This window comes from Mercenaria mercenaria, chromosome 10 (assembly GCF_021730395.1).
Source record: "Mercenaria mercenaria strain notata chromosome 10, MADL_Memer_1, whole genome shotgun sequence".
NCBI classification, from domain to species: Eukaryota; Metazoa; Mollusca; class Bivalvia; order Venerida; family Veneridae; genus Mercenaria; species Mercenaria mercenaria.
In genome coordinates, this window is record NC_069370.1 from 75432200 (window position 1) to 75720557 (window position 288358).

At 34.4% G+C, this 288358-nt stretch overlaps 4 protein-coding genes across 4 annotated transcripts; 3 read left to right on the top strand and 1 right to left on the bottom strand.

Moving 5' to 3' along the window:
- Nucleotides 1-12530: 12530 nt before the first annotated feature.
- On the top strand, nt 12531-30974 carry LOC128546457 (uncharacterized). Its single transcript, XM_053516990.1, has 18 exons — nt 12531-12596; nt 13225-13317; nt 22476-22568; nt 25339-25431; nt 25686-25778; nt 26197-26289; nt 26548-26640; nt 26896-26988; nt 27261-27353; nt 27610-27702; nt 28117-28209; nt 28468-28560; nt 28834-28908; nt 29181-29273; nt 29528-29620; nt 30034-30126; nt 30384-30476; nt 30915-30974. Exons 1-18 carry the CDS (start codon nt 12531-12533, stop codon nt 30972-30974), a joined length of 1596 nt encoding a protein of 531 aa, XP_053372965.1.
- Nucleotides 30975-37641: 6667 nt separating this feature from the next.
- On the top strand, nt 37642-163332 carry LOC123561091 (uncharacterized). The gene is made up of 85 exons (XM_053516991.1): nt 37642-37773; nt 38022-38114; nt 38528-38620; nt 38879-38971; nt 39225-39317; nt 39590-39682; nt 39937-40029; nt 40445-40537; nt 40796-40888; nt 41508-41600; nt 42489-42546; nt 44968-45060; nt 54116-54229; nt 54582-54695; nt 55063-55176; nt 55783-55896; nt 56210-56323; nt 56952-57065; nt 57425-57538; nt 58341-58454; nt 58824-58937; nt 59310-59423; nt 60225-60338; nt 60707-60820; nt 61195-61308; nt 61542-61655; nt 62029-62142; nt 62483-62596; nt 63903-64016; nt 74225-74338; nt 74696-74809; nt 75181-75294; nt 75664-75777; nt 76129-76242; nt 76721-76834; nt 77204-77317; nt 79337-79450; nt 85001-85114; nt 85488-85601; nt 86441-86554; nt 87176-87280; nt 92506-92633; nt 93374-93688; nt 94437-94626; nt 95938-96197; nt 100008-100224; nt 103993-104376; nt 109649-109849; nt 110229-110477; nt 111136-111370; nt 111696-111868; nt 112607-112774; nt 113456-113575; nt 115400-115525; nt 115667-115798; nt 118500-118616; nt 119650-119901; nt 120231-120359; nt 120703-120828; nt 122197-122322; nt 122781-122909; nt 123624-123872; nt 128687-128806; nt 131852-131974; nt 136265-136390; nt 137442-137567; nt 139272-139535; nt 139752-140012; nt 140820-141086; nt 141474-141590; nt 145288-145404; nt 150610-150870; nt 151823-152083; nt 153034-153294; nt 154062-154340; nt 155308-155343; nt 155564-155676; nt 156005-156072; nt 156675-156832; nt 157385-157493; nt 159373-159389; nt 159661-159784; nt 160318-160511; nt 160993-161057; nt 161433-163332. Exons 1-85 carry the CDS (start codon nt 37657-37659, stop codon nt 161487-161489), a joined length of 11952 nt encoding a protein of 3983 aa, XP_053372966.1. The 5' UTR covers nt 37642-37656; the 3' UTR covers nt 161490-163332.
- Nucleotides 163333-214307: 50975 nt separating this feature from the next.
- Nucleotides 214308-268613, top strand: LOC123561093 (protocadherin Fat 4-like). The gene is made up of 30 exons (XM_053516993.1): nt 214308-214537; nt 237191-237266; nt 237696-237921; nt 244005-244132; nt 244351-244419; nt 244967-245128; nt 245686-245908; nt 247309-247433; nt 248805-248873; nt 249509-249670; nt 249963-250182; nt 250602-250726; nt 252880-252948; nt 253984-254151; nt 254590-254833; nt 255441-255571; nt 256656-256727; nt 257153-257311; nt 257773-258004; nt 258323-258456; nt 259013-259078; nt 259707-259868; nt 263278-263512; nt 264071-264201; nt 264669-264737; nt 265645-265806; nt 266413-266650; nt 267126-267256; nt 268281-268375; nt 268578-268613. The coding sequence occupies exons 2-30, from the start codon at nt 237206-237208 to the stop codon at nt 268611-268613; spliced, it is 4104 nt and encodes a 1367-aa protein (XP_053372968.1). The 5' UTR covers nt 214308-214537; nt 237191-237205.
- A 643-nt stretch (nt 268614-269256) lies between these two features.
- Nucleotides 269257-277386, bottom strand: LOC123561116 (uncharacterized). The gene is made up of 6 exons (XM_053516534.1): nt 277274-277386; nt 274187-274546; nt 271645-271956; nt 271331-271423; nt 270882-271232; nt 269257-269564 (listed from the first exon to the last, which is right to left on the bottom strand). Exons 1-6 carry the CDS (start codon nt 277332-277334, stop codon nt 269272-269274), a joined length of 1470 nt encoding a protein of 489 aa, XP_053372509.1. The 5' UTR covers nt 277335-277386; the 3' UTR covers nt 269257-269271.
- Nucleotides 277387-288358: the final 10972 nt, after the last annotated feature.

Consider the following 288358-nt stretch of genomic DNA (forward strand, 5'->3'; position numbering starts at 1 on the left):
ACACTCTGGATATGAACGGAATAACGATGTCCTACTCGAAATACATCAGTACTTTTTTTTTATCTATTATTATAACTTTCCGATTTAATTTAGGTATAAAGTAATACTTTGTTTACAATCTACAACATCATGCACGGACAACACTGAATTCATTCATGGCACTTGTTCATCAGGGATATGTACTTTGCGATACAGGCTATGCGGGAGATCACGGTGGATCTGTGTAAGTTTGTGATGCTGTTTTTCAGCCTGTCTCTGTTAATTGAAAAGTTCGTCTGTCATCTGTTTATCTGATCTTTCTCATTTCTATGAAGGTCTCATATCGTGCCTCTGGCATTTTCTTTCATTTCAATAAATTGTTAAATGTAGAAACGATGTTCATGAAATAAGACCAAGTTATTTTTTCAATATAAAATGTATCAAGATACGTTTCAAAAAATATCAAGTTGTTAAAATTGCAATTGGGTTTCCCATCTTTGTCATTATGACAGTAAAAGTTTTGGTGGGCATTTGTGTTGGTATTGACATTCGAAAAACCAACTACTTACTAGTTGCCAGTGGTTCTTCACAAATTATTGTCGAAGTCTGAGAACCTGTTCAGACATAATGAGTAAAAATCCATTCTAATCCTGTTTTGGTTCTTTAACATTAATCTTCATTTCTTTCACTGCCAGCATTCCTCAAAATGTACTGGAGAGCCATTGTATTTTTCCGCAATCCTTTGTTTTTCATACACAAAGGTAAATTGATTCAATTTAACTATAATATGTTATTTCATATCATAGCTGAACACCCTTCAACGTAATAATCAGTCTTGAAAAAGCTCAGGAGATCAGTTGGCCAATTCGAATGTCGAATAACAAACTGCCTATTGGTGGCATTTGGTTATTCGACATTTTACAGACATCCATTGCTTCGGTCGAAAATGATAAAAAATCACTCTAATCCTTGTTTTGTTTTTAGATTATTATTTATTCCTTTACATGGCATTCATCAGTCTCAAAAAATGCACAGGAGAGCCAGTTGCAATTCGCGATATGTTTCAGCAAGTCTTTCTTTTCTTCATCACACATTGGATAAATCATTCAATTTAAACATTTACAATATGTTTTCTTTCATATCTATATCTGACAGCTTTCCAACGTAAATCTCAGTCTATAAACCTCAGGAGAGCCAGTTGCCAATCGCGTGTGAATAACCAACTGCCTACTGGTGAGGTAGTTGGTTATTTAACATTTTACATAGTCCAATTGTTTTTGGTTGAAAATGATAAAACACCATTTGAAAAAGCCATATTTTTGTTTAAAATTTAACTAATCATTTTAGTGTATTCAGTAGCCTTTCGAAGACAATGGAGCCCTTGCCCTTTTCGCGGTAATTTTCAGAACTCGTTATTTTCAACATTAAACCAACAAAGCTTTCAACTTCTGTTTTAATTTGTTTTAGATATCACATCAAACACTTCAATATGAGATCATCTGGGGAACACTTAGGAGATCCAGTTGCCAAATTGTAGGCAGTTGGTTTTCGACATTTTACAGACGTCTTGTTTTGGTCGAAAGTGATAAAAATTTCATTCATCCTGCTTTTTGTTCTTTATGTTAATAGTTATTCCTTCAAATGCCATCAGCAGTGGTTCTAATGTACCAGGATAGCTAGTTGCCATTCGCGATAAGTTCAGAAAAGCCTTTTTCCCGACCGTTATGCAAAAATAGTCAGTTTTACTATTTGCTCTTTCATTCAATTTATGACCTGTTTCCATATAGGTCAGCCTTATGAAACACAGAGACCAGTTGCCAATTCGCGTTCGAATAACCAACTGCCTACTGGTAGGCAGTTGTTTGTCGACATTTTACAGACAGTCTTTGTTTCGGTCGAAAATATAAAAAAATCATTCTAATCGTTGTTTGTTCTTTATATTATATGATTCCTATATGGCATTCGATCATCTCAAAAAGCACCAGGATAGCCAGTTGCCATTCGTGATTGTTTCAGAAAAGCCGATTTTTCATGACCACATTGGTAATAAACTAATTGCAATTTTACAGATATGTTGTTCTTTGTATCAATGCCGAAACCTTTTCAACGTCTAGGTCAGTCTTTGAAACACCAGGAGAGCCAGTTTGCCAATTCGTCGTGCGATAACCAACTGCCTCATGTATGCATTAGTCATTAGCCAGTTTATAGACGTCATTATTTTGTCGAAAAAATCATTCTAATCCTTGCCTTGTTTTGTTCTTTAATCTTAATATTTATTCCTTAAAAGCCTTTTTTTTTCAGACACATATGCAGAAAATCAATTCAATTTACATATATTTTGTTCTTTCGTATCAATATCCGACACGTTCAACGTAAAGGCTCAGTCTTGAAATCACTCCGAGAGCCATGCCATTCGCGCGCAATAACCAACTGCCCTACTGTTAGCAGTTGATATTCATTCCACTTTAACATACAGTCCTTGGTTTGGTAAGAAAATGATGAAAAATTCATTCTAATCCTTGTTTTGTTCTTTAATGTTTATATTTATTCCATTATACATCACAGTCCTCAAAGAAACCGAAGCCATTTGCCAATTCGCGATATGTTTCAGAAAAGAAGCCGATTTTTCAGACCCATATGATAAAATAATTCAAGTTTACTATATGTTGTGTCTTCTCGTATCAATAGCCGAACTTTCAATGTATTAGGTCCAGTCCTTTGAAACACGCAGGAGAGCCAGTTGCCAATTCGCGTGTGAAAATAACCACTCCTACTGGGGCAAGTTATCATTAGACTTTATGACGTCCTTATTTTGGTCCGAAAATCATTCTAATATCCTTGCTTGTTTTGTTCTGTAATATTAATTTTTTTCCCTTTAAAATGCTTTAGCAGTCTTAAAAAGCACCAGAGAGTTGCCAATTTGTGATATGTTTCAGAAAAGCCTTTCTTCAAACACATATGCATAAATCAATTCAATTTTACATATATTTTTGTTCTTTCGTATCAATATCCGACAAACTTTCACGATTGGTCAGTCTTGTAAACCACTCAGGAGAGCCGTTGCCATTCGCATGCAAATAAAAATGCCATACTGGTAGGCGTTAGTTATTCGAGACCTTTTAACAGACATCATTGTTTGGGTACAACATGATGAAAATTCTTCTATCTTCTTTTGTTCTTTAATGTTAAATATTTATTCTTTAAATCCTGCAACAGTCTCAAAAGCACCGAAAACCTGTTCCATTCGCGAATTTTCAGAAAGTTTTTTTTCAAAAAGATATGCAAAAAATAATTAAATTTTACACATTTTTGTCGTTTATATCATATTCGACCTTCCAACTATAGGTCACCTTTGGAAAGACTCGGGAAAAGGGCCCAATTGCCGTTCGCTGCAAATGACCAACTGCACACTGGTGGGCATTTGGTAATTCGACATTTTCCGGACAATCATTGTTTTGGGGGAAAATGAAAAAAAATTCATTCTAACCCTTGTTTTGTTCTTTAAAATTTTATATGTATTCCTTAAAATGCCTTCAACTTCAAAATCCCCGAGACCATTGTCAATTCGCGATATGTTTCAGAAAAGATTTTTTTTCCAGAAAAAATTGATAAATCTTCAGTTTAACATTTTTTATTTTTAAAAAAATTCATTGGTTTTTCGACTTTTCCAGACAGTTTTTTTTGGGGGCCCTCGGGGTTAAAATCCCTTAAACAGTCTAAAAATGCACCAAGAGCCATTCCAATTCGCGATATTTTCAAAAGCCTTTTTTCAACACATTGCAAAAATTTAAAATTCATTTTGAATATATTTTGTTCTTTCATTCAATATCCGACACTTTCAAACGTTAGGTCAGTTTCAATGGAACACCAGGAAGCCAGTTTATGGTGGGAAATTGTTTTCGCATTTTACAGACAGTTTTTGGTTTTGGGGAAAAAATGAAAAAAAAAATTCATTTAATCGTTCTTTTTTTTTTAAGTTAATATTTATTCCTTTAAATGCTTCAAAGCCCCTAAAATGCCCCAGGAGACCCGTTGCCAAATTCGCGATATGTTTCAAAAAGTTTTTTTTTCAGACACAAATTGAAAAAATCATTCATTTTAACTTTAATGTTTTTTCATATAAAACCCGACATTTTCATGGTAGATAGTCTTGGAAACACTCAAAAGGGCCAGTTGCCAATTCGGGGCGAATATCCAAGCCTACGGGTGGCTTGGTTATCGACTTTTTTCCAGACAATTTATTTTTTGTCAAAAATGAAAAAACTTTAAATTTTAATCCTTTTTTTTTTTCGTGGATTTTTCAGAAAAGTTTTTTTTTTTCAGCACAAATGGATAAATTCATTAAATTTAACATATATTTTGTTCTTTATATAAATATCGGGTTTTTAAAAATTTCTAACGCTTTTTTTGGTCGAAAATAAAAAAAGTACGTTTAAATTCTTGTTTTTTTTCTTAAAATTAATATTTTTCCTTTAAATCATTCCCCCACCCTAAAAGGCCGGAGGGGCCTTGCCAATTCGCACTTGTTTCAAAAATTTTTTTTCGGCAAAAATGGAAAAAATATTAAATTTTAACATTTATTTGTTCTTTCATATCCCAACACTTGCAAGTAAATCAGTCTTGGAAAAAAGGGGAAGCCAGTTCCCAATTCGCGGGGCGAAAACCACTCCCCGGGTAGCAGTTGCTTTTCGACATCCAACGTCTTTTTTTTGGGTCGAAAATGAAAAAAAACTTTCATTTTAAATCCTTGTTTTATTCTTAAATACATGTATTAATTTTTTTTCCTTTAAATAAATTCAGCAGTCCCCCCAAAGTACCAAAAGGCCAGTTCCCAAATTCGCGATATATTTAAAAAAATTTTTTGGGGCCCAAAAATAGATAAATCATTCAAAAAAATTTTTATTTTGTTCTTTCTATCAAATCCAACTTTCAAGTATAGATCGTCTTGGAAAAACTCAGGAGAGCCAGTTGCCAATTGCGTTCGAATAAAAAACTCCCTCCGGGTGGGCAGGGTTTTTCGAATTCCGAAGTAAATTTTTTGTTAAAAAAAAACCCTTTTTTCGTTCCAAAATTTTATTTATTCATTTAAAAACGCACTCGCTTTCAAATGTACCCTTTTTTATATATCAAAACCCAAACATTTTCAATTTAGACTTTTTGGAACACACGGGAGAGCCATTCCCAATTAAAAGTTCGAAAATTAACTGCCTACTGGTAGGCGATTACTATTTTTTTCGACATTTTTTTTCGGAATTCAATTTGCCTCCCAAAAAATTTATAAAATTTTGGCGAAAAATCCCCTTTGAAAATATATTGAAAACAATTGCGAAAATTTTTCAAAAACAAGTAATTAGATAAAGGAAATTTGGGTGGCGGTTGTGGTCATGATGTTTACTAAAGTTAATTTTTATCATTTTGTTTATTATTATTTTTTATTATTATTATTATTATTATTATTATGAAAAACACTTTTGAATAATCCCTTTGTATAGAAATGGCGCTTAATCTTTTATCCGTTTCAGTTCAGGTCAAAAAATTTAAACCTGCCCACGGAATCTGGGCATAAAGGGTGGAGAAATTTGGGATTTTTGCTTGGGAAATGTTAAAAAAATTGGGGGCTCACCGGGCCAACACCCCCTGGTTAAACTAAAACTAGTTCATTTTGGACAGGTTAATGGCAAAAAAAATAGTTTTTTTTTTTCAGTTAAAAAGTACTTCTACGGTTCCAAATAATATATGAAAATTTTATGGATTTTTCTTTCATAAAAAAGTAAACCCCCCCCCCCCCCCCAACACACAACACCACACACACCCCACACACAACAAAAGAATATTTGGAAAAAAAAAAAAGATCTTTATTGCCCTTTGGGTTTTTCCCGTAAATAAAAAATTTTAAAAAATATTCTATATGAAATCAAAAAATTTAATTTAAAAATTTCCAAATTTTTTGGGAACCCTTTTTTTTTGTATTAAAAATATGTTTAAAAAATATACATTTTTCAAAAATAATTTTTAATTTTTTTATTTTCTTTTTATTTTCATTCTTTAAAATTTGTTTATTTCTATTTAATAATTTTCCCGTCAAGATTATTTTTTATTTTTTGCACATTAATATTAAGGAAAATCGGTGTATTTTCATTCCGACCTGGGTTAAATCAGCTGCTAATTCGCCCTTTTCCCCCCCCGTGCTAGATTTTATAATTCCTTTCCCCTTTGTTTTTTATGTTGATTTTCAAAATTTATTTTTTCCTTTTAAAAATCTACTGTTAATTCAAAAAAGGTTCTATAAAACTACATATTCAAAATTTTGTACTAATAATCACTGTTAATTCAAAAAGGTATCTTTTTAAAAACAGTTTACAAACTATTAAAAAAGATATTGTACACTATAAAATCTCTGTTTTTTCATAAAGGTATCTATTAAAAACTAATATTCAAAAAGTATTGTCCTATATAATCTCTGTTAATTCATAAAGGTATCTATTATAACTCATTTCAAAATGAATTGTTACTATATAAGTCTACTTTAATTCATAAAGGTATTATTAAACTACATATTAAAAAATGATATTGTACTGTTTGTTTTCTTTTCATTATTTAAATTTATTACGTTTTGTTGTGTACAACTGACGTGATCAAGTAAATTAACCAACTGGATCAATAATAAAAAAAAAATAATTTTAATTTAAAAGTACGCATCGCCTACTGAAAAGACTTAACCCCTTTTGTTACTCTTGACAAGGTCTGATGGGGAGCCCATACATGGATTCCCAAGATTCATTTGCGATTTTTTAATGAAAATTTGGGCATCATTTTGATGCGAAATTTTAATCACTCCTTTAAGCCCGTGATTTAAATTTATATGCATCCTAACTCCTGTTAAATTTTTATTAACTGTAAAAAAATAGGATTAAAATTTTAATTCCCTTTAAAAGGGAAAACAATATATTGTTAAACTGAATGATTTTTATTTTTTTATGAAAAACATTTTTCCTGAAAAAGGCATTTGTTATTACCACCGAAAAGGTACTGGGTTGTAAAAGTTTGAAGACTATCTAAATAAATTTTAAAAGAAAAAATAAATGTTAAATTGAATGATTTTACCATTTTTGTCTGAAAAAAAAAAATTTTCTGAAAAAAACCCGGGAAATTTACAAAAGGCTCTCCCGGTACTTTTTTGAGACGCTGAATGCATTTAAAAAATAAAAACAAAATTTAAAAGGAAAAAAAAATTAAAATTCTGTTTTTATCATTTTTTGACCAAACAAAAGACTGTTTTTAGGGAGTTGGGATTCGCACGCAATGGATTTTTTTTCCTGAGTGTTTCCAAGACTGATCTATACTTTTAAAGTGTCGGGTATTGATTGAAAAAGCAAAATAAATGTTAATTGAAAGATTTTTTTCCATTTTATCGAAAAAAAGCTTTTTTGAAAAATATCGCGAATTGCAACTGGCTCTCCTGGTATTTTGGGACTGCTAATGCATTTTGTAAAAAAAATTAAAATTTTAAAAATAAAAAAACCATTTAAAAAGAAAGGTTTTATCATTTTCGACCCAAAAATGCTTTTTGGAAAAAGTGAATAACCATTGAATTATTTTATGCAAATGTTTGAATAAAAAGCTTTTTTGAAAAAATATCGCGAATTACAATGCTCTCCCGGGGCATTTTTGAGACTGTTAAGGCATTTGGAAACCAAAGGGGAGTTGGTTATTCGCCGCGAATTGGCAACTGGCTCTTCCGAGTTTTTCCCAAAACTAATCTTTACTTTTTAAAGTGCGGGTATTGTATAAAAACATAAAAAATGTTAAAATTTAAATTTTTTTCCCTATTTTTTCTGAAAAAAGGGTTTTCTGAATATACGCAATTGGGCCCGGGTTTAGGGGACTTTTGAACGACTGAAAGCATTTTAAAACAAAACGGGTAAAAATAAAGTTTTTTTCTTTTTACCAAAAAAAGGACGTCTGGAAAAGTCGAATATCCAATGCCTTCCAGAGCCAGTTGGTGTTTGCATTCGAATTGGGAACTGGCCTCCCAATGTTTCAAAAATTGATTAAATTTTTTGAAATTTTGGATGTTGATATATAAATCAAATTAAAAATAAATTGAAAGCTTCTTTGTTTTATGTCTGAAAAAAAGATTTTTTGAAAATATACCGCGAAAAACAACTGGCACCCTTATTCTTTTGAAGGCTACTGAATACTACTAAAAAGATAATTTTAAATTTAATAAAAAAAATGGATAAAAAAGAATTTTTTATCATTTTTTCAACCTAAAAATGATATATGTAAAAAAGGGTTTTAAACAACCACTTCCCACCGTAGGCATTGGGTTTTCCGCGCGAATTGGGAAATGGGTCCTTGTGTTTTCCAAGCAGGTATTTACGTTGAAATTTCAAAATTTTATTGAAATAACATATTAAAAGTTAATTTAAAGATTTTTACCATTTGTTTATACAAAAGGTTGCTGAAACATATCGCGAAATTTGGCAAATGGGGTCCCTGGGGCTTTGAGACTGTTGAATGTTTAAAGAAATGAAGATAATATTTAAAAACAAAACAAAGGGTTTGAAAAAATTTTTTATCATTCGTTGAAAAGGGAATCGACTTCTAATTTTTTTAATAAAACCCAAATGGCAAACTATTAATATTGGGTTTTTCGCTGTTCAATACCAACTACCAATGCCTACCAAATTTCTTCATGAAAAATTATTAACTTTAATGAAAAAAGTAAAAAGTTTGCAATAAAAATTAAAATCAAAATTTTTCCGAAATTACTTTGGAAAAAAAAACCAGTAACTGAGCCTCTTATAACATAAAATTTGTATTTGTTTTTTTTTTGAAGCAAAGTGGGAAAAGCGACTGCGTTCATGGGAAATTGCTCTTTTGGGAACTGTCCTTTACCTTTCGGGACATTGGACCCAAGGGATTGCTAGTGTAAAATTTTTTTCGAAAAAACCTTTGGGTAAAAAAATTCCGATAAATCAAGGGCTGTAAATTTTTAAACCGTAGAAGTTGATGTGAGTCTCAAATTTTTAAAAAAGAAAATTTTTATTTGTATTCATACTAAATCAGAAATTAAAGTTAAAAGAATTGCTGAAACGTTCTGCTACATTTTGGTAAACGTCCGCTCAAAAGTCTAAAAAATATTTTTTTTTACAATTAATTCTTGCATTACGCTTGCTCAGACACCTCATGCGTTCATGGTGCTTGCTCTCAGGAAAATGTAGGCGATTCGGTATTCGGGGGATCACTGTGTAAATTTAAATTTTTATTTGTTTTATACGATTTATTTGTTAAACTATAATAAATTTTTAAAGCGTTTTTTTTGGGTTTTGCAATTTTCTAGTTCCCAAATTGTTGTATTTGATTATTTTTTATTTTCCAAAATTGGGGAAAAGTACCTATTAACAAAAACAAATAAACTTTGGGCATAACTTTTATTTAAAAAGACTCAGAAAAAGGGTTTTTTTGGTACTTTTGCTTTTGTTTTTTTTGATTTTAAAGCATTGTGGAAATACAGACGCGTTCAGGAACGTGCCCTCAGGAAAATTACTTTTGACACGGGATTTTGGGGATCACTGTAAACCCAAGGTAATTTAAAAAAGAACCATGGCCCGCTTATACCCCGTCGAAAAGTCTCCCCTCTTGACTACATCAATATTTTATCGTTAATTTTTTCGTTTGGGTAACGCTTTTAATGATTTTTTTATACTATTTTAAAATATTTTTAACATTTTTTGGTAGTCACAAAAAGTTAGGGTTTCGTACTGCTACAAAAATACTTGTGAAATATGGGTCAGTTGATTCTTCGAAAGTCCTGTTTAATCATGGCACCCTGTTTCCTTTGCAGATGTTCTGAAAAAACGCTGCGTTCAAAAGGGAAATTCTTTTAGGGGCTGTACCGCGATGCGGATATTTGGGGTCATTGTGCCAAATATGTTAAATTTGTTTCATGCCAAAGTTTAGATAAAAGAAGAGAAAACTTTGTAAAATGAAAAAAATTCTCGTTTCCCTTCAAAGTTGAAATCTAAGCAATAAAAATTGTTCTTACTTTTCTTTTGGCATATAAAAATATAAAGATGTCTACATGAGGCATAATCAGTCTGTTTTTTATCTTTTTTATAGGGTTTCCCCATTTTATTCAGTATACGAAAAACATTGTTTGTTCTACAGCATGCCGGACGACACTGAATGCATCCCGGGACTTGTTCACAGGACTGTACTTGCGATACAGGTACTCGGGAGTCACTGTGTCTGTGTAAGTGTTATTGTTTTTTTTTCAGCCCATCTTTAATCCAAAATTCTTCTGCTCGTTTAGTGATTCTTTTTTATCTTATTAGTTAATGCCTGGCATTTTTCTTTCATTTCCTACTTGTTAAAAGTGAAAACGAGTCCTGAAATAATAATAATTATTTTTCAAAATTAAAATTTTTATCAATCGTTTGAACTTTAAATTGATAAATTTTGCCATTTGTTTCCCGTCTTTGTCATATGGAAAAAATTTTAAAATAATTTAAAGAAAAATTAATGTGTTTGCAAAACATATATAAATCAAAAATTTTTTTTAAAATTACTTTGAAAAAAAATAAAACTGGTCGTCGTTTAAAAATTTTACTATGTTTTTGTTTATTTCGAAGCATTTTCGGAAGGGGTGGCCAAATGCGTTCATGAAAATTGCTCTTCGGGAAAATGTAGCATTTGGCTACAGGCTATTCTTAGATCATTGTGACCAAGGTATTTGCCATATATTTTCTGTCAAAACTCTTGACAAAAAGCTACTAGACAAATCAGTCGATGTAATTCTTACCCGTTTCAACTTGATGTGAGTCTCAATGAATTAATTAAGAAATTTCTATTTATATTTATACCTTAAATAGGAAGATTAAAGTTAAATGCATATTGCTGATCGTTCTGCTACATTTGATGGATAAAAGTCAGTTTAACATATTTTATATATATTTCGTTTCATTTGCTTGACTTGCATTTACAGCTTGCACAGACGACACTCATTCGTCAATGGTACTTGCTCATCAGAACATGTACGTGCGATGTCATGCTATTCGGAGATCACTGTGATCAATGTAAGTTTGTAATTTTTGTTTTAAAAAACGATTTATTTGTTAAAATATATAACTTTGAAAGCGTTTTTTTTCTGGTTTAGCTAAATTTTCTCGTCCCCAAATATGTATTTGGCAGTCATTTTTTAAGTTCCAAAATGGGGAACGTACCTATGACCAAACGACACATTAAGCTTTGAGCATAACTTTACTTCACAAAGACATCAGACAAAGGTCTTTTCGGTAAGTTTTAGCTTTGTTTTGCTGATTTTAAAAGCATTGTGGACGATACAGACTGCGTTCATGAACGTGCTCCGCATGAACATGCACTTGTGACCAGGCTATTTCGGGGATCACTGTAACCAAATGTAATTTACATAGAACGTCAGTGGCCTGCTTATACCTTGTCGACAGTCTCGCAGTCCATTGCTACCAATCAGATATTTTCCTCGTTAAAATTCTGTCTGTTTGTGTAACCTTTTAATGATTTTGTATACTAGTTAAGTATTTTGTCATTCATTGAATAATGGGGTAGTCACAAACAGTTGATGTATTTTCGTACATACTATAAACCTGTGAATATCTGTCAGTTGATTCTTCAGATAGTAACCTTTTATCATCATGCAACCGCTTGTCCTTTCGCAGCATGTTTCTGAAGACCTGCTGCAGTTCATGAACTTGCTCTTTAGGGACTGTACCTGCGATGCAGGATATTCTGCGATAATTGTGCCAAGGTATTGTTAAATGTTGTTTCATGCCAACGGTTAATGAAACCGAAAGAATCTTTGTAAGTGAAACATTACTCGTTTCCATAGCAATGTTCTATATCTGTAGTCAATATAAAGAGAAATGTTGAATACTTTACTTTTTGGATAGAATTATAATAAAATGTCTACCTAAGAAAATACATCAGTACTGTATTTATCTATATATTAAAGCTTCGATATATATTTATGTATACGTAATACATTTGTTTGGCATGCATCTCCAGCATGCACGAACGACACTGAATGCATTCATGCACTTGTTCATCAGGGACATTACTTGCGATACAGAACTATTCGGGAGATCACTGTGATCTGTGGTAGTTGTGATCTTTTTTTCACCTGTATCGTAATTGAAATTTCTTCTGTTATCTGTTTAGCTGATATTTTTCATTCCTCTGAAGTCTAATACTCTGGCATTTTTTCTTTCATTTTCCAATACTTGTTAAAGAATGAAACGATGTCATGAATAATTACAAGATGTTTCAAAAATAAATTTGGTATCAGATAGGTTTTCAAAAAATATCATTTTGTTAAAATCTTGCAATTTGTTTCCCATCTTTGTCATAATGGAAAAAATATTAACATATATAATGAGGGATGTAAAGTGTTTGGCCAATACAAATATCACTCAAACTTATTTCGAATAACTTTGTAGAAGACACCAGTACTGAGTCGTCTTATAATTGTCTTGCATTCACAGCTTGCACGGACGACACTCAGTGCGTTCATGGTACTTGCTCATCAGCAACATGTATGTGCGATTCAGGCTATTCGGGAGATTATTGTGATCTGTGTAAGTTGTGATCTGTTTTTCAGCCTGTATCTGTTAATTGAAATTTCTTCTGTTATCTGTTTAGCTGATTATTTTTCATTTCTCTGAAGGTCTAATACTCTGGCATTTTTCTTTCATTTCCAATACATTGTTAAAAGTAGGAAACGATGTCATGAAATAATAACAAGTTGTTTTCAAAAATAAATTTGTATCAAGATACGTTTCAAAAAATATCAAGTTGTTAAAATCTTGCAATTTGTTTCCCATCTTTGTCATAATTGAACGTGCTCCTCAGGAACATGCACTTGTGACAGGTTATTTCGGGGATCACTGTAACCAAGGTAATTTAAATAGAACAATTGGCCTGCTTATACCTTGTCGAAAGTCTCCCAGTCATTGCTACAATCAGATATTTTATCGTTAATAATTTCTGTTTGTGTAACACTGTTAATGATATTTGTATAGTAGTTAAAGTATTTGCATCATTGAATATGGCAGTCACAAACAGTTGATGGTGTTTCGTACATCCTATTTAAGGTATAAATATAAATGGTGCTTTGTACAAGCTACGAATATACTTGTGAAATATGGGTCTGTTGATTCTTCAGATAGTACCTGTATAATCATGGCATCCTGTTTCCTTTCGCAGCATGTTCTGAAGACACTGACTGCGTTCAAGGAACTTGCTCTTCAGGGACATGTACCTGCGATGCAGGATATTCTGGCGATCATTGTGACCAAGGTATTGTTAAATGTTGTTTCATGCCAACGTGTTAGATGAAACCGAATAGAATACTTTGTAAGTGAAAACATTACTCGTTTCCATACAATGTTCTATAACTGTAGCAATATAAAGAAATGTTGAATACTTTTACTTTCTGGATATGAACAGAATAACGATGTCTACCTAAGAAATACATCAGTTCTGTTTTTATCTATTATTATAAGCTTTCCGATATATATTTATATATACGTAATACATTTGTTTGCATCTACAGCATGCACGGACGACACTGAATGCATTCATGGCACTTGTTCATCAGGGATATGTACTTGCGATACAGGCTTTTCGGGAGATCACTGTGATCTGTGTAAGTTGTGATCTGTTTTTCAGCCTGTATCTGTTAATTGAAAGTTCTTCTGTCATCTGTTTAGCTGATTCTTTCTCATGTCTATGAAGGTCTAATACTCTGGCATTTTTCTTTCATTTCCAATAAATTGTTAAAAGTAGAAAACGATGTCATGAAATAATAACAAGTTATTTTCAAATATAAATTAGTATCAAGATACGTTTAAAAAAATATCAAGTTGTTAAAATTTTGCAATTTGTTTCCCATCTTTGTCATTATGACAGTAAAGTTGGTAGGCAGTTGGTGGTTGGTAGTTGAACATTCGAATAACCAACTACTTACTAGTTGCCAAGTGGTTCTTCAAAATGTATTAGCAAGTCTGATAACCTTTTCAGACATAATGATAAAAAAATCATTCTAATCCTTGTTTTGTTCTTTGATATTAATCTTCATTTCTTTAAATGCATTCAGCAGTCTCAAAATGTACCTGGAGAGCCAGTTGATATGTTTCAGCAAAGCCTTTTTTTATAATACACAAATGGATAAAATCATTCAATTTAATATGTTATTTCATATCAATATCTGACACTTTCAACGTAAATATCAGTCTTGAAAAAAACTCAGGAGATCCAGTTGCCAATTCGCGTGCGAATAACCAACTGCCTATTGGTAGGCAGTTTGTTATTCGACATTTTACAGACAGTCATTGCTTCGGCCGAAAATGATAAAAAAAATTCATTCTAATCCTTGTTTTGTTTTTAATATTAATTTTTATTCCTTTAAATGCATTCAGCAGTCTCAAAATGCACCAGGAGAGCCAGTTGCCAATTCGCGATATGTTTCAGCAAAGCCTTTTCTTCATGCACAAATGGATAAAATCATTCAATTTAACATTTAATATGTTCTTTCATATCTATATCTGACACTTTCAACGTAAATATCAGTCTTAGAAACACTAAGGAGAGCCAGTTGCCAATTTGCGTGCGAATAACCAACTGCCTACAGGTAGGTAGTTGGTTATTTAACATTTTACATACAGTCATTGTTTTGGTTGAAAATGATAAAAACATTCATTTTAAGCCATATTTTGTTTTTAAATATTAACAGTTATCATTTTAGTAGTACTCAGTAGCCTTGGAAAGAACTAAGGGAGCCAGTTGCCTTTTCGCGGTATATGTTTCTACTGGTAGGCAGTTGGTTATTCGACATTTAACAGACAGTCATTGTTTTGGTCGAAAGTGATAAAAAATTCATTCTAATCCTGCTTTTGTTCTTTAATGTTAATATTTATTCCTTTAAATGCTTTCAGCAGTGTCAAAATGTACCAGGAGAGCTAGTTGCCAATTCGCGATATGTTTCAGAAAAGCCTTTTTTTTCAGAGACATATGCATAAAATAGTTCAATTTTACATATATTTTGCTCTTTCATATTAATTTATGACACTGTCAACGTATAGGTCAGCCTTTGAAACACTAAGGAGAGCCAGTTGCCAATTCGCGTGCGAATAACCAACTGCCTACTGGTTGGCAGTTGGTTATTCGACATTTTACAGTTATTGTTTCGGTCGAAAATGATAAAAGATTCATTCTTATCCTTGTTTTATTCCTTAATGTTAATATTTATTCCTTTATATGCATTCAGCAGTCTCAAAATGCACCTGGAGAGCCTGTTGCCAATTTGCGATATGTTTCATAAAAGCCTTTTTTCAGAGATATATGCAAAAAATAGTTCAATTTTACATATATTTTGTTCTTTCATATCAATTTATGACACTGTCAACGTATAGGTCAGTCTTTGAAACACTAAGGAGAGTCAGTTGTCAATTATTCGACATTTTACAGACAGTCATTGTTTCGGTCGAAAATGATAAAAAAATTCATTCTAATCGTTGTTTTGATCTTTAATATTAATATTTATTCCTTTATACATGTAGGCATTCAGCAGTCTCAAAAAGCACCAGGAGAGCCAGTTGCCAATTCGTGATATGTTTCAGAAAAGCCTTATTTCAGACACATATGCATAAAATAATTCAATTTTACATATATTTTGTTCTTTCATATCAATATCCGACACTTTCAACGTAAAGCTCAGTCTTTGAAACACTCAGGAGAGCCAGTTGCCAATTCGCGCGCGAATAACCAACTGCCTACTGGTAGGCAGTTGGTTATTCCACATTTTACAGACAGTCATTGTTTTGGTAGAAAATGATTAAAAATTCATTCTAATCCTTGTTTTGTTCTTTAATGTTTATATTTATTCCATTAAATACATTCAGCAGTCTCAAAGAAACCAGGATAGCCAGTTGCCAATTCGCGATATGCTTCAGAAAAGCCGATTTTTCAGACACATATGTATAAAATAATTCAATTTTACATATATGTTGTTCTTTCGTATCAATAGCCGAAACTTTCAACGTATAGGTCAGTCTTTGAAACACTCAGGAGAGCCAGTTGCCAATTCGCGTGCAAATAACCAACTGCCTACTGGTAGGCAGGTGGTCATTAGACATTTTACAGACAGTCATTATTTCGGTCGAAAATGATAAAAAAAATCATTCTAATCCTTGCCTTGTTTTGTTCTTTAATATTAATATTTATTCCTTTAAATGCATTTAGCAGTCTAAAAAGCACCAGGAGAGTTGCCAATTTGCGATATGTTTCAGAAAAGCCTTTCTTCAGACACATATGCATAAATTAATTCAAGTTTACATATACTTTTGTTCTTTCGTATCAATATCCGACACTTTCAACGTATAGGTCAGTCTTGGAAACACTCAGGAGAGCCAGTTACCAATTCGCATGCGAATAACCAACTGCCTACTGGTAGGCAGTTACTTATTCGACATTTCACAGACAGTCATTGTTTTGGGTACAAAATGATAGAAAATTCATTCTAATTCTTCTTTTGTTCTTTAATGTTAATATTTATTCCTTTAAATGCCTGCAACAGTCTCAAAATGCACCAGGAGAGCCTGTTGTCAGTTCGCGATATGTTTCAGAAAAGCATTTTTTTCAGAAAGATAAGCATAAAATAATTCAATTTTACACAAATTTTGTTCTTTCATATCAATATTCGACACTTCCAACGTATAGGTCAGCCTTGGAAAGACTCAGGAGAGCCAATTGCCAGTTCGCTCGCGAACAAGCAACTGTACACTGGTAGGCAGTTTGGTTATTCGACATTTTCCGGACAATCATTGTTTTGGTAGAAAATGATAAAAAATTCATTCTAATCCTTGTTTTGTTCTTTAATGTTAATATGTATTCCTTTAAATGCCTTCAACAGTCTCAAAATGCACCAGGAGAGTCAGTTGTCAATTCGCGATATGTTTCAGAAAAGCATTTTTTCAGACACATATGCATAAAATAATTCAATGGTTATTCGACATTTTCCAGACAGTCATTTATGGGGCCTCAGGGAGTTAAATGCCTTCAACAGTCTCAAAATGCACCAGGAGAGCCAGTTGCCAATTCGCGATATGTTTCAAAAAGCCTTTTTTCAGACACATATGCATAAATTAATTCAATTTAGATATATATTTTGTTCTTTCATATCAATATCCGACACTTTCAACGTATAGGTCAGTCTTGGAAACACTCAGGAGAGCCAGTTGCTACTGGTAGGCAGTTGGTTATTCGACATTTTACAGACAGTTATTGTTTTGGTAGAAAATGATAAAAAAATTCATTCTAATCGTTCTTTTGTTCTTTAATGTTAATATTTATTCCTTTAAATGCCTTCAACAGTCTCAAAATGCACCAGGAGAGCCAGTTGCCAATTCGCGATATGTTTCAGAAAAGCCTTTTTTTCAGACACAAATTGATAAAATCATTCAGTTTAACATTTATTATGTTCTTTCATATCAATATCCGACACTTTCAACGTTTGGATCAGTCTTGGAAACACTCAGGAGAGCCAGTTGCCAATTCGCGTGCGAATATCCAACTGCCTACTGGTAGGCAGTTGGTTATTCGACATTTTCCAGACAGTCTTTTTTTTTGTAAAAATGATAAAAGCATGAATTTTAATCCTTTTTTTTTTTTATTTTCGCGGTATTTTTCAGAAAAGCTTTTATACAAATGGATAAATTCATTCAATTTAACATATTTTGTTCTTTCATATCAATATACGACACTTTCAACGTATAGATCAGTCTTGGAAAAACATTATATATAAAAAACGTTATTCGACATTTTCTAGACAGTCATTTTTTTGGTCGAAAATGATAAAAACGTACGTTTAAATTCTTGTTTTTTTCATAAATATTAATATTTTTCCTTTAAATGCATTCAGCAGTCTCTAAAAGTGCCAGGAGAGCCAGTTGCCAATTCGCACTATGTTTCAAAAAGCTTTTTTTCGGACACAAATGGATAAAATCATTCAATTTAACATTTATTTTGTTCTTTCATATCAATATCCCACACTTCCAACGTATAGATCAGTCTTGGAAAAACGCAGGAGAGCCAGTTGCCAATTCGCGTGCGAATAACCAACTGCCTCCTGGTAGGCAGTTGGTCATTCCAGACAGTCATTTTTTTGGTCGAAAATGATAAAAACATTCATTTTAATCCTTGTTTTATTCTTAAATACATGTATTAATATTCATTCCTTTAAATGCATTCAGCAGTCTCCAAAAGTACCAGAAGAGCCAGTTGCCATTTCGCGATATATTTGAAAAAAGGTTTTTTCGGACAAAAATAGATAAAATCATTCAATGAAATATTTATTTTGTTCTTTTATATCAATATCCGACACGTTCAACGTATAGATCAGTCTTGGAAAAACTCAGGAGAGCCAGTTGCCAATTCGCGTTCGAATAACCAACTGCCTAAAAAAATCCTTGTTTTGTTCTTAAATATTAATATTTATTCATTTAAACGCACTCAGCAGTTTCAAAATGTACCCATTTTTTATATATCAATATCCAACACTTTCAATATATAGATCAATTTTTGGAACACACTGGAGAGCCAGTTGCCAATTCACGTTCGAATAATCAACTGCCTGCTGGTAGGCGATTACTAGTTTTCGACATTTTTTCAGGAAGTCAATTTACCTACCAGTAAATTTATCAATATGGCAGTAAATCACCATTGAAAATATATTGAAAAACAATCCTGCAGGTAAAATTCAATAACACAGTACATTAGATAAAGTTAAATTAGGTGGCAGGTTGTGGTCATGACTGTTTGTTTACATAAAGTTAATTTATTATCATTATTGTAATTATTATTATTATTATTATTATTATTATTATTATTATTATTATGTAAAACACTATTGAATATGCCTTTGTATAGAAATAGGCGCTTAATCAAATTATCCGTTTCAGTTTCAGAGTCATAAATTAACCTGTCCACGGAATCTGAGGTCATAAATCGGTGGAGCTAATGGGGATTTTATGCATTGGAATGTTAAACAATGTGCGGGCTTCACCAGTGCTAAACATCCCTGGTTAAACTAAAACTAGTTCATTTCAGGACAAATGGCAAAAGAAAATCGATATTTTTCAGTTTAAAGTACTTCTACGGTTCCAATAAATGTAATGAAAATTTTATGGACTGTTTTCTTTTATCAAAAGTAACCCCCCCGCCCCCCCCCCCCCCCCCCACACACACACACACAAAAGAAACTATTTGGAAAAAAATAAAGATCATTTATTGTCCGCTTGGTGTTACTGTAAGTAACAAATTTTAAATAATATTCTATATGTAATCAATAAAATTTATTTGAAAATTTACCTATGTTTGGGAATCCCTTTTTTTTGTATTGAAATATGTTTAAATAATATACATTGTATCTAAATTAATTTCTATAATTATTTTATATTTCTTTTTATTTTCATTCTTTATAATTGTGTTATTTCTATTTCTTAATTTCCGTCAAGATTATTTTTTATTTCCTAGCACATTAATATTAAGGAAAATCGGTGTAGGTTCATTCTCTGACCTGGGTTAGAAGTCGGCTGCTGAGTTCGTCATTTTTCTCCCTGTTACATAGATCTTCATAATTCTTCATTATACCGAATTGTTTATTATGTTGATTTTCAAATATATATTTTTTCACTATATAAGTCTACTGTTAATTCATAAAGGTATCTATTATAACTATATATTCAAAAATGATATTGTACACTATATAAGTCTACTGTTAATTCATAAAGGTATCTATTATAACTACATATTCAAAAATGATATTGTACACTATATAAGTCTACTGTTAATTCATAAAGGTATCTATTATAACTACATGTTCAAAAATGATATTGTTCACTATATAAGTCTACTGTTAATTCATAAAGGTATCTATTATAACTACATATTCAAAAATGATATTGTACGTGTTTGTATTTTCTATATTCATTACTTTAAATTTATTACTGTTTTGATAAGTGTACAACTGACGTGATCAAGTAAATTAACCATACTGATGATAACAATAATAAAAAAAAATATAATTTTCAATGTAAGTACTGCTATCTGCCTACTGAAAAAGACATTAACCCCTTTTGTTACTCTTGACAAGGTCTGATTGGTAGCACCATGACATGGATTCCCAAGAGTATCATTTGCGATTTTATTAGATGATAAAATTTGGGCAGTCATTTTGATGCGAATTATTAAATCACTCCTGCTAAGCACCTGTGATTTAATTGATATGCATCCTAACTCCTGCTTAAATTCTATTAACTGATAAAATATAGGATTAGATTTATAATTCCTTAAAGGAAAAGCCAATAGTATTAGTTAAACTGAATGATTTTATAGTTTTTGATGAAAAACAGTTTTCCTGAAACTAGGCAGTTTGTTATTAGCACACGAAATGGTAACTGGCTCTGTAGAATGTTTCGAAGACTCATCTAAATAGATTGATATGAAAGAACAAAATAAATGTTAAATTGAATGATTTTATCCATTTGTGTCTGAAAAAAAAGCTTTTCTGAAAAATACCGCGAATTGACAACTGGCTCTCCTGGTACTTTTAGAGACTGCTGAATGCATTTAAAGAAATAAATACTAATATTTAAGAGGAAAAAAGGATTAAAATTACTGTTTTTATCATTTTCGACCAAACAAATGACTGTTTAGTAGGCAGTTGGTTATTCGCACGCGAATTGGCAACTGGCTCTCCTGAGTGTTTCCAAGACTGATCTATACGTTGAAAGTGTCGGATATTGATATGAAATAGCAAAATAAATGTTAAATTGAATGATTTTATCCATTTGTATCTGAAAAAAAAGCTTTTCTGAAAAATATCGCGAATTGACAACTGGCTCTCCTGGTACTTTTGGAGACTGCTGAATGCATTTAAAGTAATAAAAATTAATATTTAAGAACAAAAAAAGGATTAAAATGAAAGTTTTTATCATTTTCGACCCAAAAAATGACTGTCTGGAAAATGTCGAATAACCATTGAATTATTTTATGCATATGTATCTGAAAAAATGCTTTTCTGAAACATATCGCGAATTGACAACTGGCTCTCCTGGTGCATTTTGAGACTGTTGAAGGCATTTAAAGGAATACATATTAACATTAAAGAACAAAACAAGGATTAGAATGAATTTTTTTATCATTTTCTACCCAAAACAATGACTGTCTGTAAAATGTCGAATAACCAAATGCCTACCAGTAGGCAGTTGGTTATTCGCACGCGAATTGGCAACTGGCTCTTCCGAGTGTTTCCAACACTAATCTTTACGTTGAAAGTGTCGGATATTGATATGAAAGAACATAATAAATGTTAAATTGAATTATTTTATGCATATGTGTCTGAAAAAAAGGCTTTTCTGAATATACCGCGAATTGGCAACTGGCTCTCCAGGTACTTTTTGAGACTGCTGAATGCATTTTAAGAACAAAACAAGGATAAGAATAAGGTTTTTATCATTTTTTGACCAAAAAAAAGGACTGTCTGGAAAATGTCGAATATCCAACTGCCTACCAGAGCCAGTTGGCTGTTTGCATGCGAATTGGCAACTGGCTCTCCTAAGTGTTCCAAAGATTGATCTATATATTGAAAGTGTTGGATGTTGATATATAAATCAAATTAAAACATAAATTGAATGCTTCTGTTGTTTTATGTCTGAAAATAAAGATTTTCTGAAACATATACCGCGAAAAGGCAACTGGCTCCCTTAGTTCTTTTGAAGGCTACTGAATACTACTAAAATGATAACTTTTAATATTTAATAACAAAAATGGATTAAAATGACTGTTTTTATCATTTTCAACCAAAACAATGACTGTATGTAAAATGTCAAATAACCGACTGCCTACCAGAGGGCAGTTGGTTATTCACGCGCGAATTGGCAACTGGCTGTCCTTAGTGTTTCCAAGACAGGTATTTACGTTGAAAGTTTCAGATATTGATATGAAATAACATATTAAATGTTAAATTGAATAATTTTATCCATTTGTTTATGACAAAAGGCTTTGCTGAAACATATCGCGAATTGGCAACTGGCTCTCCTGGTGCTTTATGAGACTGTTGAATGCATTTAAAGAAATGAAGATTAATATTAAAGAACAAAACAAGGATTAGAATGATTTTTTTATCATTACGTTTGAAAAGGTAATCAGACTTGCTAATATTTTTTGAATAACCAACTGGCAACTAGTAAGTAGTTGGTTATTCGCATGTTCAACTACCAACTGCCTACCAACTTTACTGTCATGAAAAAATATTAACATACATAATGAAAAATGTAAAGTGTTTGCAATAAAATATATAACATCAAACTTATTTCCGAAATTAACTTTGGGAAAAAATACCAGTAACTGAGTCGTCTTATAACATTAATATCTATGTATTTTGTTTATTTCTGAAGCATGTGCGGAAGATGCAGACTGCGTTCATGGAACTTGCTCTTCGGGAACATGTACCTGTGATTCAGGCTATTATGGAGATCATTGTGACCAAGGTATTGCCAATGTATTTTGTTTCGAAAACTCTTAGATTAAAAGCTACTGGATAAATCGATGGCTGTAATTTTTACCCGTTAGAAGTTGATGTGAGTCTCAATGTGTTAATAAAGAAATTTCTGTTTGTATTCATACTTTAAATCAGAAGATTAACGTTAAATGCAAAGTCCTGTTCGTTCTGCTACATTTGATGGATAAAAGTCAGCTGAACATTTTTTAAATATTTTTCTTTTCAATTAATTGGCTTGCATTCAAAGCTTGCACGGACGACACTCAGTGCGTTCATGGTACTTGCTCATCAGTAACATGTACGTGCGATTCAAGCTATTTGGGAGATCACTGCCCAGTGGCATTCGACGTCTTAACGACTTTTATACGACGTCGGATACGGACGTCGATTCGACGTTGTGTTTTTGTTGAAAATGTAAGTTTTTTAAATGTCGAAACAACGTCGAAACCCAACGTCGAAACAACGTCGACACCCGACGTCGATTCAACGTCGACAGCCGTCGTCGATTCAATGTCGGATTTCCAACGTGTAAACACCTAGCTATTTTTCATAATGGTTTTCTTCTAGAAGCTATAATTATGCGTCGATATCGAAGTTTTTTAAATCAGGACTTTTATGTGAAACTTCCTTTGATTCAAATTTCTCTAGTGATAACTTTGTTGGATTTAGAAAGTATAATTGTTGACTCGTTTCTCGTTGTTTACAACCGGAAATGAATATAGCACGTGGGTTTTTGGCGCGTTAAGTAAAAAAAGATTTTTTTTCATATTTTTAAAGTTTCTGTGATTCATTTAAGTTTAATTCATGATAAAAATGAGTTTAAAAAATATCTAATTTAAAAAAGATGAAAGAAGTACAATCCCAGTGGGCATTCGACGTTGATACGACGTCGGATACGGACGTCGATTCGACGTTGTGTTTTGGTGGAAAATGTAAGTTTTTTAGACGTCGAAACAACGTCGCCACCCGACGTCGATTCAACGTCGGGATTCCAACGTGTAAGGAACCTATTTTTCATAATGGTTTTCTTCTAGAAGCTATAATTTAGCGTCGATATCGAAGTTTTCTAAATCAGTTCTTTTATGTGAAACTTCCTTTGATTCCAATTTCTCTAGTGATAACTTTGTTGGATTTAGAAAGTATAATTGTTGACTCGTTTCTCGTTGTTTACAACCGGAAATGAATATAGCACGTGGGTTTTTGGCGCGTTAAGTAAAAAAAGATTTTTTTTTCATATTTTTAAAGTTTCTGTGATTCATTTAAGTTTAATTCATGATAAAAATGAGTTTAAAAAATATCTAATTTAAAAAAGATGAAAGAAGTACAATCCCAGTGGGCATTCGACGTTGATACGACGTCGGATACGGACGTCGATTCGACGTTGTGTTTTGGTGGAAAATGTAAGTTTTTTAGACGTCGAAACAACGTCGCCACCCGACGTCGATTCAACGTCGGGTTTCCAACGTGTAAGGAACCTATTTTTCATAATGGTTTTCTTCTAGAAGCTATAATTTAGCGTCGATATCGAAGTTTTCTAAATCAGTTCTTTTATGTGAAACTTCCTTTGATTCCAATTTCTCTAGTGATAACTTTGTTGGATTTAGAAAGTATAATTGTTGACTCGTTTCTCGTTGTTTACAAACGGAAATGAATATAGCACGTGGGTTTTTGGCGCGTTAAGTAAAAAATGTGGCTTTTTTTTTCATATTTTTAAAGTTTCTGTGATTCATTTAAGTTTAGTTCATGATAAAAATGAGTTTAAAAAATATTTAATTTAAAACAGATGGAAAAAAGTTCAATATTTACTTCAGAAAAATCGTCTCCTAGCGGTGACTCATACTTTATCAAGGGAGGTAAACTAGTGAATGCAGTTCCTGGAGAAATTGCGATGCATCTTTTATCCATTTCCGATTAATTTATTAATAAAGAAAATGACTAAATTTTATTGTAAAACGTTAACCAGGTCCACTTGCAACAATTACAATTTCGATCAAAATTCAACGTCGATACAACGTCGAAACCTGACGTGGTACCGATGTCGCACTTTCGACATCGGGAAGACGTTGTATTTTGGTTGCCGACGTCGCGACCAAATAAAAACTTAGAACTGACGTCGTTTCGACGTCGCATGCCCACTGGGTGTGATCAATGTAAGTTGTTATTTGTTTTAAACGATTTATTTGTTAAACTATAATAATTTTCAAACCGTTTTTTCTGGTTTAGCCAAATTTTCTAGTTCCCAAACTATTGTATTTGCATTCATTTTTTTATGTTTCCAAAATGGGGAACAGTACCTATGACACAGTAAGCTTTGGAGCATAACTTTGATTCAAAAAGACATCAGAACAAAAGGTCTTTTTCGGTACATTTAGCTTTTGTTTTGCTGATTTTAAAGCATGTGTGGAAGATACAGACTGCGTTCATGGAACGTGCTCCCCAGGAACATGCACTTGTGACACTGGCTATTTCGGGGATCACTGTAACCAAGGTAATTTAAAAAGAACAATTGGCCTGCTTATACCTTGTCGAAAGTCTCCCAGTCATTGCTACAATCAGATATTTTATCGTTAATAGTTTCTGTTTGTGTAACACTTTTAATGATTTTTGTATACTAGTTAAAGTATTTCCATCTTCGATATAGGGTAGTCACAAACAGTTGATTGTGTTTTGTACAAGCTACGAATATACTTGTGAAATATGGATCAGTTCATTCTTCAGATAGTACCTGTATAATCATGGCACCCTGTTTCCTTTCGCAGCATGTTCTGAAGACACTGACTGCGTTCAAGGAACTTGCTCTTCAGGGACATGTACCTGCGATGCAGGATATTCTGGCGATCATTGTGACCAAGGTATTGTTAAATGTTGTTTCATGCCAACGTGTTAGATGAAAGAAGTAGAATGCTTTGTAAGTGAAAACATTACTCGTTTCCATTCAATGTTGAATATCTATAGCAATAAAAAATTGTTCATTACTTTTACTTTTGGCATATGAAAAATATAACGATGTCTACATGAGGCATACATCAGTACTGTTTTGTATCTATTATTATAGGCTTTCCGATTTATATTCATGTATACGAAATACATTTGTTTGTATCTACAGCATGCACGGACGACACTGAATGCATTCACGGCACTTGTTCATCAGGGACATGTACTTGCGATACAGGCTACTCGGGAGATCACTGTGATCTGTGTAAGTTGTGATCTGTTTTTTTTTTCAGCCTGTATCTGTTAATCCAAACTTCTGCTGTCATCTGTTTAGCTGATTCTTTTTCATGTTCATTAAGTTCTAATACTCTGGCATTTTTCTTTCATTTCCAATACATTGTTAAATGTAGAAAACGATGTCATGAAATAATAACAAGTTTTTTTTTAAAAATAAATTTGTATCAAGATACGTTTCGAACAATTTCAGGTTGATAAATTCTTGCCATTTGTTTCCCGTCTTTGACATAATGGAAAAATATTAACATATATAATGGGAAATGTAAAGTGTTTGCAATAAAATCTATAAAATCAAACTTATTTTTGAAATTATCTTTTGGAAAAAACACTAGAAACTGAGTAGTCGTTATAACATTTCTATGTAGGTATTTTGTTTATTTATGAAGCATGTGCGGAAGATGCAGACTGCGTTCATGGAACTTGCTCTTCGGGAACATGTACCTGTCATACAGGCTATTATGGAGATCATTGTGACCAAGGTATTGCCAATGTATTTTGTTTCGAAAACTCTGGGATAAAAAGCTACTATATAAATCAATGGCTGTAATCATTACCTGTTAGAAGTTGATGTGAGTCTCAATGTGTTAATAAAGAAATTTCTATTTGTATTCATACTTTAAATCAGAACATTAACGTTAAATGCTTAGTGCTGATCGTTCTGCTACATTTGATGGATAAACGTCAGCTGAAGATTTTTTAAATATTTTTCTTTACAATTAATTGTCTTGCATTCAAAGCTTGTACGGACGACACTCAATGCGTTCATGGTACTTGCTCATCAGGAACATGTACGTGCGATTCAGGCTATTCGGGAGATCACTGTGATCAATGTAAGTTGTTATTTGTTTTAAACGATTTATTTGTTAAACTATAATAAGTTTCAAACCGTTTTTTTTTCTGGTTCAGCAAAATTTTCTAGTTCCAAAACTACTGTATTTGCATTCATTTTTTTATGTTTCCAAAATGGGGAACAGTACCTATAACAAATGTCTAAGTAAGATTTGGAGCATAACTTTGATTCAAAAAGACATCAGAACAAAAGGTCTTTTTCGGTACGTTTAGCTTTTGTTTTGCTGATTTTAAAGCATGTATGGAAGATACAGACTGCGTTCATGGAACGTGCTCCTCAGGAACATGCACTTGTGACACAGGCTATTTCGGGGATCACTGTAACCAAGGTAATTTAAATAGAACATGTGGCCTGCTTATACCTTGTCGAAAGTCTCCCAGTCATTGCTACAATCAGATATTTTATCGTTAATTATTTCTTTTTGTGTAACACTTTTAATGATTTTTGTATACTAGTTAAAGTATTTGCATCATCGAATAAGGGGTAGTCACAAACAGTTGATGGTGTTTTGTACAAGCTACGAATATACTTGTGAAATATGGGTCAGTTGATTCTTCAGATAGTACCTGTATAATCATGGCACCCTGTTTCGTTCCGCAGCATGTTCTGAAGACACTGACTGCGTTCAAGGAACTTGCTCTTCAGGGACATGTACCTGCGATGCAGGATATTCTGGCGATCATTGTGACCAAGGTATTGTTAAATGTTGTTTCATGCCAACGTGTTAGATGAAAGAATTAGAATGCTTTGTAAGTGAAAACATTACTCGTTTCCATTCAATGTTGAATATCTAAAGCAGTAACAAAAATGTTCATTAATTTTACTTTTTTGATATGAAAAATATAACGATGTCTACATGAGGCATACATCAGTACTGATTTTTATCTATTATTATAGGCTTTCCGATTTATATTCATGTATACGAAATACATTTTGTTTGTATCTGCAGCATGCACGGACAACACTGAATGCATTCACGGCACTTGTTCATCAGGGACATGTACTTGCGATACAGGCTACTCGGGAGATCACTGTGATCTGTGTAAGTTGTGATCTGTTTTTTTTTTCAGCCTGTATCTGTTAATCCAAAGTTCTTCAGTCATCTGTTTAGCTGATTCTTTTTCATGTTTATTAAGTTCTAATACTCTGGCATTTTTCTTTCATTTCCAATACATTGTTAAATGTAGAAAACGATGTCATGAAATAATAAGTTATTTTCAAAAATAAATTAGTATCAAGATACGTTTCAAAAAAAATCAAGTTGTTAAAATCTTGCAATTTGTTTCCCATCTTTATCATAATGGAAAAAATATTAACATATATAATGAGAAATGTAAAGTGTTTGCAATAAAATATATAAAATCAAACTTATTTCCGAAATTAACTTTGGAAAAATACACCAGTAACTGACTCGTCTTATAATATTACTATCTATGTATTTTGTTTATTTCTGAAGCATGTGCGGAATATGCAGACTGCGTTCATGGAACTTGCTCTTCGGGAACATGTACCTGTGATACCGGCTATTCTGGAGATCATTGTGACCAAGGTATTGCCAATGTATTTTGTTTCAAAAACTCTTGGATAAAAACCTACTGGATAAATGAATGACTGTAATTTTAACCCGTTAGAAGTTGATGTGAGTCTCAATGTGTTAATAAAGAAATTTCTATTTGTATTCATATTTTAAATCAGAAGATTAACGTTAAATGCATATTGCTGATCGTTCTGCTACATTTGATGGATAAACGTCAGCTGAACATATTTTAAATATTTTTCTTTACAATTAATTTTCTTGCATTCACAGCTTGCACGGACGACACTCAGTGCGTTCATGGTACTTGCTCATCAGGAACATGTACGTGCGATTCAGGCTATTCGGGAGATCACTGTGATCAATGTAAGTTGTTATTTGTTTTAAACGATTTATTTGTTAAACTATAATAATTTTCAAACCGTTTTTTCTGATTTAGCAAAACTTTCTAGTTCCCAAATTATTGTATTTGCATTCATTTTTTTTTATATTTCCAAAATGGGGAACAGTACCTATCAACAAATGACAAAGTAAGCTTTGGAGCATAACTTAAATTCAAAAAGACATCGAAACAAAAGGTCTTTTTCGGTACGTTTAGCTTTTGTTTTGCTTATTTTAAAGCATGTGTGGAAGATATAGACTGCGTTCATGGAACGTGCTCCTCAGGAACCTGTACTTGTGACACAGGCTATTTCGGGGATCACTGTAACCAAGGTAATTTAAATAGAACATTTGGCCTGCTTATTCCTTGTCGAAAGTCTCCCAGTCATTGCTACAATCAGATATTTTATCGTTAATAATTTCTGTTTGTGTAACACTTTTAATGATTTTTGTATACTAGTTAAAGTATTTGCATCATCGAATATGGGGTAGTCACAAACAGTTGATGGTGTTTCGTACATGCTACGAATATACTTGTGAAATATGGGTCAGTTGATTCTTCATATAGTACCTGTATAATCATGGCACCCTGTTTCCTTTCGCAGCATGTTCTGAAGACACTGACTGCGTTCAAGGAACTTGCTCTTCAGGGACATGTACCTGCGATGCAGGATATTCTGGCGATCATTGTGACCAAGGTATTGTTAAATGTTGTTTCATGCCAACGTGTTAGATGAAAGACGTAGAAAGCTTTGTAAGTGAAAACATTACTCGTTTCCATTCAATGTTGAATATCTATAGGAATGAAAAAATTGTTAATCCATTTTACTTTTTGGATACGAAAAATATAACGATGTCTACATGAGGCATACATCAGTACTGTTTTTATCTATTATTATAGGCTTTCCGATTTATATTCATGTATACGAAATACATTTGTTTGTATCTACAGCATGCACGGACGACACTGAATGCATTCACGGCACTTGTTCATCAGGGACATGTACTTGCGATACAGGCTACTCGGGAGATCGCTGTGATCTGTGTAAGTTGAGATCTGTTTTTTTTTCAGCCTGTGTCTGTTATTCTAAAGTTCTTCTGTCATCTGTTTAGCTGATTCTTTTTAATGTTTATTAAGTTCTAATACTCTGGCATTTTTCTTTCATTTCCAATACATTGTTAAAACTAGAAAACGATGTCATGAAATAATAAGTTATTTTCAAACATAAATTAGTATCAAGATACGTTTCGAACAATTTCAAGTTGATAAATTCTTGCCATTTGTTTCCCGTCTTTGTCATAATGGAAAAATATTTACATATATAATGAGAAAATTAATGTGTTTGCAATAAAATATATAAAATCAAACTTATTTTTGAAATTATCGTTTGGAAAAAACACTGGAAACTGAGTCGTCGTTATAACATTACTATCTATGTATTTTGTTTATTTCTGAAGCATGTGCGGAAGATGCAGACTGCGTTCATGGAACTTGCTCTTCGGGAACATGTACCTGTGATACAGGTTATTCTGGAGATCATTGTGACAAAGGTATTCCCAATGTATTTTGTTTCGAAAACTCTTTGATAAAAAGCTACTAGATAAATCAATGGCTGTATTTTAACCCGTTAGAAGTTGATGTGAGTCTCAATGTGTTAATAAAGAAATTTCTATTTGTATTCATACTTTAAATCAGAAGATTAACGTTAAGTGCATAGTGCCGATCGTTCTGCTACATTTGATGGATAAACGTCAGCTGAACTTTTTTCAGATATTTTTCTTTACAATTAATTGTGTTGCATTCACAGCTTGCACGGACGACACTCAGTGCGTACATGGTACTTGCTCATCAGGAATATGTACGTGCAATTCAGGCTATTCGGGAGATCACTGTGATCAATGTAAGTTGTTATTTGTTTTAAACGATTTATTTGTTAAACTATAATAATTTTCAAACCGTTTTTTCTGGTTTAGCAAAACTTTCTAGTTCCCAAATTATTGTATTTGCATTCATTTTTTTTATGTTTCCAAAATGGGGAACTGTACCTATGAACAAATGACGGCTCAAATATAGTATAAGCAAAAAGTAGTCTCCTTATTTGATTTTGTATTAATACGCTTTAAAGTACTAATACGTGTTTACTAAATAATTAATAAGATATAACTACATTTCTAGTGGTGAGAGCGGAACTATTTTATCTTGTTGACAGGTTGACAGGTCGACAGGTAGACAAGATGATCCCCGACAGGCCGATAGGATGAAAATATGACTGATTGTGTTGTCATATTCGAAATTTTATTTGTATTTATGATTGGTTGACAGGTTGACAGGTCGACAGGTTGACAGGTCGACAGGTCGTCAGGTTAAAAGGTTGACAGGTCGACAGGTTGACAGGTAGACAGGTAGACAAGATGATCCTCGACAGGCCGATAGGATGAAAATATGACTGATTGTATTGTCATATTCGGAATTTTATTTGTATTTATGAATGGTTGACAGGTCGACAGGTTGACAGGTCGACAGGCTGACAGGTCGACAGGTCGACAGGTTGACAGTTCGACAGGTAGACAAGATGATCCCCGACAGGCCGATAGGATGAAAATATGACTGATTGTGTTGTCATGTTGCGAATTTTATTTGTATTTATGATTGGTTGACAGGTTGACAGGTCGACAGGTTGACAGGTTGACAGGTCGACAGGTTGACAGGTCGACAGGTCGACAGGTTTACACTTTGACAAGATGAGCCAGGTGATCCCCGACAGGCCGACAGGATGAAAATATGACTGATTGTGTTGTCATGTTCTGAATTTTATTTGTATTTATGATTGTTCGTAATTGAGTTTTGAGATATCATTCATAAGGATATGGTAAATATCTCCATTAGGCATGCCGTACCTGTGGCGGTACGAAAATTCTTGCAGTATGGAGTCAATTTTATCGTGTAGGATTCCTTTCATTGACTTGATTTTGAGTTTAACTAGACCCCATACTCCTTCTATTCCATTAGTGCACGTTCCGTCTTCCGATTTGAACTGTTTACTGTGATTGACAGTTGTATGGTTATATCCTTCTTTTTCCAGTGAGTAATACGCTTTCCAACAGTCCGAGTAAATTGTACATCCTTCCGTAACCGAAGTTTTAACGATTGGTATCAGTATTTCTTTTTTCCACTATTTGGAAGAGTACTCTTCATGTCCCTTTCTCCTTCATACCGAAAACCCATGTGTCCTGAATTTAAATAAATTTAATTTTGAACTTTCGAATTGTGTATATGATTTGTGCGTGTACACTTAAAGAAACATCACGTTTTTATTGTATTTTTCACGGTTTCTTGTATAACGTCTAAAACAATAAACAAACGAAATATAACAAATCAGCATTCAGCATAGGTAAAAAGTAATAAATTAAATCAACAAAATTGAAAATGAGCCATGTCATGCGTAATTTAAAGTAAGAAATTGTGTTACGCCAATAAAATAGTTTTGCAAGTTGCAGCATGATAAATTTGACTATTAAGATACATAATTATATTTCATAGATAGTTTAATTGTATGTCAGAATTAAATTTACCTCAAAAATTGAATTTATTCTGATCGACTCTACACGTAGGCAGTAGTCACATCGCCATTCCTGTTTATCCACTTTTGCATGATTCTTCGATAATTTCATCGTTTTGCAGCATTGTTGACAGTTTCTGATACCATCTATTATTTTTAGATCTCGTAAGTATTGAAGAAGCTGTTCGTGGTCACTTAAAATTGAATAAAAATCATATAACTTTGGGGCAGCAATATTTTGCGACGCCATTTTGAATAAGCAGAATTTTGGCCTGATGACGTACTAACGGTATATGTTTTGGCGTAGTGCGCCAATTTAGACGTTACGATATCCGTTACATTAACGTCATATCCGATTTCGTGAAAAACAAGAATGGCTGCGCAAATGTCCTATGACGAAAACGATGTCTTAAATTTGTACAAGAAAGAATTTAACATCAAAATACCGATGCATTCAGTTATTGATGATGATTTTTATGAATGGCTGACTTTGTTCGAGAAAGCGACAAATTGTTCCAAGTTTCTTGTTTTGCCTAGTATTTTATCGCTGACAGCAACTTTATGTGGACGGAAGTCTGATGTTTCTACCAGAGGCGTGGAGTTTTCCAATGCATTAAACGAATACCTCATTGCTGTTTGCGATCCAGGAGGTGGCAAGTCGAATACTTACAGTAGAGTGGTTCAGCCGGTTATCGATCATATGTATAGAAGACATATGCTTCATATACAACTGGTATCCAGAAGCACCAGACAGATAATAAGGGATATGGCATTATAACTGGTGACGAGGGTCACAGATTTATGTCTTCCATATCTATGAAACAGAGTAAAGGAGAATCTGAAAAGGCACTTTTGTGCAAACTTTTGGGTGGTAGAGGAGACGCCAATGTACTTGCGAACGGTGTTAGAGGGTTCGATAGAACTTCTATGCCAGCATGTGTTTTCATACAACCTGAGCCGCTGTTGAAAGAGCTTGTAAATCTGAAAGGTAAATGATTTTCAAAACTTTTCACCTTTTAATAAATGGTGATAACTTATGCTTATTGATTTTTTTATTGTTAAAGGGTTTATCGTATTAGCAGTTGATTAAATGGATATAATTGACAATGTTTTTTTTTTTTCTGTCATAAGATCTACCATATTCACATATATGAACAGTTTCATGAATTAATCGAAACGAGAGAGTTGAAATTTATTGTGTATTTAGTAATCTAAAGGTCCATTTGATCTTATTTTTTTTATTTTGCTTTTTAGTAGGGTAAATGAAAAAGAATCGAGATTTAATATGTGAAGCGCATGTGTTTACTAGCGATAATGAATCATTTCGCGCACAACCATACTGTAAGATTAATTTTTTTAAACAAGCTGGAAGGACTAGTGAAAGTCAGCAAATTAACGAATGTCAAGTACAGAAGTTATAGAATTACAATGTAAATTCCTTTTTGCTGACGAGTCAATAAAGTAACATATTCATTGCCTGATTTTTATAGATTTTATCCTTTATCCTCTTCAACCGCCACCACCTCCCTCACAGCTCCAATCAACCGATATTGTCGAAAAATTCGCCGTTTAAGCTTCAAATTTACTTAATATAGTTGTATTTATTACTCTTGATTTCTGCATTGTTCATTTATGACCGATACTGGCACCGAAACTAGTGATGTTAAAATGTACCTGACTAGGTTAGAACCCGTGAAAACGCAGTTTATTTTATATTTATATTTGTTTGGGTGTTGTGTTTGCTGTGTGTCAAGATCTTTTTATAAAATCGGGCGTGTAATCAGAAACAAGACAAAAAAAAGTAAATAGAAGAAAGGGAGGTAATAAAACTGCGGAAAAGTATCAAAATGTTGGAAATAATAGCATATATATTCTTAATTTTTATTTGAATTAATGATATATAATTAGAAAATTAGAAAAATAACATAAAAATACACTTTAAAATTACAATAACTTAGCTGTAGGAATGTTGTAAAGAAGTTAGTATATTAGACGTTTCGCGCAGTTTGTTACCTACAATAACATCAAAATGTTACGCTGAAAGTAATACTCATACCATAATTGAGCTGTAGGCCCCCTACTACATAAAATGATCAAGCGTTATCATTAGACAAGTCGGGTAGATTTCCGATAGAAGCATCGCCTTAATTCTTATTAAATCATGCGTCATATATGCGATATATCTACATGAATGTCAATTTACATATTATTCTTACAGGGAATGATGGACTGATGGACAGGTTTCTTTTGATATCTGCAAAGCCAGTGTTTCATAAGTGTCAGGTAGTTAGAGAGAATTATGTTTTGCTGCAAGAGTCCAAGATGATGGACTTTGTACAAGTTATGGAGAATATATATCTTGCACACACAGCCGGTATACGGTACACCCTATCTGAAAAGGCGCAAGACAGTTACGAGGAAATGGTGGACGCATATGCTGATTACGTCCGAGACAAATACAATTCGGACGAAGGTAATATTTGTTGATACATGCTTTTTTTTAGCGGTTATAGATTGCCTTTTTATTAGCAAGTATCACGTGTAAATCAGTGTTGCTAAGTCTATGATGTTTATGACAATGAAACTTAGTTTACTTTTTCATTTTTTATTAAAAGATCTATATGCGTGGACGAAAAAGGTGATATTCGCATTTACAAAATCATTGGATATTTCAAAATGATGATCATATTAATTTAATATATACAAATTAATTTTGTTTTTTTAAGGATATAAGGATGATTATGGATCTGTAACTTTTTTAATTTATTTTTAATGTAGAAGAGAAGGAGAAAAGCTTAATTACATGCAGTCCGGAAAATGAGGGTATGGATTGCCAGGGTATAGTGACAAGTAAAGACACCCTACATATATTACGTTTATCAGCGTTACTTCACATTCTGCATCAATATATCAATCCTGTTCTTGGTGATGAAGAAATGGAAATCCAGCATGTGATACCTCGGAAGCGATTACTGCAAGCGAAGACGCTGTATAATAGTATCGTACAACACAAGGCTTTGTTTCTGCAGGTATGTTTCATATTTTATTATTTCAAGTGAAAGAAATGACATCATAAATGTAAACAGATAGGTAATTACATTGAATTATATGGTAAATCACTTAATACTGTATATATTTTTTGGATAATAGTTGAGAGAGTTAGTATAATGGGTGTCTTTGATGCAATTTAAATGTGAATGCATCGTTTTGTAAAATTTATATCAAATACGACAGAATTGGTTCTTAGCACATGCCTGGCACCATTTTAGGTCGTCAAGCTCGTTTGTATATGCAACACTGGATTAGGAATGGTAATATATGTGTAAATTAATCTAGAAAGTTGTTAAATTTAACATCTCGTTTTAAAAATGCTATGAGGAAAACCAGTTGATCAAAATTGAAAAACGTATTTCTAGATGTACATATGGCGCTAAATATCACGTGCATGTGTTATCAACATAACTTCGTGGTCAAGATTAAAACATTGGTAGTCATATTAGATTGATTGATATAGGTAAATGATAATTGTTTTATGTTATTATTTATTAATAAACAGGCACATTAATAAGCAGTAAGCACCCGTGCATGACAGCGTCAACTGAAGGAGGCTCTATCTGATAGTGTTAAAGGTAATTGTATAGAGTAATGACTTAAATATCAGAAGTGTAAGTAAATATACCTATATATATATATATATATATATATATATATATATATATATATATATATATATATATAAGTTCAATTTGCAAGGAATTAACAGCAGTAGAATTATGTGGGGTTTTTTTCAATTATTTTAATTCTTCACTGCAAGCGCTTTCAATTGTACACATATCTTCAGGCATGTTTACATTCTGAAATAATACAATGACGTCACGTCATAACAAAAATTACGGGAAACGTCGTAAACAGACGTTGCGGCAAAATTCAAGAATACCGTGTACATGCACACAAAAACTTGGCAGAAACAGATATTGTACCATTTAAAAAGGGGAGTTAATAACTGTTGTTAAAACATATGTATGCGCGATATATAAGTTAAGAAATAATATCAAGATGATTACTTAAAAGGTAATCATAGCTTAAAAATCAATTTTGGGTACTGTAAAAAGAAAGAATTACTCAAATTACCCACTTGTTCTTTATGGCAAAAGTGGTATATAGCCAACTATAGAAATAGCATCAAAAATTAAAGGTAGGTAATATAATTTAAAGATAAAACTATATTACAGGAAGGAAAAGAGATAAAAAATTAAAGAACAAAGCAATATAGTACGTTAAGTGTATACATTGATTATATTAATTTTTAAACAATTGTGACTTTTATTATTTTACGTGTAAAGATAAATGAGCAAGCATATATAAAGAGGAGATTTTAGTTACCCTGCACAATCAAAATATAAGGAGCTCGCCATTGCACGTGGGCCTAACAACTATTGACAAACGCTAATAAGTTCTGGTTTGTTTTCAGTTGAACTGGAAGAACTGCAGAGGACAGGATTTGGTGTCTTGAAAAAAGTCAGGTGTAGTGTGTTGTTTTTCAAGCTGCCTGGTTGCCTGATAGACTCTGAAATTGGACCGCAAATGTCATATCTGAAGATTGCGGGACTAGATGTAGAAGGGTACAGCACACTGGTCAAAGACATGACCAGGATGAACGCTGAATTAATACAAATATGTAGGATCTATCACCCGCAATCAGCAATGATAGAAATTTAATTGTAGATATTAAAACATAAAAGTATCAAAATGTTTATTTATAGATTAATGTTTTTTTTTGTCTGTCGACCTGTCAACCTGTCGAACTGTCAACCTGTCGACATGTCAATCTGTCAACCTGTCGAACTGTCAACCTGTCAACCTGTCGACCTTTGAACGCCATTATATTCACAGATTAATATCTTAAGATTTTATTAATTACTCCCGAATTACTTTTTTAATTGAAACAATAATTATTAGGAATAAGGGCTATAAAATTTATTTGTATTCTGAAGTATATAGCCTCATAACACAATTCAGTAACCAAATTACTCATTTATTACACCAGAATTATTTTTTGCTTATACTATACTTGATCCCAAATGACAAAGTAAGCTTTGGAGCATAACTTTGATTTAAAAAGACATTAGAACAAAAGGCCTTTGTCGGTACGTTTAGCTTTTGTTTTGCTGATTTTAAAGCATGTGTGGAAGATACAGACTGCGTTCATGGAACGTGCTCCTCAGGAACATGCACTTGTGACACAGGCTATTTCGGGGATCACTGTAACCAGGAAATTTAAATAAAACATGTGGCCTGCTTATACCTTGTCGAAAGTCTCCCAGTTATTGCTACAATCAGATAATATTATCGTTAATACTTTCTGTTTGTGTAACACTTTTAATGATTTTTGTATACTAGTTAAAGTATTTGCATCATCGAATATGGGGTAGTCACAAAAAGTTGATGGTGTTTTGTACAAGCTACGAATATACTTGTGAAATATGGGTCAGTTGATTCTTCAGATAATACCTGTATAATCATGGCATCCTGTTTCCTTTCGCAGCATGTTCTGAGGACACTGACTGCGTTCAAGGAACTTGCTCTTCAGGGACATGTACCTGCAATGCAGGATATTCTGGCGATCATTGTGACCAAGGTATTGTTAAATGTTGTTTCATGCCAACGTGTTAGATGAAACCGAATAGAATACTTTGTAAGTGAAAACATTACTCGTTTCCATACAATGTTCTATATCTGTAGCAATATAAAGAAATGTTGAATACTTTTACTTTTTCGATAGGAATATAATAACGATGTCTACCTAAGAAGTACTGTTTTTATCTATTATTATAAGATTTCCGATATATATTTATGTATACGTAATACATTTGTTTGCATCTACAGCATGCACGGACGACACTGAATGCATTCACGGCACTTGTTCATCAGGGACATGTACTTGCGATACAGGCTACTCGGGAGATCACTGTGATCTGTGTAAGTTTTGATCTGTTTATTTCAGCCTGTATCTGTTTATACAAAGTTCTGCTGTCATCTGTTTAGCTGATTCTTTTTCATGTTTATTAAGTTCTAATACTCTGGCATTTTTCTTTCATTTCCAATACATTTTTAAAAGTAGGAAACGATGTCATGAAATAATAACAAGTTATTTTCAAAAATAAATTAGTATCAAGATACGTTTCAAAAAATATCAAGTTGTTAAAATCTTGCAATTTGTTTCCCATCTTTGTCATAATGAAAACATATTAACATATATAATGAGAAATGTAAAGTGTTTGCAACAAAATATATAAAATCAAACTTATTTCCAAAACTAACTTTGGGAAAAAACACCAGTAACTGAGTCGTCTTATAATATTACTATCTATGTATTTTGTTTATTTCCGAAGCATGTGCGGAAGATGCAGACTGCATTCATGGAACTTGCTCTTCGGGAACATGTACCTGTGATACCGGCTATTCTGGAGATCATTGTGACCAAGGTATTGCCAATGTATTTTGTTTCGAAAACTCTTCGATAAAAAGCTACTAGATAAATCAATGGCTGTAATTTTAACCCGTTAGAAGATGATGTCAGTCTCAATGTGTTAATAAAGAAATTTCTATTTGTTTTCATACTTTAAATCAGAAGATTAACGTTAAATGCAGAGTGCTGATCGTTTTTCTACATTTGATGGATAAACGTCAGCTGAACATTTTCTAAATATAATTTTTTACAATTAATTGTCTTGCATTCACAGCTTGCACGGACGACACTCAGTGCGTTCATGGTACTTGCTCATCAGGAATATGTACGTGCGATTCAGGCTATTTGGGAGATCACTGTGATCAATGTAAGTTGTTATTTGTTTTAAACGATTTATTTGTTAAACTATAATAATTTTCAAAGCGTTTTTTCTGGTTGAGCAAAATTTTCTAGTTCCCAAATTATTGTATTTGCATTCATTTCTTTATGTTTCCAAAATGTGGAACAATACCTATGAACAAATGACAAAGTAAGCTTTGGAGCATAACACAGATTCATGAATGCATCAGAACAAAACGTCTTTTTCGGTACGTTTAGCTTTTGTTTTGCTGATTTTAAAGCATGTATGGAAGATACAGACTGCGTTCATGGAACGTGCTCCTCAGGAACATGCACTTGTGACACAGGCTATTTCGGGGATCACTGTAACCAAGGTAATTTAAATAGAACATGTGGCCTGCTTATACCTTGTCGAAAGTCTCCCAGTCATTGCTACAATCAGATATTTTATCGTTAATTATTTCTGTTTGTGTAACACTTTTAATGATTTTTGTATACTAGTTAAAGTATTTGCATCATTGAATATGGGGTAGTCACAAACAGTTGATGGTGTTTCGTACATGCTACGAATATACTTGTGAAATATAGGTCAGTTGATTCTTCAGATAGTACCTGTATAATCATGGCACCCTGTTCCCTTTCGCAGCATGTTCTGAAGACACTGACTGCGTTCAAGGAACTTGCTCTACAGGGACATGTACCTGCGATGCAGGATATTCTGGCGATCATTGTGACCAAGGTATTTTTAAATGTTGTTTCATGCCAACGTGTTAGATGAAAGAAATAGAATGCTTTGTAAGTGAAAACATTACTCGTTTCCATTCAATGTTGAATATTAACAGCAATAAAAGAAATGTTCTTCACTTTTACTTTTTGATATGAAAAATATAACGATGTCTACATGAGGCATACATCAGCACTGTTATTTATCTATCATTATAGGCTTTCCGATTTATATTCATGTACACGAAATACATTTGTTTGTATCTACAGCATGCACGGACGACACTGAATGCATTCACGGCACTTGTTCATCAGGGACATGTACTTGCGATACAGGCTACTCGGGAGATCACTGTGATCTGTGTAAGTTGTGATCTGTTTTTTTTCAGCCTGTATCTGTTAATCCAAAATTCTTCTGTCATCAGTTTAGCTGATTCTTTTTCATGTTTATTAAGTTCTAATACTCTGGCATTTTTCTTTCATTTCCTATACATTGTTAAAAGTAGGAAACGATGTCATGAAATAATAACAAGTTATTTTCAAAAATAAATTAGTATCAAGATACGTTTCGAAAAATATCAAGTTGTTAAAATCTTGCAATTTGTTTCCCGTCTTTACCATAATGGGAAAAATATTAACATATATAATGAGAAATGTAAAGTGTTTGCAATACAATATATAAAATCAAACTTATTTCCGAAATTAACATTGGGAAAAAACACCAGTAACTGAGTCGTCTTATAATATTACTATCTATGTATTTTGTTTATTTCTGAAGCATGTGCGGAAGATGCAGACTGCGTTCATGGAACTTGCTCTTCGGGAACATGTACCTGTGATACCGGCTATGCTGGAGATCGTTGTGACCAAGGTATTGCCAATGTATTTTGTTTCGAAAACTCTTCGATAAAAAGCTACTAGATAAATCAATGGCTGTAATTTTAACCCGTTAGAAGTTGATGTGAGTCTCAATTTGTTAATAAAGATATTTCTATTTGTATTCATACTTTAAATCAGAAGATTAAAGTTAAATGCATAGTGCTGATCGTTCTGCTACATTTGATGGATATACGTCAGATGAACTTTTTTTAAATATATTTATTTACAATTAATTGCCTTGCATTCACAGCTTGCACGGACGACACTCAGTGCGTTCATGGTACTTGCTCATCAGGAACATGTACGTGCGATTCAGGCTATTCGGGAGATCACTGTGATCAATGTAAGTTGTTATTTGTTTTAAACGATTTATTTGTTAAACTATAATAATTTTCAAAGCGTTTTTTCTGGTTTAGCAAAATTTTCTAGTTCCCAAATTATTGTATTTGCATTCATTTTTTTTATGTTTCCAAAATGGGGAACAGTACCTATGAACAAATGACAAAGTAAGCTTTGGAGCATAACTTTGATTCAAAAAGACATCAGAACAAAAGGTCTTTTTCGGTACGTTTAGCTTTTGTTTTGCTGATTTTAAAGCATGTGTGGAAGATACAGACTGCGTTCATGGAACGTGCTCCCCAGGAACATGCACTTGTGACACAGGCTATTTCGGGGATCACTGTAACCAAGGTAATTCAAATAGAACATGTGGCCTGCTTATACCTTGTCGAAAGTCTCCCAGTCATTGCTACAGTCAGATATTTTATCGTTCATAATTTTTGTTTGTGTAACACTTTTAATGATTTTTGTATACTAGTTAAAGTATTTGCATCATTGCATATGGCGTAGACACAAAGACTTGATGGTGTTTTGTACAAGCTACGAATATACTTGTGAAATATGGGTCTGTTGATTCTTCAGATAGTACCTCTATAATCATGGCATCCTGTTTCCTTTCGCAGCATGTTCTGAAGACACTGACTGTGTTCAAGGAACTTGCTCTTCAGGGACATGTACCTGCGATGCAGGATATTCTGGCGATCATTGTGACCAAGGTATTGTTAAGGTGGAATGCGCCCCAAATTTTTTTGCCGAATTTCGTCCTCAAATTTTTACTGTACAAAATTCAAGATATATGCGATTGAGTTCCAGTTTTACTTTGTCGCCATATTGTTCGTGGTTTTTGCTATTATGTCCGAAACATGGCCCCTGACGTCCCTTTTCGTGCAACGCCCGGTTCCGAGTGCTTTCGGCATTTTTCCTTTTCTGCGCTCTGAATGTCATATGAATGAAAAATACAAAAAAATTATCACGTTGCATTCAGAAAATGCTACTCAATGGTACAAAAATTCAGCGAAATAAGATTTAAGCTTAGGACGTCAGAGACGATATTGTGACGTCAGAACGGAAAAACTCACATCAAGTTTTGTTACAAATTTTGCCTTAAAATCCAGTTTATAAAAAATCGGCTCGATAAAAAAACGTACAATTTTGGTATGTTGTTTCGCAATGTGTGTACGTCTAGTAGACACATAAATACTTAGGGGTCACCGACTTATATTTTTCAATATTTGACGATATTTTACCCCTACCCCATGAAGAAATGACACGCTTAATCGTCGTTTATTTAACAAAATAATTTAAAAAGTACTAATAAGCGAAGCTGCATGTATATACGGTACATTGGGAATGAATTGATGAAATGAATCGACATGAAGTATTGAGAGACATATGGTGAGATTTGCTAAGAAAGTGTAAAAGAAAAAGTTGATTTTCTATAAAAAAAAAAAAAAAACCCCAAAAAACATGTAATAAATTGAAACATTCAGGTGATTACGGACATGTTCCGGAAAGAAGTATTGTAGATATGAAATATTTGATAAAGGGTGTAAATCATGTAAACGACATTTCCTTGATATTACTTATGATTATTTAAATTTAAGTGTTCAGATTGTGAACACGAAACTACAGTTTCTAAATCCAGGGCATCCGGAGAAACAGGTATGGCATTTACTAAATTTCCGTACTCAGCTGCAACTGGTGAGGGTTTTATAACATATTTTCTAGTATTTATTACTAAGAGTTTGTAACTGCACTTGATCAAAAGGTTCCCGCTAATAAATGAATTATTTGCATCGGATCAGCGGTTGTGCTTCGTTATAAAAAGACTGTCTCAAGAATAGATTCTCTGCGTCTGGCCAACTGCAATACTTTATCGTCATCTGAAGATCTATCCTTAAAGAATAAAGTCTATTAGCTGGACTAGCTACAGTGCCTTACTATGACATCACTGTCTTTGTCTCTTTGTCTTTCTAGGGCAGGACTTTATTCGCTGGTCGTTTACCAAGGATGTAAAATAAATGATACCAGTTGCTCCGCATTATGCGTATAGAACAGACTCTTCTCTCAACTCATAATCTCGCATGAATAAGATGTGGAGATTGATGTCTGAATTGGTAGAATTTGTTTCATGATTCACAATAAATTAATCCGTGTAAAAATATTAATTTCATATGAGATATAGGATCTGGTATACTATTTTCGTGCTGATTTTACATGGGAAATGGAGCAACAGTCCGACATGCGTCGATAAATATTTCTGGTAAAATCAGGCAAACCATTCATATCATAAAATTACATATGAACGAAATTTCTAAATATTTAAAACATGTATAAGTACCATTTTTCATGAAATTAGATCGTCAATTGACCGCATACTAGCTTTTTTTACAAAGCTAAGTTAGCATTTTGCATTAGACTAAGAAGGTTTGTAACAGAAATGAAATCTAGTCTTCAAGCTTTGAATCTGCATTTTGAAAACATCATTAGGAATAACCAATGGATAGTAAAAAGTGTATATTGTCCATAAGTATTGACCTGGCCCTCAATAGAGAAATAACTAATGTGTAAGTATTCTTGATGATTTAAAAAAATATCGCATGTGCAAGTAGCTGCGGGGACAAAACGATTAGCCATCAATCTCGGGGTTGTGGGTTTTAGTCCTCAGTCTAACACCTTTTTTTTATATTTTAAATTTTCCAAAATTTACAGGACGGAAAATTGATGCACTTTTCTATTTATTTTGTTTCAAATTGGTTCATTTATTGAAAGAAATACACTTGTATTCGATATATTTTGTAGAAAGTGTCGAATAAAAATCTTTAGAAGTATCTTAAATAAAAAAAAAAACAAATTACTCCCGAAAATATGCCACAAGAGAAAACAATTAAATTTCGTGAAAGTCGTTGCAAAAGATAGCAATACGGTAACACTATATTACACTGAATTTAAAAAAATGGTCTGAGGTAATTTCGAACCCGTGGTAACGTGCGTGGAAGTCTAAAGGTTATTTGTGTAACAATGAATCTTTTCAGGATACAAGATTACGTAAAGTAACGAAAACGCCGGAAAGTATTAGCGAAGATTAACGAGTGCCAGGTCAAATACTTACGGACAATAGTACAAGATATACATTTTGTCAGAGGTGTTTCCTTTCACTAGTACATGGCACCTGCAGTTCAGATCGAATGTATCGTGAACATTTCTTATAATAAATACATCTCGCTTTTAACACGAACGTGAGTTGTGTAAGCTGAAAACAGATTCTTTTTAACTCTAACGTCATATAGCCTCAAACTATGTGGGGGTAGGGTAAAGTTATATTATATTGCGTAAAAATGAAGTCGGTGACCCCTAAGTATTTATGTGTCTACTAGACGTACACACATTGCGAAACAACATACCAAAATTGTACGTTTTTTCATCGAGCCGATTTTTTATAAACTGGGTTTTAAGGCAAAATTTATAGCAAAACTTGATGTAAGTTTTTCCGTTCTGACGTCATAATATCGTCTCTGACGTCCTAAGTGTATATCTTATTTCGCTGAATTTTGTAGCATTTAGCTGTATTTTCTGTATGCAAAATGAACATTACTTTGTATTTTTCATTTTATATGACATTCAGAGCGCAGGAAAGGAAAAATGCCGAAAACACTCGGAGCTGGGCGTACCACAAAAACTGACGTCAGGGGCCATGTTTGTGACACAATAGCAAAAAACACGAACAATATGGCGACAAACTAAAACCGGAACTCAATCGCATATATCCTGAATTTTGTACCGTATAAATATCAGGACAATATTCGGCAAAAATATTTGGGGCGCATTCCACCTTAAATGTTGTTTCATGCCAACGTGTTAGATGAAACCGAATAAAACACTTTGTAAGTGAAAACATTACTCGTTTCCATACAATGTTCTATATCTGTAGCAATATAAAGAAATGTTGAATACTTTTACTTTTTGGATATGAATATAATAACAATGTCTACCTAAGAAATACCTCAGTACTGTTTTTATCTATTATTATAAGCTTCCCGATATATATTTATGTATACGTAATACATTTGTTTGCATCTACAGCATGCACGGACGACACTGAATGCATTCATGGCAATTGTTCATCAGGGATATGTACTTGCGATATAGGCTATTCGGGAGATCACTGTGATCTGTGTAAGTTGTGATCTGTTTTTCAGCCTGTATCTGTTAATTGAAAGTTCTTCTGTCATCTGTTTAGCTGATTCTTTTTCATGTCTATGAAGGTCTAATACTCTAGCATTTTTCTTTCATTTCATAAAAGTAGAAAACGATGTCATGAAATAATAACAAGATATTTTCAAAAATAAATAAGTATCAAGATACGTTTCAAAAAATATCAAGTTGTTAAAATCTTGCAATTTGTTTCCCATCTTTGTCATAATGACAGTAAAGTTGGTAGCCAGTTGGTGATTGGTAGTTGAACATTCGAATAACCAGCTACTTACTAGTTGCCAGTTGGTTATTCAAAATGTATTAGCAAGTCTGATTACCTTTTCAGACATAATGATAAAAAATCATTCTAATCCTTGTTTTGTTCTTTAATATTAATCTTCATTTCTTTAAATGCATTCAGCAGTCTCAAAAAGTACCCGGAGAGCCAGTTGATATGTTTCAGCAAAGCCTTTTTTTCATACACAAATGGATAAAATCATTCAATTTAACATTTAATATGTTATTTCATATCAATATCTGACACTTTCAACGTAAATATCAGTCTTGAAAAACTCAGGAGATCCAGTTGCCAATTCACGTGCGAATAACCAACTGCCTATTGGTAGGCAGTTGGTTATTCGACATTTTACAGGCAGTCATTGCTTCGGTCGAAAATGATAAAAAAAAATCATTCGAATCCTTGTTTTGTTTTTTAATATTAATATTTATTCCTTTAAATGCATTCAGCAGTCTCAAAATGCACCAGGAGAGCCAGTTGCCAATTCGCGATATGTTTCAGCAAAGCCTTTTCTTCATACACAAATGGATAAAATCATTCAATTAAATATTTAATATGTTCTTTCATATCAATATTATCAATATCTGACACTTTCAACGTAAATATCAGTCTTAGAAACACTAATGAGAGCCAGTTGCCAATTCGCGTGCGAATAACCAACTGCCTACTGGTAGGTAGTTGGTTATTTAACATTTTACATAGTCATTGTTTTGGTTGAAAATGATAAAAACATCCATTTTAAGCCATATTTTGTTATTAAATATTAACAGTTATCATTTTAGTAGTATTCAGTAGCCTTCGAAAGAACTAAGGGAGCCAGTTGCCTTTTCGCAGTATATGTTACAGAAAATCTTTATCTTAAACAACAGAAGCTTTCAACTTCTGTTTTAATTTGTTTTATATATCAACATCAAACACTTTCAATACGAAGATCAATCTTGGGAACACTTAGGAGAGCCAGTTACCAAATTGGTAGGCAGTTGGTTATTCGACATTTTACAGACAGTCATTGTTTTGGTCGAAAGTGATAAAAAATTCATTCTAATCCTGCTTTTGTTCTTTAATGTTAATATTTATTCCTTTAAATGCATTCAGCAGTGTCAAAATGTACCAGGAGAGCTAGTTGCCAATTCGCGATATGTTTCAGAAAAGCCTTTTTTTTCAGAGACATATGCATAAAATAGTTCAATTTTACATATATTTTGCTCTTTCATATTAATTTATGACACTGTCAACGTATAGGTCAGCCTTTCAAACACTAAGGAGAGCCAGTTGCCAATTCGCGTGCGAATAACCAACTGCCTACTGGTTGGCAGTTGGTTATTCGACATTTTACAGACAGTTATTGTTTCGGTCGAAAATGATAAAAGATTCCTTCTAATCCTTGTTTTATTCCTTAATGTTAATATTTATTCCTTTATATGCATTCAGCAGTGTCAAAATGCGCCTGGAGAGCCAGTTGCCAATTCGCGATATGTTTCAGAAAAGCTTTTTTTCAGAGATATATGCAAAAAATAGTTCAATTTTACATATATTTTGTTCTTTCATATCAATTTATGACACTGTCAACGTATAGGTCAGTCTTTGAATCACTAAGGAGAGCCAGTTGCCAATTTGCGAGCGAATAACCAACTGCCTACTGGAAGGCAGTTTGTTATTCGACAATTTACAGACAGTCATTGTTTCGGTCGAAAATGATAAAAAATTCATTCTAATCGTTGTTTTGTTCTTTAATATTAATATTTATTCCTTTATAGGCATTAAGCAGTCTCAAAAAGCACCAGGAGAGCCAGTTGCCAATTCGTGATATTTTTCAGAAAAGCCTTTTTTCAGACACATATGCATAAAATAATTCAATTTTACATATATTTTGTTCTTTCGTATCAATATCCGACACTTTCAACGTAAAGCTCAGTCTTTGAAACACTCAGGAGAGCCAGTTGCCAATTCGCGCGCGAATAACCAACTGCCTACTGGTAGGCAGTTGGTTATTCCACATTTTACAGACAGTCATTGTTTTGGTAGAAAATGATAAAAAATTCATTCTAATCCTTGTTTTGTTCTTTAATGTTTATATTTATTCCATTAAATGCATTCAGCAGTCTCAAAAAAAACCAGGATAGCCAGTTGCCCATTCGCGATATGTTTCAGAAAAGCCGATTTTTCAGACACATATGTATAAAATAATTCAATTTTACATATATGTTGTTCTTTCGTATCAATAGCCGAAACTTTCAACGTATAGGTCAGTCTTTGAAACACTCAGGAGAGCCAGTTGCCAATTCGCGTGCGAATAACCAACTGCCTACTGGTAGGCAGTTGGTCATAAGACATTTTACAGACAGTCATTATTTTGGTCGAAAATGATAAAAAAATCATTCTAATCCTTGCCTTGTTTTGTTCTTTAATATTAATATTTATTGCTTTAAATGCATTTAGCAGTCTCAAAAAGCACCAGGAGAGTTGCCAATTTGCGATATGTTTCAGAAAAGCCTTTCTTCAGACACATATGCATAAATTAATTCAATTTTACATATATTTTGTTCTTTCGTATCAATATCCGACACTTTCAACGTATAGGTCAGTCTTGGAAACATTCAGGAGAGCCAGTGGCCAATTCGCGTGCGAATAACCAACTGCCTACTGGTAGGCAGTTACTTATTCGACATTTTACAGACAGTCATTGTTTTGGGTACAAAATGATAAAACATTCATTCTAATCCTTCTTTTGTTCTTTAATGTTAATATTTATTCCTTTAAATGTCTGCAACAGTCTCAAAATGCACCAGGAGAGCCTGTTGCCAGTTCGCGATATGTTTCAGAAAAGCATTTTTTTTTCAGAAAGATATGCATAAAATAATTCAATTTTACATATATTTTGTTCTTTCATTTCAATATCCGACACTTCCAACGTATACGTCAGCCTTTGAAAGACTCAGGAAAGACAATTGCCAATTCGCTCGCGAATAACCAACTGCACGCTGGTAGGCAGTTTGGTTATTCGACATTTTACAGATAATCATTGTTTTGGTAGAAAATGATAAAAAATTCATTCTAATCCTTGTTTTGTTCTTTAATATTAATATTTATTCCTTTAAATGCCTTCAGCAGTCTCAGAATGCACCAGTATAGCCAGTTGCCAATTCGTGAAATGTTTCAGAAAAGCCATTTTGTCAGACACATATGCATAAAATAATCCAATTTTACATATATGTTGTTCTTTCATATCAATAGCGGAAACTTTCAACGTATAGGTCAGTCTTGGAGAGCCAGGAGAGCCAGTTTCCAATTCGCGAGCGAATAACCAACTGCCTACTGGTAGGCAGTTGGTTATTCGATATTTTACAGACAGTCATTGTTTTTGCCTAAAATGATAAAAAATTCATTCTTATCCTTGTTTTGTTCTTTAATTTTAATATGTATTCCTTTAAATGCATTAAGCAGTCTCAGAAAGCATCAGGAGAGCCTTTTGAGGTGCCAATTCGCGATATGTTTCAGAAAAGCCTTTTTTCAGACATATGCATAAATTAATTCAATTTAGATATATATTTTGTTCTTTCATATCAATATCCGACACTTTCAACGTATAGGTCAGTCTTGGAAACACTCAGGAGTGCCAGTTGCTACTGGTAGGCAGTTGGTTATTCGACATTTTACAGACAGTTATTGTTTTGGTAGAAAATGATAAAAAATTCATTCTAATCGTTCTTTTGTTCTTTAATGTTAATATTTATTCCTTTAAATGTCTTCAACAGTCTCAAAATGCACCAGGAGAGCCAGTTGTCAATTCGCGATATGTTTCAGAAAAGCCTTTTTTTTTTTCAGACACAAATTGATAAAATCATTCAGTTTAACATTTATTATTTTCTTTCATATCAATATCCGACACTTCCAACGTTTAGATCAGTCTTGGAAACACTCAGGAGAGCCAGTTGCCAATTCGCGTGCGAATATCCAACTGCCTACTGGTAGGCAGTTGGTTATTCGACTTTTTCCAGACAGTCTTTTTTTTTTGTCAAAAATGATAAAAACATTAATTTTAATCCTTTTTTTTCGCGGTATTTTTCAGAAAACCTTTTTTTTTCAGACACAAATGGATAAATTCATTCAATATAACATATATTTTGTTCTTTCATAACAATATCCGACACTTTCAACGTATAGATCAGTCTTGAAAACACTCAGGAGAGCTAGTTGCAGTTGGTTATTCAACATTTTCTAGCCATCATTTTTTTTTGGTCGAAAATGATAAAAACGTACGTTTAAATTCTTGTTTTGTTCTTAAATATTAATATTTTTCCTTTAAATGCATTCAGCAGTCTCTAAAAGTGCCAGGAGAGCCAGTTGCCAATTCGCACTATGTTTCAAAAAGCTTTTTTTCGGACACAAATGGATAAAATCATTCAATTTAACATTTATTTTGTTCTTTCATTTCAATATCCGACACTTTCAACGTATAGATCAGTCTTGGAAATACTCAGGAGAGCCAGTTGCCAATTCGCGTGCGAATAACCAACTGCCTCCTGGTAGGCAGTTGCTTATTCGACATTCCAGACAGTCATTTTTTTGGTCGAAAATGATAAAAACATTCATTTTAATCCTTGTTTTATTCTTAAATACATGTATTAATATTTATTCCTTTAAATGCATTCAGCAGTCTCCAAAAGTACCAGAAGAGCCAGTTGCCAATTCGCGATATATTTCAAAAAAGCTTTTTTCGGACACAAATAGATAAAATCATTCAATAAAATATTTATTTTGTTCTTTCATATCAATATCCGACACGTTCAACGTATAGATCAGTCTTGGAAAAACTCAGGAGAGCCAGTTGCCAATTCGCGTTCGAATAACCAACTGCCTCCTGGTAGGCAGTTGGTTATTCGACATTCCAGATAGTCAATTTTTGTTAAAAAAAAGTCCTTGTTTCGTTCCTAAATATTAATATTTATTCATTTAAACGCACTCAGCAGTTTCAAAATGTACCCATTTTTTATATATCAATATCCAACACTTTCAATATATAGATCAGTTTTTGGAACACACTGGAGAGCCAGTTGCCAATTCGCGTTCGAATAATCAACTGCCTACTGGTAGGCGATTACTAGTTTTCGAGATTTTTTCAGGAAGTCAATTTGCCTACCAGTAAATTTATCAATATGGCAGTAAATCACCATTGAAAATATATTGAAAAACAATCCTGCAGGTAAAATTCAATAACACAGTACATTAGATAAAGGTAAATTAGGTGGCAGGTTGTGGTCATGACTGTTTGTTTACATAAAGTTAATTTATTATCATTATTGTAATTATTATTATTATTATTATTATTATTATAATTATGTAAAACACTATTGAATATGCCTTTGTATAGAAATAGGCGCTTAATCAAATTATCCGTTTCAGTTTCAGAGTCATAAATTAACCTGTCCACGGATCCTGAGGTCATAAATCGGTGGCGTTAATGGGGATATTATGCATTGGAATGTTAAGCAATGTGCGGGCTGCACCAGTGCCAAACATCCCTGGTTAAACTAAAACTAGTTCATTTCAGGACAGGTTCAATGGCAAAAGAAAATAGATTTATTTTTCAGTTAAAAGTACTTCTACGGTTCCAATAAATGTAATGAAAATTTTATGGACTGTTTTCTTTTATCAAAAATACCCCCCCCCCCCCCCCCCCCCCCTACACACACACACACACAAAAGAAACTATTTGGAAAAAAATAAAGATCATTTATTGTCCGCTTGGTGTTACTGTAAATAACAAATTTTAAACACTCCGTATCACTGGGAAAAATTTCGAAACCTCCGCAATCTTATAGTTAACAAAATCCGTGTTGCAAAGAGTCAACAGTTGGATCTTCTTTCTAAAAAGTTAAAATCAGAATCTCAAACCAACAAAACGTGGTGGTCTTGTTTGAAATCTTTCATAAAACCATATTCATCCTCGTCTATTCCTCCCTTGTCATACGATGATAAAATTATTGAAGATATGCCTGGTAAAGCCAACTTGTTCAATGACTTTTTTGTTGGTCAAACACGTATAGATGAAAACTCAGCACCCCCGCTGCCACACCCACAAGCTGTTGATCACGACCTCCTTGTTAGTATTACTATTTCCCCAGATGAAGTAATATTTGTTTTACAATCTCTTCAACTAGGTAAAGCTGCAGGCCCTGATAGTATAAATAATCGTATCCTTCGTGAGCTTTCTCTAGAACTATCCGGCCCCTTGTGTGACCTCTTTAATTACTCACTGCGTATTTCTACAGTTCCAAACAGTTGGAAAAACGCTAATGTTACACCTATTATTAAGTCTGGAGACCCCTCTCTTGTAAATAACTACCGTCCTATTTCTCTCATAAGTACTGTCAATAAAGTGTTTGAAAAAAATGTGTTCAAACATACTTTCAATTTTCTTCATGAACATAACATCCTCTCTCCCCTGCAGTCTGGTTTTGTTCCGGGTGACTGTACAGTAAACCAACTTACATATATCCACAATTTATTTTCACAAGCTATTGATTCTGGTAAAGAGATAAGGGCTATATTTTGTGACATAAGTAAGGCATTCGACCGTGTTTGGCACAAGGGTCTCATTTATAAACTTAAGTCTACTGGAATCTCTGGGTCCTTATTATCCTGGTATTCCTCATATCTGTATAATAGGAAACAAAGTGTTATACTTCCTGGCTGTAAATCATCTCAAAAAGTAATCACTGCAGGGGTTCCCCAAGGATCAATCCTTGGCCCCCTTTTATTTTTAATCTACATCAATGACACAGTCCTAGATATTCAAGCTCATATAAGGTTATTTGCAGGTGATACGAGCCTTTCAATTGTAGTTGAAAATCCAAATACTGCTTCTGCTATCTTAAATTCAGATCTTAATAAAATTTCAAACTGGGCATCAAGGTGGCTAGTGAACTTTAACCCTTCTAAAACTGAGTCGTTATTGATATCCCTCAAACAAAATAGAGTCTATCATCCTCCACTATTAATGCAGGGTCAGCAAATAAACGAAGTCCATAATCATAAACATTTAGGTATTTTTCTATCAAATGATCTTAGGTGGACTACACAAATAGAGTACATAACAAAGAAAGCCTGGCTGCGAATAAATGTCATGAAAAAGTTAAAATTTCAGTTAGACAGAAATTCTCTTGATGTAATCTACAAATCATTCATCAGACCTATTCTTGAATATGGTGACGTACTTTTTGACAATTGCACTCAAAACGAAAAACAGGAAGTTGAAAAAATTCAGCATGAAGCAACAAGAATAGTAACTGGAACAATGAAATTGGTTTCTATTGACAAACTTTTATCTGAAGTTGGCTGGGAAACCCTTGCTAACAGAAGGAAAAAACGTAAGTTAGTACTGTTTTATAAAATGAAAAATAACCTCACAATGTCTTTCAGACCTTGTTCCATCTAATGTAGAAAGAGACCACAGATACCCTCTTAGAAATGCTGAAAATATTCAGACTTTATTCACACATACTGCATTTTATTACAATTCCTTCCTTCCATCAGTCATACGGGACTTCAACGCTCTTCCAGACGAAATACGTAATGCTTGTTCTCTAGCGTCCTTTAAGCGTATGTTAAATAATGACATTCCTACTGTTCCAAAGTACTTTCTGACAGGAGTAAGAAAATCGTAAATACTTCATACAAGGCTACGTACGCAATGCAGCTCTCTATCTTCTGAGCTCTATGCTAAAAACATTATTGAGTCTCCAAACTGTGACTGCGGGGATGTAGAAACGCCTTATCACTATTTTTTCATATGCCCAAGGTATTCTCACTTAAGAATACAATTGTTCAATATCATATCCCAGTTTTGTACCCCAACATTAAATGCTATCTTACAAGGTAATCCTGCCCTATCAGATGATTCCAACGTAGAAATATTTACTGCTGTTCAGTGTTACATTGTTAAATCCAAACGATTTTGATCTACAAGAAGGAAACATATCAGAAATAGCTTACATGAAAAATAGCATATCAAACCCTTTTAACTGTGTTAAGTGTAACTCCATCATGTAATTGCCTGTTGTTTTGTTGTCAATTTCTTACTATTTCTGTTCCTTTTTCTTTCTTTTTTTTTATACCAGTATCCCTACTAAGGATAACTTTATAAATAGTTACTTTACACCTGTGTAATATTCTTTAGTAAACGTTTGTAATTTTTTTCCATGCATTTGAAGGTTTCTATTGCCATGGACTATATATGCACATTGTTGTAAAAGGGAGAGGACAATCTTAAGCTTATAAAGCTTCCTGTCCAATCCTTTATTGTATATTTGTAATCATGTTGTAAAAATATTGCAAAATAAAATATGTTTAAACCAAATTTTAAATAATATTCTATATGTAATCAATAACAGCAACTGGCTCTACTGAGTGTTTCCAAGACTGATCTATACGTTGAAAGTGTCGGATATTGATATCAAATAGCAAAATAAATGTTAAATTGTCATTAAAAAAATCGTTTTGCAAATGTTCAAATTTAGACTGACAATCGCTCAATAAACGAATGTTTGACAGTGGCTGAATACAAGAACATTTATTTACTAGAATGCTTATTAATGAATGCGTGATAAACAGACTTTACCGTATTGTGTAACACAGATATATGCCAAAATGCTGATGCGAAAACCAAATGTAGATGCATTATTTCTTTGAATATTAAGCTCTGTCTTAATTTGTTTATACTTGTTTGATAATTATTAGACACAGACGAATGTGCAAGTAGTCCATGTCAAAATGGAGGAGTGTGTACAGATGCCGTCAACGGCTACAGCTGTGCATGTGCAGTTGGTTATGATGGAGATAATTGCCAAACTAGTATGTAAAGATCATTGGCCTGCAACAGTTTCAAAAATTAACTTTCATAATAATAATCTAGACACAATGTGACTACTAGTTGTCCACGCACTTTAAAAAGCAATCTGCAAATGTGCAATCAATGCGCATGACTCAAAATCTAAAAAAAATAATGTGGTATAATAATTACGTTGATTGAACGTCAATTAAATGAAAAGAAGCCAGTTTACAATGCAAAAAAAAAGAAAATTAAAGTATTCGCTAAGATAGATTTTACCATATTGTATAATGCAAATTTGTGTCGTATTGAAATATAGAAGTTTAACTTGTTAACTACGTCTTAAGAAGTTCATAGTTCTTTGAACTCTATTAGACACAGACGAATGTTCAAGTAATCCATGCCAAAACGGAGGTGTTTGTACAGACGACGTAAACGGCTACTCCTGTACATGTGTAGTCGGTTTCGAGGGAGATAATTGCGAAACTGGTATGTAATGTACATGGGTCTGAAAAAAGTGTAACATTTTACAATTAATGATAGTATTCTTAGTATTATATGAATACGTATTGAAAAAAACTATTTGAATATTTATTTTCCAAATTTTTAAATTTAGACGGGAAATCCCTCAATAAGCGAATGTTCGAAAGAAGCTGAGAGCAGGACCAAAGAAGTAAATACAAGAAATTTTATTTATCAAACGGCGTATAAGAGTATTCGTGATAAATAGATTTTACCGTATTCTGTAACACAGATATCGGCCACTATGCTTCTTCGAAAACCAAATGGAGATGTATTATCTTCTCGAATATTAAGTTTTGTCTTCTTTTGCTTATAATTGTTTAATAATTATAAGACACAGACGAATGTGCAAGTAATCCATGTCAAAATGGAGGAGTGTGTACAGATGCTGTCAACGGCTACTCCTGTGCATGTGCAGCTGGCTACGAAGGAGATGATTGCCAAACTGGTATGTAATGATCATTGGCCTGCAACAGTTTCAAAAATAAACTTTCATATTAATGATAATCTAGACGAAATGTTACTCTCTGTTGTGTTCGCACTTTAAAATGAGACCAGAAAATGTGCGATTAATGAGCATTACTCAAAATCCATTATAATATGTTATAGTAATTGTTTATGGTCACATTAAATGAGTGCAAAAGAAATGCATTTACGATCCAGAAGTTAAATGTATGTAATACCTAGATAGATTTTACCATATGTTTTTGTATAACGACAATATTTGATAACAATTCTGAGATCGTGTCGAAATGTAGAAGTGTTAGAACCTTAGTTTATCAACTATATCTTATTTCGCTAACAATTTCTTTAACTCTACTAGACACTGACGAATGTGCAAGTAATCCATGCCAAAATGGAGGCGTTTGTACAAAAGAAGTGCATTTACGATCCAGAAGTTAAATTTATGCAATGGCTAAGATAGATTTTACCATATTGTGTAACGCAAATTTTTGATAACAATCTAGAAATAGCGTCGAAATGTAGAAGTGTTAGAACCATAATTTATCTATTATATATCTTAATTCGTTAACAATTTCTTTAACTCTACTAGACACTGACGAATGTGCAAGTAATCCATGCCAAAATGGAGGCGTTTGTACAGACGCCGTAAACGGCTACTCCTGTGCATGTGCAGACGGTTTCGAAGGAGATAATTGTGAAACTTGTATGTAATGTACATAGGTCTGCAAATACATAACATTTCACCATTAATGATAATTATTCCTTAGCGTTATTGACTACAGATTGAACATAGTATTAAAAAACTCGTTTTGCAAATGTTCAAATTTTGACTGACAATCGCTCAATAAACGAATGTTTGACAGTGGTTGAGAGCAGAATACAAGAAAATTTATTTACTAGAATGTGTAACACAGAAATATGCCATAATGCTGAAGCGAAAACCAAATGTAGATGCATTATTTCTTTGAATATTAAGCTCTGTCTTAATTTGCTTATACTTGTTTGATAATTATTAGACACAGACGAATGTGCAAGTAGTCCATGTCAAAATGGAGGAGTGTGTACAGATGCCGTCAACGGCTACAGCTGTGCATGTGCAGCTGGTTACGAAGGAGTTAATTGCCAAACTGGTATGTAAAGCGATTTTGGCTGCAACAGTTTCAAAAATAATCTTTATAAATAATAATTTAAACATAATGTGACTCATTGTTGTCTACTCACTTTAAAATGTAAACTGAAAATGTGCGATCAATGAGCATAATTCAAAATCCATTATAATATGTTATAGTAATTATTTATGGTCAGAGTAAATGAGTGCAAAAGAAATGCAGACGACGTAAACGGCTACTCCTGTGCATGTGTAGTCGGTTTCGAGGGAGATAATTGCGAAACTGGTATATAATGTACATGGGTTTGAAAAAGTGTACCACTGTACAATTAATTATAGTATTCTTAGTATTATCTGAATACGTATTGAAAAAAGTATTTGAAAATTTATTTTCCAAATTTTTAAATTTAGACGGGAAATCCCTCAATAAGCGAATGTTCGATAGAAGCTGAGAGCAGGACCAAAGAAGTAAATACAAGAAATATTATTTATTAAACGGTTTATTAAAATATTCGTGATAAATAGATTTTACCGTATTCTGTAATACAGATATCGGTCACAATGCTCCTTCGAAAACCAAACGGAGATTTATTATCTTCTCGAATATTAAACTTGTCTTCTTTTGCTTATAATTGTTTGATAATTATAAGACACGGACGAATGTGCAAGTAATCCATGTCAAAATGGAGGAGTGTGTACAGATGCTGTCAACGGCTACTCCTGTGCATGTGCAGCTGGCTACGAAGGAGATAATTGCCAAACTGGTATGTAATGATCATTGGCCTGCAACAGTTTCAAAAATAAACTTTCATGTTAATAATAATCTAGACAAAATGTGACTACCTGTTGTGTTCGCACTTTATAAAGCAACCAGAAAATGTGGGATTAATGAGCATTACTCAAAATCCATTAAAATATGTTATAGTAATTGTTTACGGTCACAGTAAATGAGTGCAAAAGAAATGCATTTACGATCCAGAAGTTAAATGTATGTAATACCATAATTTTTGTTCAACGACAATATTTGATAATAATCCTGAAATCGTGTCGAAATGTAGAAGTGTTAGAACTTTAATTGATCAACTATATCTTAATTCGCTAACAATTTCTTTAACTCTACAAGACACGGGCGAATGTGCAAGGAATCCATGCCAAAATGGAGGCGTTTGTACAGACGCCGTAAACGGCTACTCCTGTGCATGTGCAGACGGTTTCGAAGGAGATAATTGTGAAACTGGTATGTAATGTACATGGGTCTGCAAAAGCATAACATTTCACCATTAATGATAATATTCTTAGCGTTATTAACTACAGATTGAACAAAGTATTTAAAAAATTGTTTTGCAAATGTTCAAATCTAGACTTGCAGTCACTCAGTAAACGAATGTTTGATAGTAGCTGAGAGCAGAATACAAGAAATTGTATTTGATCAAATGCTTATTAATGAATTCGTGATGAAAAGACTTTACCGTATTGTGTAACATACATATATGCCATAATGCTGATGCGAAAACCAAATGTAGATGCATTATTTCTTTGAATATTAAGCTCTGTCTTAATTTGTTTATACTTGTTTGATAATTATTAGACACAGACGAATGTGCAAGTAGTCCATGTCTAAATGGAGGAGTGTGTACAGATGCCGTCAACGGTTTCATAATAATAATCTAGACACAATGTGACTACTATTTGTAGTTGTCTACGCACTTTAAAAGCAACCTGCAAATGTGCAATCAATGCGCTTGACTCAAAATCCAAAAAAAAAGATGTGGCATAAAAATTATGTTGATTGAACCTCAGTTAAACTAGAGAAGCCAGATTACAATGCAAAATTTAGATGAATGTATTCGCTAAAAAAACAAAGACAAAGATCAAACAGGGAATGCCACGTACCATAATCGCAGCCTCCCAGTATTCGCTTAGATAGATTTTACCATATTGTGTAATGCAAAATTTGGTCGTATTGAAATATAGATGTTTAAGTTGCCTAACTTGTAAACTACGTCTTAAGAAGTTCATAGCTCTTTGAACTCTATTAGACACAGACGAATGTTCAAGTAACCCATGCCAAAACGGAGGTGTTTGTACTGACGACGTAAACGGCTACTCCTGTGCATGTGTAGTCGGTTTCGAGGGAGATAATTGCGAAACTGGTATGTAATGTACATGTGGGTCTGAAAAAAGTATAACATTTTACAATTAATGATAGTTTTCTTAGTTTTATATGAATACGTATTTAAAAACGTATTTGAAAATAGATTTTCCAAATTTTTAAATTTGGAATGGAAATCGCTCCATAACCGAATGCTCGATAGTAGCTGAGAGCAGGACCACAGAAGTAAATACAAGAAATGTTATTTATTAAACGGCTTATTTAAAGTATTCGTGAAAAATAGACTGTACCGTATTGTGTAACACAAATATCGGCCACAATCCTTTTTAGAAAACCAAATAGAGATGTATTATCTTCTCGAATATTAAGCTCTGTCTTTCTTTGCTGATAATTGTTTGATAATTATAAGACACAGACGAATGTGCAAGTAACCCATGTCAAAATGGAGGAGTGTGTACAGATGCTGTCAACGGCTACTCCTGTGCATGTGCAGCTGGCTACGAAGGAGATAATTGCCAAACTGGTATGTAACGATCATTGACCTGCAACAATTTCAAAAATAAACTTTCCTATTAAAAATAATCTAGACAAAATGTGACTACCTGTTCTGTTCTCACTTTAAAAAGCAACCAGAAAATGTGCGATTAATGAGCATTACTCAAAATCCATATGTTATAGTAATTGTTTATGGTCACAGTAAATGAGTGCAAAAGAAATGCATTTACGATCACGATCCAGAAGTTAAATGTATGTAATACTTAGATATATTTTACCATATTGTGTAACTCAGATATTTGATAACAATCCTGAATTCGTGTCGAAATTTAGAAGTGTTAGAACCATAATTTATCAATTATATATCTTAGTTCGTTTACAATTTCTGTAACTCTGTCAGACACTGGCGAATGTGCAAGTAATCCATGCCAAAATGGAGGCGTTTGTACAGACGCCGTAAACGGCTACTCCTGTGCATGTGCAGACGGTTTCGAAGGAGATAATTGTGAAACTGGTATGTAATGTACAAGGGTCTGCAAAAGCATAACATTTCACCATTAATGATAATATTCTTAGCGTTATTAACTACAGATTGAACAAAGTATTTAAAAAATTGTTTTGCAAATGTTCAAATCTAGACTTGCAGTCACTCAGTAAACGAATGTTTGATAGTAGCTGAGAGCAGAATACAAGAAATTGTATTTGATAAAATGCTTATTAATGAATTCGTGATGAAAAGACTTTACCGTATTGTGTAACATACATATATGCCATAATGCTGATGCGAAAACCAAATGTAGCTGCATTATTTCTTTGAATATTAAGCTCTATCTTAATTTGTTTATACTTGTTTGATAATTATTAGACACAGACGAATGTGCAAGTAGTCCATGTCTAAATGGAGGAGTGTGTACAGATGCCGTCAACGGTTTCATAATAATAATCTAGACACAATGTGACTACTATTTGTAGTTGTCTACGCACTTTAAAAGCAACCTGCAAATGTACAATCAATGCGCTTGACTCAAAATCCAAAAAAAAGATGTGGCATAAAAATTATGTTGATTGAACCTCAATTAAACTAGAGAAGCCAGTTTACAATGCAAAATTTAGATTAATGTATTCGCTAAAAAAACAAAGACAAATATCAAACAGGGAATGCCACGTACCAAAATCGCAGCCTCCCCGTATTCGCTAAGATAGATTTTACCATATTGTGTAATGCAAAATTTGGTCGTATTGAAATATAGATGTTTAAGTTGCCTAACTTGTAAACTACGTCTTAAGAAGTTCATAGCTCTTTGAACTCTATTAGACACAGACGAATGTTCAAGTAATCGATGCCAAAACGGAGGTGTTTGTACTGACGACGTAAACGGCTACTCCTGTGCATGTGTAGTCGGTTTCGAGGGAGATAATTGCGAAACTGGTATGTAATGTACATGTGGGTCTGAAAAAGTATAACATTTTACAATTAATGATAGTTTTCTTAGTTTTATATGAATACGTATTTAAAAACGTATTTGAAAATAGATTTTCCAAGTTTTTAAATCTGGAATGGAAATCGCTCCATAAGCGAATGCTCGATAGTAGCTGAGAGCAGGACCACAGAAGTAAATACAAGAAATGTTATTTATTAAACGGCTTATTTAAAGTATTCGTGAAAAATAGACTGTACCGTATTGTGTAACACATATATCGGCCACAATCCTTTTTAGAAAACCAAATAGAGATGTATTATCTTCTCGAATATTAAGCTCTGTCTTTCTTTGCTGATAATTGTTTGATAATTTTAAGACACAGACGAATGTGCAAGTAATCCTTGTCAAAATGGAGGAGAGTGTACAGATGCTGTCAACGGCTACTCCTGTGCATGTGCAGCTGGCTACGAAGGAGACAATTGCCAAACTGGTATGTAACGATCATTGACCTGCAACAATTTCAAAAATAAACTTTCCTATTAAAAATAATCTAGACAAAATGTGACTACCTGTTCTGTTCTCACTTTAAAAAGCAAAAAATGTGCGATTAATGAGCATTACTCAAAATCCATTGTAATATGTTATAGTAATTGTTTATGGTCACAGTAAATGAGTGCAAAAGAAATGCATTTACGATCACGATCCAGAAGTTAAATGTATGTAATACTTAGATATATTTTACCATATTGTGTAACTCAGATATTTGATAACAATCCTGAAATCGTGTCGAAATGTAGAAGTGTTAGAACCATAATTTATCAATTATATATCTTAGTTCGTTTACAATTTCTTTAACTCTGTCAGACACTGGCGAATGTGCAAGTAATCCATGCCAAAATGGAGGCGTTTGTACAGACGCCGTAAACGGCTACTACTGTGCATGTGCAGACGGTTTCGAAGGAGATAATTGTGAAACAGGTATGTAATGTACATAGGTCTGCAAAAGCATAACAATTCACCCTTAATGATAATATTCTAGAAACTGTATTTCATAAAATGCTTATTAATGAATTCGTGATAAATATACTTTACCTTATTGTGTAACACAGATATATGTCACCATGCTTTTTCGAGAGCCAAATGTAGATGTATTATCTCCTCGAATATTAAGCTCTGTCTTTCTTTGCTTATAATTGTTTGATAATTATAAGACAAAGACGAATGTGCAAGTAATCCATGTCAAAATGGAGGAGTGTGTGCAGATGCTGTCAACGGCTACTCCTGTGCATGTGCAGCTGGCTACGAAGGAGATAATTGCCAAACTGGTATGTAATGATCATTGACCTGCAACAATTTCAAAAATAAACTTTCCTATTAAAAATAATCTAGACAAAATGTGACTACCTGTTCTGTTCTCACTTTAAAAAACAACCAGAAAATGTGCGATTAATGAGCATTACTCAAAATCCATTATAATATGTTATAGTAATTGTTTATGGTCACAGTAAATGAGTGCAAAAGAAATGCATTTACGATCACGATCCAGAAGTTAAATGTATCTAATACTTAGATATATTTTACCATATTGTGTAACTCAGATATTTGATAATCCTGAAATCGTGTCGAAATGTAGAGGTGTTAGAACAATAATTTATCAGCTATATCTTAATCCGTTAATAATTTCTATAACTCTACTAGACACTGGCGAATGTGCAAGTAATCCATGCCAAAATGCAGGCGTTTGTACAGATGCCGTAAACGGCTACTCCTGTGCATGTGCAGACGGTTTCGAAGGCGATAATTGTGAAACTGGTATGTAATGTACGTTGGTCTGCAAAAGCAGAACATTTCACCATTAATGATAATATCCTTAGCGTTATTGACTACAGATTGAACAAAATGTTTTGCAAATATTCAAATTTAAACTGACCATTTGCTCAATAAACAAATGTTTGACAGTGGCTGAGGGCAGAATACAAGAAACTGTATTTAATTAAATGCTTATTTATGAATTCGTGATAAATAAACTTTACCGTATTGTGTAACAGAGACATATGTCATAATGCTGATGCGAAAGCCAAATGTAGATGCATTATTTCTTTGAATATTAAGCTCTGTCTTAATTTGTTTTAATTTGTTTGATAATTATTAGACACAGACGAATGTGCAAGTAGTCCATGTCAAAATGGAGGAGTGTGTACAGATTCCGTCAACGGCTACAGTTGTGCATGTGCAGTTGGTTATGAAGGAGTTAATTGCCAAACTGGTATGTAATGATCGTTGGCCTGCAACAGTTTCAAAAATAAACTTTCATAATAATAATCTAGATGCAATGTCACTACTAGTTGTCTACGCACTTTAAAAAGCAACCTGCAAATGTGCAATTTATGCGCATGACTCAAAATCCAAAAAAAAAATGTTGCATAATAATTATGTTCATTGAACGTCAATTAAACGAAAAGAAGCCAGTTTACAATGCAAAAAAAGAGATTAATGTATTCACTAAGATAGGTTCTACCATATTGTGTAATGCAAATTTGTGTCGTATCGAAATATAGAAGTTCAAGTTGCCTAACTTGTAAACTATATCTCAAGAAGTTCATAGTTCTTTGAACTATATTAGAAACAGACGAATGTTCAAGCAATCCATGCCAAAACGGAGGTGTTTGTACAGACGACGTAAGCGGCTACTCCTGTACATGTGAAGTCGGTTTCGAGGGAGATAATTGCGAAACTGGTATGTAATGTACATGGGTCTGAAAAAAGTATAACGTTTTACCATTAATGATAGTATTCTTAGTATTATATGAATGCGTATTGATAAAAAGTATTTGAAAATTCATTCATTTTCCAAAGTTTTAAATTTGGAATGGAAATAAACGAATGTTCGATAGTAGCTGAGAGCAGGACCACAAAAGTAAATACAAGAATTTTTTTTTATTAAAAGGCTTATTAAAGTATTCGTGATAAATAGAATTTACCGTATTGTGTAACACAGATATCGGCCACAATCCTTTTTCGAAAACCAAATATAGATGTATTATCTCCTCGAATATTAAGCTCTGTCTTACTTTGCTTATAATTGTTTGATAATTATAAGACAAAGACGAATGTGCAAGTAATCCATGTCAAAATGGAGGCGTGTGTACAGATGTTGTCAACGGCTACTCCTGTGCATGTACAGCTGGCTACGAAGGAGATAATTGCCAAACTGGTATGTAATGATCATTGACCTGGAACAGTTTCAAAAATAAACTTTCATAATAATAATCTAGACAAATGTGACTACCTGTTGTGTTGGAACTTTAAAAAGCAACCAGAAAATGTGCGATTAATGAGCACTACTAAAAATTCAAAATAATGTTATAGGAACTGTTAATGGTCACGGTAAATGAGTGCAAAATAAGTGCATTTACGATCCAGGAGATAAATTTATATAATACTTAGATAGATTTTAACATGTTGTGTTACACAGATATTTTATAACAATCCTGAAATCGTGTCGAAATGTAGTGGTGTTAGAACCACAATTATATATCTTAATTCGTTAACAATTTCTTTAACTCTACTAGACACTGGCGAATGTGCAAGTAATCCATGCCAAAATGGAGGCGTTTGTACAGACGCCGTAAACGGCTACTCCTGTGCATGTGCAGACGGTTTCGAAGGAGATAATTGTGAAACTGGTCTGTAATGTACACGGGTCGGCAAAAGCATAACATTTCACCATTAATGATAATATTCTTACTGTTATTAACTACAGATTGAACAAAGTATTTAAAAAATCGTTTTGCAAATGTTCAAATTTAGACTTGCAGTCACTCAGTAAACGAATGTTTGATAGTAGCTGAGAGCAGAATACAAGAAATTGTATTTGATAAAATGCTTATTAGTGAAATTGTGATTGATATTGGGCATTCATTGAATTCCGAGTGAATTTAACAAAACATACTAACTAACACTAATAAAATACACCGGGACTGTTCCCGTTTACTATATCTGGGTGGCATGAAACCGCCACCCGCATGCATTCAAATATGAGATGTCAAAAAAAAAACAAATTGATACAATCTTGTAAGAATTATGCACATGGTAAATATCAATTATAAACATGACAGGATATACTACTATGAAAGGAATAAACATTGAAAAGCTCGAGTAGGATGAGAAATATACTATGGAAAATGACGAGTGGGTTTTAACTACTTTGCGATTTTAAGAATATGATGAATTTTAAGAATATGATGAATATTAAATAAAAGGATTGTCTACAATTTGGCACAACAATATAACATAAAACAAATATGTGGAAACATGAAATTTGGCAGAACATGATAACATAAAACATGTATGTGAAAATATGAAAACAGAAAATTGTCGATAGCGCCGCCTTATCCGAATACATGTGAATGCTTAAAAGTAAGGAATGGCTGCCGACTGTTCTGACTGGATTATAAGGAACACGTGACCTGATACTGGAAAATGATTGGATTATGTTAATTATGTATAAATATAGAATAGCTTGGGAAGGATTAACCGCCGTCCCGAATGAAAGTCGGTCCTCTCGGTTCCTACACATTCCATAAAAAATTTTATGTGGGCATAAAATTTCATTTATGCTTTGTTCCGGATAAGGCAGTTTTGGTCAGTCACTGTTGTACTTGTATAGGAAAAGGGAACAACAACGCTGGATTGATTGATATTGGGCATTTATTGAATGCCGAGTGAATTTAACAAAACATACTAACTAACACTAATAAAATACACCGGGACTGTTCCCGTTTACTATATCTGGGTGGCATGAAACCGCCATCACAACGCCACCCAGAGGAAACAGGACTGACCGCAACTCAAGGGTGAAGCAGAATTAACCAAAAGAAACACGATAACAATAACAGAGTAAAAAACTATAAAACCCTAAGGTTCTAAGGTGCTAAAAGTGAAATCAAAGTACTAAAATTGAAAAACAAAATGTAGGAAGACCTGCCTTGAGCAGTGAATTCCGAGTGTAATTGGTGATATGTGTTAAGATTGAAAAATGTTAAATATGTGAAAACAAAGACTGACTAGATTCAATAAATGTAATGGGTTGAAGGAAGTGTAAGTATCCCATCAAATAGCTAGATAATAAATCGCCAGTTTAAAGTATCTTAATAATAAATACTGACTACGTAACTTACGTAAGGTTGTTGGATGTTTTGTTATGACTGAAAATTTATGGTGGTAATTAACTTTTAGGCATAAGCCTATGTACTTAAAGAAATTTAGCATATTACTTGAAGTGGGTACACAATAATCGTATGTTAATGAACAAAATATACATATTGCACAAATGTGCGGTATAAACTTAACAAATACAACCGTAGTATAACAAAAGTGAAAATACGATGGCGTAAACTAAGATGATATTACGAAAATTATATACATCGGTGAACAAGTCTAAAGCAAAAATGCGCTGGACTGATGCCCGGTGCAGAAACAAAAATCCATCTTTTAAGAAAATTAAATCACATCTCAATGACTAGAAAATATCGTAATATAGATAACATTAACGTGTTAACTCTAAACAAAGGTGAATGACTTAGACCGTGCACCTGAGTGTCTAAAGATTTATCATTATGTACAAACAAAGAAATAGTACCCGTATAAAACGGTGCGTCTATCTGAAAATGTATTGGAGCCCGCCTTGAACGGTGCCCATGGTTAAATTTGTAATGTAGAGATGGTACCTAAAAGATTCAAATTCATCTTTATAGTTTTTTTTTTTTCATAGTGAAATGATAGCTAGGTGCGCCAATTTTCTAAATATATTTATGGTTTTCCTATTCTCCATGTCAAAAATAGAAATATTTGTTATCTAAAAAATGACTTTCTCAAAATATCTGAAGCAAAATGGACAACTCTTGTATTGACCATGTTTCAAAGATTTTAGGACTTCCCCAATTATAGCCTATATCAAAAGCTCCCACAGCTAAATAAATTCAATAGAGTATAAGGTAAGTTTACTCTACATTCACATTTTGAAAGAGCCTATACTGAACTTCCTTTTGTCTTTTAATAAAGTCAAATTCCAAGACTAGCCAAGAGTCTAAAACGCTTGAAAAAATTCTGAGTGAAAGAGAATGACATGCTCTTTATTATAAGCTTACCAAAACCATACCAAAAATGTACCTTAAAGAAGTTACTAAAGATTTTATATTGTAAACAAACCCCTACACCATTTTACCATCAATTTTTTTCACTCATGAATGCACTCAATTCAGGTGATAATTGTTGATATATTTGTAAATGAGAGGCCCGAACAAAAAACATTTTTCAAGTTATGTAAACAGTATAAGTTTTAAATCAATGTTGATATCTGAAATTATCCGATTACTTTGTTTTCAACAATAAATAAAACACCTTTTAGTTTGTTTAGGGTAGTTGACCTGTAACGAAAATCATCAAATAGAGTAATCTTCATATGCTTTTTCAGCATTTATTCGTTTTTCAGGGAAAGCAAATGATCGTGCTTGTTCCCTCCAGAGAATGTTTAAATTGAGAATTGCTTAAAATACATTACATAGAGTCATTACCTGTCACCTACCTTAACATGTAGTAATTACAACCACTACCTTAAAACATTGTAATTATATTTGACGACAATGAAGTTTTGTGTTACCAATTTAACTTTTTTGTTATTTCCCATTGTTGGATATATACGTTTTACATTTTGATATATAAATGTTGTGTAAATCAATGTATCATCATTGAGAACAATAAATAAACAACTTTGGCTAAAAGATCAAAACTTAATAACGTTTCTTAATGTCGTTAATTTTCTTCAAAGGAAGTTATGCATTATTCTATATAATCTTCATGCATTACTAAACTTTCTATCAGGGCCTCACTACAACTTACAAAATAACTGTCAGTGTAAGTCATGAGAAAAGCGTGCATATTGTATATTGAATACAGAGGGATTTAAAAAAATGTAGGTCATATTTTGTCTGCCTGGTAAGTTGTTTGAAAAAGGACCTATCTGATTTTTCTTTCACTTTTGATCAATGTTTAATGTTGGCTTCGGTTTATTGATCAATTCAGAGTTGTCCCCCTTTGATTTATTTGGTTAGGTACCATCTCTATGTAATGGTGCCCGCATTGAACGGTGCGTTTTTGGCAAAGTTGCAGTATTGCCCGTCTTGAACGGTGCTTTTTTCTTTATATTATTATTATTAAATTGCAGACACGCCCGCCTTGAACGGTGCGTTTAGGTAGGATTCGATGTTGCCCGCCTTGAACGGTGCGTGAAGATAAGAACCCGGCTCTAGTGCCTGAAAAGGTAACAGCATCCAGTGTGTCTCTAAACTTGGTGGCTGAAGGGGGAGGGGTGGGGGGGGGGGTAGGCCAATGGGTAGTTGCTGGTGTTGAACGTGAAATTTCATTTATGTTATGGTGTGACGGCAATGACTGTGGACGGATGTATTTGCGAAAGGCAGATGATTTCCAGCGGCCGAGGCGCTGGATTTGTTCAGTGGATATTTGAGCATTATGGGCATGTGTATCGCCTCCTATGCAAAAGGAATGCCCTGTATAGCACGAGGGATCAAGGTTAATAGCAATAACGCATTGCCTGAGGGTTGACCTGAAATGGGAGGATGAAATAGGACTGCCGTTAGGGTCGATGAAGAGGGGCCCGCTATACCTGTGGGAAGCTTTTTTGATATATTTGCGGAGAGCAAGAACGGGGCAAATCTCTTTTGGGTGTTGTCTGGTGAGCGGGATGGTTGCAGACGAACCCTGGGAATGTTTGTAATGTCTGAGGGTAATTTTTATAGAATTGATTCGCTTAGTTTGGGAAGCTATAAAGGAGATATCTTCACGGCATATGAGGTTTTGAGGACTGTTTCTGGTCAAAGCGATTTCTCCGACTCCAAGTAACCCGAACAACGCTGTTAAGAACATCGCTTTCATAACAAGTAACCAATATGTATTGGGCATAAACTTAGGTAGGGAGTTGACCAACTCAAGTAAATGGTGGTAGTGAAAGGCTTGCGGCCGTCAAGATTCTGGTTACGTCTAGTTGCATGTAGCAGTTTCTTGATTATAAAGCTCTCCGCTGGGTTCGGGTAGCCGTGAATTTTGTGAACATAAGAAACGGCGGAAATGTGAGACGTCACTGTTGATGATTTAAGGTTTCGGTTGTGACATACGGCAATGAACTGTGCGAGTTTGGTAACATTTACAGGTAGTATGGGTGTTCCCTGATAAAAGGTATTATGGAAGGTAACATAATGTTGGAGGGCATTGCGATAGCTGGTCACAGTAGATGGGGCTAGCGCCGAGTTAAGGAGACGCAACACGGCTTGGTTCAATGTAGATTGAGTAAATTCGTTGGTATAACTGTTGGGTCTGCGTCCATGTTGCCTGCCAGAGAGCGGAATCTGTCTATCTGTAAACGAGAGAGGAGATCCGGTAAAACATTATATTTACCAGGAATGTGTTCCGCTTTGATCAAAATGTTGTACTGCATGCACACAAGGACTAAACGACGAACTAAGATCATTATTGTTGGTATCTTGCACGTTTGCTTATTACCAATATGTACCACTGCATTGTTATCTGTATGTAGGACTATGCACTTATTGCACAGGTCATGACCCCAAATTCCTAAAGAGAGAACAATAGGAAATAGTTCTTTGAACGTAATGTCTAGCATAGCCATAGATGAAGGCCAACTTCCATGAAGCCAATGAGGACCAAATATGGCTCCATATCCCAGAGACCCCGAAGCATCAGTGTGCAAGTGTAAGTTGTCTGACAGGATCCAACGTTGGGCTGACAGGATGTTTTTTCCGTTGAAATGTGTTACAAATGTTTGCCAAGCTTTAATATCCCTTCGACTCTCCTTATTGAGAGTTATCCTATGCATGGGTTTGGACACTTTCTTAGTTAAATCTGTCAGACGGCGTAAGAAAGCGCGGCCAGGTACTACAACTTGACAGCAGAAATTCAGGAGCCCCAAGAGAGACTGTAGATTTTTTAGAGTGGTTTTACGTTTGTGAGATATATTGGAGAGCGAGATGCGTAACTTGTCGATTTTGTCCCTGGGTAAGCGAGCTTCCATTGCAACAGAGTCAAGTTCTAAACCCATGAAAACTATAACAGTTGTCGCGTTAACCGTTTTTTCGGCCTTGATAGGTACACCAATGTGTGCACAAAAATGGAGAAACCGATCAAGATCTTGTTGGCATGATGGGGAGTTGGGTGGGCCAAGTATCAAGAAATCATCAAGGATATGCAACATATGCTTAATGTTAAGATGCGATGTTGCTATGTGTTGTAAGCCTGTGCTAAAGCGTTCGAAAATTGCACATGCTGAGGAGATCCCCATGGGTAGACATTTGTCGTAATAGTACTGGCCATTGAGCTGTATACCCAGCAGATTGTGATCATCTGGATGGACAGGAATTAGGCGGAAGGCAGAATCAATATCAGTTTTGCTAAATAATGTGCCGGGACCCAGATCAAGGAGCAGAGGAACAGCATCGTCGAATGTACAGTACTGCACTGTCGCGAGGTTGGGATCGATGAAATCATTGACGGATTGACCTTTGGGGTAGCTAAAGTGATGAATAAGGCGGTATTGACCTGGCGTTTTCTTTGGGACCAACCCTATAGGACTGATCCGAAACTGTTGGAAAGGTGGAGTGTTAAAAGGGCCGCAGATCCGGCCCTCCTCTATCTCTAGCTGAAGTTTACTGAGTACTAGAGACGGATCGGCCATGCAGGATTTAAAATTTTGGGCGAAAGTGTCAAGTCGCGGACCAATAAAGCCAAGTTTGAAACCGTTGGTAAAACCTTGAATTAAATAATCGGCTAGATGGTAGGAAGTCAAGTATGATTTCAAAATTGAGACTCTTATTGGAGTAACTACTGAGGAATCATTTTTGGGCTTTCTGGTTATTGTGTTGGGTGTTGGAAGGCCTGGCTGGGACTGTAGGGTGTTGAGCTGTATGTCCTGATCTGGCGGCTTGACCTTTGCTGGTAAAGGAACAGTTGTAAGCGGCATGGGGGCCTCTGCAGAAGCCACATACATGAGGGATTGTGCATCTTGGGTTATGGCATTGAGTTCGTTTGTTGAAGGGCCAGCAGGTATTGTCGAGAAAGCGTCTGGCCCGGGGATTTGCGAAGCGGTTTGCACTTTTGGGTCGAAAGGAGGTAACCGAAGGTTGTTGAAAGGAAGTGCAAGCCGTTAACCAGTATTCAGTGTGTATATAGTCCCATGGTAATTGAACAGATTCCCTCAACATTCTAAATTGTGTATCATAGAAAAGAAAGGCCAAGCCTGGTCTTCGTGTTGCAATGTCTCTGACTATTTCCCCATATTTCATCAGTTGAGGGGTTTCAAGAGGGTGTTTGACCGAATAGACAGCGGCAAAACGTAAAAAAGCCGTTATGCAAGATTCATTATTCGTAATTATTTTGGATTGCGAGTTTGGCGTAAGGCTTAACTTTGATTGGGTATCCATCTGTAAGGTATACTGGATGGGTTGCTGAGTTGAAGTGGACGGAAGGAGGGCGGCCATATCTATAAATTTATGCTTCCATATCCGTTTCTGAATGGATTTTGTAATTTGGAAGAGGATGGATGAAGATACCGGTTGAACAAACTGGATGCCGTTACCTTCCATATGATTAATATTATTAACGTGATGATGAGCTACTGCTTCTATTGTTCTTGTGTCCTCCTCTAGGTCGGAAGCACTGTCTTCACTTGACTCGGTATCCATATCCAGTGGTTGTTCCATGATAGGTGCAGTGTTTGAGTTCACTGTGTTCGTATGAGAAGGGATTTGAGCCAGATCCTGATCTGTTTGTGCCACGGAGAAAACAGGAATTTGTGAGGAATTCACAACGTTCATGCTTGTATCAGGGTTAGCTATACTGTTAAGTACTGGAGGGTGCCCATTGTTGCATTGGAGAGTCACTCTTCCATGGGTCGTGTCAGTGTGTGCTGAAGTAGAGATAGCATTGTCTATACTCTGATTCGAAGGACTGACAGTGCTGTGTGCTATGTGCACTCTTGTTAAATGTTTGCGTGTTTTTGGCAGTTTTTGTTTTCGACGGCCGTCTGTATTCAGAGGAGTTTTGTGCGTCACTGATTTGTCGGTAGTGTTTGTTGTTATAGAGTTGTCCTCACCGTGGGCACAACAGGAGCAAGAAGAAACCGATTGTGATTTCCGTCTGTATGGTGGCTTCATCTGAAAATGAAGGGAATAATGAATATATAGAGAATATTTGTTTGTTTGGAGTGAATATGGAATATATCTCACTGAGAAGTGAGAAAATTTCAAATATTTTCACGAGCGCGTAATATATTATAAAGAATAAAGTGCGACTATAATTTTCATCCTGTTTTAAGCAAATAATTTAAAATTCATACACAATGTATGAAGGGGCGGAGCTCATATCTCTCACAGTGTGAAAATATAGATTTCATATTTTCACAGTGTGAGCGATGAGATATCAAAATATTTAACTGATAGAATACAGTATTTCATAAGCTAGCATAAAATAAAAGACTTAAACCGTAAACTGTAATGGTGGGTCAGTATTCGTCTTATGTTAACATTTGCATGACATGATGCATTATCGATTCTATCTTGAATATTCTGTCTTAAATAAAGTCTCACTTGAGAGCTTTTATGATGTAAAGAAAATAGAATTAGCTAAATATAAGAATATGTAGTAAAATTGAGACAAGATGTTTTGACGCATGGATTATATCAAAATGATGGCGTAAATGTTGTTTTACTAGAAGGTCTTACTGCCTGAAATTATTTTAAAATTGTACATTACGGGCCTAAGCGGAATGGAAGCAACATGACTTGCAAATAATGTGGTGCTTAAAATAAATAAATCACAACAGCAAAAAATATGGGTGGTATACCGGAGTAAGTCTAAAAATTAAGGCCAGTGGAAACCCTGGTAAGACCACCAAAACCTACCTAAATATATGTGTAATGGGCGGGCTTACTGAGTAAGCCGGTTTTGTATGTGCCCAGTTAATTTTTAATTGGTAGGTTATGAACGGCTGTAACAGTCTGCGGACTGACAGATAAATGGCTGTTGTAATGAGCACAGAATTAAAATGAAAGTAAAAAACTTGCAAGTCGGGTGCCCTTCCTGTAAATAGCCTGAACTGGTTTGGAGTTTGTGAAGGTTGTCTGACCCCCACTCCAAGTAACTACGTGTACAGTAGTAATTGAAAAGTAGTGGGATAAATAATGAACCATGCAGGTTTGAAACAGATAATGCTAAATATATGTTTGTAGCATAAACCAAATGTAACTAATATCTATGTTACGGGTTGACATAAAATGTCCAACCAATCATTCCTAATTATCGCCTAATTGTGAAACAGATGATATAAATAGTCTTTATAAGAATGTTACTTTCTCGAAGAAAAGGAACGTAATATAAAATATTTGTTAAGTAAATAAAGCTAAGGCCAGAAATTTTATAGCAGTATATGACTGTCAATATAGATGTATGTATATATCTGTATATGTGCTAAATATATATATGATAAATCTATTATCAATAATATTTGTTATATCATGAATATATTATTATATTATCACCATTCCGTTTGTATCATATAATCATTACATTATCCCACCTAATAGAAATAATACTGTATACGTATCTGAATTAGTGTGGGGTAGAGTTGCAAATGGTCCGTCTCAGGGTGGCGACAATGGCAGCTTTAATGTTTGACAGCAACTTCTCTTGACCAATTGGTGACAGGTGGCATCCGTCTGTGTCAAACACTCGTTGTTTTGCCTCAGGGGACCAGAATCCTTTTAAGCGCCAGAAGTATGTACGTTTGTGACTAGCCTTATTCAAATCTGTGGACAGTAGTATGTTGACTTCATCAACCCGGTCATTGAAGACCATGGTATTAACTGGATATCTAGTTCTACTTGAAGGGCAGCGGTGTAGAATAGAGAATACAACAACTTTATTCACTCCAAGTACAAACAACAATGTGTCAATCAAGTCAAATATTCTTTGAACAATTGCTTGCGGAGGAAGACTGTCGTCGCACAAATCATTTGTCCCAATAAACAAAAGAACGACGTCCGGGTTGAAGTCTTCAACCACGTCTAAATGCTCACGAAGGTCGTTCACGCGTGCCCCGGAGAATCCTGAGTATTGAATAAGGGGCGGCCCCCGAATGTTCAGATTATATGTGTGATGTGGACTGTTTCGGATGAAATTCCGTAACCTTTTGACAAAAGAGTGTCCTAGCAACTGCACTTTCACTGTGGGGGCTGCCATGTTGGATCTCGGTGTATCTCGTCGATGCCGAGATTATGCCGACTTGAAAGTAGGTCACGAATTTCCTTTGTTTATAAGCGTGTTCATTGAAAATTGTAGTCAATTTGCACATAGAGGGATGTCGCCACCCCAAAACTATTATGTCCTTTCGATAAAGCAGACAGAACTGCGTAATAAAACATTAAATAAAAACCTTTTAGATCCTTGTACACTATGTAAAATTGTAATTTTTTAGCTTCGACAACGAAAACGTGATAATGTGAATGCTTAAAAGTAAGGAATGGCTGCCGACTGTTCTGATTGGATTATAAGGAACACGTGACCTGATACTGGAAAATGATTGGATTATGTTAATTATGTAAAAATATAGAATAGCTTGGGAAGGATTAACCGCCGTCCCGAATGAAAGTCGGTCCTCTCGGTTCCTACACACTCCATAAAAATTTTAATGTGGGCATAAAATTTCATATATGCCATAATGCTGAAGCGAAAACCAAATGTAGAGGCATTATTTCTTTGAATATTAAGCTCTGTCTTAATTTGTTTATACTTGTTTGATAATTATTAGACACAGACGAATGTGCAAGTAGTCCATGTCAATATGGAGGAGTGTGTACAGATTCCGTCAACGGCTACAGTTGTGCATGTGCAGTTGGTTATGAAGGAGTTAATTGCCAAACTGGTATGTAATGATCGTTGACCTGCAACAGTTTCAAAAATAAACTTTCATAATAACAATTTAGACGCAATGTGACTACTAGTTCTCTACGCACTTTAAAAAGCAACCTGCAAATGTGCAATCTATGCGCATGACTCAAAATCTAAAAAACAATATGTTGCATAATAATTATGTTCATTGAACGTCAATTAAACGAAAAGAAGCCAGTTTACTATGCAAAAAAGAGATTAATGTGTTCGCTAAGAAAGGTTCTACCATATTGTGTAATGCAAATTTGTGTCGTATCGAAATATAGAAGTTCAAGTTGCTTAACTTGTAAACTACGTGTTAAGAAGTTCATAGTTCTTTGAACTCTATTAGACACAGACGAATGTTCAAGCAATCCATGCCAAAACGGAGGTGTTTGTACAGACGACGTAAACGGCTACTCCTGTACATGTGTAGTCGGTTTCGAGGGAGATAATTGCGAAACTGGTATGTAATGTACAATGGTCTGAAAAAAGTATAACGTTTTACCATTAATAATAGTATTCTTAGTATTATATGACTACGTATTGATAAAAAATATTTCAAAATTCATTCATTTTCCAAAGTTTTAAATTTAGAATGGAAACTGTTCAATAAACGAATGTTCGATAGTAGCTGAGAGCAGGACCACAGTAGTAAATACAAGAAATTTTATTTATTAAAAGGCTTATTAAAGTATTCGTGATAAATAGAATTTACCGTATTGTGTAACACAGATATCGGCCTCAGTCCTTTTTCGAAAACCAAATGTAGATGTATTATCTCCTCGAATATTAAGCTCTGACTTACTTTGCTGATAATTGTTTGATAATTATAAGACACAGACGAATGTGCAAGTAATCCATGTCAAAATGGAGGAGTGTGTACAGATGCTGTCAACGGCTACTCCTGTGCATGTGCAGCTGGTTATGAAGGAGTTAATTGCCAAACTGGTATGTAATAATGATTCGCCTCCAACAGTTTCAAAAATAAACTTTCTTAATAATAATAATAATCCAGACAAAATGTGACTACCTGTTGTGTTGGCACTTTAAAAAGCAACAAGATAATGTGAGATTAATGAGCATAACTCAAAATCCATTATAATATGTGATAGTTATTGTTTATTGTCGCAGTAAATGAGAGCAAAAATAAGTGCATTTACGATCCAGAAGTTAAATTTATATAATACTTAGTTAGGTTTTACCATACTGTGTAACGCAAATATTTGATAACAATCCTGAATTCTTGTCGAAATCTAGAAGTGATAAAACCATAATTTATCAATCATATATCTTAATTCGTTAAAAATTCTTTACTAGACACAGGCGAATGTGCAAGTAATCCATGCCAAAATGGAGGCGTTTGTACAGACGCCGTAAACGGCTACTCCTGTGCATGTGCAGACGGTTTCGAAGGAGATAATTGTGAAACTGGTATGTAATGTACATAGGTCTGCAAAAGCATAACATTTCACTATTAATGATAATATTCTTAGCGTTATTGACTACAGATTGAACAAAGCATTTAAAAAATCGTTTTGCAAAAAATCAAGTTTAAACTGGCAGTCAATCAGTAAACGAATGTTTGATAGTAGCTCAGAGCAGAATACATTAAATTGTACTTGATAAAATGCTTATTAATGAATACGTGATGAATAGAATTTACCGTATTGTGTAACACATATATATGCCATAATGCTGATGTGAAAACCAAATGTAGATGCATTACTTCTTTGAATATTAAGCTCTGTCTTAATTTGCTTATACTTGTTTGATACTTATTAGACACAGACGAATGTGCAAGTAGTCCATGTCAAAATGGAGGAGTGTGTACAGATGCCGTCAACGGCTACAGTTGTACATGTGCAGTTGGTTACGATGGAGTTAATTGCCAAACTAGTACGTAATGATCATTGTACTGCAACAGTTTGAAAAATAAACTTTAATAATAATAATCTAGACACAATGTGACTACGAGTTGTCTACGCTCTTTACAAAACAACCTGCAAATGTGCTATCAATGCGCATGACTCGAAATCCAAAAAAAATGTGGTATAACAATTTTGTTGATTCAACGTCAGTTAAATGAGAAGAAGCCAGTTTACAATGCATAAGTTAGATTAATGTAATCGCTAAGCTAGATTTTACCATATTGTGTAATGCAGAATTTGGTCGTATCGAAATATAGAAGTTTAAGTTGCCTAATTTGCAAACTATCTGTCTTAAGACGTTCATATTTCTTTTAAAATAGACTTTATCGTATTGTATAACACAGATATCGGCCTCAATGTTTATTCAAAATCCTAATGTAGATGCATTATCTCCTCGAGTATTAAGCTTTGTCTTATTTTGCCTATAATTGCTTGATTATAATAAGACACAGACGAATGTGCAAGTAATCCATGTCAAAATGAAGGAGTGTGTACAGATGCTGTCAACGGCTACTCCTGTGCTTGTGCAGCTGGTTACGAAGGAGTTAATTGCAAAACAGGTATGTAATGCGAATTTGGCTGCAACAGTTTCAGCATAACCTTTATAAATAATAATTTAAACATAATGTGACTCATTGTTGTCTACTCACTTTAAAATGCAAACTGAAAATGTGCGATCAATGAGCATAATTCAAAATCCATTATAATATGTTATAGTAATTGTTTATGGTCGCAGTAAATGGGTGCAAAAGAAATGAATTCATGATCCAGAAGTTAAACTTATGCAATGGCTTTGATAGATTTTACCATATTGTGTAACGCAAATATTTGATAACAATCCTGATATCGTGTCGAAATGTAGAAGTGTTAGAACCATAATTTATCAATTATATATCTTAATTCGTTAACAATTTCTTTAACTCTGCTAGACACTGACGAATGTGCAAGTAATCCATGCCAAAATGGAGGCGTTTGTACAGACGCCGTAAACGGCTACTCCTGTGCATGTGCAGACGGTTTCGAAGGAGATAATTGTGAAACTGGTATGTAATGTACATAGGTCTGCATAGGCATAACATTTCACCATTAATTATAATACTCTTAGCGTTATTGACTACAGATTGAACGAAGTATTTAAAAAATCGTTTTGCAAATGTTCAAATTTAGACTGACAATCGCTCAATAAACGAATGTTTGACAAAGGCTGAGAGCATAATACAAGAAATTTATTTAATAAAATGCTTATTAATGATGCGTAATAAGTAGACTTTACCGTATCGTGTAACACAGATATATGCCATAATGCTGATGCGTAAACCAAATGTAGATGCATTATTTCTTTGAATATTAAGCTCTGTCTTAATTTGCGTATACTCCTGTGCATGTGTAGTCGGTTTCGAGGGAGATAATTGCCAAACTAGTATGTAATGATTATTGGCCTGCAACAGTTTCAAAAATAAACTTTCATAATAACAATCTAGACACAATGTGACTACTTGTTGTCTACGCACTGCAATGTGCAATCAATGCGCATGACTCAAAATCCAAAAAGAAATAAATGTGGAAGATAATTATGCTGATTGGTCGTCAATTAAACGAGGAAAGCCCGTTTGCATTGCAAAAGTTAGATTAATGTATTCACTAAGATAGATTTTACCATATTGTGTAATGCAAAATTTGATCGTATCGAAATATAGAAGTTTAAGTTGCCTAACTTGTGAACTACGTCTTAAGCTGTTCATAGTTCTTTGAACTGTATTAGAAACAATGTTCAAGTAATCCATGCCAAAACGGAGGTGTTTGTACAGACAACGTAAACGGCTACTCCTGTGCATGTGTAGTTGGTTTCGAGGGAGATAATTGCGAAACTGGTATGTAATGTACATGGGTATGATAGTATTCTTAGTATTATATGAATACGTATTGAAAAAAGTATTTGAAAATTCATTTTCCAAATTTTTAAATTTAGAATGGAAATCGCTCAATAAGCGGATGTTCGATAGTAGCTGAGAGCGGGACCACAGAAGAAAATACAAGAAGTTTTATTTATTAAAAGGCTTATTAAAGTATTCGTGATAAATAGACTTTAATGTATTGTGTTACACAGATATCGGCCTCAGTGCTTCTTCGAAAATCAAATGTAGATATGTTATCTCCACGAATATTAAGCTCTGTCTTACTTTGCTTATAATTGTTTGATAATTATAAGACACAGACGAATGTGCAAGTAATCCATGTCAAAATGGAGGAGTGTGTACAAATGCTGTCAACGGTTACTCCTGTGCATGTGCAGATGGCTACGTAGGAGATAATTGCCAAACTGGTATGTAATGATCATTGGCCTGCAACAATTCAAAAAAAAAAACTTTCATAATAATAATGATCTAGACATAATGTGACTATCTGTTGTGTTCGCACTGTAAAAGGCAACCAGAAATCGTGCGATCAATGAGCATTACTAACAATTCAAAGTTATATGCTATAGAAACTGTTTATGGTCACGCTAAATGAGTGGAAAAGAAGTGCATTTACGATCCAGAATTTAAATTTATGTAATAGCTAAGACAGCTTTTAACTCTACTAGACACTGGCGAATGTGCAAGTAATCCATGCCAAAATGGAGGCGTTTGTGCAGACGCCGTAAACGGCTACTCCTGTGCATGTGCAGACGGTTTTGAAGGTGATAATTGTGAAACTGGTATGTAATGTACATGGGTCAGCAAAAGCATAACATTTTACCATTAATGATAATATTCTTAGCGTTATTGACTACAGATTGGACAAAGTATTTAAAAAATTCGTTTTGCAAATGTTCAGATGTAAACTGGCAATCACCCAAAAAAAGGAATGTTTGACAGTAACTGAGAGCAGGACTACAATAGAAAACATAAGAAATTTTAATCCATAAAATGCTTATTAATGAATTCGTGATAAATAGACTTTACCGTATTGTGTAACAGTTATATGCCACAATGCTGATGCGAAACCCAAATGTAGATGCATTATTTCTTTGAATATCAAGCTCTGTCTTAATTTTCTTTTACTTGTTTGATAATTATTAGACACAGACGGATGTGCAAGTAGTCCATGTCAAAATGGAGGAGTGTGTACAGATGCCATCAACGGCTACACCTGTGCATGTGCAGTTGGTTATGAAGGTGTAAATTGCCAAACTGGTATGTAATGGTCATTGGCCTACACCAGTTTCAAAAATAAACTTTCATAATAACAATGTTTACATAATGTGACTACCAAATGTCTACGCACTTTAAAATGCAACCTGCAAATGTGCAATCAATGCGCATGACTCAAAATCCAAAAACATGTGGTATAATAATTATGTTGCTGCACCGTCAATAAAACGAAAAGAAGCCAGTTTACAATGCAAAAGTTAAATTAATGTATTCGCTAAGATTGATTTTTTTATGCAAGCGACATACTGCCACGGTAGTGTTTCTTTGCATGCAAAATAAAACAGTTTAATCTTATATAATAGATTTATCAGTGACTAATCTATAGTGGAAGATCAATATATAGTGTACATAAATCGGAATATATTATAAGAGGTACGCTTTTATATGTCGAAACGGAAAATTTCATATAAATAATGTCTGATGAGAACTCGGATATTGCCGATAATTCGGATAAAGGCCTGAATCAAAAGACTTTCTTATTGTACCCGAGAGAGACCGAGGTTTTTATTACCAGAAAGCAGAGCCAACCACTACAATGGATTGAGCATGTTGAACTGTACATGGCAATAGGCAATACAATTCCAGCTTCTCATATCACGGGTCTACAAAGGAATCGAGGAGTATGGCGAATTTATGTAACACATATCAAGGACAAGGTCAGGCTTATGACACAAGGTGTACTCATAAGGGGTAAACGCATCAGTGTTTTAAAACCTACTCCTGGTCAGCATGATAGTGAGGTAGCCACTAGAGTGAGAGTAAAGAACATTCCATTGACAGTTGACAATGAATTGATCATGCGTACATTAACTAAAAAAGATATTGAAATCCGTTCGCTATTTCGTGAGAAATTACGCGTCAATGACAAGTTAACGAATCGAATTGTTAAATCATCTACCCTCAAGAGCCCCTGCCTCAATTCATGAATTTCGGGATTTACTCTGCGCGGGATATTCATTCAGGACAGTAAAAGGCGACAAGAGTGTTAGGCCAAAACAAAGAACTAAGTGTTTGTCAGACGGTCATGTGTTTAGTCAATGCCCAAATGACTGGGTGTGTAAAAAGTGTGCGCAGATCGGACATAAGATGCTTGACTGTCCTTTCGGTGATACACAGACGTCTGAAAAAGAACATGATTCTGACACAGCTGAACCCAGTGAGGTACATCCGAACCCAAGAGTTGCACATAAAGGAAAAGCCTATCGGGCATTATCTTTGCCATCGTCACCAGTATCAAGTGCAGGCATCGGACGTGGTGTAAGTATTCGCATGGAAACTCAGAAATCTATGGAAGACAGTTTCACTCCAAACAAAGACAAACAAAAACTAGTGAACGAACGTTCGCCACCAATACCTCCGGATGAATATCGTGACAAAATGGACCAGACTGACAACAAGAAGTATCACAGAAGTAACTCTTCTCGACTTTATTCGTTAATATCAGGTGTACATTATCAGATACTTTGGAACGTTTCATGGATGTGAGACTGAAAAATTCATTAAACAAAACCACTATGGATTATCTTGCAGTAAATGGATTATTGCACAATTATTATTGTACACGTTGAATAAAAGATTTTCAATTACTGCAATACAACTTATATGTATAACGTTATAAATACACAAGTGTTTACATGTAAAGATTTAAAAGATATTTGTAGTTTAAAAATGAATGATATTGCACATGTTGATTGAAACCAAACAAACAAACAGAAGAGTCAACACGTACCTGCGTTCAAGTGAATCTAAAACGTCTTCCTTTTTCAACACTAGATTTAGAATTCTTAAATAATAAAGGGATATAAAATATACTTTTGCAAAAAAGAATCTCGAAATCGCACTTGCATTCATTTTGGGAAAGCAATTTGGTTTCAAAATACCATGAAACCAACTTTACTTACAAGTGAAAATGTCTATTGATAATAGATACAGACAGTTTCGATACAAATTGGTTAATAATATTATTGCCGATGGTGAAAAACTGTGTAAATGGAAAGTTAACGAAAATCCTAGTTGTAGCTTTTGCGAAATATCAGATAATTTAGAACACTTCTGTGTTGACTTTATTTGATAAAACCTTTTTAGAACAGAGTATCGAATGCCTTTAAGTTACTTGGAATTCATAGAACTATAGAGAACGTTAAAAGTGTTGTTTCAGGACACTCCTTCTTTCTTCTTCTCGTTCGCAACTACACTGTCAGACCAGTAGCCTCGATGAAACTTGTGGTTTGCCGCAGATCCTGAATGCCTCCATACAGTTTCTGGTGGAATGAGGTATCTATCGACCAAGTCGCAGCTCGCTCCTAGTCATGCCTTTTACATCTCTGAAGTATATGCTCCGCAGTCTGATCTTCGGTCCAACATGGACAAGATGGCGATGGTGCCAGTCTGTATTTCTTGTACATGCCCTGAGCGAAGCCTGACCAACATCATTTGTGCAGCCTTAACACCTTTCGGTAGTTCAGACACCAGATCATTGATGAAAAGCAGGGGTGTAGGGGATAAGACTCCGCCTTGTGGGACACCATGACGCAACAGGAACTTCCTACTGCTGGCATGTTCTATGCTGACCCTTGCTCTCCTGTTGTAGAGGTATGACTTAATCCACCTCAGCATGTGTCCTCCTACTCCACTCCTCATCAGTTTGACGAGGAGTCCATCAGTCCGCTCGCTGCAGATCAATCCATGCTGTAAGCACGACTTTCTGCTGTTGGAAGGCGTCCTCTATCTCTTGCGATAGATAAGTAGTCTGGTCTTCAGTGGAGCGGAATTGTCTGAAGCCAGCTTGTTGCGTTGCATGTAGGTTGTTAGTCTCCATGTACAACTTCAGGCGTGCATTCACAATCCTCTCCATTGTCTTTCCAACACAGCTGGTTAGGCTGATTGGGCGATAGCTTGCAGCCTTTTTGAATCCTTCCCTTTCTTGTGGATGGGGATCATGACTGCTTCTTTCCATATCTGTGAAAGCAGTCCTTGTGTCCAGCTGTAGTTGTAAATTTCCAGGAGTTTGCAAATTGTTGCAATGCGTAGATGGGTCAGCATTTCATTTTTGACTCCATCTGGTCCAGGAGACTTCTTTGTCTTCAACTGCCTAAGGGCTGTCTGTAGCTCATGTAGTTTAAGACTCTGCTTCATGATTCTGATGTCATTTGGCTTGTCTGCTTTTCTCTTTTTTCTCTTCGGGCTTCCCTTTGCCGTTCCCTGTTGATGGAGATGTTGGAAACATCTTTGTAGTTAGAAGCGTTTGCCGCTTGTTTACCCGTCAACAGTTCACCATTTTCTTCCAAAGTTACTGAGCCTCTTCCTGTGTCGTGATCGTTCAGTTTTCTCGTCAATCTCCACAGCTTTTGACCATCTCGATCTAGGTTGAGCGAGGCTGTTTTGTTTCTCCAGCTCTTCCTCTGTGCTTCCCGTTTGTGCCTGAGGAAATTGGCCTTGGCTCGCTGTAGAGAAAGATTACTTTCTTGTGAGGGATTGTTTTCTGCTTCCTCCCTGGCTTCTGATAACTTTGCCTGTAGATTCTCCAACTCATCACTCCAATAGGGCTTATGGTCCTCTCTTGCTCCCCTTGGAATGGCGCTGTAAGTAGCCTTTAGTATACTGGCGTTGAAGTCTTTGACAACCCTTTTAATATCTCTACCTTCCACTTTGATGTCTTTACATAGCTCATCAATCAGACTTTGGCGAAAGGTCCATCTGGCCTTCTTGTACTTCCATCTAGGGATGTTAGATGAGGTAGATGCTATACGGTCCATAGTAAGATGGACTGGGCGATGGTCGCTACCTCCTAGTTGCTCATCGACTTTCCGCTTGACATGTCCATGTATGTCATCAGTACATAGAGCAAGATCAGGGGTTGATGTTGTTCGCCAGCTTCTGGACTAAACATTTGGGGGATCATCGGGCTTGTTGATGAGATTAAGCTTGTTATCATCTTGCAAGGTCTCCACTTCCTCTCCACGTTTATCCAGGTGGTCATATTCCCAGCTTTGTGAGTGACTGTTAAAGTCTCCTACAATGATGAACCTGGTTTTATCAGTTGTAACTTTGTAAAGGGACAGAGCTTAGTCACTTGGAGAGTATAGTATATATTCACAAGTTTCAAGTTGAACTCGTTCTTTCTGAGGCTCGGAACTTGGAACTCGGAGTCATCCATATGCGTGTTGGTCTGGACTGCGCTGATGTTGTTCCTGACCAATGTCATGATGCCTCCTTTTCCTCTGCCAACTCTGACACAGCGGAAACGCTGGTATCCTCTGACTTCGAAGGATTTTTCTGGCTGTACGTTAGTTTCCTGAATGAAAAAGACATTGATGTCTTTCTCATGGGGGATATGTTTAAGTTCAGCTTTCTTGTTGAAGACACCCTCTGCATTCCAATGCATCAGCCTGCTGATGCGGATTGGTTCTTCTCCTTGGTATGTTCCTCCTGCTTCTATTGCATGTTGTGGGTTGAAGGAGGGACCCACAGTAGTTGTAGGTGGGCTCTGCCGAAGCTCAGAGCCCGGCACTGAATCTCTCTGGAGGGACCTCAGAGATTCAGCACCACATTGTTGAATACCGGATTGCTGTGTAGTCATAGCGATATTGCATGGTGCTGTGGTTTGTTAAGAGAGTGCCAATGGCACTCTAGGTTTCTGTCGGGGTTACCTCACCCTTAGTTCCGAGTTCATACCCTACCCTGGGAACACAGGGTTCCAGGATACAACTTTGACAACAGCCATTACTGGGAATTTAATATAATTTTAACTGTAGCAAGTTTTTGCATATACAAATCTTTTTTCTTGAGTAATTAATGTTCGAAAGAATTGAACATTATCAACATATTTCTGTACGAAATGAATACTAAAAGATATAAACGAGAAATAGGTACATTTATTGATAATGTTATAGAGAATTTCTAATATATATTTTTCAATACATCTACCTGAACCGACCTAGATATTTTTGGATGATATATATTGGAAAAAAAAAACATTGTAAATTCGTAAAATGAAACTGTTGAACTATACATATATTGTCTTGTAAATGTTAGTAAAAAATTTAATAAAAGGAAAAAACTAACTCAAAATATGGTTTATATGTGAGATATGTAAATATTGTCAGTTGTTTTAATATTTGTTTTTTAATGATTAATATACCGCACCAATGTTTGACGGTTTTTACTCTTGCAAATAATGAAAATGCTACAAACAGATAATATTGTACAAAGTAATGTTTCAAATGTAATTCTGCTGATTTTCTCCAATTATAAGATTTGACCTTTGTATTATTTGAAAATGTCATTTTTAACGAATTATCTGTCCATTTTAAAAAGTTTTCATAAATATTCATAAGTACGTAAATGAGAAAAGTTGATTAAGTGTTTGTAAATAAATGTACAAAGCCCTGGCTTCATTTTGAATATAAAAAAAAAGAATGATTTTACCATATTGTGTAATGCAGACTTTGGTCGTATGGAAATATAGAAGTTTAAGTTGCCTAATTTGTAAACTATGTTTTAAGACGTTCATAGTTCTTTTAACTTTATTAGACACAGACGAATGTTCAAGTAATCCATGCCAAAACGGAGGTGTTTGTACAGACGACGTAAACGGCTACTCCTGTTTATGTGTAGTCGGTTTCGAGGGAGATAATTGCGAAACTGGTATGTAATGTACATGGGTCTGTAAAAGTATAACATGTTACCATTAATGATAATATTCTTAGTACTATATGACTACGGATTGAAAAAAGTATTTGAAAATTCATTTTCCAAATTTTTAAATTTAAAATGGAAATCATTGAATAAGCGAATGTTCGATAGTAGCTGACAGCAGGACCACAGAAGTAACTTAAAGAAATTTTATTTATTAAAAGGTTTATTAATGTGTTCGTGATAAACAGATTTTACCGTATTGCGAAACACAGATGTCGGCCTCAATCCTAATAATGCTTATTCCAAAACCAAATGATGATGCATTATCTCCTCGAATATCAAGCTTTGTCATACTTTGTTATAATTGTTTGATAATTATTAGACACAGGCAAATGTGCAAGTAATCCATGTCAAAATGGAGGAGTGTGTACAGATGCTGTCAACGGCTACTCCTGTGCTTGTGCAGCTGGTTACGAAGGAGTTAATTGCCAAACTGGTATGTAATGCGAATTGGGCGGCAACAGTCTCAAAAATAATCTTTAAAAATAATAATTTAAACATAATGTGACTATCTGTTGTCTAGTCACTTTAAAAAGCAAACTGAAAACGTGCGATGAAAGAGCATAACTCAAAATCAAAATAATATGTTATAGTAAGTGTTATGGTCACGGTTAATGAGTGAAAAAGAAATGCATTTACGATCCAGAAGTTAAATTTATTTAATAGCTAAGATAGGTTTTACCATATTGTGTATCACAAATATCTGATAACAATCCTAAAATCGTGAAAAGTGTTAGAACCATAATTTATCAACTATATCTAAATTCGTTCACAATTGTTTTAACTCTAATAGACACTGACGAATGTGCAAGTAATCCATGCCAAAATGGAGGCATTTGTACAGACGCCGTAAACGGCTTCTCCTGTGCATGTACAGACGGTTTCGAAGGAGATAATTGTGAAACTTGTATGTAACGTACATGGGTCTGCAAAAGTGTTACCTCTAGCCATTAATTATAATATTCTTAGGATTATATGACTACATATTGAAAATGTATGTGAATATTCATACTGCAAATGTTCAAATTTAGAATGCAGATCATTCCATAAACGACTGTGTGATTGTAGCTGAGAACCAAACCACATAAGTAAATGCAAGAAAGTTTTAATGATAAAAGCCTTATTTATGTAATCGTTATATAAAGACTTTACCATAATGTGTAAAACAGACATCAATGATTATGCTGACTCGACAACCAAATAAATCTATATATATTATTTCCACGAATATCAAGCTGTATCTTAATTTGATTATACTGTTTTGATAATTTGAAGACACAGACAAATGTGTAAGTAATCCATGTCAAAATGGAGGCGTGTGTACAGATGCCGTCAACGGCTACTCTTGCATATGTGCAGATGGTTACGAAGGAGATAATTGCCAAATCGGTATGTAATGCACATTGATCTGCAGCAGTCTTAAAAGTAACCTTTCAAAATAATAATCTTGACATACTGTGATTACCTGTTGTCCATGTTCAATAAAGAACAATCTACAAATATGCTATCAATGAGCATAACACACATCCAAGAATAATCTCTTATTATAACCTTGTTGGGTCACGGTCAATGAAACGAAAAGAGGTGAGTTTACAAGGCAGAAGTTAGATAAAACTTTTCGCTAATTTTTTTTGTTTACCAAAATTTCCTCGTGCAAAAGATTTGGAATTTTGAAATCGTGCATGTACAAGGCGCAAAACTGCCGGATCGTCACAGTTGAAATATTTTATAATTTCTTACAGCTAATGTAGCAAAACATAGTTTCAAACTAATACATTAAACCAAATAAGAAAACGGACTTTAAAAAGTGTCGGGTTAGGGATGACCGTAAGTGTAGTAAGCACTCAGTGATCACAAATACGTGTGAATGGTCGTTTGTCAAAGTTTCAAACAAATCCATTACTTGACCTAAACCCGATTAACCACCATTAAAGTTACGCATTTATTGATATTTATTCCATGTAGTAGTTTCCTCAACTTTCAGTATAACCTATGCTTATGCACTTTCAGCAACCTGTTCCAATTACCCCTGCTCTGGTGCTGTCTGTTCTATCGAAAACAATCAACATGTTTGCAATTGCCTCACAGGAAACGAAGGCACATACTGTCGAACTGGTAGGTAACTAAAACATGTTTATGAATGACGCTGTTTCAAAATAAGGATCAATTGTGTACTGTATGTGTACTGTATTATTTTACCATCTGTGAACAAGTACGTATTTTCCTGTTCTATTTTTTTTCATAAGCCCTCAACAAATCTCACAGGAGTACAATGTTCATATGTCTGTCCGAACAAACAGAAACAAACAGACAAACGGACAACGCCAAAACGACATTTTCCGCTTACAACTGATATATCAAAGAACTATACATGTATAAATTTCTCAAAAATGAGATAGATGACAAATTTCACAGAACATGTGCTGTTTGTATGCAAGTTACCGCTATATTATATTTTTTTGCACTGTCGGTTTATTGTAAGGCTTAGTTGCTTGCTATAAACATCTTATTCCTAACATCTCCTCGTTCAAGAGCAAATAATTTCTGTTTTCATTTACATTTCTACTATATTTCAAATAATAAATACGTGGTATATAGATGGTTGAATCGGAGGGTGCTTTTTTTTTATGTTACTGGGCTCAAAAAATATACACGAGAAATTTTCCTAAATAACACCTATGCCACCAACCCCTCAAAGTATCCCCCGTTCACAGAGACGCGATATCCATTGCCTAAAAGTGTCAGAGTAGTCTCCTTTGGTATCTGTTTCAACTGAATTGCGCTTCCAATGGCACTTTTACTGTCACATGCTCGGCCAGACACATTTTCTCTAAGCGAGGAACTAGAAAACAGATCGCATAGACTTAAATCTGGAGAATATGGTAGGTGTTGAAGTTTTTGTAGCTTTTCTTTGGGCAAAAAAGTAGACAACAACACTACTTTATGGGCTATAGCAATTTCAAGAAGGAGGAAAATGCCTTTCAAACCAGTACTCGGATGTTTTGCTTGAAGAAATTAGGTACTGTGTTATTGTAGAAACAGCAGTTTGACAAGGGACCTGCACAGCTGGAACACAAGAATTCAAGAAAATTGTATACAAAACTTGTTTGATGCTTTACTGACGAGTTGCTATTACCTGATGTTTTTCTTTTTTTTTCTCTACCATTGCTTGTTGTCAGATCGTCTTTCAGGTTCAGACATATAATTATATGGAAAGCCGCTGCTGTCATATTTCGAGTCATTTCAGGTTATCATGTCAGAGCATGATGTTCTCTTGTCAAAACAGAGTCTTAATTATGTTAAAAAGTTATAGTACTCGTATTATGTCAAAGTGTGGTGTTAACTTGTCGAAACTGTAACGTATTATGTTAACTAGCCATGTTATTTTGTCAAAGTGTGGTGTTAACATGTCTTATTATGTTAAAATCTATGTTATCATGTCATAATATTATGTTAACTTGTCAAAATGGCGTCTTACTATGTTAACCTTTACCCTACTAAATTTCTAAAATGGTCTGGTCCATCATTCAGTTTGGGCAGTACCACACATTATTCAAAGGAGTGTTCACTGAAAATTTGTTGACTGAATAACAAACAATGCAGACCATGATAAGCCTGCACGGATGATCTTGGTCTGCACTGGTCGCAATGGCAGAATCATTTGCCGCCAGCAGGCTAAAAGGTTAACTAGCCATGTTATCATGTTTAAGTGTGATCTTGTCTGTAGAGTGTTATATCAAGTTACAAAGCTATGATATATTGTTAAAGTATCGTGTGATCTTGTCTGCAGAGCGTGTTATTATGTTAAAAATTAATGTTATCTTGTTAAGGTACCATATTAACGTGCTATTACGTTGAAACGCTATGCTATCTTGTTAAATGTCATGTGATCTTGTCTACCGATCATGCTTTTATAATAAAACAATATGTTATCTTGTCAACTTATGGTGTTAACTTGTCAAAACAGTCAAGGTGCGATGTAAATCTGTCCAAATATTATTATTATTATTATACCAGATTTATATAGCGCCCTTTTCATGATAAACACGTTCAAAGGCGCTTTACATATAATGCAGCCACACAGGGCGCGAAATCATCCTCTACTAGTAGAGACACTGAGCGATCTGACAAGAGGGACAGAGTGAGATAAAGCCACCAGAACAGACAGAGAGAACTTTTCAGATACAGACGTGTCCGGCTAACTTAGCCTAGCACTTTTCGAAAAGACAGTCTGATTCTTTAACGTGCCCGGTGTATAGCATCGATACACGCGAAGCCATCTTTCCTGGGAAGAACCAGTACAGGCCTCTAGTTAGGTGGGAAACACTCAAGAGCATCTCAGAAATTTCCAATGCCTGGACCAGGATTCGAACCCCGGACCTCTGGATTGACAGTCAAGCGTGTTACAACTAGACCACCGGCCCACCTATGACGAATAGTATCTTATTATTTAACTAGACATGTTACCATGCCAAAATGTGGTTTTAACTTGTCAAAACAGTCTTATTATGTTAAAAAGCTATGATATTATGTCGAAGTACCGTCTTCTTACCGAGCGTACTAATATGTTTAAAAGCTACCGGTATGTTGTTTTGTCAATTTGTGGTGTTAATTAGTCAAACTAATGTTGTATTGTGTTAATATGTTATGTTATCATGTCAAAGTAGATGTTAACTTGTTCAAATAGTGTCTTATTATGTTAAAAGCTATGTTATTATTTAAAAGTAACATGTGATCTTGCCTACTAAGCGTGCTATTATCTTAAAAAACTATGTTGTCTTGTCAAAGTGTGGTATTAACTTGTCTAAACACTGTCTAATTATGTTAATATGCTTTGTTTATCTTGTTAAAGTGTGATGTTAACTTGTCCAAATAGTATGTTTTATGTTAAGTAGGCATGTTTTCATGTCGAAGTGTGATGTTAACTTGTCTTCTTATGTCAAAACGCTATGCTATATTGTTAAAGTATCATTTAATATTGTCTTTCTTTTTAACATAATAGCACGCTTTGTAGACAATATCACACTTTACTCTGACATAATAAGATAGCTTTTTGACATAAAAAGATCCTATCTGGAAACATTAACTTCACGCTTTGACATGCTAACATAGCTTGTTAACATAAGTCACTTCTTTCGACAAGTTATAAATGCCATTCATTGAGAGGATCACTTGACCAATTAACATAATAAAACAACATTTAGACAAGTTAACATCACACTTTGACACTATAACATAGTTTTTAATATGATAAGACACTGTTTCGACAAGTTTTCACCACATTCTGACATGATAACATGAAATTTCCCGATAAAAGACAGCTGTGACGTTTCATACATACACACCAAAGTTTTATCTCCTTTTAGTAGTTAGATAGTTTTCTATCATCGCAGTTTTCTGGAACATTGTTATCTAGCTTCTTAAGATCAGGTGTCAATAAATGAAGGATCCACATAACACTGACCTAATCAATATTCACACATGTCTACGATGTCTTAGGCCGACACGCATCTTCAATATATATATTGAATTCTGGAAACAGACTGCATAAAGGGGCTACATTTTCGGACAGTTCAGTACGTGGTACACCATCCAGGACCACTTTGTACTTTTATTCTTTCCTGCCTTCAGTAACTGGAATTTCCTACCAAATAGTGTCCGTAGTTTAACAACCTTATCTTCTTTCGATGATTACTTGAATAAAGATATCCGCCATATAACTACATAATATAATGCAGGAATAAGGAAACTTCAAGTTCTTCACACAAGATTACGGACTGAATGCAGTGCACTCAATCATCATCTATTTGTTAGAAATATATCACCAACACCTCTTTGCCAATGCGGTAAAATTAAGACAAATGCTCGTTACCTTATAAAAAAAAGCCGTATATACAGACTGCCGCCTAAACCTTTTCAGTAACCTTCAGAACTATGATATCGGTGAAAACCCTCTTTGTAATGGAAAAACATCTTTACCGGGCGAGAAAAATGCCATTATTTTCACAAATGTACATTATTACATAGCTGAAAGTTAGAGATTCCTGTAAACCGTCAATGAGACACTATAACCCCACTTCCCATTCACATCCGCCGCCCTTCCCCCCCCCCCCACAACCCCCAACCCCTCCCCCTTCTTCTATTATATTTCATGTTCTCCAATTCTAGATGTTTTGAAATTTTAATGAACTACTTCTAACTCCTTTACTCTCATTAGCGCTCATTCTTTTCCAGAAACATTTTATATACTATTTTATAAACTAGACTACATTCCGATATTAATCACATTTAAAGCTTCACTGTACTTTTGTGAAACAATCATTTACCTGTCAATTTTTGGAGAAGAACTCTATAAAACTTTTGTTTCGTTCTAATTCTTTCCATTGATCAACTGTTCTTGTAAAGTTAGTATGTAAATATAATTATGCATATTGTTGAGAATAAATATGAATAAATCAATAATATCCCAGTGTTGAAATTTAGCATAACTAGGTGGAATGTAGTGTTAAGCAATTATTGTTTATTTTTATTTCTTTACAAATGGCATTCATTTTTAAGGATGGGGGAGGGGAGCAACTTATTGAGAATACTTCAAGTATCCATCTCATGGGACAGTACGGCAGAACATGTAATGGTCAGAAGTTTGATATTAAAAATGTTGTTCGTTTATCAAATATGTTCGTATTTTCCTGATATTCTTATCACACAGAAATTTAAATGCGTATAACTTTTTCATTTAATGCTTTTCGAGTCTGTGTAGGTATTAAACAACTCTTTATATGCATGTAGAAATTAAACATTAAAATCTTGTGCTTAAGTATGGAAGCATGTCATTTACCAAAAACAACCTTTTGAACAACCCTAATAATTTGCGATAACGATGGTGCCTAATTCAAAAAACACATAAGTGACGTCAGCGTCAAGCCTTCTAGAACCCCCACCATAAATGCAACATTCGAATGTCTGTAACTTGAAAACGACTTTATATTTCAAGTGTATAACATTGTTATAGTACTCTAAATGTTTTGACTTCGTTTCGAACTTTTTTGAACTGCTGTCATTCATGCATTTCAAATTAAAAGGTATGGAATTGGGTCTGATTAGTATATATAACTTACTTAAAATTACTAATGGAAATGAAAATATGCCGAACTGCTTTAAAGTAAGATTCGAAAATATAGCTTTAACCTGATACATTACGTTTTAGGCATGCTTTTGAAATTAAAATATTTTAGATTAAGTATTACTTTAAGTTATAATAAAGTTGTAATTATCATGGAGAACATTTTCTGTATTAATTTTAAGTGACTGTATTGCCTTAGTTAAATATAATATTTTAGGTTTACATCTTGGTTACGGTGCAGCGGAAGGGGACTCGAGCATGTATGGTACCGATGATGCTTGTAGCCCTGTACTCCGAGTTAGCTACGACCTGCCTTTCATGCAACGAAGATTTACGAAAATTTATGTAAGAATAATGAATATCTTAAATTTTGTTTATACAGAATATGTCAGAACAATTCGTATTTTGAATGAATTTAATTAATATCGTGATAAACATTTGTATTAGCATAGCGCTTGATTCCCTCTGTAGTTTTACACTTGCGGTAAATGATAAGTCTTCTGGTATTAAATGACATATTTATGTTGATTACAAAAATCACGGGATCCCAGCTTCACTCACTGTTTATAGAGAACCAGTTAGTTGCTGGAGCAGGTGCTCGTTGTAAAATAATTCATGCTATTTTTGACCAATCAGAACGCTCTTAATAAAGCTTCTAAGAAATCATTCGTTACAGATGATAAAATGGCCTGAAATCCCGAAAATAAGCCGGTTTTGAAAATAAGCCGGTCTCGAAAAAAAGCCACCGTTTTACTACAGGCAAAAGGGCTCATAAGTTTGCCGGACTCAAAAATAAGCCGATCTCGGTAATAAGATACCAAATCCTAACGAAAAATTAAAATAAGCCGCGGCTTATTTTCGGGCCATCTAAAGCTAGAATGCGGCTTGCTTGGTTTTATTTGTTTAATAAGAAAGACAGAAATGGAAAGTAGGACTAAGATTATTTTTGAGTACGCAAGACATTTACAAATGTAAACATAATTTTCTATGACTACTATAAGGATAAATACATTTCTTATCGCGATGAGTTTTAACATTTTAGCAATGTTGTTATAATAAAGCCACTCATTTGTTTTCTGATTCAGGTATGTACTAATGGACTCATTTGCTTCAACAGACCTTTCAACGGATATTCTATTCCAAAAAAGCAGGGCTTTAATAATGATTTTTTGAACATCTATTGTCTGGCTCCATACTTCGCAGATTTATACCTTACGTTTACTGATCAAGTGTGGTATCAAGCATACAACACTTTAGCGGACGATAGTTCGGAATCGACTGATGTTTCAGTTAAAGTACATGATCTTGTAAATGAACTCTACGATGAAGAATTTGATCCAGTTTATGTTTTAAAGGCAACTTGGTTTGAAACACGATATATTGGAGGAAGACCATCAGAGGTATTCACATTGTAAATAAAGCTAAAACACATGCGTGGTGCAAATGTGATCGACTATATTTTTTGTTTTTTATTGCCATTTTTCAAAAAATGATTGTAGTGGAGAAGAAACTACCAGCAAACTTAAGTATGAGAGGAGTGTTTGCTAGTAGGAGAAAGCGGCACATGCATAATGAAAATAAATTCTGAACTTACGTAACAAATTCAGACAAACTTACCTGTTAACCCATTGTTTAGGGTACATGTAACTAGAACCACATCATGTCTTTTGCCCATTGATATTGTATCATTATACCAGATAAATAAAACGTTATTTTCATGTTCAACACGTTCATTTGTGCTTAACATACAAGGACAGCCACTCCGGCCTCTACCAGTACAGCAATCTGAAAAGAGGGACAGAGCAATAGAAAGTCCCCTAAAGAGAGAGACATTATTAGATACCGGCATTTCCGACTGGCTTACTAAATCATTGTTGTTTGCAAACAGACCATTCGGTTGATTAAAGTACGCGGAGTGAGCACTGGCACACGTTAAGAACCAGTACTGGTCTCTTAGTAGGATGGGCGACACTCAAGAACATCTCTGAATGCTCTGGACTGGGATTCTAACCCGCAAAACTCGGCAAATACTTTCACGCATTTTTTCACGAAACTGTTTGCTCAAACAGGAATCGCTAAACCGCCATTCATTTTTTAAATGTATGTCTCATTGTAAAGCTGTCAACATATAAGTTTATTTTTAAACAGACTGTAACGTTCCAAGTAATTTATGCAACAGACGGGCAGAGGTCATATGCCTTTTATAACTACGCAGAAATGAACTTCCAGTCTGGCTTACAGTTTATTGGAATCATAAACAATGGAATTTTAGAAGGACTGGATTATAGTTCGGATGGGTCATACCTGCTTCGCCCGGATAAAAATCTCATATTTGGAGGTAATATAGACCAAGTCATGTTTGAGTATAATCAAAGTTAGAAATTGGGTTTTTTTCATGAACAAAGAAAATACTTTTCTATTTTTTTCTTGATTTCAATATGTACAGTGCCACCTGCTTTTAACTACTGTGTACCTTATGCAATTTTACAGGACCTTAAAAAGTCTCTCTTTTAATGTACTGTGTCAGCATCACTCAGCAACTGTACCGTGACAGTTGCACTTCTCTAAAGCATCATGACTTTTTTCTCTACTGTACTGTAGGGTGACAATTTCCCGCATCTATTGTATCGTGACAGTTTCCCTTATTTACTGTACCACGGCAGTTTCGCTTCTCTATTGGACCGGAACTATTAGTTACACGGCTTGTTGGTGATCGAATATGGTGCACAGACGGATTCATCAACATTTTTCATCCATATGCTGATGAGCTCTTCTGGCTTTCAACGAGCGGACACATGGGTAGAACCACCGACCTTTCGTAAGCCAGCTGGGTGGCTTTCTCACATGAAGAATTCAAAGCCCTAAGTGAGGCTCGAACCCACATCGATGAGGGGCAAGTGATTCTGAAGTCAGCGATCTTAACCACTCGGCCACGGAGGTCCCAAAACATTCAGAAGGAATGATAATTTTGCATATTTATTAAGCCCCTTTATGTATTTCATTCATGCAGTAAGGGACGATTACGTGATATTGCCAATCATAACTGACTAACTGACAAAAATCAAGATAACTGGTTAACGTAAGTGAATATGTTGACACTAACAGGCAGTTTTGTCCTGTTAAGATACTTAAGCGGATAACACCCAGTTTTGTCACTTGCAAGATAATAACTGAATAAGTAAGTAACAATTTTACGAAAGATTTCGAGATAAATAAATGGATATGTGATTGGCAGAAATTGGCCACCATAGAAGGCAATGTAAAGTATCACTCTCATGTCATATTGCCTCTACTATGAAATCCTTTACTATACCGTGACAGCTTCTCTTCTTTCCTCCACTACCAGGTTCTCTCCTTTGTACAATATTTTGTTCTTCAGTAATGTGTTTCACTTTAGCTTGATATGACGCGTTCTATCTGATTACGGAGGTATTATTTATGAGAGTATCATCTTGATAATAAGAATAAATCTGAAATATTGACATGAATGCTCTTGTCCCTATCAGAGACCACTTAATACTTTTTTCTAGTGATTTGCTTGTCCTTTGTACCAGAATTTCCGTTATGTCTATATCTGGCGTTGTGTAAGCTTTGACTGTAAATGTTCAATTCAATGATAGATTAAATATTCATCTTATATTTTACATAGCTTATAAAGGGGCTGCAAGTTACAAACTGACGACAGAAGAAACAGCAGTGTTACCCAACTACGGCGTGCAGTGCCTTGCTTGGCGCAAAGCAGAGAAGCAGAATATAGGCGGATATATAGAAGCAGCGAACAAAATGCCGCTATGTCCTTGTGTATCATTCTTTCTGTTTTTTGACAGACAATTTGGTTTTCCATCATTCGAAGCCTCTAGGTTTACAGTACCACTGTTACCTGGAAGGGCCTATGCCCCACACGGAAAGGTAAGTTTAACATTATCATCAGCTTTGAGATTAAAGCATCTATACAGGGCCGAAACAGTAAAAGTTTAAATATTGTCATACTTACTGCCTGTTTCTAAGACCGGGTTTCTTTTCTCTTGTTTGAATTACAAAATGATAAACGTTTCTCCTGTTGAAATATGTATTTCCAGTTTGAAATGTACTATAATAAACGTCTCTTTTGTTTGCATTATAATATAATAAACGTCTCTTCGTTTTGAATAGTAATATTTGAATTAAAATATGATAAACGACTTTTTTCTGTTTGAATTGCAGCATGGTAAACGTTTCTTTTGTTTTGAGCGTCTCTTCTGTTTACATTGTAATATAATGAACGTCTTTTCTAATTGTGATATAATAAACGTCTCTTCTCTTTGAATTGTAATATGATAAACGTGTCTTCTGTTTAAATTAAGATATAATAATAAACGACTTTTTTGTTTGAATTGCAGCATGTGAAACGTTTCGTTTTTTTTTTTTTTTTTTTTGCAATAACAAATTGTTTTGTTGGGTTTATCGTTACAACGACATGATATATCATATGGCGGCTTTCCCGGTGTTCACATTGAAGGAAGACTCCAGGTGTCCCTCTATGCATTACTTCAGGCCTGACCGGGCACCTGGGTAGAACTTCCGACCTTCCGTAAAGAAGCTGGATAGTTTCCTCACATGAAACAATTTTACACTGCGAGTGAGGTTTGAACCCACAGGGGTGAGAGGTAAGTGATCTGAAATCAGCGGCCTTAACCACTCGGCGATTGAGCCAATTCCGCCAACCTCCCCGAACAGATATACTAGTATAACTGCATTCGATAATCCCAACTGTATATTTTCTTACCAAAAACGTGTACTACACTTTACTAATTGGTATGTGTGTAAGGCGGACGCGCTATGCTAATTGTTAAATATCAGATACCAAATGGTAATCTCTTTTTAAAACATTTTCGAAATGTTTTGATTATTGCACAGCGAGGAGTTTTGATCCAGATTCGCCTACCCAGTAAAACACTTTTTCCTAATATCAGAATGGCACTTTATACAGGAATTTGCAATGGAACGACTTCGTTGGGGAAAAGTCACATATAACATTATTTCATTGACTGAGTTCGTCCTTCATGGAAATTCTAGTTAGCCTGTTTTGTTCTATGTTCATAACAATGCACCCAAGTTTCATCACTCGTAATGAAAGGGAAAAACGTTTTTGAGAATATTCTGGATACATTTTTAATAATTGTTTTAGCTTCCAAAAACGCGGTTGCACTTTTGCTCATCAGCCAATATGTGTACAAATGTTATGAGAGTATTCTTCAAAATGAAGTAAACGCGGAATAATCTCAAGCCAGAACGATGTGATATCAATCTAATAGTCAATCTAACATCTTTGATAAGCAGCTCAGACCAAAGTTCTCCTCTGCAGGACTTAAACGCAATGCGTCAACTACATCAATTTGGCTGTATTTTTGCAACATCTCAAACAATAGGCTTGAAATATATATTGACTCTACTTCAAATAACATTCCAAAACAAGTTTAAAAATATTCAATCTATTCTTGTTCAAGTTGTCTGTTTGATGAAATAAATAACCTCCGTAAACAACCCTTTCAGTATTAAAATATAGGACACCATTCCCGTATATCAGTAGAAGTTGAAGTGTTGGGCCGGATTAAGCTAAGCCTTGTAGTGGATTACTGAAAGCGTTGTTTCTAGAGGAAATAACAAGGGACGGAGATTTTCGACTGTCCGCGCATAGAGAAAAGGCGCAATAACTTCGGGTAGTTTTCTGTCAGATCATGGAATTGATTCCGGTAAAAAGATTTCAATAGCATTTGGTTAGAATTTATCACTTGGGTACGTTAACTAAAAAAACGTGAACTACCTGTTAGTAACCGAAATACAAAAAAAAAGCATTTTGAAAATGGTATGCAAAAAAATGAAAAATATAATTATTTGATTAAGAGAAAAACATATGTTAAATATACGTAAGACAAGTCACTGGACACTACAGTTATACACACAAACACATGGACGGGCCTCTATACAAGTCTCTTTTTTATTTTTCTCCTGACGTAATTTATAGCAAATGACGTCACATAATACTTGGAAATGTCAGTGGTTGCAGCAATGTTTACATCGTGATCTGTAGAAATATTATGTCTTGTATATTCATTCAAGAATTCATTTATGTGATACCACTACCAGTATTAAAGGGAAAAGCAATGTTATTTTGACGCTAATTCCACCTGCTGGGATTTCTTTAATCATTTAAAGAAGTGAAAGAATTGTTTTAAATCGCCTTAAAAAAGAAAGTTATGAGCACTTAAAGATTTATCAAAATGGGTGCCATTTTGTTTCCAACAAGAAAAACAAAATGGCGGATTTATTAAATTTCTAGACACATATTTGAACTGGATTTATATATTTCTGTAAAATATTTCTCTATTATTTCCAGCTATAATGAAAGAAACAATCATGTTTTACATCTCAAACTCAAGAAACATATAAAACTGATATATTTAAAAGGTGATTTGCTAAATTAAGAATTCAACAGTGTGTAAATTACGTCATAAACACACAAAATGGCTGCCTTCATGATCAGCAATTTTCTTAAATTTCAAACTGCGATATCTTTTATAATAGTGGTCCGATTTTAAAAATTCTTCCAACGTTATGAAAGGCGTGAAACTTATTCCAGCTTTCCCTGTCCTTTAAGGTTCGATGAGTATTTATATAATGTAGTATATGATTTAATTTCTTTATTCTTTCTTTTTCTTTATTTTTTCTTCATTTTTTTTTTTGTTGTTGTTGTTTGCACCATAAATGACACTTCTCGATTTGCAATTTTGGATAAGCTGAACAGCGAGAAAAGCTAGGAGTTGCATTAGTTTCGGAACTAAAGGCATTAAGCACTAGACACTGAGCATTTGGCATTTAGTATTTGGCATTAAGCATTAAGTATTTTTTCGGCACCGCCGTTTGTATTCACTGAATACGCAAATTAAGCATGTCTCTCTGGACCAATGAAAACTCGCCTTATCGTCTATGAAAAAAAAAACGCGCTAGAAAGCCAGTAAAAGTCACATGTTATGTCTGTGCCGATTAGTCGAAACGTGGGATTCCCCGGGATTTCAGGTTTATATTTTCATATGTAAAATGCAAGCTATTTCTTTTTTTAAAAGTTCTGAATTAACATATTTGCAACTGATACAGGAGATTAAAGATGGGTGTTGCTCATTTATTGTTAGAATTCTTCCTTAACTGATCCGCGAAAATAATGTTCAGATTATATCTAAATACATATATTGTCGAATCTATAGAGAAGCAAAAACATAAAACTACTTGGCCTAGGTCGAGACACGAGAACCTCGCGACTTGTCATAAAATGATACAACAATAAACCCTATTAAAGACTTCGACAATCTGAAGCCCGTCTGCTAAAATAACTTTCCAGATTTTATTAAAGCGTATTCGAGTATCGTGACTATTCAACTGCATAGAAAATCCAGGCTTTATTGTAAAGACGGGCCTCAAATACCCTAGGTTAAGTCCTAACAGTAAATATCACAGTTTTAAGCACGCCTGCACAGGGCGGGCAAGAAAAGAAGTACCGCTGTTTTTTGTTGGGGTTTTTGTGTGTTTGTTTGTTTGTTTGTTTTAGGGTTTTTTTTTAATTTACCAAACTAATGTCTTTAATGTAAATGTGCCGTTTATCTTTTCGAAGACATTTCTTGTTTCATTTAGCATTTTGCAATAAGCTTGGCGCATCGGCCTTCCAAAAATTGGATTCTATTGCAGACATGTGCCTATAGCAGATGGACAGGTGGTTTTATATGGTTCGGTAGACGGGCTGGCTCTTTCCATTCTTTCAACGAATACATTAACCCCAATGCGCATGCGCGGTTTGACGAGAAATACAAGAGAATTTGCTGTGATTACTCCAATAACTGTAACGTTTACTACGAAGTAAGACCTCGCACACAAGGATGCTACTTTCGATCTCTTTTCCGTTTCGGTAAGTTCTCATCAGTTAATTTAAAAGTAAACAGAAAGTAAATGTTCCGCAATGCCGATAACTAAATGCAACACTAACAAACTTACAAATAAATAAAAAAAAAAACACAAGTAATGAATGATCTTTGGATAGACCTGTCCAGCGTTTTGAACAAGTGTGCACTACAGGTTTTCATAGATTGAGGTCTGATATTGCTTGAAGTAGAAGACCCGAAGTTATTAACATCAATCTAATGAATGTAATCCTAACACCAGTGTGGTAAAAACTTCAAATAGGCACTATATTTTTTATTTATGTGTAGCCAACTGCACCAAAGTACACAGTCAGAAAAATATCTAAAATAGCACTTTCTGAAAAAAAGAGTTATAATGCTAAAAATGATCCTGGAAAAAATAAAGACACCTCCACTATAACTCTATTTTAGGCTTAGATGCCTGTGCATTTAATATCTCATGCAGACCATGCACTTCTTACTTCTAGGTATGAAAACATTATGCAGAAATACTGCAACGTTCAACAGTTTGAAAAGAAAAATATGTAAAGATCAAATCATTTAATACTCTTGGAAGTGTGTTACTTTTTTATGGCGAAATGTGTCAACAAACAGAAGATTTATTTAAGTAAAATAATTATGTTGAGGAAACTTTTGCTGGAAAGAGAACAATTTCTGCTCCCCATATGTGTCAAATATAGAAAAATACTTGAGAAAATTAGTGTTTGGACTGCTACATGCATGACTGTGATATTTTGTAAAGCAGGCATCATAGATAGCTTACTTTTTTCATTGCACTGATATAACATGGACAGGAACGGTGCCCACTCAACAATTTCAGTCCATAAACAGGTTGTTTCCCTTTTGTAATGAGGGCTTGGGGTAAGTCTCTACGTTGTAAGAAGAGAAGAGACAATCATCTGACACTTGCTCTAACCCTTAACTCTATCAATTTTATAGTCACTGTCATCAATATTGGAGTGTATAAGTTTGTAATGTAATAAACAATAGTGTCACATTCGATCTACATTAAATTTAAAGTAAAAGTGTAATGGGTTATATCAAAGGGTTAATGTGTGGACACAATTCCATAAACAGTCTGGTGTGGTAATCTATCCGGTGTAACAGTCCAGTTTTTCCTCTTTCAGTTTTTTCTTCCTTGAAAAAATCCAACCAGTTGATTTCTTTCCTGCGGATAAAATCAACCGGTTGGTCCCCCCACGCCCACTCCTCCATCCCCCTCCTACATTTAGAACCTAAAAAGGGAGAAAATTAATCATTTGGTTTGTTCTCCGTCCGGATAGTTCCTAATCCCCCTCCTAGTTATCTTGTTCTTTCTCCCGCCTGGTTAATGCCCCCGCCCCAGACCCTTTGTTTTGTACACAAAAAGGAAAATTTGATAGCTGTAAACAAATCATCAGACAGACTGACCAATTGAGTTTGATGAACTAAGGGCAACATATTAGCGAGGAAAGAACCCAAAAGTCAGAGTTTTTCCTCTATACCGTCTTCCATTATTCAGGGATACGTAGATACATACACGCCATTGTATGGGGGTAAGGGTCATTTTCACCGTCTCTTATTCAGGTATGTAAAGACATATATACTAGGGGGCGGATGATTGAACCAACTTGTCAGTTTCCTCCTTCTTTCGCTGTTTATCTATGTAGATATATACATATGTGAGGAGGGGGTGGGGAGAGAATCATTTTGTCGATTTCTTCCTCCTTCAGCATCTAACATTCTGATATGCAGATATATAAACTAGGGAATGGAGTGGGGGAAGGACAGACTAGTCACTAGTCCGTTTCATCTTCTTTGCATTATTACTATTAAGGTATGTAGATGTGTTCAAATTAGGGGAGAAAAGACCAATTAGTCAATTAGTCAACATATGTTCTTTCCCTTTCAACATTTATTCATCATACAGATATATATATATAGAGAGAGAGAGAGAGAGAGAGAGAGAGAGAGAGAGAGAGAGAGAGATAAAAAAATACCAAGGTGGAAAGAAACAAACTGTTTCTCACAACTTCCCCATCTATTAATCAGGTATATTTTTCTTCCCTTTTGATATTTGTAGGAAAAATACCCAGGAGTGAAGATAACATATCGATTTTTATTCTGCCATATTTGTGTACAAAAACTAAAGGAAACAAGAGGACCATGATGGTCCTGAATCGCTCACCTATCCCCACATGACCCAGTGTTGAACTGAGTATGACTTCGTTATTTCTATTATTTGACATAGTGACCTAGTTTTTGAGCATATGTGACCTAGATATCATCAAGATAAAAAATTCTGACCAATTTTCATGAAGATCCATTGAAAAATATGACCTCTAGAGAGGTCACAAGGTTTTTCTATTATTTGACCTAATGACCTAGTTTTTGAAGGCACGTGACCCACTTTTAAACTTGACCTAGATATCATCAAGGTGAACAATCTCACCAATTTTCATGAAGATCTCGTGAAAAATTTGGCCTCTAGAGAGGTCACAAGGTTTTTCTATTTTTCGACCTACTGACCTAGTTTTTGACCGCACATGACCCAGTTACGAAGTTGACCTAGATATCATCAAGCTGAACATTCTCATTAATTTTCATGAAGATCCATTGAGAAATATGGCCTCTAGAGACATCACAAGGTTTTTCTATATTTAGACCTACTGACCTAGTTTTTGACCGCACGTAACCCAGTTTCGAAATTGACCTAGATATCATCAAGATGAACATTCTGACCAATTTTCATGAAGATCTCTTGAAAAATATGGCCTCTAAAGAGGTCACAAGGTTTTTCTATTTTTAGATCTACTGACCTAGTTATTGACCGCACGTGACCCAGTTTTAAACCTGACCTAGATATCATCAAGATGAACATTCTGACCAATTTTCATGAAGATCTCATGAAAAATATGGCCTCTAGAGAGGTCACAAAATTTTTCTATTTTTAGACCTACTGACCTAGTTTTTGACCGCACATGACCCAGTTTCGAACTTGATCTAGAGATCATCAAGGTGAACATTCTGACCAATATTCATGAAGATCTCTTGAAAAATATGGCCTCTAGAGAGGTCACAAGGTTTTTCTATTTTTAGATCTACTGACCTAGTTTTTGATCGCACGTAACCCAGTTTCGAACTTGACCTAGATATCATCAAGATAAACATTCTGACCAATTTTCATGAAGATCCATTGAGAAATATGGCCTCTAGAGAGGTCACAAGGTTTTTCTATTTTTAGACCTACTGACCTAGTTTTTGACCCCACGTAACCCAGTTTCGAACTTGATCTAGATATCATCAAGATGAACATTCTGACCAATTTTCATGAAGATCTCTTGAAAAATATGGCCTCTAGAGAGGTCACAAGGTTCTTCTATTTTTAGACCTACTGACCTAGTTTTTGAGGGCACGTGACCCAGTTTCGAACTTGACCTAGATATCATCAAGATGAACATTCTGACCAATTTTCATAAAGATCCCGCGAAAAATGTGACCTCTAGAGTGGTCACAAGCAAAAGTTTACGGACGGACGGACGCACGAACGGACGCACGGACGACGGACGCTGCGTGATCACAAAAGCTCACCTTGTCACTATGTGACAGGTGAGCTAAAAACTAAACAAGTGGGAGAAAAATCAACACTTTTTCTTCTCTTTTGTGTTTTTGTGAAAGGAAAACAAAATATCGGTTAAAAACGAATCAGGAGGAGAAAATCCCAAAAAGGTAGTTTTTCCACCATGTGTGTACAAAAACTTTATGTGTTATTACAGGTGGTGGTTTCGGAGACCCTCATATATCTACACTCGACGGCGTAACGTACACGTTCAATGGTTACGGGGAATATATACTGCTCCGTATAACATCAGCAGATTTTGAAATACAAAGTAGGACAGAAAGGGCCAAGAAATCTGACGGTTCAGATTCGGAGGCGACAATATTTACTGCGTTTGTTGTACAGTCATCAGACGCCTGGCTGCAAGCAGAACTCAACAACGAAAAAACAGGAATAAATTTATTTGTGGGTACTAACAAGACAGACTGGGCAGATTACACGGGGGAGTTTCAAAGCAAGGGAGATACCTTTACTTACGTTACTGATGCACTGAGTATGAGCCGGGATAATAATACCCTAGTGACAAGTTTTTCGGGGACAGGTACCACTAAAATATTCATTAATGTTAAAATTTTAAATATATTTCAGTATTCTGTACCTCATTTTATAGTACATGTAGTATGAATATAGCTTTTATAGTTGTGTTAATAATCTTACGAATACTTGTCCGCAACGGAGTGCAGTGTAAGCACATTCTATAACCCTGAGATTACGACACATTCACCTAGGCCAGCCATCCCCGTAAACTACACAATACGATGCATCCACAACCTCAATAAAGGATGCTTCAACACCCCCTACATAGAAGACCTGAAGATGGCTGACATTTCAACGGGTCTGAAATCTGCATACACTACACTATTACTAGTAAGTGGCTATCAATGTTGAGAACCTTTGTCTCATTTACTTGTTTATTTTTTTCTGTAATAGCCACAGACGACCGTCGAACAGGTGGTACTTTGCAACCTTTTTCTAAATAATCCCTTAAAGGGAGGTAATTCATCTGAAGTACAGAGAACGGCCGTACCACACCCCACTTGGAGGAAGTCATCATATACTATATGATGACGTAAAGTTCATTATGAACTGATAATTCCCACATTCATGTGTGGTACTTCGAATCCCACACTCGTTTCTGGTATATCCCGGACGAGCCCCCATTTTACGCATCTCAAAGCGTAACAGACTCCCTGACGCAGTTGCCAAAGATTGGTTTTAAACGCGTAAACGTGTATTTTACCGAAACTAATCTTATTGGGTTAGTGGACTTGCTGTGGCATGTGCGTGTTCGTTTGTACTGCTAGGCGCTCTGCCGTAATTGGTCTGGTATATTGTGGTGGTGATTTAGTTCGTATAAATTCTCTCTACTATATAATAATTTATAATGCGAACTTGTATCCTAGCGGATCTCACGTATGTGAAAGTCAACTGTTCTGAATATAATTATATCCCTTAATGCAAATTATCTATATATATATTCAATGTATCCTCGAGATCCAGTTAACTTTCAGAGAGAGAAAATATAGCTTCTCTGGTCCCAATCAGTTAAAAAGACTAAAATGTCACTGCTGATTTGTGGGACATGAAAACAGAGATTTAAGTATATATATGCAAAATGTTGAACCAGTACGAATGTGTAGTACAATTCGGGCTCGTATATAAAGCAGCACCGAAACTAATCTTATTGGGTTAGTGGACTTGCTGTGGCATGTGCGTGTTCGTTTGTACTGCTAGGCGCTCTACCGTAATTGGTCTGGTATATTGTGGTGGTGATTTAGTTCGTATAAATTCTCTCTACTATATAATAATTTATAATGCGAACTTGTATCCTAGCGGATCTCACGTATGGGAAAGTCAACTGTTCTGAATATAATTATATCCCTTAATGCAAATTATCTATATATATATTCAATGTATCCTCGAGATCCAGTTAACTTTCAGAGAGAGAAAATATAGCTTCTCTGGTCCCAATCAGTTAAAAAGACTAAAATGTCACTGCTGATTTGTGGGACATGAAAACAGAGATTTGAGTATATATATGCAAAATGTTGAACCAGTACGAATGTGTAGTACAATTCGGGCTCGTATATAAAGCAGCACCGAAACTAATCTTATTGGGTTAGTGGACTTGCTGTGGCATGCGCGTGTTCGTTTGTACTGCTAGGCGCTCTACCGTAATTGGTCTGGTATATTGTGGTGGTGATTTAGTTCGTATAAATTCTCTCTACTATATAATAATTTATAATGCGAACTTGTATCCTAGCGGATCTCACGTATGGGAAAGTCAACTGTTCTGAATATAATTATATCCCTTAATGCAAATTATCTAAATATATATTCAATGTATCCTCGAGATCCAGTTAATTTTCAGAGAGAGAAAATATAGCTTCTCTGGTCCCAATCAGTTAAAAAGACTTAAATGTCACTGCTGATTTGTGGGACATGAAAACAGAGATTTGAGTATATATATGCAAGATGTTGAACCAGTACGAATGTGTAGTACAATTCGGGCTCGTATATAAAGCAGCACCGAAAGTAATCTTATTGGGTGAGTGGACTTGCTGTGACATGTGCGTGTTCGTTTGTACTGCTAGGCGCTCTGCCGTAATTGGTCTGGTATATTGTGGTGGTGATTTAGTTCGTATAAATTCTCTCTACTATATATATATATATATATATATATATGTGTGGAATGAAAATTGTATCGTCTGAGACAGATTACATGAGACGTGTTTCTTTATCCGTTCAACAAGTACACGGTGGTTAACCTTTTCGGACTTTTTGGATAAAATCAGCGCGATATCTAAGGGCAGTTTCCTGTAGATTTTGATTATTAAGGACTGCAAATTTATGTAAAATAAAATCAACTAAACGAATTATATGCCTTATTTATTTATTCACATGCATACAATACATTGTAAAGCAGTTCAGTCATTTTACATATAACTGATGTAGATGTTTATATATTTTGAGCATATTGATGCTACCAAGTACTCCGCCCATCTGCAGTAACAATATGAGTACATTTTTATTTTACGAATGCCTTTGGATGTTTTTTCTTGTTTCTGACCTAGAGATACACGTGTTTAGTGTCCAACTCCTTTTTATCTCCAATGTAGACGAGATTTTTTATATAAATATGTATTAGAAAATCTTAATTCTGAACGTTGACACCCGACGCTTTTTGGTAAAGATGGTAAATTACTAAAGGTAGCCTACAGTTTGGTCGCCAATAACGGATCACTTTTTTAGCGATAACAATTTCATCTCACAAAAACTGTTTATCAAACGGCCTTCAAATATGCATTATTTTCCCCTTAATAAAACAAAATAAAAAAGGTTTTAAGATATTTCATTACAGTGTAGAAGTGTTGATTTGTAAGTCATCGGTGTTTTCTCCAATAGCGAATCATATTCACCAATACCGGATCACGTGCCTGTGTAGAGTTGGGATCATCTTAAAACCATAAAAAAATAACAGATATCAGCTGTTTCTTTTATTCTTTAATTGAAAAGATAGACATATGAAGAATCATACTTAAAATTTTCATGTTTCGCTGTTTTTAATAACAATACAATATGGAAATAACCTTAAAGAAACCATTTTTTTAGTCTAACCAATACTGTAATCTAATCCATTTTTTCCAGTTCCATTAAACCACCTGCTTTAATAATTTTAAGCAACTGACTGAGTTTGGCAAATTAAAGATCAATATATCTACTTTTTTGAAAATGTAGTTACATGGCAATACAAGCACCACCACCTCCCTTACCAGGAGCCGGCGAGTCTTGTACACCAGTTAACCGCTAGTGGCAACTTCATTAGAATTTGCTTTGAAAGCTACAACATCTTTGTAAGAGCAAATTATAAGTCATTACTTGGTAATACTGGTCTAGAATGGTTTACCTCTTAGTTGATGTAGGTTTAAAGTCACCTTATTTCGTCGAAAAGAAATGGGAGAGTCGTCTGCAAAATTTCACTTTCAAAGTGGGGCTTGATTTCTGTGTTGAGCAAATGCTTGGTCAAGCGGTTCATTGACCTTGATTGTGATGACGCAACAAAAGTAAATAAACATTTTGTATTCATAATTGTAAAACATTAATATTCATGACCACAAAGTTTCATTACCTTTAATAAACTTTTTAAAAAATATACAGAAAACAATTATCAAAAGTGATCCGCTATTGGGGAAGATCCGCTATTGGCGACCAAACTGTACCAATACTTGCTATAAATCTTAGAATATCTTTTTTTCTGATATGAAATGCAAATTTTTATGCTATTATTACGCCGTAGCCACACTGAGGCAAACCGAGGCAGTTGCCTCGATTAAAATTTGAGGAGCCAGAAAAAAGTAAAAAGTAGGCATATCACACTGAAAAATTCAGTTATAAAAGTTAAAAAGTAAATCAATATCATTAGGAATATGTCAGAATATCATTTGCCTCATGACATCATTGAGACAAGGTGAGGCAGAAATCCTAGCAATTCTTAGAGAAAATAAAACACCAGAGGCCACCATTTCATACCTGTGTCTTCAAAAATGTGTAGGGGGCCCCCTTAATCCCCTCCCCAACACAAACAGAGTCCCCTTCCCGAGCCTACCCCCCCCTCCCAACCCCCCGCCCATCTCGGACCATTAACCCATGGGTAATTGACCGATTACGGTAATTATCTTAGCAAATTTTTGACAGCGAGTCAATTTTAGCTGTGACCTGTCACCAAACGGGCAGTTCTATAGCTAAAAATACAAAAAGAAACCTAAACCTGCCTGAGAAAAGCGTTCCATTGTCGGTCCTAAGCCCGAGAAAAATGTAAGGGGTTTTATACGATACTGTATTCATTTGATCTGGGTGTGTTATAGGTCGGCTGATTTTCAAAATGTGTGCAATTCCAGATGAACTATCTCAAATATGTGACATGATATTTTTCAGGCCTATTGTTCTGTGCTACATTTTCTTAAATACTACTTATTCCACAATAAAAAGTTTATGTTAAAATTAGTTTAACCCCAAAAGTTAAAATGACCAGCGTAATACCTATATAAAATCAAAGAAAGTCCTTCGCCTGATCATAAATAGTCGGGGGCACTGATTTGATACAAAGGAAGTATCTCGTTCTTATCACGTAAATAATTCGAGAACACGAGGTAGATGGATGTTCCTTGCGTGAACATGTACCAATATTGTTCAAGCAAGAACACTGCGAACTTAAATGAGCGATCTAGGGACTTCTTCGACCACTTGTTGTATTCATTGTCACTACAGTTAGAATGTGCTTATGTTGTTTACTGACACAGAATGTTCTCATGTTGTTGACAGATACAGAATGCGCACATGTTCAGTGCAGATACAGAATGTGCTCATGTTGTTCATAGATACAGATTGCGCTCATCTTGTTTACAGATACATAATGCACTCATGTTGTTTACGAGTACATAATGTGCTCATATCGTTTACCGATATATAATGCGCTCATGTTGTTTACGAATACATAATGCGCTCATGTTGTTTACGTATGCTGAATGTGCTCATGTTATTTAGTGATACAGAAAATTATCAGATTGTTTACTGATACAGAATGTACTTAATATGTTGCTTAAAGCTGCAAAATTTACTCATGTACTTTATAGATACAGCCTTTACTCATGTTGTTTGCATATGCAAAATATGCTCATATTGTTATCTGATACAGAGTTCGCTTATGTTGTTAACAGAAATATATTATTCCCTTGTTATGTACAGAAACATAAATCTTTCATGTTGTTTGCAGATACAGTATGCTGTAAAGGTTTATTTGAATCGTGTTTCAGGTGTGGCCTTCAACGTCACTTTCAATGTCGGACTGTTGCAGATGAGCACAGGATTATTGAACACTTACAACAACAAGACTTCTGGGTTGTTGGGTAACTTTAATGGTGACGTCACTGATGATTACTTCCCGCGGTCAGCATCGTCTGCATTACCCAGTAATTCAACAGAAAGGATGATTTTCAACGATTTCGGACAAACTTGTAAGGACATAGACTTCGTGTATTGTAAACCTTTTGACACACACAAAAAACATGTAAAACAGTATCATTTTACAAACTTAAAAACTGGCTCTGTCGTATTCTTTTAAAAAATTCATTGCTTCAACGTATCAGCACATATTATTATATGGGTTTTTTCCGAGTATCTGATGTTCATTGTTTTTTTCTTTTTATTTTCCGCATAACTGTGAATATCAAATATTTCATTACCCTGCAGTACAGTAAAGCACGAATGTATATGATCTTAATTTACTTAGACGTCTATGTTTTGTAGGCTATATATTCATGTTGAATACAGATACAATATGTGTTCATGTTGTTTACTGTAGCGACCTTTGTTTTTTCTACTTTTTTATTTTAGGGATAACATCAGTAAATGAAAGCAATTTCAGATACGATAACGGCAAATCACACGCTGACTTCAATTTTCCTGATTTTGTGCCAAAGTTTTTAGATGAAGCGAACCAAACTATTGTTGATGAGGCGAAGTCTGTCTGTGGGGAAGGAAATAATCAGTGCATATTTGATTTTGTATTTACCGGAAATAAGGAACTGGCACAGACGACAACTTTAACTGAGGCCGAGGCTGCTGAAATTTCAGCCGAGGCTTGTACGTATCTATTGGTTTCAAACACTGCACATATTCTACTATACTGTTACAGTAGTTTAAATAACGAACAACGAAGTAAAGTAACTTATAATATCATTCAACATGTTAAGTTGTTCTCCCGGAGTTTTGCATGAGATGCTACTCAATAGGACCAGAGTTATTCTTAATTTAGTCAGAAATTGCTAAAGGACATAAATATTTGTGTCGCACGTATGTCAAAAAGTATTTGATATAGTCATCAAACAACAGAAAATCTTATTTAGCATGTCTGCTGTGGATTTGTGCATATGGGTTTTTGTTTGGGATTTCCGTGACTCAGTAAAACTAGAGATATAGGACTTTACTTGTTAAAAATACTATTCAGCATGTGAATTTGTGTACCTGGGGTTTTGGTTAAGATTTGACTTAGTACGACCAGAGTTATGGCCCTTGACTTAGTCATAGAGGGTCTAAAAGTTTGTGTCGCTTGTATGTTTAAAATGAATTTTTACTTGAATCCATAAAGATGCTATTCAGTGTATATGAAGTTGCCTTCTGGCGACCTATACTGTTTGTAAAACTCTCTATGGTGTGGTATCCGCGAGAGAATGTACTTCTTTAATAGATATAATCAATTACTTAGTAAGAGCTGTAATTTGATCTAAACTCTATCTTGTAGCTAATGAAGTTCCGGAATTAAGTGTGAGCAGTGGAACAACATTACAAGAAGGCGAGAACTACATTTATGTGACGGTAAACGAATCAGCAACCTTTACTGTCAATGGTACCGACGATGGTACATTAACGTACGAGTTTGTAAATAATTCCACAGATGCTGATTTTGGAACTCCAAATGATGATGGAACAGTCGACGTCAGTTTTGTAGTAACTAGCGCTAATCCGGTTTACCTTAGGTAAATACAGACATAGGTTAATAAATGAGCAGGTAAATGAATGCATTAATTAAAAAGAAAGAGCTATCTAACATCTAAGTGATTTGGGAATCTTACAAAACTTACGTGCATTAGGTGTTTTCTCTTATATTTTGATTAACTAGCACGTGATGCACATTTCACGACAGTTGCTGACAATGAAATTAGGCGAATATTATCCGATTTACAATAGCCTCTTCAGTGCAAAGGTCGCATAACATATATTTTACAGCAATTTCATTTGGACAACTTATGAAATATGATGATTGCTTGATGTGACCGCAACTTATTTTCTATTTCATTTCAGTATGACTGCCAAAGATGACAAGGGAGTTAACTCTCCTCCAGTTGATATAGTTATTGTCCTTTGTACTAACTGTAACTCACACGGTGTATGTAACAACAGTGTAATTAGAGATGATGAGAGGTCCACAGACAACTTTAAGTATGCCATGTGTGAATGTGAGCCATACTGGGAAGGTATGTTACGATAAACAAACATGTTAAGCATTAATAATTAAACATCTTATGTCTACTTTGGGTTTGTTTTTCTAAGTGTGTGATGGCTTTAAGATCATTGCAAAACATACGTCAGTTTCTAAACGTGCTTACATTTACCGTAACCAGTAAGATATATATAAAATTCATTCGAATGGAAACAAGTTTACAAATATTCCACGTGACTCTGCTTTAGAAAATATTTGGAATTGCACATACCGACAATCTGACTAAAGTACATCTCCTATTACGCTACGCATAGGATCTGACAACGAGCTATTGATAGCCTCGTTCTGACGACCCTTCCGCTAGCCAATCAAGAACTAACTTACAACATTATGCTAGCTTTAAAAAGCTTTGGTTTTTGATATCTACAATTTTTATGTCGAAAGATGTCAGATAGCCTGTTAGCTCAGTCGCCTACAAAGCAAGTGCCCTACCGACTGGGCACTTGCTTTGTAGGCGAGAGGTCCCGGGTTCGAGCCCTGGATTGACTGCAAATTTTTCTTACTCTTTGACATTCGAACAAGTTGTCTGATTGGTTCAAATAAAAATACATTTGTGAAAATATAAATAGCAATACTGGAAATCCAAAATATACAGAAGACGTATGTGAATGGGTCGTTTTCAGATCTTCGTTTAGAAGATCAAGTACTTTAGTCAGATTGACATACCGGTAGATCAAGCTTATCATACGGTGTAACAACAATGCATTTTTAGGTGCGGATTGCGAGTCAGATTTTGACGGATGTGATGCGAGCCCATGTTCAGTTGGCCGGAACTGTACGGACACGCTGGCTGATGAACACAAAGCCAACCCTAGCCTTAAACCTTACAGCTGCTCGTCGTGTCCTACCGGATACAAGGATGTCGATGGCAAATGTGAAGGTAATTTATACATTTAATCATGTCTGGGGATTAATTTATATAAAACACCTTAACATTTAGAGATTCCTGTATTTAGATGACACATTTTTTGAAATAAAGATAGCAATAAATAAACAAGTTGTGCAATTTGAGGAACTGTTGAATGGATTAGGATCAGATAAAAGCTTAAACTCCGTATGCTTAAAGGCGTACGCTAGAATTCCCTGTATATGAGATGGGCGAAAATTTTCCCAATAACAGAATTTCTTTAAACTTTGGATATTGAAGGACAATCATCTAAGAAACAAAAATATGCAATAAAAATCATAGGTCACCGGTATCGAAAAAAAGTTCTCTGCCCTTGAAAACGTCATTTTTGGAGGAAATGCCGTTTTCAAGGGCAGATAACTCTTTTTCGATACCGGTGACATATGATTTTATTGCATTTTTTGTTTCTTAGATGATTGTCCTTCAATATCCAAAGTTTGAAGAAATTGTTTTATTCGGAAAATGTTCGCACCAAATTCTAGCATACGTCCTTAAACTGAGATTCCAGTTAACGACGAACTTGTTTGCCCCAGAATACAAAAAAGGTAATAATGTACACAGAAATAAATGAAATTTTATTTAAGTTCATTTGACTAGAAATTATACAGATAACGTTTGACTTTTTTTCGAATTTAATATGAACTTCTATTACAGATGACAACGAGTGTAATATCACATCAGTTTGTTCCCAAGTTTGTATAAATACAGTTGGAAGCTACTCTTGTCAGTGCAACAATGGGTACAGGCTGGCGCAAGATGGAGCTACATGCAACGGTATGGAATTATGTACTTGTGGCACTGCAAAACGTCATAAAATTCCTATCTCTATATTATTTTGCGCATGGTTTCTGTTCACGGACCGTAATTTTCGGCCATTTCTATTAGAAAATAGTGCTGTGAAGAAATGCATTTGCATGTTTTTATTTTGATACGCCCGTTTTGGAAACATGGGAGATGTTATGTGATTGCGCGTGTGTCTGGTCGTCCGTCTGTCCTCCCGTCCGTCCGTCATAATTGGTGTCCGGAGCATAACTTCATAATCATTTAACCAACTTTAAACTTGGCTTAGATGTATACGTAGAGGACAATGAGACATCTGTTTGAACCGGCTCTGTACATCAAAGGTTAAGGTAAGAAATTGAGCAAAAATGTCAAAACTGTCAATTTGTGTCCAGAGCATAACTAAATAACCATTCAAGGTATTGACTTCAAACTAGGCGTGTAAGTAGGTAGCGATGAGTTGATGTGCAGAGCACATAAACCGGGTCTGTAAGTCAAAGGTCAAGGTCACAAATTGTGTTCAAACGTCCAAACTGTACGTCATAATTAGTGTTCGTAGCATACCTTATTAACCATTCAAGGTATTGACTACAAACTTGGGATGTGGGTAGGTGGTGATGGGACGATGTCCAAGCGCTTCAACAAGAGTGGCAGGTCAAAGTTCAGGGTCACAGCAAAATCAAATCTGCTCATCACAGCTCGTGTCTGGAGCATAACTTAAAAACTTTTAAAGGTATTTACGCGAAACTTGGAGCATGGATAGGTGGTGAGGCGATGTGCAGAGACTGCAAAATCTACATTACATCCCCCCACACACTGCCATTTTTCATTTAGTGTTTTGCCTTTAAGTTTCCTGCCACCACCACCGCACACACGCATCCTGCTTCCCCTCCCCCACACCTCCCACAAAAATAAATCTTTAGATTTTCCGTCCTCCTCTGATATAACCCTTCGGGCGTATATTGCCCCGCTTGTCGGAACTATTGTTTGATTATTTCTAATAAGAAGGTATACAAAAATAATCTGTCATTGGAAGTAGTTGTAGACGGAAATAACCGACTCTCTGGGTAACTGTTTTAAAGTAGCTCGACAGGGCATACCGCATAAACAGTTACAGTCTAGCCGGATATTTCCGTTCTCACCTGCAGCCAAAGAAATATTCTTATAATCGCAAATAAAATGTAACCAAAATGAAACTTTGAGTTCTAATTTTTTAAGTATGTCAAGTAAATTAAATTCTGAAAACGTTTCTGATATATTGATATTAAGAATAGAAACATATGTAAAGCTACAATCACACTGCCCCGGATGGGCTTGCGGATGAGTTCCAGATAGCACCAGTAACGCATCCGTAGAGCTCCTAACTCATTAGTAAGTCATCCGGTGTATCCGTTCCGAAATCGGGGACATCCGGGGGCAAGGGTGCAAAGTTATGAACATGCTCAAAATTTGCCACGGATAATATATCCGTATGGAATCCGTAATAAATCCGTTACAGTTCTAAAAAGTCCGTAACAGATCTTAAAAGTTCGTAACCATCCGGAAGACAATCACTGTGATGAAATAATACGAGCTATAACGGTTTTAATCCGGTTTTAATAAGATTAATTAAGGTTCTGTTACGATTGATTTAGAGGTTTTTAACGTAACAAATTCGCCAAACCCATTTTTGCCTTACACATCCGGAGCAATACGGCGATGGTAATCCGGAACTCATCCGCAAGCCCATCCGGGGCAGTGTGAGTCTAGCTTAAACAAATATCCTGTCAAATTATAACTGAAGCTGTAGACAAGTTTTACTTTTTTATTAAATATTAGATATCAACGAGTGTGAGGAGTCGACTAGTGGCTGTATCCAGGTGTGCACAAATACTGCCGGAAGTTATAACTGTTCCTGTTATGATGGGTTCACATATAACGCCACAAGCAAATCGTGTGACAAAGGTAAATCTTGTTTTACACATGTTATCTTTAACCTACAACATGAAAATTTGAGACATTCGTGTTCTTTAATTGCACTTGAGCTACCTTTCAAAAACGAAAGACAGTGTCAAAAGGTGTCATTATATTTATTTTTTCTTGAAGATCAAACTGGACCCACTGGTTGTGATGCGCTCGACTGTAACAGTGCTGCTGGTTGTACCCTCAATGAGACCAACTTACCGGTGTGTTTCTGTGACAGTGGTTACCAGATTCAAGCCAACAATACTTGTACAGGTATGTGGATGTTACAGATAATTGTCATCTTAACCAAGGTAAATCAGTTCGACTTTATTTGGATTCGACTGAAAACCGCGTAACAACATGGCATCTTTCGCCAAGTGAACACGAAATATACTGGTTCGAGTCGTAAATTCGGCTGGGTCGTAAATATTCGTCCACCCACTTTAAAGCTTTTTTGGAGCCAGATGCTTGAGAACGCATCTGAGTCATCACAAACGCTTGCGTTTATGGCAAGTCAATTGTCCTATAATTACGTGAACCCCGGTTCCCGATCGAAAAACTAGGATTAACGATCGATAAACTAGGTTTTTCGAACATAAAACTAGGTTTTTCAAATACAAACCTATTATATTTTCGAGCGAAAACGTAAGATATCGGGCGTAAACCACAGTTTACGCTCGTGAACCCAGGTTTACGTTCGATAAACTAGGTTTCTCGATTGAACTGTGAACTTCGGTCGTTATCCTAAGTTTACGAGCGTGAACCTATATTTACAAGCGTAAACCTGGGTTCACGTGCGTGAACCATGATTTACGAACGTGAACCTATGTTAACGACGGTAAACTTGGGTTTATGACCGTGAACATGTGTTTACGACCGTAAATATAGGTTCACGCTCGTGAACATAGGATAACGATCGAAATTCATAGTTCAATCGAAAAACCTAGTTTATCGAGCGTAAACCTGGATTCACGTTCGTAAACTATGGTTCCTGCTCGTAAACCCAAGTTCACGGTCCTAAACATAGGTTCTCGCTCGTAAACATAGGTTCACGTCCGTAAACTGTAGTTCACGGCAAGCCAATTTTCCAATAATTACGTTCTTGGTTGAAAAACTAGGATTATCGAATACTAACCTATATTTTCGAGCGAAAACGTAGGATAACGGGCGTAAACTTACGCTCTTGAACCCATGTTTACGTTCGATAAAGTAGGTTTTTCGATTGAGCAAGAACCTATGTTTACGGGCGTGAACCTGGGTTCACGAGCGTTAACCATAGTTTACGAACGTGAACCTATGTTTACGACCGAAAAGCATAGTTCTGTTCGAAAACTCCTAGTTTATCGAACGTAAACCTAGGTTTACGCTCGTATACACAAGTTCACGTTCGTAAACATAGGTTCACGTTCGTAAACATAGGTTCACGTCCGTAAACTATGGTTCACGGTCGTAAACATAGGTTCACGTTCGTAAGCTATGGTTCACGGCCGTAACCCCAGGTTCACACCCGAAATTCATAGTTGATTTTATAATCCTGATATATCGACCGTAAACCATGGTTTACGTTTGATAAACTAGGTGTATCGACTGAACTACGAATTTCGGTCGTTATCCTATGTTTACGCTCGTGAACCCCACTTCACGGTCGTAAACCATAGTTTACGAACGTGAACCTATGTTTACGACCGTGAACTAGGGTTTGCAAGCGTGAACCTGCGTTTACGAACGTGAACTATGGTTTAGGGCGTTATCCTATGTTTTCGCTCGAAAATATAGGTTAGTATTCGAAAAACCTGGTTTTACGTCCTAAAAACCTGGATTATCGATCGTTAATCTTAGTTTTTCGACCGTAAACCTAGGTTTACGTAATTATTGGACAATTGGCGTGCCATATGCGTTAGCAACAAAGTCGGCAAAAAACAACAAGTTGAGGTGAGTAGATAAAAGTTGTCCTTACTAATAAGCTTTGATAATGTGGCAGTTGAGTCCAATAAGTCCAGGGGTGTTCAAAGATAATCCGTCACAGATCTATAGTAAAGCAATTATTGGATTTACCTGTACTGGAAAATAAACAGTGTCGATTGTATTTAGGTCAACTGCCACATTATCAAAGTTTATTAGTACCTAAAGTGGTGTACTCTAAACATCAACTATTTTGCCTCGCGGGTCGCGTGACCTTATCGCACGCGCTTGATTATGCTGAGGCCCGGCAATGGTTAATTGATTTTTATAGTGTCAGAATGAAAGTGTGGTATCTAGATAAAAAGTCATTGAATATTTAATTCTGTTCTTTCTTGTTTTCGGAATGAATATTATTACACTATAATTTCATTCAAATCTGCGCGACATGCCTTAATCACAACCCTTTAAATAAAAACGTCCAAGTAACTTAACGTCGTACTACTAGCATAGATCTATGGAATACTCATTACGGGCCTCGATCTATAAATAACTCTACGTATGAGCAGATTAAGGCTTTTCTCTTGGTGGATATGCGTAAACAGTGACGTAAAAATTAAACTACGTCATGCCGGTGTGAGAAGGATGACAGCCGCTTTTTAAATCTCGGTTAGCAAATATTTCCCACGATGTATGTTATTTAAAAATGATTACATTTTGTTGAAAAAAGAACGATTTTGGTTGTAGTATCGATTTATTTCCAAGACAATGTTGAAAATATAACCAACTTTATGTTAAAGTGGCCGAATATTTACAACCTCTGGAAGGTAAAATGTGGAGACTAAACATGTCCGTTATTTTAAGCGCTGTTTTATTGTTTACCATACTGAAAACGGCCGTTAATGATAATCAATGGTGCTTGTATTAAAGCACATATGGTAGACATTTTGTACAAAGCTTTTGTATAAGGAAAGAAATATTTATGAAAAACCGCAAAAAAGAGTGGCCGAATTTACGACTCTAACCAGTATGTACTGATATCAGACATTTAATTTGCCTCTTTAATTGTTTCCAGACATAGACGAGTGTACTAGCGCAGTTTGTTCACAGACTTGCAGTAACACGGTGGGCAGTTACTCCTGTGGTTGCTTTACAGGATACTCACTGCTCAATGACAGGGTGTCTTGTGAACGTATGTCCTTTTGTACTATCTGTTCAGAATTGTTGATGAATAAAACTAAGCTTTCATGTAGTAAATAAGAGTGCATATTTCAAAAAGTAATGACAAAGAAAGTTGCAAAGCGAGTTAACCTGTACTTATATTAATTCATTTTTCATCCGCGAACCAAAACACATTCGATTGAAAATATGAATTACCATAGAACTCGATAATATATAGGCCTATACATATACATGTACTTGAACAAAATCAGTTAATTTTTATTTCTTCCCTGAATCCGTTCTGAAATAATAAAAAATGACAGAGTATATGTAATCTGATGAAGCTCAGCTTTTGCTTATTCATACATTCAGGTACCAGTGCTTTTTTGTGTCTACTTTATTGTTAAGGAGTAATTCTGATTATGTAGACTTCAAAAATACTGAATTTGAAATACCACAAGTCGAATACAGTGCATATGTACTGAAATCTATTAGACTGGTACGTAGCAGTAATGATGAATATTTGGATGAATCCACTCGTGTATAGTATAACTCGTGTATAATTTTTAGTAAGAAATTAATGTATTTTTACACGAATACACGAAAACACGAAAACTCGGCAAATAATGTATTTGTAGTGTTTTCGTGTCGGCGGGGCGAAAACACGAAAACTCGACAAATAAGGTATTTGTCGTGTTTTCGTGTCGGCGGGGCGAAAACACGACAGCACGACAAATAAAGGGTGCCATAACGACATATACATACCCGCCAACACGAAAACTCGACGAAAAAATATGTCGTGTTGGCGCCCTCTAAACGTCGTGTTTTCGTGTAAAATTTGTCGTGTTTTCGCCCCGCCAACACGAAAACACGAAAAATCAGCCATCATACGGGGTGACGTATGTGAACAGTGGCAGTCAATCAAGCCTTACGATCTCTAGAATGCTCCGCCCTTAAGGTCAATTGAGAGAAATTAGCTGTGTACAGTATATACACAGTGTTGCCTCATCTAGATTAAAAGCATTTAAAGTTCTTTTACTAACAGTTTTACATTTGTTTGATAGCATGTCCGTTTCCAAACTATGGTGAAAATTGTGACCTAACCTGTCAATGTGGGCGTGGCTCTTTGCGCTGTGACCCGGTACGTGGGTGTGTCTGTAAAGCGGGTTGGACGGGAACACATTGTGACACTGACGTCAATGAATGTCTGGTTCCCAATACGTGCAAAGACGTGAACAAAGTCTGCACGAACACAATTGGTTCCCATACATGTTCGTGTCGTTCAGGATACAGTTTGTCAAACAACAGCTGTGTTGGTAAGATAATTGAAATTTGTAAATGATTGCCAATGTATATTACATTGCCAACTTACCTCGAATAGTTTAGATTTTATCAACCGTAGAGACATATTTTCATGATACAAGAGGTTCGAAGAAAGTTTGCAAATTTAATTTAAAGAGATGTAATTTGAAAAAAACAACAAGAGTTAATAAGAGCGTTTTATAAGTTGATCAGTATTGAATTCTGTTTAGAATATTTAGCAATCAACTTTAGACGAGAGAAACAATGGTTTTATATGAATTTTATTCATAATTTCATTGATTTATTGCAAAATTAGACAAATATTAATTTACCATGTTCACAGACATAGATGAGTGCAATGATCCCGCCCTCAACACGTGCGAACAGGTGTGCACGAACACTGTGGGCGGATTCTCGTGCAGCTGTAATTCAGGATACAATATCAATACGAATGACACAACTAAATGTACAGGTAATAGTGTTCTTAACAACATATTGATTTTACTTAAGGGAAATTCTGCATTCACGAATAACACATTTCCTGTAGATACTGACTGTATATTGAGGTCAGTATCTGAAACTACTTCTGTATGCCCGTTTAATAGTTTCTTTACATCGTATAATATTGCCCCGGTAAAATGATACCATCTCACGAAAGACAATGATTTTATCTTCCATAGAATTTCAGTATGTTGTGTATGTTTTGCATTTTACATTGCACTAACATAGTATAATACTACAAAAACATGCGAATGTACAAAGACAATTTTACATTGTACTCCCGTGAGATAATACACACAATAAATACTCTGCAGATTATGACGAATGTTCGGCTGGAGTGTCCGGATGTGAACATATCTGTACTAATAAACCAGGAAGATACAATTGTGAATGCTATTTCGGATTTCTTCTAAACTCGGACAGAAAAACTTGCACTAAAGGTAGGTAAACCATGTAAAATGCTATTTATAATACAGAAATATTTTAAAGAAATCTATAAAAAGATCCTTTGGAAGCAAAGAATACAACCAAGAAGAATAATAGCAGACTCGGTTTGATTGAGTCTGTTCATGAGAGGTAATGAAATGTGCAACACCTCTCACCCTCTCACGCCCCCTAGCACCGGCTTAAGCGGAACTATATTACACATATGTTGCATGGACTCCATTATCCCAAAGGGCCAGAAAATATAACAACACTGAATACAAGTCGTTAAGTCGTTTCAGATGATTACAACTCTGAGTTAGATGCCACTATGTCAGTTTCAGCTTATCTTTCCCTTCACCACTCAAATACACATATACAAAAATGATCGTCACTAATATCGAGGACCTGACATTGAAAAAGATGGAATATATATCTTATATCAGTGCAATTAAAAACCAAAGTCAGATGTCACAAGCAAGAAAAAATATTCAGATACGAGTATTGATTTGTAGTCTTGTGGTCATGTATATATTCTTTTATTTTATGCTAACTAAAGAAATACTGTATTCTATCAGTTAAATAATTTTATATCTCATCACTCACACTGTGAAAATATGAAATTTATATTTTCACACTGTGAAAGATATAGCGCCGCCCCCTCATACATTGTGTATGAATTTTAAATTATTTGTTTAAAACAGGATGAAAATTGTAGTCGCACTTTGTTTTTATAGTATATTTCTCGATTCAAATTATTTTACTCAATGAGAATTTCATAACGTTATGCAGCAAAAAATAAAATGAAATGGAACTTTATGTCGTGTGCGTAGTTCTAACGTAACAACATGTCTAACGTCATGTCTGTTTACGCGCGTCTGTTTCCCGCGCTGAGATTAAAAATTATTGCAAAATGCACATCTCAACGTAATTGAGCATAAGATAAAAAGAAAATTTGTTTGTTTTTCGTGAATATGGAATATATTTCACCTCGAAGTGAGAAAATTTTCACATTTTCACTCGCGCTGCGCGCTTGTGAAAATATTCGAAATTTGCTCACTTCTCAGTGAGATATATTCCATTTATTCCATATTCACTCAAAACAAACAAATATCCTCTCCTTTTTTTATTTATTTTTTTTTTTGGTTGGTTTAACGTCATTTCAGCTATTGTGCGTAATGTGGCGACTTTCTAGCTTGTGATGACATGGGAAGACACCAGATGCCAATTTAGGTATTATTTTATCACAAGCGGTCTCCTGGGTAGAACCATCGACCTACCGCAAGTCAAGATTCTGAAAGAGTTCTACACCCCAAGCGAGTTTTAAAATACACAGCAGTGATGTAGATGACCATTATATTATTATGTATATTTTCTCGTTTTAGTGTCAGATCCATGTACACTGTTCCCGGACGTCAAATGTTCAGATATATGTCTGGTTGTCAACGAAACACCGCAATGTTCGTGTAATACAGGGTTCATTTTAGGAACAGATCAACAGACTTGTATCGGTAAGTCAAAATGATTCAGATTATTGTTGGAGATAATGGTGTTTTAATGGTGTTAGCGGAAGGCCTGTCGATCAATTAAGTCAAATAGTTAGAGAAAGTGTAATTTTAACGACACTCACAGTGAAACCATATAAAGACAAAAGCTTATCATTTATTAAATACGCAAGGCCTTTACCTGGCTTATCGTTTGATTTTCCTTTAAGGAATTGAACCACCATGGCGTTAGATATCATCTGAACGATGAACCGTGGTAAATCAGGTGATAAACCACAAAAATGCCTTGTACGTTTTTATTTTAATCTCGTCGGTCCTCGCGTCAACTGTTGTTTATCACTGTTGTTTTCCGTCTGTGTTTAGCTGAACAAATATAATACTAGAATTGGAAATGAAAATCCAATAATCAGTATCTGAATAATGATAAAATATTAAACATGCGTTTCATTATTTTATCTACTAAGATGTGAACGAATGTGACTCTGACCTCAACCTGTGTAGCGAGACAGACACGTGTGTGAACGAGGCTGGGGGCTACACTTGTTCTTGTAGTGCCGGGTACAAACTTGAAAATGACTTGAGAACATGCAAAGGTACGGATTTGTTGTAGTTACTTTACCTTGTCACACTGTATAATGGTATTTTTTAAGAATTCTTCAATTACGTAAGAAGATCGCTATTTCTTTTAAACTATTGTCCTAAAAATACATCATTATTGATAAATCGTCGTGTAACGCTTTGTAAACATTCTATGCTCTCACTCGTATTTTAAAGATTATAAGATTATTTCACTGGTTGTAGGTGCAGATGGGAATTAACGGTGTAGCCAGTATCGAGGCATGTCGAGTTACGGCGTAAACAGTTACCCGAGAGGCGGATATTCCCAACCGCACATACAGCCAATGTTGTAAAAAATAAAGTCAAACGATTGACTGTCTTTATACCACTTTTTGTTACAGTCGGGAAATCAACGTCCATAAACAGGAGAGACGCCATGACGTTTCAAAGACAGACAAATAACGATGATTAGTTCCATTCTTTAATCAGTTGCCGCGTAACGTTATATATTTCTCCTAAAATAATGGTTTTTTTTAATCGAGAAATATACTATAGGGAATAAAGAATATTTTTATCTAGTTTTATGTATTGAAATATAAATTACTGCATAAATGTAATTCGTTATACGTCGTTTAAGCACGAGAGTCATCTTAAATACCTTGTGTAAGATGGACATCGGAAACCAAAATATCGCGTGCAAGAAAGCACTTTAGTCAGTCTTATACAGTTAATTAAGTCTTTTCCTGCAGAATGCGATCCTTTCCACTATGGTTTGAACTGTGCAAGCGAATGTAACTGTGGTGTAGGTGCTACACGGTGTGATCATGTGACAGGCTGTGTTTGTGACGTCGGCTGGACCGGTGAAAAATGTGACACGGATAAAGATGAGTGTGCCAACTTCCCATGTACGGGTCAAAACGAGATTTGTACCAATACGCCAGGATCTTATACATGTACATGTGAGACAGGGTATAAGGAAAAAGATGGAATATGTCAAGGTATATGATAGAACTTAGATTTTTCCTATACATGTACAATAGCCATCTAGCTTTTCTATTTCATTTTGCGCGTAACACGGGCAAAGTCTGAAAATAGCAACAGATTGCAAAAGGAAACACATTTAGTGCCTAGTGGTCACATGTTGTTTTTTTATATATCAATCCTTTTTGTTACATTCAGATTTATCAATTGGAGTTGTCAGTGTACATTGAAAAGTTAAAAATATTGAAAATATTTTACACGGCAGTGATATACCATAGAAAGCAAGGATGCATCTTTTATGTAATGATACAGGCATACACACAAAAAGTCGCCTTTATTATCACCCGATGAAGTCGGAGGGTCATAGTTTTGGCGTTGTCCGTCCGTCTGGAGCCATATCTAGAAAGTGGTTGGGAATATTTAAATAAAACTTCATTTACATGTTTACCGCTATGAGGTTATGCGGTCCGTCAAGTTTCAGCCAGATTGCCCAAGTAACACCAGAGTTATGGCCCTTAGAAGTTTCTAGTGTTAACTATATAAGGCACTATAAATATGTCAATTTCTGCTTCGTAACTTTTAATATATTTGACCTAGAACTATGAAACTTCAACTGAATCTAGATCACCATAATGTGGTTGTGCACACACAATTTTGTCCGGATTTCTTTAGTAACTTCAGAGTTATTGCCCTTTAATTGTTCAAAAATGTGCATATTTGTACATAACAAACTTATCATTTGGTAGAATTTCATTTAAATTTCTTTCATTCTTTTCCATGAACATTTATTATAAACATGTGAAGTTGGTCAACCCCTTGCCTTGTTACACCAGTTACACCAGTTACAGTATACACCTGGTACGATATACACAAGGTAAAGTATACATCTGGTACAGTACAAACCAGGTACGGTAGACACAAGGTAAGGTATACATCAGATACAGTATAAACCAGGTACGATATACACCAGGTAAAGTATACATCAGATACAGTATAAACCAGGTACGATATACACAAGGTAAAGTATACATCTGGTACAGTATAAACCAGATACGATATACACAAGGTAAAGTATACACCTGGTACAGTATACACCATGTAAGTATTCACCAGATACAGTATACACCTGGTACGGTATAAACCAGGTACGGTGTACACCAGGTAAAGTATACACCAGATACAGTATACACCAAGTACAGTATACACCAGGTACAGTATACATCAGATACAGTATACACCTGGTACGATATACACCAGGTAAAGTGTACACCAGATACAGTATACACCAAGTACAGTATACACCAGGTACAGTATACATCAGATACAGTATACACCTGGTACGGTATACACCAGGTACAGTATACATCTGGTACAGTATAAACCAGGTACGGTGTACACCAGGTACAGTATACACCAGATACAGTATACACCTGGTACGGTATACACCAGGTACAGTATACATCTGGTACAGTATAAACCAGGTACAGTATACACCAGATACAGTATACACCAAGTACAGTATACACCAGGTACAGTATACACCAGATACAGTATACACCTGGTACGGTATACACCAGGTACAGTATACACCTGGTACGGTATACACCAAGTACAGTTGTAATCCAGGTATTGTATACATCAGTTACGGTATACACCAGGTGCAGTATGCGCCTTTACCCTTTTTTAATTGTATGTTGCCTACATTGACTTCGAGAACATTTTCAGTACTTAATAAAAACGCATTGTAAAATCAGCCATAAAAACACAAATATGGTAGAGAATGTGTAATTGTAGCTTCCATGACGAATTCTAGGTTTCAATATATTCCAGATAAAATTACTACCAAAATGTCAAATATAGATCTGTCATGTAATCTTAATGAAAGGTAAGGAAAGAAGAGCTACGAGAACGTGTTGAATCCGCCAGTACACGATACCATTTGAAAACCTGAAATTTCATGGGGACTACCAAATAAATCTGTCGGGCTACTAAATGTTTTCAGAGCGTGCCCGCCGTTCTACCTTAAAAGTCAATATCAAGTAGCCTGGAAATCAATGCTCCAGTCTTCGTAAGAAGCATGGTTTTGACAGGTCTCAGTAACATCTTTGTTTACCGAGCGATACTCGCCGCGGACATTAATTATCGTACCACCTACTGTATAAGATTTTAAGATTCATTGACATTTTTAAGGTATTTGAATTGTTACTTAAATTCATGGATAAAATTTTGTTATTGTTAACAGTTGCTGGTTTGTCTTTCTGTTACTTTTACTTACTGTAACATGAAATTGTTACCCTCTGACGTAACAGTTGTTACTTGCTAATTGCCAGTCAATGTACTTCCATATACTAGTAGCTTATTTGTATATTCCAATTATAATTGCACTCTATCGAACAATGATAATGAGAGATGAGAACATATGTGTACACCCATGCCACAATTTAATGAAAGTTAACACAAGACATCAGTAATAACCCTAGTTGTGCATGTTAGGTTCTTTTTAAAAAAAATCTGCACAATTAGGGAAATTTGTTTTTTATGGAATGCGGGTAGGGACATGCCACTTGCCAAATGCTAGTTGTCACTTGTCAGTTGCTAGAACTTTGCCACTTGCAAACTGGCAAGAAGAAAGTGGCAACTGGCATGTCCCTATCCGCATTCCAGATCCATACTGTTCAAAACAATATGCAAACCGTCTTATAAATTACGTCATTTTACCGCTACATATCAAAATGTACTTTCGTTCTTGCTAAAATCAAATCTTATCAAAACTTGAGAGGAAATACAATGGATCAGAGACAAATTTATTATAAGGAAATTTTGTGCTTACATCTAGTTTATGCTTTTAAGTTAAAACGCTTGCACAGCATTCAAAAACGACCCTTAATTAGCAAAAAAATGTCGGAAAGTTTATATCAGAAACTACACAGTATTTCGGACAAACGGATAATTGAATACACAGTCCAAAGAAGTGAGAGACGTTATTGACTCGCTTTTAGGCGATTTATAAAATGATTTTATAATAAGATTAATTGCAATTTGTACTGTAAGGAATTTGCAACTTTATAAAAGCTTACTGGCCATTATTTTTCTTATATTATCTTATATTATTATTATTTCAAAAGTAATGCAACTGATTATCACGCTGCCTTGCTTTTAACATAAAAAGCGTACAAGTATAACGAGAAATCCATTCTCTATACCTAGATTTACATGTGCACGTGCTGTATTGTCGCTAATACTTTGACAAAAGCAACAGATAATCATTGACTCAAAATGGTTGGCAAGAAAAGTGTAAAGGCAGCTGACATTTAAGGTTATATGAAAACTCAATGCAAGCTTGGCGTATCTGCGAAGGAGATTTTTGAGAAATTGTGTGATGTTCATGGCCAGAATGCAGTGTCGTATGTCACAGTCCCGCGGTGGGTTATGAAGTTTAAAAGCGGCGTTGACTCCTTTAATGATGAGCCAAAACCTGGACGTTCTTGTAGTGCCACTTCTAACAATATTGTCGAAAAGGTAAGCGATGTGGTTAAGTCTGACACAAGACTAACTGTTCAACAGAGAGCTAGTATAGTTGGTATCTCAGCCGCACGTGTTTTCCGCATACTAAAACGAAATTGAAAATGAGATGCATTACAGCTTGATAGATCCCTCATTTATTGTCGGACAAGCAAAAACGTGTCCGACTTGAAACAGCCAGAAATCTGCTTAAAATCTTTCCAAAATACCATAGAAAGCTGTTTTCTGATATTATTACTGGAGATAAGATATAGATAACCTTTTTTGAGCCTACTAGGAAAATGTACAAAATATATGGGCTACCGCCGCCCCTCATTTGCCAAAAGATTGATGAGTGCTAAGAAAGCAATGTTTGTTTTTTCTTTGATATCAGTTGTCCGATTATGCAACTTTTTGTACCAAAATGAAAATCAGTGATTATTTTATAAAGAGAAAGTGTTGAAGAAATTTAAACAACAATTTTTAAACGACGCCCACGCACTGGGTTTAAGCACGTTTCCCTACTGCACGACAACGCCCCTGCGCATAAGTCTGCCGTTGTGACCTCGTTTTTGAATAAGGAAAGGGTTCGAGTTCTTCCACATGCACCTTATTCCCCAGATCTTGCCCCGTGTGACTATTTCTTGTTCCCTAGACTGAAAAAAAGCATTTAGCTGGTAGGCATAATAGGTTCCGACAGGCCCTGGGATAAGCCGTTTATCAGTGTATGATGGGTATGTATCATGGGTATACCTGAAAATGAATACGAAAATGCCTTTAAAAATGGATTAAACGTTTGAAACTTTATGTACGTAGCAAGGATGATTACTTTGAGGGTATGACGCGTAAATAAATTAAAATCTATCAAACGCGCGTTTTTACTTCCCCAGTTGCATTACTTTTGAAATGCCCCTCGTATATTGTCATTTTGTAACAATCAAAGGGAGAAGAATTCCCTCTTTAACTAGTTTTATCTTCTAACCTCGGATTAAAACATCTAGGAGAAAAAAATGTTTAAATGATAATTGCTGTTTTACAAACAGAATCTATAAAAACGTATGCCTATAATTCTATTATTGAAACTATATATTAATTTACACATTCCATCAAAATGAAGTATACAAGTACTAACCAGATATTGTCAATAAACCAAAATGGTTATTGCCAAATAAAACCAAAATGTTTTGGCTACTAGACAGAAATGTTGCTAGCCAAACATGCAGCCAGTAAATTTGCAGATTTCTGAAACCCTGCCATTTGGTTTTTAGTTTGCGTACCTTTACATTATAAAGTTTATTATTTCGTATAGAAAACTTCTGTATTTTCACAGATGTAGATGAATGTTCGAGCACTTCTCTCAATGACTGCAGTCAGATATGTACGAACAGTCCCGGAAGTTACCAGTGTAGTTGTAACCACGGATTCATGCAGAATGGAAACACGTGCACGGGTATTACTTTCTGCAAAAACAACCACTCAATAACTCATTCTAGCATAAAACTGCTGTTGTTGTCACTTTCTGGGGTATTTTAACAGGAAAGAAAACGTGTGTTAACAGAGAGATTCTCGCTCTCATGTGCATTTAAACACAATTTTATATATATGCGTTCCGTGGCAAAGTGTAAACGTCTTTCGGTCACAAGACGGATAGTTCAAAAGGAAATGACGTCAACATAAAAGTCAACTAAGACAGTCCCGCGCATTTTGTGGCAATTTAATGATGTTGAGTGATAATGTAGTCATTTATCAGTTTTACGTGTTTTATCCTAGACTAGCGTTAGCGCATTGCGCATGTTCATTTCGTGTTATCACATCTTCAGAATCCCTTGGGATACGTTGGTAAACGCTCCCTACCGAGCTCGGGCACCATACAATCCCTCGGGATCCTGCAGATGTTATGACATGAAAAATCCTGCGTTAACCCTACCTTAGAATATCAAACCTAAATATAATTTACTCATTATTGGATATGCATCCTGTATATTTTATCTAGAAATGTAATTCCTCATATGAACCAAATTATAACACGATTTTCTATCAAGCAAAATGTATTTTTACAGTGCGCTGTTGCGCCTCAAAATTGTAGCAACGCATTTTGGTAGTCACTACCAAAATTCGGCCGAGTTTTGGTAGTCACTACCAAGGTGCGTTACACTCAACGCAATTTGGTAGTGCAACTCTAACAAGAGATATTGAAGGAACTTAGCACAACTGTTCACAACACTTCGAAATTCAGGAGATTCGCAAGAAAAAGGTCACATAAGACGGGTTCTGTAATACCTTTTAAAGTATATAAGACCCATAAAACATGCACAGAATTCACCATTTATGTTTATGTGGGATGTTTTAAAAAATATCTAGGTGGAGGGTCCACGTGCCATCCTCACATTTATACTTCGTGTTACAGAATTCAACAATTTTGTGCTTTAAAATATCACGGTGGACTATCTTTCCGACAACACTAGCACATTTAAACAGCAAAACGATACAATTTATTGCATAGGATGCGTCGTTTGAGGCCCCTTTCACACGCTCAGGAATCTACATTTTGGTTGTTTTTATACGAAAACTATATCTCGGGAGGTGAACTCCGAACTGCACCCCCCCCCCCCCCACCCCTATATTTTTATAGGAGACATTCCCTCTTATCTTTGTCTTTTGTGCGTGATGTGAAAATGAGCACAGCCCCTGATGTAGAAAAACTACCGAAAATACGCTCCATTCCACGATCCTTAACACATCATATGTACCATTTCAACGGATTTTGTCGCTACTGTTACACCTCAAAATGGTAGCAACGCATTTTGGTAGTCACTACCAAAATTCGGCCGAGTTTTGGTAGTCACTACCAAGGTGCGTTACACACAACGCAATTTGGTAGTTTGCAAAACTGTAGTACCAGAATGCGTTGGATATATACATATCCAACGCAAAACGGCATTAGTAATAATCTCACTATTTACAAAAAGAATATTTTGTGGCGAATAGGCAATATAGTTTCAAAGAGAGTCATAATGGAACTTAGCCTCTCATCCGAACTTGAGCTTTTGAACTTAAAAATAAAACGGCCCTTGATTCAGTCAAGCAGGACCATTGGAACACACGTGAGAGAGGTCGATGCAACTCTTAACTTTGACATACATCGAAAGATATTAAAGGAACTTAGCACAACTGTTCACCACAAATTCGCATGACCGTGGGACATTTATTTTACTTTGTTGGGTTTAACGTCGCACCGACACAATTATAGGTCATATGGGATTTTCCAGCTTTGATGGTGGAGGAAGACCCCAGGTGCACCTCCGTGCAATATTTCATCACGAGCGGGCACCTGGGTAGAACCACCGACCAGCTGGATGGCTTCTTCACAGGAAGAATTCAACGCCCCGATATAGGCTCGAACACACATAAATGAGGGGCCAGTGATTTGAAGTCAGCGACCTCAACCACTCGACTACGGTGGCCCCTGACCCTGGGACAGGTTTTACAAACGCCCATAAGTAAGTATAGACTGTTTGAGATTAAAATTCAGGAGATTCACGAGAAAATATCTAGGTGGAGGACCCACGTGCCATCCTCGCATTTATACTTCGTTTTACAGAAATCAACATTTTCGTGCTTTAAAAAAATCTCGGTGGACTATATCTGCGACAACACTAGCACATTAAAACAACAAAACAATACAATGTTATTGCATAGGCCCGTTTTAGGCCCCTTTCACACGCTCAGGGATCTACATTTTGGTTCTTTTTATAGGAAAACAACATCTCGGGAGGTGACATTCTCTCCTTTTATCCTTTTATCCCTCTCTTTTGTGCGTAATGTAAAAATGAGCACAACTCCTGATGTAGAAAAACACTACCAAAATACGTTCCATTCCATGATCCTTAACACATCATATGTACCCTTGCAACGCATTTTGTCGCTATCAAACTCGGCACAGCCCACCCGCTTAGCTCAGTTGGTAGAGCGTTGGTCTACGGATCGCGGGGTTGTGAGTTCGATCCTCGGGCAGGGCGTATGTTCTCCGTGACTATTTGATAAACGACATTTTTTCTGAAATCATTAGTCCTCCACTTCTGATTCTTGTGGGTAAGTTGGCAGCTACTTGTGGAGAACAGGTTTGTGCTGGTACAGAATCCAGGAACACTGGTTAGGTTAACTGCCCGCCGTTACATGACTGAAATACTGTTGAAATACGGCGTTAAACCCGAAACAAACAAAATCAAAACTTGGCCGAGTTTTGGTAGTGACTACCAAAATGCGTTGCTACCATTTAGAGGTGTAACAGTGCACAAAGCATGAAAAATTCGCACGTAATTCATATATCAATGAATGCGATGCCTGTCCAGTTCAGTTATAATATTTTGATTAAATTGAAGCTTACAAGAATCAGTTTACCAAATGATAACGCCTTAATTGTTGTACCATAAGCAAACATTAATTAGATATTTAATTGCTCAAATATTTACTTGGTTATATAATGTTACTTCAGATATTAATGAATGTGAAGGTCAGAATGAGTGTTCCCAGGTATGCAGTAACACTCTAGGCAGCTACCGGTGCTCTTGCAAGCAGGGATTTAAACTTGATACAACACACAGAAAAACATGCATACGTAAGTTGTCTTTTTGTACATATATTACCAAGTGTAGTACAGTCTTTCTATATCTACAATGGTACATATCCGTTCTATAGCTATGATGGTAAGTAACTTTCTACATCTAGAAAGTTGTGGTAGCTTTCCACATCTAGAAGGGTACAGTTCCCTTCTGCACATATTGGTACAGTAACTGTCTACAACTAGAATCGTACAGTAACTGTCGAGCCTGGTTCAGTACCTTTCTACACCTAGAATGGTACAGTCACTTTCTACACCTACAATTGTACAGTAACTTTCTACACTTAGAATAGTGCGGTAAGTTTCTATATCCAAAATGGTACAGTAACTTTCTACACTTAAAATGGTAAGTACCTTTCTACACCTAGCCTGGTACAGTAACTTTCGACACCTAGACAGGTACATTAACTTTCTACACCTAGACTGGTACATTAACTTTCTACAAGTAGAATACTACAGTAACTTTCTACATCTAGTATGACACAGTACCTTTCTACACCTAGAATGGAACAGTACCTTCCTACACATAGTATGGTACAGTAACTCTCTACACCTACAATAGTACAATTACTTGCTGGACCTAGACTGGTACACGGACTTTCTACACTTCGGGTAGTACAGTAACTTTCTACACCTAGACTGGTACAGTAGGTTGCTACACCTAGACTGGTGCAGTAACTGTCTACACTAAGAATGGTACAGTCACTTGCTACACCAAGAACGGTACAGTAACTTTGTACACCTAGAAGGGTACAGTAACTTGCTTTACCTAGACTGGTACAATAACTTTCTACACCTAGAGTAGTTCAGTACTGTTCTACACATAGACTCGTACAGTTACTATCTACACCTAAAATGTTACAGTAACTTGTTACACCTAGAAAGGTACAATAACTTTCTACACGTAGAGTAGTACAGTACTGTTCTTCATTTAGACTGGTACAGCGGGTTGTAACACCTATAATGGTACAGTAACTGTTACATTTAGACTGGTACAATAGTTTCTACAACTAGACTAATACAGTAACACAGACTCGTGCAGTAACTGTCTACACCTAGAATGGTTCAGTAACTTGCTATATCTAGAATGATACAGTACCTTTCTACACCTAGATTAATACAGTTTCTACACCTAGATTAATACAGTAGCTTGCTACACCTGTAATGGTACAGTGAATGTCTACATTTAGACTGGTACAGTAGTTTCTGCAACTAGACTAGTACATTAACTTCTCAAACCTAGACTAGTTCAGTTGTTTTCTAACCTTGACTGAAACAGTAACTTTCTACACATAGAATGCTACAATATAGCTTTCTACACGATGACTGGAACAGTATTTCTTTACTCCTAGAATTGCACAGTAGCCTTCTATACCTAGAATGGTACAGTAGCTTTCTACAGTAACATTTCTATACCCAGACTGGTACAGTTGCTTCAACATCTAAAAGGGTACAGTAACTTTCTACACCTAGAATGGTTCAGTATTTTTTACATCTAGAAGGGCAAAGCAGTTTTCTACACTTAGAATAGTACAGTAATATTCTACACCAAGAAGGATATAGTAACTTTCTACATCTAGACCGGTACAGTACCTTTCCACACCTAGACTGGTACAGTAACTTTCTACACCTAGACTGGTAAAGTAACTTTCTAAACTAAGAATGGTACAGTAACTTTCTACGCTTAAGATGGTAAGTATCTTTCTTTACTCTTTACCCAGAAGGGCACAGTAGCTTTATAACTTTCTACACTTAGAAAAGTACAGTTATTTTCTTTATTTCAATTTTTACATTAACTTTCTACAACTAGAAGGGTAAAGTATCTTTTTACACCTACAATGATACAGTAACATACTACATCTAGAATCGTACAGTAACTTCCCACATCTGGAATGGTAAGCTGTTTTCAACACCTATAATGGTTCAGTAACTTTTCACATTTAGAAGGTAGAGAAACTTTCTACACCTAGAATAGTACAGTAACATTCTTCACCTAGAATGTATGTTTTTAGCTCACCTGAGCAAAAGCTCATGGTGAGCTTTTGTGACCGCTTGATGTCCATTGTGCGTCGTCCGTACGTGCGTCGTTCGTCCGTTAACAATTTATAAAAAAATATACTTCTTCAAAACCACTGAGCAGATTTACACCAAAGTTCATAGGAATGGTCCTTGCGTGGTCTACTTTCAAATGTTTTCAAAGAATTGAATTCCACTAAGAACTCTGGTTGCCATGGAAACTGAAAGGGAAAACTAAAAAAATTTCTTGACCAAAACCGCAAGGCGTAGAACCTTGATATTTGGCATGTGACATCATCTAATGGTCTTCTATATGAATAGTGTTTAAACTGTTCCCCTGGGATGAAAAGAGACCCCGCCCCGGGGGTCCCAAGTTTTACATAGACCTATAATGGAAATTGTTTAAAAGTCTTCTTCTCAGAAACCACAAGACCCAGGCCTTTGATATTTTGTACATAGCATTGGCTTGTGGTCGTCTACCAAGATTGTTCAAATTATTACACTGGGATAAAAAGAGGTCCCGCCCCGGGGGTCCCAAGTTTTACATAGACTTTTAAATGAAAAAAACTTTATAACTTTTCTTGTCTGAAACTACAAGGCCTAGGCTTTAGATATTTGGTAGGTTGTATTGCTTAATGGTCCTTCACCAAAAATTGTTCAAATTATGCCTCTAGGGTATAAAGAGGCACTGCTCTCAGGTCCCAAGTTTTACATAGACTTATTTAAAGGAAAAAACTTTAAAACTTTTCTTGTCTGAAACTGCCAGGCCAAGGCTTTTTATATTTGGCATGTAACATTGCCTAGTGGTCCTGATCTACCAAAATGGTTCCCATTATGCCCCTGGGGTGAAAAGAGGCACTGCCCTCAGGCCCAAGTTTTACATATACTTATATTGGAAACAACTTAAAAATTCTTCTTGTCTGAAAGTTCAAGGTCTAGGTCTTTGATATTTGGTAATTAGCATTGCCTAGTAGTTCTCGAACATGATTGTTAAAACTATGTCCCTGGGGTGAAAAGAAGTCCCGCCCCGGGGGTCACGTGTTATATGAGTTATATAGGAAACATTACTTAAAAGATTATCTGAACACATTTCCTAGACTGTTTAATTATAATTATCTGAAGACCCCAAGTAGGGGTCACTTGATTGTTACCTTGACCTTCTGACCTATTTTCTTGTTTTTTTAAGATACAGCCTTGAAATTTCGATGACATATACAGTTTTGCACACCAATCTTAAAACTGACTTTCAGTTACCATGGATATGACCTACTGACCTACTTTCTTGATATTTTAGCATCAGTTTGACATTGTAGCTTATATAACTAAGGTGAGCGATCTAAGGTCATCATGACCCTCTTGTTTAAATATCTGCTGATGAATGTTAAAAAGACTAGCATAGGTTGATTTGTAAAGGTTAAACAAAAAAGTCAATGTGATGAGGTTATTTAAGAAATAATAAGTTCCGAAGTGTGGTTTATCGTAGAATAACCCGTGTTTTGAGTTCTTATGCGTAAGAATATATCACGAAGGCCGTAGGCAATGTTATAATTATAGTAACGCGCTATATGGTTCAGGTGATGCTTTGTCGTCTCAAACACAATAATCAGAATATAAGCGTAGTAACTTCCACGAATCTATTTCATAATATTCAAATTACGTCTCTTGAAAAATTATCATCAGTTGGTTTTTACAGTCTAAAATTAATAACATTTCCTCTAAAACAGGTATTTTTGCTCCGATGAACGTCTAGAAATCTAAGCAAACATAAAAAAATATCAAAAGAAACTCTGAAAAACACTGAGAACACTGAAAAAGAATTATGCAATGTTGCAAAAGACCAACGTTGTTGCAGAGACAAATACATCTTATATTTACATGCTTCAGTAAAATAAAAGTATCTTTAAGTTAAATCATATTGATATTTCAGTCAAAAATTGTATTCTTACTCTTCAAAAGTTATTCCGTGTTACTATCTAACGGTTTTGATGTATACTTTTACAGACTGAAAAGAAAATAATTAAATTGAGCAAGAGAAATATCGTAAACACGTTTGACTTGATATAGACGTTGCTGATCTAGTCTGGGATACTTACACTTTGATTAAAGACATATCAAAACACGAATACAATGCTAAATAACTGTGGCAGACACATTATGTTTCAAAATGATATGAATTTAAAATGTCTCCATTCATGTATATATGGAACATATGAGAAAAGTCCATGTTTTATTTGAAAAACCCACATAAATTCACTGCTTTTTCACCTATAGCTGCGGAACAGTGTGATCCAAATCCATGCCAGACTAATGCACAATGCACGGCGGTAAATGACGTGCCAACATGTTTCTGTGAAGCTGGTTATGAGTTTGAATCTGGATCTAACACAACATGCGAAGGTGATTTTATGAACGATTTACTGATTATAAGGCTTTATAAGTCAGATTTAGCACTTTTGATTTTGTGACATCTTAAATGAATATTTAGAGATAATATGTAGATACCATAGCCGGTGATGGCCTGTCCGATTTTAACACATAACTTTCTATATTAATATTAATTGTATGCTTGTTGTTCCTTCTCAAGAGAAGGAACACTTATGGTGAACATGTCACACTTGACTGAGCATGTAATGGATGCAAGGGTATCATCAAAGGAATCCGATTTCCCGTAGGACGCCGCCATCTTGGACTCATGCATATTCATTACAAATAGCCTCTGGCCCAATATGTGTTTACGAATAATCAATCTTTATTTCAGTCTTCATAGTGCAATACAACTACTAAAATAACAGAACAACAAGACACAATAATAAAGTTTATATCATGTAACTCCTTAATTGAATATATTATAGTAAAGAATCGAGATTAATGAAATGAATATGAATATGCATCATCTAAAAATAGACTCCCGCCAAAAAAAAATTTACGTAATGAAATTGTCCCTGGTCACGTGATTTTTTTAGCTTCCTACGTTTCGGATTTGCAGGTGCTTTCTTTTGCGTACTTTTTTTACTCTTTCTGATTTGTTTTTCGAATCGTAAATGCATGTATTAAATTTCTTTGTGTTAAGTGTGCAGGTACTCGCTGGTGTAATCGCATGATGAAAATATCCGGAACACAGACTGCAAGACAAATGCTTCCAAATAGCAGAATATGTACTGCACTTGCTTATATTAAAAAAACAATTTTGGGTTATGATAAAACTGTTAATACTTAGATTAGTTCTTAATTAAGTTTGCACCAATAATGACAGCACATATTTTTCTCATTGTATTATTAAACATTTGTAACATTATGCTAAAACAATATCCCTTAAAAAGAATATTTTATATGCGCTAGAAGGAACCTTTTGGTAAGCTAAATCTTGTATAATATATAAATGCCATTATAAAAACTTGGAGTGCATACAAACAGTAGTTAATTAGATAACATTTATCGTTGAATTTAGATATAGCTGAGTGTTCAAGGACACCTTCACCATGTTCTCAAGGATGTATTGACTTCCCAGGCGGGTATGAGTGTGCTTGTAATATTACTGGTTACCGCCTGGATACAGACAAGTCTACTTGTATTGGTAAGAACGTTAAAATATACGATGGAAGTTCATATTAATCTTTAATGTTAATGTTGGCATCGGCGAAATTCACGAGGAATTTTACACTTCTACACTAATTCTATATGTCTGGATTCAGAAGTTACTCATCAATATATATTAGTTGTCAGAAAAGAGCGATTACATAAACCATGAGATCTTCTTCATTTAGATATTGATGTTTTAGTTCATGACTGCAAAAGTTCTAAAATCAGTAATAATTTATTTATTCTAGACAGTTGGATATTCTTGACAATCAGAAATATTGACATTGAAATTCCAGACTATAGGAAATTATGTCATGTATAATTATTACATATCATAAGAAAATCAAATAATGAATATTTCGGACACTTCGACAGGAACTTTATGCTCACTTCTCTTATACTATGTAATCTCACATCTTATGCAGATTAGAGTTGCTGGGAAAATCTGTTTAAAAAATCTTTGCAAATTGACCGAGTATTTTTTTCTTTCTTTATCATCTTGTAACTAAAACACAAAAAAAATACAAAAAGATAGAAGGACCACACGTGAAACAAACTATTTATTTATTTTGATAACCGGTTTCGGAGTATTCTGCCCCATCATCAGCATACAATATGCAGAAAATATGATAATGAAGTATTAAAAATTCTGGACATCATTTATATATTTGTTAGTAAAAACAGTAATACATGTTGCTGTAAACAAATAGATCAGTATGATGTCGTTCACAATTTTACTGCTGCGTAATAGATCCTTTTTGTTAAATTGTTAAGCCTTCTTTGTTGCTTTCTTGATTATACCTATTGAGTATCCTCTTTCGAATAGGTTATCTTCCAACTTTAATGAACTTTCTGCGTAAGACTGATCGGTGCTGTAAATCCGACGGAGTCTTACTGCTTGACTATATGGAATACTATCCTTTTAATGTTTAGGATGGAATGATGAATAATGTAATAACCTGTGTGCATCTTGGTGTTTAGTGTATACGATTGTATCGTCGCATCAAGGAAGTTGGCTTCTTTTTCGTTCACATGGAATGTGTATTTTTTTTCGAATTGTGAAAGCTGTTAGGGCCAAATGTGGCAAAACCATAAAAATATCATCTATATATCTCCACCATATCAGGAGTTTTAGTTTACTACGCTATGAACCAGGATTCTTAGTATGACATAAATATTAAAGCATAGCTAGGTGCACATTTTGTTCCCATTATGGTGTCTGATATTTGTCCATTTGTTGTTGAATTTGAAACAAGTTTTTAAGGATAAATAAGATGAGTCGAAGTATAATCCATGTTTACGAGTGTCAGTAGGCTGTAATCAAGTGCGTATTTCAGTGCTTCATGTAAATAAGTTAAAATGATATGATTCATCAATTTAAATATAAACAAGCATCAAAAAGGGGAGAAGGCGGTCAGCCTGAGAAATACATTTTAATTGTGATAAAATGTATGGCAAACGAGTTGCAAATTCGACTTAAATGCGGTTCTATAAAAAATGCTAGTTAAATCTAGATTTGTCAGCAAAGCAAATAAGTGTATAATATATTATATGCGAACTTTATATGCAAAAATGAAATTTAAAGTTTTGATAAAAGCAAATATATATATATATAAAATCATTTCCTTTCATGTTTCAAATTTAAAAAATAGCAATGCCATTTTAAAACAAAACAATTTTCTTTTTTCTTTTTCATCAGCTTGTTCGGAAAAAACATATGGTGTTAACTGCACTCAGAACTGCACGTGTGAGTTATCAAATACATTGTATTGTAATGGTGCGAACGGTTCGTGCACGTGTAAGGAAGGATGGGATGGAGACACATGTGCAGATGACATTAATGAGTGCGACGATGCCGCGGTTCACAACTGCCCAGTAAACTCTCTGTGTATGAATACGAATGGTTCATTTTACTGTAAATGTGACAGAGGATATCTAAAGTCCGGCGACGGATCATGCCAAAGTATGATAAATTATTTCCTGCATTATATTGAAAACAAATGTTATTTTTTTGCAGCTGATATTACTTTTGTGCTTGTTTTACGTTTTCAGTACATATAACATAAATATGATCATAACCAGGTACAAACTACATTGGATGACTTGATCTTGTTTTCATTTCTATTAAGTATTTCTTACCTAAACAAATACAATGTTTTCTCATTTTCAACTTGTTCAGTATGCGGTCAGAGGCAATTTGGAGTTGATTGTAACAATACATGTTCATGCAACACAAGCAACACCGAGTCCTGTAACCCCGTCAACGGAAGTTGCACTTGCAAGTCAGGTTGGGAAGGAAATGACTGTAATCATAACAAAAACGAATGCAATCTTGATACGTTCACGTGTCCTCACAATTCAACATGTGCAGACACACAAGGGTCATACATATGCAACTGTGATATTGGATTCACAAAAACAAGTGATGAGGAGTGTAAAGGTATTAAATCAAGAAATAAATTTATAGCTAAATGAAAACGCTACAAGCTTACAGTACTGGTGGTTATAACAAGCTGTTTTGCATTACCTCAACTTTTTATATAACGTATTTTGATTGATAACTATGAAGTGGAACAAGAAATTGTACACTCCAAATTTGAATTATACTGTCATAATGTAATATATCAGGTTACAAAAGTGGACAGAGAGCTGCCATTTGACTGACTGCTTACTGTAGTTGGATGCTAAATTGTGTTGTCAGTAAGAGTTTGTATGTATTATTTTCATTTAAACTTTAGCCTGCTAAAATGGACCGGCTTACCTTTGAATTTTGGCGGTACTATTTATTCTTCGAAGGGGTGCTCACTGAAAATGTAACTGAATAGCGAACAGTGCAGACCATGATAAGCCTGCCTGGAAGTGCAGGGTGATCTTGGTCTGCATTGGTTTCAAAGGCACTTGTCGCCAGCAGACTAAAGGTTAAAGGTTTTAAATTACTAAAGTTTGTCCTTGTTCAAAACATATGTTTGCTGCATTTGATTCATTGTGTCAGATAAGCATTTATTTTATATCTTCTGAGCTGATATTTACATCCGTAAGTAATCTGGTATTCAGATATTACACCATTTCGAAGAAGTAACTATTAGTTGATGTAGGTATACATGTAGCTTTATTTTGCACTGCTCGTGTTTTGCATCACTATTCAAACAGACCCCTCTATGTCTTTAGTTTGAAATATCAAAATGAGATGACAATAGCTGTTTGAAAAGGGTATGTCATGCTGTAAAATTTTCTTGCATCCCTGAAGTATGCGACTCGAAGTATTACGGACAAGACTGTGCCAAACCTTGCTCGTGCTATGCAGTCAACACCAAAGTTTGCGACCATGTGACCGGGAATTGCACGTGCAATGAAGGATGGGAAGGGTCTTTGTGCTCAACGGATATAAATGAGTGTAACACTAGCAGCAATCCTTGTACTGAAAATCTGAGAACAGTTTGTAGAAACAATCCTGGCTCATACACTTGCCAGTGCAAAGAAGGCTTTGAACTAGATGACGCCGAGACCTGTGTTGGTATGTACTGTTCTAAGGCTTCGCATATATTTCAATAATATAGATTTATCTTCGGTTTTTGTAAATATCTCTTTTCTTACCATATGCTTTAAACCTAGCTTTATTTGCCTGATGCATTTCATGTTAAGATCTGTAAACCATTGTAACATCACCATTCAACATATCAGTTACGTGTTTATTATCATGTCATTTTCATAGAAGTAACGCAAATTGTAATATCCAGTTTAAATTTTGAGTTTTTATTTAATGCTCCATGGTGTCTAAATCAACGAAGTCATTTGGCTTGCAATGATATAGTCCTGAAGTAAGAGGCCCTTTCCGGATAAAGGAAATCCGCACTTAGACAAATCTTGATGTGAATTCACGTATATTTCACTATATTCACAGATATTAACGAGTGTGAGAAGGGGACTGATGACTGTTTACAGAAATGTAACAATACGGAAGGCTCGTATACATGTTACTGTGATGCGGGATATAACGGTACTGGAAATGCCTGTACAGGTAAATAATTTAAAAACTGAGATTTTTATACGCCCGTTTTGAAAAAAACAACGGACGTATTATGTGATGGCGCGTGCGTCCGTCTGTCCGTCCGTCAACATTCATGTCTGGAGCATAGCTTTATAAGTATTTATGGTATTGACTTTAAATTTGGTATATAGGTAGATGCCGATGAGACGATGTGCAGAGCATATGAAGCGGGTATGTAGGTCCCTTTTTGTAGTTGATTTACATTTTATATAGAATTACTTCCCTTTGTTGTTACTATAAAATGGCTTATTTTGTAACTTTTTTCGGCCACAGGCCGGTATTGATTTCACCTGTACTTCCTGTAAATATCTGGGGTGAAGGTCATTTAACAGCTGATTAAAACTGTACATTTTGATTAGAGGATGAAAACTTTCACAGGGTATAATATTTTTTAAGGGGAGTGCTTGGTCTCTGAGGTTTATTGTTAGACAGCATAATCCGTTGCAAGACTCCTGTTGAAAATAGCTTACGTCATAAATCTGAATCCCTTCGGTAGTGAAACTGCGGCAGAGCTCGATTACAAACCTGCCAACTCTGCCACGCTGGTACGGAGTGATCTCCCGTAACGATTTACAGTCAACTCGTCCCCTAGTCAACTCGTCCCCATTTTGGTCATTTTTTATACCGTAACGATTTCAAAAATGCTCATTTCGTCCCCCAATATTCGGCCCCTCCTGTTTAGTTTTATTTTTTGTCAAAGTTTCCTAGATTATGATTAATATAATTATGATGTAAAATATATGTTTTGTAAAATACAAATGCATGTTCTACATAAAAAACGCGAAAATTTTACTCTAAAAATTACATTTTGTTTTTCTTTATAAATACCCTATCGTATGTTAAAGTGCAGTGTTTGCACGTTTCATAGCTTAAAGTGTGCATTGCCTAATGCGTCCATGTGTCGTTTTTAAAGACACTTCTTCTTTATTATTGGCCGTAGGGAAAATCCGAGGACAAATGTTCTGTGATACAACATGGGTGGTACCTCAAATTTGTAGGTGTTTTGACATATCTGTACCTGGTAGGAATTTTCTTTTTGTGTGGACCTTTTTGTGAATTTTTGGTAGGATTTCTTCCCTTTGATGTTCCTATAAATAGCTAAGTTTGTATTTTATATTATTTGCCATAGGAAAAACCAACACCACTTTTCTGTGGTAGAAATGGATGATGCATCAAATTTTAGGTGTATTTTTACCTGTCTCTATTTGGTCAAGACTTGTTGCGGACTTAGAATCATTTTTTTGTGTGTTGATGATTGTTTCTGTTAAATAACTTAATTTTTGTCAAGATATTGAAATGAAACTTGTTTTAATTTGCTGAAATATTTGAGTCATTTAGGCAGTGTGTCAAAATATAATTGGCTCGACATTGTTGCCCTCTGGGCTTCAACATTCTAGTTCTTTAGATTTTGTTCCCGTCCTCCTCTTATATAATCTTTCAGGTGTATATTGCCGTTCTTGGCGGAACTTTTGTTTACTTTCTTATAATGTATGAAATACGTCACGCTTCATAAAAATAGACTGATTACAAGCTCTAGCAGTAAGAGATTGGTTAGAAACTCTAGCAGTAAGAGATTGGTTACGAACATAAGCTGTTAGGGACTGATTACTAGCTCTAGTAGTAAGTGACTGGTTACAAGCTCTAGCAGTAAGAGACTGATTATAAGCTCTAGCAGGAAGAGATTGGTTAGAAACTCTAGCAGTAAGAGATTGGTTATAAACTCTAGCAGTAAGAGATTGGTTACGAGCATAAGCAGTTAGGGACTGATTACTAGCTCTAGTAGTAAGTGACTGGTTACAAGTTCTAGCAGTAAGAGACTGGTTACAAGCTCTAGCAGTAAGAGACTGATTATAAGCTCTAGCAGTAAGAGATTGGTAATATGCTGTAGCAGGAAGAGACTGGTTACACTCTCTAACAGTAAGAGATTGGTTACAAGCTCATTAAGTAAAAGATTGGTTACAAGTTCTAGTTACAAGTTCTTGCAGTAAATATGACTTACATGCTCTTGCAATAAGGGACTGGTTACAAGCTCTTAAACTGAGAAACTTGTTATAAGTTCGAATCGGGATTTAACACAACATGTGAAGATGATTTATAACTGTTGATTCGCTATGTTGTGATTTAATCCGTCTCCTATAGACTTGTCATTGCCTTTTATAAGACAGAATGCTACATTTCTTATATTAAATTCCATTGCAGTTTTGTTCAGTAGTAGAATTCCAACAATATTCCATGTGGCTCTGTGAAGAAATGTGAAAAGACCTTTTTAGCAATCAATATTTATGTGCAGTTCGATATTCCTGAAAATCGACATTGATATTGAAATATCTTTGATAAAAGATATTTACAAAAACATGTTTTTATGCGGTGCCATTTTACTTTGGTTCTTATAACATGTAAAGTAATCAGTTCTGCTCAACCAAAGCTGGAGGGCGTGGACGATAGCTTGAATTTCCAGGAGGGTCCATGAACAGACTCAATCAAACTGAGCCTGCAACATTTTCATTAACGTTGTGTTATGTGACCTTTCTTATATTAAATTTCATTACAATTTTGTTCACTAGTAGTAGTACGTACAAACTACATTTGATGAATTGTTTTTTGTTTTCATTTGTATTTACCATTTTCCTACCTAACCTGATAAATTGTTTCCTCATGATTAACTTGTTTTTGTATGCGGTGTGGAACAATTTGGAGTTGATTGTAACAATACATGTTCATGCAACACAAGCAACACCGAGTCCTGTAACCCCATCAACGGAAGTTGCACGTGCAAGTCTGGATGGGCAGGAGATGACTGTAGTCAAAACGAGAACGAATGCACACTTAATACACTTAAAACACTTGATTACATAGCTAAATGAATACTCTACGTAGCTTACAGTACTGGTGATAATAACAAGCTGTTTTACATCATCTCAACTTTTTATGAAACATATTTTGATTATTAACTATGAAGTGGAAGAAGAAAATGTACAATCCAAAATTAAAATATACTGTCATGATGTAATATGTCAGGTTACAAACGTGGCCTTGCTGCTTACTGTGATATGATATTTACATACGTAATGTAAATATAAGTAATCTGGTATTCAGATATTACACCATTTCAAAGAAATAAATATTAGTTGATGTAGGTATACATGTAGCTTTATTTTGCATTGCTCATGTTTGCATCACGATTTAAACAGACTCCTGTATGCCTTTAATTTGAGTTATCAAAATGAGATGACGATAGCTGTTTGAAAAGGTTATGTCAACCTATAAAATATTCTTGCATCCCTGAGGTATGCGGCCCGAAGTCTTACGGACAAGACTGTGCCACACCTTGCTCGTGCTATGCAGTCAACACCGAAAGTTGCGACCATGTGACCGGGAATTGCGCGTGCAATGACGGATGGGAAGGAGCACTATGCTCAACAGATATAAATGAGTATAACACTAGCAGTAATCCTTGTACTGAAAGTCTGACAACAGTTTTGTGTAAACAATAACGGCTCGTACACTTGCCAGTGCGATGATTTTGAGCTCCATTGTGTCTAAATCCACGAAGTCTAAATAGCTCGCAATGATATAATCCTGAAGTAAGAGGCCCTTTCCGGATAAGGTAAATCCGCACTTAGACAAATCTTGATGTGAATTCGTGTATATTTTACTCTATTCACAGATATAAACGAGTGTGAGAAGGGGACTGATGACTGTTTACAGAAATGTAACAATACGGAAGGCTCGTATACATGTTTCTGTGAAGCTGGATATAACGGAACAGGAAATGACTGTACAGGTAAGTAATTTAAAAACTGATATGCATTTTTATACACCCGTTTTGAAAAAAACGGACGTATTATGTGATGGCGCGTGCGTCCGTCCGTGCCCGCGAAATGATGGTTAAGTGACTGCATAACGGTACTTTCTCTTTGATGTCATTCATTCCGTTTATGTGACTATTTTTCTTTTTAAGTGACTGTTAGAACAATAGAGAGAACAATGGGGGTGTCACATAAAGACCGTTTCGTTAGAACGTCCGTCCGTTCGTCCGTCATAATTCATGTCTGAAGCATAACTTTATAACCATTAATGGTACTGACTTTAAATTTGGCATATAGGTAGATGGCGATGACACGATATGCAGAGCATATGAACTTGGTATGTAGGTCTCTTTTTGTAGTTGATTTACATTTTATGTAGATTAACTTCCCTTTGTTATTGCTATAAAATAGCTTATTTTTTAACTTTTTCCGGCCACAGGCCGGTATTGATTTCACCTGTACTTCCTGTAAATATCTAGTGTAAAGGTCATAAAGGTAGTTCTGCACGTTTGATAAACCGGAAGTGATGGCGTAACGCCATTTTTCCGGAAAACATAGAATAAAGACTGGATTCGGCGTACGGAACAGAAAATCATTCTATGAATTAATTGCAACCTGTGAGTAAATTTATTACAATGGCACTGTTGCTATATTGTAAAGTCAAAATATGATATTAAAACATATCACTCGTTAAATAATTCAAAATAACGTCTTAAAATTAGCGTGAAATGTCCGGTTTACTTTAATCATGGTCAAATATCTCAAAAATAAGCACACGGACCTATATATTTTATTTCATCAAATTATAGGCCATGTCTTTATTTACAACTGTGAGAAGTTTCATCAAAATCTACATTGTAGAAAAATTTCTATTCGTGAAAATGTTATGAAAGTTATGATTTTCCCATAGACTCCCATTATGAAATATTGCGTGAGGTCCCTATTTTTCAAATCAGTCTAGCAAAAAATCAAGCACACGACCCTATCTTTTTTATTTGCTTAATTTTCTATGTATATTCTGAAGTTCTGAAAAATCAGTGTTTAATCAAATTCTACATTGTAGAAATAATTTCGATCCAAACGTGCAGAACTACCTTAAGCAGCTGATTAAAACTGTACATTTTGATTGGAGGATGAAAACTTTCACAGGGTATAATATTTTCTTAAGGGGAGTGCTTGGTCTCTGAGCTTTATTGTTAGACAGCATAATTCGTAGAAAGGCTCCTGTTGAAATTAGCTTACGTCAGAAATCTGAATCTCTTCGGTAGTGGAACTGCGGCAGAGTTCTACTACAAACCTGCCAACTCTGCCACTCTGGTACGGAGTGATCTCCCCTAAACGATTTACAGTCAACTCGTCACCTAGTCAACTCTTTCCCCAGTCAACTCGTCCCAATTTTGGTCATTCAAAAATGGTCATTTCATCTTCCAATTTTCGGCCCCTCCTGTTTAGTTTTATTTTTGTCAAAGTTTCCTTGATTATGATTAATATAATTATGATGTAAAATATATGTTTTCGTAAAATACAAATGTATGTTCTACATCAAAAACATGAAAAGTTTTCTTTAAAAACTACATTTCTACTACAAACCTGCCAACTCTGCCACTCTGGTACGGAGTGATCTCCCGTAAACGATTTACAGTCAACTCGTCCCCTAGTCAACTCTTTGTTGTTCTACATCAAAAACATGAAAATTTTTCTTCAAAAACTACATTTTGTTTTAGCTCACGTGTCACAAAGTGACAAGGTGAGCTTTTGTAATCGCGCAGCGTCCGTCGTCCTTGCGTTCGTCTGTAAACATTTGCTTGTGACCACTCTAGAGATCACATTTTTCATGGGATCTTTATGAATGTTGGTCAGAATGTTTATCTTGATGATATCTAGCTCAAGTTTAAAACTGGGTCACGTGCGCTCCAAAACTAGGTATGTAGGTTTAAAAATAGAAAAGCCTTGTGACCTCTCTAGAGGCCATACTTTTCAATGGATCTTCATGAATATTGGTCAGAATATTCACCTTGATGACATCTAGGTCAAGTTTTAAACTGAGTTACATGCTGTTGAAAAAAGGTCAGTAGGTCAAATAATATAGAAAACCTTGTGACCTCTCTAGAGGCCATATTTTTCACGGGATCTGTATGAAATTTGGTTTGAATGTTCATCTTGATGATATCTAGGTCAAGTTTGGAACTGGGTTAACTACGGTTAAAAGCTAGATCAGTAGGTCTAAAAAAGAAAAACTTTGTGACCTCTCTAGAGGCCATACTTTTAAATGGATCTTCATGAAAATTAGTCAGAATGTTCATCTTGAATATATCTAGATAAAGTTCGAAACTGGGTTACGTGCCGTTAAAAACTAGGTCAGTAAGTCAAATAATATAAAAACCTTTCGATCTCTCTAGAGGCCAAATTTTTCATAAAATCTGTATGAATGTTGTTTCGAATATTCATCTTGATGATATCTAGGTCATGTTCGAAACTGGGTCAACTGCGGTCAAAAACTAGGACAGTTGGTCTAAAAATAGAAAAACCTTGTGACCTCTCTAGAGGCCATAACTGGGTTACATGAGCTCAAAAACTAGGTCACTATGTCAAATAAGGACAGGTGAGCGATTCAGGACCATCATGGTCCTCTTGTTCTTTATAAAAACCCGATCGTCTGTTAAAGTGCAAAGTGTTTGCACGTTTCGTAGCATAAAGTGTGCATTACCTAATGCGTCCGTGTGTCATTTTTAAAGATACTTCTTATTTATTGTTCTTGTCCGTATGGAAAATCCGAGGACAAGTGTTCTGTGGTATACAACATGGGTGGTACCTCAAATTTGTAGGTGTTTTGACTTATCTGTACTTGATAGGGATTTTCTTTTTATGTGGACTTAGAAATTTTTATTTTTTTGTGAACTTGTTTTTGTAGGATTTCTTCCCTTTGATGTTCCTATAAATAGCTTATTTTGTATTTTTTTATATTATTTGACATAGGAAAACCCAACACCACTTTTCTGTGGTAGAAATGGGTGATACATCAAATTTTAGGTGTATTTTTACCTGTCTCTATTTGTTCAAAGACTTGTTGTGGACTTAGAATCATTTTCTTGTGTGTTGATGATTGTTTCTGTTAAGTTACTTTACTTTTGGTCAAGATATTGAAATGAAACTTGTTTTAATTTGCTGAAATACTTGAGTTATTTAGGCAGTGTGTCAAAAAATAATTGGCTCGACCTTGTTGCCCTTTGGGCTTCAACATTCTAGTTCTTTAAATTTTGCTCCCGTCCTCCTCTTATATAACCCTTTGGACGTAATATTGCCACTCTTAGCGGAATTTTAGCTTACTCTCTTATAATGTATGCTTTATAAAAAAAGACTGGTTACAGGCTCTAGCAGAAAGAAACTGGTTACAAGCTCTAGCAGTAAGTGGCTGATTACAAGTTCTTCAAGTTCTAGGAGTAAGAGATTGGTTACAAGCTCTAGCAATAAGAGATTGGTTAGAAGCTCTAACAGTAAGAGATTGGTTACGAGCATAAGCAATAAGGGACTGATTACAAGTTCGAGTAGTAAGGGACTGGTTACAAGCTCTAGCAGTAAGAGACTAATTAGAGACTAATTACAAGCTAGCAGTAAGAGACTGATTACAAGCTAGAAGTAAGAGACTAATTACAAGCTAGCAGTAAGAGACTGAATACAAGCTCTGGCAGTAAGAGACTGATTACAAGCTAAAGCTCTGGCAGTAAGAGACTGATTACAAGCTAGCAGTAAGGGACTGATTACAAGCTCTGGCAGTAAGAGACTAATTACAAGCTCTGGCAGTAAGAGATTGATTACAAGCTAGCAGTAAGAGACTGATTACAAGCTCTAGCAGTAAGAGACTAATTACAAGCTAGCAGTAAGAGACTGATTACAAGCTCTGGCAGTAAGAGACTAATTACAAGCTAGCAGTAAGAGACTGATTACAAGCTAGCAGTAAGAGAATGATTACAAGCTAGCAGTAAGAGACTGATTACAAGCTCTAGCGATAAGATACTAATTACAAGCTAGCAGTAAGAGATTGGTTACAAGCTCTAGCGGTAAGAGACTAATTACAAGCTAGCAGAAAGAGACTAATTACAAGCTAGCAGTAAGAGACTGATTACAAGGTCTAGCAGTAAGAGACTGATTACAAGCTAGCAGTAAGAGACTAATTACAAGCTAGCAGTAAGAGACTGATTACAAGCTCTAGCAGTAAGACACTGATTACAAGCTCTAGCAGTAAGACACTGATTACAAGCTCTAGCAGTAAGAGACTGATTACAATGTCTAGCAGTAAGAGACTCATTACAAGCTCTAGCAGTAAGAGACTGATTACAAGCTCTAGCAGTAAGACACTGATTACAAGCTCTAGCAGTAAGAGACTGATTACAAGCTAGCAGTAAGAGACTGATTACAAGCTAGCAGCAAGAGACTGGTTACAAGCTAGCAGTAAGAGACTGATTACAAGCTCTAGCAGTTAGAGATTGGTAACATGCTGTAGCAGGAAGAGACTGGTTACATGCTTTTTAAGTGAGAAACTTGTTACAAGTTCGAATCGCAATTTAACTAAACATGTGAAGGTAATTTATAACTGTTGATTAGCTATGTTGTGATTTATACCGTCTCCTATAGACTTAAGACAGAATGCTACATTTCTTATATTAAATGTTATTGCAAGTTTGTTTACTAGTACATTTTTTTCAACAATATTCCATGTTTCCAATTTGAAAAGATCTTTTTAGCAATTAACATTTATTTGCAGTTCGATATTCCTAAAAATCGACATTGATATTGAAATATCTTTGATGAAATATTTACAAAAACAATGCTTTTATGCGTTGTCATTTTATTTTGGTACTTGTTACATGTGAACATGTTTAGTCTGTTCAACCAAAGCTGGAGGGCTTGGAAAGTAGCTTGAATTTCCAGTAGAGTCCATGAACAGGCTCAACCAAACCGAGACTGCAACATTTCCATTTACATTGTTTTGTGTGACCTGCGCTTTTCCAATTGTTCTTTCTGAAGACAGAATGCTCAATTTCTTGTATTACATTTCATTACAAATTTGTTCACTGGTAGTAATATATACAGACTACATTTGATGACTTTTGTTTTCACTTCTATTTACTATTTTCCTACTTAATCTGATATATTGTTTTCTCATGTTTAACTTGTTTTAGTATGCGGTGAGGGACAATTTGGAGTTGGTTGTAACAATACATGTTCATGCAACACAAGCAACACCGAGTCCTGTAACCCCGTCAACGGCAGTTGCACGTGCAAGTCAGGATGGGAAGGAAATGACTGTTATCAAAACAAGAACGAATGCACTCTTAATACATTCACATGTCCTCAAAATTCAACATGTGAAGACACACAAGGGTCATATATATGCAACTGTGATCCCGGATTCTCGAAATCAAGTGACGAGACGTGTGAAGGTATTACATCATAAAATAAGTTTATAACTAAATGAAAAAAAAAATGCTATCACAATCTAGCAGGAAGACACTAGTTACACTCTCTAGCTGTAACATATTTTGTTTACAAGCTCTGTTTACAAGCTCTAGCAGAAAGGTCTGGTTACAAGTTCTCGCAATAAGAAACCGGTTACAAGCTTTCTAGCAGTAAGAGACTGAATGCAAGCTTTAGCAGTAAGAAACTGCTTGCAAGATTTTGCAATAAGGGACTGGTTACAAGCTCTTAAAGTGAGAAACTTGTTACAAAGTTTAATCGGGATTTAACACAATATGGGAAGGTGATTTATAACTATTGATTTGCTATTTTGTGATTTAAGCTCTCACCTGTATACATTTCATTGCCATTTTAAAGACAAGATGCTACATTTCTTGTATTAAATTTCATTACTATTTTGTTCACTAGTAGAATTTTCAACAATATTCCATGAAGCTCTGTGAAAAAATTTGAAAAGTCCTTTTTATCTATCAACATTTATTTGCAGTTTTCCGACAAGTATTCGATATTCCTGAAAATCGACATTAATATTGAAATATCTTTGATAAAAATATTTACAAAAATGCTTTTATGCGGTGCCATTTTATTTTGGTACTTGTTACATGTAAAAATGTTTAGTTCTTCTCAACCAAAGCTGAAGGGCGTGGACAGTAGCTTGAATTTCCAGTAGAGTCCACGAACAGGCTCAACCAAACCGAGCCTGCAACATTTTCATTAATGTTGTTTTGTGTGATCTGCGCCTTTCCAATTGTTCTTTCTTAAGACAGAATGCTCAGTTTCTTGTATTACATTTCATTACAAATGTGTTCACTGGCAGTAGTAGGTACAGACTACATTTGATGACTTTTGTTTTCACTTCTGTTTACTATTTTCCTACTTAACCTGATATATTGTTTTCATATGTTTAACTTGTTTTAGTATGCGGTGAGGGACAATTTGGAGTTGGTTGTAACAATACATGTTCATGCAACACAAGCAACACCGAGTCCTGTAACCCCGTCAACGGAAGTTGCACGTGCAAGTCAGGATGGGAAGGAAATGACTGTAGTCAAAACAAGAACGAATGCACTCTTAATACATTCACATGTCCTCAAAATTCAACATGTGAAGACACACAAGGGTCATATATATGCAACTGTGATCCCGGATTCTCGAAATCAAGTGACGAGACGTGTCAAGGTATTACATCATAATATATGTTTATAACTAAATGAAAGAAATTGATATCACGCTCTAGCAAGAAGAGACTGGTTACACTCTCTAGCTGTAAGAGATTTTGTTTACAAGCTCAGTTTACAAGCTCTAGCAGTAAGGACTGGTTACAAGTTCTCGCAATAAGAAACCGGTTACAAGCTCTCTAGCAGTAAGAGACTGAATGCAAGCTTTAGCAGTAAGAAACTGCTTGCAAGATTTTGCAATAAGGGACTGGTTACAAGCTCTTAAAGTGAGGAACTGTTACAAAGTTTAATCGGGATTTAACACAACATGGAAGGTGATTTATGACTATTGATTTGCTATTTTGTGATTTAAGCCCTCACTTGTATACATGTCATTGCCTTTTTAAAGACAAGATGCTACATTTCTTGTATTAATTTTCATTACAATTTTGCTCACTAGTAGAATGTTCAACAATATTCCATGAAACTCTGTGAAGAAATTTGAAAAGTCCTTTTTAGCAATCAACATTTATTTGCAGTTTTCCGACAAGTATTGTATTCCTGAAAATCGACATTGATATTGAAATATCTTTGATAAAAAAATATTTACAAAAATGCTTTTATGCGGTGCCATTTTATTTTGGTACTTGTTACATGTAAAAATGTTTAGTTCTGCTAAACCAATGCTGAAGGGCGTGGACAGTAGCTTGAATTTCCAGTAGAGTCCATGAACAGGCTCAACCAAACCGAGCCTGCAACATTTTCATTTATGATGTGTTGTGTGACCTGCGGTTTTCCAATTGTTCTTTTTAATACAGAATGCTCAATTTCTTGTATTACATTTCATTACAATTTTTTTCACTAGTAGTAGTAGGTACAGACTACATTTGATGACTTGTTTTTGTTTTCATTTGTATTTACTATTTTCCTACCTAACCTGATATATTTTTTCTCATGTTTAACTTGTTTTAGTATGCGGTGAGGGACAATTTGGAGTTGATTGTAACAATACATGTTCATGCAACACAAGCAACACCGAGTCCTGTAACCCCGTCAACGGAAGTTGCACGTGCAAGTCAGGATGGGAAGGAAATGACTGTAGTCAAAACAAGAACGAATGCACTCTTAATACGTTCACATGTCCTCAAAATTCAACATGTGAAGACACACAAGGGTCATATATATGCAACTGTGATCCCGGATTCTCAAAATCAAGTGACGAGAAGTGTCAAGGTATTACATCATAATATAAATTTATAACTAAAGGAAAGAAATTGATAACACGCTCTAGCAAGAAGAGACAGGTTTCCCTCTCTAGCAGTAAGAGATGTTGTTTACAAGCTCAGGTAACAAGCTCCAGCAGTAAAGACTGGTTACAAGTTCTCACAATAAGAAACCGGTTACAAGCTCTAACAATAAGAGACTGACTGCAAGCTCTAGCAGTAAGAAACTGCTTGCAAGCTTTTCCAATAAGGGATTGGTTACAAGCTCTTAAAGTGAGAAACTTTTTACGAGTTTTAATTGGGATTTAACAAAACATGGGAAGATAATTTAGAACTATTAATTAGCTATGTTGTAATTTAAACCCTGTCCTGTATACATGTCATTGCCTTTTTTAAAGGCAGAATGCTACATTTTTTGTATTAAATTTCATTACAATTTTGTTCACTAGTAGAATTTTCAACAATAATTTTATTCCATGAGGCTCTGTGAAGAAATTTGAAAAGTCCTTTTTAGAAATCAACATTTATGTGCAGTTTTCCGACAGGTATTCGGTATTCACATGGGAACTTATTGTGTACTCCTTGCTGCAGACTTGCTTTTGTATTCATATAATAAGATAAATAACAAAGACAATATCTAAAAGTAAAAGTTACGTTTCAAGAGCACACCCACTTTAAGTACAAGGAAAAATGTTTTGGATGTTTAGAAAATCATACTGATATAATTTATCGTTTTAATGCATTTATCACTCATTTGCTCTCTTTTTTAAAAAAAAGAATGTACAGGTAACTCTTACGGTGAAGATTGTATTAACACTTGTAACTGTGAACAAAATCACACTACGAGTACAACACAGCAGTGTGAGAATGTGAATGGAACATGTCTATGCTTGTCGACCTGGACTGGAGAGAGGTGTGAAATTGATGTAGATGAGTGTACACTAGGTACAGACAATTGTAATAAATCCAATGAAGGTTGCCATAATACCGAGGGTGGCTTTCTTTGTTCCTGTATCATTGGCTTTAAAAGAGATGCGAACGGAACTTGTACGACCGGTGAGTTAGTAAGATTTATAAAATAAAAATCTATAATCTCAGTCTATTTGACTTTATCATTAATTATTTAACTGGACATGATTTCAAAGGGACTTATATCTTCTAAAATGTTTGTCTTAACTGGTATCTTGCTTTTCCTTAAAACATTGCAGAATACATTCATCTACTGCTTGTATTTTCATAATGTTTCAACACACACATGCATATTGATTTTCTGGCTGTCTAAAAATATTATAAACGAAACGCAACTGTCAGTCATTTCATTTTCATGTTAAAATTGTAATGTGAGATGAAGGATCAAATAGTGCGCTGAAAACTTTTAACCCATGGAACATTTTTGATTGCTTGACACAATTCTTATCACGTATAAAGAAAGTACTAACAGTAACTTTAAAGTTTACGCTAATAAGATGAGATAAAATGTCAAAATGTGGTAAAACCTATATGTCCGCTTTCAAGCTTTTCTGAATGTGAAAATGGATCTAGTTGTTATTATAGCACAAATATTCCACGTTGTGAATCAATGAACAAAATATTTTCATCAATGTCTGTGTTCCGTAATCAATGGGACTGAACTCACGTGTTTTACCTTTTAGTAAAGGTTTTTATAATAGCGGTGTTTACTATCGCTTATGTTTATTTTATTATCACTTAAGATCACATAATGTTACGTTGTTCTTTTGTTGCTTAAACCAAATAGTTTTAATGATTATAACATTATTAAAAACCAAAGCGTTGTGTTGTATAATTGAAGTATAAACAAAATGTTTCAGTTTAACCAAACGTGACTATATGACGTAAAATAAATTTTTGCTTTTGTTAGCATGAATGTTACAAGAAATCCATCGAATAGCAGCATACTTCTAGACTTATTCTGTATAATCTATACTATGTGGGATAATACAAAATATCTTTATTGAACTGAACCTAAGGCCTATATGTGATAGAATCATATATATTCTTTCAGAATCGTCGTCAGCTCCTACACCAACTACAGAACCAGGTATTATATATATATATCATATAATCCGCTTAATAGGGGTCCAAAAACATTTATATTTCCTATATAGATTCATAAAACACCTTTAGAGCATTTGTTTAAAATGTTGTTGGTTCTCATCATGCATCATGATAATTGTAAGCTCATTTTCATTTCCACCATATTCATTTCACCTGCGTCAAATTAAAACTTTACTAATAAGTTTTGTTCTTTTGTAATTTAGATGGATTTGAAATTGTTAAAGTCGTCCTGATATTGGAAATCACACTGGATTCAGGGGTGGATCTTACTGTCACTGAAACATACAATACATACAAGACTGAAGTGTACAACGTAGTAAGTTTGCCGTGTTAACTTTAAGAAATGGTTAGCAAAAACAGAAATGTAAAAGCTGGTCACTTTAACGCAATGAGAGCTACAAACCCAGTCCACCTACAAAACATAGACACAGATTTTTCAGATGTCAATATCTGCGGTTGTTAAACGTACAGCAGATTTCATACTTGATATAACTCTCTAAATATTTGAACTCTTAACATTTTTCTAGACAAGGAAATATTAGACTTAAATGTTTTTGTGAAGATTGTTTCGAAATTTATTTTATAGTATGTTATATTCAAGTATATGTAAATTCCCAAATTACACTTTTGAAATTGTTTTGCAGTTGTTCAATATGTACAAAAGCAATCTTCCAGAGGGCACTGACCTCTCAATTATCATTCGAGATATCAGGTTTGTTGATACACTTTCTTATAAACATACATGGTAAAAATGTATAAAAGAGCGTCAGTAAAAACCAGGTTTGCGACACGGGTTTATTCAGATGTTGTCGGACGTGTATTTAGTTCATTATGGCAATCCTTTACTTATTGTATGCAAAATGTTATGATCATATTCTATATGCTATCGATACAAAAAATGTTAAATGATGAAATATATAAACATTGCTCCTACTATCAGAACTATTTTGTGGTTGTTTCTTGTAAATGTTTGACGCTGTTTGGATAATCTAATAATGGAGATGACAGCAAAGGTTGCAAAATATTACAACCATTTTTGCAACAGTATCCTGTATATCATTGACTTCCTTTTACTTGTTTGCGTTCTATGCTTCCAAAGAACCTTCTTATAGAATTTCTGTAGTTGGAAGTTTCTAACAGATTTGTCGTTCCATACGAAATTGTTTATTCCAATGTTCCGCAATGATCTATAGCATCTAAATTAATATTCTAACAGCAACACAACATCATGGTTTTATTTTCTCAGCTTGACTACGTTTTCGGCGCTGTGTCATTTATCAAAATAAATAACAAAAACAGGTATTTTTCATATAGAAATGGAAGTCTAATAGTGGACTACGATGTCAAAGTGCAAACATCAGCACTGCCAGATGTTGCTTTTACCAATGCCAAGATAGCAAGTTCTCAAGAAACACTTCAGATATTTGATGAAAATGCAACTGCCATTGGATTATCAATTAACGACGTTAACGGTATGGTTATACACCATAATAGTGTAATATTTCATTATTTTTGGTCTATAAAAGGTTCAGTTGATAAAGAAATCTAAACGTGATACTAATCATAAAGACATAATATGAGCCGCGCCGTGAGAAAATCAACATAGTGCGTTAACGGTATGGTTATAATGGTATTATTGTTAATATTTCATTATTTTCTGGTATATAAATAAAAAGTTCTTTTGATACAGAAATCGAAATGTGTTAACAATCATATATTGTTTTCATTTACCATAAATTAAGTATCCCGCTTAGTGCAGTAGGAAGGGCACGTATCTGTGAAACATGGAGTCAAGAGTTCAAAACCTAGGCAAGACCTATGTTTTCCGTGACGAAGTAATAGAAGTTATTTACTTGCTATCTGTTACACAGGGGTAGGTTAATTACCCATCATAACTGAAGTAATGCGGAGAAAACTTTGTGCTTAAACATGAATTTAGATGTAAGAATTTTTGTAAAACTCCGAAAAAGTCGTATCAATTTGCTTTGAGTATATTGTATAGAATTACATGCATATATATTCAGTAACAATCAGCGGGAATAACACGGACGTGCTCCTCTGTGAGTTATATGAAGCATCCGCTGGTACATGTGGAACAAAATGTGTTGTAATTGATGGGAAACCAGCATGCCAGTAAGTAAAATAATAAAATGATAAATGTACTGATCCATACACAGTGTTACTTATATTGCAAATGTAGTTCGTTACATTTCAATATTTTACAATAATAATTCACTTGAAAGTAGGTAATAAACATTTTTTTTAAACATTAAAATTTATACTGTTAATTGAATAGCATCTTTAAAGTTTAAATAAGTGCAGGCTGTGTTTGAATTATAATTACAAATGGTCAGCGACTCCCTCGGACATTTAAATGTCAATTTCTTGAACACGTTTTTCATATGTATTCCCAACAAAGTTATATGTATAAACTCTCAGGTCAATTTTTGACACCTTTGAAGAATATATGCACATACCCTGCGTATAGAATCTGGAACGCACGTAAAGCTCAGTTGTGAAATACTCAAGATACTGATTGTCAGTTTTATACCACACAAGACATTTGTACTGAATATATAAAAGGCCTTTGTTTATGAAATAATGTATAGAAAACCGTGTTAACGTTATTATTACACGGAAAGAGGTTATACGTCCGCGGAATAATATTACTAGGGCGTATTCTGGCGACGTATAACCGATTTCGGGTGTATTAATTTAGGTAAATCACAATTTTGCTAAACATTTCGATTCTAATATGCTCTTAGTGTAAAACAGTAGATAAAGTATAGAAACGCTCTTTCTTGGTCGCAACAACAACATTGACGTCATCGCACTTTAATTTGACGCCATTTTAGTGTAAGCGTGTTTTAACAGTAATAAGCATATTAGCATATAAACAAAATATGGACATGTTAAAAGAAATGCTACAGACAAGTAGTAAGTCTGCAAAAACTGAATAAATAAAAATATATGCACATTGATGAATAAGCGAACGGAGACGTTATGGAAATGATAATGCTATGCATGAGTTACGTCAATACTCTGGGGAAGTTATAATCTGAACTTTCAGTAAATAAAACAAAATATATGAAGCTTTTGGTAAAATGTTGTATATGAACTTGATATGAGTTGATGTCCTCATTGTAATATTATTTACTAGTTTCATAAAATGTACAAACTTAATTCAATATTCTTTGCGCATTTTACCTGAATGACACAACAGGATCTTTTTTGTTTGAATATAAATGCAGCATATTTCTTAAAACGTATCGCATGTGACCTTATACGCCATCTGTATAAGTCAGTGTGTATGTACGTAGTTTCCTCTTATTCTTTGGGATTTATTTTGAAACTATATACAATAGATTCATAAACCCATAGCCTCAGCAATTTTTATGTCTGACTGATATGTATTTTTGGGAGGGGAGAGAGCGGGGAGGGCTCCGTAGCCGCGTTGATAATGCCGCTGACTTCCCCTAACTGCTTCGGATTCGAAACCTCGCTTTGGATGTAGAACTATATAATGTAAATAAGCCATCCAGCTGGCTTACTCTAGGTCAGTGCTTCTACCCAAGTGTCTTTGTGAACCTGTAAAATAAAGCTCGGGCCATCTAGGGTCTTCCTCCTCCATGAAATGCTGGAAAATCGCCATTGTTAATTACTAATCTAAAATGGACATAAAGACCATAAGAAATAGAAAAGTGAGATTAAGCAGCAAACTTAAAACAAAAAATGACAAATGTGAAATGTTAGATTCGGACTTGATCCGAAAAGTTTAATTTAACAGGCACTGCACTTTGGCATGTGTTTATTTGTAATCGAAGATTATAATACAGTTAATAATCGATACACTAACAGACCTATTTAAGTCAGCAAAGAGTGGAATATCATATAACACCGAAATAGGTTTGTTGCTTTGGCCACATAATAAATTTCTGTTCTGATCTGCTCTGTTCGTACAAATAATGTTATGTAATGTTAATGTAATATATCGTTTGTCTACACATTTCAGATTGAAAACGGAAATAGGTAAATAAAGTTATTTTATAAATTTCACAACAGTTCTTTATATTGTTTTTAGTAAACCAGTGTTATACGTTTAAAGCCATGCCTTCATTTGATTGAAAGTATCTTTTTATCTATACCGCTAGCTGCATTGTATTTTTTTCAGTTCCCTCTCAAAGCGACTTAAATAATAAATACAATAAAATGCATATACTGTTTTGTGTGTCCCACGAATACTGTTATCATAAATAATGCGTTATATTTTAGTGAGGTTTATTAACAATTTTTTGTGTAGATAACCTGCCGCTTATCCTCGGCCTTGGTATTGGTATTCCAATGTTCTTCATGTGTGTTGCTCTGCTGGTTTTATGTTATCGTTATCACCGACGAAAGCAAGCGGATTCATCAGAAAGCGACAGGTTAATTATTTCAGTTTTCACTCATTTAGTGTACATACTTGTGAGCAGTATCAAGAAGACTATAATATGTGATGCTAATTCTGAACTTTTTTATATACCAGATAAAATATGGTGTAGTGGACATTATTTTAACTTGTTTGTTTGCCTTTCCAATTATAATTTCATAATTTTAATGTAAAACGAAACTTAAAGTGTTTATATCTTTGTCTCTCATACCGATTTAATACGATACTTTTCTCATAGAGTGTAGTATAGAGATACCCGTTGTAAAATGTTTGAGCCAATGACAATCTTGGGACTTGAAAATGTTGAATATTTGTATAAAAGTGCAGTGTCTTATATAATTAGTCCAAAACAAAAGAAGCGTAAAAATGGTTGAATTCAGAATAGTAATGCAGAGTAGAAATATCAATTAGCAATGCACTTATTCCCTGCGAAGTTAGAAGAGCCATGTATCTGCATACATTATGCTGATTCCAGTTCATTCGTTTTATAAATAAAAAAAATGTCTTGCTGAATTAACAATATTGCAGTAGAAGCGACGGTGAGAGAGACAGCGTCATATTTGGTAGCAATATCCGGACCAGAATAAACACAAGAGTGCCAATGGGACCTTTCAGCCGACATGAAGACCGCATGGAGTACCCTGACTACAAAGAATATTCCAGGGACAGCAGGCGACATGTTTATGACAACTCGAGGAGCTATGATAATGATAATGCTAATTGTACGTTGACGTATTACATAAGACATGATATATCGAAAACAGGAATTTGTCGTTGAAAACAATCAATGTTAAGGGTTATTGCTTAGGAATTATATCATGAGGGAGCAGCCCGAGTGAGAACGACAACCAATGATAGTATTCAAGAGCAAATAAATATTTGCTATCTTTGTGTTGTTTTCTTTTCTTAGCCTCCGTCACGTTTGAAGCTATGACGTAAGAATAGTGACATACATACAGTGCAAGTGTTGCATGATAATGCAGTTTCAGTATTCTTTATTTGGTAGGAATAAAGTCGGGATTAGTTTTGTGTATTGTTGATATGATGGTATCCGCATGCGTTTTATTTATATATTCATTTGAAAATTTTACATGGTATCAGACGCTGATAAGTAAAAACATTTTGAAGTTTTATGCATAATATTTATACAGTTCAGTCATATTAACGCTATTCAACTATTTTAATCATATATATTTGTTTCAGACCCAGAAAGGAACAAAGTTTTCTCTTGGGATTATCTGTTCAGGGAGCTGCATCCAGGAGAACCGGTAAGATGTTCTATTCTGCTGGCAGCTTAAATAATTTTATTTCATTTTCCAAACTACAATGTAAATATCCCTGCACTCGTAATGTTAATTCCTAAATGCTAGGTTGACATAACAATGAAATTGCATTTTTTTCTATTGTATTCGCGGCAACATACATAAATTTGTGAATTGTCAGTTCAGTTTGAAATGAAAATGAAATTCTATGAAGTGTGTACTTGAGGTTTCGTAAGTTACTGCATTTCAAACTACATAAAACAACGCAAATGTGCGCTCTATTTAACATGAATTACACGTAGTAATAATTATGTATAATTTATTAGAAAGTTGTTGCTTGTACATGTTTATCTTTTTATCTATTTATATATTTCTTTACAGTACAAAATTAAAAGACCCAAGGTAGACTCTGATACACAAAGATACGATGAGAATTAGAGTTCATACAACATTGTACACCATGGCACACAAAATTGGATAATATAACCTGGAACAGTTGGACTGAAAAAAATGTATAAACATGTAGAACTTTTCGAACTGTTTCGTTCGTTAATTTGAACGGTTTTTAGTTCGATACAATTTGTACATACAAGTGAAATTTATATGAACACACTATGCCTTCGGAGAAGATTTATATGAACTTATTTGTTTAGATGTATGATGTTCAGTGGCGATAATATGACTTTGTAAGTATATGTGTATAATTTATGGAAGGCATTCAGAGTTTTTCAAAATGATAAAAAGAACAGAAATTTGGGCAAGAAGTAAAGGTATTTATTGTATAACAACAGTCCCTCCTAAAGCCTTCAACATGTATTTATATTCAAGCTGGCAAAAGTTTTCTGAAACGTTTATGAAATTTTGAAAGATTGTAGGGTACGAAAATATGCACGTGTTTGGTACAAAAAATGACATGATAGTGTATATAGTTTTTGTCAAAGCATCTGATATATAAGAAAAATTGTATATAAATATATGTAATGAATACATAAGCAGTCATACGTCGGCGATGGAAACAAGGTCTTGACAACATTTATTTTATTTTTTATAGAACAAAAGTTTCCGTTGAGTATACATGTACATAATTCATATTGTAGAATATTATGATGCATAATTAATTGAAAATTGAAAATTACTGTTTGTATACAGTCAATATATATTGTAATGGTATGATATGTAGTAATAACCAGACCCCTTCAATTACAATTATATTGCTCAATGTGTATGTATGACTATCGATGTCATTCTTACTTATACTATTTTAAGGAATCTGATCTAAGTGTTTCCTAGTGAAACATGAAGTTTGTCTGAATACAAAACAATGACTCTATTCTGAAAACAAAATAATTTGACTCTATTTCACATTTCGACCCAGAATGAGAGTACGTAGCTTCAGTAGGGAACACTTGTCTATTTTTATGCTACAACAGATGTCTGTGTTTATATTTTGATACTCCATTTCTGATTTACTTTGTAATAGCCAGATTTCAATGACAATTTCAAGGCGTCGATGATTTAGTGACACTTTATTGCCTGACGTTTTCTGAATGTTCTGTTGTGTCAAATATGTCTTCATCGAAGTTTGCATGTTCAGTTCTCTCGTATTTTACTTTATATTTGACAGTGGTGGCGTTTTGTTGTTGTTGTTGTTTCACACAAAGTGAATTGTAATATTTTTATTTCATTGTAATACTTCTTACTACCTTTTGTTTGGTGGAGGATATGTTTACCAAAGATATACAGCCATATAGTTTTAATTGGTCTCTATGCAGAAACAATATATATATATTTTTTAAATGATAGCTTTTGTGTATGGTAAACCACCAGACTGACGTTTCATAATATGTTATGCTGAAGAACATTAGTTTCTGAGACATATAAGAGCAGAAAAAAGCACAGGTCACCGCACTCATTTTTATTTCATGGGACATTTTCTTCACCCACTAAGCATTTTTGAAATTAAATGAAATTGAAACAAAGAGGGGGAGGGGGTGTACTTAAGATATGATATCCCGGATTTCTTGTCTTACAGATTACTAAAATACAAGGTGATATCAGCATTATATAAGCATAAATTTAAATAACAACTCTTTTCAATTTATACACGCCGTCTTTTTTTCAACGGAAAATAAAACGTATTTAAATCTATAAAAACATCTGATTTTAAGATTTTAAAATGTTTTGTTTCTTTAATGACACAAAAAATGCTTCAACATGGGAAGAAAAAGGTTATTCAAGAGATATATTTAGAAGAAAAAAAATAAAAACTTGTGGATTTTAATATTTTTAGGCCTTCTTGTTTTAATTTATACTTCCTAGATAATATAAAGTTTTATTTCAGCTGTAGATTATCACTGTACTTGTATATATCAGTCAGAAAACCTTCAGAACCAAATCTGATCTATTTAAATAGATATTTGAAATTACTGACCTCTACCTCACTGTGCATCCTACATAAAATTAAGGCCAATGCCGGTATAAAATAAGGGTGATTTTTTCGCAACTCGTAGAATTTGTTTGGTTTAATGGTACGTTACATTATTACACATTTTTTGATGATTTAGCATTTATTATCAGCATTAAACTTTGTTTGAAAGAAATATTCAAAGAAACATTTTTTCATAATGGCGTATCAGTCGCACATAGTCTATATCTAAACGTATCTAGTAGGATGAACTCTTCCTCAGTCTTTGTTGTCCGGAGTCGGGACTATTCCTCCCTGTTCCGGCTTAAAATAAGACATCTGCAGTGACCTTATTGCTTAGCCTCTTCTTACAGGATAAATATGCTGAAGCCCTTGGTATTTGGAGTCCCTCACATATTACCGTTGTTGTATGAACCTGTTCTATTGCTTTTTAACATGCAGTTATTCGAGATAAAGACACTAAATGACTAAAAAATACTAAAGAATAGATGGCGTTAGATAGGATTCGTTTAAAAAATGTGAAAAAAAAGTTGAATTGAAGATGTATATTCTTTTATATATTTAAAGGGGAAATTCAGTAAATACATGCAAAAAATATTAATCAGATATTTTGTTGGGTAATTTACCCTGTGCCTTTAATATGATTATATCTATAAATAATATTAAACAACTGAGGGTTGTTTTTGTTGTGTTTGTTTTTTTTTTTGGGGGGGGTTTGTTTTTTTTTTTTTTTTGTTGTTTTTTTCATAACTTCAGTGGATTTTAAAATATGCTTGCCATTCAAGGGGGTGAAAACCTAAATGGCCATCGGTCTATTTAACATACTCTATTTTAAATAAAATGTACATGGGTTTTCCCCTTCGTTGGGGTAGATCGGACAAAAGTTGTCAAATGATTATTTCAGAAAGACTGAATTTAGAACGTTTAAAAAACAAATTCTTAGTTGAAAAAGAAAAGTCAGAAGATCATTGGAAGCAAAGAACGCAGAAAAATGTAAAAAAGGGAACTCGGTTTGACTGGTGTACTAAATTTAAGAACGTGCAATACCTCAATCCATGGGTGGGTTGGGAAATCTATTATAGAAAAATGAATTTTCTTTTTTTACTAGGACAAAATTTTTTTCGTGGGTACACGGCATTTAAAGTTGTTGTTATGACAGTTTATGAAAACAAAAAAAATGGAAAATAAGAACGAAAGCAAGAAAAATAGCAGGGGCTGGGTTTCATTGTTTTTGTTTTGAAAGGTTAAGAAACTGAAACCCCCTTCATATCACCCCTCCCTCACTAGTATGGGCTTGATTGGAATTTCCCGTTAAGTAGATTTGATTGACTCTGTTTTAAAGGACCAAAAAATAAAAACAACATTTTTCGTGTAGGGGGAAAAAACCCGGCCGTAAGATGGTTTTTAATAAAATCTATGAAGTATTTAATTTTAGGTATTCTCGGTCATACCAGGGTTTTATCAGACGAAACAAATACACATAGCAATGTCACGGTTTAATCCCATATTTCACTGTATTGCTGTGGGGGGAATTACTATTCGGGCGTTCGTGTTTTTCCGATTTATTTTACAAATAAAGACTCAAAAAAAAACCGGACCCTTTTTAAACAACCATAACAATCGTATAAATGTTTCCTATTCATTACATCTGTTTTGTTTTAACTTTAAATTAGATTTAAAAATCACGTTCTCGAGGTTGCAGTCAAATCTTATAAGATTAATTATTAAAATTCGACTGTGCATTCGATTATAGTTTTTTTCAATCCCGTTTGATTTTTAGCCCGTAATTTTACAACGGGGAAAATATTTAGATGAAGGCAGGTTTCATTTTATGAAAAATTTAAAAACCTGAAGGGTGAACCATCATTAATAGAAAAAGGGCAACCGATTTTTGAACGTCAGTTAAATGACAAATGAGTTTTAAAAAAAAAGGGGATTTGACAAAAAATCCCTGTTTGGGGGTAGTATAACCTTTTTTTGGGTTCCTTATTTTGACTAAAAAAACGGAGGACTTTTTAGGAAAGGGTTTCGCCTTTGTAAAAAATGCTAAGTTTATGACATGGATTAAATCCATGATTGAAAAACAAAACGAAAAAAATTCGTAAGCTATTATTTCAATTTTATTAAGTGCATTATATAAACTGGATTAACCCATCTGCAAAAAAACATCCATTCTGTAATGCCTTTACAATAAACCCCAATATTTATCGCGATCTTCGGTAACAGTGCAGGGATTAACCCCTCATTCAGTCCCAGTCATTTCCCAAAATAATTTCTACAAAATTAGAAACCAATGCAATTTAAGCATGGATTAAAACCCATATACAATCACAAAACTCTAAAAGAAACGCAATACTGAAACAAGAATTTGTTCCAATTTTATCTTTTTTTTGTTTGATCAAATAATGACAGCCATTTCAAATGTAATAAAAAAGAGGGTTTAATCCCCCTTTCATTTTGGTTTTATTTTTATTCCCATTACTGACTGTGAATGCACACTGTAGGTTTTTTAAAAAATGTAAAACCAAAAAATGGTTAATCATGTTTGAAATTACAAGAAAAATCAAATACTTCTACCGAACGTCCCGGCATTAATTATAGAAAAAGATGGTTAACCCTTTTTCATCTTAGTTTGTTATTAAAATGCCATTACTGACGTAAAAATGCACACTGTGGGTTTTTATCTAAATGTAAAACCCAAAAACATGGTTTAATTGTTTGACTTTGTAAAAAATCAATATTTCTCCCGAACATCAATTAAATTTAAAAAAAAGTGGATTAACCCCACCCATATTTTATTTTTGGAAAAATATTGTTCAAAATAATCTCATTTTGTTTGAACAAAAAATGATCAATCCACTTATGTGAAATATAAAACGGATTAATCCACCCTTTCATCTTGGAGTTTTTACAATGTCATTCCCGACTGTAAAATACACATGTGGGTTTAAATCTAAAATAAAAAACATAACAGGGTTTAAATCATGCTTCAGTCTTTAGGAAAACAATATTCTACTTAACGGGCTAACTTTTAAATTAAAAAAAAAGAGTTTAATCCACCCCCATTTTTTTGGTGAAAAAAATATTGTTCCGCTTTCCATTTTAGTTTGAACAAAACTTATTAGCCATTTTTTTAATAAAAAACATGGATTAATCCACCCTTTTATTTTGGACGTTTACTGATGGAAATACGCATGCGGTTTATCTAAAATTTTTAAAACCAAAAACAGGATTAATCCATGCGTTCATTCTTTAGTGAAATAAATACTTTACTAAGCAGTGCTAACTTTGATTATAGAAAAGGATGGATTAACCCCAATCTTTTTTTGTGTAGTGGAAAGTATTGTAAACCCTAAAATGTTAAGAAAAAGGCATATATTGATCTGTCCTTTTTAACTTGTAAAAAAATTAATATTGACAGAAAAAAAGAGGGATTAATCCTTTCCCAAATTTTTATTTTTGTGAAACCTCTCAAAAGGTAAATCAACAAAAGTTTAAATTCTCTTTTTTTTTGTTTCCAAATTTGTACCCCATGTTGATATCGATTAAAAAAGAGGGATTAATCCATCCCAGTTGCATGTTTTGAAAACCAAAAAAAAAACGTATAAAACTTTGAATTTAGAAAAATCATAAACCTGGTTTAAAATCCATCTTTTCTATTTCCCAAGCCCAAACCTTTTTTAATTTTGTTTAATATGAATTATGAATTAATCCATCCCTTTTTTTAATTAAATTTTCTAATGTTTTTCTTGTTGTACCCTTTTACGCTACAAGAGTCATGTTAAGGCATAACTTCAATGTTTAGGTTGCGCCCAAAAGAAAAAGCGTACTATATTTTCTTTTTTTTTTGTTTAAAGGGCATTTTAGAACAAAAATAATTTAACAAACCTGTTTTAAAAAGTTTATCTTCGGCTTTTATAGTCGTAAAAAAATCATTACGCCTGGAAAAACCCCCACCCTTGAATAGTGTTAAACCCAAAATTTTCTATAGTAATAAGTAAGAAAGTAAGTAAGTAATTTTTTATTATAGTGACCTGGCATAATTTTAATGACAATAAAAAAATTCCTATACAATAATTACACCCGGCCCAAGGGGCCTAAAGTCACTTTAAAACAAAAAATTTATTATAATTTCCATGAAAAAAGATAGAATAAAGACATCATTAAAAATTTTACAAACTTACACTTAAAAACCAAAGACAAAAAAATCAAAAATAATCAACAAAGTACACACGAAGTGCTTTGGTGATTAGATCCCAAATGATACAAAAAAACGGGAGATATTTAAATTTGCATCCATTAGATGCAAAAAAACTACCTGTCATGATGTTTTCCCTTTTTAAATTGTTTTTAAAAGATACTTTGCCCTTTTCTTGGGCTTTTAAACTTAAATGCCTTATTTTTACATTTAAGAATCGCATTATTTGATAGAGAGTTTCGTTAAAACATTTTTTTTTAATTTTTTACAATAAAAGTTCTTCTTAAATAAAAGCAATTCGGGGATCCTTTACTTTTAAAAAATCAAAGCCCGGGGATTAATCAGTTTTCTCAAGTTTTTACCTAAATGTTGATATTAATTAAAAAACAAAAAAAAAAGATTTTTTCTGCTTTATGTTTTACTTTTGTAAAAAAAATCGGTTCCCATTCAAAAAAAAAAAAAAAAATAAAGAAATTGATTAATCAAGTTGGATTAATCTATCTGCTTTTCTTTTTTTGCAAAAAAAAAAAACTTTGGATTTCCAAATTTAAATTAAAAAAGACAGGTTTTTAAGGCGATTCTTTCACTGGTTGTTGGTGCAGATGGAATTTCGGCGGGGCCTCCCGAGTTACCGCGAAAATAATACCCGAGGGCCGGATATTTCACCAAAAACCAGTGGTATAATTTTTTCTTGTAATTTCATATTTAAAAATAAAAAGAAAATAAAAAAAACTATCGAAGGCTTTCTTTTTAGAAAATTTCTTATGAGCTTTTTAAATAAAATAGGGGAAAAAACCAAGCCCATTAATATAATATAAATTACTACAAAAATTTTAATATAAAAAAGGAAAGGAATTCTTGTTTTTTTAAAAGGGGCCCCACCCAAATTTTGGCTTAGGGGACCCCCTTTATTGTGCGTCCCAATTGCCCCAAAAAATTTACACTATCCAGGCGGGCGGAAAAAAAAGGGTCTGTACCATTTAAAGCTCGCGGCTCAAAAAGGGCCTTTTTCGGAACGACCCCATTAAAACTTCTCGGACGAACGTCTCCGGGGGATGAACCTTCGCCTCCCTACCCCGTGCGGCGCCTTTCCATACCTAGGCCTTAACGCCGGGGCGTTAAAATAAATTTTTTAACCATGAAATTTAAAGGAGATTTGAATGAGCAAAGATTCTTTTGTTTTAATATTTGTTGAAATTATTTGAAAACTTTTGAACTCTCGTGTGAAATGACTTTCACGAACTATATATAGTTGTAGACGCCCATTTACGCCGGAGTCCCCCAGGGTGAAAGAGGGATTTTTCCAGCGCGGTAAAAAATACCGAAATTCCCGCGGGTAAAAAAATCTCCAAACCTTTTCAGTGTACATTCAGTTAAATGATTTCCAAAAAATTTCAACAAGTTTTAAAAAACCAAAAAGATCTTAAGCAGCATTTCAAAATCCCCTTTAAAAAAGTGTATAAAATTATTTCAAGGGCCCGGGGCTTTAAAGGCCAAAATCTTGGTAGGGGGGCCAAGTGTTTGCTGTCTTCTTGGTACAGTTGGGGTATGCTTTTTAAAATAAACTAGGGTAAAGTCGTTACTTTAAAATGTATTGTATCAATTAGTAAAAAGGGGGAAACAGTAAATTTTTATTTAAAAACCGTAATACATATTTGGCATTTTTGTGAAAAGAAAATATTTGTTGATTAAACATCATTTTAAAAAAATAAAAACCTATTTAGGATACGTTACAAATTTCATTAAGGTTTTTAGGGAAAAAATAAAGTTTTTTTTTTTTTTCGTTTGGAGATGTGACTAATTCAAAATCTTAAAAACTGAACAATTCCCATCTAAAAATTTTTTTTTAATCTTGCAGAATATCGTGGTAACACTTGTTCGATTGAAAACCGTGATTTTCAACAACAAAACAAAATAAAAATAATAAAAAAAAAATCAACATTCATCAAAGGGAAAAATCAATTTCTTTCAACTCTACTAACACTCTTCACGGTCTAGTGGGACCCCTTCTGTGCTAATTGCCCTCAAACATACTGTTCAAAATCGCTGATAAAAAACAATAAGATGGGAGTTTTTAATTAGATTGGGGGGGGGGGGGGGGGGGGGACATATTAAGTGGATCAGGCTCTACAATGCAGTAGCGGGTTTAATGCTTAAAATTCGCATTTCCATTTTTTTTAAATTTTGTACATGTAATAAATTAAGGATGAAATAAATACCCGAGGGGTTTTTAAAAGTTATCCTCTAATTCGCGATGAAACGATACTGATTCGTTACTTTTTTTTTTTCTGACTATTTATTAAGGGTGGTAACTTTGATTAAATTTTGGTTTATTTATCAATAAAGTGTACCATTATAGTTTACGTGACTATTAAAATGTTATATGTGGAAAAAGGTAACGTTACAACGTGTAGTTGTACAAGTTGAAATAATTAAAAATTTCTGTTTTTTTGTTCCTCTAAAAATTCTCCATGCTGTTTTGGGTCAAGTGGCAGAAGTTTTGTTTTTTTTTTTTTTTTGCCGAGGCAATCCGGATTCACCTCAGAAAAAACTGCTTTTTTTAAATGTTGATTAAGGGCCCGGTTTCATAAAAAAAATCCAAAAAAAAACCCCATCATTTTGGGCCAAAATCTGGACCCCAGATCCTCAAATATTGATAAAAAAGATGGATTTTTCTGTGTAAAAACATTCGGGGAAACTGATTAAATGGAAACCCCCAAAAGACAGGAAAAAATTTTTTTTCTTTTTGCGTTTTTTTCCAAAATTAAAATAAAAAAAAAAACATTCCCCGGACCATCAAAAATTTCACCATTTTTCTTGCATTTTTTAAAAAAAAAAATTCTTCAACTTTGATATTCTTTGTGATTTTCTTAAAGCAATTAAAGGATTTATATAATATATTTTCTTTACATTTACGTCTCCTTACTACGAGAGAGCGTATAAAAATGGAAAAAATTTTTTAATCAACCCCAATCGCGACAGTTGAAAAAATATATCTTCCCATTTAAAAGGCCCAAACGTTTTACTTCTTTCAAATTGGTAAAATTTTAAATGAACGCTGATATTGACGGAAATAGATGTTAAACAAAAATTTCAAAGAAAATAAAAAATTTCCTCATTTCTTTTGGGCGTGTCCAAACTTTTTGCCACTTAATGTTAATACCCGATTTTCCCCCCCTATTTTTAAAATCAAAGCATGTTTTAAAATCATCTTTTGTTGATTTTTACAACTTTTTTTGAAAATTTGGGTAACATCAAAAAGATTCGAAAAACCCTCTTCCTTATTCAGTTGAAAAAATATCGTCTGTCCTCTTGATTTTTAAATTTTTTTGATTATTAGGTAACAGCAGTCTTTCGCATTCTTATAAAATCAAAAGAATTGTGTTCTACCCTTGATGTTTTTTTTTTCCCAAATAATTCCGCAGATTTTTTATGTTCGTTTTTAAAGATTATTTTGTTTCCGTGGTTTTTGTTTCCGTGGTACGGTTTTTTCATGATCATTAACATTTTAAACACACTTTTAATCAAATGTTACAGAGGCAAAAAACTGTTTAATCCATCCCCACAGTTTCAACATTAATTTACTTTAAAAAACATAAATAATTATAAAAGGCAAATTTCCCTGCGCCGAAATTGAATGTCCAATCAGCGGGAACACGATTTGTGGTTTTCTAGCCCGGGCGTTAAATCCTGTTGAAGTGCCGCACCGAAAATGTATTTCTGTCTTTAAATTTTTCAGTGGAAACTTGGAAAATAGGGTAATACTTTTGATTTATAATTACTTTTTTTTTAATTAATAAATTAGAAAAATATAAATGGGGGTCTTTTTTTTTTTTTTAAGAACACTCATTAAACTATATTTGTGCATCCGAAACAAAGTTTTTTCGTTTTAAATAAAAATTTAGATCTTTTGAATTGCGTAAAACAATAAAAGTGAAAAAAACATTTAAATGACAAAATTTTTAAAAAAATCCCAGACTATAGCCGGAAAACAACATCATTCATTCTTTCCCATAAATCATAAAAATTTCATTTAAATACATTTCATTAAATCGACATCAAAATTGATGTTACAAGGGTTTGAAATAAAGTCGAAGAAAAAATTTTATCGTGAAAAAGTTTTTCTGAATCCCTTTTGGAATTAAAACGGAAAAAAAAGTTGAAAGGGAAGAAAAAAGCGTGCAGTCCCGATAAAAAGTTTCATTTTGTAAAAGCAAATTTCTTTACAATAAATTTGGGCGACACAGGCATTGATTTTTCATTCGTTAAAAAATTAAAAGCAGTTTTGATGTATACGTAATTTGTTTTTAAAGTTTATATCAAAAAATTTATATCTGTCAGACAAAAAATTTTAACACCCCAGGCCCTTCCTTTGTTTTATTAGGGTTTATTTTGGGAAGGATTTGCAGAAAAATATATTTTCCCCCGGGAAGGTCTATATGTGCAGTAAACCGGTTTTCTATTACACTACCCGGACCTGTTCCGTGCATTAGAGACATCCCCGGGCACAAAAATTTTTCGAAAAAAGAGGTCATTTTTTTATAAATTATTCGATGGGGTCTGTAATTCGATCTTGTAAAAACAAAACAACAAAAAAAATTCAACGAAATTCCTTTTTTTAAATACCTGTTAGGCATTTTAAACAATATTCATAATTATTTCGTTTGGTTTTGGCAACCCCAGTACAGAAAAATGTTTTGAAGGGTTTCCAGATAAAATAGGGAAGTGAATGTTACTCTGCAAAATTCTTAATTTCATTTAGGTTTTAATCTATGAGTTTGGAATTTTTTGATTTTTTTAAAGTACAGTGCGCCTTCCAGTTTGCAACTTATTTTTTTACAACATTTTTTCATCATCGGGTTATGCAGTGTATTTTTCTTTCAAATTACTGTTTCCAAAAGAGTGCCTTGTGATACAAGTAAAATGTGCTTATAAAGGACGAAACCAAGATTGCGCGGAGTTTTGGGGACCGTGATCCTGATATCTCCCCCGGACAAATTTTTTCGATGTTTAATTGAAAAGTGCAATCTCTTTTAAACTGGGGGACTATTTGAGGGATTAAAGAGTTAGCTGCGCTGAGAAAACCCAAAATTTTTACTTGCGACCAGATGGGTCCAGACCCTCTGGCATCCTCGCAGTCTGGTCGGTCCTGCTGTTCGATAAAGGTTTTTCTAAATTTCAAAATGCTTTGAAAACGAAAAAACCCTGGGTCCTGACCCGAATGCGTGGTGCGCAAATGGTCGGTCCATATGGTCGAAAGCCAACCTGTTTGGGTTTTTTATGTTGCGGATAAGATGAATTGAGACTGTCGTCCCGGGCCTAAATTCGCGATTAAATTTGCGAGCGAAGCAAACCCGATATACAATTTTTGGACATAATGTATGCTTGCCGCCCGCCCCCTACCAACACCAATCAAGCACAAACCAAACATGACAAGGTAATAATTTTTCAATGGAGAAAGAAATTTTTTTTAAGGAATAGTTATAGCAAAAACCCTGTTTTAACCCTTTTTTACAAGATAGCGTTGTCGTCTGGCGTAAATGTTTTACAGTCCCACCCTTAGCTCAATAGGGGGGGCTTGATTTAGGGTCATGGGGGGTGAGTTTGGACCCGGACGGTGGTATGTTCTCCGTGACGTTCGATAGAATACATTTTTGTCTGAAATCATTGTCCCACTCGATTAATTTTGGAAGTTTAAGTTAATGCTGAGAAAGGTTTTTATGGTTCATGATAAGGCTAATGCCCTCGTTTCTTTGAAAAATGTTGAAAAATGCGTTAAACCGAAAACTAACAACAAGTAAAATTTTTACGAGGGCGCGATTAACCCCTCGACGGCCTTTAAGTGTAAGAAAAATGCCGCAAGCTTATTAAAAACCTAGGCGATCCCCCGTTCAGGGTCCCAAACAGGAGCCTCGTACTCGGTATAATCATACTTAAAATGTTTTTTAAAAAAAAAAAAAATAAATAGTGTTTTATAATGATCTGAAAAAAATCAAACATAAATATGTGTTTTCGCAATGGCCCGAAAAAAACATTGTTTCATATCCCTGAATGATCAAAGATTGTCGTTTTTGCGAAGGCCAAAGGCCACAGGGACATGTGTTCTTGCGATATTTTAAAAAGTTTTAAAAACGAAAAAATAGAAAAATTTGAATGTATGTACATTTGCTCGTTATCCGTACTAAGGGGGACACAGTGAACCTATACCTCCAGGGAAGGGGTGGGAATATACCTCCGTGTCGTGCTTGGGTTGAAATCCAAGGGGGACTAAAAAACACTTTATCATTCATAAAATTTTTTAAAGCTAGATGCTTGGCTAGTCCTCTTATTGAAGTTGCCTCGATAGCCTAGTGGTAGAGGTTGAAATTTTTTAGTATGAAATGTTAGCAGTACAGTTTTAAAATTTCAAAGTGTTTCTTAAAAAAAATTTAAATTAAATTTTTTAAATTATGCGAAAAGTTTAAAGGACTTGAAACTGGGGGCTGTAAAAAAAAAAAATTTAAAACAAAAAGATTAGACGGTTTGCGATATTTACTTGTCTAAAAAACACGAAGGAAGAAACATCAAAAAAAAATCGTTTTTTTATTAAAAAAAAGTCCTTGCAAAAAAATTATATGCCGCGAGACTGAAATTCAAAAAACTTTTTTTTAGCAAACAATCATTTTTACACATTTGGACAAAATTAAAACATTAATTAGAAAAATATCGATCGGAACTTGTACGTCCAAAGAATATGGGAAATATAAGATTATCTTTTTAAATAGAAATAAACCTGTCATGTCATGTCACATTTTTATAAAGTCATGAGGAATATTTTTTTTAAAGCAGTTCCTAAAATTTTAACAAACAGCCCGATAATGGCGGGAAAGAAATATCCCCATTTTTCCCCCCGTAAAATGGGGTTTTTTTGTTTTATATAAAAGGGCCTTTTTTACATTTTTGACTCAGACCGAATTTTTTGGTTTGCGTTTAAGGGTTTTTTTTTTTTTTGCTTTTACTTTTAAAGTATGTAAAAACATATTTAACATTATTTTACCCCAATTTAAACTTTGTCAGTTTGGAAGATATTTCCCTGGTGTAACAGTCGAATTAAATCTCTGACATTGAAGTACAAAGATATCTGCTTTTCTTGGTTTTCTTTTATGGTTATAGGTCATTTAGGAACTAAGGGGAGTGATCCTTTTCTAAAATGAGTCTGGGGGTTTTTTTTTCGCCGCGAAGATTGCTTTTTTTTTATGAAAATACAAATTTTTACTTTTTGAAGTCCCCAAAATTGCAACGGTTTTGGAACCCTTTTAAAAGGGAATAAGAAATACCAAAGTTTTCAAAATCGTTTGTTGCGTCATTTTTTTTTCCCAGTCAATGTAACAGTTTGCCAAACTTTCGTTTGAAGAATGGCTACTGTCGGAATTTTGCCCCTTCAGACAGAAATCCAACGCAAAAACGGGGCGGGCATGAAAAAGCCAAATTTTATTAAAAATAGTTCATTTCGGGCCTTACTTTTTTATTTTTAGAATTCGTTTTTCAAAAAAGCTGAATACACGAAAAAAATTTGTTTCTGTCATTCTTACCCAAAATGGTTCTGATGAAAATGAGATGTGGGGGAAACACCTTTTAAAAACAAATTTTGCTTTTTTCCGAGAAAATCTCAAATTTGCCAAAATATGCAAATGATTGCCGTTTGTTTTAAATTGGTGCTTATTTCTCAATTTGATCGAAAATACCAGTTTTATTCGGTGAAAACAATTTTCCCAAAAATTTCGATTTTTCATTTTAAGAAATCCAAAGTTTTCAAATCGTTTGTTGGTCGTTTTGTACCCACGTCAATTGTAACAATTTGCCAACTTTCATTTGAAGAATAGTATGTCGGGGTTGCCCATTCGACGACAGTCCAACCTGCCCCAAAAAAATTTTTCAGGTGCAAGATAATGCAAATTTTTTATTAAATTTTAGTATCTACGGGCCCTTTCTTTTCTTATTTCTAAATTGTTTGCAGAAAAAAGCTAGAAGTACACGAAAAATAATCGTTTTGTCATTCTTACCTAAAAGGGGCGCTGATCAAAATGAGATGTGGGGGGGGGGAAAATCTTTTAAAAACAGAATTTTTTCCTACTTTCCCAGAAAATCTCAAATTTTTTCCAAAAAATCAAATTTATGTCCCGTTTTGTCTTTAAATGGTGTTTGTCAATTTTGATCAGAAAGTACCGTTTTACACCCGGGTTTAAGAATTTTCACGAAATGGAATTTTTTTATTTAAGTTGAAGGGATTAAATCCTCCCCAAATTTTTTCTGTTAAAATTAACAATTAAAATATTTTATCAAGCTTTAGTTTATTCCGCGAGACGACCCTTGTCTTGAAGGTCTTCTTTAGGCAACAAAATATACCAAAATATGGGGTTGCCCTAAAACATGAAAAAACCTGGTCCCTGTGAGACACGTGAGAAAAAAAGCTAATATTGCGTAGGGAGAAATCAGGAAATACCTACTTTCACTTTATTTTAAAAAGGGGCCCTTTAAATCAATTTTTAAGTATAAACGTACTTAAAAAACATCTGGGACATTCCTTTTACACTCAGCATCAATAAAGCTTATATCTGGGATGAAAAAAGGCCCTTTTTGGCCCGGAAAATTGCACTTTTATTTAATGGACTAAATTCGAGTGGACCCCGGAGGGAATCCGGCTAATTGCCCCCTTCATGCCCTAACGCAGCAGGGTTTTGGGGACATAATTTTGAAAGGGATGCTTCGGGCTGAGGGGGTAGGTTTGGTTAAGATTCATTGTGGATTATTTTTGACATTTTTTTAGAGCAGAATGAGAAGTGTAATTAATTAATTTATTGTTTGTTTAGTTATTATGGTGAAGTAAAACTACATTTAGTGGAATAATAACAGCAGATCAATCCCCCTGCATTTTTATGTATTTTAAAAATCTCTACCCTTTTTGTCTCAGTTTGAAGACAATTTTAATGCGTGACATTTTTTAGGTTGACCACGATGGAAATATGCTTTGTGAGAAGTTTCCAATAGTTTGGCCCCGGGTATTTTCACGTTCCGAGGGATTCAGCGATCTGACAGACACCTTTTTTTTATTCGAAGTTCGTCAAAAGTAGGATGAAAAACGGGGAACCCTGGTAAACCTCGGTATTTTGAGAATGGGAGACGATATTTGTATTCAACAGATTAAAATTTCATTTTGGGGACATGAAAATGAAATTTTCGTTCATAACTCCCCTTTAGCAAGGCAAAGAGAAGTTATAGATTTATGAAGACATTTTTGATTCTGGAAAAACGAAATCTGAAAGAAAGTGATGTAAATTGATTTGATGCGTAAATGGCGAGGATTTAAAGGTGAAAAGTTGTGTATTCTATTGAAACAAAAATCAAGAAATGCATGACGAGATATTATGATTTTTCGCGATTTCATTTAGGCAAAAAAATGAAAATAATTAGTATGTATGAAAAGCTGTATAAAGAAAAAAATCCGAGCTGAAAAAAAAAGAAAGTTTTACAGTTTTTATATTTTATCAAAAAGGAAGGAATGCTTTTGTATGAGAGCCATCGTCAAACAATTTTAACGTTAAAAAAATTTGAAAACGGCGATGGATATTGGTAACCCGGAGTGTAAAATCTAAAACCAAAATAGCCCCTGGTGGCAGCAATTAGAAGGGGTGTTAAACCTCAATCACTGAAAAAATATTTATTTCCAATCACCTTTAACCTAGATTAATTTCTAAAGCCCCTTTAGTTTTGGGCCAAAAAAAACGAATTTCCTTTGTTTTTTTGGGAAAAATGAGAAAATATTTTGGCTATTTGATTTTTTTCCCTTTAAAACCAAAACCAAAATTTTGGTTTATAGAATAAACTATCCCTTTTTTCTTGAAAACCCATTTTATGTTTTCAAATTTTTTTTTATAGAGGAAGGATTACTCTCTGCTGTAGCATAGAAAACATGTAAGGGAGCGCAACGAGAAGGGTGGTTTGATTTAACTTTGAGTTGGGCGCAAATGTTGTTTTTTTTTTTCTCATACATGAAATTGGATGAATAACCCAATTTACCATTGATGTAGAAAATTTTGGAAAAAGTGTTGGGAAAAAAAAATGGATTAATCCGTGTCCCTTTTTTTTTTAATACGTGCATGCAGTAGAAGTTTTGAAATGTACGGAAGAAATGATGGAAAACCATGTCCGGAAAAATGGTTTTTACTACATGAAATTTTTGAATTCTTTATCTTTTATCAAATTTTGAAAACTGAACCAAAAACCTGGACTAATCCCGTTTTTTCATAATATTTTAGTGGTTTAAATTTGTTTTTGTATTTAATGGGGGGGTTAATCCATCTTTTTATCAATTGCAATATGTGATCCCCGTAGAAGTTTTTTTAAATGTGCAAGAAGAAACAGGATTAATCCCCCCGGATTTGGTTTTCCCACATGAAAGTTCGGTTACTTTTTCTTTTATGAAATTTTGTAACTTGCAAACCAAAAAAGCATGATTTAAACCTGTTTTGCATTTATTTTTTGATGGTCTTAAATTTTTTTTCTTATGTATAATAGGGGGGGATTAAACCATTTTTTATCAAAGTGATGAAGTAGAATTTTTGAAATGTGCAAGAAAAACGATGGGTTAATATGTCCCGAAGGTTTTTCCTAATGAAATTGTTTTCGGTTACTTTATCTTTTTTGAAGTTTTGTAACTGGACCCAAAATGCTGGATTTATCCTGTTTTGCATATATTTTTTAGATGGGTTTTCAAATTTTTTTCATTTGTATTAAAAGGGGGATTAATCCATTTTTATCAATATGTGCATCGATGTAGAAGTTTGTGAAAAATTTTAAGAAGAAATGATGGGTTAAACCCTGCTGCGAAATGGTTTTTATACATGAATTGTTACGGATTTCTTTATCTTTTATCAAGTTTTTTAAACTTGCAACCCCAAAATACATGGATTAAACCTGTTTTGCACATATATTTTAAACGGCTTCAATTTTTTTTCTTATTATAAAGGTGTGGATTAATTTATCTTTTTTAATAGTGCATCGCATGTAAAAGTTTGTAAAAAGTGAAGAAGAAATGAGGATTAATCCCCGTCCCGAATGGTTTTTACTACAGAAAATTTTTAGGTTATTTTTTTTATGAAGTTTTGTAAAACTTTCACACCAAATTTAATGGATTAATCCGTCTTTTTTTATTTTTGACGGTTTACATTTGGGTTTTTATTATTAAATAGGGGTGGATTAATCCATTTTTTATCAAAATTTCACCCCGGGGTAGAATTTTTGGGAAAAATGCATGAAGAAAAAAGGTTAATCCATGCCCAAGAAAAGGGTTTTTATACATGAAAGAAAAAAAAAATTTATCAGTTTTGAAAACAGCACTAAGAATGCATGGATTAATCCAGTCTTGATTATATAATTTAAACGTTTTCATGTTTTTTCTTGAATTTATAGGGGTGGATGAAAACAAACTTTTCATCAAAATTTGCATGTATGTAGAAGTTTTGGGAAAAATGTAACGGTTTTCATACTTGAAGAAAATAATTTTCTTTATAAGGAAGAAAAGGGTGGATTAAACCATGCTTTCGACTCTAATATGGATAGTCCTAAGTGTTTTCACTACAAAAATTGGATGGGTTAATCCGTCTATTTTTTATTTAAAAATTGCTTGAGAAACTGTAAAAAAGCGCGAAGGAAGGAGGGAAAAATCTTTTCTTTCTTTCAAATTTTTGCATTGACTTTACTACTAAATGGAAGGATTTAACCTTTTTATATTTTTTTCAAAATTTTTATATGGCTGTTTTCAAACATGTAACCCCAAAAAAATGGTTTTAAACCATGCTTACTTTCCCGCATTAATAGGGATCCCTTAATTCGATTTTTACTATCAATATCAGCAAGTTTGTAGATGATTTAAAAAAGCAAAATAAAGATGGATTAAACCTGTTTTTTTTTATATATATATACCAGGTTTTAAAATTTCCATGATTATGACATATATCAAAAAGTCCAAAGAAAAGGATGGGTTAATCCTGTTTTTTAATGAACTAAAGGTTATTCTTCAAAGGAGGAATTCATTTTGGGTGAAAAATGGTTAATCCATTCTTATCAGTAATGAATTCGTATTGCAGATGATTAAAATGATAAAAATGGAAATTTTAAAATTTTTTTGTTCGGGGGGTTTTTCCCAAAGATGGTTAAAACATGTCACAAAAATTTCCCCGTTTTTTTTGCCAAAGTTGACAATTTTCCAAAATAGTCCCCCGATATTTTTGGGCAAAATAAGGGGCATCTAAAAGGGTAAATTTCCCCCCAAAAAAGGGATTTTTTTGTCAAAACCTTTTTATAAAACATAGTTTAAAGTTTCTTAGTTTTTTTTCGTTAATTGCAAAAACCCTCATCTTTATAACTTACTCTATAGCTACAGAACATTAAACATAAACGTTTACTTAGCCTGGCGAATCCGCACACGTAATGGTAACAGGTGTTTTATAGCATAGTCCCCAACCAAGCAAACTATTGGGGTCTCGGCTTAAAGCAGTTGCTCTTTTGAAAATAAAAAGGGAAATCCCTTACAATCAAAACCTTGAGGTCTGGGGTTCAGTTTGCTAGAGTTATTTTCATTTTAAATGCCAATCTGTAAAAATTTCAGTATAGAAACAAATACTAAAGTGCCCCAATCTAGATAAACTCTGCCTGATTCATGAACGCTGGAAGTCAGTGATGTAACCTGGGCTGGAATACTAATCATTGAAGTCTTATATAATTAAATGGCCCGTGTAAGGATAGAGGATGAAATAAGAACTGCTTGATCATTGTAATTCATCCGCTTGTTCTGATGGGATATTTGTGTAGCACTGAACAAATTCCTTTTTTGGTGTGATTTGGAATCAAATAAAAATTTCTACATATTGTCAGAAATACATTAACTTTGGTCGGGTAAACCCCAAACCCAAAATTTAAGAGCCCCTACTCTTTTTAAAGAGCCCCCGTGTTTTTCTTGTACCAAAAAATTATCATATTCTACAAAAAAAAAAATTTTCTTTACTGAATAAAAAAAAAAAGTTTTTAAAATGTTCGTGAAACTATTTTAAATTTTTTAACAGAATTATTTCAAAGGAAAATTTGGAAATGCGAGCCAGCTGCCTAACCCCCAATCCTATTTATTTTTTTTCCCCATTTTTATTTATTTTTTTTAATTTTGGGGGGGGGGGGGGGGAGGGAGTGTATCCAAAGGGCCAACGAAAGGGGTTTTCCCCCCCCCACTTCCCTTTATCTATAACTTGTTTTTCTGGTTTAAATGAAAATTGGACATGATACAGGTCGTAACATTTAGACAAATTTAAAAATTTAGATAAATACTTAAATAAACTGAAAACCCCTGAATTTGTGATGAAAAACCTTTTTATATGCATGAACAATTCTAAAAACAATCCAAATGAAGCCTTTCTATACTTGGGGGCGATTTTGACTTAGGAAGGAATAAAAGTCTTTATCCATAAAAGGCAGTATACCGCGGGGCATTGTGGCATGCTGGTGACTTGCACTGAAAAAAAGTATAAAACCCCGGAGCGAATATTTTTTTTTTTTTAAATTGTTTTGGTGAGTATTTTTAACGAAGTGTCGACTTGCCCGCTTGTTATTTGTGAAGAAATGAAACCGGTTTGAAAAATAAATTTATCAAAAAGACCCCCCGTGAAATGCTCGTGCGTGAAATTGAATTTTAAACGGGGGGAGTTAATTATATGGAAGGATTAGAGTAACAGAAGGTTTATAGCTCTGCTACCTACTGAAAATAAAAAAGATTTTTTTTCAAGAACTAAATTCCTTTATTTACAGTGGGCATGAAAATAGAAGGCAGATCCCCGCACTCTGAGAGACATGTTGTTTTAACCGACGAGAAATGACCCAGATTTTTTAACCCCTATACAGAAAAACACTGTGTTCTTCTATTGACAAAAAAACAAATGCTGATTTAATGGGATAAGGGCCCTGACTTTTTTATTATAATTTTCATTCAGAATATTATGAATATCTTGTATTTTATGAGATGAAGTACAGAAATAAAGCATAATAAATTCTAGCCCAAAATTCATGAAACAAATAGGCAACGCTATGATGCTGAAAACTTAAATTTATGATAAAAACACAGTACTAGACAATGGAAAGGGGAATGCAAAATTGTAAATTGTGCTAGCAAATCCAGCTGCCGAAAATCCGAGGCCAAGATGCTAAACGATAATGGATTTTGCTCTGATTGCCTAAATTATGCTGATGACTGTGTATACAATATGCCATACCGAAATGCACAGAGTGTGTTGAGGGTCACCAAATATTTTATGAAATAAAATTTGCCCATAAGATGGTACATTGAGTATTGTATCTAATTACTGAATAGCCACATGAAAGCATTCATTTCTTTAATAATACCAGATTTTCCGGATAATTTACTTTCAAAGATGGCAATATAAGCTATATTCAACTCTATTTGACCATTATTTCTCTTGATTTTATCTAATCAACTATGCAGCAGTTACCTTTTCCCTCATAAATGTGTTGGATCTAACCCGAAATAGGTCAGGCGGTAATCTTGATAAGACACGTTCTTTATAATTCAGACATTATTCAAGTATGTAATTACGTATATTTGAATAGATCACAAGTTTTACTTAATAGTGTTTTGATTACCCTGCTAGCAAAGTTTCCATTTAAGGTGAAAGAACTCTACCGAGGTCATGCCACCCTGCCACTCCGAGTGTATATCTAGATCTAGCAAAGTCTCTCATGCAATCCACCAAATGATTCGACAGTGCTCTCAGGCTGCCCTTCAATTCCTAGTGTACTGTTTGACTCGGCAGTGCTTCTTCCTTGGCTCCGGTATACTAACATATATCTACAGCACAACGCCTGCATTTTTCTTGCATCCTCCTCTCTGTGGCAACATTACTGGAAAACGCCAGCTCTTCAAACATGTGATGAACATATTTTTATACACGAAGTGTCGACTTGCCTGCTTAGTTATTTGTGAAGAAATGAACCGGTTTGAAATATAAAATTGATCAAAATGACCACACCCGTGAACTGCTCGTGCGTGAAATTGATTAATCGAGGCACGTTATATTATATGGACTGGATTAGAGTAACAGAAGCAGAAATTATAGCTCTTGCGCACCTACTGAAAAATAACATAGATTTATTTCTCAAGAGAACATAAATTCCTTTATATTGAGGATGACGATACAAAATATCTGAAACTTTTTTATGATTATGGAATGAATGAGGTATGGCTTATTCGTGCATGTGTAGTACCAGGAGTACGAGACAAGTACGAGACAAGCATTGTAACCAGTGCCTATAGAAATAAACATTTCCCTACCTATAGCCGTATTTGTTGGTAAAGCTGCCGATACGTCAGACGTTATTACAGGTGAATTGTCGTTTACATCTGTTACAGCAATGGTTAATGTTATATCAGCATGTTCACTTGCCGGGTTATCCTTGGCTCTAGAATAACTGTTTTAGTTTTAAATCATACATGTGTATGAGTTTGCGAATGTTATGGTGTGCTAACGCTATGCTTCCAAACTATCTATTATTATTACGTCATAGTTGGTAAAATTGTAGTCTTATTTAAACTAACGTAAAGCCTTTTACTTATCAACAAAACTTACTGAAACTGGTTTAATCTATGCTTTACACTGTTATTTTCTGACAGTATATTTATGTTTTATTGAAAACATAGATGAATAACTGTCTTACACTGTAAAAACAGTGTGATCTAAACTTAACTGAATATGACAAGAACTGCAAACTGTTACATTAATTCAATAAAACATTAAGATGATAAATATATTGTCAGTCTATAACAAGATACATGTATTTCTCATTTTTTTCATGCAACTCATGTATAATTACCATCATGGAAACAAATAATACAGTTAGTCGACTTAGAATCGTTTGCCTTTCATCGTTTTGGGTTCGACATCACACATGTGATTTATGTTTCTAGTGATGTGAAAAAAACACTATGCAGACTATACTTGCTGACGGCGGTTCTCGGGAAACCCACCTTTACCTGAACTGATAAAATGGACATCTGAGGGTTTCCTTACAAAGGCATCCATAAGACCTAATTCCGTGTCCGTTTGACTTAAAACTGAACAAAACAAACAAATTAACCAATTTCATTAACTGGTTGGTATAAATTACAAGCAGCTAGCTCAGAAATACAGCAATTCTATATTTAACCAATAACGTTGTCCTCATGCTTATGCACAGGAAGAAAAGAATAGAACAGGACTGAAAACTTACGTATCTATCCGTCTAAAATGAAAAATAAGCTACCAGATCTCAGGATTTTAGTAATAATTTTGAACAAAAGAATGTCAGAGAATTCCAGTGCGTTTGATCGATTTCGATCCGACAACGATGGAGCAGGCAATGCCTGTTGGTGCATTCCGGAATATATTGTCTTACCTTGTTTGAACATCGTATGACTTTGTAGTTTCATAATCTAATTCTGCTTTAAGACAATGTTCATTTGTGTTGTTTATTTCAAATCTGTCTTCTGATGGCGTTTGGTCTATTATTACGTAAGCTATGGTATTCGATGCAGTCGCATCTAAAGTAACAATTACCGAACCAACGGTACTGTCTTCTGATAGCGTTTTTGTATCCCCGTTAGATGGCGAATTCCATGTAACTAAGTAAGATAAATACACATGTGAACAAAATAAGTGCACCAACATACTGGTGATGGTTTAGAAGATTTAACATTTGAATGCAGTGGACTAATATAGCTTTAACTGTAATATACAATATACACAAATACAAGGACACAATGTTATTTCTGCAGCAAGCAAATATTCAGTTCGACAACCAATTTTAATACTTTGTTTCAAGCCAAAAGAATTTTATTCTTGCTTTGCCAGTGATTTAAACTGTATAATTAAATCGATAGTCAAAGTTAAAAAACATTGCCAAAACTTTTATGACAAAATACCTTTAAAAGTGATTTATCTAGTAAGCGTGTGGTTGTATCTACATACACTTTAACTAAGTATTTTTTAGTTATTTACTTTTGATTGTACATGTAACATGATCAATATCATTAACAAAGAAGACTCACCTGCGCAAAGACATTGACTGATGTACCCAAATACAAGGAGAGTAAATAATGACTTCTGCATTGTTAAACCATATACCTGAAAATAAGATTTTTTCATTTGATATCAAGGTATGTTGGATTATAAAGTTTAATACTCAAAATAAACAACAACAGGTAATGATATGAAAATATTTCAAGATGGTTTTAAGGGTAGAAGCAAGTGGTTTCCTTTTTTCATATAACGTTATACACCAAATGAACAATGCTGACGCTGACTGTAAAAGTCAGATATTATTACAGGAAATGAAAAGTTCTACGCACAGCTTTCATAAAAATATTTTATCATTACATATGAACCTTTAATGTAGAAAGTCCCATCACATGTATTTGAATTAGCTAAAAAAACAAAATCTAATTATATACACAAAGCTGCTATCTAAATCGAATGTACTGTAGAAACACTTGTTTAAAAAATGGCTGATGTTTATTCACACTGCGGTTAGTCATTTTGTTTTATTTTTGCTGGGTTTAATATCACACCTATACAACCATAGGTCATTTTCAAGCTTTTCGAGGTAACAGAAGACTCAAAATGTCTCTCCAGGCGTTATTTAATCATGGACAGGCACCTTGGTAGAACCACCAACCTTCCGTAAGCCAGCTTGACGGCTTCCTCATATTGAAATAGTGCACATCCAAACGAAATTTGACACTAGGCATTTGGCAATTAACTATTTGGCATTTAGCATTTGGCGTTTCATGTTTACACAGATGCTGTGTAGTGACTGTTTTTGTTAATATGAAATTTGGGTACAACATCCCTTTAAAGTTGCGTATTTTTAAGTGATAAATTTGATAATGTTCATGATAGTATCTAAGATGTTGATTAACATAGAGCATGGTACCTTGCGTATCAACCCAGTCAAATAATATGTATACGTTAATGATAAATGTTTGTATTTCATATATCGTACGTCAACAGAATATAAAACTCATAGAATATAAACTCTGGTCTCCAACACTTTTATATTAACACAGTCTTACTTTGCAAAAGTGTAAAATCTGTTTTCAAAAATGTTTCATAAACTTACACTGCTATAACAAGAAATTCAAACCATAACATACGAGGAGCGTTTCGATATGTAATGTTACTCCGTATGTAATTCCGTAACCTCTGGTTATTTTTAGATGCGATTTTTGGCACATTATAGAGCAATTTATTGGGAGCAGAATGCTTTATAAATTATAAAAACTCGACAGGTTCAAAGTAAAAATATAATCATTTTAGTGAGGTGTACTCAGGTATACTGGACCATAATTATAATTTAGGTTTGTCCTTGGCATCCAGAGTCTCAGAAAAATAGAATAACTTGTAAAATCACAAAATTATATCATTTTTCTATGAGGTACAGCAATATGTGATTAGTTTGCGTTTATTTTAAACTATTTATTGCATTTTTAATTTAACAACACAACTAAAAAAATCTGAACTGGAGGTTGATTCCATCTGGAATGGGTGTTGAGGGCGATTAATCAAAGTTGTAAGAACTAGTTTCGCAATCGAGAATTAAGATACTAGGATCAACTTAAAATACAAGAATATTTTAAATGATGATTATCGCGTCTGGCAAAATTGCAGAATCTTATTGTACTCACCTTATCATTTTTTAGTAAAAATATACAAACTCAATTTAAAACTGTTATAAACTTTTTTATTTTAGTTTTCATATGTTTTTGTGAAGATCATGATTTGTTTTATCTGTTTAAACTGAAAATTGAACTATAGTTCTAGTTGTTGAATAGTGGAATCAAGGAATTGAATATTAAAATGTAAATATTTTGGACATAAAATTGTCCAGTATACCCGAGTACACCTCACTCAAATGATTATATTTTTACTTTGAATCTATCGATTTTTATAATTTATACAGCATTGTGTTGCCAATAAATTGCTCTATAATGTGCCGAAAACCGAATCTAAAAATAATAAGCGGTTACGGAACTACATAAGGAGTAACATTACATATTGAACGCCCCTCGTAATGCAGCATGTCTCATATAGCACATACAAAATTTAACGCTAGGATGTTATGGATCCTATTGTATGAAGGTCAACTAAAGGATGTGACGATGCCGGTTTCATACGAAATTTCGCCTTGTTATACATCACATCATGTAATAATAAGTTTTTCTTGTAACTGAAACTGAAAACTGAAACTGTTTTATTTGATTAAATGCCTATTTTTACGTAAAACATAATTATTTAATGGCGTTTTACAAACACATAAAAATACGTCTAAAAATTAAGACATTTTAAAGATGTATGAAATAAATGAGCATAAATATCATTGTGAATAAACTATTTAGTAAGTATTAAACAAACGATCAGGCATCAAATAAAATTATTAAAATATTAGAATATTAAGATACAGTAAGATAGCTGTTTTGTTAGTAAGTAAGAAGAAATGAGTTATTTTGACATGTCCATAAGTTATTACAAACAACTGTATTTTGTATTTGTGATAACACTGTTTATATTCGAATGAATTTACACAATAAAAATCATCCAGTTCATGTTACCACAATATCTTGAAAAATCACAGTCACATTCTCTAAACGAGTGCAAAGTAATTTCCAAAATAATGATTTTTCAACTTCTTTTTGAACACAGCTGTTGTATCTGAGTTCCTGATTTCGAGAGGCAATTCATTCCAGATTTTAGGTCCAACAGTACCAAACTTTCTGTCGCTGAACGTTTTGCTCTTGTTGAAAGGAACAACGAAACACCCAGTAACGGAATTTGAAAAACGCAAGTTCCTTGTCTGTGTTTGTTTTGTGAGACGTTCTGGAAGATATTCCGGAGAATTTCCAACTGAACAATTATACATATAGGTGAGCATTTTGAATGTGATTCTGGCTTTGATGGGTAGCCAGTGAAGGTCACAGAGCGCTTGCTTGGAGCTGTCATATTTTCTTCGATTAAGGACAAGTTTTGGACACATGTTCTGAATTCATTGAATTTTGTTTACCTCGCTTTGAGCAATACCATACAGAATGACATTGCAATAATCTAAATGGGATATCACCAACGACAGTACAAGAGTTTCGGCAGCTTCATTTGTAAGATATTTCCGGATACATTTTATTCTGAAGTAGCTGAGCATTGCTGTTCTACACTTCCGTTTTACATGCTCTTTAGATTCAAGTTTTCATACAGGTATGCAGCTAGATATCGAATAAAGCTCGATGATTTTACTTCATCACATACAATGCATATTTTGTCAGTTGCACACTTAGAGAGCTGTTGCCTACTACCAAACATGATGAACTCGGTTTTGGAAGTGTTCGTTTTGAGCTTATTTTCATTCATCTAGTTATTGATTATTATAGCACATTGGTCAAGTTCTTGTATTTCATGGGGTTCGACTGTTGCAGATGATGGTTTAAAGCGTTTATTAGCAGTGTGGTCATCCGCAAATCCATAAACTGAAATCGATGGCGGAATAACATCAAACAGTGTCCCCGCATATGTCAAATAGAGCCAAGGTCCTAAGCAACTCCCTTGTGGAACGCTACAATGTAATTGGCGTGGAAATGACACGGCTGAATTGACACTTACACGGCAACCTCTGGGGCGCAGATAGGAATCAACCCAGTTCAGTGCTGTTTCAAAAACGCCATACTGCTTGTTCAACACATCAACGAGAATGTCATGGTCTACAGTATCAAAGGCGGCACTTAGATCGACGGCAATTAGCGCCGTAACTTCTTTCTGCTCCATAGCATCCAGTAAATATTTTTAGACGTAACAATGCTGATTCGCAGATTGATTTGTGGGTAGAAGATTGTGTTTGTTTACATGATCGTTGAATTTGGACAGAGCTGCTTTTTCAATACGTTTTGACAAAACGAGAGGTTGTTAACAGGCCTGTAGTTTGCAAATTCAAGTCCGAGACCCACTTTCTTCAACAAAGGTCTCACAATTGCCTGTTTCCATTTTGTTGGAAAGATGCCTTCGCACAACGACAAATTTACCGGTTTTGTAATAACAGGCAACAGTTCATCTAAGTACGATTTTAGCACTTTTGTTGGAAGAATATCAAGTTCACACGACTTCGTCTGTAATTGGTTTATAAGTTTTCTAACTTCTTCCTCAATCAGATCTTTCTGACTATCTAAACAAGAATATCTTTTTCACATGGTTGAAAATTATCGAAATATTGCAATGATTCTCATTTTTTTTCGATTTTGTTTATGATATGATCTGCAAATTTCTCTGCCAGTGTGCTGTCATATCCAGTTGGCATAGGGTTCTCAGACCTAGTGCCAGTTGTCTCAGATACAAATCTACCTATAAAGTTTTTTCGAGTCACCTTTGGCATTTAGTACTTTTTCACTCAGAGATGACCTTTTCTCACGTTTGATTTCTTTTTTAGATTACACGCTGTTTTAAAGGCTTCATGCAGATGTGATTGTCTATGTTTCTTCCACAAATGTTCAAATTTGCGAGCCGCTCTTTTAAGATAAAGGAGTTTGTCTGTGAACCAGGGTTTTGGCAACCAACGTACAGTTTTGCAATGTTTCAAATTCCTATTCATATTGTATTTGCAAGCTACGTAGATTCGCGTAAATTTATTTTGCTTATAATTTCCGTTTAATAACCTGTTAATTTTACACTCGCAAACATGGATATGTATATCTTTGTTCACAAACTCTACTTAATATTTTTGAAAACTGTATTTTAGTAAATAAACATGTGGAATATTTCTTCCAGTTTAATACACAACACAGGATCATTCTAAAAGATAAAAATATTTTGTTTCAAAACAGCTTCTCGAAAAAAAAGACTAAATTTGTCGCATACGTATATTGTATTCCTTGTGAAATTTCAATCAATTTGCATTAGTGGGTACTGAGATACCAGCTTACATACAAAACCTTAACCAAAAGTTTCTACTTTGGAAAAGGGGCATAACTTGTAAAAAGCAATAAAAGAGTGATGAAACCTGTGCAATGTAAATTAGTTTTTCACAGTGAATAAGTGTGTGAGATTTCAATCCATTCCAAACAAGTGGTGAGATACCAGGTTACATACAAAATCTTAACCAATTCGGGACGCCGACGCACGAGTCTAATAGTTGTACCTATTCTTTGAATAGGCGAGCAAAAAAAACTTCCATTAGTCCCAGATTTCTAATTCACACACATTTGAGAATTTGCAGAAAAATCAAACCACTAATAGCAACTTCTGTTCCAAGCAGATTGTCAAATCTGCTATTTGTTTTACGATTATTCACTTGAAACATTTACTAGTATTAATAATTTTCATAGTCACATTGTATTATGCGACAGTTGGTAAAACTTTAAATTAGCAATTCTTTTAAATGAATCAACATCTTTACCTAAAAAGTATTTCTCCTACACCATTATGCCAGTGTGGACAGATGGAAACTAATTTCCATTACTTTTTTGAATGCAGAAATTTCGATCTTTGTCGCAACGATCTTCTTAATAATCTGCGGAATTTCGAAATTGACTTGGATACTATTCTGTTTGGAAACCCAGACCTATCTGATCAGGATAACATGACTATATTTACTCATGTACAGGCATATATTTCCGAAAGTAAGAGATTTGGTTAGCAACCCTAAGACATTCCCATTTCTTCCCACTTTCTCTCTTCTATTCTACCTTTGACTTGTTCTAATCTCTACATTTATGTGAATACTTTCCTTCTACCATAAACATTGTCCCCTTTCCATTTTTTACATTCACAGCGATTTATTAATATTTTTTTTTTCATATATTTATTTTTTCATATCTTAAGACTATATTCCTAGCCCCATTACAGACTGAAGCTCGATATGCCCATACAGTTATATTTTGTCCGCAAAGGAGAAGAATTCTATAAGACTTGTCTTCCATTCTTATCCTTTCCTGTTTTGTCTTCACTACAGTATGTCATACGTATAAATATAATGTACTCTATTTTGGGAATAAATATGTTTAAACTAAACTAATTCTTTTAAATATCCTTTGCGATATATTCTTTTGGTATCGAGAAAACTCTAAAGGCATCAAAGTGTAAACTACAGTTTTAAAAGCAATAAGAAAATAAAGGTTTTCTTTTACAATTTTCCTGTAAAACACAATGAAAACTAAAGTGAATTAAGGAAGCAGAAAATTAAACAATTCTAATTAGTATAGCTAAAACGATGACAATATCTTTTTAAATACAGCGACCAGTTTTTTATATACCTGGTATGAGCGAGAACATGCAACTATTTGTATGTCTTGCAATAGAATACTCTGTCAGTTTAGCTTACATGATAAACATCATTTCAAAATTATCATATTAAAATTAGTACCTGACTAAGCAGCTGCATTCAATGTTCTACACAATTATTTTAAATGAAGCTTTGAAGTAATGATATCCATGTTTATCAAATGAATTTTGTAACTACCTAAATTAAGATTCATTTGTGGCAAACGTTGGTGTTCAAGAAATGTGGCATAAATCATCTTGAGTACTTTGTCGGTAAAAAACAGTCATTAAACGGTATTTGATAGGCTGTATATTGACGTTGAAGAATTTGATGAAGGGGTAATAAAACTAAATATGTGTCACTTCAAAACTGGTAAAAATGATAATTATACCGTTACAAGACAGTCCGCTGTGTTAGTTACAAGGGACATATCGTAATGTTACATCATTATTATATAAGGAAGAGAGAAACACAGTGGTGGAAAAGTGATCACGCAACCTGTGTTTTTGACCGTGTTTTTGACGAAACAAATAATCTGTACAAACTTCGTACAAAGTCACCAAAGAAACATTTTGTGTAACATTATTTCAAAGTTGGGCCTGATCTTCCCTACCAGGAGATTTTTAAAATGTCCAACATATGCATTTTAGGTAAAATCACAACGCCTTCTGCTGGCGGCCTTACTTTTGACAAATCGAAATGATTTGATCAAACTTGATAGAGGGTCCTACAAGGACCATATGTGTGAAATTATTTTAAAATCGGACAAGAAATTTCATGCTATATACAAATGACGGCCATGTTTTGTTCAGATTTAATCATAACGTGTGATTGTTTCAAATTTCTAATTGCCAGTTGCTAGTTGCTACATGCCATTTGCTAGCCGCTACTTGCTAATTGCATGAAATGTACTCTAACTGCAGGCAATGTACTTTCATATAACAGTAGCTTTATCGCACATAGTTAAAATATTATGCTAGTTATAATTGCTCCCTATCGTACAATGAAAATGAGACATGATAACATATTCGTTGTAAGGGGGCATACTGGTTTCAGGTTGCCAGTCTGTCCGTCCGTCTGTCTGTAGACACACTCTTGTGTGAACCTGGAACAACTGATACGGGGACTGGAAACAGGCATTTATCTTATCTGATGCTGTCGTCCAATCGAAGCGTATGCCGTAGGTTATTCTGCTATTACTCAGACACTTACGCCTTACAGTTTAACTCGTCCTTTCAGTGAAAATCTGGGAAAGCATTTGTTGAATTTTTTGTTGAAAACAAAAGTTCTGCCATGAAATTATTGCCTGCATCTGTTTTTAAATGGAAAATATCTACTTTAATGTTACTTTTCGCCCTGTGAAAATGGCTAAATCTAGACTTGTCTTACCCAGAGAGAAAGATGTCGTTTTTTACATGATATTTGCCTTGTTGATTCAGAGTATTTAGAATAAAAAAATTAGGACATATTTTAATGAAAATAGCAAGTCAAAACTGTAAACTGTTGCCTGAAAATATTTGTTTATGATATTGCTCTGTTCTTCACCATTTAAATGCGTGTTAAACCTAGATGATTTTCTGCAGTTTTATCTAAAAGTTCGGAATACTAAATGTAACTTCGTTGTCGGCCTTTTTTTTAAAAAAAATATTGTTATTTTGATTTAAATACATTGTATTTTTCACACATCAGTTTTAAGATTAAATTTATTAAACTAATTTTTGGAGTTTAAACAATTTCGTTTGAAACATTCCCTACATTCAAGAAGAATGTTTGTTTCTGTATGTAGAAATCTGACATTATAAACAATAATTATGGCTCTACAAGATTAAGAAAATTGTCAGCTTTCTGTTATTTTCCATTTTTTTATATTCAAATCCAACAAAAATCGGTCCTTTGATAAAGGTTTGAAGTTACGTGGTAAAATATTTCTTCAGGGAAGTGAGCTCGAATTAATTCATAATAATTAAGCATATCACCACATGCAGTCGCATGCTGTTTTTGCTTCAGAATCCCTTTAGATCAATCTCTGATCATCTAATTATCGCCACTTAACATGTGACTGGTAAACCCTTTGAACAATAAGTGTTATAGCTCCATGATTAACATGAGGTAATATGCTAATTACGCGCTAATCGATAGTGGCGAAAACAAAATATCGATCGCTAACGACTGGTCGATATTTACAGGTATGGACGACAGCATAGTACAGATAAATGTATTGATTTATACGGAGTTTCTACTCCCCGTATTAGACCTTCCTGTGTGAACCAACTCTTCTCATCCCGTTGACACAATTTAATGAAAATTCGCACAAGTGATCAGTAACAACAGTAGTTGTGCATGGTGTATGCTAGGTTCTTTGAGAAAATAATTGCAGAGTAAGGAGACTTTTGTTTTTGTTACTAAACTATATACATAGAGTCTGTATATGCAATCGGGTGCGCAGCTAATCTCCTGAACCTATGCACACAAATTAATGAAACTTCACACAAGTGATCAGTACCAACCCTAGTTGTGCATGGTGCATGATGCACGTTACGTTCTTTTAGATAAATATTCTGCAGAGTTTTGGGACTTTGTTTTTTGTTACTATACATAGAGTCTGCATATGCAATCGGGCGCGCACCTATTTTCATGAACCCATGCACATTATTGATTGAAACTTAATACAAGGCATCAGTATTAACCCTAATTGTGCATGGTGCATGTTAGGTTCTTTCAGAAAAAAAATCTGCACAGTTATGGGACATTTTTAATGGAATATGTGTAGGGACATGCCAGTTGCTAGTTGCTACTTGCCACTCAGTTGCTAGTTGCCACTTTCCAGTTGCCAACTGTTAATTGCTACTTGCCAGTCTCCACTTGCTAGTTACCAAGCGTCAGACGCTGTACATATAAACTTTACCAAATTTGCAAGTAGCAACTGTCAACTGGCATGTCGTGACCGGTATTTCATAGTTTTGCGATGATTAGGACTTTCGGTTTCGGAGGAGATGTCGTTTGAAGATTTTCCTATTCCTAAATCTAGTGGCCCCGTTGTGCAACTAAGTGGAACGGTTAAACTTTTTTGGACGAAGAATATGGAAAGAAAATCCAGTCTAAGTTTTATCAATTTTCATCATGAGGTTGCAGGGGAAACCGTATCAGATTAACTATGTACGTACAACGCTTTATGCAATGTTACTCGCTAAGAACTTTATAGTTTACATCTGTTTTATTACAGATAGAAAAAAAATACATTTCAGAAAGGTCTTTTAAATCTTGAAATAAACTCGGTCACAGAGCGTCTAGAAATGGTCATAAAATGGATGGAATTCGCTGATTATCCCTTTTGACCAAGTTTTTCTTCTTTGAAAACTCTTCATTGTGTTGATATGTATTTTGTTTATTTGTATTTGCCCCTAAGTCGATGCACTGTAGAGTAATAAACATTTGAATTTAAAACGACTGGTCTCCAGATCGTTCGACAACAAAAATACATAAATATTTTTTAGATATCTTGAAATAAATGGTATATTTCTTAAGAAGGCTTTAAAACTTAGTTACTGACAAACTTTATGTTACGGAAACACATGAGAATTTGCTGTTTTTACTACTTTTCGAAAATCGAAAAGCGTTTGTCACGCTTTTACTCCAGATAAACTGTCTCGATTATAAATATCTATATTTGGAAGTCAATATTCACTACTTTAGCTTTAGCGCTATTGGTTACGACGAGGCAAAATGTCTTTATTGCCGCAGCGGTCCGGGTTTCGATTCCCGACGCGGTCATCGTTTTTTCTTGATTTGGAATTTTTAACATATTTTCGAAACAAAAATTCATATACTAATGTTTATAATATGACCAAACTTCAATTTGAAAGAAAGATTATTTTTTAGCCAAATCTGGAGGTCAGTGCCTTTAAGTAAATAACAAAACATATAGAGAGTTATAAATAATTTGAATTGAGTTGAATAACAAAACAAATATATTTGTTAGCTAACGACTGCAGATCACAAGCGATGAATTGCAATTTAATCTTAACCAAACCTATTTGCTATTGCTAAGTTGTGTTGAGTATAGTGTATATCACATGGTGCTGCTTCATAAATCTAGACAAGTTTGTTGCAATGAACTTTTTTGATTTAATGTTGTAAATCCTAGAAATTGTAGGTGGTAAATCAAAAGGGAATGGCACACAAGAAGGGCATTACCTGTACGATATTTCAGACAGCAAACAAAACGCTGTCATCCACACGTATAAGTACCTTCCGTAAAAGGAGTTATAAATTGTTGAAATAGAGTAAATAAACAATCAGTTCAAACTACCGAATGGTACGGAAAATGTAAATCATGTTCACATGACTTAAGTATTTTTCATTTATCTATCACCTATTTCTCAATTGAAAAATGACGTTTAAGAAGGTTAACTTAATATTTGTATGTTCGCATGCCCAACCGGAAGCTGACTTGAGGATTTACGACAATATTTATGACAAACTAAATGTGTTTCTATATTCATTTTACTCAAAAAAAATCAACCTGCTTAATTGTTTAATAATGCGGAAATAATGAATAAATTACAGCAGAAACGCTACGTAAAATTTTTGCCTTAAGGTATCCGAACCACAAATGGATAAATTTCGATGCCTGATGACACCATGTTATTTTATTTTATTTACATTGTGCTATCTAACTTGTTGAAAATAGGGTAAGTGCAAGGTTGGCATGCCCTAAACGCGTATTAACCCCAGTTACCTTTATATCGGTTACTTATAGTTCCAAGGCGATGCCCCTTTTTTCAACTGGATTCTGTCTGTCTTGTATTGCCTGTTGCGTATATTGTCTTTTTTGTTGTAAGCGTTTTTTCCTCCTCCTAACTCCCGCTATCGCCCCCACCCTTTCCGCCTTCATTTGCGCTCCTTTTTGCATCCTCTCCCCCTTACTTTGAGTTAGTTTTCGTGGCCCCCCTTTATTTTGGCTGCCGGAATCCTAAGGCGGTACACGATTTTTTTTTCTGCTTACAGGTGTGCGTTTGTGTGCTTGTGAGTCTAAAGCGGTGCCCTACTGTGTTCTTGTATCTTACATGTCTGTTTTTCTATGTTGGTTTATTGGGTGTGGTTGTTTGTTTGTCTTTGGTGCATGGATGACTGCGAAGTTGGGGTTTATGTTGTAGTGTAACTGTTTTTAAAATATGTAGCATTCCCTTTGAATATTCTGCCTTGTTCTACTTTCCCCCTTACCACTTCCTCCAGCCCTATTTATATTTGGCATAATTTTATATGTACTTGTTAGATTTTTGAAGCAATCCGTCTGTAATATTTTTCCATTACGGCTTGCTTCTTTGTGTTGTGGGCCTACTTTGCAAATACGTGGCTCTGAGGCTGTGTCTTTGGTGCTCTTTGCTTCCGAGAAATCTACCCTTACCTATTATCTTTTGGTATCATTTGAAAGAGTGCTGAACAAGAATTAGTAATTAAGACGACAATAAATAATATGCAAGAATCATTACACAGGGGCGTCGGAAGTGGGGCCGCAGGGGCCGCGATCGCGGCCCCAATAATTTGCCCAAAAACGATTTTTTTGTAAATTCATAAGTTGGAGTCGCAGATCCGCGGACCCAATATTTTGTATAGTATGCTAAATTTTGCTTCGCGTTTAGCAATACACGCTGTCCAGAGTAATGTGTTACTGTGGTGACGGTGACACGATCGGGGGGTGTTTATTGGAGTAATACAGTCATGTTTTTGACTGCAAAATGATAAATCTAACATTGTAAATAATTGGATTTCTGTTGAAGTATCACTGAAGACTAGAAATTTAAAAAATCTGTAACATATTTGCTCATGTAATTTATATTTTCTTTTTTAGTAAATAATAAACTTTCAAATGATAACAAACTTATATGAGCTTACCAGGCATCAATATTTGATATATTTCAATAATTCTGTTATATAAACTTGCTTATTTGTGGATCGGGTATCTTAAACTGACGTCATCGACGTCATGACGTTACGTGTTAGTTACCGCATTTATCATGAAAGTACTTAATTCTGAGTATTTTTGGGGGGCCAAAATATTTCTTTGAGTCTTTCACTCTGAATAATGATCAATATTTTGTGTTTTTATGTAGTTATATTAGAATGTTATGAGAAATGTAAGAAAATGGTTGGTATAACTGATGTTATTGGGAATATAGCTGGGTGAAAGGTTACTTATTACGGCCATTTTTAAATAAAAATTGGGACGTTTGATCTGTACTACCCTTTTTACGTTTCCATTCACAATTTGGTACTTATATACTTAAACTATGCAAATTGTACAAATTTCAGTAAAAAAAATAGTGATTTCTTGAATTAAATTAATGTTACTATAGAAACGAATCCCGCAACCTATGTATCTGAATGTAAAATTCAAAGGCGTTGACGCTGGTCTAATTAAGGAACACAACTTCAGAGTTTTTTTTTAACACTGGCCGTGAGAATAATAATTACAAGCTGAATGATATTTCCATAAAAATGTCAAATGAAGTCTACAGTACTGCTGTAAGTATTTTAAGCTTTAAAATGTATTTAAATAAATGCAAATAACCCGAAGATATTACTTACTTTAGAAATATAATTTTGAAGCTATTTTAAACGAGAAAGTTAATTTCATTTAATCTTTTTTCAAAGAAATTACGATAAAAATCAAGAAATAAGATATTTTAAACATCTATGTTGCCATGGTAACTATAAACGTTAAGATAGTTAGGGTACCACGTAAAGTGTTGAATATTCTGCTCAAAATATTACCTTTATATTCAATGTTGATTATTAATGGCACTGAAACCGCCGAAGTATCTTTTATAATACATAGTCATTAAATTATGAGAGGAAATGCGTAACCATGGAAACACAAGCTCTGCGATATTTACATTTTAAGCTTATTTTAGAAAGCTAGTGCACATACTAATAAAATAATCAACCACGCAGACTTCTACGGATAACAGTGGAACCGAAATAACTGAAAAGTGTTAAATATCTATATTTTCCTTCTTCTTTCAATATAAAATACTTTTGGAGGGTTATGTACTTCAAACCTGGAAAAAACTTGTGACAGAGATAAATGAACTTGAGATTGTTGCAGCTAAATCATTAACTTACACGAAATACAATAAATTCCTACCGTTTAAATAATAGTAACAAGGTAGCTTACCTCCTTAAAACATTTCCATTCTACTTCACATTTCAATAAGTTTAAGATCTTAGCTGTAATAATACTGATTGAAATGCACGTAATAACTCAGTATTAGACGTCCATGATATATATTTCGAACTATCTGGAAGCATAGGACATAAGAGGCCTCCGTAACCGAGTGGTTAAGGTCGCTGACTTCAAATCACTTGCCCCTCATCGATTTGGGTTCGGACCTCACTCGGGGCGTTGAATTCTTCATGTGAGTAAGCCATCCAGCTGGCTTACGAAAGGTCGGTGGGTCTGCCCAGATGCCCGCTCGTGATGAAATAATGCACGGAGGGGCACCTGGGGTCTTCCTCCACCATTAAAGCTGGAAAGTCGCCATATGACCTATCATGTGTCGGTGCGACGTTAAATCCGAAAAAAAGCATAGGACATAGCCAAGTAAACACATAGGAGTCACAATATAATTGTGTTTGTTCAAGAGTGTTGATCGTAAGTCACGTACAATAGTACCGGATAAACGGCTGTACAGTAGTAAATGAATTTGCAATATGTTTAATATAAATTTACAGTCTTCTAAGAGCTGTAACACATAACCAGGCCCATTAAATAGTACTAGCCTTATGTTCTTAAATGACATAAACCACCAAAAACACGACGAAAAGTAGGGGTCATTTATCTTCTAAGAGAGTTTTTTGTCTGACAGGTCATCTCTATGGAATACCTTCTAAACTGACGGCTAAAATGAAGGTATGAACATACAAGTAATATGGTTTGTTTACATTTCTATAAATGCAAAGCATTCTCCTTGAACATGCTACTAAAATATCAAGTATAGGTCAACAATGAAATAAAAACAGAAACTGGCTTACATAAAACATAAAAATGCCAATTTAACTGGGAAAAATACGATCTTTCTTTATGCAATTAACCCGGATACCTATTTAGTACTGTTGTACCTAAAGACAAACCACAACCTACTGACCTACATGAAAATTATTCTGATAATACACGTTTTATACAATTCAGTTCAGTTTACTATGCAAATCTGCAAACATATGTCTTTAGCTATCAACAATGTGCAAAAAGAATATGACCAGGACATACAATACAGTGACAATACTATAACAAAATGAAACACAAACATGTCTGCTTTAAGAAACAGCAATGCTATCAAGGGTGTACGACCTTTTAAACAAGAGCAGCTTTTATAAAATTTGATAATATTTGTATAACATAGTCTATCTTTTTGTTGACATAACATGCATATATGTATTCACATTTTGCCATGGTATTGGAGATATTTAAGGCAAATTTCAAAATAAAGTGGACAACATAACAACAAAATTATAATATAATAGCTTCTAATATTTCTTATCTTGCGAAGTAAAGTTTTGAAAAATGATCATTTTACAAACAATTTACCAAATTTCAATATCAAAGTGCAATTAGGAGTATTTTCCTAGCCAAGTTAACAATAGTCTTTCTGTGTGTAGGCATTACCTATTTTAGATATTTATTAGTTAAATGCATCAAAGTGCCTGAAAAGGTAATTTAAATATAATTTTCCGAAAAAGAGTTATCTGAGCTAAAAGTATCCTAGGAAAAGTCTTTGGAAGAAATGAAGACAGCTCCATTAAAACTTTAAAGCATGTACTTCTTTTTTTGTCTTTCGAGTTTGTTTTAGTTGAATGAAATTTTGTCAAATATTTAATAAGTATTTATACCTTTAATCAAACTCTACAAAGATAATAATCGAAAAAAGAAAAGTATATTCATTTAGCCGTAACTGTTGCAATAAAGTAACCCTTGAATCAAGTCATATAATTAGTAAATTCCAACTTTGAAACTATCGAACTGATGATATTTATGTAGTAAGTAGAGGATAGAGGACCATTTAAACTGCCTTGCTATTGGGCTAGTTCTTTCTAGCGACGTTGTAGAGTGTCCGCCATAGGTGTATTTTCAATCTGTAACGTTTGGTGTCCAACTTAAAAAAGGTATGGATGTACACCTTGGAAATCCCCACGGAAGTCAACTCCTTGAATTCAAGGACGAATTCTAAAATGGAGTGGGTGTTTGTAGTAGGGTATAGTATAAGGGGGCACTTATACTTCCTTGCTATTGAGCTAGCTTCTATAGCGACGTGGTGGAATGTCCGCCTTATGTGTGAGAGGTCCTTGGTTCGATTCCCTGTCATGGCGGAAGTATTTTCAGTCAGTCTGTTACGTTCAAATTATTATTTACTGTTCTTTTGTTCAGCACGGCTTAGTTCCTTTAGTTGAAATTGATCATCAGTCAGTGATTTAAGCATCAACGTCTAGATTTGATATTAGGTTTGCACCTTTAATTGATGACGTAGAGTTAAAATTACATTTACGTCTATAATGTTTCAGTTTAATCAGCCAAACGAGCAAAAAGTGTATTATTGTATAAGTAAAAATTAATACGCATCATGATGAAAAGCTTTGCATGTATTTTTTACTGAACATAGTCCAGCTATTAGAACTCTTCACGTAATAAAGAGTTGTTTTACCTATTAGAATTTACTTGAGGATTACAGCCATATAAATTAATGAAGTTATACATATTTTATTCGCATTGGTATTGTATTCATGCTCAACACGTTGTAACCTTGTTCGGAGACAGAATACCATTCCAAACAGATTACAAAATACCTTGGCTTACTAAATAAAACTAGCCTTTCGGGAATGAAGATATTTTAGTTAACTGATGTATGCTCCCCAAATATAGCCTTGACACAAAAACCGCAACAATATTTTCTTGTATGATATAAAAGAACAATGCTTAAAATCATTAAAAAGACAGTTATATTTCTTGCATATTAAATTTAATGAATTCTATCCTGGGCTTGCAATATTATAGAAAATTAAATAAAATGCAAACGTGGGAGATTAATACAGTGGAAATTCGATACCTCGTATTCCAAAGGATCGAGCATTTTACTTCAAGAAAACCGAATTTCGACTCAAGATGATACATTGTACACGTGTTTTCCGGGAAAATGTACTCGATATAGCCGTAATGTTTAGATAAACGAGTTCGCGACGTAACAAACGCAACCGGGGAGACAAAACTAGTTTAATGATGCCACACCTTATTCTAAAACGCCCACCATATTACTTACAAAACTTAATCCTTGTCAGGATACGAGTTATATGACCCTAATTTGACCCATGGAACACTTAAACTTAGGTGTTGAAAGGGCACGCTGAAGCAGAACAGTAGATAAGTATCAATATGTTCTCGACTTGAAATGTTTAATGAACTCATTTTCATGGAGTAGCTCACCTCTCCCGTCATCGTACAGAAAACGTGATAACTGATTGCAGAAAGGTTGAATAGAGGCCATAACCTTTTAATGATTGATAGTTCTAGTAAATAGCGATCGCTAATGGCTATGCCCAAGAATCGTACACTTTGTTTACATATTAAACAAGAGGGCCAAGATGGCCCTAGGTCGCTCACCTGAGAAAACACAATAACAGTGTAAACACGTTTGACATAGTGATTTCATTGAAACAAGTATTCTGACCAATTTTCATTAAGATTGGACCAAAAATGTGGTCTCTTGAAGTGTAAACAGGTATGTTCTTCAATTTGACATAGTGACCTTGTTTTTAAGCCAAGGTAACCTACATTCGAACTTGACCTAGATTTGATCAAGGCAATCATTCTGACTAAATTTCATGAACCTCAATTGCATACAAAACATTTTTCTTTGATTTGTCCTAGCAACCTAAATTTTGATCCCAGATGACCCGTATTCAAAATAGACCTTAATTTCATCAAGTCTATCATTCTAAACAAATTTCATGAAGATCAGTTGAAAAATACAGCCTCTATCGCATACACAAGGTTTTACTTTGATTTGACCTAGTGACCTAGCTTTTAACCACAGATAACCCATATTCTAACTTGACCTAGATTTTATTTAGGCAATCATTCTGACTAAATTTTATGTATATCCAGTGTAAAATGCAGCCCCTATTGCGTACACAAGGTTTTTCTTTAATTTAACCGGGTGACCTAGTTTTTGATCCTAGATGACCCATATTCTAACTCGACCTAGATTTCATCCAGACAAATATTCTGATCAAATTATATGACGATCCAGTGTAAAATGCAGACCCCAGATGACCCATATTCTAACTCGACCTAGATTTCATCCAGACAAACATTCTGATCAAATTTCATTACGATCCAGTGTAAAATGCAGCCCCTATTGCATACATAAGGTTTTTTCTTTGATTTTACCTAGTGTTCTAGTTTTTGACCCCAGATGACCCATATTCCTAACTGGTCTAAATTTCATCAAGGCAATCATTCTGACCAAATTTCATGAAGATCAATTGAAAAATACAGCCTCTATTGCATACACAAGGTTTTTCTTTGATTTGACCTAGTGACCTAGTTTTTGACCCCAGATACCGATTTTTGAATTCGGCCTAGATTTCATCAAGGTAATCATTCTAACAAAATTTTATGAAGATCAATTTAGAAAATACAGCCTCTATCGCATACACAAGGTTTTTCCTTGATTTGACCTAGTGACCTAGTTTTTGACCCCAGATGACCCATTTTCAAAATTGGCCTAGATTTTATCAAGGTAATCATTCTGACCAAAATTCATGAACCTCAATTGAAAAATACAGCCTCTATCGCATACACAATGTTTTTCTTTGATTTGACCTTGCGACCTAGTTTTTGACCCCAGATGACCCATTTTCGAACTTGGCCTAGATTTCATCAAGGTTATCATTCTGACCAAAATTAATGAAGATCAATTGAAAACTACAGTCTCTATCGCATACACAAGGTTTTTCCTTGATTTAACCTAGTGACCTAGTTTTTGAACCCAGATAACCCATTTTCAAACTCGGCCTAGATTTTATCAAGGTAATCATTCTGACAAAAATTCATGAATCTCAATAGAAAAATACAGCCTCTATCGCATACACAAGATTTTTTCTTTGTTTTGACCTTGCGACCTAGTTTTTGACCCTAGATGAGCCATTTTCAAAATTGGCTTAGATTTTATCAAGGTAATTATTTTGATTAAATTTCTTGAAGATCAATTGAAAAATACAGCCTCTATCGCATACACAAGGTTTTTCTTTGATTTGACCTAGTGACCTAGTTTTTAAATCCCAGATGACCCATTTTCGAACTCGCCCTAGATTTTATCAAGGTAATTATTCTGACCAAAATTCATGAAGATCAGTTGAAAAATACAGCCTCTATCGCATACACGGCGTATTAATTTTTAGATTTCTATGCAAGGTAGACTCGGATCAAGTTGGTTGTAAATTTTGAATTTAATTAAAGAATGATTTTAGATCAGAAGGTAGGATAAATAGAACATTAGGTTACTGTCTTATAAATTTAAATTTATTAAGTGAGTCGAAAGCCCTGCAGAAAGCTAAAATCCTGATAACTGACCTGATAAAGCAAATTTTTTCGGACCCCTTGATTTTTGCCTTTATTTTGCATGGAGGTAGGATAACACCCTACTTGCCCGGGAGAAGTAATAAAGTGGTCGATAAAACAAATCAATTATTGGGTTTGTTACTGACCAAAGATATGCATATGCATTGAATCACGTTAAAATATATTTCGTTCAATTAAATGAATTTATTGTTTAACTTGGGGTCCGTTTGCCCCGTTCGTTTGGGCCACGAAAGATCTACCGGAATAAGAAGAATTCTTCTGAGATGTTCGATTGTGCGTCTTCTGCTTTTAGAAGATCTTCTGTGTCTTCCACCCGATAGTCAGAAGAGGTTAATTACGTGATCAAAACAAAGCAGCAATTCGACATATAAAACTTAACAAACTGAGTAATAAACTAGAACAAATAAAATGTTTATACTTTCTTTTTTCAAATAGCACATTAACAATAAATATCTCTGAAAAAATACATTTAAAAAAGGAATGATATATTTGTTTTTTACTTCAGGCCCGTTCGATTGGGTTTTTATTCCAAGCTTTTCTAAAGCTTCTCCGAAGCTATTCTCTTGGGTCCAAACGAACGGGGCAGTTAACTAACAAACTTGTCAGGTGAGGTTCTCGTAAAAATGATAAGATGCCAATTTGGCAGCTTTCACCAGGGCCAAGTTCGTACTATACCACAAAGCCCCTATAATCAACTTCTGCTTAATTTAGACAGATCCAACACCATGATTACTGACAGTGATACAAACATTTTTTCTATAATCTAATATCTAATTATATCTAGTAAATATCTAAACATATCGAATATAAACAACTTTGGAACATGGTCATCAAATGACCGTTTGTGTGTTGTTTTTTTAATTGATGAACTGTATCTTCTAAGAAGACTTTTAAACGTTTCCTTTACATAAAGGGATACGTGAACACTCCCACTGGGGGACATGTTTAATGAGAATTCAAATATCTAAAAAATGTTCCCGTAAAATGATTTCAAAATCAAACCAGCAATTTAAACGAGGCTATCGTTTGATTATATTCCTATATTTTAGCCTAAAACAGACCTGAAGACCTGGAGACATTTAAAATGATGTCTTGGAGCTCTTAGAATTAAATCTGCGGAAAAGCCCCTTTAATCAATTTGTTTTAACTTGTAAAGATTAACTTAAAACACAAACAGTATGGCTGTTTTAGACATATTTTCGTATAAAGGAAATTTGTTCATGTCATATCTGTATTTTGAAGATATTATATTGCAAATTATACTAAATTTAGAAAAATTACAAGGAATTTATCTCCCTATAAGCACAAATAAGTCCATTTTAAAAACACAAGATAAAATTAAATGTTCCATCTAATTAAACTTGCTTAATACACTCTGACATTTATGTAACATACAAAGTGCATGCAGTACATTTTAGAGAAATTTAATTTGTAAGAAAATTGAAAATAGCATAATTTGAGGCGGCCATTTTGAAATCAAGATGGCCGCCAAAATAACGATGATAAAAATGTTACCAACGGATTTTGATAGACTGGGTGTTCTACGTTTAAGATGACTGACGGTCGTAAAGCTGTCAGTTGACAACTGAATGCGTTGAATAGTCCTATCCTCAGCTAAATTCTTCCATCCGCCCGCAAGTGAACATTTACTATTTCAGATACACCCGAATAAGGCAGTGGAAAAATTTCCTTTCTCATCTTGAATCTGTCATTCCGTGTAGTAGCTGTGTATCAATTTATAACAGAATGGTCTGACTTTCGAAGGCGAAGGCTGCTAAACAGGTTGTGATGAAACAATTTGCAGACAGTGTTTTGTAATTCAAATATTGCTTTTTGTAATTTTTATTTAACTGTGCAATAAATTTTAATGTAACATGGAAAATAATTAGAAGTAACTAAACTTAATATTTGTTCTCTTTTTAATAAAATTAAGCGTATTCGAATGCAACGAAGGGTAGCAAATTTGCGAGCAAACTTTACAACAAATACCAAAGTATGAAGCATTTGTTCACATATAGTTTATATGTTGTCTGGTTTTACGGCGCCTCTAAACTATCTGTAAATGACAATACAAGATCGCGATGTTTTTGAAAGTCGGAATCAAGCTCTAATTAACTTTCTGTGAAAACTTGTTAACAATTCTATAGATATACATTTATGGCTATATCTGATTATTGTATCATAGCTCGGCGTTTTTTCTTAACAAATTTGGTTCAGGTAAATCGCATACACCGAGTACATGGTGCGGTAACTAAAAGTGTGCAGGTATTTAATACCCGCACGCTAGTTACCGCACTGTTGGATAGGAAAGTATGCCAGCGTGTCTGGATTAGTTGACAGCAAAGTGTATTTTATTGATTTTCTGCTCTCGCATTGGTTTATTTTACCTGGGCTTTACCCACTGAACTGCTGTATATGGCAATGTGGAACGCCTACAACTACCATATATGGATGGCTATGATACAAAACAGACAGAACATTAAAACTTTCGGGTAAACAATTTATACTCGGGGGCTATGCCCCTTCGTACAAATCGTTTACCCTCGCTCGAGTTTCAATGCTCTTTCTATTACTTATCTATTTGTACATGTACTTGAATACTAAAATAGACACTGTAACTGTTTAAACCAACTACATTCATGATAAGATGAATATCGTCTGCATACTCTTTGTAAGAGTTAAGATTGAGATCGACAGACAGGTATAGTTCTAAGGATTGTATAAATATTTTGATTTTTTGTTTTAATTAAATAAATGTGTACGTTCATATTTATGTGTTGTTGTTCCTTCTCAAGGGAAGGAACACTTATGATGAACATGTCACACTTGACTGAGCAGGTAATGGATACAAGGGTATCATCAAAGGCATCCGAATTCCAGGAAGGGCGCCGCCATTTTGGACTTATGCATATTCATTACAAATAGCCTCTTTGCCAATGTGTTTTACGCATCTTTAAAACAATCTTTAGTGAAATACAACTACGTAATAACAGACCTACAAGAAACATTAGTATTGTTTAAATCATTTAACTCCTAAATCTAGCATGTCACAATGTAGAATCGAGATTAACTAAATGAATAATGCATCATCTATAATATATAGATAGACTACTGCCAAAAATATCGTCTGCTATTATTCTTCTAGGTTGCATTCTTTGCTTTTTTTACAGATTTTATTTCATACCAACTACTGTATATTATTTTGACGTTTTAAATGTATTACCATCAAAACATACTGTACTTATAAAGTACTTCGAGATTTTCCGCTTGTCTGTTAATGATATTTGCACGCTATAGTATACGCACCGTCACCGTATTACAACATTTCAATTACTTCCCTTGTTTTTTTCCAGAACTGTATAATGCATTTTTTTCACTATATTGAGCTATAAAATATTTCGAACTTTGTAATTTCGTTCCCTTTAAAAACTTGTTTTGTAAAATTCAAAGCTATGAACTTTTTATACGCATTTTTTTCAAACCCATTAGTTAGTTGGTGCCGACTTATATGTAAGCTCTTTTTCTTCTGATTATCGTTCTGGATCATGCGATTTTTGGCAGCACTTTTCTGTCTGACATTGTATTGCCATGTGAAACTATAAATTTACAAATCAAATTCTGATCTGTGCCACTAGTGAAGGTTTCGAGAGTGGTTCCCAAAACTTTGATAAAATTTATCATTTATTGTCCGCTGATAATATTTAGGTAGAATCACTCATCTAAAGGTTATAAGTTAAATAAATGTTTGTGTGAAATAAATATTCTTAAATAGATAAGAATACAAGACATTTTTCATAACTGTTTAATAAAACATCTGTATCAGAATGCTAAAAACAGATCCCTTAAAAAGAATATTTAATATGTGCTAGAAGGAAACTTTAGGTAAGCTAAATCTTGTTTTTAAACTGAACTCCATGACAAGGTAGAAGAGAAGCTGCGTTATATACATGATACCAAACAAAACTGAAATATGGCAATATTGGTAGATTTACAATTTGAATAATGTGCCGGGACTGCTATGAAAACTGTTACGTTCATTTACAAAACAGGGTCGCAAAGTCGAGGTCAAGGAACAGCAGGACGAATAGAATTTTAGCTATTTATGATGCCTTTATTACTTTTTGTATATCAGTTATAGTATTGATGGAAGTTTTCATGCTTTATTATGGTATAAACAAAACATAGAAGTAAGAAACATTTGTGAAAATTGCAAGGTAGGAAGATGTAAAAGCCCATTGGGATTGACCAGTTTTCATATTCATCTTCTGGCCGGTTTCTTCGGACCCTTAAATGTGTTTCTCATGATGCACTAGATTTAGCAAATGTATTGAGTACACGGGTAATTGGTTCTTAAGGGTTTTTTTTCAATATATATGTTTTACAGGACAATATTTATATTTTACATAATCGTGTCTTTTGTTACTATTATCTATGTCTGGAAATCACCTGGTATGTATAGCTTCTATTTACACTTTGCTTTGCTTTGCCTTTAGAAGACAGTGGGGATTTTAGAGCAAGGCATAATCTTCAGAATCAGTTGGTTTTAATAGCCAAAAAGTTGTGTTTTTGCCCAAAACCACTCGGTGCCGGTGCCCCATATTATTCTTTTTAATTGTTTTACCATGTATTTTTATGTGGATGCATATCATTTACACATTCATACAGCCACTGCTGTAGGGTTTCGTTTTAGGGAGACAACTTTCCTAGAATGTACCTATTCCTACTGGAATTTTTTTAAAGAAAGCATCTATTGATAGCCTGATGCCAGAATTTTGATTTCAGTTTTAAGCTCACCTGTCACGAAGTGAAAAGGTGAGCTATTGTGACCGCTTGATGTCCGTCGTCAGTCAACAATTTCTAAAAAAATCTTCTTCTTGAAAACCACTAGGCAGAATTACACCAAACTTCACAGGAATGATCCTTGGGTGGCCTCCTTTCAAACTTGTTCAAAGAACTGAATTTTATGCAGAACTCCGGTTGCCATGGCAACCGAAAGGAAAAACTTTAAAAATCTTCTTGTCCAAAACCACAAAGCCTAAGGCTTTGATATCTGGTGTGTAGCATCATCTTGTGGTCCTCTACCAAATTCTTTTCAAATTATCCCCCTACGGTCAATTATGGCCCCACCCTGGGGGTCACATGGTTTATATATACTTAAATAATGAAAACTTTGAAAATCTTCTTGTACAAAACCACATGGCCTAGGGCTTTGATATTTGGTATGTAGCATCATCTTGTGGTCCTCTACCAAGATTGTTCAAATTATCCCCCTAGGGTCAAATATGGTTCCGCCCCGGGGCTCCCAATTTTTACATAGACTTATATAGGAAAAAACGTTTAAAAATCTTCTTGTCTGAAACCACAACACTTAGACCTTTGATATTTGGTTTGTAGCATTGTGTTATGGTCTTCAACCAAAATTATTCAAATTGTACCTCTTGGGTGAAAAGAGGCCCTGCCCTGTGGGTCCCAAGTTTTATATAGACTTATATAGGAAAACTCTTTAAAATCTTCTTGTCTGAAACCATACGACCTAGGTTTTTGATATTTGGTATGATGCATTGTCTAGTAGTCCTCTACCAAAATTGTTCAAATTATGCCCCTGGGGTTAAAAGAGGCCCCGCCCTGGGGTCACTTAGTTATTATGCGAGTTATATAGGAAAAATACTTAAAAAATCATCTGATCCTACTTCCAAAACTGTTTAATTATAATTACCTGATGACCCCAAGTAATATGATGTCACTTGACTGCGACCTTGACCTACTGACCTACTTTCTTGTTTTTTAAGATACAGCCTTGAAATTTTGATGACATACACAGTTTTGCACATAAATCGTAAAACTGAATTTCATTGACCATGAATGTGACCTAAATCTTATTATCTTATCATCAGTTTGACATTTGAAACATGTAGCTCATATTACTCAGGTGAGCGATCCAGGGTCATCATGACCCTCTTGTTATGCTTATAAGGTTGATGATTTGTTTTCTTTAAGAAGCGGAAATAGAAGAACAATACTCTGTATGGGAGACACAGCCGTTGAAATCTTGTTTTAACGTAAATCATCATATAGAAAAGGAACTTACATATTTTTTACAACAGTTTGTTGTAGTGGAACATAAAATTATTTTGTGTTTCTGATCAAAACCTATTCATAACCTGTATAAATGAGCTTTTGTGTTTTGTGAAACAGCCGAAATGCAATTCATTGTGCATTTTATGACTGGTGTTAATCAATTATAAACAAAACATGATGATCAAACAATTGACCGTAGGATTCCAGTCTGCACTGTAAGCAGCTTTGTTTGTTTACAAAATGTGTTGATTATAGCATGTAAGTAAAGGATAGTCGACAAGATAAAATCGTTACACAGCTTCCTTGTGTCGGGATACGGGATATACGCTGTCTCGAAAATCCATATCAGGCTCGCTCTCGCCAAGTATGATTTCCTCGCCAGCGTATATCCCATATCTTGTAACTAATAATATCTGAATGGTGATTGGTTTCTAGTACTTGAATTTGGAACTCCAAATATGTGTACCTATTTATGCATATTGTAGTTGACGGTCGTGGTGATCTCGACTGTCGTAATATACTTTCAGATTGCTTTCCACCGCTTGGTTAAACTTATAGCGGTAAATGCAAGTGATTGATTAGACTTTGAATTACAAAATGCAGTCTTTAAACGCCTCGATAGTCTAGTGGTAGAGCATCCGCTTCGAGTGCGGGAGGTCGTGGGTTCGATCCCCGGCCGCGTCATACCAAAGACGTGAAAAAATGGTACCAGTAGCTCCCTTACTTGACGCCCAGCATTAAAAAGGGAAACTGGCTTCTCTTCTCTCACAGTCGACCTAAAATAAATCATGTATAAACTAAAATGCAGTCTATTTGCTGACATGTCTACCAAAAACGTGTCAGAGATGCAGTATTAATTCAAAATTCAAGACGGAACAGTGATAGTGATTTTATTGAATTTGAAACTTCACATGGTTAAAAAGATCAAAATGAAGAAGAACTTCATTATACTACATTCTTACATTTTCAATACATTAAATCGCCACAAGCGCCGAATACCTTTCTCTTTTTAACGATATTCCTTGTATAAAACAACGATTAGCAGTGTCACCTTGCTTTCATCATGTAGAATTTAGTGCAAACTTTGGATGAATAGTATTTGTAGTGCATTGTGCATAGTCTCTAATAATTCATAGAATAAATGGCAATGTATTTCATGTAAATGATGTTTATTTTATGTTTATATACTGTTTGCGATCAGCATTGAAGAGACTCAAATAAAAACTGAACTCTTACCAGTGAAAAATCAAAATACATTTATTCACTAATTCACTTGAAAGTTTGTGATACTTAATTGGACGTTGTCAGTTAATTGACATACATGTAGTATCATTTTGGTAAATACTTCTACCCAATGCTGCTTAATCTAGTTGACATCATGCCCTGTAAAACGAGTCAAGCAAGGCGGGAGTGATAACGTTGTTATTTGATATCGAAATGGGCAGTCGACCGTTGTATAAAACTTGTTTTCTTTAAACCAGGATGTTTGTGTATAAACTTAACTGAAACGTGATTTAAAACCGACTTCAGCCAAAGTCCTTCCGCCTTAATAACCGTCACGCCCTTAAAGCGGAGGTACACTATTTTACTAAAGAATTAAAGCAGTTAAAATTGTTTTACAACAGGGCTGTCATACTGGTATCCGATGTAAGTAGATAGTAGTAAATGTGATAGATAACTTAGATAACTCATACGTCCTAGTTATCAAGAACAATATATTTCTATCATTTTGTCACGTAACAATTAAAGCAAGATCAAAAATACTTGACTCAGTCACAATCCACCAAGAAATCTCTCACTCGTCTGCTCACTCATACAACAACTCGTCATTCACTCACGATACTCACTCACTCATACATTCAAACTTCCACCCAAAAACCGAATACTTTTTCAACCATCATCTTCTGCGTTATGCGTGTGGTCTTAGAATTCTCAACCAAGTGTTGTATTTGTATATAGAATCTGTGATATTCATGTATGGTCTCTTATAACTCGTTTTAGTGATATCTGTGTACAAATATTGTGTATGTATATATACGTGTTTGGTTATGTGTAATGATGTACATGATGATAAAACTGAAATAAATGATCTTATTATCCTTATCTCATCATGTGAGAATTAATGTTTCAGCACGATGTTGTATTGAAGCTTTACATATACGTTTAAAGCGTACAGCTTGCGTTCCAGCGAATGGGAACGAAATAAACATGTAGCTTGTAATTCAACAATCTACGATTTCACTAACCATGTAAATAGGTAACGTTTTGTTAAAACAACTATGAAATGAAATGAGAAAATAAACTTGTGTACACTTGTAAGATCAAGATATACTCAACCCATGGATGACAGATCCTGTATTTTCTATCATATCTACACCACTCGTGAAAACCGTGCATCTGACGTTGACGTGAAGAAAAATTGAAGTTCGACTGAATCAAAACAATATTTTTTTTTATTACATGACTTTATTCTATTGTTTCTCTGATTGGCTGAATACGGTTTGAAAAGTAATGAGTACATATCATATCAACTTATTCTGGGTTATAAATAGTACGAAGATAAAAATAGATCAAAGTAGGTGCTTGGAAAACCAATATCAACCTGATTTGATATGAATTTATTCCTTATTTCTTTATTAAAGATATTGTACAATTTATTTGACCTGTCAAAATTTGTTCCCGGCTTTAATTATTTTTTGTTCACGCCTATATAAGATTAACATGAAAGCCAGAAACATGTTTTGACAGGTCAATAAAATAGCACAATACAATTGTAATAACAAGACTGACTATATACATCTATTCATGTAATAAAACAATTATTGACTTTTTCATAGGTTGATATCAGGATTTATCAACCCTCAAAAAATTATATTCACCTCGCCTTCGGCTCGGTGAATATAACTCTTTTCGGTTTGATAAATACTGATATCAACCTATGAAAAAGTCGATAATTGGTTAGAGACCACCAATTGTTTTCCCATAGACTTACATTGTAACATTATGGCGTGTACGGCCTTCCATACATCGAAACATGTATATCTAATTACAAGTCTTTCAAGAACTATCTTAGTTCTACCAAAATATCGCACGAAAAACATATGAATAGTGATACTTTATTTAAGTAATTTTCGTGTGAATGAGATGACCCCCTGTTTACATCATTGACATGGCGGGAGAAATTCGTTTGATAAAACTTTTATTCAATACACATAAAATGTAGCAAATTTTGTGAAAATGTACAATAAAATACTGTAAATGCAGTGAAAAAATATCAATTTTGAAAAAATAATCACTTCCTGGGTTTGTTTACATGACTGACCAATCAGAATGCACACACGTTACCTTATTCCCAGGTATACACTTACCTCATTCCCAGTAAGTTCCCTGTACTTTTTTGAATTGATGGTCTCTGACCAATTGTATAGTATTGTATGCCGCTGGATATGGTCGTTGTCATTATTTATATGATTGTCTTTGCCATTTTTGTACCTGTATAAATAAATGGCCACAGGCAAATGATTTGTTGAGTGCCAGTAACTGAAACTAGTATTCACCTATTTAAGACTGGTTCGGGTTTTAAACTTTAGGCATTGGACCTGTAAATGCGCTCGGCAATTCGGTATTCTACGGCCGTATATGTAACTTAAACAAGATAGCCGGGAAATTCCGACATTCTACAGTGACGGCTAACTCCTGGTAAAATATCAAACTTCACGTTAAACACAACTTAAAGGTTATACCATTAACGCAAGTAGCCAGTTAAGGTTTTGTACCAGCACCTTTAAAAATGACTTCGGCAACAGTTTTCAATAAAACTGCCTCCGGGATATTAAACAACAGATTTATTTTACTTGTCTTAGTTTTAAAACACCCTATATAAGAGGTACGTGCAATTTGCTGGTGCTGCATCGATCAATATTTGGAATAGTAAACAGTTTTATTACATGTTGTTCAGTGAATAATCTAAACATTAGAGTGAAACATATCTGGTATTTTCATAGTGAGAAATATCAAATATATTTTTTCACAGGTAAGAAACTATAAAAAGGGAAAATTTAGTCAAAACCTGAAATAAAAAGAAAGTTTGTTTGTTTTACATGTACATGTTTTCCACCCATGAACACCATAATCTTACATTGTCACTCATGGTCATGCCAACATCAGGTGTTCATTCGTGAAAAATACTTCAATCTTACACTGCTATTTATATTGTTCTTGAAATTGAACAAGTCAGATTTGGTTTAGATTGAGCCTCTTGATTTATTCACTATTAGGGTGAAAAGTACATGTGTGGAAAAAGTGTCGCGCTGCACGAAGGTATTATATAAGTGTTTTTACACTGCTTTAAAAGAATTTAATCTTCCAGAGAAGGTAAACAAACTATGATCCGATCAATTTAAATTTACCTTATCTACATAGCCGGTCGTTTAAAAAATAAATATACAATTATTGGAAATTCCAATACTTCTGTTTAACCGGGACGGCGTGTTACTATTTATACCCGACTATATAAACGCCGAGCTACTTGACAAAATGCTTCTTCCACCAATCAATGCCCACATGGTTGTCTCTTAGTTTAAAATTCGTCTCACATGTTTACTATTACATGCAAATACTGTACTATTTGCTATACGGGTGGACAAAATAACAATATATACACTTCACTGCACAGTTTCGACTAACCATTTCGAACAATAACGGGTATACATAGGAATGACAATGCACATTAGGAAAGTTTTTGTTTAATTTACAGTTTATTTTTGGATACAAATTCCCACGCGGTGAGTTGTTTTAGTATTTATAAAACAATAATAGGACTTTTAACCTGAAATTGGTTCGATTTGCTTTAATATGTATTTTGAATTTGATTATTAGCATTCAATCCGATAATAAAACCTTAAAACAATAGAGTAACACAATTTAGTTTCTGTCATAGAAACCATCTCAGCTTCGATATATAAACGATATTACATATTGAATGAGTTGAATAAAATAATAAAAAGCAAGGTTCTGAAAGTATAATTTTCTTTTTATCACCTGTACGCTTTTCCTGATTTTTTCTCTACCTATTAAAGACCAAGTAAATTCGACCAACGTCTCCTATATCAAACTCAAAGCTAAAATATTACACTAGTGTAATAACACATTTATGTAATGGCTTTATTTTGCTCCCACGACGTCAAACATGTGATAAAAAAATAAGAAAGATTAATTATGCTGTGTGCTCTTTTTGCAGTTTTTAATGATTTTAGTTTCATGTTATTGTAATGGTCTTATAGTTTTACTGATGAGCACTTTGGCGAATACCTTAGCAGCACTTTCCGTTTAAAAGAGCTATATGACTTTGTACACAATGGCTACCATATTTTTAGCCATGAAAATGAAACTCATTACTTTCTTGTTAATTTCTATTTTCGATAGATATTTTCTAGTATATGTTCGAATATTGAATATTTGGTACACAAAGTAGAAAACATTAATGAATCCATTGTTTTTGATAACTTATCTTTATGGCCGTATAAGTTTGTGTGCAATTTTTTTCCGACCATGTAATTATGCGTACTTTCTATTTGGGCACGTGTGGTAGCCATCCAGCTGGCTTACAGAAGGTCGGTGGGTCTACCCAGGTGCCCGCTCGTGATGAAATAATGCACGGAGGGGCACCTGGGGTCTTCCTCCACCACCAAACCTGGAAAGTCGCCACATGACCTATAATTTTGTCGGTGCGACGTTAAACCCAACAAAATAAATAAATATTTGGACAGCTGTTTTGTTTGTTTCAGTATAAAGTTTTTAAAAATATTGGACGTTAATACTTACGTAAAATATTCAAATATTCATATTTCTGTAACTATCTTGTACAGTATAAATAATAAATATGCTAGATAAAGTTTTTATTGAACCTTCTGTCCCTAATAATTTGTGAATATCCTTTTGGTCAGAATGTACAGACGGAGGTAAATTTCAACATGATGCATTGTCTATAACAATAGTGCAACGTTCCAATCATTAAACTTGCATTACTAAGTCTAGGTAGCAATATGTACTTTGATTTGGACTTTGTGCATTAATGGGTCTGTGTTTCTTTCGTTTGTTTGATACAAAAATCTTTTAAATCAGTAAAATAAGAAGCATAGTTACTGTATGTTTTGCACATGTCGTATCTTAAATAAGTAATTCAAAAAAATTGATCTTCCATGCCGTTGCTTTTGTATGCCAAGTTTGAATAAAATGCCAGATCAAATTGGTCTCCTTTTGACCACATTACAATTTGTATGATATTTTATTAAATCCTATGAAACAACGAAGAAAATCAACAAGATTAGGACTAGTACATCTGAAAAAGTAGTATGAAAAAAAATCCATTTAAAATGAATTAATTAAACATCTAAAAATGAACAAATCTCATTTTGCAGCTGCAGTAATGTTTGCGTATCTTCATTGAAAAGTCGTACGGATACAAGCCAACACGAGAAAAAAAAGCAGTAACGTTAAGCATTCTGAAATCGATTACAAAATAAGTGTTATTGTGTTTATTTTAGAGCATTTCCTTTGTTGAATAGTAAATATCAGATTTTATGTAACATAATGCCTGTGTTTTAAATAAAATGTCCTTATTTTAAAATAGCGTGTTTAAAGCTACTCGCCCTATGTTGGTGTGTTATTTCTATCAAAGAGCTATAAAAATACTTCTTTGTATCAACTCCACAATGTTTGGTATAGTATGTATAATTTATTTTGCACTGAAAAAGAATGCAGGTGTGAGATACTGATAAAAAGCAGGAACAATATTAATTTTCTGCCTCGTTTCATAAATTTTACAACTGGCTTACTCCTTCAAACTGTACAATAATTTTACAGGTAACTGTAATAACGTCATTATTATGTCCAATAGTTTGTATCACAGTTACTTTTTACAGTACCCACATTTTATCATTTCTTTGACAGAAGAAACATGTTTGCCTCAGAAGAATAAAAGAGTCGCTTTAAGACAAAGTTGACTATATATGTACAATGCAATACTATTTATGCCTTAAAATTACTATTTATACACGTTGTATGTTTATTTATACACGTTGAATGTATTAATTACACTTCTAATCATTAAACATGGGTAGACTGCCGCATTACAATAGTGGTCGGTCATTCAATAGCTTTATCTAACCGGATATCGTTACATCTGCACGGTCTGTTTGAATCTTTTTGCCTCGGCTGCAAAACAAAATGATTCAGCCGAAATAATATGACACGATTATCTTTATGGCGCATTTTTTAAACTATTTGACCATCAGAAACAACTTTGACCACCTGTTGTTAGAAACACTATACTCTACTTGTCTGAAAGTATATTTTTCCCTATTTCCTCCACAAAGGAAAAGAACATGTGAATCATACAATAGATTTAAATACAAAAATTAATGAGACCAAATGTTTTACAAAATATATGTACAAGTGAAATACAAATTAAGTTGAGGTACAAACTGTCCATGTTTTTGTGCAGATAAACATCTATACAGTATATAATACTAGTAATTTCAAAAAGCAAAATTATGAAACATATTCATACTTGGTTATAAAAAGAACATCACTGATTTAATCTTTTAACATTTATAGTGTAAAATGGAGAAATAATGCAAGTATTAAATTAAAGTATGTGTAATACTAGAACGTTATTAAAATGTAAATGTGTTGTTGATTGAAGCAGTAATATACAAACTGTCTCGGCAGAATATATATACGGCAGAATATATATACAGAAACAACACCAGAGCAAACGCCTAAATCGAAGTATATTAAGACGATTATGATGTGCGAATACTTACTTGTGTTCTACTGATCTCTTATGAGTTCAAGCTAATTGCTGAACTCTCACAGATATATTTTATAGGCAGTTTATCAAATGCACACATTTTTACAAATGAGTTAAAACTATACACCCTGGACTCTTCGCTCAAACAAAATAAATGAGCTCAGTGTTTGAAAGCGTTTTATAGTACTTTTGGATAGTGGAACCCATAACCAGGATCTCTTCGCTTCATTTAAATACAAAACGACAAAAAGTGTTCCCTTATGTTATTCATTACTAGATTAAACTTCTTGCAATGCGTTCCAACTTTTCTAGAAGAAAAAATCGGCACATTAAAGTGAATGGGGATGTCATTTATCAGCTTAGCGATTCAGATGTTAAAACACTCCCTGCATCTCTGCAACTAGGTAGACGCTGCATTTATGTAATTTATGCATCACTGAAATGTATCAGATGTGTTGCCTAAAACTCATACATCTTGTTTTAATAATAGAAGGAAGCAGTAACAGCGGATTATATTACATGTAACGATAGGGCACCAGTATCTACTATACGTAATGGAATTCTTTCGTCACCATTAAAGTAGTTTATTTTCATATATACAAATAATGTTTTAAAGAGATTTACATTTATGACCAGAAGAACTTGAAAATGATACTTAATTAAGAAATGGGATAAGACTTGGTTTGGCTAGAACGACAAAAATATCGAATTTGTTGCTATTACACAGTTCAGTCTTGAGGGATTTGAACCGATTACGTACTTACTCATTATTACATTTGAAGATATTTATGATTTTTTTCTACGTAGTCTATGATCCTGTGAATATTTTCAAGACAACTGTTTCCCGTCAGTCTGTTTAATTTGTCGCATTTTCTGTTTTCCGATAAAGAATATCAAATGAAACATTCAAAATCAATGACTTGGCGTAGTTATGATAGAGAAAGTGACTTTATACGACCGTTTTATTTGAGCGTCTACGTCATTTAATGGTCGTTTAATTATACCTTTCATACAGGTGACATACCATTATTAGATAACCTATAAAAGATTTTATGGTCTGTACTCGGGGAAAAAAGTATTGCTGAAAACGGGCAATATTCCCAAGGCATTTAATGGCCTCGTGCATAAAAATTAAAGGGGAGGCGAAAACTATCACTTAATGATATGTTGTACCTTCTTACATGTAAAAGGATCGTCACTTTGATCTTACCGACAAGTTCAGCGTTTTCGATCTCTAGTATTAGATTTCATTAAAACACTATTTTGGGTTAACGTTAGCATATAGTTTTGCCAACCCTGTGCACCCAATTATATACCTTAGACTGATTTAAGTGTGCATTTGATATCCATACAATTACACATACAGAAATAGTATGGGAAATGGCAGCGTTTTGTCAGTCGACGTTCTCGTGAAAAAAAACTCGGGTTTAATGTAATTCACGGATTTGATTTGTCAGTTAAATAAAATAGCTTAAGAATTCCAAACAATTTGTCATCTTTATTGATCAAGGTTTCAGATTCCTCATACCGATATAACAGATGGATGATCTTTTTCTGGGCCATTATTTAAACAAATATCTCTAGAGATATTTTTTTTTATTTAACACATACTGTATCAGACAAATACATTTAAAATCTTGCGATAAATGTATAGGCAGATAAAGATCTATAGCACAAAAATTGAAACAACTTTATTCCATTACTAATAGTTTTGCTTCTTTCTAGCAACAAACCTTCACGACAAATATAATAACGACTGTATAATTCTTCACGCTAGGTGTAAAACGCCTGCAAAGTGCTCGACGACAGATGTGTCTGTAATGCGCTTTATGAGACCGTATAACGCTTTCTGTGGATAACGCTTCCTGCGGAGCGTATTAATTCTTCTGAATAAGCTCCCTGCTAACGTTAAACATAGTAGTTGACAAACGTTACTCTTAAATACCCCTTACCCGATCGCGGTCAATGTCATCCTAATAAACTCGTGCAAACTATCGTCATCGTCATCGTCGTTATTATTATTTTCATCGATTTCGTTATCGTCATTTTCTTACACGTTTTTAACATCATCATAAATGTGACCAAACATTAGTCACTTCGTCTGGTTAGACCCTATTCAAAAGGACCCTTCAGGGATCATTTTCAAAGTTAATTTGTTTAAAATTGAACTCATTTCTATTTTCAACGTTTTAAATAGCATACGAGTAGGTATAGAAGACGAAGAGGAAGAAGACGAGGATGTTGATAATGATGTTTTTGATGACAATTATGATGATGATGAGGCGGAGGATAATTATATCTTGTTATTTTAGCAGGGATTCAAACTTGACATTAAGCAGATTATTATTATTTATTACTACCATTATTGTTGTTGTTGTCGTGTTGTTGTTATCATCATCATCATCATCATCATTCATGCCTTGTTTTTTCATAAAAGCAAGGAGCTGTATGCGTATTGAACATTCATCCTCTCTGTATTAAGGGCTTGGGAAACGTTATTCGGCTGGGAGCGTTATTTGGTGCTATAACCGACGTATAGAGTTCCCGGAGGAGGCGAACTTTATGGTCCCACATTGCTCCACCGCAGGTTTAAAACATCTTTAAAGTTATTCATGACAGGTGTAATAAGTTCTGCAATGTTCTTCACGACAGATGTATCAATATGTGTAATGTTCTTCAAAAAAATTTCTTTCATGTGCTTCACGACAGGTGTAATAATGCCTGCAAAGTGCTTAATGACAGGTGCAATAATATCTGTAACCTGCTTCACGACAGAAGTATAACATCGCTAATGTGCTTCACAACAGGTGCAATAACATCTGTATACTACGTTTCATGACAGTAGTAATAACATCTGTAATGCGTTTCAGAACAGTAGTAATAACATCTGTAATGTCTTTCACGACAGGTGTAGCTGTAATAGCATTTGTATTGTGTTTCACGACAGTGTTAATAACATCTGTAATGCTCTTCACGACCGATGTTACATCTGTAATGTGTTACACGACATAAGTAATAACATTTGTAATGTGTCTCACGACACCAGTTATAACATATATAATTTGCTTCACGAGTTACATCATGCGTACTAACGTCTGCATCGTTAGGATTTTGAATATAATCATGAAAGTGCTTTGATAGAATGCGGAGACCTTGATTTTGCTGATTCATATATGTATGCGACCAGCAATAATTACCTGAACCAGATATGAATTTATGAAGTCGTGTTATAGATAGAACCCCCAGTTCCTTTAAATCACGCCACTGACCACTCTTCGTGACTCAAGATGTTCAAACATAGTTACAAACATGATTGCACAAGTTTCAACCTATGTTGAATAATCAGCCTCCTTTAGCGTTTATGAAACACTGATATAATAACCTTTTTTATGAATGTACGAACAACTAAATGATGAAACGAACGGTTATGAAATTTGATCCATCGGTATTTAAAAGTTGTAAATTAGCATAAACTTTAGGCGTTTTCGCTTTTGGGCGACATCAACATATTTTTATAGTTTGTGTGTGACATTTTATATTTAGTTTCATCCTCCCATAGCGTCGGGTTTCAGTTTTCATATGGGATCTCAGCTGTGAACTTGCTATTTTCTCTTCCTGTTGCGATGTTTTAGTTTTATCAGTCCCGTTCCTTATCTAATTTACCCATTCTTTAAGATCCTGATTAACAATTACATAATATAGATTCAGCTTGAATAAGTGGGATTTTTAATCAAATGGAAGTCATTGAAATGTTGTATATCACGTTAAAATGCGGACATTCCAAACGACAAAGGTTTTGTTTCGGCTATTGAAACTTAATTTGAAACCATATAATTTATATAACAATGCGTTATACATTCTACACCGCGCTGATAGTCTTAAACGTTTCCAGAAGAAAAGTATTGTCCTGTATACACCCTAAAATCTGCGTTTACTATCGGTCTTTTAAACTTAATTCTGTTACTTTATTCTTACATTTGACAGTAACATGCAGATTTGCATCGACAAAAAAAAAACTTTAAGAATTCTTTTTAAATATGTACTCGCGTAATGGCGGATAGGTTAATGAACACTAAGTTTTCACATTGGCTAGCCACAGAGGTGTTAATTAAGACCAGTTTTTCATCAGTGTCATTAGCTATGTACATTTTAACATGTTAGTCGAAAATTGAAAAACAAAATGCTGTATTAAATGAAATAAAACTACTTTCTAATCTAGTATAACAAAACAGAACAGAACAGAACATATTCTTGTATTTCACCCAGGCATTTTGCAATACAACCTGGGTATATATCATAGTATAGATGTAACATGAACATTACAATGGTTACGGCACTAAAATAGAGTTATACTACAATAACTATTATCAGTGAACATTAACGGAAAGAAATGGAAATACACATTAGATATCATTCACCAAGTAAATGGTGAGCGGGGTGGGGGGGGGGGGGGTGCTATGAAAAAAGTGCCAAATCATAGCATAGATAAGTCATCAAAATGAGGTAAAAACATGTACTCTGAAACGTGTACGCAACCCACAATTGAATTGTAAAAGACCACCAGTATAATCTACACCCTTATAAAATAAAACTGAAATTTCGTGTAATAACAATCTATATATACAAAAATAAGTGTCTGTTACAATACAGAGTCAGGTTATATTTTATCACTGACCTTATGATACACAAACGTTAAATGAGCGGCGTTTGGCATGACTTCAAAGTATATGTGAAAAATGACGAATTCATATTATATTACAAATTAGGATAAAATATGTCAACGCACCTTTACTGGCCATGATTGTACCATATCACGGTTAGCACCTGATGCGTGTGTTGCTGAAATTGTACCAGTTTCCTATGTTGGTGTCCAGCCGGAATTCACATTTTGAATCGTTAATTGTCGGAATAAATAGGAAAATAGAAGGTACTACAATTTCTGGTAGGAAGTGTAAAACAATATGTTATTCGTTTTAGATCTGAAAAACAGGTTTTTACATTTTTAATTCTGAACTGTTATGAAGTATTAGGGGCCAGGATAAATGTACCTTATTAAAGTTTGAATTTTACGAGATGATTCGCGATTAATGCGAATGCTCACATATGTAATATCAGTAATAGACATTTTACAAACGTGTGACAGATATCATTGACATTTTTAATTCGTCTTCCGATAAAAGTACAGTTTAACTATCCTTAAATCCAAGACAAAAATGCACAACTGGGTTTCTGTACAGTTTACCTCTCACTGAATATTATTTTTGAAATTTTGATTTTACAAGATCAGAAAAATGATTATTTGTGCAAGTATTTAGCCTGCGGAAGGGGACAGCATGCTAATTAACATAGAATTTATATACAAGCGATACATCATTCCTTACTTTAATATCAGAATGATGAAATTATCAAAAAGAACTTAAAATGTAAATAGTACTATGTCAAAATTCAACCCAAAGTATAAAACAATATCAAACAAAAGTATTCGTTTTCAGCTTCAAATTCAACCTAATCGCGGTACTATTTTACATAAAAAATATAACTTAGAATAACCAAACGTCATGTAATCAGATTGACGAGGCCTGATCATTTCTTTTTTATTATTCTATTCTACCGTGACTTGACTTTCAAATATTTAACAATGACTCAAACTTTATTTCATTTTAGACCCGCCCGACATCAATTCTATTTGAATAAATGATTCTACCTGTAAAGTAATCCTGTACAATTTGTTTTCTTACACTTTTTTTCAGCGCTAATCTGTCTGTTATATGTCTTCTTAATGTATTTACATCGGGTCATTTTATCGTTCCCTCAAACGCAGGTCATCCATGGATTATATTAACGGGCACTGAAGATACATTGAATAATAGTAGTAATCCCTAATTACTTACATAAGTATTTTAATATGTTTAAATTCTGGGTTATGAGTTCATATTGGTAATTACTTCGCGTTGGGTTTTCAGTTCATACACAAAAGCACAATATTGCGACTATCTAAATCTGGTGATGAGGATGATATATGAGATTCCACCTGAACATTATTTCAGGCACGAATGAGCGTTGGTCATACAATCCACTCCCTTTACTTGAGTTTATTAACCTCTCAAGCTAGCTTGATGATTTCCCTACATTACGCCCCCCCCCCCCAATCACCCCTACCCCGACCCCATATTAACCCCTCAACCTAGCTCGATAATTTCCTTGCATGAACCCCGTTATCAACCTCTCAAGCTAGCTCGATAATTTCCTTACATGAAACAATTCCACTCTCCATAGCTGCGTCTATTAACCCTTCAAGCTAGCTCGATAATTTCCTTATATGAAAAAATCCACCTCGGATTCCCTTAGTCTCGATAATTTCCCTACATGACATAATTTTTCTCCCTTTAGTCGGGTTTCGAAACCCCTCATGCTGGCTACATAAACAGTTCTACTTCGAAACTTTTCAAGCTAGATCGACAATTTCCTTACAGTCTATTCCCCTAAACGGACAAGCGCTCAAATTAGCCTGATCACTTTTTTATGAGACAATTCTCGTTCGAAAGCACTTAGGTTTCATAACTTTCTTAGGTGAAACAATTTCACTCCCCTGTGCGCTTTTCGAAACTTTTCGAAACCCGCCCCCACCTACATTCCAGTCGGGGTCTGAAACCACAAAATTTAGCTTGATAACTTCTTTCCCTACTCTTCTCTAGTTTCGAAACTACATGGTGATCAAGCGGTTCAAAACCAGTGATCTTAATCACATGCCGTACGCCCAGGAACAGTATAGGTCTGAGTATATTCCCTAAACGCACTATTTATATGTTTATCATTAGGCAATAAAAATACAAATAGTATTTTGGACAAATTCACCCCGTTCAAACCATGAAAAGGTAAGCGAGTTACATTACTATGGATTGTCTTCAGTCGATGTGTTTATGTAAAGATATCATGTCAATGTTCCGTTTAAAAGATTAAATTTAGAAATACCTTGACTAAACTCCAATTCAAACCGTTTAATGCAATCTACCCCGTGCTACCTGTTCTACAACGATATTGTTGTTTTGATTGATCAAACTTCTAAAATTCCCGAAACATTGTTCGAACCATGCACTCTCCCGTTTGTAAACAACATTTAATGATCAAACTCTATTAGGGTTCTGTTAAAATATACAGGACAGCGTAGAATGAAGCTTTGTAAATTAAGCAAACAATAAATAGTTTTGACTAAGTACTACCAGTGGATGTTAAGATTTATGGAATGTTTGGAATATAATCACGTTGACCCGTTGCTTAGTATTTAAATCGTAACTCTTTATTTTATCGTACATTTTGAAAAAGCTTAAAATGTTTCTCCGCAGAAATCGTTCTTTACAAACCACGTGTAAGTAATATGCATGTCCGAAGATTATTTCCGTAAGCAAAATAGTTATTATAGCGAATTTTGTAAGTAACTAGATTATGAACCTGTTCTTCGTGATTCTAATTTATGTTATATTCTTTATGAAAAAACGGTTTTATCAACAATTTTGTTTAAATGCACAATGATTGATTTTTAGAGACTTCAATGCGAAAAATGTTCTGGATTTTCGGGTGGAAAAAATAATATCCGATTGATCCGTTTATTCAACACACAAGGCCTAAATTTTGGAAATCTGGTTCGAAGATAAGTATTCGTGCAAAGAATAATCTTCTGATGCGAAAGATGTCGACGATAGAGTTAAGATTGTGTGGTTTTCGAGAAATAAATTACCTCGAGATCTGTGAGCAATGCGCCGAGTCAAATCAGCAATCGAAATAACTTTCACCTGGCTACATGTGTCACACAGGTAGCCAAATTTTTATAAAAATGCCTGTATTAATTCCCTAAGAACAGATAAATGTAGTAATTTATTGCATAAAGCGTCCATTTATCCATACATTATTTCCATGTAGTTTTACTGCACCTTGTGGAAACTTAAATCAATCGTCCGCTAAAGGCACCACATTAATGCGCAAGGTTGGTTATTCACCACGCTAATGCCGCATATTTTGGGTATGTGCATTTAACGTAATATCGCAAAAAATTCCAATTATATGTGTCTTTACACCAACGCAAATGTCACACCGCAAATCAGTAAGTTAAACTGGTTTTACAACCTTTGGATATGGTATTCATGCTTGATGTTGAGAAGAGGTGAATTGACTTACTTAAAGAAATTTGAAATTTAGCTTGGACCTAAACTGTTGCAATTCTAAACGGTCTTAAATTGTCAGAATCTACCCGCTGTGTCCTTTCTCTGTTCTCACCCGGAACTATTTTGTTGTTTTGATTGATACAAATTCTAAAAGCTTTGTCCGATAAATATGTTCGATTAGTCCATTGCACTCGTTGACAGTTTGTATTCATATAATGCTATTAATGATCGATAACTCTATTACGGTTCTTGTTTTAAAATATTAATAAGAACTTCATTGCGTTTTAATGATCATGATACCTTTTAACTTGTGGAGCAAACAGTAAATAGTTTGACATAAAGATAAAGTGGATGTGTAAGGATTTATAGGATCCGTTCCTGCATGAATACTTAAGGTACGTTACCCGTTGCAGTTTATGATAATTTAAAATGCATAAAACTACATGTACATTTAACATTATTTATCATTTTAAAAAGCTTCTATCTAAATGTATTTTTCGGAAAATGTTACAGAAAGCCACGGGTGTATAAATAAGCATGTCACGGTATAGATCTGTTTCTTGTTACAATAATTCTAGTCTCATTTGATAGCGTTGACATTTCTTTCGAATGTAATGATTTTACTACCTGTTCTTCGTGGAATTATTGGAAATCTTATGGAAATATCAAATATATTTTACTGACAAAAAACACACAAGGTAGTGGTTACATCAAATATCAATAAATTGTGTTTAACATGCAATACAAAAGATCTCCCACTTGTAGACATCTCACTGTCGTGAAAAAACTGCTTCTGGCTTTCACCCGCTGAAATGGTATTAAACAAGTAAATATCCCCGATTGATCACGTTTATTTCAACACACAAGGGCCTTAATATTTATAGAAAGATGTCGTGCGCTCGAGATAAGATGTCGTGCGAAGAAATAAGATGTCGTGCGACTGAGATCAGATGTCGAGCGATAGAGTTAAGATGTCGTGTCCGCGAGATAAGATGTCGAGCGATCGAGATAAGATGTCGAGCGCTCGAGATGAGATGTCGAGCGAGTGCGCACGAGATAAGATTTCATGCGATCGAAATAAGATGTCGAACGCTAGAGATAAGATGTCGTGCACACGAGATAAGATGTCGAGCGCACAAGATAAGATGTCTAACGCCCGAGATTAGATGTCGTGCGAAGGAGGCACGAGATAAATTAATTTAGTTACAATAATTCTAGTCTCATTTTATAGCGTTGACATTTATTTCGAATGTAATGATTTTACTACATGTGTGGCAACGTTAAATGTCGCAACGCCGCTAAATGGCGCAACCACCATTAAATGTCGCAAGGTTGACGTTAAATGTCGCAACCACCGCTAAATGCCGCAAAATCGTCTGCCGCTAAATGTCGCACCTTTAACGTTAAATGTCGCAAAAATTTGCCCACCGTTATATGTCGCAACACCAACGCTAAATGTCGCACAGCAAAATAAGGTAAGTTAAACAGTCTTTACAACTTAGAGATAAGACTGGGTAATGCATGCTTGATTTGGGAAGGGCTGAATTGACCTTTCACTCTAATTTGAACGTTTGCTTTTCAGTGGTACCGCACAATACATACGTTATATTTCATATGTAAAGGTTTGAGCACTAACGTGGTACTCGCCACAGTACTAGATTTATTTCAGGTCCGAACTATGTAATTCTAATGGAGTCCTGTTTAGCTCATGAGACTTTAAGCTCGGGCTCCGTATTGTCGCGCGTTGTATCGCATGTCTTTAGTCGACCTGAATTTCGTTACACAACAGGCCGGGGGCCAGAAATTGTTGATGGAGGATGTGGGGGGGGGGGGGGTCACCAGTTTTAAACTAAAGCGTCACCGGCGACGTGCGGTAGATACGGGGTTCCTCTGTCCGTATTTGTGGGAACGTTTTTTATATACAGGTATGAAATGTTGGCCTGTGGTGCATTTTTGTCTATTTTTTAGGTACGTACTAGAGGGGCACTCCCCTTATTTTAGGTGGTTAGGGTCTTTTCCCATGGGCCATTTTGAAATACAAGTATGGAATGCTGGACTTTTATTGCATTTTTTGTTCAAAATTTCGGTGTATGGGAGGGGTTATCCCTGTCATTTTCGAGGGCTCAGGGTCTCTCCCCGGGAAAGTTTGAAAAACAGGTATAAACTGGTTGCCTCTGGTGCATTTTTTTCTTAATTTTAAGGTACTGGAGGGGTACTCCCCCCCCCCCCCCCCCCCCATTTTAAGGGGTCAATGGTTCTTCCCCCTGGGGAATTTTGAAATATAAGTATAAAATGTTCGCCTCTGGGGCGTTTTGGGTCTACATTTTGAGAAAATATTATTTCCAAAATAGTTGGGTGCAACTTTGATGATTATAAGTCACTAGTAAGCCAACAAAGGTGGGATTTGGGGTGGAGGAATCAGCTTGGGCAACAATCCAGGCCTGTTACACAACAGGATGTTCAACTACGCGACACGAAGACTGTGTTTTGTACCAGCTGTAGAAAACGAAGATTTTCTATTAATCAGCCATGGGTTCTATTTCTTTGTTTGGAGGTTTACATTTAAAGCCATAAGGTGACTATCAAGTTTCAATGGCGGAGAAAGATCCTATGTGGCCCTCTGTACATTCTTTCAGGTAAAGCGGGAATTTTAATATTATTTTACTTTTAGTCACTTAAAATTGTTTGGTTTAGTCTCATTCCCCTCATTATCCTACTTTTCCGCCTACCCACACATAACCCCCACTCCCCCCCCCCCCACCCCACCCCTTCAAACATGTAAATATTTATATTTTCTATTAATTATCTTGGTGCTGTGTGTTTGTGTCTTAGATTTCTGTGTCGTTATTCACCCCGTTTCCCACCCATACCCAACCCCCACAAACATACAACTCTATTACCAAATCGTATTTAGTTAGAAGAAACCTCAGAATATTTCTGTCCTAAAATACTGGCCCTATTACAAAATAACTTCACAAATATTTTTCTTGCATGACTGTTCAAGCAAGGTGTGGAACTCAGGTGAGCGATCTAGGGCCAACAAGGCCCTCTTGTTGCTATACGTAACAGCACTTATCATTAAGATAATTATTTGTATTACATAAACCTGCTAATTTTTCTTCCCTCAAAAAAGTAAATATACACAAGGAATTGATAGTCATAGTGTCAAATAGGAATTGCGACATTTAGCGTTGGTGTTGCGACATATAACGGTGGGCAAATTTTTGCGACATTTAACGTTAAAGGTGCGACATTTAGCGGCAGACGATTTTGCGACATTTAGCGGTGGTTGCGACATTTAACGTCAACCTTGCGACATTTAACGGTGGTTTCGACATTTAGCGGCGTTGCGACATTTAACGTTGCCACAACCTGTTCTTTGTGGAATTATTGGAAATTCTATGGAAATATCAAAAATATTTTACTGACAAAAACACACAAGGTAGTGGTTACATCAAATATCAATAAATTGTGTTTAACATGCAATACAAAAGATCTCCCACTTGTAGACATCTCACTGTCGTGAAAATACTGCTTCTGGCGTTCACTCCCTGAAATGGTATTAAACAAGTAAATATCCTCGATTGATCACGTTTATTTCAACAATGTAAATACAAATAAACAGTAATCTTTCTCTATATACCATAATTATTTTAAACGAAAGAGTTATACCCATTTATGGCCTCTTGTATATCCTCACTTATTTATTTTCATTTCATGTTTTGATGTTTTCCGGATCCTTTCAAGGTTTTTGAAAAGAAGTATAATTACTAACTGTTGATAATGAATAAAATGAGCCGTGCCATGAGAAAACCAAGATAGTGGCTTTGCGACCAGCATGGATCCAGACCAGCCAGCACATCCGCGCAGTCTGGTCAGGATCCATGCTGTTCGCTAATGGTTTCTCTAATTGCAACAGGCTTTGAAATCGAACAGCATGGATTCTGACCAGACTGCGCGGATGCACAGGGTGGTCTGGATCCATGCTGGACGCAAAGCCACTATCTTGGTTTTCTCATGGCACGGCTCAAATGATTTTAAGTAAACACACCCAATGCATTAGGCGGTAAAGTCTTATTGTAGTAACAAAATAGTAACTAAATATCTGTTTAACTTCTTAAATAACCTACACTTAAATATTTTACGACATGAACCGCTGGAGTTTTTGTAAACCATACACAGAATGAAACATAAGAATTAAGGCCATGCCATTTTAGCCATGTGTTTTATGGGATGGTAATAAAAAAATCCAAAGAAATGCAGTAATTATTCGAGTGTTTTGAAGACATTTAAAATTCAGAAAGAAACCTTAGCGTAGGTTTTTTATTATCATTGTTATTGTTGTCTCGTGGTTTGGTTGTGTATGTATGCAAGATTAGCTGTTCGTTATTTATTGTTTACGCTTATTGGGGAATGCATTGAAATATTAACATATTATGTAGCCAGTGAGGAAAGGAAGAATCCCACGGAAAAATACTAAGCTTCTATGAGGGGACACAATGGACTACTGTCAAAGGAAGGTTATTTCAGTCACTTTCCTTCATTGTTGTTGACTCGATATTTGTTTTGATATGGCAAGGTGTATTGACAACACTTTTCAATAAACTGCTTGCCGGTCCGAAAAAGGAATTGATACTCATTATTGAAAATGTCGCTGTTACATTAAAACAACATTTATAAATGTCTATCCACAATGTCTCAAAAGTACACTTAAATGTCACTGTTAAATTTATTGTTTTGTGTTGGGTTGGGACCTTAGAAAATCTCTTTCCAAATCATTGGCAATTGTTTGTTGGTTGGATGATTGTGAGGTATAATAACAAGTTAATGGGCTCCCATCAGGCTTTGTGTTTTTTCTAAACTTGCTGAAATATAAAGTCTGAAGCCTGAATTGTGAAATTAATAGGTATTAATTGTAGCACAAAAGGTTAATTTGAAATAAAAAAGTACTCTTTTTTACAAAATTTCCCAGTGGCCTGGTATATCGATATTAACATATTTCTAAAGAATTATGGAATGGTTCTATTAGACAGAGAAAACAAAGAATAACTACTTCATTACATTACTGCAGTAAAGTTTTTCTGTGGTTTTATTCAGGATACTTAATGACCTTCTAACGTATAAAATATATAATATTTCATTTAAAGGCATAACCTTCTGTTCCCTTGTTTCTTCTGCGCATTTCCTGCATTTCTGATGCTTTTTTTTGCTATGATGTGTTTTAAACTGCGCCGGTAGCATGCTGTTCTATGCACTGGTATAATAGCGGTCAGAGAGCCATGAACTTATTAACCACGCACTATCGTAATATTTCACATTTTTTATCAAATACACATACATGAACATGGTATTATGTAAACATACATAGAATTTTAATGATTTATGGGTATTATCGAGATTTTCAAATATTTAAAAAAAATATTTGAATGGACGTCAAACATTTAATTTAATGGAATAGAAAATGGATAGCTGGTAAAAAGGAACTTATAGGGAATATGTTCATTGTACTACATACTGTTTATGCCACATAGAATTAATTTGTTCATGATGTATTATTTTGATTCATGTCTCTCACTTCACTGTATATATTAGGATGAATTTTCACATTATTATGTTAGAGGATCGGATCATATATTAGACTGGCTGTAGCCAAATATGTTATCCTCTTTAAATAAAGTTTAACATTTCGAAACATAAAACTTTCAAACACTACAAAATCGAGCATCGCGGGCTGTGTTTCTGATTTTTTATTAGATAAATCTTATAAGCTACATATATGGTAAAAGTAGACAATTTGATATCAAATATAGTTTTCACTGTGAAATTACTTTTGTGTTCTATTTAAATAATTCACGTAAAAACAAGTAACACAGTATTCTACTTGTTCTTCCTGAATCTGTATCATGTGAATAATATAAAAATGTTAGAAAACATTCCCTGTAAAACCCAAAACACCTGTTGCAAGCGATTGTGTGCATCAAAAATAAGTATAATTTATTCTTAAACCTATACATAAGGGCGGAACCCTGCACACACGTGTTTTACTGCATAGTACGCGATATTTTCCATGTCACATCATCACTTCCTCAGACAAAAAAGGCAGATACGCTATACTGACTAAAGGTTAGGGTTAGATTTAACATAGGTTTAAAAAAGTGTACCGGGATAGAGCGGATGAAGAGGTCCAGTGGTAACACTGTTTGACTACGAAACCAGGGGTTGCGAGTTCGAGCCCCCGCTCCTCCAACTGAAAAAAAAATCTAACATTGGGATAAGCGTCCCATGTATAGGTGCTTTACATCTGGCACGCTTAAGAACCATGGACGCTTCTGGAATTGGAGCGCCCTATCTTTCATCTAAGATTAGAGTCGCCCATATGAGTTTGAGTTACAGGTGGCTACTATAAATAAACTTTAAAAAACTTATATACGAACGAACTGATATGGGTTAATCGGACCGAAGCGTTGACACAAAGCGATATCCGACACGCCAAAAGGCCACTCGCCTCTTACTGAAAAGCTTTCATTATGAACTTTTAATTTATTAGTGACATGAAAAAGTATGCATGGCACTAAATGGCACACCTTCATTATATGATTAAAATGTACAACATAGTCAAGCACAATGTTTTAAAGTGTTAAGTAGAATATTTAACATCTACGACCAGGGCCAAGTTGTTCGAAACTTTAACAGGCGGTTAAGCTAATGGTTGATTATCTTTTAGGGTTATTTTTCGGCATTTCAGAAGACTTTGAAAAACAAATGTATGAGGTAAGAATTTTGAACACTGGAAAATCTTTACAATAAAATCAAAACATCATACTAGTGTGTCCCACCAAGTCTAGTATTTTGAATCAAAATTTAACCGGAGGTTAGTTTAACAGACGGTTAAAGTTTCGAACAACCGGGCCCAGACTGTATTTCATATTGAAAACGTGTCAAAATTGTAAGGCAATTACTTGTAATGGGATACCGAAATGACAGTATATCATATAGCTACCTAATAAACTGACTTTTGATACTAGCATTAATACATGTACATTGTTTATGTTACATGATTGAAACACCCTCTACATATTTCACACACGGATGTCTTTAATTCAAACAAGGATAGACTTTTATGATTTATATCATGTACCGACACCTGAACTTTCAGCATACACCGTTTATAACAGTCTTTTAACTGTAGCTGAAAAATAGCCGCGAGTTTTTGTTTATATCTTATATAATGCGTAGATACTTTAAGCATTTATTATAAAACGTTTATACATGTATGCCTGATACCTTGGATATTTGAATAAGATTGCATTATATAAAATAATAGCACATATTTAAGATTCTACGCCGTGCAGGTACATTGTTGCAAACAGCATTGCAGCATTTTATAACTGCGAGGTATAATTAAGTAGACGCAAGTCAGAGAAATATTAGTTGGGAGAAGATGGAACTGATGTGAAATAATTGAGTTAATTCCTTTAAATTGGCACCTGCGTAAGAACTTTATATTATTCGTTTTCGCTTTGCGAATTACATAAAAAAAAGTTTTATTTTAAAAACGAATGAAGTTAATGTTATACCATAAGTCTCTGTTCAAAGTAGATGTCAGCTAGGTTACAAAACATTTATTTAATTTAGTCGCCAGACATTGTGTTAATTTGTATTCAAAATGTGTATTTTAGTTGTGATAACTTATAGGGCGTTTCCGCAAAGGCACAAAGCTGATCAGTGGTACTGTGGCACTGCCTAACTACTAAACCAGGGGTCGTGAGTTCGTGTACCCGGCCCTCCAACTTAAATTACTTAACATTAAGACAAGAGCCTCTTGTACGGGTGATCAACACCTGGCACGCGAAAGAACGAGAAAATAAGTTTGGAATGGGAACGTCTTCTGAATCTTGCACAATTCTCTAACTAAAATTACTAAGATATTTTTTTGGACGCGCTCCCCGGATGAGACTTTAAATAAGCTTATAAACAAACCAGGTACACAAATTTACATTGTTTAAACGTGACCGTACGGTGGTATGTTTAGGACATGTATTTTTTGTTAATTAAATTATCTCGAGAGCACTACATCTTATCTAGAGCGCACGACATCTTATCTCGAGCGCTCGACATCCTATAACGTGCGCTCGACATCTAATCACGTGCGCACGACAGTTTATATCGAGCGCACGACATCTTATCCCGAGTGTGATCAACATCTTATCGCGTGCGCACAACATCTTATCTCGAGCGCTCGACATCTTATCTCATGCGCACGATAATTTATCTCAATATATTAAAGTCCTTTTTGTGAATTGATCATCAGTAAAATCATACGACTTCAACCGTTTTTGCTTTTGTTTCAAGTATGTGAGCTTCGCCCATATATTAAAGAATTTCCCCGTTACCCCTTAATTCATGCATGCAATTTTATAACTTTTCTTACAATGCGCGAATTCATATTATCTGTCGAACTGTTATTTTTTTTGCTATTCTATCACGCAGTAAGCATCACTGATAATGTTCGTTTAATTTTGAAGAGAGGTCAGCCGATTATGTGCAAATGATGCTAAACTTGTACTTGTGAAAAGTTTAAATAACATCTGATTAGGCGGGACCCTAATTATCAACTTCTCTGTATGTTGTACTAATGACCTAAATACACACAAGGGCCTTAATATTTATAGAAAGATGTCGTGCGCTCGAGATAAGATGTCGTGCGCACGAAATAAAATGTCGTGCGATTGAGATCAGATGTCGAGCGATAGAGTTAAGATGTATTGCCCACGAAATAAGATGTCGAGCGATCGAGATAAGATATCGTGCGCACGAGATAATATGTCGAACTCTTGAGATAAGATGTCGTGCACACGAGATAAGATGTCGAGCGCTCGAGATAAGATGTTGAGCGCTCGAGATGAGATGTCGAGTGAGTGCGCACGAGATAAGATTTCGTGCGATCGAAGATAAGATGTCGTGCACACCAGTTAAGATGTCGAGTGCACGAGATAAGATGTCGAACGCTCGAGATTAGATGTCGTGCGCATGAGGCACGAGATAAATTAATTTAAACAAAATAAAACCATGCCCTAAACATACCACCGTATTATCAATTCTAAAAATGATCGTGAAAATATAGAGTAGTTAAATTAGAGAGAAAATCCGCGCTAAGCGCACTTTTTTCTTCGCCCTCTTTTGGGAATTAGAGCAGTTTGATTTCAGTATTGATTTTAAAAATGCAGTTGTCGTCAGTACTGACATTTAGTCCTTTTCGAGTAGCTGTTTTGAAATGAAGTATTATTTACTTTTTAGAATGACCTTTCGTTATGTGACAAACTTGAAAATAATATTACATTTAAAGTGTTCTTGAGAAAATGATACCCTAATGCAGTATATGTGTATTTACTAAACAGAAGTTTTAAAAGATCTTAAGTAGAGATTTTGCATAAAGATATACCGGTACATCTCCATGTTTGCGAGTGTAAAATTGGCAGGTCATTATCAAAGGACATTAAATGGACATTATAAGCAAAAATAGATTTATTTGAATTTGCGTAGCTTGCAAATATAATATGGAAAACTTGAAACATTGCAAAACTGTACGTTGGTTGCCAACGGTACTGTAAGACATTGTTACAAGAAAAAAACAACTTATTATTACATGATATAATGTATAACAAGGCGAAATTTCAAATGAAACCGGAATTGTCGCACCCTTTGGTTGACATTCATACAATAGGATCCATGACATCCTAGCGTTAAATTTTGTATGTGCTATATGGGACATGCTACATTATTATACATTATGTTATGGTTTAAATATTTTGTTTTATGTTATGGTTTTAATTTGTTGTTATGACAGTGCAAGTTTATGAAACAATTTTGATAATATTTTAGCACTTTTGCAATGTAAGGTTATGTGTGATATAAAAGTGTTGGAGATACGAGTTCATATTCTCTATTGACGTACAATATATGAAATACAGACATTAACGTATACATATAAAATACAGACATTTATTCTATATCTATTTTATCTGTCCAGTCGTGAACGTTCATTTGCGACACGTGACCGTACAATATATTACCTTATTGGACGCACATGCGTACAAAAAAACAAAAGAACTGTATTTTTTCCGTACTTGGACGGTTTAAAAAGTCCCATGTTAAACATACGATAGAGCCCGAAACGCGTGAAACTGTTCCGAATATAAATCGGCGCTCTATTTTCAGAGTTAGATTATGCGTCTTGAAATGAGGAAGGCAGAAATACAATATTCAGTGACTCATTTTTAATCTAAACTAAAATAAAATAGATATAGAATAAAAAGATTATTTAGCATTGAACTGTACAATATGAGATATGATTTTAATAAGATGATATATACTGCGAACATGCTACCTTCGACACTTAGAATTGCGGGACTTATGCCCATATTTTATATTTGAAAATTACTGTCACTACACAGCATCTCTGTAAACACAAAATGCCAAATGCTCAATGCCCAATATGTTCATGTGAGGAAGCCGTCAAGCTGGCTAATACATTAAGCGTTATTATTATATTCACCCATCTGTGTTCAAATACCATCAACTTTTAAACTCTGATAATAAGTTTGAATTGATAAAGCTGTGTAATTATGTCAAGGAAGCATTATGTATTCGTAATGCTATTTTAAATAATTCTGCTTAATATGTTCATCCTCTGTTACCATATCATATACTTCTAGCTTCATATTATTATCATAAGTATGTACATGTTCAATCCATATTTCCTCTATCATATTACTAAATGTTTCATTTGTAGGTTACACTATTACCATGTATATACACGTGACATGTTAAAAATGTTTAAAGATGTGTTTAGACGATGGACTTATGTATAAGTCTTAATAAAAGTCTGTTCTGTTCTGTTCTGTTCTGCTAAAGGAAGGTAGGCGCCTGTAAATAATGAAATAATACCAGGAGGGGCATCTGGGGTCTACTTCTACCTTGGAAAGCTGGAAATTTGCTACATGACTTATAGCTGTATCGTTGTGACATTAAACCCAGAAAAAATACAAGTAACCGGCCCCAGTATAAGTTGACAATAGGCATATTTTTAGGAAGTGACTGTTACTACCTGTCATTTAATGAAGATGGCGGCATTGGGTACACAATTAGGTTTTTATATTTTAATTAATTTAGATACATTTAATAGGTATTTACTACAATAAAATTTCATATCTAATGATAAAATATTTAAGTGAAAGTTATACTTGTTTTTCATTTGCTTTAATATCACCTTAACTTTACAATCAGTTTCAGCATTGTTCGAATGATTTATAACGTTATATAGAAAAAGTAAACCACTTGTTTCTACCTGTAAACCCATTTTTACCGCATTAAATATTTTATACCATGTCGTAGTTGTTGTTGTTTGTTTGGAGTTTGATTTTATTAATACACATTCCTCTATAGAGAAAATCTTATATTTTCAGGTATATGGTTGAACAATGCGGAAAACATTATTATCTGTCCTTGTATTTGCGTGCATCAGTCAATGTCTTTGTGCTGGTAAATCTTCTTTCTATTAATGACATTCATCATGTTATATCTACCATCAAAAGTAAATATACTGAAAGATACTTAATTAAAATGTATCCACAGAATCACACGTAAGAGCACTTTTTAAGGTATTTTATCACAAAAATTGGCAATGTCTTTTAACTTTGACTACAGTTTTAATCATACAGTTACAATCACTGGCAAGCAAGAATAAAATTCTTTTGACTTGAAACAAAATCGGTTAAAATCGATATTAAAATCGGTTATCATTCTGAATATTTGCTTGCTGCATAAATAAAACCGTGTCTTGTATGTGTGTATATTGTATACTACAGTTAAAGCTATGATATTCCACTGCATTCAAAATGTTAAATGTTCTAAACCGTCATCAGTTTATGTTTGCATTATTTTGATCACATGTGTATTTCTCTTTCTTAGTGACATGGAATTCGCCATCAAATGGAGATACAGAAACGCTAGCAGAAAACAGTACCGTTGGTTTAGTAATCGTTACTTTAAATGCGACTGCACTGAACACCATAACTTACGTCATAGTAAGCCAAACGCCACCAGAAGACAAATTTGGAATAGACAACACAAATGAACTTTATCTTAAAGCAGAATTAGACTATGAAACTACAACGTCATACGATGTTAAAATAAGGTAAGACAATATGTTCCAGAACACACAAACAGGTATTGCTTGCTCCATCGTTGTCGGATCGAAACTGGAATTCTCTGACATTGTTGTTCAAATTTTTTACCAAGATCCTGACATCAAATAGTTTACGCTTCGTTTTTAGACAGATAAATACGTATGCTTTCAGTCAGATTCTATTCTTTCTATTCTGTACATATACATGAGGACATTTTATTGGATAAATATAGCATTGGTATATATCACAGCTAGCTGCTTGTAGGTTATACCAACCAGTTAATAAAATTGGTAAACTTGTTTGTTTTGTTCAGCTTTGTAAGTCAAACGGACATGGATGTAGGTCTCATTGACGACTTTGTAAGGAAACCCTCAGATGTCCATTCTAACATTTTATCAGGTATAGGCGGGTTTCTCGAGAACCAGCAAGTAGTTTGTATAGCGTTTTTCACATCACTAGAAACATAAATCATACGTGGGATTCCGAACCAAAAATGGTGAAAAGCAAACGATTCTAAGTCGGCGATCAGTCACAGAATAACTGTATTTTATATTATCATTATATATGTGTTTTCATGATGGTAATTATACATGAATTGCATGAAAAAAAAAGTTAGAAATACATGTATCTTGTTACAAATCGGCAAGGACGTATATTCGAGCAAGACAATATGTTTATTAGTCCCCTACTGGTTGAAAACTAGTTTCGGGGACTATAGGAATGCGCTTTTCCGTCCGTCCGTCATTCCGTCCGTCCGTCCGTCCTTGCATCCGTCCGTCCGCAATTTCATGTCCGGTCCATAACTCTGTCATCCATGAAGGGATTTTAATATTACTTGGCACAAATGTTCCCCATGATGAGACGACGTGTCTTGCGTAAATCCCGGATCCCTTGCTTAAAGGTCAAGGTCACAATTGGATGTCAAAGGTCAACAGGGCTTTCTTCCTGTCCGGTCAAAAACTCTGCCATCCATGAAGGGATTTTAATATTAATAAGACGATATTAATAAGACGATGTGTCATGCACAAATTTCAGACCCGTAGCTCAAAGGTCAAGGTCACACTTGGCAGTCAAATGTTTACATAGCATGAACAGGGTCTGTTTCGTGTCCGGTCCATAACTCCGTCATTCATTAAGGGATTTTATTATCACTTGGCACAAATGTTCCCCATGATAAGACGACGTGTCTTGCGTAAATCCCGGATCCCTTGCTTAAAGGTCAAGGTCACAATTGGATGTCAAAAGTCAACAGGGCTTTCTTCCTGTCCGGTCCAAAACTCTGCCATCCATGAAGGGATTTTAATATTACTTGGCACAAATGTTCCCCATGAGAAGACGACATGTCATGTGCAAAACCCGGACCCCTGGCTTAAAGGTCAAGGTCATAGTTGGAGGTCAAAGGTTAATATGTTTTTTTCCTGTCCGGTCCAGAACCCTATCATCCATCAAAGGATTTTAATATTACTTGGCATAAATGTTCCACATGATAAGACGACGTGTCATGCGCAACACCCAGAACCCTAGCTTAAAGATCAAAGGTCAATGGGATTTTTTTCCTGTCCGGTCTATAACTTTGTCATGCAAAATAGGATTTAAATATCAGTTTGCACAAATATTCCCCTGGATGAGACAATGTTTCGTGCGCAAAACCTGAGCCCTTAGCTGCAAGGTCAAGGTCACACTTGGAAGTCAAAGGCCAAAACACGTAGAGCCAAAGGTCAGATACAAGAATGACTTTGTTCGGAGCATTTCTTCTTCATGCATGGAGGGATTTTGATGTAACTTGGCACAAATGTTCACCACCGTAAGGCACCCTTGTTTTTAGAATTACGTCCCTTTGTTTTACTATAAATAGATCATATTGTAACTTTATTACTGGCCGTAGGGAAAAATCGAGACCAGTTTTCTGTGGTAGAACATGCATGTTACATCCATTTTTAGGAGCATTTTGACCTATCTCTACCTGGTAAAGAGTTTCTTGTGGACTTATATTATATAGAATTTTTTTTTTTAATTTTAAGGATTAATTTCCCTTTGTTGTTAATATAAATAACTTATGACATCTTTTTTGATAATCGGCCAAAATGCCATATGAAAACAACTGTAGGTTTTTATATATATAAATTTTAATCCCAAGTGTTTTGTTATAACATATTGTATATATAGTACAATTTTTTTTATACATCATTGACAGATATCAGTTCATTATGTTATACTGCAGTAGAGAAAATTAGGTGCCTTCCAGTAGAGGACTTTGTATGTCATGCATTCATTTACTTGTTTTATCTGTTTTCGATGTAACATAAATATACTGTCAGAAAACAACAGTGTAAAGCATCGATTAAACCAGTTTCTGCAGGTTTTGCTGATAAGTAAAGGCTTTACGTTAGTTTAAATAGACATTTACGGATTAAGTCTACGTGGACTGTGGACACCTAAGGCGATAGATTTTTCAAGGGGACCGTCTCAACATAGTTTAATTATATTATGCGCGATATGAAAAAGAGTTTATATATCGGCAATAGGGTTTGAGTTATTATATCATCACTATGCGGTAGGTGATATAAAATTTGGATGTGCCTGTTTTTAGCTCGACTTTTCGAAGAAAAAGTAGAGCTATTGCATTCGCTCCGGCGTCGGCGTCGGCGTCTCCGTTGGTTAAATTTTTTTATAAAGTCAAATATCTCTGTTGTTGTCAAAGCTATTGACTTGAAACTTAAAATACTTATTTACTATCAAAGTCTACACAAGGAAGAACAATCTCCATAACTCTGATTGAATTTTTACAGAATTATGCCCCTTTCTAATTTAGCATTTTTGGTTATAGTTTTTGATAAAGTCAAATATCTCTTTTACTTTCAAAGCTATTGACTTGAAACTTATAATAGTTATTTACTATCGAAGTCTACACCAGAAAAAGTAATCCCCATAACTCTGATTGAATTTTGATAGAATATTGCCCCTTTTAACTTAGAATTTATGGTTAAAAGTTTTGATAAAGTCAAATATCTCTGTTACTATCAAAGCTATTGACTTGAAACTTAAAATAATTATTTACTATCGAAGTCCACACCAGGAAAAACAATCTGCGTTACTCTGATTTGAATTTTGATAGAATTATGTCCCTTTTTAAATTAGAATTTTTGGTTAAAATTTTTGATAAAGTCAATATCTCTGTTACTATCAAAGCTATTGACTTGAAACTTAAAATACTTATTTACTATAAACGTCTACACCAGGAAAAATAATCCCTATAACTCTGATTTGAATTTTGCCAGAATTATGCCCCTTTTTAACTTAGAATTTTTGGTTAAAGTTATTGATAAAGTCAAATATATCTGTTACTACCAAAGCTATTGACCTGAAACTTAAAATACTGATTTAATATCAAAGTCTACACCGGGAGAAACAATCCCTATAACTCTGATTTGAATTTTGACAGAATAATGCCCCCTTTTAAATTAGAATTTTTGGTTAAAGTTTTTGATAAAGTCAAATGTCTCTGTTACTATCAAAGCTATTGACTTTAAACTTAAAATAGTTATTTACTATCGAAGTCTACACCAGGAAAAACAATCCTCATAACTGTGATTTGAATTTTGACAGAGTTATGTCCCTTTTTAGCTCGACTTTTCGAAGAAAAAGTAGAGCTATTGCACTCACCCCGATGTCGGCGTCGGCGTCGGCGTCGGCGTCGCCGTTGGTTAAAGTTTTTGATAAAGTCAAATATCTCTGTTACTGTCAAAGCTATTGACTTGAAACTTAAAATACTTATTTACTATCAAAGTCTACACCAGGAGAAACAATCCCCATAACTCTGCTTTGAATTTTGACAGAATTATGCCCCTTTTTAACTTAGAAATTTTGGTTAAAGTTTTTGATAAAGTGAAATATCTCTGTTACTATCAAAGTTATTGACTTGAAACTTATAATACTTATTTACCATCAAAGTCTTCACCAGGAGAAACAATCCCCATAACTCTGGTTTGAATTTTGACAGAATTATGCCCCTTTTAAACTTAGAATTTAAAAAAAAATTGATAAAGTCAAATATCTATGTTACTATTAAAGCTTTTTACTTCAAACTCAAAATAGTTGTTTACAATCAAAGTCTACACCTGGATACACCATTCCCATAACTCTGATTTGAATTTTGACAGAATTATGCCCCTTTTTAACTTAGTATTTTTGGTTAAAGATTTCGATAAAGTCAAATATCTCTGTTACTATCAAAGCTTTTGACTTGAAACTTAAAATACTTATTTACCGTCACAGTCTACACCAGGTGAAACAGCCCCATTACTCTGATTTGAATTCTGACAGAATTATGCTCCTTTTTAACTTAGAATTTTTTGTTAAAAGTCAAATATTTCTGTTACTGTTACAGCTTTTTACTTGAAACTCTAAATAGTTATTTACTATCAAAGTCTACACCAGGAGACACAATTCCCATAACTCTGATTATAATTTTGACAGAGTTATGTCCCTTTTTAACTTGGATATTTTTACTGGCAAAGCTCTAATTCAGAGTCAAGCACTGAGAAAAGTCGAGCGCGCTGTCTTACGGACAGCTCTTGTTAACTTAGAATTTTTGGTAAAAGTTTTTGATAATTTTTTTTTTTTTTTTGATTTAACGTCGCACCGACACATGATAGGTCATATTGGGACTTTCCAGCTTTAATGGTGGAGGAAGACCCCAGGTGTCCCTCCGTGCATTATTTCATCACGAGCGGGCACCTGGGTAGAACCACCGACTTTCCGTAAGCCAGCTGGATGGCTTCCTCACATGAAGAATTCAACGCCCCGAGTGAGGCTCGAACCCGCATCGATGAGGGGCAAGTGATTTGAAGTCAGCAACCTTAACCACTCGGCCACGGAGGCCCCCAAAGGTTTTGATAAAGTCAAATATCAGAGGATGGGAGCAAAATTTAAAGAACTTTACTGTTGAAGTCCTAAGGAAAATGACAACAAAGGGAAGAAATTCCCCGAAAAACTCTTAGTCCACTAAAATTATTAACAGGTACAGATGTGTCAAAATACACCTTAACTTTGCAGGTACCATCCATGTTGTACCAAAGAAAAGTGGTCTCGGTTTTTACCTACGGCTAATAATAAAAAAGTTACAAAATAACCTATTTCTAGTAACATAAAAGGGAAGTAATTCAATAAAAAATATTGTAAGTGAACAAAAAAAAAAGAATCTGCCAAATAAAAACAAGAGCACCGCAATGCAAAGCAACATAAACACAAAACAAAGTCATGTGACCTTTACAAGTGTGACCTTTACCTTGAAGCGAGCTATGTGCTCTGCACGTCGTCTCAATGTGGTGAATATTTGTGCCAAGTTTTTTTTAAATCCTTCAAGCAGTTTAAGAGTTACACATCGCACTCGAAACAAAGTTATATGACCTTTGACCCCTAAGACGGACACACAGACAGACAGACGGTCAGACGAACACCAAAATACGTTCCTTCGGGCGTATAATAACAACAAAGGAATGGAGACGCAAGATATTACGTTTTCTACAGTTTTCACAATGTTTTACCTGCTGACCTACATTTTGATCCCAGCTAACCCAGTTAAGATTTATTTTCATTTCGGACGACGACGACGATGGAATACGGATACATTGCGAACAGATAAGCTCATCTTTTCAACTTTGTCGCAGATGCGCAACTTATAATATTGAAGAACCTTTCGGGAAAGTGTTATAACGCTAGATCAAATACTTTTTGCGATATGCATATCAAAACACCTCTCTGGCGAACAGACAGACGGACAGACAAATCCAAATCTTATCTTGTTCGGTAACATAATAAGCCAGACCTTACTATCATTATTGGAATGTTTTCCTACCACACATAAATTAAAATTATCATGTTGAGACGGTTCCCTTGAAAAATCGATCGTCTTAGGTGTTCACAGTCCACGTAGACTTAATTCGTAAATGTCTAATAAGACTGAAATTTTACCAGATATGAGGTAATAATAATAGATAGTTTGAAAGCGTAACGTTAGCACACCGTAACATTTGCAAACTCACACACATGTATGATTTAAAACTTAAAAAAATATCATTTTCCATTTTAGAGCTTTGGATAACTCAGCAAGTGAACAAGCTGACATAACATTAACCGTTGCTGTAACAGATGTAAACGATAAATCACCTGTAATTACGTCAGGCACATCGGCAGATATACCAACAAATACGGCTATAGGTAGGGAAACGTTTACTTCTATAGGCACTGGTTACAATGCTTGTCTCGTACTATGCATGCATTCAGAGGTCATACCTCGTTCTATCATAAAGAAAGTTTCAGATATTTTGTGTTCTTATTATATATTTGTTGGCATTTATTTTCGTCCATCCTTAGTGAGAATTTTTAAATTTTAGACTGAGTTTCTACGTGGCAACTTCATCTGATTTTAATTTCAGGATCGGTTGTGTTCACCGTTACCTCAACTGATGAAGACACCGTTGGCACAGTAACTTATTCAATAACAAGTAGGCATTACTTTCTTATTCCTAATATCAAAAGTGCTTTAATCTGATATTTTGTAAATGCATTATATACGTGATATGTTTTGTTTCATTCACGAAACAACATGCGCACAGCATATAAAGATGAAACAGCTTCGAACAAGACTGAATAAGCAATTTGTTTAACTTATGAAATGTATTTATTCATTCAAATGGATCGAATCAAATATATAAATATTTAAAAAGATCCATGGGAGAATATAGGTGTTTCCATATTAGCCTCCCTTTCTTGTTAATTTTAGGCCGATGACTGAAATACAAAAAAAACCTTTATGTTAGTGTTCATAAAAATATAATATATTACATCGTTAAATAAAATTTGGAAATTTCTTTCTTTTAGTAACGAACAAAGTACAAATATGTAATATTTCACAAGTAGCGCAGGATTTGTTTCCTTCAGAAAAAGTTTGAAAACAGAAAAACGTGTGTTACTAAGAGCGTAATTGACACATATAAAGGAAGCATTGCATATAAATAAGATAAATCATGTGTGTCCTCTTTCTTTCTTCAGGTGGAAATGCTAACCAAGATTTCAGTATAAATGCCACAACAGGGGAGATCACTTTAAAAAATACACTTGATATCGATGCCACACCAGAATACGACATTGGCATCCAAGTAACAGATGGTGTTAACAGTGTAACCCAGACTATAACTTTCTATGTGAATAACGGTGAGTGCATTTTTTTCTTTTATAACAATGAGAATTCTGTTTACAAGAAACAACTTCAGGTACAACATTTAATAAAATACCAGTTATATTACCCTGCAGCCTTTTTAAGAAGGTAGGTTAGTAGGTAACTTTTTTTTCAGTCACACATGGCAGTACATACGCAATTATTTCATCAATATAAAATTTACTTACATTTAAAATGACAACCAGCCATATGATGGCTAAAGAGTTCACTATATAACGTAGCTGCATAATAAGAAAACGTGTTAAGACATTGTAAAAGAAATTCGTGATAGAGGAATAAAACAGTACGAAAACTATATCAAAACTGCATGCTTCAATATACACAATTTTTCATATACAAACATTTTCTATACCTATTCAAAAGATTTGCCGGATCTTGCAACAAAGCAGGATTTGATAAATTTTGCAGAACACATAATTCAATATTGCTCTAATTATCTCAGAATTAGGTAAAGTTACAAAAGGTGGGTAAATCTGTTCAGTTTGTTGATTAAAAAAAGAGTAGATTGTAACTGAATTTCTGTCATTTCCAGTTATCTGGCAAACACCACAAGACGGTCACACAGAAACACTTGCTGAAAATACATCGACAGATTCAAGTATAACAACACTGCAGGCGGACAATGCATTAATTTATTCGTTTACCCTGCTGGAACCAGCAGATGAAGATTCCAAATTCAGGATAGAGGGTGGTGCCCTGAAACTTAAAGAATCTCTAGATTATGAAACAACAAAATCATACACATTCACCTTAAAGTAAGTTGTTTTTCCTGTGTGAGAAATACAAGTAACATATTGTGTTTTTTCTAAATTATCAGGACACTTTTACTGAACCGTCGGCAGTGTCATAATTATTATACTTCGCATAAAGGAATTCGGTATTGATAAGGTTCGAACATGTAAGTATGATTGGTAATTTCTCTGAAAACAGCGATAATATTTATTTGGTTAAACTTATTGGTTTCTTTTATATAATTTCTTTCAAGTTTATCAATATTCTGAAAACTGAAGCACAGGTTCCTTAAAATACCTGTTTTATAATATCTTGTTTCATTTTGAGAGTTCCTTTGACGTCACACCGACACAATTATAGGTCATTAGGTAACTTTACAGCTTTGATGGTGGAGGAAGACCCCAGAAGCCCCTCCGTGCATTATTTTATCACGGGCGGGCTCCTGGGTAGAACCACCGATCTTCTGTAAGTCATCTGGACGGCTTTCTCACATGGAGAATTCAAAGCCCCGACTGAAGCTCGAACCCACACTGTTAGGATGCAAGTTATTCAAAGTCTGCGACATTAACAGGTCGGCCACGGAGGCTCCTTGTAATACTTTTATTCATTTTTAGAGTTCTTAAAGGGTCATAACGCCCTTATTTAAAATTAGGATGCCACAATGTTTGGTATGTACATAAACTCTGCGATTTACTGCCGTGTTACTACTATTTTGATAAAATGTTTTTCTGATATTTCATTCGTTTGAATAGTTGATTAACATAGTAGAAAGTGTTATTGAATCCATTGTTTTGATTATCTCTCTTCAAGGCTCTGACTTTATAGGTTAATATTAGGTTATTTAACATTGTTCTGTACAATACGGAGGTAAATTTTGACGAGTGTCCAGCTGAGAAAAAGCGGCTCGTCCAATATGGTTTTCCCAGCTGGGTACGAGCCCAAATATATCTCGTATTGTACAGGTCAGTGTTAAATAACTTTTTTTATTCTATATCTACTTTATTTTAGTTTAAATTAAAAATGATTCACTGAATATTGTATTTCTGCCTTCCTGATTTTAAGACGTAAAACCAAACTCTGTACATAGAGCGCCTACTTCACCCGATTAACATTCGGAACATTTCCACGCGGCTTAATCATATGTTTAACATGGGAGTTTTTTAACCGTACAAATACGGAAATAATACAGGATTTTTGTACGCACGTGCGTCCAGTAAGGTAATATAGTGTACGGTCACGTGTTGCAAATGAACGTTCACGATTGGATAGATAAAATAGATATAGAATAATGTGTAATATTGAAATTTATGTTTTTCACCATCTAATTTTGTATTTTCTCTATTTAGACATCTTTTTTTTTATATGTTTTAATATATAAATTAAAGCTTTATGGAACATTAAGTAATATTTTATTTCATTTCAGAGCTCTTTCGCCGTCGTCGCTGTCTGCTGTAATAACTTACACTGTCAATATAACAGATGTTAACGATGAACCTCCAGTATTTACAAGCGCTACAAGCATAGATTTAACAAAAGACACAGATATAGGTAAAGCTAGAGTAGGTTAAAACATCCGAAATAGATACTTCTATCCAATGTCATTCCACTTTTTTGTGCATGCTGCCGTATATGAAAGTTTGTTTTACCTCCCACCAGATTCTAGCCCTTTCATTGGTTGAGTAGTGTCACGTGGTTGCCTTCTATATTTCTATAGAGGGTCAGTGGGTGACCCTACATGAGAATTGCAGTTCAAAATGGCGAACATGTCTTCTATAATTCTTCTTTAATTATGTTCTAACGTTTCATTTTTAGGTTGACTATTCAATGAATGAGGGAGATATCCTACTTGCCCGGGAGAAGTAATCAAGTGGTCCATAAAACAAATCAATTATTGGGTTGGTTACTGACCCTCTTCGGAAATATGTAGGGTCAGTATGCGTTATAGAGAGTGAGGCGAAATCATACTGACCCTATATATTTCCGTAGAGGGTCAGTAACAAACCCAATGATTAATAATAAAAGAAGGGTGTTACGATCAAACGACCGTAATTAAAGCTAAAATATTTTTGTACTTTTACAAACAAAATGAATAACACAAGTTTTGAACTGCACTTTTGATCATGCCTATATAATACTCAATCTTTATGAAATAAAGCTTTTACTGCCCAAGTCATAAACAAACCTTCTATATTTGCCAAACATAAAAACCTGATCGCATTGATTCTTACTCAGAATGGCATAACATGTTTGCCCTACTGAGTATTTCACGACACTTTGGTTTCACTCTTGACTCGCAAAGGTGCCGACTTATGTCATTTCTTGAGAATGACGTATACGACACTACCGATCTAGGGGTAACAAATATGGCGTACCATTTGGGTCGAAAGTTTCCAGGTACCACAGGTGGTAATAAAGTTATACCTGCAGGTATAATTTTATTAGTACCTGTGGTACCTGGAAACTTTCGACCCAAATGCAGGTATAATTTTATTACTACCTGTGGTACCTGGAAACTTTCGACCCAAATGGTACGCCATAAACAAAGGTAGAGGGTATTAATACGTTAACAGCGATCTTGGGGTAACAACTGTAGGAAATATGTATACGGTACTAAAATATCTTAGGTTAAGTAAATTCTACCTAACTATAGGTAATAAAGGTAGGGAGTTTGTGTAGAATTCTCACCATCTAGGGGTAACAAAGGTAAGAGAGTAGTCGAGTAACAATATGACAGAATACAGTATGATCCGCCTCTTTTTTTTAAATCATCTTGGGGAACGTTGAGAGATACGAGGGATAATAAAGTTGTATGGGTGTCTTGGAACTACAGAGATGTAACATAATACTGCCACTCAAAAACTTGGCTATTGATTTACGTAGATAATCGATTAGGCCTACATGTTTTTCTTTTTATTTTAGACACAGTTGTTTACACTGCTGAGGTAACGGATCCAGATACAGTTGGTAGCTCTACCTTTTCTATAGCAGGTGAGTATTAAACATAAAACATAGATATATAAATTTCAACAGTAGTAAACTTTTCTAAAAGTTTACTTTTTCACTGCAAACGCTTTCAATGGTAAGCATATCTTGAAATATGTTAATTTTTATAGGTACTTAATTGTTTGGCAGCATCAACTGTGTGAAAATAAAAAAATGTTCCCATGGAAAAAAACTCTTTTTAACCATATATGATTTCACTGTTCCCATGGAAACCGTTCAGTTTTGGATGTGGCAACCATACATATAAAACTCCATCATATATTGGTCAGTTTTTGGTAATAAAATATTACATGCTACCAAAATGGTATTTAGGCACTGGCCTTTTGTAAGCAGGATTTTTATGTTAACGACTTAGTTTGCATATTTGTGCTAACATAATTTAAAAGTGAATAAGAAAAATGCATTTGAAAGTCTAAAACTTATAAAACGTTGATGAATACTTCACCCGGTCGACCGTCTGCTTTTAAGGATTTCCAAATAACTTTGCTTATAAAACAACGCTTGGAGCGCGGCCTTCGGTCTTTAAAATCACTTAGTTTTATGATGAATATGTTCGATTGACAACATCCAATGTTCTAATGTTACGAAATAAAAGATCTTCTGTTTAATTTATTATCTAGGCGGAAATACAAATGAAGATTTTAGTATTACCACAACAACTGGCGATTTGACTCTTGATAAGGCACTGGATCCTGATGTTACCCCAACGTACAGCCTGGTGATAGAAGTTACTGACGGTGTATTCACTGCCACCATGACGCTAAGTGTCACTGTGAACAGAAGTAGGCATTATATATACATGATATAGGAGTAGTGTTGAAGTATACACAAAAAATTACCGCCAGTATGATAATAATGAGAAAGAATGTGATTTTTTATCTACATTTCTACAGAAAAATTATAAAAATTGTTAAAATGATTTGATTGTAAGCTTGCAACTATTGTTTTATTGTAATACAACATAACGGGACAACCAAATTATTATGTTTCATCTTTAACACAAACATTTCTTTTTTTCTTTCTTTACTTTTTTTTCTTTATCACTATCGGTATTTATTCATATTTGTGTTTTAGTTGCATGGATAGAACCAGTGAAAGGAACGTCAGAAGAGCTGCCCGAGGACACAGCAGTCAACACAGTGATAAAGAATCTGACTGCAGAAACCGCAACATCTTATATCATCAGAGACCAAATTCCATATCCTAACCAGTTTGGTATAATTAATACAAACGAGCTGGTGCTTATGTCTGAACTGGACTATGAAAATACCACTTCACACATCATTTCATTAAGGTTAGTTAATTTTACGTTTACTGTTTATATACCGGCTCCTATATAGCACTATCGTTCGTTGTTACTAAAATATTGTCCAGTGTCATAAAGTGATGTTCCTTTTTAAAACAGTTGAAAATTCAAGCTCAGCTGGACTGTTTTTCTTCATCTTCAACAATCGCGTTTAGATTGAATGAAATATTTTGCCTTTATGTGCTATCAAGCGGGTTTTTAAAACGCTGTAAATATAAATTCTAGTCTGAAAGTTTACCATCCTTATAAAAGAAAAGGACCGTTATTGATTTATTCTAATTATTTATTATTTGTCTAGTAACAGATGAGGCAACTCAACAAGACAACTTAAGATATATGTTTAATTAGTAGTTGCTCATCACAACCTTAACGGTTTAGCTTCATTCATTTTGAATTTCATGTTGTAGAGCAATAGATGGATCAGGAAAGTCAGCGGATATCACTTATATTGTAAACGTTACTGATGTAAATGATCTGGAACCCGTGTTTGTGTCAGACACAAGTGAATTCATTCCGGAAAATACCCCAGTTGGTATGTAATATGCTTTGTCTGTCTTTATTACAAAAACGTTCAAACCAAGACAGCTGTCAATCAGGGTGAAATCGTTATTTACCTGTTGCCGACAAAACGTTTAAAAGTCAAAAACACATGTTAAATCAACAGCAAAGACATAGCTGATATGTGGCAAAATCAAAGTAATAAAATTTCCTATCATCAATTTTTGATATGTTGAAACTGGTACTTTGCTAAGATAATCTAGTCCAGTTTTTTGCGAGCCCGCTTGCGGTGACCTCGACTTAGTCGTCACTTTTGGCGGTTTGGTGTATGTGCGTGCGTGCGTCCGTCCGTCCGATTTTGTCCGGATCATAACTTTGACATGCATGGATCAATCTTGTTTACATTTAGCATGAATGTTAACCTCAATGATAAGGAGTGTCATGCGCAAACCCCATGTTCCTATCTAAAAGGTCAAGGTCACAATTGAAGGTCAAAGGTCAAATTGAAGTTTGTCCGGAGCGTTTGTTCTTAATGCATGATGGGACTATAATGTAACTTGGCATGAATGTTTACCATTATGAGACGGAGTGTCATGCGCAAGAACCAGGTCCCTATGTCTAAGGTCATGATCACACTTAGAGGTCAAAGGTCAGATACAAAAATGACTTTGTCCAGAGGTTTTATTTTTCATGCATAGAGGGATTTTGATGTAACTTGGCACACTGATTGTTCACCATCATGAGGCGGAGTGTTATGCGCAAGAACCTAGAATTACTTCCCTTTGTTGTTACTATAAATAGCTTATATTGTAACCTTTTTATTACTGGTCGTTTGGAAGAATCAAGACCACTTTTCAGTATTACAACATGCATGTTACATTTTATTTAGAGGCGTATTATGAGCTGTCACTACTGGTAAGGACTTTTGTGTGGACTAAGAGGGTTGTGTGCAACTCCCAGTCCTTTTGCCAGCTGGCGGGCCCGACATGTTGCCCGTTGACATCTTGTTTTAATAAAAGCATTTCGAAACCACGAATACAAAACCAAGCTTATTGTCATAATCGTGAAAGAAATAGGTTTGAGTCGATATTCTTCAAACTTGTCATAGATTCACTCATTTTATTTATGGATTGTTCATTTAAAGTTTTTTCCCAGGTTAGCTAATTATACTACAGTTTGCTAAGTTCATTATGCCCTCGCAAATTTATGCGGGGGCATATATAGTGTTGCCGCTCTCCGTATATCTGTGAGACTATATATCCGTGCGTCCCGAAATTTTGTGTGTCCGACTTCTCCCACACCGTTAGCCTTATTTGCGTCAAACTTTCACAGATGATCAAGCTAGATGTGCAGATGACCATAAACGAAGAAATTATTTCTGTGTCTAATTTAACCACAGTTATGGTACTTGGATAATTTTGCTTTATACAATATTGAGAACATTTTTGTTTGTACAGCTCCTCCCACATTTTTGGCCTAATTTGCTTCAAACTTTCACAGATGATCCAGGTAGATTCACAGATCAGTTTAACTTTAAGGAAAGATTTTGCTTTTTTTGACTATTTTACCGCAGTTATGGCCCTTTGATATTTTTGTTTTATAGAATACAGTGTGTCTTACTCCTCAAACACTGTTTAAAGAATATGCTTGAAAGCTTCACAGACGAAGGACCTTCATTTGAAGATGACCACAAATAATTGATTTTTTCTGTGGCTATTTGTTTCTAGGATTATGGCCCTTTCTTTTCACAAAATAAGGCATAGTAAAGAAATTTGGGTGTGTTCAGCTCCTTATACACATATTGAAATAATGGACTCAAAGTTGCTCTGATGGACAGCCTTATCTGAATATAAGTTGCTTCAAACTTTTAGTCGAACAGATGGCTTTGCTATTTAAAGGATGGCACAGTGTGTGGGGGTATCCGTGTCCAATGGACGCAGTTCTAGTTATTACTTTTAAAAGTTGTCATAGGTCCGCTCATTTTATCTATAATATTTTTCATTCTGCAGTATTATTCACTCGCGCATTTGATATATATGTGTGTTCATAGTTCTATATAAAAGGGCCCGCTAATTTTTCTTTAGTATGTTCATTCTACATTATATTTTGCAATATATTAAAGACACGAATAGGAGGTTAATTAAATTTTATTAACTTTATACGTAAGATCTGTATATTGTTTTCTAGGTACAACAATTCACACTGCCTCAGCAACCGATGGTGACACTGTTGGTACTGTCAGCTATTCCATAACAGGTGATGTATTTTCTAAATAATTCTCGTCTTATAGTCACTTATATTTGCATGTGTTGTTCAGATCACTGCACAAACATTTTGATTGTTTTTACGGTTCTAATCATGACTTTTCAAATGTCAGTATCGCATAGAAAGCTGCATTGTTATTCATTCTAGTTACAAACCGTTTTAAAAATGACTTTTCTGTACGTTCCATGCATAAAAAGTAGAGATAGGAATAGGCCAGTGAATGGACAAGTATAGAATTATTGGGCTTTTCATATTTTTTTCGATGGGTTGTAAAACAGAGTACTCGATGTTCACCTCTATAAAATAAAAAGTCCTTCCATACAACATCTAGATTTTACCCAAAAGTTTTTGTGTAAGCTTTCCGTGCAACTGACCAACTCACTGATAGTCAAACATGTATTAATGAGTCAGTCAGTGGAGAGGCACGGTCTCACTGCTTAGGGCAGGTGATTTCTTAAGACAAGTGGAAGTCGGAATAAAAATAAATTTTGGATGTTAGCTTATTTGCTCAAGCGGTTGCATAATACAGGTGACCACTAAAGCAGGTTCAACTGTATATAGACATACAGGCACATATTCAAGGAAACATTAATTTAATGCAAAATGTGAAAATACACTCTCGTATTTTTCTCTCTGATCTGCCTGTGTATGCGAACTAGGCGTAATGATGCTCATGTTTACAAATAATGATGTATTCCCACAATTTTATGTTGTCTCAAAATTTCTTAGCTTATTTTACATCGGAGTGGTTGATAATAGTTTAAAAGTCGAGTTTGGTTTGAGTAAACAAATTTAGTGTTTTTCCAGCGCTTTAGAGCCCAACGATATCTTGCCATTCTGATATACCAAAACTTGGATTGAAACAACCTCTCATCTTAAGAACGACAATACTTATCGCTCAAAAATGTTGACAGTTTAAACTGTTGGTGGTATTCTGCTAACTTGGTAGGTCTTCATAACTTCCAGAGCTTTAAAAATTAATTTATGCAACTTTTTTATTTTTATCTAGACATCATTTTATTACAGCCGGTAACGATGGTGTAACGTTTGGAATAGATAATAGCACCGGAGATATTACCTTGAACAAAGCGCTCAACCCAAATATTACTGACGACTTGACATACAACCTAATTATTCAAGCCACAGACTCTGTACACCCTGTTACACAATCTCTTGCAGTCACCGTTAAATCAGGTAAGATTGTACAGGATTAAGATGCGGAGAGTTCAGCGACTTTTTTTATATAAAGTTGTATATATTTTTACAGATTGACCGTACTGCCACGTCATTTTGACGTCGATGCGACGTTAAACCCAACAAAATACATCATTTTCTAACGGCGTGTTCCATTGAAAAGATGTACTGGTAGGATTCATTCCGAGTTTCAGTATAAAATGATAAGTACAAAAATAAGTATAAAAAGTACTTGTTATTGTATTTTATTAAGCACCAATCCATCTACATTACAGTTTTCATATTGATAGCTTTACAGTTAACGTTTTCGCCAAGACTTCACAGCATATATATTATGTCCATTGCTTTCCTATTTGACACATAAATATATTTCAGCATGACTATTGCTTGACAGTTTTGCAGTGATAGTAGGTTTATAGACAACTGTTTCGTTTCCAGTACCTGCTTTAGTCCTTCCGGCCAATGGTACTACTACCATTACCGAGAACGTCGATACATCAGGACCACTTGTTGTGCTGACCTTGGTTTCAACAGATCTGGATAACGATCCTGCACCAACATACAGTATAGATACCCAAAGCCATCCTGGTACCTTTTCTATTAGTAGTGACGACAACACAAAGCTCATCACTACAGCTTCGTTTGACCGGGAACAAGTATCAGAGTATAATGTCACCATAAGGTCAGTAATATAGTATGTTTATCAGTTTTCTTATACTTTATGCATTTAGTTTGGGTGGTCTGACTAAGCTTCTTCGCCTGATTGTGTCCATATATAATATAATTCTTATAGCAGGATTATCTAGGACCATCGTGTATTTCCGATAGAAGACGTATCTGGCCCGAGTATATAATCCAAATTATAAGGCCATTGTAAATTTATATCGTGTATTTTACTATTATTTCTCGGTTATCTTTACTACTTTTCAAGTATGTTTCAGTAGCCGATTGCCAAGAGATTATAAGTCAGTTTTTTTTATTTATTATCTTGTTCCTAGAAACTGCATTGTTTTGTTTTATACTCAAACCTTGCTGTTGAACTAAATCTCTTTGTCAGATCGATAGTAATGAGAAATATTTCAAAATGTTGATCGATTAAAAGGAAACAATAAAACATAAATACTTCATATGCTTCAAATCGACTGGCCGTAAAGATATTAATATACAAATAGGAATATTCTGTAAGGTTTTTAAGTTTGAACAACTGGTATCAAGCTTAGAAGTGACACTATAACTTTTCCTAAACGTTAGTATCTTTATATAGGGACACTCATTTATTGTATGCACAGGGTAACAGATTCGTCAGAATTTGATTTATCGTCTGCTGCAACATTGACAGTGACTATCGAAGATCAGAATGACGTAGCGCCAACATTCACATCAAACGCAACGCTTGATTTGGCAGATGACACACCAACAGGTTTGTTTTTTATCTCTCTGAAATGTTGCTCTCTTGTTATATTTATTCTTGTTCATTTGAATTATTGATGAAGCTTCCTAGTTATGTCGTTCTTGTAGATGTTGTTTAGATAATTCAGTTAGAAAATTCACCAGATGTCATTATATATATTTTGGTATTATACAAAAGTTATACAGTTTGACGTTGACGTCGTTTCAAGGTCTGTAATAGGCAAAGAAAGAATTTCTATGTTCCAACAGAAAAAGCTAACACGATAAAAAGAATATTATAAAAGTGATAAAAAGAGCATTACATTTGCGTTTTTCCACATTTAATTTATTAAACTACTTCAATACAAAACGATAAAAGTATCCTGCTATATTATCTTGATACTCGCTTAATAGCCTCCATTTACTATGGTATTATTTAGATCTGGTGCTGGATTAGCATATATCTAAGAAATATGATGTCTTTCCATTACCGTTTCGTTTCCATTCATACTTGTCATTGGTAGAAATTTATCAAACTGTCAGTATTCACCTTGTTTGGCATTGACACAGTTTGACAGATGTTTATACGAGGAAAAGAAATTCTAATTTGTCTAGAGCAGTATGAGGTGATTGAATTGTTGAATAAGGACTGTTGCTGTACAAAGGTTATTTACTTAATAAAATGTACTGTAAAATGTAAAAGAAAACATTTACCTTTATGGAGGGGAGTTTGCTCTTCAGTGGTTTATAATTATAGTTTTACTGTATGTATGTATGTATGTATGTATGTATGTGTTTGAGTTGTGACAGGGGTTTTACTGTTTTACTGTATGTCTATGATTGTGCTAAAGCAAAATGATTGAAACAAAGTTTTTTTCTGTATGTCTGTAATTGTACAAATCATGTGTATGTATGTTTTTGTATAAAAAAGTTTAGATATCTTACACGTATGTGTCTGCACAAAAGTATAACACGTTGAGACTGGCGTTTTACTGTTTGTATGTGTTTGTATCAAAGCAAAAAAAAAGTTTAAATATAGGTTTTACTGTATATATGTTCTTGTACCAAGGTCATTTGAATTTATCTGAATTATGATATACATTTTTATGTTTCAGGTACATTAACCTTACACACAGTCACGACGGACGATCCCGACATTACTGGGGCCGTTACATACACAATCACAGGTACATGTATACAAATATTACCATAGGAACATACAATTTTTCTAAGACACATATAACTTCGTGTACAAATTACGCAAATGCCGAAAGTACTATGGTCAACCAAGTAAGTTTCTTTGCATAACATTCAAAGTCCTTTACGTATGTTAAAAGTTTAATGTAAAATACAAAATAATTCTATACACATGTTTTATGATTTATGCATTAAAATAAATAAAAATTAATGATAAATGCATATACAGTTATTTAGCCAGACGCAGTGTTAAAAGTTTACTTGCAGCATTTAGATCAAAATTTTAGCTCGAGATTAGCCGGACAAATATACGCTTCTGAACCGGTTTGCTTGTTTGCGTTTTACATTTCCAAACGAATTTCGTATAGATTATTTTTCAGTAACTGTAAATAAAAGTATTTTTGTTTTGTTTCAGCTGGGGACATCAACGACGATTTTACGATGAATCCGAATGGTAGCCTCACACTGAACAGCGCCTTAAATGCATCTATAACATCGACATACACTCTGACAGTTCTTGCCAATGATACTCTGAATGTAACACCGTTTAATCTTACTGTAAATGTGGTATCAGGTAATGCAACTTATGAAACTTTCATATTTTTCTGTGACATATTATTAAAGCAGTTCTAGAGACAAAAATTCTGATTAATGAAAACAGAGGTACAGTGTTTTCTAAATTGACTTCTGTACTTACGGCGCCATTCGTCTGATCGTTTGAGACGTTTCCATTCGTGAATTTGCCTCGCTAAAAACTATACGCTTTGTGTAAATGCATTTCATTGTAAAAAGTACAATTCTATTGGCTTAAATGGGGCGCTCGCCATTGAACATCTGCAGAATCTTGTGGAGAAATTTTCTGTACTCTTTTTCTGTTTTTAGCCGTAATTTTCCTTTTCTAATTCAAACAATTTGTGTTTTACTTTGAAAATAACTCCGTCTATTACAGTTATATTGTGAATAAGTCTTGTGTAAGTTTATTTTGGTTGTAACCTAACTTTCTAAATAACTAGTTGATATTTTATCTATATCTAGAACCACAGTTAGATATTCCTGCGTCCGGTGTCGCAATAGAAGAAGGCAGTTATACGTCAAGTATGGTCTGGACTTTGAGTTCTACAGATGAGGATGGTGACACAAATCCCACTTATGCAATACTAGACCAGAGCGTGAATGGTACTTTCGAGATAAATGGCGACAACACGCAGCTGATAACATCGGCAAAGTTTGACTTCGAAGAATTAACAAGTTACACAGTAACGCTGCAGTAAGTAGTGATGTTTGTTTTTTTTGTTGTTTTTTTCACAGCTTCTATCCATGTTTTTTTCTCTTTGACACATATGTATATGGTTAGTTTTTCTCAGCGTGATACGAAATATTTTGTAATTTTCTTCCAACTTTTGTAGACTAACATGTCTTTTCATTTTGTTATTTGACAATACGTTTTTTCTTACTCACTTATCTACATATTAATTTTCTTAGCGTGGTACTAGATGGTATTTCTTTCTATTTAGTTTTATTTTTCCTTTATTTTCACCTATTAACAGGACAGTTGTTGTCAGTTTTCCCTTCTTATTATTTACAGAGTAACAGACTCATCCTCCCTCCAGCGCTCCTCTACAGCAATACTTACTGTAAACATTACGGACGTTAATGATGAACCACCAGCGTTCAATCCAGCATCTGTGGACTTAGAACTGAGAGAAGACACCCCGATTGGTTTGTCTTGATTTCTGCACATTTACATAATGCTTTTACGCGTAGTAACTTGATAATAAATTGATTAAATATAATAATTATGTAATTAAGCCATTTTTGTAAACCGCTCTTTTATCGGCCATGCAAACAACGTAACATAACAATAGCTGCCATGTAAATGTTAATTCAACCACATTCTAATACCTCCCTTGTGTTGATGTTCAAAAGCTTTGTACAAAAGGAATCTTAGAAATACATTTATATCTTCTATATAACTGTTTTTTGTTTCGAGCATTTTTGGATCAAAATGCTGTTTTCGCGAATGCGGTTCCTAGACCTTATTGAATAATAATTTATAAATTTAGTAGTGTGTGGCTCTATGGCTGCCTACCTTTAAGTTTCATATTTTTAGAAGTATGTCCTCTAGCTGTTATATAATTTTAAAAAATGCAACTCCACTAGAAATAAAATCAACCATGATATTACAAAAATAAAATCTTATATTTGTACTCTGTCACAAAAAAAAATACGGTTATCTTTTTTCATATTAAGACTTGTATTTATCGTTTGATTGCAGGTTTGGTGGACTACATTGCAGCATCACTCGATCCTGATTCAGTATCTGCAGATTATTCAATCATAGGTAACATAAACTTCCGCATCATTCTTTCTTACTTGATGTTGCGGACTGCTTTTACCCAAATTTTATTATTGAAAAAATGTACAATTACAGAACGGCATCTATGGAAACATAAAATAAACAGGTTTGTGTGTATAAAGAATATTGCGTATTATGTTAAAAGTAGAACACAATGTATAACTGGTCATAGTAAAATTGTACTACTATTTAAAGACTATTACTAGACAGCTATGACATTAGATTCGTGTACGCCGTTAATGTTTTTATATTTAGCCACGTTATATACGTTTTGAAATAAAACGATATTCTATATTTCAAATTTAGTTCAATCATGAAATATCTTTGTGAAAAATACTCATATTTTAGCATATCTGAAACATTGACCTTCCCATTAAAGTTAGTTACAGTTAAAACGCAATCACCTGCATTATAGAAGTGAAGTCTAGGTTGCAGGATGTACGAACACTGGTTAGTCTACATTAATGAAAAACTGCTTAAAATGGCATTAACCAATTCAAATAAAAATATAAGTGGTTCAGGGCTGTGTTTTAAAGACAGTAATTAAACGTCAAACACTTTCAGATCCAATTCAATTACAAACAAATGTACAGTGCAAAACATTTTGTTGCAGGTGGAAATACAAATGATGTATTCAGTATTGATGCCGTTTCTGGCAACCTATCACTTGCAAAACTGCTGAATTCCTTCGATGATTTGAGTTACCTCCTCATTGTTCAAGCAAACGACAGTGTAAATGTTGGAACACAAAGTGTGAACGTTACTGTTGTAACAGGTAAGACGTCTAAATATTCAAGCAAACGATATTTCAACACAGTGTTAAAGCCATTAATGTATTTTATTTTAAATGCGAACGCCATGTATGGCACCTTTAATGTGGAAACAGACTGTGAACGTCATTGATGTATGTCACATTAAATGTGGCAACACAGACTGTGAACGCCATTGATGTATGTCAACCTAAATGTGGAAACACAGATTGTGAACGTCAATGATGTATTTCACCTTAAATGTGGCAACCAAACTGTGAACGCCATTAATGTATGTCACCTTAAATGTAGCAACACAGACTGTGAACGTCATTGATGTATGTCACCTTAAATGTGGCAACAGACTGTGAACATCATTGATGTATGCCACGTTAAATGTAGCAGCACAGACTGTGAACGTCATTGATGTATGTCACTTTAAATGTGGCAACACAGACTGTGAACGTCATTTGTATATGTCATCTTTAGTGTGGCATCACAGTCTGAGAACATCATTGATGTATGTTACCTTTAATGTGGCAACAGACTGAACGTCATTGATGTATGTCACCTTAAATGTGGCAACACAGGCTGTGAACGTCATTGATGTATATCACCTAAAATGTGGCAACACAATGTGCGAACGCTATTCATGTATGTCACCTTAAATGTGGCAACACGGACTGTGAACGTCATTTATGTATGTTACTTTGAATGTGAAAACACAGACTGTGAACGCCAATAATGTATGGCACCATAAATGTGGCAGTGCAGACTGTGAACTTATTGATGTATGTTACTATAAATGTGGCAACACAGACTGTGAACGCCATTGATGTATGTCACCTTATAAGTGGCAACACAGACTGTGAACGTCATTGATGTTCGTTATTCTAAATGCGGCAACACAGACTGTGAACGTGATTCATGTATGTTACTTTAAATGTTGCAACACAGACTGTGAACGTCATTGGTTTATGTTACTTTAAATGTGGCAACACAGACGACTGTAAACGCCATTAATGCATGTCGCCTTTAATGTGGCAACACAGACTGAACGCCATTGATATATGTTACTTTTAATGCGGGAACACAGATTGTGAACGCCATTGATGTTTGTTAATTCATTCGTGGCAACACAGATTGTGAACGTCATTGATGTATGTTGCTTTAAATATGGCTACACAGACTGTGAACGCCATTGATGTATGTCATCTCTTATGTGGCAACACAGACTGTGAACGTCATTGATGTATGTTACTTTAAATGTTGCAACACAGACTGTGAACGTCATTGATGTATGTTGCTTCAAATGTGGCAACACAGACTGTGAATGCCATTGATGTGTGTCGCTTTAAATGTGGCAACACAGACTGTGAACGTCTTTGATATGTGTCACTTTAATTGCAGCAGCTCCGCGTGTGAACGCCATTGATGTGTGTCGCTTTAAATGCGGCAACACAGCGTGTGAACGCCTTTAATGTGTGTGACTTTAAATGCTGCAATACAACGTGTGAACATCATTGATGTGTGTCGCTTTAAATGCGGCAACACAAAGTGTTAACGTCATTGATGTATGTTGCCTTAAATGTGGCAACACAAACTGTGAACGTCATTGATTAATGTTACATTAAATGTGGCAACACAGACTGTGAACGTGATTGTTGTATGTTACTTCAAATGTGGTAACACAGACTGTGAACGTCATTGATGTGTTTCGCTTTAAAGGTGACATCACAGACTGTGAACGTGATTGATGTATGTTACTTTAAATATGGCATTACAGCATGTGAACGTCTTTGATGTGTGTGACTTTAAATGCTGCAATACAGCGTGTGAACGTCATTGATGTGTGTCGCTTTAAATGCAGCAACACAAAGCCTAAACGTCATTGATGTATGTAACCTTTAATGTGGTAACACAGACTGTGAATGGCATTGATGTGTGTCCCTTTCAATGTGGCAACACAAAGTATGAACGTCATTGATGTATATTTCGTTAAATGTGGCAACACAGTCTGTGAACGTCATTTATGTGTGCTACTTCAGATGTGGTAACACATACTGTGAACGCCCTTGATGTGTGTCGCTTTAAAGGTGACAACACAGAACGTCATTGATGTATGTTACTTTAAATGTGGCAACACAGCGTGTGAACGTCTTTGATGTGTGTGACTTTAAATGCTGCAATTCAGCGTGTGAACGTCATTGATGTGTGTCGCTATAAATGCGGCAACACAAAGTGTGAACGTCATTGATGTATGTTACCTTAAATGTGGCAACACAGACTGTGAACGTCATTGATGTATGTTACTTCAAATGTGGTAACACAAACTGTGAAGGTCTTTGATGTGTGTGACTTTAAATGCTGCAATACAACGTGTAAATGTCATTGATGTGTGTCGCTTTAAATGCGGCAACACAAAGTCCGAACGTCATTGATGTATGTTACCTTAAATGTAGCAACGCAGACTGTGAATGTATCGGTGTATGTTACTTCAAATGTGGTAACACAGACTGTAAACGCCATTGATTTGTGTCGCTTTAAATGTTCCAACACAGACTGTGAACGTCATTGATGTATGTTGCTTCAAATGTGGCAATACAGACTGTGAACGCCATTGATGTGTGTTGCTTTAAATATGGCAACACAGCGTGTGAACGTCTTTGATGTATGTCGCTTTAAATGCGGCAACACATCATGTGAACGCCATTGACGTGTGTCGCTCTAAATGCGGCAACACAGCGTGTGAACCTCATTGGTGTGTGTCGCTTTAAATGCAGCAATACAACGTGTGAACATAATTGATTCGTGTCTTTTTACAGGCGGCAACACAAAATGTGAACGTCATTGATTTGTGTCGCTTTAAATGCGGCAACACAAAGTGTGAACGTCATTGGTGTGTGTTACTTTAAATGTGGCAACACAGACTGAGAACGCCATTGATGTATGTTACTTTAAATGTTGCAACACAAAGTGTGAACATCATTGATGTATGTCACATTTAATGTGGTAACACAGACTGTGAACGTTATTGGTGTGTGTCGCTTTAAATGTGGCAACACAGCGTGTGAACGTCATTGAAGTATGTCACCTTTAATATGGCAACACAGACTTTGAACGCCATTGATGTGTGTTGCTTTAAATGCGGCAACACAAAGTGTAAACGTCATTAATGTGTGTAGATTTAACACAAAGTGGGAACCTTTATGATGCATGTTACCTTAAATGTAGCAACACAGAGTGTGGGCGTTGTTGATACAGGTAAAAAAGGTATAGGAATTGAGTGCTTCATTAGTGGTATTTTTAAAAAACAAACAATTCATCTCTCCCTTCAATTATTAAATATTCGAATAGATATACAAGCTAAATGAGGTTCCAATTTGCATTATTCTTTCAATTCTATATTATCATTTATTATATCTATTATTTTAGCACCAGTCTTTAAGTTCCCTGAAAATGTAGAAATTGCCGAGAACACGAATACTTCCGGAGGGTATGAAGTATTAGCACTGAACTCAACGGACCGTGACGGTGACCAAAATCCACAATATGAAATTGTATCACAGAGCGATCCGGGTACATTTGAGCTGAACGCCGATAACACAACTCTTGTTACAACTGCGGAATTCGATTACGAAGTCAGTACCGGTTACAATGTTACTTTGCGGTTAGTATTTATCTATACAATATATGTAATGTATGTAATATTTACAAAATCCATACACAATGACCTATGTTATATATAGATGACATAAATAGCAAATTAGATATTCTTGTTGTATCAAATCATTTTCTTCTGTCTTCGTGTAGTGTTGATATTTTAGTATAATTTTATAATTTAGTAAAAAGCTCCCTCCTTTCTTTTATTAGCCACATTTAGCGCTGTTTTTTTTTCATGCCGTTATTGCTGAATACAAATATAACTATATGCATAGATTATAACCACGTTTGAACTAAAGATATACCGTGCAACAAAGAAATACAACAAACAACGAATATAAAACGGTCATTTGAAAACATATATATAATTATTCTGTTCAAAATGTAGACTAGAATAATTAAATTCAAATTACTTATACAGGTTTATGAAATCTGTACTATGATACAGAGTCGCTCCTTTTTAGCTCGAGTAGACCTCAACTTACTTTCAACTTGTTTCGTTGGAGTAGCTGTAAATATTCTTAAAGGTGACAGTGAGTTCAAATTCCATGTTTATACCTTTCAGAGTAACAGACACGTCAACGTTTACTATGTCTAGCACAGCTACGTTAGTGATATCTGTCACTGACATGAATGATAACGCTCCTGTATTCCAGTCTAATGATACATTTGAGATATCTGAATTTACATCAACTGGTAAGCGATACAAGAGTTTTGAATCATTGGCGTAGGGGCCATCTCAAAGTTGGAGTCCAATCGAAAACCGACCAGCTAACTCTGCCCTGAAAATGTTTGGACATCAAAAAGTGTTCTTTCGCTTATTCACAAAACATCACATCAAATCCTGATCTGCTCTCCAAAACTGACTTTTTTCCCTTTTATCTACTGTTATTTCTGAATAAAATCTTTTTTTTTTGGTCAGAAGTTTGTGGATGGGAGATTAAGGCATATGCTGACACCCATTTTCGTAGTTAGGGCACCACCTTGCCCTCTCCTCCTCCACCTGCTCCTACGCCTATGTTGATTTGCATATTGTGGTAAATATTGCAAGGTTCAATTATGATTCTAATAACAGCTTCTCCAGTGACCTTTCATCTGTTAAACATGTACATGATCTAACTAGTTCGGAAACAAATGTTCTTAAATGAATGCATATCTTGCAGGTACCGTTGTATATGTTGCTAAAACTACCGATGTTGACACAGGGTCTGTTGTAACATACTCTTTCACAGGTATTTTTATTTTCTTATTTCATTTGTGAAACAAAACCGGTTACTTAATGCTGAAAAAATACGCCATTGTTTCTGTTACATGCACACCAGCCTTAGAAGCCGCGTTATTGGTGGAATAAAGGAAATACAAAGAGGATTTGTCTGGTATAATTATCTAAATACATGAAACGCGAACTTCTTTTGATATCGCGTTTTTATCTACTGTACAGTTTAAATTAAACTGAATCGTAATCGAGGCGCTGTCAATATTTGCAAGTCAGTTACTTTATTATGTAAATATGCCTGTTCGTTGTTAGATGTAAATTCCTACAGTGTTTGAAACTGAAGTGTACAGTACCGAAAAGTTATATTCAAATTCATATGGGTATAACCTCGGCATATTACAAGTAAACGTTATATATGAGTATGACAACACATATTGGCAATATTGTTCGAGTTTGAATACCTATGACCAACATTGCTTATATTGTGAAAATCGAAGGAAAAAATAGAGAAATTGGATAAATATTAATGACGTTTTATAATGACGTTATAATTTTACATAAGTTTTAATACGTTTCTCCACATTGATAAACTCTTCTTTTTAGAAATCAAGACACGGAAAATGTCGTGGATGTTTCATTTTATCGATTTTTTCTGCATGTCGTTCCGAAGATTTCCAGTTGTTTCGTTTTTTACTGAAAGCTGATTATCATTTTTAACATTAATCTACACATAGTTTATAAGCATTTGAAGTAAATCATTACGCGATTCTGATCAAATATTGTAAATAGTCAATTCAGTTTTTTTATGAGTTTAGTTTAGAGTTTTGCATAAAAATAAACGATTTAGTAACTCAACAACAACATCCAAATTAGGTTCGATATTTGTTGACTTACTTTAATAACTTAATTTGTTTTCACATTAGATGGAAATACCGACAACACTTTTAGCATCAATGAAACAAGTGGGGAGATAACACTTGCCACAGATCTCCAACCAAACGTCACACTGACATATAGCCTAGTTCTTCAAGCAAACGACTCGGCGCAGACGAAAGATTACACTGTCACAGTATATATAAAAACTGGTAAACTTTCATATTATATGTAACTGTCATTTTTATCAACAAAACATTTTTCTTCACTCTAGATGGTTAAATTAGTTATCGTTCATTTCTGACTTTAAGTATACCGAACAAAAAACAAGATTATACATAATCTGTCTTACAGACGTTTGCCTGATCTGTATCATTCATTACATACGCTTAAAACATATATTAAAGCGTTTATTCCATTGCCATTCTCAAAGCTATAAGATAAGCCGTGTCGTACACTAATATGTAATATTTGAATTTCACAAAGGAATTTCAGATCTAGTTATGCTCTTTACTTTTACTCACAGCGAAAACATAGAGAAGAACAATTTGAAATTTTTGTTTTAGAGTTTTACCAATCCAAATATCTGTATTTACAGCAAAAGCATATAGAAGAACAATTTGAAACCTATAAATTACAGTTTTACCAATGCGCATATTTGTTGTTACAGTGAAAACTTATAGAAGAACAACTTAAAATCTTTAAATTACAGTTTTTTAGTGCCCATATTTTATTCATGACGGTCATATATTTTCTCTTTGGTTTGTTCTTTTAACTTCAAAATCAACGATCAGAAAATGTCATTTTTTCTGTTACAGCGCCTATATTCGTATTACCATCGACGAACATAACAATATCAGAGGACGAAGATACGTCAATGACATATACAGTCTGGACATTGAACTCTACTGATGCAGACGGAGATACTGGTGTTGTGTACGACATTGTTTCCCAAAGCGTTAATGGTACTTTTGATATCAATGCAGACAACACGGAACTAACGACAAATGCTTCATTTGATTTCGAAACAACTCAGATGTACACTGTAACCCTAAGGTCTGTGACTTAAATAGTTGATAGGATAAATTTCTAGAGTCCCCACCATGTTTGTAAGATATAATGCTAGGGTCACAACTGTATATACTAACAATGGAGACCTTCTAATTCTGGTTACCGAGTTTGGTTATAATATTCGTGTTGATATATAAATTAAAACAATGTTGCTAGAGTCATTATACGCCCTCCATCTTTTTTGTATGCAGGAATTTTGATGGAGAACAAACACTTGTATATCTGTCTATATTTGAAATATACTGGTTGGTTTGTGCTTGGTGGATGTTGATGATTTTAAATTAGTACAAAACACACAAAAACATTAATGCTTATATTTGCCACATTACAGCGCAGTTAAGCTAAAGATTTGGACGCCTTATGCATTCCTAAATACCTATCTAAATTAAACAGTTAACGTTCACTTCGTTCTTAAGTCAGCTGATGTTTTTTCACAGTGATGCTTTATGTTTTATTTTAGAGCCACGGACAATTCAACTTTCATGTTATCATCAACTGCAACATTGACTGTTTATATCACCGACGCCAATGACAGTCCTCCTGAATTCACATCAAACGGAACACTTGATCTTCCTGAATTTCAAGACAGTGGTTGGTTTTCTTAGATTAATATACTTGAATTCGTATTTTGAAATTCCATCTAAGAATCTCATTTCTTTTAACAATTTCAGGTTTTTTCGTATCATTAATGTTTAGGGCAAACATTCCTAGTGTTGTTTTCGCATGCTTCGCCCTGCATTATCTATCTGACAAACAAAATGATGTAAAATATCTTACACACTTCAACTTAAATAATGTCTATTTCATTAACATGTTGAGTTCCTTAAATATATAAAAGTTCCTGGCCGCAAATTGCTGAGGTTGATACGAATCGACAAACCGCTCAAATGGGTTTTCAAGTTTGATATAATAATAATAATTTTATTTGTGCATTTCATGTCAATACAAATTACATAGCATAATAAATTATCACAGTATTTCACAGATTAGTAAACTCATCTATCATATAATATTGATTATAATTTATCATAGGATGTTATTCTTGTTTTGAATATATAGTTACTGAAACAAAAAAATGTAAAAGATATCGATATCACCTCTAGATAGTTGTAATACCAGTATTTATAATTTCAAATAGAAGATAGTACACTGGATTGCCCGTAAAGCTTTGGCATTTACATGCAAAAACTTATTTCCAACGGGGTTCATGCTGTCACATTTAGATCTTAAGTGACTAATTACTCTTCTTAGAACTGTCACATGATGGTATGATGATATTGTTTAATAAATATGTTGAGTTGTTTTACATTATGTTTTTTCTATATAAATGTTTTTCTTAAATTTGAAAGGAAAGTTACACTTTTGATCGCAAAAGAAATATCAGAATTTAGTGTAATGTAAACTAGCACTATCAATAATTATCATGTCTTTCCGTTGTTGTTACGCTAGTTGCGTATACAGATGGTGGTAAGACCTTAAAAGAGCTTGAAATACAGAAAATGTAAGCAAAAGAAAATTCTTTATTGTTAAATTTGTAATGAACTTAACAACAGTATGTTTTCTATAATACTTGCTAATTCTGTATAATATTTACTAATTTTTATCTATTTAACAGATACAGTTGTGTACATAGCAGAAACCACAGACAATGATACAGTTGGGACCGTTTCATATTCTTTCACAGGTATTGATGAAACATTGCTACTTCTTGTTTGCATGCATTTTTTTTTATTCGGAAATATTTGTTTACAGTGGACATGATCAGTTTCAATATCTTCTTTTTAACATATTAGATCATTTTGAACAGAATGATCTATAATCATTTAAGAAGCACATTAATAATACAAAATAATAGTGATAATGATAGTGATAATGTTTACTGAATAGTTACATATTGTCATATGAACCATAGATTGCGTCAAATATAGTCAAGGAAGATACCATGTGATTATTCATGAAATCAGGATTCTTCCAGTTAGTGATTAATCAACACATAGTTTAATATATCAATAATATCAAAATCAGACGTGAAGCAGGTTAATGATCTTTGATAGATATCATTTTATGCACGTGTTGTTTACGCTTTTAAAAGACTGGTAAGTGGATCTAAAATGCAACGTTTTTCACCTGAATTATACAATTCGCGACCATAGTAATGTCTTGTGACTTTTACTATGCTTTATCTAAATACGTATTTGTTCCAAGCTCTTTGTCGTGTGCAAAATAACCAGTTGACTCGCCATTTTCTTAATTATGTTTTGTGGATTCGTTAACTGGTCGCAGCACGTTCATTTCGCCTTTTTATAGACTTTACCTTTCGCGTTGTTAAGTAATCGCGCTTCGTAGAACTTTGGATTTTCTTCTTTAAAGTCACTTTTGTTTTGAATTCGCATGTCACTTTGTTCATGTAAATTACGATAATCAACGACCTACCGTTAGTCAGCTGGATGGATTTCTTCCATGAAAGAATTCTACACACAAGGGATTGAACCCATTGGGGCATGTGGTTTGAAGTCAAAACGTTATTCATTTGGTCGCGGAGGTGCATACAGAACTATATTTGAGGTGGTCTTTAGAACTATATTTGAGGTGGTCTTTATCAAGAGCTAAAAAAGTGTGTGTATACCCTCTCCAGATTGAAATACATGTTTCCAAACATACTCCTTCTTTTCTTTTAGTATGTTTATAAAAGTCTCGATGGCATCACAGTCAATCAGTTTCTGTAGCATTGCTCTTGTTCGAGTTTTGCGCGATGTTGGGGTAGTTTCCAAAATCTCCTTCTCATCCTCCTTTGAGAGGACGTTTTCTTCCTTCAATTTCTTCAGGAAAGTGAGTGCATCCAACTCCTCGACGAGAAATTCGAGATTTGACTTAATTCTTTCCAAGTTAGTTTTCAGTTCTGAAATATAAAACATTTTACGCAATATAATCGTATGTGCTTTCATTAATTGTAATAACTGAAGCTTATCTTTTTTGAGACCAAACATAAAAACTTTTTATTCACTAATTTCTTTCGTCAGTATTTATAATTTGATTGGTTACTTCCTTTCACGTAACATAATCTTACAGCAATTGATATTTGTAGTAAGTATTATTTGCGAAACGGAAACATAGAACCCTAGTTCGCACTAAACAAAGCCGATGTAAACACTCATCCACACTATAAAATATAAATACATCTTCTTTAAAAATGTTTTTTTTACTTTCAAAAAGGTATGATAGCCATCAAATCAATAAAAAATCAAACGATACCAAAAGTAGCAGGTTAAAATTACGGACAGCTTCAGTGACAAGACAGTGCAAGTATGACGTTTTGACAGTCTGTTGAAACAAACACAATTCTAACAGAATATTATGCAGTTTGCCAATTACAACAAATGAGTTTTCTCTAGTGTTCAAAATTAGCCTCGCTACCAAGTTAAAGGATGCTAGAATTAAGGAATGTTCATTGTGGTGTTTATCTTTGAAAACTTTAAACGATGTATCTAACTTTCAAAACGATTTGAAAATACAATTTTTGAGACAGTATTCAGATATAAATTCATTAAAATTCTCTACTCTCGGGACAGGCCGCCAGGGAATTCGACAGATTTTGTTATGTATCTGGCAAGCTCACATAATATGTATCACAATGAATGGAATGTCCGAATTCAGCAGTTAAGTCAAATGCCAAAGAACGAAGATAATCAGGATAAACTGCAGAAGATTACTGGTACTGTTGATAAACCCGGACAGATGATAAAGTCGACCGCCTCGGAATTATTCGATTGCAATCGGTTATTTATATAATTGAACACACCATCTAATAGCCAACCACTTACAACACCAACTGGTGAAAACAAAAACAAAATTGGTAAATATTCTGTATAAATAAATGACTTGCATTTATCTGTATAACAAAATATTAATCCAAAACTACTGGGGAAGAGAGTGTTTTTTTACGCATGCTCACTGTCAACACATGAAGGCCTGACATTGGGTTTGCTTACTAAATATAAATTTGTAATACTACACACAAGTCCGTCCTATATCCTGTGTCAGTTTATTATATTCATTAGTTACCTTATCATGTACTGACCAAAATACAAATGTACGATAAAGATATTCAGCTGATATATATACATCGCTCATTCTATGCCATTTTTTTTTCAAAATAGATACATTGCTTGATTTTTAAAGAAAATGTTTACAATAAATGAAAGTATGCATGTAATACCTTTTTGTTCCGTTGGCTGACAACTAAGAGTCAGTCTAAACTTCAGTTTTTTGGTTGTTAGTAACTTAACGATATCTGGATGAATGAAGATGTGATGTAAAATGTCTGATATTGGCCTCTCTACATCCTTTGCAAACAGTCTCCGCAATGAGGTCGCATTACATCCCTTCAGAATGATCACAATGCTCCCTTGCTCGACATTACCAATTAAGCATTCGTTTCCAATAATAATATTGTCGTTGATAGACACCATAACGTCAGGATTTTGCATCGCTCGTGTAATTTTAACTTCTAAGTCTTGGTCGCTCTCTAATCCGTCAACTTCAAGCGTAACCCGACATTGTTTTTCCTCTGAAATAAGATTCCATGGAAATGTTACAAGCAAAATCAGTCAATTTGCATCACTTAATAGAGACAACATATGGTCAATCATTACACAAGTCACTTACCTTTCAGAAACGCAGTTTTGCTCTTAGATTCTCTTTTCTTTACTTTATCAACTTTCACTTTTACATTCACTGTATGTCTTGAATCTTGCATTGCTGGAAGAAGAAGTGATACATCTTTCATTAATGTATATTTTACCAAAGCAGGGTTTGCGTTGAAAATATTCATTCAAAGAACGAAATCACGATGGCACGAGTAATATATTATGATACATAGTTTATGATGTTCTATGAGTTTTGAAAGTGCATAATGTTTTAAATGTTTGACAACCACAACAGAAACGAATTTTAAAAACAATTAGAACTTAAAATCAAACCTGCATAAGCCGCACCGCCATCTTTCAATAATCTATAAAGGTATAGTCCGTCCGTTTCCTTTAGAGCTTGCAGAAGTACCAATAATCCCCTCTCAATATGTTTAAAAGACTTCAATAATCCTAGTATCTTTTCGGATTTCCTGCGTCTTGTTTTCTCTGCTATTACTTCTTCATATTCGTCAAGTGTAAACTCTTCATATTCCAGAAACATGTCTGCAATGACATCTGGCTGCATCTGTTCACAAATTTCTTTTTGGAACTGTTTTAGTCTTAACCTTGCTTCTGTTTCTGTTACGTCTTCATGGTTTAAAGCTAAAATTTAAACCAATCGAGCCATTTTTATCTGATACAGTACATTTAATGATATAATATACGGATCTGTTACAACAATAATTTAGTAAGATAGTGTGTATGTAGTGCTGGTTTTACAATTAAATCTTTCGTAGTAATATCCATTTGTTACGAAAACTACTAGCTTTCAAGTGTCAGTAATTCATATAACATCTTATTTTCACGTTGACTGTGTTTAGTTCGTCACTGACCTCTACGCCTACCTTTGGACGAGTTAATTTAAAACGGGTAAATAGATATTTGGACTGATTTGACACACATTTGTATGCAAAATATTGGATTTATTATTTTAGCAAATAATATTTGAAAATGACTGCGTGGCGCAGTACGTAGAGCAATCAGACAAATCAGGCAAAAAATAACGTAGATATATTTGTTTTTTTCTTCTTCAGATTATAGGCTGAGATTTCTTCTGTTTGTAGAAAGATTTTATAATTTCGCTTGCATCGTCATTACCATGTTGGTCACACGAAGGTAGCCCAGTAACGGATTTGTGAGCAAAGTGTCACGGATTATAGGATGAATTGCAAAGGATTTGTAAAGAGTTATTTCGAGTCCTGCAAAAAATCTTGCTATTTTATTGTTCAGTTGCAAAGCGTACAGAAATGCAACATAGTCTAAGATTAAAGAAGGTACAATAAGTAAGTGTCTGCTTGTGTATCTTGCGAGCAACCAAACTCAAGCAGAACTGCGAAACCTTATACGCTATGCCTAAAATATGGATAAACTAAAAGCGTTTTCCCAGATGTTATGACACGTTTTGTTGAAACTTAAACGTACAAAATATTGAACTGTACTCTAAGTAGATGAAAGACATGTAGCCAGTTCTGTGACATTGTAAACTTCAGTCTTACGCCATTTGTTTTGCTCCAGGAGAGGGGAACTTTAGTATGTAGGTCAAACAAAGTGAAAGATTTAGTAAGATAACATATTAAGTAAATACCGATTTGAAACGAGAAAAAGGATATATAAACTTTGACTGTACAGATGTGAAACATTTGCGCGAAGAGAAAATGAACCACAATGCTAACTCTGTCAAACATCCGAGCGACTGAAATGCACCTTGAAATTCACAAATCATGGAAGTTATGTATAGATGTCGATAAAAAGATAACAACATAATTTGGTTAAAATATTTGTGATAAAAATTGTTCGGTAAAGGAATGGTCACCCAAGTTACCAGCAAAACTGTTTGTAACTTAAATGCACTCATTTACTGATTCATGAAATTACTGTCTCGTTTATTACAGACACAATTTCAATAAAAGAAATTCCGAATTACCCATTCTACATCAAATACTGTCGGCATAAATCTGTTTCACTGCAAACAGAAATCAGTGACACAGCTCATCACCAAACCTGTGACCTTTAAGGCGGAACGCCATTTGGTTCACCTTCGTATTTATCTTATGTGTTCAGTAACAGTTACTTATGTAGAGGCAGATTAACAATATATTAACAAACATAAGTTAAATATTGAATTATCTGAAATGCCAACCTACTTATCCGTCACCGTTGGTCGAGCGATATCATGTGACCAACAATCTAATGTGTGACTACAGCTGTATCTCGTCGACGATATACTTCAGAAATTTGTGTACACCTGATGGAGGGATTTTTTTTTGTTTTTACAATTTTCTTCAAAAGGTACACTTTGTACGAAAACTTTATGCACAAAAAAAAAACACGACGCAATTGTTAAAAAGGGATTTTGAAATATCAGTGTAATTCATACCACGGTTCGACATTACCGGTGAGCTATTAATTGCTTAGATCAAATGACGCAATTTAAACGATTACATTTTGTTAATATACATTTCACATTTACTAACTTATCGAAATATTCCCATAACTAGGAATAGTTTATATTTCAAATTGCAGTAAGGACTCAATATACAGTAACGGTCTAAACACAAAATACCCTTTACATACACATCCGTTTATTTCAGGAGTACATAGATGCTTTGAAGAAATTATTCATTTTTCAAATATGAAACTTGGGCAAATGAGTCCTTTCAGAAAATATTCTTTTGACATCGAAAATTACAGTCGATGATGCATTAGTTCGTAATAAATAATTTCTATTATTATATGCACAACAATAATAAATTTCATTTTCGCTTCCTTTATGCTCTTTATAATTGTAAATACAGTTATAAAGACGGGCTAAAATTAAAGAATTTTGTACTACCTAAAGAAAAGACTGATTCCTCAAGGACCTTGCGTACGTAATTGTAACCGGCATCTTCAAGGTATTCAAGAAACTTCAAATACGCTTCCGGTTTCAGACGCAAGAGTTTGCGCAAAAGAAAGTCCACTTGCTCATGTCTCGTTTTTTCACTTTTCACATCTTCTAAGTCATCAGTAGAGAAGTGATTATCCTGGTAAAAATAATCACATAAAATGTCAGCATCAAGCTCTCCTTTTAGGAAGCGGAAATTATGCAATACTTTTTCTTTATCGTCAAGGTTTAATCCAGCCTTTAAGTCAATTTGACCCTGCTGAAAGTCTATCTCGTAGTCGCCCTTTACAGTTGATTCGTGGTTTAAACCTGTTAAATCAAATATATTTAATGAATCGCAATTGTATTCTACACTATGATTCTACGCGTAGACTCAACTTTATAACATGAACACTAAAATTTGATAAACAACTGCATTTACAAAAACTACACTTAGTTAAATAATATCGATCAACATTGAAATTTTCATTCTTTAATAAAACAACAAACAAAAAAGTGAGATATATAATAAAATAGTCATTATAACAGTAGCTAGATCTGCGATCGGTTCTTGTGGATTTTACCAGGCCGGATCACAGGCGCGCCATCGTCCTGGCGAAAACCCCTATTATTTTTATACTTTTAACTATTTTAGAATTGTTATTACTTCAGTAAAAACATGGTGATAATCGTGAACTAAATGAATGTTGCCAAGGAAACGAACCATGCGACTTTGCCTATTTAAGGTTCACTGTACTTTAAAATAACCCATGATAATAATAAGATGAGAAGTACTGCTGTAACTTTTTTTTAATTTTTGATGATTATTTAGATAAATGAAATTAGAACAAGTATATTACTTACTTTCAAAATAAAATATTTTGAAGGTTCATGACACAGGAAAAATGAGATAATTTAATAGTTTTAACAAGTTATAAAACAAGAGGGCCAAGATGGCCCTTGGTCGCTCACTTGAGAAACACACCATAACACACCATAACAGTGTAAACATGCTTGACCAAGTGATTTCATGGAAAAAAATATTCTGACCAAATATCATTAAAATTGGGGCAAAAAATCTTGAGTATAAATAAGTATTTTCTTTGATTTGACCTAGTGACCTAGCTTTTGACCCAGATGACCCATATTCGAACTTGACCTAGATTTCATCAAGGCTCTCATTCTGACCAAATTTCATGAAGATCAATTGAAAAATACAGCCTCTGTTGCATACACAAGATTTTTCTTTGATTTGACCTAGTGATCTAGTTTTTGACCACAGACTACCCATATTCGATCTTGACCTAGATTTCATCAAAGCAATCATTCTATCCAAATTTTATGAAAATCCAGTGTAAAATGCAGCCCCTATTCCAAACACAAGGTTTTTCCTTGATTTGACCAAGTGACCTAGTTTTTAAAACCCAGATGACCCATATTCAAACTTAACCTAGATTTCATCAAGGTTATCATTCTGACAAAATTTCAGGAAGATCAGTTGAAAAATACAGCCTCTATCGCATACACAAGGTTTTTCTTTGATTTAACCTAGTGACCTACTTTTTCACCCAGTTGACCCATATTCCAACTTGACCAAGATTTCATCAAGGCAATCATTCTGACGAAATTGCATGAAGATTAATGGAAAAATACAGCCGGTATCGCATACAGAAGAGTTTTCTTTGATTTGACCTAGTGACCTACTTTTTGATCCCAGATGACCCATAATCAAACTCAACGTATATTTTATCAAGGCAATCACTCAGACAAATTTTCATGAAGATTAATTGAAAAAATACAGCTCTATCGTATGCACAAGGTTTTTCTTTGATTTGACCTAGTGACCTAGTTTTTGAACCCAGCTAACCCATTTTTAAACTTGACCTAGATTTCATCAAGATAATCACCCTTACAAAATTCCATGAAGATCAGTTGAAAAATACAGCCCCTATTGCATACACAATGTTTTGTTTTTTATTTGACCTAGTGACCTTGTTTTTGACCGCAGATAATCCATATTTTTAATTGGCCTAGATTTTATCAAGGTTATCATTCTGACAAAATTCATATAGATCAATTAAAAAATACAGCCTCTATCGCATGCACAAGGTTTTTCTTTGATTTGGCCTAGTGACCTAGATTTTAAACCCAGATACCCCATTTTCAAACCTGGCCTAGATTTCATCAAGGTTATTATGGTGACAAAATTTAATGAAGATCATTGAAAAATACAGCCTCTACACAGTGTTTTTCTTTGATTTGACATAGTGACCTAGTTTTTGACCGAAGATAACCCATGTTCGAACTTGACCTAGATTTTCTCAAGGTTATCATTCTGACAAACATTCATGAAGATCAATTGAAAAATACAGCCTCTATCGCATACACAAGGCTTTTCTTTCATTTGACCTAGTGACCTAGTTTTTGAACCCAGATGACCCATTTTCGAACTTGACCTAGATTTCATCAAGGTGATCATTCTGACAAAATTTCATGAAGATCTGTTGAAAATACAGCCTCTATCGCATACACAAGCTAAATGTTTACAAACAGACGACAGACGACAGACGCCGGACGCCGGACATCGAGCGATCACACAAACTCACCTGAGCATTGCTCAGGTGAGCTAAAAAGCAAGATATAATACTTTAAACATCTCTGTTGCCATGGTTACTTAAAACTTAGAGATATGATTTGTTCAAGGTATAAGTGATTCCTGCTATCGTTCCAGGTCTAAAAGAGAATTACATTCAAAGCTGTCAAAAATTGCGTTGCAATTTACACTTTGCTTAGCAAACTTCTACTGATTAACAAATACAGAAATAAGCTGAAAATGATTAAAATATCTACGTTTTCCTTCTTCTTTCAATGCAAAATTTATTTTATACCTGGATATAAATTTTGCTGTAAGGGACACAAGATTTTAGCACCTACAACATTGAATTGCCCGATGTAATATAAAGTACAATAAAAACTAAATATTGGTCAACGATGATAAATAAGATGTTTACCAGTTTAAGGTTTAAAAGTTAATGTACTTAAATTGATGTAACTTACTGTAATAACCGCTTGTCGCACCGGCTGCAAAAGAAAACAAGAAAAGCATTGATGTAAACATCAAAGGGCGCCATATAATTAAGGAGAAAACAAGAAAGTTTCATCTTTAAAAACAACAGTAAGAAATTCGCAAATAGTATTAATAAAAAAAATACTGTAAAAAATCAGATAACTGGTTAAAGTTCTTTGAATCTCAGAAGATCTGATTTTTACCTCAATTATTGAAATTTATTGTGTTTTTTTTTCCAGCTATAAAACAGAACTTTATTGCCCTAACAATGTTCTAAAGAACCAGAGGGATTTGATTATTATACCCATAAAAATGGAGAACAATGTAGAAATGTTATCAGTTTTGTTGAATTAAGGTATTAGATCACTAATAGTAATGTTTACAAAATGGCCTTTGCTTGGTATATTCTGAAAGGTAACCGTGTTTTGCACTATTTTGCAATTTTTAAACAACTTTTACCGTGCCGTTTTTTATAAATTTTGTATAACTTATGGTATCTCCGCAAGCTCAAATAGAGACAAATTTCAAAGTGATAGCCACTGTCCAGAACGTTTGCAGAGAACTCATTTTACCATTAATTTTAATAAAAAAAAACATCAAACTATTGCTAAACAATTATAAAACACAAAATAAAAATGTCAACATCATTTTTTCTATGGTGCCTCAAGTAAACGGATTTAATGGGACAGAATCCATTCTTCAACATTGAAAAAATAAGGTCGAATGCTTTGTTTCTGCTTTGAATTTTGCTTACTCCATTTAAAAATAACCTTAGGGCAGGCGTAAAACCTACCTAAATTTCTTCCACAATACATAATCTAAGAGTGAAAGCAAAATAGAGAACTTTCACCGTCTGTAACTCAATATTTTTAAAGATGTGTAACTCTACCCCATCTGTTTAAGTAGTAAATTCACTTTGAACACCAAGAAATCGCTTATAAGATTCATCTTTTTCCATTTTTGTACAAGAAATCAATAATAAGTCTTGAAAGAAGTAAAAACTTACTAGAAAAAAAAGGAAAATAAGGGGAAAAAAATTTGGTCCCAGTAGGGCTTGAACCTACGCCCCCCTAAGAATTGCAGTAAAAGTAGGTTTATGGTAGGAATTGAATACTCTTCAAAAAGGAGGTTCTCTATTAGTGATCTAATACCTTAAGTCCCGAAATTCATGATCAATATTGAAGCCTTTCAACTAATTGCAGGTTTTGACTCCAGGTCAATGCATGTTTATCAGAATTGATTTTTACCCCAAAAGCGATGTGTTATAATCAAAAATGCTACTGCAAGGTATCTCTTTAATGATTTAAATTGTTTAGATTAAAACATAATGGGGCATTATATTTAAAATTTTGATTGTTTCAAATATTTGAATTATTATTTTTAGCTCGACTATACGGAGTATGGAGAGCTATCATACTCGACCTGGCGTTGGTGTAGGCGTCCTTCCGCGTCCACACTTTGGTTAAAGTTTTGATGTACTTTCACTGTATCTCTGTAATTACCTGATGGATTTCTTTTAAACTTAAAAAGTTATTCCGCATGATCACCAACATTATATGGCACAAGGGCCATAACTCTCCCATCAATATTTCATGAGTTATCCCTCCTTTTTACTTAGAATTTCAGGTTAAAGTTTTGATACACTTTCACTCTATCTCATTTATTATTTAATGGATTTTATTTCAAATTTAAAATAGTTGTTCAGCATCATGACCCGCATCAAATGACACAAGGTGAGTTATCCCCCTTTCTACTTTGATTTTCAGGTTAAAGTTTTGATGCATTTTCTCTCTTAACTCTATTATTACCAAATGGATTAGTTATTTCACATCATCAAGTAGTGATGCACTTTTGTTCTATCTCAGTTTGATTCAAACTTGAGTAGTTATTCAACATTATTAGTGATATGATATGACACATAGTTCATTACTGTTGCAGAAAGTTTGCATGAATTATGTCCCTTTTATACTCTTTAAATATTTTGATACAATTTATCTTTATCTCTGTTATTACATATACTTTTGACATAGACTTAAGCTATTGTCCAATATCTTGATCCACATTGGAGTCATTAAACACTTCAGTGACAGCTCCAGCTTCCTCAGATGTGCCAAGTTTCACTATCCGGCATCGAAATTGTTGAGCGCGCTGTCTCTTGTGACAGAACTAACTTGAATGGGAAGAATATAAAACTATACACCAATAAAGATATAGAAGTACATACTTTAAAAACATAAATATATGCAACCTACAGTATTAAAATGTGAAAGAAATCTTAAATCTTTTAAAGAGTTATCTTTAAAAAAATTCTAGTATTAACAATTAATTGTGATTTTAATAAATTTTTACATTGTGACATTGTCCAGTGTTTGTGACATTAAACTGGTAAAAATGGTACTGGTAAAAACTAAAAAAAGACATAAAATAAAAGAAAAATTTGTTTGTTTTACATGTAAGATGGAAATATCTTTTAGATTGTCACTGGTGGCTGTGTCATTTTTGTCACTCAAAGAAAGATATTTTGATCTTGATACACTGAAACAAACAAAATATACCCTCTATTTAATGGTTTGTTCTCTGTAAATTTTTCACTTGTCAGCTACTATATTGTAATTATACCAGATTTATATAGCGCCCTATTCATGATAAACATGTTCAAAGGCGCTTTACATATAGCAAACGCAGCCACACTGGGCGCGAAATTGATCCTCTACTAATACAGACACAAAGCGATCTGACCAGAGGGACAGAGTGAGACAAAGTCGCCAAAACAGATAGAGACAAATCTTTTTTAGATACAGGCTTATCAGGCTAACTTAGCCTAGCTATTTGCAAATAGACAGTGTGGTTTTTTAACATGCCCAGTGTATCATAGCACCCATACAAGCGAAGCCGTCTTTCCTGGGAAGAACTGGTGTAACAGCCCAGTTTTCCCCCAGTCAGTTTTTTCCCCGGGGAAAAAATCAACCGGTTGCTTTTCCCCTCCCCCCCCTCCCAGTTGGTTTTTTCCCTCCTAGTTTTTTTGCATAAACAAGGGAGAAAAAACCAACCAGTTAGTTTTTCTCCCCCCCTGATTGGTTCCCCCCCCCCCCCCTAGTTTTTGCACATAAACAAGGGTGAAAAATTTTCTGCCCCCTAGTTGTTTTTCCCCCCCTAGTTTTCGTACATAAACAAGGGAGAAAAAAACAACCGGTTGGTTCTTACCCCCTAGTGTGTACAAGTGTGTACAAGTGAAAAAACTAACTGTCAGTTTCTTCCTCCTTCACCATGTAGTTATTAAGACATGCAGATATACACATACCAGGGGGAAAATACCAGCTAGTCAGTTTCTTCCCCCTTCACTGTATATTATTCAGACATGCAGATATACACATACCAGGGGGAAAAAACCAGCTAGTCAGTTTCTTCCCCCTTCACTGTATATTATTCAGACATGCAGATATACACATACCAGGGGGAAAAAGCAACTGGTCAATTTCTTCCCCCTTCACTGTGTATTATTAAGACATACAGATATACACATACCACAGGCCTCATAGTTAGGTGGGAGACACTCAAGAGCATCTCAGAAATTTCCAGTGCCTGGACCGGGATTCCAACCCTGGACCTGTGGATTGACAGTCAAGCGTGTTACCACTAGACCACCGACCCACCCTATGCTACTGTTTGAAACAAAACAAAATTTACAAGGAAAGTTGAGTATAGTTAAAAGCTTAAGGCTTATCAGCATCACACTTGAGCCCACTTCCTGGAAAAGCTAACTACTGTTTTATAAGAAGGCATGGTTTTGACCTCTGTGTGAGTGGGTCTTAAAAGTCATGACCTCCATGATGAGCGGCCTACATCATTACCACAACCATTGCTCCCTTTATTCATTCTGAATAATTCAAATGTTGTTCTGTAGTTAACATTATTTATCCTGTTTTTTCAAATTTTAAAGATCTGAACAACTTTTAAAGATGCAAACTTTTAATTTATTTCTTTGTTAATAAAGATCTTCGAAGTATTATAGCTGCTTGCTGAAAAAAGCCAATTAGAAATCAATATTTAATAATTCATATGCTATAAAACTTAAAATTTGACTTGGAAAATGATATACTGTCATATCTTTATATCTTAAAATGGTTCTACATTTAAATAATTACTTAGATAATAACAAAATTAAGGCAGTAGATCATTAAATAATGAAGACTAAAAGCATTTACAAGCTGAAATTTAGGAAGGTGTTTTATTGCCAGTAAAGTTCAGTAAATAACATGACAGTGTATTTTAGTACCAACAATAGATAAATCATGCAAAAAATTACAGCCGCATTAAAACATGATAAAATATTGCCAAATTCTTTTTCATTAAATGTTTTAGAAATTAATTCATGAATTTAGGGTCAAAGTAACAATGGCATTGGTCTGGTTTGAAATTTATACTACAAAAGCATTTATATAGCTTTAAGTAAACACCCTGCCCCTTGTCCTGCCAACATTTTCAAAAAAAAAAAGAAGAAAGAAAAGATATAAGTCATAAGTTTATTATGCCCCTATTGTTTTGCAGATGTGGATGTTGATAGGGAGGTTGTTCATCACCAGCAGATGACCCCTATTGATTTTGAGATCAGTATGTCAAAGATCAAGGTCACAGTGACCCGGAATAGTTAAATGGTTTCCGGATGATAACTCGAGAATGCTTGGGCCTAGGATAAAGAAAGTTGATAGGAAGGTTGGTCATGACCAGCAGATAACCCCTATTGATTTTGAGGTCAGTAGGTCAAAGATCAAGGTCACAGTAACCAGAAACAGTATAATGGTTTCTGGACGATAACTCAAGAATGCTTGGACGAAGGATCATGAAAGTTTAAAGGGAGGTTGGTCGTCACCAGTAGATGACCCCTATTGATTTTGAAATCAGTAGGTCAAAGGTCAATGTCACAGTGACCAGGAACAGTAAAACAGTTTCTGGACGATATTTCAAGAATGCTTGGGCCTAGGATCAGGAAAATTGATAGGGAGGTTGGTCATGATGAGCAGATGACCCCTATTGATTTTGAGGTCATTATGTCAAAGTTCAGGATCACATTGGCCAGGAACAGTTGAACGGTTTCCAGACAATAACTCTAGAACACTTGGGCCAAGGATCATGAAGTTGATAGAGCGGTTAATCATGACCAGCAGATGACCCCTATTGATTTTGAGGTCAGTAGGTCAAAGGTCAAGGGTACAGTGACCCAGAACAATTAAACTGTTTCCAGACGTTTACTTGACAAAGCTTGAGCATTGGATCACGAAACTTGATAGGGAGATTGGTCATAACCAGTAGATTACCCCTTTAGATTTTGAGGTCAGTAGGCTAAAGGGCAAAGTCACATTGACCAGGAACAGTTAAGTCCTTTCCGGACAATAATTTGAGAATGCTTGGGCCTAGGATCACGAAACTTAATAGGGAGGTTGATCATGACCAGCAGAATGACCCCTGTTGATTTTGAGGTCAGTAGGTCAAAGGTCAAGGTCACACTTAATCAGAACAGTGGAACTTTTGTTTACAGTGAGCAAATAATTTTTGTTTCTTGTGCATTTACTGAATGCATTAAGGGCGGCATTTCATGTTCTACGAGCTCTTGTTAGTATTTGGACTATAGATTATTAAGAAAAAATTTAATGTAAAGACTGAAAAAAGTCAGTGTTGGAGTGAGCAGACTGTTCCTGACTGGAGCACTTTTAAGAAATTACAATTAAAAGGGGAAAAAAAAGTGATTTAAACAAACCAACCATAAGTGGGTAATAAATTAAGATATAATATTTGGGTTGTAACAAGAACATGAACTCCAGTTTTTCTGAGCCCCATCTGTTATTATATTTGTGAAATATTCTAATTTAAATGTATTTATTCTAGCCATAGGCTGCAGTATACAATGATATTATTAATTTCATGAATTTTCCTATTAATTTCATGAATTTTCCAGCATTGCAAATATTAACACAATTGCAAATCTCCCTGCAGACAATAATGTTTTTCATTTATAAGGGAATGTCACCTTTGAGGATAATCTGAAGAGTCTGGTGTTAGTTTATTCATGAGAACAGTTAGTTTAAAGACCTAATACAGAATGCAAATCCAAATGTTTCCCAATGTCATTGTGTTCAGCAAGTATGGTCATAATTTCCACTTTGGAATTGATGCTGGATTAGAGGGGATGTTTTATTAAAACATATTTTAGTGCCTGCAGAGGTTCTAAACATCAAAGCAGTGAGGATTTTGTCTTTCTATTTTTATGTGAGAAACCTGCCAGCATTTTTATACGCCCGTTTGAAAAACGGGACGTATTATGGGAACGCCCCCGGCGGGCGGATGGGCGGGCGGGCAGGCGGCGTCCACAGACCTTGTCCGGAGCATATCTTCTACATGCATGGAGGGATTTTGATGAAACTTGGCACCATTGTTCACCATCATGAGACGGAGTGTCATGCGCAAGAACTAGGTCCCTAGGTCTAAGGTCAAGGTCACACTTAGAGGTCAAAGGTCAAATTCAAGTATGACTTTGTCCGGAGCATATCTTCGCTTTCACACTTCTCAGGAAAATCTTGCAAGTACCTGAAGTAGGCAGAGCTTAAATTATGCTATCAGCATAATTATGTGTATGTTATTCAACACTCATTTTGACACTGTGCAAATTGTCAACAGTCCAGGTAGCGGTAATTAGGGAGTGTGGATATCAAAGAAAATTGGGCGACTTGCATTTCGCTTTGAGGTTAGGTTTGAGTGAAGTTTGAAGTTCCAAAGCGACTATTTCGCTCAAGTCACCCACTCGCGAGAGCCCTGGGTGCAAGTTGAATCTCGATTATTTGTATTCAAATATTTTTGGTAATTAAGAGAAGGTTAAATTATCTAAGTGGTTGATGCTGTTTATCTGGTTTACCTTAATAAAACCTCAGTTGGCTCGAAAACGGCTCAAACAAACTTCAGCTTGTCCGGTGAGTGCGAGCAAACAAACTTTGTCCTTGTACATTCAGAAAGTTATTAGGACAATTTGTCTGAGGTGGTGAATAATTCATGCAGGGGTTTATGTGTAATTGATTATCCCTTCTTGGGTGGTTTTACTACAATTTTATTATTTTTATGGATTTTTTTTATGGTTATTATATAGCCTTGTTAGTGTTGAATGGAAGTTAGTCTCTATATATATTACAACATTATTTTTTAGTTTTGAAAAGTGAGGTAAATAATTAGATATTCTATGTTAATAGTTTCATTTCCATGCATTAGAAGGTTACAATAAATAATTTACATGAAGTATGGATCATGCAGGCTTACAACTCCGTAGGTTGTTTCTCTTAAATGCACTGTTAGAAAAGAATGCTCTAGTTTCATTGCAAGCCAGATAATTGACGTTTTCTCTTGCTAATGTTTTCTCAATTAAAGCTACTAGTTTGTCTTTAATAAGATTATGTGGTAAATTAGTATAAAGAGTAGAAAAATCATAAGTACTTATCTTCGAACATTTGAAGTGTTTTTTTTTTTTTAGCTTTTTGATAACACCTCCAGAGTTCTAGATGGACCAAAACAGATTAACACCCGAGTACTCAAAAACCTTGGGGCAATACTTCTGTACGTGGTCTTTAATTGTAGTAAGACAAGAAGTCAAAAGTACAGAAATATTTTTTGTAGTGCATAGGGTTGAATTTGCAATGAATCTAGCTTTATATGGAGTTTTGTGAAGTTTAGGGATCCAATAAAGAGTAGGGAGCTTCATTTGACTGTCGTCAAGTGCGACATTAAAATTTATACAGTGATTTGCATGACTTTTTGCAATAGTTTCCTCATCTAGTTGTGATAACTGGTAAGTTTTTGTATGTTTCAGTTCATTTTGTAATACTTCTGTGTAATAAATACGTCATGTAATAATAATATTATTAGAAGCTTTGTCTGCAGGAGTGAAAACAAAATTTGTATGTACCTTGGATAAAGCTTTCTTTAAATTTCGAAGTGAAAAATCTTGTGTTTAGGAGGTAATAAGGAAGGATTTGATTAATAAAATTTAACTCGAGGTTTAATGATTTTAAATAGATTCTTTTTCCATTCAGTGAGAGCATTCTGATCTGCATTTTCCATCCGACACCATTTTTTAATATAGTCATCAATAGACCGAGTTATTTCAGAAAGATATTTTTCAAAGGTAATGGACGAAGGAATTTTATATTTTGGACCTTTGGAAAAAATATTTCTGATTCTTTTATCGTTAAAAATCTTATAATTACCCATTATGACATGGCCAGCTGGTTGATAACAGTATTTAGATTCTTTACAGTTACAACTATTTGGAACATTAAGTTCTATATCTAAATCCGAGACAATTTGATTGTAATTAAATATAACGTTTCTAACTGGTTTATTATATTTGTAACAGATAATAGGTGTTTCTGAATTCTTGAAATATTTAGGAATAGAGTTAACTACAGATTGGTCTCTTAAAATACTAGGTAAATCAATAAACTCGATTCCTTTATTTATGAAGGATAATTTTAGAAAGTTTCGTTTATGATCGGATTCAGAATGAATATGAGGTCTAAGAAAATGTTGTGTATAAGTTTGTATCAATGAAGCAGTGTCGTAAAATAGATGTGTACGCATATAAATATTATCAGCTTCTTGATCAATTTGCCTCACTCGAATTTGATATATTTCAGGTGATACAAGGTCCAGTGGTTTTGCCGAGATGAAGATTTTGAGAAGTAAGCTATTAAAGCTATTAAATTACGACTCACTTATTGGATTACCTATTGGATTTTCTATATTTTACTTAGATAAAATACGATCACAGATCTATGTTCAAAGTCTAAAAAGCATTTCTTTATACTTTCATGATAGGTTAATACCCTTGTTCTTGTTCTGTACAAATCTGTCTTCCAGATGCGTGCTTGGTTAAAGTTGTATTTGTCATTTATTTTCTTAAAAACATGTAAAATGCTTACAAATATGCCATGATATTTGCAAATAGTTATGATTTTTATGGACATGTGCTCAGACTGACATTTTTTCCCCTACTTTACAGAATGCCTTTACAAAGAATCTGTGATGAAGTGACTTGGAAATGCAATAGATCAAGAGAAAAAAACGAACAGTCCATAGTGATCCGGAAACAAATACATGGGCAGCTACAATGTTTCGGACAGTTGACAATATCAATAAAACAATAAGAACCATACAATTGCAGAACGCCCCAGAAAGGTCCCACATGGGTTATAAGATCTGGGACCCATAAGGGCCCCACATTGGTCCTATATAGTATATCCCATATGGGACCCATGCCAAAATGGTTTGCAAACCACATCTGGGTTCCATGTGGGTAGCCCATTTAGGTCCCACATGGGGAAATATGCTTGCGTGCTTGGCAGGGAGAAATAACATTTTCTTTTAAACTCACGACTTTTAGGTACTTTCTCATCACTTTAATTTCATCAGACTAAGTCGCGTTATTTATAGATTCGCGCTTGTGGTATTTATATGTCTGGTAAACGTAAATTTGAAAAAGTTTGTAAAACAGCTATAAAAAGTTAGCAGCATTACTAGTGGAGGTTAAAGGTTCAGCTGGCGTTTGCGTGTTGCTTAGCATTTAACTATATGGAGCCATATGACGGAAACAAACATATATCACATGTAGTCTTAAAACATTGAGTTGACCACTAGCGAACTGAAAAAAACAATATTCTATTTTTGAAGTTCCGGCAAAACTTCAAAACATGAAAAGATGAGATGGTTACAATGAACATTTTGAATTGTCCACAAAAATAACACAAGAAGATGAAATACATGAATTAAAACATCTTAATATCTTTTTTGAAACCCATGTATGTAAAAACACGAAAAGATTTTGAAAAATATCATTCAGAACTAGTTCAGTCATTTAGTTCTTAAGAGATGTATTAATTTGTAAATGAGAGTGCGAATAATAATTATACTACTAATAGTAATGATGATTATAATAATAACAATAATAATAGTAATAATAATAGCTTATATAAGGAAGATAACATATTTGCTATAGCCAGGGTAACATATGGTCCTAAATAATGCGTTTTATCAAAAAAATGCCTTTCATTCCGCAAATAGTGCAAATGAAAATCTACATGTCTACTTTATGTTTTACACAACATTAACTGGCAATACCTTAGATAAATACATTTCAGAATTGTATCAAAACATTTGAATGGCACATTTGGCGGAACCATTAAAATAACGAATAAATGAATCGAAAAGAGATATAGTATCAAGCTAGGGCTGCTCGTTCGGAAAAAATAATTAATGTAGAATTTAATTATTTCCTCGATTTTTAAACTACAGGACATACTAGGAAAATTCGCCAAATAAAATAGGGGCGTGTGCATGACTTTTTTTGCTACACTGGACCTCAAGCAAACTTTAATAATGTGACTCGAGCGCATAAAAGTTATATCTTAACGAGACAGTCGAATGCTATAGACGATAGCAAATGTTGGCTGAGGATCGGAAATCTGAGACAGAGACATATGGTTTGGTAATCTACTGAAGCAGTAATAGGGTTCCAGCTTACAGACGAGGCTCAGTGTTATTGGCTAAGTACAGCCAAAATGCATCGTGGTTATATCTATATGGTATTTGAATGCTTTATGTGATAGCATATAGGCGTTAAGCATTCAATAATCAGGGAAATATTTATTAGGTGTCCGAGAGATTACTGATTTCGAATCCTTGCCCCTCAACGAGTAAGGTTCCAGCCCCGCTCTGTGCGCTAAATTCGTTATAGGAGGAAGCCATATACCTTGCTTATAACATCTATGCGCTGGTCTTAAAGCTCGAAACCTAGTAACAATCTTAAGTCTATGAAGGTGGAATGTCTTCTTTTAAATAATTTATCCGCCCTGACAGCGTAGCTGCAACAGCTTTCTCATCAAGTTACTGGGATAAATTACATTGTATTTGTTGAATCCTCGATGTGTCTACATCTATCGATGGATACAGAATTAATTCGTAGTCATCCATCTACCATTTTATACCTTAGCAGAAGTGAACCTTGATTGGTGAACTTGTTTCTGATTGGTCCAAATTCG

Coding starts and splice junctions, on each gene's coding strand:
- LOC128546457 (XM_053516990.1), top strand. CDS start 12,531: ATGGTACTTGCTCATCAGCAACATGTATGTGCGATTCAGGCTATTCGG. Junction 12,597..13,224: donor GGGAGATTATTGTGATCTGT/GTAAGTTGTGAT, acceptor TTCCTTTCGCAG/CATGTTCTGAAGACACTGAC. Junction 22,569..25,338: donor TGGAGATCATTGTGACCAAG/GTATTGCCAATG, acceptor TTCCTTTCGCAG/CATGTTCTGAAGACACTGAC.
- LOC123561091 (XM_053516991.1), top strand. CDS start 37,657: ATGGCATCCTGTTTCCTTTCGCAGCATGTTCTGAGGACACTGACTGCG. Junction 62,597..63,902: donor AGGAGTTAATTGCCAAACTG/GTATGTAATGAT, acceptor TAACTCTACTAG/ACACTGGCGAATGTGCAAGT. Junction 160,512..160,992: donor TGATAATGATAATGCTAATT/GTACGTTGACGT, acceptor TATTTGTTTCAG/ACCCAGAAAGGAACAAAGTT.
- LOC123561093 (XM_053516993.1), top strand. CDS start 237,206: ATGCGGAAAACATTATTATCTGTCCTTGTATTTGCGTGCATCAGTCAA. Junction 245,129..245,685: donor AACTTTCTATGTGAATAACG/GTGAGTGCATTT, acceptor TGTCATTTCCAG/TTATCTGGCAAACACCACAA. Junction 259,079..259,706: donor TGCAGATTATTCAATCATAG/GTAACATAAACT, acceptor ATTTTGTTGCAG/GTGGAAATACAAATGATGTA.
- LOC123561116 (XM_053516534.1), bottom strand. CDS start 277,334: ATGTTTACATCAATGCTTTTCTTGTTTTCTTTTGCAGCCGGTGCGACA. Junction 271,424..271,644: donor TGGCGGTGCGGCTTATGCAG/GTTTGATTTTAA, acceptor TTCTTCTTCCAG/CAATGCAAGATTCAAGACAT. Junction 269,565..270,881: donor TCAGCCAACGGAACAAAAAG/GTATTACATGCA, acceptor TTTATATTTCAG/AACTGAAAACTAACTTGGAA.